At 48.6% G+C, this 279,902-nt stretch overlaps 10 protein-coding genes and 3 pseudogenes across 33 annotated transcripts; 6 read left to right on the top strand and 7 right to left on the bottom strand.

Annotated features, from left to right (window-relative positions):
• Window positions 1-785: 785 nt before the first annotated feature.
• UBE2L6 (ubiquitin conjugating enzyme E2 L6) lies at window positions 786-14,374 on the bottom strand. 2 transcript variants are annotated; one of them, XM_070383309.1, is made up of 4 exons: window positions 7,857-7,935; window positions 5,735-5,825; window positions 4,585-4,771; window positions 786-1,487 (listed from the first exon to the last, which is right to left on the bottom strand). In XM_070383309.1, the coding sequence occupies exons 2-4, from the start codon at window positions 5,750-5,752 to the stop codon at window positions 1,336-1,338; spliced, it is 357 nt and encodes a 118-aa protein (XP_070239410.1). In that variant the 5' UTR covers window positions 5,753-5,825; window positions 7,857-7,935; the 3' UTR covers window positions 786-1,335. The 2 variants fall into 2 exon arrangements, with proteins under 2 accessions (XP_070239410.1, XP_070239409.1); XM_070383308.1 differs by lacking the exon at window positions 5,735-5,825 and adding an exon at window positions 14,012-14,374 and having other exon boundaries at window positions 787-1,487; window positions 7,857-7,952.
• A 7,359-nt stretch (window positions 14,375-21,733) lies between these two features.
• SERPING1 (serpin family G member 1) lies at window positions 21,734-47,999 on the top strand. 2 transcript variants are annotated; one of them, XM_070383304.1, is made up of 10 exons: window positions 21,734-21,911; window positions 32,472-32,645; window positions 33,513-33,670; window positions 35,329-35,406; window positions 36,413-36,830; window positions 39,007-39,141; window positions 41,164-41,367; window positions 41,550-41,689; window positions 46,396-46,597; window positions 47,542-47,999. In XM_070383304.1, exons 4-10 carry the CDS (start codon window positions 35,353-35,355, stop codon window positions 47,793-47,795), a joined length of 1,407 nt encoding a protein of 468 aa, XP_070239405.1. In that variant the 5' UTR covers window positions 21,734-21,911; window positions 32,472-32,645; window positions 33,513-33,670; window positions 35,329-35,352; the 3' UTR covers window positions 47,796-47,999. The 2 variants fall into 2 exon arrangements, with proteins under 2 accessions (XP_070239405.1, XP_005891202.1); XM_005891140.3 differs by lacking the exons at window positions 21,734-21,911; window positions 32,472-32,645; window positions 33,513-33,670 and adding an exon at window positions 34,769-34,898.
• Window positions 48,000-76,638: 28,639 nt separating this feature from the next.
• On the bottom strand, window positions 76,639-80,412 carry YPEL4 (yippee like 4). Of its 2 annotated transcripts, none has more exons than XM_070383302.1 (5): window positions 80,196-80,412; window positions 77,628-77,952; window positions 77,398-77,441; window positions 76,953-77,061; window positions 76,639-76,795 (listed from the first exon to the last, which is right to left on the bottom strand). In XM_070383302.1, the coding sequence occupies exons 2-5, from the start codon at window positions 77,766-77,768 to the stop codon at window positions 76,712-76,714; spliced, it is 378 nt and encodes a 125-aa protein (XP_070239403.1). In that variant the 5' UTR covers window positions 77,769-77,952; window positions 80,196-80,412; the 3' UTR covers window positions 76,639-76,711. The 2 variants fall into 2 exon arrangements, with proteins under 2 accessions (XP_070239403.1, XP_005891201.1); XM_005891139.2 differs by having other exon boundaries at window positions 76,639-76,801; window positions 80,196-80,400.
• Window positions 80,413-85,113: 4,701 nt separating this feature from the next.
• CLP1 (cleavage factor polyribonucleotide kinase subunit 1) lies at window positions 85,114-88,395 on the top strand. 6 transcript variants are annotated; one of them, XM_070383300.1, is made up of 3 exons: window positions 85,114-85,262; window positions 86,085-86,732; window positions 87,338-88,395. In XM_070383300.1, exons 2-3 carry the CDS (start codon window positions 86,127-86,129, stop codon window positions 88,007-88,009), a joined length of 1,278 nt encoding a protein of 425 aa, XP_070239401.1. In that variant the 5' UTR covers window positions 85,114-85,262; window positions 86,085-86,126; the 3' UTR covers window positions 88,010-88,395. The 6 variants fall into 6 exon arrangements, with proteins under 6 accessions (XP_070239401.1, XP_014332286.1, XP_070239399.1 ...); XM_014476800.2 differs by having other exon boundaries at window positions 85,114-85,333; window positions 86,105-86,732; XM_070383298.1 differs by having other exon boundaries at window positions 85,116-85,333; window positions 85,686-86,732.
• Window positions 88,396-93,382: 4,987 nt separating this feature from the next.
• ZDHHC5 (zinc finger DHHC-type palmitoyltransferase 5) lies at window positions 93,383-115,807 on the top strand. Of its 2 annotated transcripts, none has more exons than XM_070383295.1 (12): window positions 93,383-93,536; window positions 96,408-97,605; window positions 104,929-105,050; window positions 109,002-109,159; window positions 110,304-110,476; window positions 110,616-110,718; window positions 111,271-111,362; window positions 111,775-111,907; window positions 112,333-112,456; window positions 112,746-112,858; window positions 113,307-114,163; window positions 114,567-115,807. In XM_070383295.1, the coding sequence occupies exons 2-12, from the start codon at window positions 97,502-97,504 to the stop codon at window positions 114,730-114,732; spliced, it is 2,145 nt and encodes a 714-aa protein (XP_070239396.1). In that variant the 5' UTR covers window positions 93,383-93,536; window positions 96,408-97,501; the 3' UTR covers window positions 114,733-115,807. The 2 variants fall into 2 exon arrangements, with proteins under 2 accessions (XP_070239396.1, XP_070239397.1); XM_070383296.1 differs by lacking the exon at window positions 93,383-93,536 and adding an exon at window positions 93,708-94,139.
• Window positions 115,808-116,851: 1,044 nt separating this feature from the next.
• Window positions 116,852-124,861, bottom strand: MED19 (mediator complex subunit 19). Its single transcript, XM_005891127.3, has 5 exons — window positions 124,567-124,861; window positions 118,714-118,970; window positions 118,072-118,168; window positions 117,667-117,761; window positions 116,852-117,575 (listed from the first exon to the last, which is right to left on the bottom strand). The coding sequence occupies exons 1-5, from the start codon at window positions 124,832-124,834 to the stop codon at window positions 117,507-117,509; spliced, it is 786 nt and encodes a 261-aa protein (XP_005891189.2). The 5' UTR covers window positions 124,835-124,861; the 3' UTR covers window positions 116,852-117,506.
• Window positions 124,862-125,192: 331 nt separating this feature from the next.
• TMX2 (thioredoxin related transmembrane protein 2) lies at window positions 125,193-133,926 on the top strand. The gene is made up of 8 exons (XM_005891125.3): window positions 125,193-125,431; window positions 130,351-130,411; window positions 130,644-130,757; window positions 131,517-131,593; window positions 131,818-131,924; window positions 132,096-132,161; window positions 132,241-132,370; window positions 133,078-133,926. Exons 1-8 carry the CDS (start codon window positions 125,243-125,245, stop codon window positions 133,222-133,224), a joined length of 891 nt encoding a protein of 296 aa, XP_005891187.1. The 5' UTR covers window positions 125,193-125,242; the 3' UTR covers window positions 133,225-133,926.
• A 1,039-nt stretch (window positions 133,927-134,965) lies between these two features.
• Window positions 134,966-136,598, top strand: SELENOH (selenoprotein H). Of its 2 annotated transcripts, none has more exons than XM_070383138.1 (4): window positions 134,966-135,246; window positions 135,314-135,459; window positions 135,569-135,673; window positions 136,414-136,598. In XM_070383138.1, the coding sequence occupies exons 1-3, from the start codon at window positions 135,122-135,124 to the stop codon at window positions 135,667-135,669; spliced, it is 372 nt and encodes a 123-aa protein (XP_070239239.1). In that variant the 5' UTR covers window positions 134,966-135,121; the 3' UTR covers window positions 135,670-135,673; window positions 136,414-136,598. The 2 variants fall into 2 exon arrangements, with proteins under 2 accessions (XP_070239239.1, XP_014332283.2); XM_014476797.2 differs by having other exon boundaries at window positions 134,968-135,246; window positions 135,569-135,698.
• Window positions 136,599-137,212: 614 nt separating this feature from the next.
• Window positions 137,213-143,529, bottom strand: BTBD18 (BTB domain containing 18). The gene is made up of 2 exons (XM_005891136.2): window positions 143,406-143,529; window positions 137,213-139,272 (listed from the first exon to the last, which is right to left on the bottom strand). Exons 1-2 carry the CDS (start codon window positions 143,527-143,529, stop codon window positions 137,213-137,215), a joined length of 2,184 nt encoding a protein of 727 aa, XP_005891198.2.
• Window positions 143,530-151,340: 7,811 nt separating this feature from the next.
• Window positions 151,341-196,387, top strand: CTNND1 (catenin delta 1). 14 transcript variants are annotated; one of them, XM_070383283.1, is made up of 22 exons: window positions 151,341-151,574; window positions 174,433-174,549; window positions 175,315-175,463; window positions 175,738-176,004; window positions 177,913-177,984; window positions 178,716-178,868; window positions 179,273-179,808; window positions 182,953-183,416; window positions 184,569-184,752; window positions 185,543-185,660; window positions 186,064-186,217; window positions 186,580-186,597; window positions 187,022-187,090; window positions 187,984-188,111; window positions 188,214-188,364; window positions 189,092-189,284; window positions 189,634-189,748; window positions 190,248-190,335; window positions 192,667-192,729; window positions 193,402-193,505; window positions 193,928-194,014; window positions 194,276-196,387. In XM_070383283.1, the coding sequence occupies exons 4-22, from the start codon at window positions 175,810-175,812 to the stop codon at window positions 194,285-194,287; spliced, it is 2,904 nt and encodes a 967-aa protein (XP_070239384.1). In that variant the 5' UTR covers window positions 151,341-151,574; window positions 174,433-174,549; window positions 175,315-175,463; window positions 175,738-175,809; the 3' UTR covers window positions 194,288-196,387. The 14 variants fall into 14 exon arrangements, with proteins under 14 accessions (XP_070239384.1, XP_070239383.1, XP_070239382.1 ...); XM_070383282.1 differs by lacking the exon at window positions 175,315-175,463 and adding an exon at window positions 173,765-173,901; XM_070383281.1 differs by lacking the exon at window positions 175,315-175,463.
• Window positions 196,388-235,885: 39,498 nt separating this feature from the next.
• On the bottom strand, window positions 235,886-238,831 carry LOC102276714 (olfactory receptor 8G17-like; annotated as a pseudogene).
• Window positions 238,832-252,548: 13,717 nt separating this feature from the next.
• On the bottom strand, window positions 252,549-253,524 carry LOC102276439 (olfactory receptor 5AP2-like; annotated as a pseudogene).
• Window positions 253,525-272,938: 19,414 nt separating this feature from the next.
• LOC102276150 (olfactory receptor 5AP2-like) lies at window positions 272,939-273,890 on the bottom strand (annotated as a pseudogene).
• Between the last annotated feature and the right edge of the window lie 6,012 nt (window positions 273,891-279,902).

Below are 279,902 nucleotides of genomic sequence, written 5' to 3'. Positions count from 1 at the left end.
GGCACTGTGGCCAGAGGTGTGGACTCTGCCCGGGTCAGCGGAGTGGACGTGGCAACCCACTGGAGTGCTCAGTTAGCCTTGGCTGCCTCCTGTATAAAACGGGGGCGTTATTCCTGTGGGTGGGTCGACGACCCCTCTGGCTGAGGGTGGCCGGGTCCCTCACAGCCAGCTTTCCCCACAGCGCTTGGGGTCACACAAGGCTCTGTGCCCTGCGAGCCCTCTGTTGATGGGGAAGCAGGCATCTTTCATTCGACTGCAGCTAAACAAGCCTCCTCCTGATGAACCACTTGCCCCCTCAGTGAACGCTCAGGTGGACCCTTGTGCTTAACAGCTGAGCAAACGCACGGTCTCCTTGGCTCCCCCTGGACTCAAGCTGGAAGGGAAACCCCTCCCGGCATAAAGCTGACGCTAGGAACCGGCCTCCGAACGGGACAGCAGTGGGTTAAAAACCATGTAGTCAGGGCCCCCCTGGTGGCCCAGTGGTTAAGATTCCACCTTGCAGTGCAAGGGACGCCAGTTCCATCCCTCATCGGGGAAGATTCCACAGGCCGCAGAGCAACTAAGCCCACGTGCGACAACTACCCAGCCCACGAGCTGCAGCTACTGCGTCCTGGAGTCCGATCTCGGCAAGAGCGGACGCGCGATGGGACGCCCGGGGCTGCAACGAGCGAGGAGCTCCCCCTTGCCGAGACTCCAGGAACTGCAACTAGCGTGTTGCTCCCCCTTGCCGAGACTACAGGAAAGCCAGCAGTGACGATCCCAGCTCGGCCAAAAAAAACAAAGCGAAAGACCGTACAGTCAGATTTCTGGGGTGGAGAGGAGACTCTTCACTTTATGATTCATCAGTGGAAACGGAAAGGTTTTGCACCTCAATCTATACAAGTCTACGATTCAACCACTCCATCCCCAGAGTACTTAGTGGTAAGAGTCCCTCCTCCCCCGGCCCCCTCCTATCTGCTGCCCCCCAAGCAGGGCTCTGTGGGGGGTGGGGATTCAGGTTGGCTGCTCATCTGGCCGGGAAGGTGGCCTGAGTCTCTAAGATGGACGAACCGGTGGGACCAGGAACCCCCATCACAGAGCACTGGAGAGCTGGATTTTGAGTCTGCAAACGTAAATGCCTCTGGCTCCGGGGCAGAGAAAGGGGCTGGGGAAAGCACATCTGTGGCCAGTGAGTCCACACTCATAACAGCAGTCCCCTCCCATACACACACAACGCAACCTAAGAAGGAAATCTTGGAAGACATGAGCAAGTGCAAAATCGCAAAGAGGCTCTGGTCCCCCATCCACGAGGGGCGTCCATCCGTCACACAGAAAGCAGGCGGCTCAGAAGTCGGGTTAGGAGGGCCGGTCCACTCCAAACTGGAGGGTGAACTCTTGGGCCATCTGGTCAAACAGCTCTGGGTCCTGTGTCAGCTGCTCCGCGAGCTCCAGCCGAACGGGCTGTCCCGGCTCCGGTTGATTCACCAGCATGTTGAGGGCCTCCAAGACTGGGGAGAGAAGTCGGATCAGGACATCAGGAGGGACAGAAAAAACTCCTGGGAAGGAAGCGATGCTGCCCACTCCCAGATCCCCGTGAAACCCACACCAACCCATGCCTGAGGACGGCTCTACGAGCAAATCAGATGGCAGTCAGTGGTTTTCACACCGTGTCACAACCCCCGTCGCGGGGGTTGGTGAGATCAACATGGTTTCTGGGTTCTGTTCCCTTTTCAGCCAGAACCGCTCTGCTTTTGTTGCGTCTGACTCTCTGAGACCCTGAGGACTGCAGCACGCAGGCTCCTCTGTCTTCCACTATCTCCTGGAGTTTGCTCAAATTCATGTCCATGGAGGCAGTAATAGGATTCCAAAATTTTTTTTATTTGGGGAAAAAGGGTTCTGAGGCTCAAGACTGGAAACCACTCCTGCCCCGTGGCTTGAAATCTTTCACGGGTGACTTCGGGAACTGGGCGGAGACAGTGTCCCCCTCCCCCCGTGCCCGTGGGCACACACACCAGCGTGCGGCCCTGGGCTCGGGGCGCTCTGCAGAGCTCTGGTGCTCACCAAGGACCACGCCTCCCTCTCTTCCCAGCACTCGTTTCCAGGGTTAAGAACTCCTGGGCTGATCCAGAGGTGGGATAGTTTTAAAAAGCATTTATTTATTTATTTGGCCTTTCTGGGTCTTCATTATGGATCTTTAGTTGCGGCTTGTGGGATCTAGTCCCCTGACCAGGAATCAAATCTAGGCCCCCTGCATTGGGAGTGTGGAGTCTTAGCCACTGGACCACCAGGCAAGTCCCCAGAAACAGGACTGATCACATATTGATTACGTCCATAGACTAGGGCCACGGTGCCCGACATGTAGCTGCCAGCCATGTGTGGTCATCTTGATTTAAATTAATTGAAATTCACGACAATTAGCAAAGCAGTTCACGGTCACAACAGCCACACTTCAAGTGCTTGAAACCTACATGGGGCCAGCGTCTGCGGCATTGGACAGGGCTGCTATGGACCGACTTCATCACTGAAGAAAGTTCTGCTGAGCCGCGAGGTTCAGAGCCGGCCAAGGGAGGCCTCGAATCCCAGCTCTACCGCCTGCCAGCTCAGGTAAGAGCTCAGCTCTCACACGCCTGTGTCCTGATGGGGCCGATGAGAGCACTATTTCAAGGGGCTTCTAGGAGGACTGAATGAGGTTGGTGTGTTAAAAATGGCTGGTTGCCTGGGTCAGAAAGTTCGGGTTCTCAGTGGTGCAGGGACGTATGTGAGACCAAGTCCTCAAGGGCCGCCCGGCTCTATTTTTGTATTCCTGAATTATGGTTAATCCATTATAATTTCAATTGGCCATCCATGGATGTATACCAAAAATACCATACAGAAGAAAAAGTGAATTTTTATGCTGGAGAGGGTGGGTGGAAGAGAAAACCCTCCCACATTGTTGGTGGGATAGGTAAATTGGTGAAGCCACTCTGGAAAACAGCATGAGGTTCCTTCAAAAACTAAAAGTAGAGTTGCCGAATGGTCCAGCAATCGCACCCTTGAGCATATACCCAGAGAAAACGCTAATTGAAAAAGCTCCGTGTACCCCAGCGTTCACAGCAGCACCATTTACAACAGACGAGACACGAGTGCAACCTAAATGCCCATCGAGAGACAAGGGGATAAAGAAGATGTGGCAGACACGTATAGGGAAATACTGCTCAGCCACAAACAACAGTGAACAGAGGCCATCTGCAGCAACGTCCGGATAGACCTGGAGATCTCCGTATCAACTAAAGGAAGTGAAGGAAGTCAGGCAGAGCAGGACAAAGACCATATGATATCACTTACATGTGGAATCGTAAAAACATACAAGTGAACTCATTTACAAAACAGAAGCAGACTTACAGACCCGGGGGAAAGCAGGAGAGGAGGGCTACGCCGGGAGTTTGCGGTGAGCAGATACAGACTGCCGTACGCAAAAGACGCAGACGGCAAGGCCCTGCTGTGCAGCCCGGGAACCTGTTCTCAGTGCCTTGTGATAAACAGCAGTGGAAAAGAGTATGAAAAGAATACATATACACGTGTATACCCGGATCACTTTGCTGTGGACCATAAACTAACACAACATTGTAAATGAACCATAAAAGTAAAGCCAAGTCACTCAGTCGTGTCCGACTCTTTGCGACCCCATGGACTATATAGCCTGCCAGGCTCCTCTGTCCATGGGGTTTTCCAGGCAAGAATACAGGAGTGGGTGGCCATTTCCTTCCCTCAAAATTAACCATACTTCAAAAAAAAAAAAAAAGTGAACTAAAAAGATACCGTGTGATGCTTTTAGTGCAGGGTCAGAGTGCCTAATGAAGCGATGCACTTATCGTTATTAGGCCCGCCCCTTCGGCTGTCCTCACAGCATCGGACCTTGCCTCCATCACCAGTCACATCCACAACTGGGTATTTTTGCTTTGGCTCCATCCCTTCATTCTTTCTGGAGTTATTTCTCCACTGATCTCCAGTAGCACATTGGGCACCTACTGACCTCGGGAGTTCCTCTTTCAGTATCCTATCATTCTGCCTTTTCACACTGTTCATGGGGTTCTCAAGGCAAGAATACTGAAGTGGTTTGCCATTCCCTTCTCCAGTGGACCACATTCTGTCAGCCCTCTCCACCATGACCCTTCCGTCTTGGGTGGCCCCACAAGGCATGGCTTAGTTTCATTGAGTTAGACAAGGGAATTCAACGAATTGTCACTCAGTCACGTCTGACTCTTTGCAACCCCGTGGACTGTAGCCCACCAGGCTCCTCCGTCCATGGAGTTTTCCAGGCAAGGACAGTGGAGTGGGCGGCCACGTCCTTCTCCAGGGGATCTTCCCGACCCAGGGATCAAACCCGGGTCTCCCGCGTCGCGGGCAGATTCTTTACCGTCTGAGCTACAGGGAAGCCCTAGTAGTCTCTTGCCTGGGAAACTCCACGGACAGAGGAGCCTGGGGCACAGTCCCTGGGGTCACAAAGGACTCCGACGTAACCTAGCGACTGAGCGACAGTAAACAGGAGCAACCGACACAAAAGCGGTCCCGGGACTCCCCCTCCGACCCATTCAGTCCAGGGCCCCGTCCAGGGGGGCCCCCCACCTTGGCAGGTCCTGGTGCTGGCTTTCCAGTTCTTCTTGCTGATGATGGGCAGGCACACCCTCCCGTCCCTGTCCACGTTGGGGTGGTAGATCCCGGTGGTGAATTTCACCGTCGGGGGCTGGAACGGGTACTCCCTGGGGAAGCTGATGCACAGCCTGAAGGCCTTGAGGTTGTAGGGTGGCCTCTCCTGTGCGAGAGAAGGGGTCACGCTCTGGGCAGAGGCACAGCTGCCCTCCTCCCCCCAGGACCTGGGCCTGGTTTCCGCCCTCCCCGCCCTGCCCCAGGGGCCCAGGCTTCCTCTGCTCCACTCCGAGCAAGGACCGTGAATGCGGACACAGACTGCACGTGCATTCACTTAGCAACTGGGCTGTGGGTCAGAGCGCCCTGGCCTGGTATTCACACGAGTCAGATCCTGGCTTCTGCTGTGCGCCTGAGGGCCAGCTGCCTCCCACCCCTAAGCCTCAGTTTCCTCTCTTGAAAAATGGGTGCAATTTGACTGGAGGCATCCTCAGGACCACCTTAGCTTCTTTTTATTATATCGGTAATTAACATCTTTCCAGTTTCATTGAAAAATAACTGATACACATCACTAAACTTAAGGCGTTGAGCTTGATGGTTGGATTCACATATGCTGTGAATTACCACAATAGGTTCAGCTGACACCCATCTTCTCATATAAAATAATGAAGAGAAAGAATAAGGAAAAAAATGTCCCCTTGTGATGAGAGCCTTTAGGATTTACTTTGTTGACCATTTTTCTAGGACGTGTCTGGTGGCCCAGTGGTTAGGAATCCGCCTGCCAGTGCAGGGGACGTGGGTTTGATCCCTGGTCCAGGAAGATCCCATATGTCCTAGAGCGACTAAGCTCATGAAAGTGAAGTTGCTCAGTCGTGTTCAACTCTGTGACCCCATGGACTGTAACCTGCCAGGCTCCTCTGTCCAGGGGATTTTCCAGGCAAGAGTACTGGAGTGGGTTGCCATTTCCTTCTCCAGAGGATCTTCCCGACCCAGGGATCGAACCTGGGTCTCCCGAATTGCAGGCAGATGTTTTACCGTCTGAGCCACCAGGGAAGTCAACTAAGCCTGTGCGCCACAAGTACTGAGTCTGTGCTCTAGAGCCCGGGAGCTGCAAATACCGAAGCCCTCTCACCCTAGAGCCGTGCTCCATGACACGAGGAGCCACTGCAGCGAGAAGCCTGCAACTGGAGAGTAGCCTCTGCTCACTGCACCTAGGGAAAAGCCTTTGCAGCGACAGAGACCCAGCAAAGCCAAAAAAAAAAAAATAGTTAAGAGGGTACATACTGTTATGGGTATTCTACCATCTTAAAACAACAGTTCGGAACTGGAGTGCCTAAGCGTTGCCAAGAGCCAGCAGAAGACCCTCTAGACTTGAGCAACTGGAAGGCTTTCCTGCATCCGCTCTGTGCTGCCTGCTGCTAAGGGCTTGATACGCATTAGCCCATGCAGCAGGGTGTAGGGGTTACGTGGTCTTCGGGCCACGTGGCTGGAGTGTGAGTCGTGGCTCTGTCAACCCCATGCCTGTGCGACCTTAGACGAGCAGCCGAACGTCTCTGTGCTCTCCTTACAGAAAGAGTCACAGCCTTCTCCACAGGGCTTGGGCGGCAATTAAATGAGTCAATTCACTTTTCTTTTAAGGTAATGAAGAGTGCACCAGCTTTTCTTTTCTTTCTTTTTTTTTTTTTTTTTTACTGTTTATTTATGTATTTGCTACACTGAGTCTTAGTTGCAACATGTGGAATCTAGTTCCCTGACCAGGGATGGAACCCAGGTGCCCTGCGCTGGGAGCACAGAGTCTTAGCCACCGGACCCCCAGGGAAGTCCTGCGCTGATTCACGTTAGGGATCTAGAACATGGCCAGGCACATGGCGAGCACTCCATATGTGTCAGCTATTAGGGTAAGTATTTTGAGAACTCATAGTATTAGCATCAGGATTTCCAGATGAAACAAGTTCAGTGCATACAAGTAACCTGCCCAGGGTCACAGCAACACTGCCCAGATGGGGATTCAGCACGGTCGATTGGACTGTTCCACATGGGAGCAGTAATCCACACCCCTAGTGGGGGGACCCCGGGGCTCGGATGACCCCAGCACAGCGCACAGGGGCCTCCAGGCTGTTGCGAAAGCTCCAAACCCTTTCAAAACCTTCGTGGCAGAGAAGGCAGGAGGATGACCGTCAGGATGACATACGTGGAACCTCCCTGGTGGCTAAGACTCCGTGCTCCCAAAGCAGGGGGCCCGCGTTCGATCCCTGGTCAGGGAGCCGGATCCCACAGGCCGCAACTCAGACCTGGTGCAGCCAAATAAATAAACCTTTTGAAAAAAGAGTCAAGGTTTTAAGAAATTTCCTCTTCTTGAGCAGAAGGCAGAAAGGAAGCTGTGGTAGTCATGGGTATGTCTGAGCAAATGCTGGACAGATAAAGAAAATGTGTTCTCGATAACGTGCAGAGGCTGGGGCTGGGACACAGATGCAAGACCAAGGGTGAGGCCTCAGCAAAGGGGGCTCTAGGGCACTCGGGTTTCAGCAGTCGTGGCAGGTGGGCTCCGGCATTGTGGACCCAGGCTCTGGACCACAGGCTCAATGGAGTGGTGCACGGGCTTGGTTGCTCCGGCTATGTGGGATCTTCCCGAGTCGGGGATTGAACCCATGTCTCCTGCACTGGCAGGCAGATTCTTTACCACTAAGTCAACAAGGAAGCCTTTTTTTTTTTTTTTTTAATGCTCTTTGTCTGATGAAGCTTCCAAGATGAGCTCAGTAGCTACTGGCTTGAAGAAGGGGTCTCCATCTAAGTCCAAAAGCCTTTTAGCCTCTTCATCAGTTGGCCTGCACCTCAGAAGCAATCAATGTAGAGAGAGACACCCCCGTCTGCCAATGATCATCTCCAGTGAAAAAAGAATTCCATGACTTCCCTGATGGGCCAGTGGCTAGGACTGCACCTGCCAGTGCAGGGGACCCAGGTTCATCGCTGGCCCAGGAAGATCCCATACGCTGTGGGGCAGCTAAGGCAGTGTGCCGGTCATGGAGCCCGTGCTCCAGAACGAGAGAAGCCACCCCACTGAGAAGCCTCGGCACCCAACTAGAGATTGGTTCCCAGCCGCAACTAGAGAGAGCCCGCGTGCAACGAAGACCCGGTGCAGCCAAAAATAAGAAGAAAGGATTCTCAGGCAGGGAACGTCCTCGCCCAGTCTAGCCCTCCCTGCCCCGGCCCCTGCCCTAAGTGGTCCAGCCCCAGCAGGGCCCCCGGACACTCACAGGCAGCAGGAGCGCGTGCCACACCAGCACGTTGTCCTCCTCGCTGCACAGGTTCCGCAGGTACTTGGGAAGCGCCTTCTGCAGGTCTTCCAGCTCCTGTAGGGGCACAGAGCGGGCAGCTGGCCGAGTCTCCCCTCCTCCGGCACCCTCCCCCCCGCCCCCCACAGCAGACCGTCCCCAGTTCCAAGCAGGACAGAAGCCGGCATTCACTGCGCACTCAGAGTGTGTCTGGCCCGGTGCTCAGGGCCTTTAGTGAATCGCCGGATTTTAGCTTCACTCCAGCTCGGTAGGTACCAGGTGGAGGATGATGCAGATCACCAGGTCTAGATATTATAACCTGGGAGTAAACCTCTTGGGGCTTCCCCGGTGGCTCAGTGAAGAATCAGCCTTGGAATGCAAGGGACCCAGTTCGATCCCTGGGTGGGAAAGGTCCTCTGGAGAAAGAAAGGGCAACCCTCTCCACTATTCTTGCCTGGAGAATCCCATGGACAGAGGAGCCTGGTGGGTTACAGTCCACGGGGTTGCAGAGTCAGGCATGACTGAGCGACTAAATAACAACATCACAGCTCTCTGAAGAGTCTTTTCTCCAGAACCCAAGGTGCTTCACGTCTGTCCTCTGGCTCTCTTCTAGGGAGCCACGAAGCCCTGCCTCCCTCTACCCAGTGGCGAGCAGCATGGCCACACGCCCTCACCGTGCTCGGGGCAGGGCGGGCGGGCAGCAGAGACGCCAGCCTGTCCCCGTCAGACTGCCCCAGAGCAGGCCTGGGGAGGGGGCACCGCTCAGGCAGACGGCAGCAGAGGAGAACGCCACACGGCAAGCAGGGAAACCAGAGGAAAAGCGATGACTTGCCTTCCAGGAAGGCAGCCCGTCTCCTGAGCACCACTGAGCTCTCCCAACAGCGTCCTCCACGGACAGGTCACTAGGGCACAGGCCCGCCCTCGAGAGCTTCACTGGACGCTGTGATTCCATGAATAAAGTGTGGATGCGTAATAGGAGGGGAAACGGAAAGGTGGTCGCCGAGTCGTGAAAGACGCCGGGATTCTTGGCCTCCGGAGGAGACCGAGTTCAATCCCAGGCCTGTGACGAGGCTTGATTGCTCAGAGCTTTTGTGTCATAAAGTTTTATTAAAGCATGAAAAGAGAAAGCTTCTGACATAGACATCGGAAGGGGGCAGAAAGAGTGCCGCCCTGCTAGCCTTCACAGCATGGTACACTCTATCGGCAGGCCGCTAACTAGAGACAGGAGATGTCTCAGACCTCGGAGTGGCACAGGCCCCTCACCCACAGGTGCGTTCTGAGATGACCTTGGCACCAGGCCCCTCACCCACAGGTGCATTCTGAGATGACCTTGGCACCAGGCCCCTCACCCACAGATGCGTTCTGAGATGACCTTGGCACCAGGTGAGTTATCCCGGGCCATAAAGCGATTGACATGAATGCTGAAGAAACACAGGTTTCCAAGGAAATATATAGTTTCATTAACATCAATGAGGAAAACAACGCACGAGTAAAACACACAGGTTTGTCGAGCCCTTATCAGTTCTGAGTCTTAAGCTGAACCGACTTGAAGACAGACAGAGTCCAGGGTAAATACACAGGTCGTTAACATAGCATAAGACAAACATTTCCATAAGAAAATGCATTGGTAAACTCAAGGTTTGCGAAAAGTTAACTTCAGGTGGAGCCAGGGATCGTCATGGCAACACAGAATTTTAAGAAAAACCTCCTTTTAAATTTAGAGAATGGAAAATATAGAGAAAAATATAGAGAAGAGAAAAAAATCCCACACTTGTTTCCTCCTGCCGCTTAAGAGAGCGATAAAAAAACGTCTGACGCTTGCAGCCTGCTTCCTCCGTTTGGAGACCCCTGGCCTTCCTGCCTGTTACCCTCTCAAAAGGAGAAGAGAGGAGAGGGGAGGGCGTGGGGAGCAGGAAAGCCTCACAGCGGTGACACTGAGCTGGGCCCTGCAGCATGAACAGGAGTCCGCCTGCAGAGAGCTGGCGAAGCCCCAGGGCACAGGGCCCAGTTAGAGCAGATGTGCACAGCGTGTCCCGTGCAAAGTTCACAGTTGTTACGGGAAAAGGATTCCACAGTCAAGCACGTTGGGAAACACTAGGCTAAACCGAGTTCTTCCCTGAGGGACTTTCCAAAGCCGTTAACACTCTGCTGTACGTTGCCGTGCTCGGCGATGTGCGCCCCAGTGTGCAGCACATCTCAGAGTCAGTATTAGACCAAGGACTCCCGCTCTCCATTTGGGGTTCTTTTCGTGGGACAACTGACCTTTTCAAAAATGTGTTTTCTTTTCTTTAAAGAAGTTTTTTTTTAATTGAAGTATAGTTGCTGGGCAATATTATATGTTATGATATAGTGATTCACAATTTCTAAAGGTTATACTCTGTCTATAGTGATTATAAAATATTGGCTATATTCCCCATATTGTACAGTATATATATCCTTGTGGCTTATCTTATACTTAATAGTTTGTACCTCTTACCCCCTACTCAACGCTGCCCCTCCCTTCTTCCCCTCCCCTTGGCAATAGACCTTAAAAAAAAATAGATAAAAAGACATTTAGGGAATTCTCTGGCTGTCCAGTGGTTAGGACTCCACGCCTTCACAGAGTTTGATCCCTGGCGAGGGAACTAAGATCCTGTAAGCCACATGACACAGCCAAAAAATAAATAAATGTATTTAAAAAGAGACATTCAAGGGCAGGTCATATTTTTCTGGAACACTGAATGGGTGTAAACCAGAGGTTCTCAACCGGGGCGTTCCTTTATCTACCCGCCCCTAGCACTTCTGGCAATGTGTAGACCCAGAAAAGCATCTATTTCTGCTTTATTGACTATGCCAAAGCTTTTGACTGTGTGGGTCACAGCAGACTGTGGAAAATTCTGAAAGAGATGGGAATACCAGACCACCTGACCTGCCTCTTGAGAAACCTACATGCAGGTCAGGAAGCAACAGTTAGAACTGGACATGGAACAACAGACTGGTTCCAAATAGGAAAAGGAGTACGTCAAGGCTGTATATTGTCACCCTGCTTATTTAACTTCTATGCAGAGTGCATCATGAGAAACGCTGGGCTGGAGGAAGCACAAGCTGGAATCAAGATTGCCGGGAGAAATATCAATAACCTCAGATATGCAGATGACACCACCCTTATGGCAGAAAGTGAAGAGGAACTAAAGAGCCTCTTGATGAAAGTGAAAGAAGAGAGTGAAAAAGTTGGCTTAAAGCTCAACATTTAGAAAACGAAGATCATGGCATCTGGTCCCATCACTTCATGGGAAATTGATGGGGAAACTGTGGAAACAGTGTCAGACTTTATTTTGGGGGGCTCCAAAATCACTGCAGATGGTGATTGCAGCCATGAAGTTAAAAGACGCTTACTCCTTGGAAGGAAAGTTATGACCAACCTAGATACCATATTCAAAAGCAGAGACATTACTTTGCCAACAAAGGTCCGTCTAGTCAAGGCTATGGTTTTTCCTCTGGTCATGTATGGGTGTGAGAGTTGGATTGTGAAGAAAGCTGAGCGCCGAAGAATTGATGTTTTTGAACTGTGGTGTTGGAGAAGACTCTTGAGAGTCCCTTGGACTGCAAGGAGATCCAACCAGTCCATTCTAAAGGAGATCGGTCCTGGGTGTTCTTTGGAAGGAATGATAGATACTAAAGCTGAAACTCCAGTACTTTGGCCACCTCATGAGAAGAGTTGACTCATTGGAAAAGACTCTGATGCTGGGAGGGATTGGGGGCAGGAGGAGAAGGGGACGACAGAGGATGAGATGGCTGGATGGCATCACCGACTCGATGGATGTGAGTCTGAGTGAATTCTGGGAGTTGGTGATGGACAGGGAGGCCTGGCGTGCTGCGATTCATGGGGTCGGACACGGCTGAGGGACGGAACTGAACTGAACTGAACTGAGACCCCTTTCTGGCTGCCACATGTGGAGGAGTGCTGCTCCGTCCAGTGGGTAGAGACCGGGGGTGTGATAACATCCTTCAGAAAATGACTCAACGTCAAATATCAGTGGCGACAAAGTTGTGAAACTCTGGTATAAACAAAGGCAGAGAGAAAGGTCCCCAAAGATGGTCCACAGCTGGGGGAACCCTTCACACTGTGCCCCTGCTATACTTTCTCTGAGCCCCAAAATATAAGCACACCCTTATCCCCTGTTTCTTATCCTTCTACACTCCATCTCTGTTCATGCCAACAAAGGGCCCAGAGTCTATGATCCCTCGTTGATCTGCTACCCCAAACTAGAAGCATCTGCTGCTACCAGTTCCAGGATCGTCTATGACTCCTGAGCAACAAGGAAGCCCCACAGTGCACAGAAAAGCCCTGGAAGAGACATTTTCCCAACTTTACCAAAACTGAAGGAACTTGGACTTTACCTGTCATACATGAGTTCTGTCAAGACTTTTGCAAAGCCTGGAGGTGTTGAAACCCACAGCTGTCTCAACAGCTGTGTTGAGACACAGCTGTTCCCCAAGGCCTGCTAGAAATCACCTGACTCAGAGGAACAGAAAATGAAAATAGAGAAGCCGCTGAAAGAACCTCTGGCTTGGAGCCTCACCAACCTGGACTCAAATCCCAGCCCCATCACTGCCTGCCGGGTGACCCAGGACAATCAATTTAGTCTTTGTGAGCTTCAACTTCCCCATCTGTAAAATGGGGTAGAGGACTCATCTCACAGGGTTGCTGAAATGACCGCTGTAAACTACCTGCCATTTAATGGTGCCGGGGAGACACAGGCTGGCTCCCAGCTTTCCTGCTTGGTGGGAAAAACTCTCTGCCTCATCGCTGCCAAACCTCCAGAGTTCAGTCCTTTGGGGCTGAGCCTTCTCTGTGCCCCAACCTGTGATCATTTTCTTCCCAGAGGCTGAGGGTAGCACCACCTGTTCACCCTCCTCATGCCTGCACACAGGAGGGGCACTTTTGAGAGACTCAAAGCCTCAGGGGTGTCAGACCCACCTCCCCAGAATTGTTCCACAGTCAGGGAGATTCTTTACCAGCTGAGCCACCAGGGAATACTCCCCCACCTTCCCCATCTATCTCCAATCCCAGCCACACCCCAGTCCCCCAAACACCTTGGGTTTTCCCACCTCCTGGGGAAAATCCCTCCCTCACCATCCTTCCCGACCTCACTTCAAAATTGTGTCCCTGATCAGAAAAAAGATAGACTTTTTTCATTTTCTCTGCCTCCGTACTTCCTAGAGCAGGAACCAGCGTATGGGAGGCGTTCAACAACATCTGTAGACCAAATGAACTCACACCATCTACTCCAGGTAACCTCCTGGGTTCGCCCTGGCAGCTTTTCTTCCGGAGAAAACCCTGAGAACTTTGCTCTCAACTCCTACTCAGCGTCCCATACTTCTTGGGACTTTTTTTTTCTGAGCGCGGCGGGGAGGGGGAGGGGGCGGGCGGGTCGCGGAGGTGTCGCTGCACGACCTGAGGGATCTTAGTTCCCCGACTGGGGATCCAGCCGTGCCCCCTCCAGTGGAAGTCCTAACCACTGGACCGCCAGGGACGTCCCCCTTCTCGGGGCTCTAAAGTGGGCACCAAAGCACGGGGGCCCTGGTTATCTCTGCTTAAAAGGCACCTGCCACCACAGCGCCTGGCTGCAGGAAGACGCCAAGGAACCAACCAACCCTTCCAGCACCTAAAACTGAAAGCCGCTCAGTCGTGTCCGACTCTTTGCGACCCCGTGGACTATACAGTCCATGGGATTCTCCAGGCCAGAAGACTGGAGTGGGTAGCCTTTCCCTCCTCCAGGGGATCTTCCCAACCCAGGAGTCGAACCCAGGTCTCCCGCTTTGCTGGCGGACTCTTTCCCAGCTGAGCCCCCGGGGAAGCCCCGCACCCGGGACGCAGGTAACTGTCAGTTTCTGGCAGGAGAAATGAAACTGAAACCGATTCGGGGGAGGCGGCTCATCCCCCAGCACAACTCAGAGAGCCGGCGACACCCCCGTCCATGTCCTCCCACCCCCCGAAACTGCAGCCCCTCTCGCAGCCCCACTGGTCCTCGGGGAGGGGGTAGGGACGCAGGGATCAGCGGCCCCGGATCCCCTAAACGGGCTCGGGGAGCAGAGGGCGGGATGCGAGGAGCGGGGGCCCGGGAAGGCGCGCGGAGCCGCGCGGGAGGGGTTACCTTCGCCACCCGCTTGCTCGCCGTCATCTTAGAACCGAGAGCGGGGCTCCTGGGGACTAGCCAGACTCTGGAGCGGCCTGCGGGCTCGCGCGCCCTGCCCCTGGGCCGCGCCCCCAAGGGCCCCGCCCGCGCTCCGCTCCGCCCACCGCGGCCGCGGGGCCACCGAGGAGCGGGGCGCGCCCGGGCCCCGATGGGCTCCGGAGCCGGGAGCTCGAGCGCTTTCTTGTCTAAAGCCCGGCGGGCCTGGGAGCGCGCGGCATCGCGGGGCGCCGGGCACCGGGCAGCGAGCACTCGCGGGGCGCGGGGCCTCGGCCTCCGCCCGAGGCCGCGCCGGGCTCCACCCCCGTCTTCAGCCCGCTCTGCTCCAGACGCGCGCGCGCCCCGAGTAAACACGAGATCCTCGCCGTGCACGCGCAGCTCCCCGACCGGCCGCCTGGGGTCCCCACCGTCAGACCGGCGCCCTGAGCCCCTCCAGCGGATTCCCGGAGCCCCCCCTGGGCAAACCATTAACCCTCTCTGGCCCCGTGTCCCAACTCTACAAATGGCTGCGAGACACCGGAGACGATGTCCGCCCCCAGGGCCCTCCCCTGGGAGCTTGGGGTCCTTTGTGCTGTCCGGCACTGGGTAAGGGAGGCAGCCTCCCCCACGTGACCGCTGGGTGCAGAGCACCCCGAGGGGCGCCCTCAGACCCATCCTCTAGCTTCGGGGGTCTGGTGGGCCTTTCAGTCCTTTTCTAGGTTTCGTATTTGGTGGTCATGTATGGATGTGAGAGCTGGACCATAAAGCAAGCTGAGCGCCGAAGAATTGATGCTTTTGAACTGTGGTGTTGGAGGAGACTCTTGAGAGTCCCTTGGACTGCAAGGATCCAGTCAGTCCACCCTAAAGGAGATCAGTCCTGGGTGTTCACTGGAAGGACTGATGCTGAAGCTGAAACTCCAATACTTTGGCCACCTGATGGGAAGAGCTGACTTATTTGAAAAGACCCTGATGCTGAGAAAGATTGAGGGCAGGAGGAGAAGGGGATGACAGAGGATGAAATGGTTGGATGGCATCACCAGCTCAATGGACATGAGTTTGAGCAAACTCCGGGAGTTGGTGGTGGACAGGGAGGCCTGGCGTGCTGCAGTCCATGGGGCCACAAAGAGTGGGACACGACTGAGCGACTGAACTGACTGACTGAAGTACCTACTACCCTGCAGGAGGGCACAGGCAAACCACTCCAGTACTCTTGCCTGGAGAATCCCACGGACAGAGGAGCCTGGTGGGCTACAGTCCATGGGGTCACACAGAGCGGACACGACTGAGCGACTAAGGACGCTCACAAGCACCTATTACACGCAGATCTGGGAGACAGTTGGGTGGTGGCACCCCAGCACAGACTTCAGGGCCCTCCCTGATCTTAGCATGGGTCCAGTACACACCGCAGGCCTACTGTGTGCCCCAGAACGCAGGCAGGGCTCTCCGCCCTTGTGCGAGGGCAGGGGCTCTTTCCCCAGCATGAAGGTAAGGCTCTCATGGGCTTGGAGCCCCAGAGCACAGGGCAGCATCTGGGGAGTAATCTCCCAGTAACGGTGAGACTGGGTGAACCCGTCTCCCTTACCCTCATCTCTTTCAGCTCCGAGGAGGTGGAAAACATTTTGGGCACATACTTTGAGTTCTGAATTCACGGCCTCACTTCCTGTTTATCTAGGTGTCTTGATACCAAACAACTTCTCTGCTGGTGTGCAGGATGTGTTTGCAGAATGATTTATTCTCTGTTTCATTGAATTCAATGAGTTTTAACTGGGAATCTTCTTGTTTTCTGTCTTTCTCTCTCTCTCTCTTTTTTTTTTTAAATGTAGTTCCCTGAGCAGGGATCAAACTCGAGCCCACAGCAGTGAAAGCACAGCCTTACCCTCTGGACTGCCAGGGAATTCCCAAACAGGGCGTCTTCTCTCTGCCAGAAACGAATGGGACACTGTCCACAAGCCCTTAGCATAGGTAGAAATGAAGGAACTGAGGCCTTTGAGCCCGTCTCTGGTTGTTCATCTCAGTTAATAAGCATTTACTAGGGAGCACCAGGCAGTGACCACAGTGAGAACGTGGGTTCCTTGTACTTGAGAAGTTCTTGGCTACTGAGATGGAGAAAGAATACAGTCCCTGCATTTTTAATGCAAAGTGATAAGCGTTAGGCTACAGACAATCATCTGATGCTGTGGAAGCCTGCAGCAGGGTTACTGGATCCAGCCTCAGAGAAGGGCAGTCCTGGAAGAGACAAAGTGAATTACAAGTGAATTGCAGACACTGGCCTATGAAATTACTCAGCCCATAAAAACTAACCACACCAGGTTTCAGGGCCACTCTCTTCTGAGACAGCTTTCACTCTATCTGTGGAGTGTGCTGCGTCTAAATAAATCCACTTCCTACCTATCACCTTGTCTCACAAAATTCTCTCTGCGATGAGACATCAAGAGCCTCATTAAGTCTTGAAATCAAGGTGTGTGATCTCAGCTAAAAGACGGCGGGTTCAAGTCCAAGTCTGAGTCACAAGGTTTCAGAAGAACTGTTTTTACTTTTCTCTAATGTAGTTGGCTTGTATTCATTTCTTCCACAAAATTTAATCAGTGCCTGCTTCTGTGAGGCCTGTGCTGAGCTCTCTGCAGGACATGGAGAGGGCTGAGGTCAACCTTTGTCTTTACCATTGAATCAGAGACGTGTGTCTGTAAAGAGAGCAAAAGGCTGCGGGAGAAAGGCCTCTAAGTCACCTCTCTGTGGAATCTAAACAAACTGAAAACCAAGCGCATAGATGTAGAGAACAGGTAGGTTGGTAGAGGTGAGGGGTGGGAGGTGGGGGAAGTAGGTTCCAACTTCCAGTTATAAGTAAGTCTTGGAGAAGTAATGTACAGCCTAGTGACTAGTAGTTAATGATACCATATTTTATATTTGAAAGTTGCTTAGAGAGTAGATGCTGTTGTTCAGTCACTCAATCGTGTCTGACTCTTTGCAACCCCATGGATTGCAGCACACCATCACCAACTCCTGGAGTTTACTCAAACTCATGTCCATTGAGTCGGTGGTGCCATCCAACCATCTGGTCCTTTGTTGCTCCCTTCTCCTCCTGCCTTCAATCTTTCCCAGCATCAGGGTCTTTTGCAATGAGTCAACTCTTTGCATCAGATGGCCAAAGTATTGGAGCTTCAGCTTCAGCTTCAGCATCAGTCCTTCCTATGAATATTTGGGTTGATTTCCTTCAGGGTGGTCTGGTTTGATCTCCATGCAGTCCAAGGGACTCTCAAGAGTCTTCTCCAGCACCACAGTTCATTTCTTCGGTGCTCAGCCTTCTTTGTGGTCCAACTTTCACATCCATACATGACTACTGGAAAAAACACAGGTTTGACTAGACAGACTTTTGTCGGCAAAGTAATGTCTCTGCTTTTTAATATGCTGTCTAGGTTGGTCATAGCTTTTCTTCCAAGGAGCAAGCGTCTTTTAATATCATGGCTGCAGTCACCATCTGCAGTGATTTTGGAGCCCAAGAAATAAAGTCTGTCACTGTTTCCACTGTTTCCCCTATTTATTTACCATGAAGAGATGGAACCAGATGGCATGAATGTTGAGTTTTAAGCCAACTTTTTCACTCTCCTCTTTCACCTTCGTCAAGTGGCTCTTTAGTTCCTCTTTGCTTTCTGCCGTTAGGATGTTGTCATCTACGTATCTGAGGTTACTGATATTTCTCCTGGCAATCTTAATTCCAGCTTGTGATGCATGCAACCTGGCTTTTCACACGATGTACTTTGCATGTAACTGAAATAAGCAGGGTGACAATATACAGCCTTGACCTACTCCTTTTACAATTTTGAACCAGTCAGTTGTTCCATGTCTGGTTCTAACTGCTGCTTCTCAACCTGCAGAGGTTTCTCAGGAGACGGGCAAGGTGGTCTTGTATTCCCACTATTTAAGAATTTTCCATGGTTTGTTGTGATCCACTCAAAGGCTTTAGTGTAGTCAGTGAAGCAGAAATAGATGTTTTCCTGGAATTTCCTTGCTTCATCTATGATCCGACAGATGGTGGCATTTTGATCTCTGGTTCTTCTGCCTTTTCCAAATCCAGCTTGTACATCTGGAATTTCTCAGTTCATGTACTGTTGAAGCTGAATTTGGAGGATTTTGAGCATTACCTTGCTAGCATGCAGAATGAGCCCGATTATACAGTAGCCTGAACATTCTTTGGCATTGCTCTTCTTTGGGATTAGAATGAAAACTGACCTTTTCCAGTTCTGTGAGCACTGCTGAGTTTTCCAAATTCGCTGGCATATTGACTGCAGCACTTTAACAGCATCATCCTTTAGGATTTTAAATAGCTCAGCTGGAACTCCATCACCTCCACTAGCTTTGTTCACAGTCATGCTTTCTAAGGCCCGCTTGACTTCACACGTCCAGATGTCTGACTCTAGGTGAGTGACCACACCATCATGGTTATCTGGGTTTTTAAGACCTTTTTTGTACAGTTCTTCTGTGTATTCTTGCCACCTCTTCTTAATCTCTTCTGCTTCTGTTAGGTCCTTACTGTTTCTGTCCTTTATTATGCATGAAATGCTCCCTTGGTATCTCTAATTTTCTTGAAGAGATCTCTTTCTTTCTTGAAGAGAGGGATTTCCCATTGCATTGTTTTCCTCTATTTTTTTGTTCTTCTTTGATATAAATAAGAATATATTCAAGGGACTTCCCCGGTGGGCCAGTGGTTAAGAATCCCGCTTGCAATGTTGGGGACTTGGGTTTGATCTCTGATCAGGGAACTAAGATCCCACAAGCTGCACCAACTCAGAGCACACACCCCAGCTGCTGAGCTGGAGCGCTCCGGGGCCCGTTTGCCACAGCTAGAGAGTCCGTGTTGGGCAACAAAGCGTCCCACGTGATGCAATGAAGATCCTGCAAGCTAAAAAAAAAAAAGAGTATAATCAAGACTGGATTTGTTATTGTATTTATTTCTTCTTCTGATTTAAAAAAAAATTATCAGAGTGTAGCTGATTCACAAAGTTGCATTAGTTTCGGCTGTACAGCAAAGTGTACCAATCATCCATATACATATATCCACTCTTTTTTATATTCTGTTCCAATATAGGTTATTACAGAATATTGAGAAGAACCCCGTGCTGTTCAGCAGGCCCTTACTAATTATATGTTTTATGTCCAGCAGTGTGTGTGGGTCCATCTCGAGCTCCCAGTTTATCCACCCCCAACCCAGCTCCCCACCCCGGGAACCATAACTTTGTTTCCTACATCCGTGACTCTACTTCTGTTTTTTCCTTCTGATTTTAAAAGAAATTAAAATTAAAGCCTTTTCACAGGCCCCTGCAAGTGTTCTGGGCTCAAGGCCCCGTGTCTGGTTGGCCCTGATTCATTCTGTCTTTGGTGAGGGCTCCTGAGTTTCCAGGTACAGAGGCAGTGTCAAATGTCCTTTTTGTATATGTGTATTCAAGTGAGCAAAATGAGCCCCTCAGTCAGCTCAGGCTGCCCTAACAAAATTCCCTCTTCTAGGTGGCTTAAACAATATAAATTAATTTTCCCACAGTTCTGGAGGCTGGAAGTTCGAGATCAGGACGCCAGCATAGGAGATGCTCAGGGAGGTCCCTCTCCTCTGTGTCCTCGGGGGGAGGAAGTGTGTGTGTGTCTCTCTGCCTCTTCTTAGAAGGTCTTTGTCCTATTGAACTAAGACCTCACCCTTAGGGCCTCACGGAACCTTTTTTTGGCCTCAAGACATGTGGGATCTTAGTTCCCTGAGCAGGAATCAAACTCGAGCCCCCTGCATTAGAAGCAAAGTGTCTTAACCACTGGAGAGCCAGGGAAGTCCCTCACTGGACTTACTGTTGCTGTTTGGTCACTAAGCTGGGTCCAGCTCTTTTGCAAGCCCACGGACTGTAGCCCACCAGGCTCCTCTGTCCGTGGGATTTTCCAGGCAAGAATGCTGGAGTGGGTCATGGAACTTTACTTACCACCTAAAGATTATCTCCAGATTCAGTCACTCTGGGGGTTAGGGCTTCAACATATGAATTTGGAGGGCACACGGGGGAGAAACAACTCGGTCCACAGCAAATATGGAAGTACATACTAGTACAGCGGTGAGAGAATATGGCAAAAAAAAAAGGCCCACTGTTTTACAGATGAGAGGTCTGGGGATTAAAACCGCGTGGGGCCAGGACTGGAGTTCCTCAGCTTTCTCAATCCTTCAGGACAGTCTGTGACAAGGCACTCTGTGCCTCAGCTGGGCAAGAGTCTGCCTGCAACGAGGGAGACCTGGGTTCGATCCCTGGGTTGGGAAGATCCCTTGGAGAAGGGAAAGGCTACCCACTCCAGTATTCTGGCCTGCAGACTTCCATGGACTGTAGCCTACTAGGCTCCTCCGTCCATGGGATTTCCTGGAATAGGATGATCCCTGAGCCTTGGACATTCAGCACAGGAGTTGGGGGCTTACCCCACAGCCTGTTCTGGCCAAGCCCTTGGGACTGGGGAGTCTGCTGTGCAGAGGACCCTACAAGGAAATTACGTCTGAAATGGATTTTGTTTCCATCAGAACACTGCTTTAAAAACTATTCTGAAAGGCCAGCAAAAGACAAAGCCTCTTGAAATCCAGCTGGCAGCCCCTTGTTAAGAATAATAATAATAATAAAGCAATGAGGGAGCTTTGAAGAAGGGTGAATTAGCGTTCTGGCTCGGGCTGTGTCAAAGGCCTGAGACCTGACTCATCACCCAGGGAACCACATCCTGATCCGGAGACACTTCCACAGCTGGGAAGAAGGGCCCTGGCCCTCCCATCCCCCAGAGTTTTGTCCCCGCTTCTTTCTCCATTTCAGCCCACAGGAGAAGAGGCCAGGGCAGAGTCCAGAGACCTAACGGGAAACGCAGAACCCAGCCTTGGAGCCAGCTTTCTGGGTCAGCTCTCTGGATGGCAATTAGAACTGACTGCGGGAGATGAAACGGTCATCTTTGAAATGCGGACAGGACCGGAGGCCTTTGAGCTGGGAGTGTTTGCCACTAGTCCGAGCTGCTCTGTGGTCTGAAGCCTGGCCGGAAAGGCCGTGGGGAGCTTCTGATGGAATGAAAAAACTCAGCCAGATTTGGATACTCAACAAACACAAGTAAAACCTGGATGAGGTGAAGCGATGACAGAATGCGTTTGGGCTGGATAGGAAGCATCGATCTAGCCCCATCTGTGACATTAAATACTTTTTTTACCAAAAGGTCTTTTTATTGTAGCCCACATGTAAATGGATGCGATTCATGGTAATGCTTAAATGTCTACGTATTTGGTAAGGGAGGAAAATGCGAGTCAGTCAGGGCTTGCGGTCACAAGCAAAGCATGAGTGATGTGTATGGAGGCTGTGCGTGCATGCTCAGTCGTGTCTGAGTCTTTGCGACCCCCCTGGACTTGTAGCCCGCCAGGCTCCTCTGTCCATGGAGTTTCCCAGGCACGGATACTGGAGCGGGTTGCCATTTCCTTCTCCAGCGTGTAGTACCGAGGCTGGGGTAGGATAGAGATTACGCCTTGGCCTTGAATTGTTACAGCTCCTGGCGCAGCCGTTTCTCTGGAATTTGGGGGAGGGCATGCTCTCCCCGCTCCACCCCTACCTCCGTGTAACGTCTTTGCGTCTCCCTCTCTTAGCCGTATCAGTTCTTCCAAGGAGGCAGCGGGTGTCACCAGCCTCCCAGTAGCAGCTGCCAAAAGCGCCTCCTGGGGTGTGAGCAGGAGGAAGTAACCGCTAGACGCCATCGTGGGCCGCTTTCCTCTCGTCCTTGATGGCCAGTGTCCAGCCACCTTGCTCATCCATGCCTCCTGGGGTGTGAGCAGGAGGAAGTAACCGCTAGACGCCCTCGTGGCCAGTGTCCAGCCACCTCGCTCATCCAGTCATTCAGGGAATATCTGGTGAGTTTCTTTTGTGTACCAGCGTGTGAAAGGAAATCACGTGGACCAGGAATGGAATCAGAGCTTCTCCAAGGTGGGAGAGAGGTCTGATTCTGAACCGTGAGAATGTACCCCATTAGCCCCCAGCCGCAACAGAAGTTAGCAGCTGGCACCAGTGCGCCACTGGCGTGCTTCTTTAACGCCCACTCTTCCTGTTTATGAGTGGTTGTCTTCCTTCAACTCACATGAGGATGGGGAGGGATCAGAAAGATGGAATCCCCTGGTCAATGGGAAAAAAAGTGCACAATGTGAGAGTTGTGAGTTAAGCTTTTTAACTTGCTTTTATTTATTTATTTATTTGGTTGTATCAGATGGCATGGGGATGCTCTAGTCATGGCTTAATTGCCCCAGGGCATGTGGGGTCTTAGTCCCCAACCAGGGATTGAACCTGGGTCCCCTGCATCGCAAGGAGAATTCAAGGAGAATTCTTAAGTCACGGGAGACCACCAGGGAAATCCCAAGAGTTCAGTTTTATTCTGGAAAAAATGAGGACTGTAGCCTGAAAGATGGAATTTCATAGAGAAACTGCTCTGAAGAGGTAGGTGTTGACTGAAAAAAAAAAAAAAAAAGAAAACCACAGCCTAAAAGTTGAGAGTTGTGTTTTATTCAGCAGACATTCTGAGGACTTCAAGCCCAGAGACAAGACTCTCAGATCACTCTGAGGGACTGCTTCAAAGAGGCAAGGGGGAGATAGGAAGGGTATACAGGAGTTTTTGTGACAAAGACCAGATAGTTGGGACATCAAAAGGTTATTGTTAATGAAAGAAAACGAGATATCTCAAATTAATTTAGTGCTTTTCTATGTATGAAAGAAAGTGAAAGTGAAGTCGCTCAGTCGTGTCTGACTCTTTGCGACCCCATGGACTGTAGTCCACCAGGCTCCTCCATCCATGGGATTTCCTAGGCAAGAGTACAGGATTGGGTTGCTACTTCCTTCTCCAGGGGATCTTCCCAACCCAGGGACTGAACCCAGGTCTCCCGCGTTGTAGGCAGACGCTTTACCATCTGAGCCTCCAGGGAAGCCCTTTCTGTGTTTGGGAAGATGCAAAACCTGGGCCCGTAGAAATCACTCCTTTGACACGCACCCCGGCTACCTGGGGCCAGTGCCCTGCGTTTTCCCCCTGAGCCTCCTCAGGGTGCACCATCGGGGTGTGTGGGGGGTGCTTGCAAAGGCAGGCCTGCCGTTTCCACCCTGAGCGCCTCAGGGCTCACCGTTCGGTGGCTCTGATGATGGTTTCACGGCTGCCACATCCTTTGTTTCCTGATATTTTTAACTCACAGCGGGAAAGCCAGTAATCTCCGTGATTTTGGCGAAGGGGATATTGCCGTCAAGCACACACTTTGGCAAAGGCTTGCTGCTGGCCACGAAGAGCAGAAGTCCCCTCCTTTTTTTTTTCTTTTGTTAGTTGGAGTAGAATGGCTTTACCGCGTGGTGTTAGTGAGTCAGCCCTGTGTGTACACTGCCCCTCGCTCTTGAGCCCCCTACCCCGCCCCACCCTTCTGGGTGATCACGGGCGAGCTGAGCGCCTGGGCTCCGGGTGATCACGGGCCGAGCTGAGCGCCCGTGCTGCGCGGCAGCTCCCCGCTAGGCCTCTGTTTAGCACACAGTGGTGTCTGTATCAATGCTGCTCTGGCAGTTCGTCCCCTCCTCTCCTTCCCCGCTGTGTCCACACGTCCACCCTCTACATCTGCCTCTCTGTTCCTGCCCTGCAAACGGGTTCATCAGCACCATTTTCCTAGATTTCCTATATATGTGTTAATATACAATATGTGTTTTTCTCTTTCTGACTTACTTCACTGGGTATGTCAGACTCTAGGTTCATCCTCATCACTACAGATGACCCAGTTTCACTTCTTTTTATGGCTGAGTAATATTCCATTACATATATGTGCCACCAGACGCCACCTTTGATGATTTCAGTGCTTTTCTGAATAGGAGGAGATGCAGGAATAACTGGGCTCATAAAATCTTCTCCTGAGAACATGAAACTATCTGAAGCCCTGTTCTGCCAGTTCTTCCCAGAGCACAGAGTGCCTTGTTCCTGACCTCCTCCCTGAACCCCTTTCGGGGGCGCTGAAGGCCAGTGGCTCCAGGGGCTGTGCCTCCATCCTTGTGGAGGCCGGTGCTCGGCGAGTTTGTAGTTGGCATGCTCTCACTGGGTGGGGAACGTTTCCATGAGACTCAGTGACCCAGCTCCTCTCCCAGACACACACACCAGGCTGTCCCTGATGGTTACACATGATCACTTGAGATTCTCAGCAGCTCATCAAGTTCCCACGAGCAGTCCCCACGCTCAGGACCTCTGCCTTTTCACTCAGGAAAGGTACGTCCAGTACAGTAGAAACCAGCACAACATTGTAAACCAGTTTTCCTCCAATTAACAAATAAATTAAAAAAATAACTCTCCTTCGTGATACACATAGTGAAAAACCAAAGGCCACTGTGGTAGAGAATAACAGTGAAGGTGCTCAGAAAGGCCCCTCGAGGAGAAGCATTCAAAGGCTCAAACGGAGGACTTCCCTGGTGGCCCAGGGGCTAAGTCTCTGTGCTCCCAATGCAGGATGCCTGTGTTCGAGCCCCTCCCAGGAAACTAGATCCCACCTGCTGCAACTAGGATCCGGCATGCCGCAACTAAGACCCAGTGCAGCCAAATCAATAGATAAAATATTTAAAAGAATAATTATAAAGGCTCAGATCCAAAGGATGAAGCAGCCGCGCGGAAAGTGAAGGCAAAGTCCTGTCCCAGGAACAGAAAGGACAGAGGCAGCAAGAGTGTCCATATTCTAGAAGGCGGGGACTTGATGGGATAGGGGAGCTGAGAAATACCAGGGGAGACTGGACAGGAAGGCAGAAGTCAGCTGGGCCCAGCCTCGCAGGCTAGACAGGCTGAGATCTTATTATGAGTGCGGAAAGAAAGTCGTTGGTGTGACTTTCCGTCAGAATGGTCTTCCGTGGAAGATCATCTGCTCTTGTTTACAATTCTGGCTGCCAAATGCAGAATGCACGGAAGAGGCAGCGCTGAGGCACGGAAGCCAGTTAGGGAGCTGTTCAGTGCTCCGGTGACGAAGGACTGTGGGGGGACTGGGGTCATCCCCAGACGAGACAGGTGAGTGGATTCGGGATACGTTCTGGAGATGTTACTGAAAGGCCTGCTGATGGACTGGATGGGGGCAAAGCTCCAGACCCCCTGGGTGAGAGCTTAGTCAGTCTCCTACCACCTTCCAGCCCCATACAGAGAGCCGGAGGTGGAGGTCAAGGGTTCAAGTTAGGACAGAAAAATTTAAAAAATATTTATTTTCTTATTTGGCTGCACCGGACCTTGGCTGAGGCATGCAGGCTCTTTAGTTATGGCATGCAGGGTCAAACTTGGAACATTTGCACTGGGTGTGCAGAGTCTCATATATATATATGGTGTGGGTGTATGTGTGTGTTCTGGATGTTTGACAGACAAGGGGAGAGAGAGAGAGAAAGAGAGAAGTTTATTTTGAGGAACTGATTCACATGATTCTGAGGCTTGGTGAGTCCTAAACCTGATCAGGTAGGCTGGCAGGCTGGACTCAGGGAAGACTCGTTGGTAGAGTCCACAGGCTGTCTGCTGGCAGAGTTTCTTCTTGTTTAGGGGTGGGCAGTCTTTGTTCAATTAAGACCATCAGCTGATTGGATGAGGCCCATCCACATTATAAGGGGTGATCTATTTTACTCAAAGTCCACTGATTTAAATATTAATATCTTATGAAAAAAAATGCTCCAGAGAAATATCCAAACTTCCAGCATAATGTTCGACCAAATACTGGGCACGATGGCCCAGTCCATTTGATTCATAAAGTTCACCATCCCAAGGTCTAACACAACAGTTTGATAAATTGCTATGAGAGTTTAAATCGCAAACTGACTTTGGAAGTGGTAGAGAAAAAATGAAGGTGCTTACACCTTTTGACTCAGAAATGACCATCCTGGGTACAGACCCTAGAGAAACTGGCCGCATGCACAGGTATATTCGTAGCTGCCTCGTACAGAGCTGGAAACAAGTGCCCATCTGTACCAGAGCACACGACACTGTGGGTGTGTTCACACAACAGAACTCTACAGGACAACGGAGATGAACGAACCATAGCTCCACGCCACGGTACGGACAAATCATAAAAGCACACTGCTCGCGAGAAAACGCAGATGCTTACGAATACACACGCAATTTCATTTATATAAGTTTCTGAAATGGGCAAAACTAACGCTGTTGTCTAAGAGTGGTGACATAGGAGGCAAGTATATAAAGAAAAGTAAGCAAGTGATGACTGCAACATTCCAACCGTGGCCTCCTGTAGGGAAACGGACTTGGGATTAAGAGGCGAGCAGAGGGTGCTTATAGCTTGACAATAATAACCTAGTTTTTGAGCAGGGTGGTGGTTACGTGGATGTGAACTTTATAATATTTGTTAAACTGTACATTTATCTTGTGTAATTTTCTCTATGAATCACTGTAGTTTCTTAATGTTACAAACACAAAGACACCGGGCGGCCATTGCAGATTTCTTTTGGGTTATGTGTCTCATCATAAAATGAAATTAGGGGCTTCCTTGATGATCCAGTGGTAAAGACTCCATGCCTCCAGTGCAAGGGATGTGGGTTCGATCCCTGGCTGGGGAACGAAGGTCCCACAGGCCGGGAGATGAGACCAAAATATAAAAGTAAATAAAATTAAAAGTCTAGATGGGCTTGCAAGGATGCTTGACTCAAGAACAAACCCCTTTTGATGCAAAACCCCATTCATGAGCGCCCAATTTATGACCACACTAATGGGAAACAAAAATGATGGCTTTTTCTGGAACTTACGGGAAGGTAGTCATCAGCACTCAAAAGCTATCTTTTCAAATACGTTTTAAGTATTTGTCACCTGTCTTACCCAATCCTCAAAATGACCCTGTAGGGGAGATAGTACAACCTCCATATCAATCAGATTCTGAAACTGTGACTCCTCAGAGAGGTTAACACCCCCCACTTCCCCAAGACAGTCAATAAGTAGAAAAGTAAGGACTTCCCCTGTGGTCCAGTGGCTAAGACTCCGAGCTCCCAATGCAGGGGGCAGGGGTTCAACCCCTGATCAGGGAACCAGGTCCCACATTCGAATTCAGAGTTCACACGCCGCAACTAAAAATCCTGTGTGCCACTGCTAAGACCCAGCACAGTCAAATAAATATATAATGTTTTTTAAATAATAATTTTTTAAAGTAGAAAAACAGGATTTGAATCCGAGTCAGGGTGACTCAAAGATACATGTGCTTTCCCTTCTGCCCTGTGACTGACTACAGGGCCCCGGGCCGGGGGGGAATGTGTAGCCCCTCTTCTGTCTGAAAAACTCCCATTTGTAGCAGGTAAATATTTGTATGATGAGATGCTTGCAAGGTTTGTAGGGCAAAGGTAATTACATGTTAGAGGGTGGAGCGGAGAAGAGTCCTCAGCAGGGCTAGCAATTACGGGGGCTTTGCGTCCACTTCCAGCTGCACCAGGATATTGGCTCCCTGCCCACCTTGTCAGGCGGGGATGGATAAGGGCTGGGCAGGCGGGCTGGCCCCCCGGGGCTGGGGCAGGCACTGTCATCCCCGGGGGCGGCAGTCAGGAGCAGTGGGTCAAAAGAAGAAATCCCAGTCCGGGAGGAACCAGATTCAGAACTGAGTGAACTGTCCAGACCTGGGTTTTCTACCCAAAAAGGTGACAGCAGAGAGTTGGAACCAAAGGTTAGAGGCATAAATGTAGCAGAGAAGCCAGGCAAGCTGCTGAGTAAGGAGAGTAAAAGCAGGCAGGCCAGAGGGAGCCTCCTGGAAGCACAGTACAGGGAGGCGCCTGGCTGGTGTTCAGTCGCCAGGTCATGACTCACCCCTTTTGACCCCATGGACCGCAGCACGCCAGGCTCCTCTGTCCTTCACCATCTCCCCGAGTCTGCTCACACTCACGTCCACTGAGTCGGTGACGCCATCCAACCGTCTCGTCCTGTGCTGCTCCCAGCACCTGTTGCCTTTCATCTCTCCCAGCATCAGGGTCTCTTCTAATGACTCGGCTCTTCGCATCAGGAGGCCACAATACTGGAGCTTCAGCTTCAGCATCAGTCCTTCCAATGAATATTCAGGACTGATCTCTTAGGATGGACTGGTTGGATCTCCTTGCAGTCCAAGGGACTCTCAAGAGGCTTCTCCAACACCACAGTTCAAAAGCATCAATTCTTCAGCGCTCAGCTTTCTTCACAGTCCAACTCTCACATCCATACATGACCACAGGAAAAACCATAGCCTTGACTAGACGAACCTTTGTTGGCAAAGTAATGTCTCTGCTTTTGAATATGCAATCTAGGTTGGTCATAACTTTCCTTCCAAGGAGTAAGTGTCTTTTAATTTCATGGCTGCAGTCACCGTCTGCAGTGATTTTGGAGCCCAGAAAAATAAAGTCTGACACTGTTTCCACTGTTTCCCCATCTATTTCCCATGAAGTGATGGGACCAGATGCCATGATCTTCGTTTTCTGTATGTTGAGCTTTAAGTCAACTTTTTCATTCTCCTCTTTCACTTTCAACAGGAGGCTTTTTAGTTCCTCTTCACTTTCTGCCATAAGGGTGGTGTCATCTGCATATCTGAGGTCATTGATATTTGCCCCGGCAATCTTGATTCCAGCTTGTGCTTCTTCCAGCCCAGTGTTTCTCATGATGTACTCTACACATAAGTTAAATAAGCAGGGTGACAATATACAGCTTTGACGTACCCCTTTTCCTATTTGGAACCAGTCTGTTGATCCATGTCCAGTTCTAACTGTTGTTTCCTGACCTGCATACAGATTTCTCAAGAGGCAGGTCAGGTGGTCTGGTATTCCCATCTCTTTCAGAATTTTCCACAGTTTATTGTGATCCACACAGTCAAAGGCTTTGGCATAGTCAATAAAGCAGAAATAGATGTTTTTCTGGAACCCTCTTGCTTTTTCCATGATCCAGCAGATGTTGGCAATTTGATCTCTGGTTCCTCTGCCTTTTCTAAAACCAGCTTGAACATCAGGAAGTTCACGGTTCATGTATTGCTGAAGCCTGGCTTAGAGAATTTTGAGCATTACTTTACTAGCATGTGAGATGAGTGCAATTGTGCAGTAGTTTGAGCATTCTTTGGCATTGCCTTTCTTTAGGATTGGAATGAAAACTGACCTTTTCCAGTCCTGTGGCCATTGCTGAGTTTTCTAAATTTGTTGGCATATTGGGTGCAGCACTTTCATAGCATCATCTTTCAGGATTTGAGATAGCCCAACTGGAATTCCATCACCTCCACTAGCTTTGTTCGTAGTGATGCTTTCTAAGGCCCACTTGACTTCACATTCCAGGATATCTGGCTCTAGGTCAGTGATCACACCATCGTGATTATCTGGGTCGTGAAGCTCTTTTTTGCACAGTTCTTCTGTGTATTCTTGCCACCTCTTCTTAATATCTTCTGCTTCTGTTAGGTCCATACCATTTCTGTCCTTTATTGAGCCCATCTTTGCATGAAATGTTCCCTTGGTATCTCTGATTTTCTTGAAGAGATCTCTAGTCTTTCCCATTCTGTTGTTTTCCTCTATTTCTTTGCATTGATTGCTGAGGAAGGCTTTCTTATCTCTCCTTGCTATCCTTTGGAACTCTGCATTCAGATGGGAATATCTTTCCTTTTCTCCTTTGCTTTTCGCTTCTCTTCTTTTCACAGCAATCTGTAAGGCCTCCCCAGACAGCCATTTGGCCTTTTTGCATTTCTTTTCCATGGGGATGGTCTTGATCCCTGCCTCCTGGACAATGTCACGAACCTCCGTCCATGGCTGGTGATACATGCATGAAAAGGAACACAGGCAGCCGTGAGGAGAATGAGGCACAGCGGCATGGAACGACATGGAACAATGTCTGTGACACTCAGATGAGACAAGAAATTATGGAAGAGTAATAATTATGTGTGTAAGAGGCAGATGTAACTTCACAATTAGAGAGTCTCTAAGAATACACTTGAAACTGTTACCCGAAGCTGTATCTGGAATAACTTTTCATTTTATAAATGTCTGGATTGTTTGAAAATTTTTACAAAGTACACATGTGATGTTGTAGTGGTAATTTTGAAAGAATAGTATAAAATTTCCTTGAAAGTGAAAGTGTTACTTGCTCAGTCGTCTCAGACTCTCTGCAACCCATGAACTGTAGCCTGCCAGGACAGAGAATTCTTCTGTCGTGGAATTCTCCAGGCAAGAATACTGGAGTGGGTAGCCATTGCCTTCTCCAGGGGATCTTTCCAACCCAGGAATTGAATCTGGGTCTCCTGCACTGTAGGTGGATTCTTTACCGTCTGAGCCACCAGGGAAGCCCATAAAATTTCCTTAGAAAGAAGTAAATGAGCCCATTTAGAATACTCATCGGGAGTCATAATACATTTTTGTTCCAATCAGAAAAGCTTTATTTTCCTTGACCTTCTAGGGTCTTCAAATAGGTTGTGAGTCAGGGTTTGGTGTGTGCTTCTCAGTAACTATTCGGACCTAACCCACGTCTTTGTCTTTCATTGCCAACCATGTCCTACCAGTTGACCGATGGAAGATGAAAATAGAGGGTTTTGTTTTATTTTATTGTGATAACAACATGAGATCTAGTCTCCTAATTTTTTAATGTACATTGGTGTGGGCTGTAAGGACAGTGTTGTACAGCAGGTCTCTAGCTTGTTTACCTCTTTTTTTGGCTGGGGCTTCTGGGATTTTAGTTCCCTGACAAAGGATTGTCCCTGCAACCTCAGCAGTGAAAGCATGGAGTTCCACTGACTGGACCGCCAGGGAATTCCCAAGGGCTATTCTTCTTACTTAACTGAAGTTTTATGCCTAGGGATCAATAATTCTCCATTCCCATCTCCCACCCAACTCTGGTAACTACCATTCCAGTCTCTGATGTTATGGATTTGACTACTCGAGGCATCGCGCGTGAGTGGAATCAGGCAATACCTGTCTATGTCTGGCTTCTGTCACTCAGCATCGTGTCCTCCAGGCCCACTCCTGTTGTCTCGTGTTATAGAATGTCCTTCCTTTTCACGGCTGAATATTCCTGCACTATATGTACACGTCACACGACGTGGGGCAGGAAACAGCCCACAGGGGGCAGCTTGGTGAGAAGATGTAAAGGGGTATCGGCTGCTGACCCTCACCCGGCCATCAGCCACGGCGGCCAACCCTGGCCTGCGCCGAGAAGACTGCAGGAAACCAGAGACAGGCTCAGCCAGCGCTCCACCCGTCCTCACTAAGCACCACCCCCCACACAAGGGGGAGCCAGGGTAGGGGCCGGGCTGCCCCGGTGCCACTGTGGATGTTTCTCCTGGCCCTTCCCCTCCAGGAAAAAAAAAAAAAACGAGTTAAAAAAGGAAAGCTAAGACACAGCCCTCAGAATGGCAGAAACATGATTCCCACACAAATATGCAGCAAGACCATTAATGAGACAACCATCAGATTGACAGAGCAGGTTCAAAGAACAATGCAAGAAGCTGGTGTGTGTGTGTGTGTGTGTGCACGCGTGCGCATGTGGTCGATTAGGCGGTGTGTTGCTGCACATACATAAGAGAGATGATTAGCTAAAAATCATACACGTCCTAGGTAAAGCTGTGCATCTGGTCTACCTGGCAGGGCTACTACAGAAGAGATGGTTCCACCTCACTCGCCTCTCTGGCAGACAGAAAAGATTTGCATCTTATCCTTTTTTGGCAGGTCAACATCTGACATTACAGACCCTGGGCCCTGATCCATAGTGAATAAGAAATGAGGGACTTCCTTGGTGGTCCAGGGATTAAGATTCTGGGTTCCCGATGCAGGGGACCCGGGTTCAATCCCTGATCAGGGAACTAGATCCCACAGGCTCAATTAAGACCTGGTGCAACCAGATAAATAAATTAAAAAAAAAAGAAACAAAATTTTATTCTCCTTGAATGGTGTTCCTCAGCTAGGATTCCGAAGAGAGGACTGAGACCTAATGCCCAAGACACTCTTTGTGCATAATCACAACCTCTCTGCGTCTGTAGTGATACTCGTGTGGCTTCTGTGAGTGAAACGAGGAAATAATCTTCCGAATGATTCTCTGTGTTCTGGGAGTCTGGTGACCCTGAGTCTTCTGCCCAAATCCTGGCTTTTGGGTAATTCTTCTTCTGAGGAGAAACCGCGGGCATGCAGGTTGTCAGAAAGCTTCACCCATAGCAGTTGGTACCTGAGGGTGGACCAGAGATGGGAAAAAAAAGATAAAACGCTTTACAGAAAGAGCTTCAGTGCGAACTTGAATTTATCCAACACCAGGAACCCCACAGGGAGGAGAAGCCGTGCACACACATGGAGGGGAAAGGGCCTCCTGTGAGCTTATCCATCCTCACCCATTGGAAGGGAAGGTTCTCATGACAGAGAAACCCTGGACTTGCTGAGCCACAGAAGCCCGAGAATACTAGAGTGAGTAGCTGTTCCCTTCTCCAGCGGATCTTCCCAACCCAGGGATTGAACCCAGGTCTCCCGCATTGCAGGTGGATGCTTTACCAGCTGAGCCACGAGGGAAGCACAAGAATACTGGAGTGGATAGCCTATGCCTTCTCCAGCGGATCTTTCAGACCCGGGAATCAAACCAGGATCTCCTGCATTGCAGGTGGATTCTTTACCAACTGAGCTACCAGGGAAGCCATCCGATTGCCCACACTAAGGTAAACACCCTGCTTAAGTCAACCTCAGGCCATTCACAGTGGTAAAGGGCTTCAGCTTGGTTCCCAGTTTCATCGGGCAAGATAGTAGCCACAAAGCAGAGACACCGTTTAAACGTCCAGAAGAGATGCTTTGGCAAAGAGCTGGGACGTCCGGAGGAGCTTGGGAAGACCTCTGCGCCGGTCCTTGTCCGCCCTGAGACCCTGGTGCTCGGAGCTCCACGGTCCTGCCGCCGGACACAGGGTGTTCACTCTGCTGCCAGCCTCAGACGCGCTCATGTCCTGTGCCGGGAATCCACAGGGGTTAGCGCCGCGTCTGGAGCTCAGACAGACGTGGTCCACACCCTGGCTCTGTCACTAGCCGTGTGATGTCAGGTGAATCAAATAATTTTCTGTTGAGTCTCGTTTTTTTTAATTAATTAATTGATTTTTGGTAGCTCTGGGTCTTCGTTGCTGTGCTCAGGCTTTCTCGAGTTGCGGCGAGCGGGGACTACCCTTCATTGTGGTGCACGGGTTTCTCACTGCGGTGGCTTTTCTGGCTCTGGGGCACAGGCTCTGGGCACATGGACTTCCGTACCTGCAGCATGGGGGCGGGGCCGCGGGGGGCAGGCCTCAGCAACTGTGGCACACAGGCCTAGCTGGAGGCACGTGGACTCTTCCCAGACTAGGGATCGAACCTGGGTCCCCTGCATTGGCAGGCAGATTCTTATCTACTACGCCACCCGGGAAGTCAGAGTCTCATTTTTTAAAATTCGTTTCAGATGGAATTAATGTTAGCACCCATGTCGTAGATGTCATGAGCATTAATGAAAGGATGAAGGACGTGGCTTTCCACCAGCATCTTTTTGTTCAGCTGTCTCCTATGTTCAGGTTGGCGCAGCTCAAGCCCGGGGGACAGAGGAGTATCACTGCCTGTACAGCTGTTGGCGGCCACGGCTTGATGTAAAGGGACTTCCCTCCCACCCCCGACTTGGGAGGTTCCCCTGTGGCCCCAAGGAATGAGGACCTGAGAAGCCGGTACCGTCTTTGTGAGTCTTTCCCACGGATGCCCCCAGCAGCCCATAAGTGTTCTCTTGCCCCTGTTCCTGGTCGACCCATTGGAACAGCAGCTCTGGTACTAGCAGCCAACTTTCCAGAATGTGCCAAACAGGACAGGCCTGGCAGTGACCCGACCACAGGCCATCAGAGCTGTATCAGGCCACCAGAGACCACCGTGTTTTGCAGAGGTAGGGTTGCCAGATTTAGCAAATAAGATGCAGAATGTCTAGTTAAATCTGAATTTCAGATAAACGTCCACAAAAAAAAATTTTTTTTTAATGTAAGTAGGTCCTAATATTGCATGGGACATATTTTCAAAGAAACTTTTCTTTGTTTATCTGAAATTCAAATCTAATTGAGCTTCTTCCTGTATTTTACCTGGGAACCCTGGGAGGGAAGCTAGGTATGGAGAGGGAAAGCAACTTGCTCGGTTCACACACAAGCCAGGTCTCACAGTGGGGTCCATCGGCCCCCAGTCTCCAGCCTCCCACCCCTCGACACAGATACCCAGCTTTCTGGGTTGTTTTTTTTTTCTTTCTGGTTTTGGTTTTGGTTTTTCCAGTTTTCTGTTTTTCACTTAAGGTGAATGCTTGCTGGACTGGGTGTCCCAGATTCCTTGCGTATTACAGATAGGTAGAACCACGGACTCCAGGTAGCCAAGAAAAGAAGGGGAAACAGCCACGGAGGAGAGCAGGGGTGAAATCAGGACCTCAGGAGGTCCAGTCCAGGCTTTATCTTCAGGAGAAGGCTCACCAAGTGAGCCAGAGGCTCTTAGCTATTACATCAAATGGGCACCGCTGGGCCTCTTTCCAGGGCGTTCCTTTAGGGATCCAGTCCAAAGAGCAGTTCCAGGAAGGCAGCTTGCTGGTAAGCTGCAGGTCTGGGACATTTGGGGTCTGGGATGGCTCCATCACCGCCAGGTGCAGAGGGAGCAGGACGCCGGCTGTGCCCAGCTGAGATCTGCACCCCAGCTTCCCCAGCCCGGATCTCCAGGGGCTTTGAGCTGAAATTCCAGGAGGGGGCTGGACCAAGTGGTCCGGCCCAGCCTGATTTACGGGAAACCACACCAGCCCTCTATCCGCCTTAATTTGTAACTGGGCAGTGTCCTGGGCCAACCAATAGCTACGACCGAACCCCCACCCATCGCAGCCTCCCTAACCCTGGGGGACTAGCCGCTGAGTCGGCCGAGGCAGCGCAGCCATCGGAACTTAGGAGCAGGTTTGTGCTGGCGGATGGGGGTTTGGGGAGGAAGGCGGTCTCCCGTCCTCACTTCCCTCCCTCCCGCAGGCCCCCCTGTCTCTGCGGTCTCTGGGCGTCGCCGGTGCCCCTTCCCTCCCCTCCCCTCCCCCGGCCCCCTCCGACCGCCCCCCTCCCCGCCCGGCCTCATTGTTGAGCTGCAGCGGGACCCTCTAGATGGAGCAGGTGGACCAGCCCCGGGCCTGGGAGGGGGCTGGGACGAGGGGCCAGCCGAGCCGGGAAAGGGACGCGGTCTGGGAACAACAAAACAGGGGGAGGCGCCGGGAGGAGGCGCCCGGGCGGGAGGCGGGAGCGGGCGTTGAATGGGGGCGGGCTCCGTGGGGGTGGGCGTGCGGGGGGGCCCCCAGACCCCAGGCTCCGAGCTGGCACCCGAAGCGGGCTGACCCTGCAGGTCCGGGCTGAAGTCGCCTCCCAGATGGCCTCCAGGCTGACCCCGCTGACCCTCCTGCTGCTGCTGCTGCTGGCTGGGGTGAGTGACCCCTGCGCGGGCCAGGCGGGAGCAGGGCTGAGGTTAACCCTTCTGGCTCCGGGGAATTCGAGAGCTCCTCCTGAGATCGACACCAGGGGTCCTCCCACCAGAGTTGAGTACACAGCTTGGAAAGAGCAAGGACTCAGACCCACCTAGGGTCTAATCCTGCCTGGCCCGCCACCCCGTACCCGCTGTGGTGGCCCGGAGCCTGGTACTTAGGCGAGCTGACCAGCCCTGCTGCACAAGGTGGAGAATAAAGCAGAAAGGCGAAGGAGATGGACAGCATTTTGAAACTAAAAAGCAAGAGCTCCTCGTGGAAACCTGAGCTGCGTGGTGAGGGTGGGAAGGCTGCCCCCAGTGGTGCCGGAGGTCAGGGGTAAGGGATGAGCCAGGGAGAAAGGGGGGTGTTTGCCTTGGCTTGTGCATTCAGTGGGTGTGTGCGGAAGTTGACTTTAGCATTGCCCTTTGAGATGGATCAGATAATATGGTGGTGATCAAGGCATCTGGAAGCAGAGACCCAAGTCTGACCCCTAGTTTTTCCTCCAGCTTCTCTTAAGACCCTGTGCTAGTTGCTGAATTTGTCTCAGTTATTGGCTTCTTTTATCAGTTAAATGGGATAATGCGGGCTTTCTCTGAAGCAATCCATGGTGAGGCTCCAGGGCAGGCCCCTGTCCTACCAAGCTTTGCCAGGAACAATTCTCTGGTATCCCACCTTTGATGCTCTGGCAGCTCAGTGGTAAAGAATCCACCTGCCAATGCAGGAGACGTGGGTTCAATCCCTGGGTTGGGAAGATCCCCTGGAGCAGGAAATGGCAACCCACTCCAGTGTTCTTGCCTGGGAAATCCCACGGACAGAGGAGCCTGGTGGGCTACAGTCCATGGGGTCGCAAAGAGTCGGACAGACTTAGCAACCAAGCAACCCATCCCACCTTCTCTTTGAGTGTTTGTGTTTAAAGGGGACTGTGCCTCATAATGAAAGAAAGAAAGAAAGTCTCTTGAACCACAGGACAGAGTCACCTCAGATATGATCGTCGGCCCAGGGAACTTACAAGAAGGGGAAAGTGAAGGAGACAGCCAGAAAGGAGGTATTCTCGATGGTGAGTCCATTCAAGGCAACGAGGACTCTCCCACCTTGCCGATAACTAACCTGACCGTCGTGCCAGCCACTGTCACCAAGCCCTTCAGCCAGCCTGCCACTGAACCGGTCCAATCAACCATCCAGCCCACTGCTGAGCCCTTCTGCCCGGCGCCCGTCACCTCCTGCTCTGACTCGGAGATCCGCTCAGCAGAGGCGGTGCTGGGGGAGGCTTTGACAGACTTCTCCCTGAGGCTCTACCAGGACTTCTCAGTGTTGAAGAAGAGGGAGACCAACTTCATCTTTTCCCCCTTCAGCATTGCCAGCCTCCTCACCCAAATCCTGCTTGGTAAGAACCCGAGTTCTCTCCAGCTCCTGTGTTTGACGTTCCCTTGAGGCAGGGTCCCTGATAGCTCAGTTGATAAAGAATCCGTCTGCAATGCAGAAGACCCAGGTTTGATTCCTGGGTCGGGATGATCCGCTGAACAAGCGATAGGCTACCCACTCCAGTGTTCTTGGGCTCCCCTGGTGGCTCAGCTGGTAAAGAATCCACCTGTAATGTGGGAGACCTGGGTTCAATCCCTGGGTTGGGACGATACCCTGGAGAAAGGAAAGTCTACCCACTCCAGTATTCTGGCCTGGAGAATTCCACGGACTGTATAGTCCATGGGGTCACAAAGAGTCAGACATGACTGAGTGACTTTCACTTTCACTCACTGAGGCAGGGTAGGTATCTGGATATAGATACAGCTATGCCAAAGGAAGGAAGCTGTGAAAATGGGCTACGTTGGGGGTGGGAATCTTTTTATTCTGGAACTTACATTTATTCTTTCATTTAACAATCATTTAATAGGCACTACTTATAATAAAGGGCTTCCCAGGTGGCTCAGTGGTAAAGAATCTGCCCGCCATTGCAGGAGACATGGGTTCAATCCCCGGGTCAGGAAGATCCCCTGGAGGAGGAAATGGCAACCCACTCCAGTATTCTTGCCTGGAGAGTTCCATGGACAGAGGAGCCTGGCAGGCTACAGTCCACGGGGTCTCAAAGAGTCAGACACGTCTTAGTGACTGAGCAGCAGCAGCAGCAGCATGGCTTATAAAATCCTATGACCTGTGCAAGAACATGTAAATAAGGTTGCAGCCCATCCATCATGGTTCAGGGTAAGACCATAAGGAAACGACAAGAGAGGGACATAGAGTAGAACCATAACAATGCTGCTTTTCAGCTATGTGAGCTTGGGTGGATCACTTAACTTCTCTGAGCCTGAGTCCTCTGTGTAAAATGGAAATGGTTGTGAAAGTGAAAAGTGAAAGTGAAGTTGCTCAGTCGTGTCTGACTCTTTGCGACCCCATGGATTGTAGTCTACCAGGCTCCTCAGTCCCTGGAATTTTCCAGGCAAGAGTACTGGAATGGGGTGCCGTTTCCTTCTCCAGGGGATCTTTCCAACTCAGGGATCGTCTCCCGCATGGCAGGCAGACGCTTTACCATCTGAGCCACCCTTAAAAAAAGAAAAATTAGCCAGATAGCCCAGTGCCTAATGTGGCAGGAGGTCAAAAAAGTGTTAATCCCTCCACTTCCCTGAAAGACCACTGTCAAGTCCCCTGGGGTAATTTACCTTAGAAATGGCACAAAAAAGTGCTCCAGGCAATGGAAACAGCTGTTGCTCCAAAGGGGAATTCCAGGAAGGCTACTGCAGCCAATACAGTGAGGAACAGGGGAACCTTTCTACTAGAGTCCCAGAATCCTAACGTCCCTGGCCTGTATCCGATAGATGCCAGCAGCACCCCACACCTCCAGGTGTGACACCCAGAATGTCTCCACATGTGGCCAAGTGTCCCCTGGGATGCACATTTCGTTTGATTGGTTTCAGTTAATTTTGTTATTGCCCCTCCCCCAAAACTGGCTTGAATTTTTTCTCCACCCTCTAGTTATGAACTCCATGATCTTAAAATGAGTAGATTACTTCCTCTCTTAAACCTCAGTTTTCTCATCTGCATAATGGGGATAGTAACTGTCCATACATAAAAGGGTTACAGTGAAGATTCAAAGAGATACTATGGGAGAAGCACCTACGATGCCTGGAACAAAGTGAGTGCTTGCTGAATTCTATTACTACACAGAAGGTGTGGACAATCAGTATTTAATGATGAACAAGGGAAAGGGAATTGGGCATCTTTTATGAGTCTCTGCTCTCTCTTCTTAATGACGAGCTAGTGTCCCTGGTTACAGGCTGAACCTTTGTAAACCCGAACCGACTAAATAAGAGGTCGTGTGGGACAGGTGGTGACTGGACCAGGCTTTGGGTGACAAGTGGTATTAAAATTAGGTAGGAAAATGCAGGAAGGGAATATTTAGTCCTAGAAAATTCTGGATTGTTCATAATTCCCCCACCCTTCTCTTTCTGACATGTGTTGTCTTTGAAACCATTTCTGGCTCTGATGATACGGGGTTAACCCCCCCGCCCCACCATTGCAGCCTGGTCTCCTAACCCTGGCCCCCCTCCGCTCTCTGCTCTTGGCTGCAGGGGCTGGAGGAGAAACCAGGGTCAGCCTGGAGCGCCTCCTCTCTTACCCCCAGAACTTCAGCTGTGTCCACCACGCCCTGAGGGCCTTCATGTCCGAAGGTTTCACCTCGTTCTCTCAGATCTTCCACAGCTCAGGTGAGTGTTAGGGGGAAGGACAGCAGGGGCTGAGCTGGGCCCTCAGGATTTGAGTGGGTGCCTAGCACTGGGGACGGAGGAGGAAATGACAGCCCACTCCAGGATCCTTGCCTGGAGAATCCCATGGGCAGAGGAGCCTGGCGGGCTACAGTCCGTGGGGTTGCAAGAGCAGGACATGACTGAGCGACTAAACCATCCATCTGTAGCACTGGGGAAAGAGAGGACAGAGGGAATGTTAGAACCAGAAGCCGGCGGGGGGTGGGGTGAGGGTGGGGGTGGGTGGGGAGGCATGCAGAGCAGGGCGGGGCCTGAGAAACACCAGGTGGCTCCTGGGTGCCAGATAGGTGCCCAGGTGAGATCGTGGGCAAGTCATTTGCAGTCATCAATTTCATCAAAGTAAGAACAGTCCTCTGCATTCAGGAGCAGGGAGGGCTGGAGGGCTGGAGGGCTCTAGGCGTGAAATAGACCAAACCATGTCAGTCTGGGGATGCCCGGGTGGCCCAGTGCTGAAGACTCTGGCCTTTCACTGGCCGAGTTCAGGTTTGAGCCTTGTTGGGGAACTAAGATCCCGCCAGCTGTGAGGCCAAAAAACAGAGAAAGTGTGTGAACCAGGGTCAGGGGGTCTTGGGCCTCCTGTTCTTTGTGTGTTTGTTACATGAATTTGTTGCCATTTACGCATGTTGCATTATTAGGTAAGGTGATCAGAGCAGTCAGTGGTAAAGAATCCGCCTGCCAATGCAGGAGACATGGGTTCGATCCATGGGTCAGAAAGATCCCCCTGGAGGAGGAAAGGGCAACCCACCCTGGGATTCTTGCCCGGAAAATTCCACGGACAGAGGAGCCTGGCGGGCTACAGTCCATGGGGTTGCAAACGATAACAACAACATCAGAGCAATAAGCTTCCAAAATGATCTAATGCAGTTCGTTCAGATTTTGTTCCCCAGAGCCGAGGTTCCTGCAGAACTGCTGCAGGTGGGAGTGGGAGTGAGGGAGGCTGAGGGGAGGGGGCTGGGTGGGGGAGGGGATGGGGGTGGGGGGTGGGGCAGCACTTTCTGTGAGACGGGATGGAGCCAGGTGGGCTCTGAACTCCCACCCAGCCTCAACCAGAGCCCTTTAGTGTTGTGGGCTTCAGACATGACTACATTTGAAACCTCAGTTCTCCTGAGCTTAAAAATTACAGGTTTAGTGTGATCCACTTTTAAACTGGGAAAAAAATTGTCTTTTTTTTTAACTATAAAAGCAATACTCATTCATTGTTAAAAAAAAAAAAAAAAAACACTGAGAAAATATCGGAATTCCCTGGCCATCCACTTGTTAGAACTCCACACTTCCACTGCAGGCAGCACAGGTTCAATCCCTGGTCCGGGAACTAAGAGCCTGTGTGCTGCTCTGCGAGGCCAAAAAGAATAAACGAGAAAATATAGGAAAGAAAAAAGAAGGAAATAAAGAAAACTCATCTAAAAAAAAAATTAAAAAACTTCTTTTCAAGATGGGAAAATTATGACTCAGAGGGGTTCAAGAAACTTCGCCTTTTTTACTCATTTGCTATAAATCGAATTTATCCTCTGTCTTGCTAGGTTGGCAGAAAACACAGCTGCAGTCAATATTTAGTATTTAGTTCAGGAAAATTTTTTGTTTCAAACACTTTTTTTCTCTAGTAGGCCTGGGTTTTGGAGAGCAAAACCCAGGAAGTCCTGTTACAACCTTCCACTGAGACTAGAAAGCAGTCTGAATGAAGGGAAGAAAAGAAGAAAAATACGGGCAAATGCAAGCTAAGATCTCAAAGAGCTGCCTTGCTGAGCCACGGCCGCCCAGCAGTAGAGGCCTGGGACAGGGCCTCCTGCTCTCAGCTCAGGGTCTGGGCTACGGAGCGTCTGTCAGAGGAGGGGCTGCAGCCCTGCTCCACGTCGCGTTCATGGGGTAGAAGCCAGCTCCCTCTGCAGGGCTACTCCTGGAAGGGGAGAGGATGTCCCGAATCTCGAGCCTGCGTCTCTCACCCGACCCTCCTCCCCATCCCTGCAGACCTGACCATCAAGGACACCTTCGCCGAGGCCTCTCAGAGGCTCTATGGCAGCAGCCCGAGACCCCTGGGAAATGACAGCACAGCCAGCTTGGAGCTTATCAATGACTGGGTGGCCAAGAAGACCAACCTCAGGATCAGGCGGCTGCTGGACAGCCTGCCTGAGGACACCCGCCTCATCCTCCTCAACGCTGTCGCCCTGAGCGGTAAGGGGGAGTCTCCCTATCCTGAGATCTTCCTTCCCTTCCTGGTTTGAAACCCACTCAACCCCAGGCTCCACCCCTGGATCCCCGGTACCTGCCCCACCCCGTGCCCACAGAGCATTTAACTCCCTTTCCTCCGGTCCCCACCCGCCTTAGAGTCACCCTCCGCCTGCTCTTCCCTCTAGCCAAGTGGAAGATAGCCTTTGATAAAGGCAGAACAAGCACAAAGCCCTTTCACCTCAAATCCTCTGCCATCAAAGTGCCCATGATGAACAGCAAGAAGTACCCTGTGGCCTCTTTCACAGACCGGACTCTGAGCGCCCGGGTGAGTTCTTGGCCCCCCCCCCCGTCTCAGAGCCTCTCGCGCGTCCTGACTTCCTTTCTGGGGGCGCACCCTTCCACTGAGAACCCGTCTTCTGTCCTGCTTCCATCTCTGCTTCCACCCTATCTTTTCTCCTTCTCCCCCTCTCCAGCCTGGGCCAAGGGAGGCATTATATATTTGAGGTTGGAAAGCAAGATTCTAGTTTCCTCCTGCGTCTCTACTGCGTCAAATGGCAAAACGTGAGTCGTGTTCCTGTTCTGTGTCTTGGTTTCTCTTCCCAGTCAACCCACCAGTAGACCCTGCTTGCTTAGGAACTCCTGTGTGTGTCCCGGTGTACGCATGCATCTGTGTACGTATGTGTGCACATGTCTGGGTATATCCATGTGTTCATGTATGTAGTAAATGCATGCGTGTGCATGTGTTAAATGGCTTAAGTTCCTTGGCAGAAATTGAACAGTATGATTTCAGTGAATGAAGAGGGAAGGAAGAGAGACCAGATGTTTTCTTGGTTTTCTTCCTTATGTTGTTATTTCTTTCTTTCTTAAACTTTTTATTTTGTCTTGGTGTACAGCCAGTTAGGGCTTCCCAGATGGTAGAAGAATCTACCCAGGTAGATTCCCAGGTAAAGAATCTGCCTACCAATCCTGGAGATGCAGGAGATGTGGGTTTGATCCCTGGGTCGGGAAGATCCCCTGGAAAAGAAAATGGCAACCCACTCCAGTGTTCTTGCCTGGAAAATTCCATAGACATAGGAGCCTGGTGGGCCACAGTCCATGAGGTCACAAAGAGCCGGACAGGACTGAGCACACACGCACACACGCACACATGCACACACTCATAGCCGGTTAACAAACAATGCTGTGATAGTTTCAGGCGAACAGTGAAGGGACTCAGCCCTACGTGTGCGTGGACCCTCTCCCCCAAACCCCTCCCTTCCAGGCTGCCACGTAACACTGAACAGAGTTCCTTGTGCTGCACAGCAGGTCGCTGTTGGTTTCCCACTTTAAATATAGCGCCGTGTACATGAGTGACCAGATATTTCTGCCTTGTTAGGGTAGCAGGGCACAGACCTATGAGACAGGGAACAGCAGGAGATGCCCAGTGATGCGGGGTCAGGCTGAGAAAGACAGGACCTGTTCTGGAACATGCCAGGGCTGTTTCCACCCTGGAAGCTTTCCTACCCTTTCCCTCTGCTGGACCCTCTGCAGGCAGATTGTCACATACCTTGTTCCTCTGGCTCATCTGGTGTCAGCTAAAAGGTCAGCTAGGTGGAGGAGACCTCCCCCTGCTTAAAGTCGCCTCCTCCTCACCCTGTCTTATTCCTAATAATGTTTTGTTACTAATATATCCATGGACTGTATTGTCTTTGTGTTGTTCAGTTGCTAAGTCGTGCCCAGCTCTTTGTGACCCTATTGACTTCAGCACGCCAAGCTTCCCTGTCCTTCACTGTCTCCCAGAGTTTGCTCGAACTCGTGTCCATTGAGTTGGTGATGCCATCGAACCATCTCATCTTCTGTCACCCCCTTCTCCTTCTGCCCTCAATCTTCCCCAGCAGTCTGCCCTTTGCATCAGGTGGCCAAAGTATTGGAGCTTCAGCTTTAGCATCAGTCCTCCCAATCAATATTCAGGGTTGATTTCCTTTAGGATGGACTGGTTGGATCTCCTTGCTGTCAGAAGGACTCTCAGGAGTCTTCCCCAGCACCACAGTTCAAAAGCAGGGTTCTTACCACTATCTGAATTACGTTGTCTATTTGCCTATTTAATTGCAGTCTTGTCTATCTCTCTGAGATTTTGTGATCAGAGACTTTCTCTCTCTTTTCCCTACAATATCTGAGGGCCGAGAGCAATGCCACATATAATAAGTGCTCATTATGTTTGCTGAATAAATGAATGTTCAATGGAAGATGCTAAAGGGAGCAACTCACTCAGAATGAGTGGCTAGGAAGATGTCACAGAAGTGGCTACTTTTGACCACTCTTAACCACCCATGCCCTTCTCCACCTCTCCATCCATCCATCCCTACCCAATGGCTTTCAGTATTGCCAACTGTTTAACAGAACCAGAATACGTGTGCAAGGCAGAAAGCGTGAGGATGCTGGGCAGGCTTGGGCCATCACTCTAACTCACAGTATTTGCGGGGAGAGTATCAGGGTGAGGGATTTTTAATGACAAAGGAGGAGGGTTTTTATGCAACCCCCCTCCCACTCTTTGGGTTTGGCCAGGTGACTTAGCCGGTAAAGAATCCACCTGCAAGGCAGGAGGCCTGGGTTTGATCCCTTGATTGGGAAGATGCCCTGGAGAAGGAAATGGCAGCCCACTCCAGTGTTCTTGCCTGGAGAATCCCATGGACAGAGGAGCCTGGCGGGCTACAGTCCACGCGGTCGCAAACAGTCGGAGACGACTGAGCGACTAACGCTTTCACTTTCACTCTCCCCACTCTTTACAGTTCCATGGGTTTTAAACAAATACTTTATTTGATATGGGCGTCCCTGTGGCTCAGCTGGTAAAGAATCCACCTGCAATACGGGAGACGTGGGTTCGATCCCTGGGTTGGGAAGATCTCCTGGAGAAGGGAATAGCTACCCACTCCAGTATTCTGGCCTGGAGAATCCCATGAACTGTATAGAGTCCATGGAGAAGAGTATAGAGTCTTGGAGAAGACTCTTGAGAGTCCCTTGGACTGCAAAGAGATCAAACCAGTTAATCCTAAAGGAAGTCAGTCCTGAATATTCATTGGAAGGACTGATGCTGAAACTGAACCGCCAATTCTTTGGCCACCTGATGTGAAGAACTGACTCACTGGAAAAGACCTTGATGCTGGGAAAGAGTGAAGGCGGGAGGAGAAGGGGACGACAGAGGATGAGATGGTTGGATGGTATCACAGACTCAATGGACATGAGTTTGAGCAAGCTCCAGGAGTTGGTGATGGATATGGAGGCCTAGTGTGCTGCAGTCCGTGGGGTCACAAAGAGTTGGATATGACTGAGTTGACTTTCACTTCACTTCACTTATTTGATGTGGTCACATTATAAATTCAAAATCAAAGTTTTACTTAAGCTTTTAAATTTTTAGCTGAAGTTGCTACATTATTAATCATAATTTTTATAAAACACTTTCATTTGTTCTTTAATTAAACCACATTGACCAGATTAAACTCCTTTAAGCCATTGTTTCATTTACAAATATGGTTAATTAATCTTCCCCTAAGCATTATGAGCTTATGTATATACTTTATAAATATACTTCGTACGTTTGGCATACTTGATTTTCTTTTTTAACATGTTAAATACTTGACTGGACAGAATCACACCCCTGTTTGTCCATATCTTGTGGCACCTGAAGCCCACTTGTGAAAATTAAATCTGAAGAGTAAATCAACTTTCAATCAACATCTCAACTTTATTCTCAAACCGAATGCACCTATCCTACCCCTCTTTGTCCAAAAGCATGAAGCTAGCATGTCTGACTCTTAAAAATTATACACGCTATTTTAAATAACAAACACAGATTACTCTGAACTTATCACCCAGCGTTCATACTATAGAATTGCTTTATTCTGTCATTCCCATACTTCGTTCTAAATTTTCCTGGGATTTAAGGAGTATTTCCCCAACGAAGGGGGTTAGATTTACCAACTCAAGTACGCTAGGGTTACTAGCTGGAAATTTCAAGGCCAGAGCGTGGTGATTTTGGTCAGAGAGGCGAGGCCCATACCAGGATGTGGAGGGCGCAGCGTCCGGCCAGCACCCCGTGCAGCCCCTCTGCCGACAGCCCCCCCGTGATACAGCAGTGTGCAACCTGCTTCTTCTGGGCCAGTTTTTCAAATTCCAACAACTGACTGGTTTCAGTTAACGTCTTCATCGCCCAGTTGAGTTCTGCATTCTAGATTATTCTTGTCCGTCTCTCAGCCTCGACCTTAATGCCATTTCAGTGATAGTCTCTTCTGTCCTCTCCGTCTGGGGTTCCCTTCTTGGCACTACTGACACTTTGGGTCAGTGATTCTTCGTATAAGGCGCTGTCCCCGGCCCTGCAGGACTTAGAAGCGACCCTGACTTCTACCCCCTAGACGCCAGTAGCACTCTGAGCGCCCGTTTCTGCCAGCTCCGAGCGTTACCAAATGTCACTGGGGGCAAATCATCCCGAGTTGAGAACGCTCGTGTATTGCACTTGTGGCTCCTGTACTTCTCTCCGACTTTTGTCTGGCCGCCAGTTGTAAGTCTTTCTACTGGCAAACTGCAAAGGTAGGCTGGGATCAGCTTGTATACCATGTTGAATGCCAGACCAGGAGGTTTATACCTACCCTCACAGGCAGGGAAAAGCCATCCAAAGTCTTTGAAAGGACAGACCTGATGACTCTGATGGTACATCATGTGCTTTCTGCACTTTATGCACAACATATGTGAAAGGAACTGGGCTCAGAGGTCCCACTGCTTGCCTGGATCGCACAGCTCATCAGTGGCAGAGTATGGGTGTGACCTTCAGCCCGTGAAATCAGAAACTCTAGCTCATTTCTCTGCGTCTCACCAGCACAGGGCCAGACCAGCGCTGTTTGCCTACCTGGCCACCCCATCTTGTGGCAAAGCCTGCGAGCCTAGTTCTGGCTCCTTCCTGAAACAGTACAGACTGGAGACCAGCCTCGGGTCCCGGAAGGTAGGGGCCAGGAGACAGCAGGGCAGGAAGACTGATAAGGTGCGTCTCTTCCTCTCCAGGTGGGCCGCCTGCAGCTGTCTCACAACCTCAGCTTTGTGATCCTGGTGCCCCAGACCGTGAAACACCATCTCCAAGACCTGGAGCAGGCTCTCAGCACCGCCGTCTTCAAAGCTGTCATAAAGAAGCTGGAGATGACCAAGTTCCATCCCACTCACCTGACGATGCCTCGCATCAAAGTGCAGAGCAGTCAGGACATGCTGGGTGAGTCCTGGCAGCCCCGGATTGATCCTAGGCCCCCAGAGGGGAAGAGGTTGTGTGTGGGGATGGGCCTTAAAATGTGGTCAACACTGTCTTGAGTATTTTTCACATCCATCGTCTCAGGTTGGGCTTCCCAAGTGGCTCAGTGGTAAGGAATCTGCCTGCCAATGCAGGAGATGCAGGAGACCCGGGTTCGATCCCTGGGTCAGGAAGATCCCCTGGAGGAAGAAATGGCAACCTACTCCAGGATTCTTGCCTGGAGAATCCCATGGGCAGAGGAGCCTGGCGGGCTACAGTCCATGGGGTCACACAGAGTCGGATGACTGAGCAACTGAAGACAAATGCGTGCCATACATATCCCTTCGTTTTCTTTTATCAAACTTTGGTCTCCTAATAGATGATCTCATTTCCTGATCTCGTTTCACGCCCTGGTACGTGATGTCATTTGAGAACGAACGTCCTCCTTCTGATTCGTCACCTCGTTTCCAAGATCCTTGTTGATGAGGAAGCCGAGGCATCACTTGTCAGGGTTTTGGGGGGCTTGTGGCCAGGCCTCTGACCACTTGAGAGGAAGTGGTGACTGGAGTGAAGATGGGCCCACGGATTAAGGAGCCCACGAACGGGACTGGAAGGCACACTGTAGTGTGATTACAATTCGATAACCAAGGAAGAGGAGGAGAAAGAGAGGGTTGGAACTTGGGATCAGCCCAGGAAATCAGGACCCATGTCTCCAACTGCTGAGGTTTCCGTGCTGGTCTTTTTTGGTTTTGTTTCTTAACGTAATATTTTAATTTTAAAAGTACTTTAAATGACTATTTTTTACATTTCACTTTTTATAGTTTTTAGAGGTTGCTTTCCGTTCACAGCGTCTGCCGAACGCGGGCTGCGTCCCCGTGTTGACAGTCGTGCAGGCCTCTGACGCGTTGTTTCCCCCGTCTGCGCCCTAGATTACTTTGACTTCATCTACGACGTCAACCTGTGCGGGCTGACGGAGGACCCGGACGTGCAGGTGTCGGGGATCCGTCACCAGGCCACCCTGGAGCTGACGGAGAGCGGGGTGGAGGCGACTGCGGCCTCAGTCGTCTCCGTGGCCCGAAACTTGCTGCTCTTCGAAGTGCAGCAGCCCTTCCTCTTCCTGCTCTGGGACCAGCAGCACAAGTTCCCGGTCTTCATGGGTCGGGTGTACGACCCCAAGGGCTGAGCCCGCCCTGGGGCCTCAGCTCACCTAGCTGCAGCCCACTCTGCACTTGCCCCTCCCCACCTCCCACCTCAGGCCTGCCTCCACCCGAAGGGCTCCCCTGGGGTCCTTCCCTCCTCCCTTACCGTGACCCCTCCAAAGCACTTTTTGCCACCTTCTCTGGTACAGATACAGCGGACTTCACAAATAAAACCTGGCAAACCGTGACTTTCTTTGTCATTGTCTTTCAATTTTACAGGACGAGGGCCTCCATGGCCCCTGTATCAGCTAGCTGCTGCCGTGTAACAAGTCACTCCAAACTTAATGGCTTAGAATAGCAACCGTTTATTATTTCACAGAAGTCCGGGGGTTAGGGCTGAACTCACTGATCTGGGCTGGGCCAGGCAGACCTTCCCTGTGCTCGCGCATACGTCTGTAAGAGTTGGTGGGGTGACCAGGGGTGACTGACCTACAGTGGCCTCAGCTGGACCACCTTGGCTCTCCTCTGCACATCCATCTCCTGGATCCTTCCAGCAACGCTCACCTGTGGTGGCACAGTTTCCAAGTGAAGAGTCAGAGACAGGCAGTCCTTTCCACACCCTGCGGCTCGGCTTGCATCAAGTCTACCATAGTCCTGTTGGCCAAAGCAAGGCACATGGCCAGACCTAGAAGCAGAGTGGGAAAGCGCTACAGAGTGGAAGGGCGGTGCCACTCACTGAGCGCTTCCAATGCGATCTATTTATCACAGCCTGTATCTTGTTCATTTGTTTGCAACAACAACAGTAATAACAGTAGCTCACGTTGTTGAGAACTGACACAGGCCATCCCCTGAGAGCTCTGCACGCTTAGTGGTGACCCCGTGGACGTAGCCCTCCAGGCTCCTCTGCCCACGGCATTTCCCAGGCAAGAGCCCTGGAGTGGGCTGCCGTTTCGTCCTCCAGGGGATCTTTCCAACCCAGGGATCAAACCCTCGTCTCCTGTGTCTCCTGCACTGGCAGGCAGGTTGCAGACATCAATCCTCACAACTGTATATGGTAAACTCTAAACTTGAAGAGGCTAAGTCTTGCCCAGAATCCTGCAGTTTAGGTGCCAGTCCTGGGATTGCAAAGTACATCCTTATGACCGAAGTCTGAGCTCTTAGCCACTCTCTACTATGTCCCTCGCCTTCTATCTCCGAATCCTGCCTTTTCTTCATAGTTCCTTTGCTCAACCAATTTACTGAGCACCCAGCATGTGTCTGGCACTGTGCTAAGTGCAGAGGAGACAAAGATGACGTGAACCTAAGGCCCGCCTTTATGATCTACACCTTGATGGGGGAGACAGATAAGGAAGATAGACTTCTAACACAGAGCATTTTTTTTAGTCTCCGAAGACGTCTCTCAACACGTTGTCCCCATTTCCAGCTTGTACCGCTAGACTCACGGATGCTCCAACTCTGAGCCCTTCTCTTTCCCTCTTTCCCATTCTGCTTGGCTCTCATCCCATCATTTTGTCTCCGTCTCCTGTCTCTATTTATGTTTCTCCATCCCTCCCATTCCCACCCCCAGCCCACCACGTCTCTCCTGTGGCCTCTTCTCCTCTCCTTGTTACAGTGTTGTCAGTTTAAACATGCCCATTAATTTCTGACTTTAGCCCTTCAGCTGCAGGCCTGGTCGTCCTTGACCCCTCCCACTTACCCTGCCTCCCCCACGGAGTTAGGCTGGTCTCCTTCTCCGTGTCCTGGGCTGGGGTGCCACGCTCAGGGCTGAAAGGCAGGATCGGAGGTACCAGTTTCCTGTGTTTTAACTGCACCATGTGGCGTGTGGGATATTAATTCCCCGACGAGGGATCGAACCCACACCCCCCGCCCCATGCCCTGCAGGGGAAGCACGGACTCAGCCCCTGGCCCTTCGGGGAGGTCAAGCTTCCCGTGTGCTGCTTCTAGGTCACACATGTTCTGGTTTCTGAGAGGCGTTCTGGTTTCTGTCGGGTGGGTTCTGAGAGGGGGAAATAGAAGACGTGGCGGGTGCTCATGGCTTAACCCTTCCCTGTCATTCATCCGCTTTTGCTTGCTTCCCCGTCTCAGCCTGTGCTTCCGGACCCAGCTCCCCGTGTGGATTGTTTTGGGGGCAAAACCTCAGAGGCCAGGTCCCCAGACAGAGCCTTCCTTGCAGCTCAGTCTTCCAACCAAGGCTAACAGTCAAGAGTCATCCAGACGTGACCGGCAGCGCGGTGGGTGCGGGGAGACACTCATCCCGCTCCGTGTACAGAGTGATCTCTGCGGGCCCTTCTCTTCCCGTTTCCTTGGCCTCCTGGGAAGACGCCAAATTTCCATCAAGGGGGCTGGCTTTGCACTGAGTCTTCCGTGAGGAACTGTTGAAAGCAGTCACCTCCCAAATGTCAGAAGATTCACCCCTCTTTGGGGAGACCCTGATGCGATGAATACGGTGTTGAGTGCCAACCCCAAATCTGAAGGAAAAGGTGGTCCTGACCCACGGGCACAGAGCTTTACAGAGCTTTTGATCCTCCCCACCATGCTGACGGTCAGGTATTTCTTCCGTTTGTGAGACAAGGAAGCAGAAACTCAGAAAGATTAAGCAACTATCCAAAGACTGTGTGTGCTCAGTGGCTAAGTCGTGTCCAGCTCTTTGCAACCCCATGAACTGCAGCCCGCCAGGCTCCTCTGTCCATGGCATTCTCCAGGCAAGAGGACTGGAGTGGGCTGCTGTGCCCTCCTCCAGGGGATCTTCCCGACCCAGGGATGGAACCCACGTCTCCCGTATTGGAAGGTGCTTTCTTTGCCACTGAGCCATTTGGGAAGCCCTGAGACCACACGTCTGTAAATTGATTCAGGGTTGTCTGAACAGGTGGCTTCCTTGGCCAGGCTTATCTCCTTTTTGCCCAAACGAGACCATAAACCAGATCTCTCTGTTTATGTCCTACACCATGTCCCCACCATGCCTATCAAAGTGCTTTACCCTTAAAAAAAAGACAAAAAAGAAAAAAACTATTGAGTGAACGAATGATTGAATGAATGAATCACCACATCCAGGTAGGGGGAAAGAAGAGACTGTTATACATCTAGACAGAGTAGAACGTCTGAGAGTGAAGGGAATTTAAATAGTCTCAGTTCTGAGGATTTTCTTATAAGAGGGCATGTGTCAGTTTGGGGGTTTGGTTTAATATGATTAACATTTACTTAGCTGGTGAGTAAGTGAGTCCATGAGGGCCCCGCAGGTCAGGGTGGCCTTGGTTAGCTGCCTGCTGCAGTCAGCTGGGGGGTTAGCTGGCGGGTTTGAAGGTTTGGCTTTGGGCTTGTACAGTCTCTTCCGTACGGCTGGGACCTTGGCTGAAACGAATTGGCTCACGGACTCTGCTCCAACGGGTCTCTCCTCTTCTAGGAGGAGACTAGGAGGCTAGTCTGGTCCTGTTCAAACGGAGGTTGCAGGGGTCTAAGAAATTGATGGAGACAAGCAAAGTCTCTCGAGTCTGAAGCCAGGAAGTAACATCACATCACTGATGCCTCGTTCTGTTGGCCAAACCAAGTTACCGGTCCAGCTTAGGTTCAAAGAGTCAGGAAAAGCTGTCCACATTTTTTTTTCAGCCATGCCTCACAACTTGCGTGATCTTAGTTCCCTAACCAGGGATTGAACCCAGGCCCTGAGCAGGGAAAACTCAGAGTCCCAACCACTGGACCGCCAGGGAATTCAACAAACGTGTCCACTTCTAAAGAAAAGACCGGCAGAGTCTTTTTGCTAAAGGCATGCCTTTAAGGAAGCAAGAATGATGGTAACCACCTTCTAATCCACCACAGCGGACTTAGCGTGTATGTACAGAAAGTATTAGCGAATTGCCGCAGAAACTTGCTACGCTGACATTTTTCCTGAAGGCATCAAGAACTTTTTGTCTGTATCATTACGATATTAGAAACAACGTATTAGGTTTGCATGAGGTGTCATGTTGCTTGTGTATACTCACTCTTCTTTTCCGCTATCTCTGTGACTGGCGTCCTTAACCCCAGCTCTTCCATTTGGGCTAGTGTCACTTTTGAGAAAGACAGAAGGCCACACACCCATAGACACACGTATCTGAGACCCTCGCCCTCTTGACCTGCCCTGCTGTCCCACCCTGGCAGAGGCAGATTTCCGGGGGTCTGCTACCCATCCCCAGGGACCCAGTCCTCCCCTGGCGGGTGTGGTGAATGGTACGGATGTGATGGACGTGAGTTTGAGCAAGCTCCGGGAGGTGGTGATGGACAGGGAGGCCTGGCATGCTGCAGTCCACCGGGTCTCAAAGAGTCAGACGTGACTGAGCGCCGAAACTGAACTGAACCGATTCTGAGAAAAAATCCTGAAGTGGTTCGAGTTGCGCTGCAGTGAGTCCTTACTGCCGTGTGGTGTCACTGTTGAAACTTGGTCCTGTGTAGCCTCTTGGACACATGATCTCTTCCAGATTTTTTTTAAAAACACTTTTATATATTTATTTATTTGGCTGCACCAGGTCTTAGTTGTAGCATGTGGGACCTACTTCCCTGACCAGAGACTGAACTCAAACTTCCTGCACTGGGAGGAAGGAGGCTTAGCCACTCGACCAGGGAAGTACCTGTTCCAAGATTCTGAAGCAGCCGAAAGCGAAAGTGAAGGTCGCTCAGTCGTGTCCAACTCTTTTCCGCCCGGTGGACTATACAGCCCATGGGATTCTCCAGGCCAGAATACTGGGGTGTGTAGCTGTTTCCTTCTCCAGGGGATCTTCCCAACCCAGGGTCTGAACCCAGGCCTCCCGTGTTACAGGTGGATTATTTACCAGCGGAGCCACCAGGGAAGCCCTAAATCCCTGATGTGGGGATTTACACTTTGATTCCAAAATTAACAGTTTATACTCATTCAGCCACTGCTTTCAAAACAGTGGTTCTTTAGGTTCTGCCTGGATTCCAGAAGACTTCCTGATCTGAGCCACATGCTGTGTGAGAATTTGCTTGGTCCCCATAAACACTTAGGGCTAGGATCGAGAACCACAGTAGCAATGAAAACCACCTAAACAGGCACTGAGCATTTACCAAACTGAGAAATTTTCGTAGGTTGCATAATTTCTTTTAAGAGGAGATCACACCTTATGAAAAAAATATGTTACCAAAGACACTGGATAATTTGACTTACATAATTTGACACTGTATTTTCCAGAAGAATAATCATGAAAGACAGCACATTAAAAAGCAGAGAAATCACCTTGCTGACAAAGGTCCGTCTTTCAAGCCGTGGTTTTTCCAGTACTTGTGTACAGTTGTGAGAGCTGGGCCATAAAGAAGGCTGAGTGCAAAGAACTGACGCTTTCCGACTGTGGTCCTGCAGGAGACTCTTGAGAGACCCTTGCACAGCAAGACCAAACCAGTCAATCCCAAAGGAAATGGAGGGTGAGATGTATACAGAGAGTATCATGGAAATTTGCAATGCCATATGTAAAATAGATGGCCAATGGGAATTTGCTGTAAGACTCAGGGAACTCAAACATGGGCTCTGTGACAATCTAGAAGGTTGGGATGGTGAGTGAGATGGGAAGGAGGTTCGGGAGGGAGGGGACGTGGGTGTAAATACAGCTGATTCTTGTTGATGATTCACAGAAAGCCACAAAATTCTGTAAAGCATTTATCCTTCAATTAAAAAATAAATAAAGTGGAAAAAAAAAAAAACTAAAGAAAATCAACCCTGAATATTCATTGGAAGGACTGATGCTGAAACTGAAGCTCCAATACTTTGGCCACCTGATGCTAAGAGCTGACTCATTAGAAAAGACCCTGATGCTGGAAAAGATTGAGGGCAGGAGAAGGGGACGACAGAGGACGAGATGGCTGGATGGCATCATCGACTCAGTGGGCATGAATTTGAGCAAACTCCAGGAGAGAGTGGAGGACAGAGGAGCCTGGTGTGCTGCAGTCCGTGGGGCCGCGAACAGTCGGACGTGACTTAGTGACCAAGCGACAGAAACGGCAACAGGGAGAGGGATCTTCAACCACTTCTGTATTTGCGCTATTTTGCATTTACTAAACACTAAAAATCTCGTGTTTCACTGAGCAGGCACTCCTAAATTAACTTCTTGGCATGTTATGACAGTTACTTGGGCTTTTTCATAGTGTTGTTTTTTTTTTTTATCATATCTAACTTCCATTACAAAGCTATTGATTTTGGAGAGTGTTTTTTGGCACGAACACAGCCACTTAATGACTCTAAGATAACGTCATTCTAGGATACAGAAAATGTTTTTAATGATAAAGTTGAATATTGGAATAACAGCACACTTGTCAGTAATGTCACTGTCGGAGGTTATGATACACATAAGCAGCAGTGTGGTTAACGATGGAAACGTAAAGGAGGTTAGTTACTTTGCCAACTCGAAGGACGCTGCTAGGTGGCCAAAGCTGTAAACAGTCGGGAAACCACTCAGCATACCAATCCTGAAATCATGCAACCCTGATTTTTTTCATTTAAGGAGATTTGCTGCTTTTCAAATTTGAATAAAATATGATGGCCCCACACCACCGTGTTGTTCAGTCACTTCAGTCGTGTCTGACTCTTTGCCACCCCATGGACTGCAGCCCGCCAGGCTTCCCTGTCCTTCACCAGGTCCTGGAATTTGCCCAAATTCATGTCCGTGGAGTCGGTGATACTATCTAGCCATCTCAGCCTCTGCCATCCCCTCTCCATCTGCCCTCAATCTTTCCCAGCATCAGGGTCTTTTCAAATGATCAGCTGTTCTCATCAGGTGGCCATAGTGTTGGAGCTTCAGCTTCAGCATCAGTATTTCCAACGAATATTCAGGGATGACTTCCTTTAGGATTGATTGGTTTGATCTCCTTGCAGTCCGAGCGACTCTCAAGAATTCATATCATTATTATCCTCTTTTTGCCAATGGAAAATGGAGCCTTAGAGAGTAATTAATCCAGCCCCTCAAGGCCTCTAAACTGGTGCATAGCAGAGTTGGAAGTAGACTCCAGTGCTTAGCAACCTAGATTCCATTTTTCTCAAGGTAATTTTTTTTGTAACGACCTTACGTATTCTTTGTCCTAAGACTTGTTTGAAATTGTACTCACCCATTACCAAAATCTCTCCACGATCTCGACTTTTGAAAAAATATATGTATTTGGCTGCAGAGGGTCTTAGCTGTGGCACGTGGGATCTAGTTCCCTGACTGGGGATCGAACTCGGGCCCCTGCATTGGGAGCACGGAGTCTTCGCCATGGACTACCAGGGAGATCTCCACCATCTTGAATTTTGAGAAGAAATGTTGGGGAAATATGAATTCCCCTTCTCCCAGAAAAAAGCTTTTAAGCAAATTGGGACACCTCTTCCATCCCGACCTGCCCTGGATGGGGCGAGGACAAGCCATTATTTCCTCCCTGGGGACCCGGGCTACCTACCTGCCAAGAGAATTGTTCAAACTGCAAGTCCTCTTTAAGTGACCCAGACAAAAATCTACATTTTACATATTCCTCTCATTGTATATTTAACCATGTCTTGATTAGCAACCTAGCACATGTGTACACTCATATAGATACGTGTGCCTGCTGTGCATGCTAAGTTGCTCAGTCGTGTCCAACTTCAGGCTGCAAGACTCCCTTGTCCATGGGATTCTCCAGGCAAGAGTCCTGGAATGGGTTGCCATGCCCTCCTCCAGGGGATCTTCCCCACCCAGGGATCGAACCTGCGTCTCTTACGTCTTCTGCATTGGCAGGCGGGTTCTTTACTACCAGCACCACCTGGAAAGCCCATAGATATGAAAGTCGCTCAGTCATGTCCGACTCTTTGCGACCCCATGGGCCATACAGTCCATGGAATTCTCCAGTCCAGAATACTGGAGTGGGTAGCCTATCCCTTTTCCAGCGGATCTTCCGGATCCAGGAATTGAACCGGGGTCTCCTGCAGTACAGGTGGAGTTTTTACCAGCTGAGCTGCCAGGGAAGCCCAGGTATGTGCAAGTACATGCAAACGTGCGCATGCGCGCACACGTACACGCATTCGCTGTCACGAGGGAAGCCCCTGGTGTCCAGTGGCTGACTCCACGATCCCAAAGCAGGGGCCCCAGGTCCGGTCCCTGGTCAGGGAACCAGATCCCACATGCCGCAACTAGGGCCCAAAGCAGCCAAGTAAATAACTAAATATTTTTTTAAAAACGCTAATATTTGGGTCACAAATATACACATTCACTCGCATTCACACACACGTACAAACCTCTGGAAGGCTGTGTCAGAATTTCCTTGCAACTCTACACCCTGCCTCAGCTCCAAGCCCTTGAAGAGGACCTCCCAGGCACTCCCTGGAGTGTTCACCCGGGGAGCTCTCCTCCAGGGGAAGGATCTCAGAGCTGCTCCATGTTAATTACAAGCCCGAAACAGGCTCATCCATCATCCTGCGGTGACAGCCTGGCCGCCCGGCACCGCCCCCCCGTCGCCCCGTTTCTCCTTGGGTGACCAAGCAGACCTGCTCCACAGAGTCAGGGGCAGGGTCCGGCTCAGCTGACGCCCTCCTCGCCTCTCCTCTCCAGGGGGCTCCCGTGAATCCCCCACTCCCCTCCCTTGCTTAAGCCCCCTTCACGCGGGGATTTTCCCACCTGCCCCACACCGGGCTTCCATTTCAGCATTTCCCTGAAGCTTTGCAATCATCCCTGGTACTGTTTTGCCCGCTTCGCGGATGAAGAAAAGGAGCCTCGACGAAATGATTTGCTCAAGGTCACCCCAGCTGGGAAGGCTCCATTGCGTTCAAACCAGACTCTGCAGTTTGCCTGGGATCCCGGTGCGTCTCCCAGCCTGCCCCACCTCTGGGCTGGGGACTCCCCAGCTCAGGTCTCAGGTGTGAAGGGCTTGCTCACAGCTGAGGGGTTCCTCCTGGAAACCCCACGGCGACTTCGTCCTCCTCTTCTCTCCTAAACTAGCCTCAGGGCCAGAGTCTCAAGGAGATCCACAGTGGACATGAACAGGAGCCCCGGGGCCAAGGGTCAGGGGCCAAGCAGAAGATGCCTGGTTACAGGGTGAGATGAGAGGGGGGATCTGGGGCCACCAGACACACGGGTGCCTGACGGCCGGCTCCAGGATCACCGGCAAGGCCAGCTCCTGCCCTGCGGCCACAGTGGGCTGGTCAGCCCCGGTCCCCACCCCTGCTCATCCAGCCCTGCCTCGTGGGGACTGGGTCCTCTGGAGATGACTCTGTGCCCCTTCACAGCGTGAGGACCAGGGCAGTGTGGTCCTCATTAGAAAAAGCTGCTCCAGGTCCGATGCATGAGACAGGGCGCTCAGGGCTGGTGCACCAGGATGACCCTGAGGGATGGGATGGGGAGGGAGGTGGGAGAGGGGTTCAGGATGTGGGATACATGTACACCCATAGCTGATTCAAGTCAATGTATGGCAAAAACTACTACAATATTGTAAAGTAATTAGCCTCCAATTAAAATAAATACATTAATTTTTTTAAAAAAAAGAAAAATAAAATGAAGATTAAAAAAAAAAAAAGAAAAAGCTGCTCTCCTTGGCTAGATAATTTTGAAAAACCCCTGGAGGGCAGGGACCGTGTCTTTTTGTCATTAGCCTCAGCTTCAAGCAGGGAGCCTGGCACCTACCAAGCGGGCACTCAGTACCTATTGGCGGAAACGAAACAAAAGGGAAACGCCTTTCTGAATCCTGTCCGTTTCTACTTTTTACACTTTTGGCTGCGCTGGGCCTTCGTTGCTGCGTGCGGGCCGTCTCTAGCTGTGGCGAGCAGGAGCTGCTCTGTAGTTGCAGTGTTCTCACGGGCTCCTCACAGCGGTGGCTTCTCTCGCTGCAGAGCACAGGCCTGGGCACAGGCTCCGTAGTTGTGATGGACGGGCTTGTTTGTTCCCCAGCACGTGGGATCCTCTTGGACCGGGGATTGAACCTGTGTCCCCGGCATCGGCAGGTGGACTCATGTCGACTACGCCACCAGGGAACTCCTCGTCCATTTATTCAGATGCTGTCATTCTCCTGAGCCCAGTGCGAGCCATGTCCTCCCCTCCCCCAGGAGTGCCCTCTGCGCTTCCCAGTCAACAGCAGCATGTTCATGAGTAGTTGCCTTTTCACTCCAGCTACCAGGAAGCTCCTTGGGAATACCGCAGACACCATCTAGGTCTATAAACGCTTTTGATTCAAAGTGGGCAACGTCCGTATTTGGGTAAAGATCCTTTTTTCCCTAAAACAATGACATCGACATTATTCTTACCTTTATGTTTCCTGAGGAAACCGCTGGAGGTAGGAAACCCGAGGCATCGCTTCTCGTCGTTATTATCAGCTAGGGTTTTGCCTAACGGGTTATTTCTCAAGGAAGGAATCACACATTCGCATTGCATGGTCCTTCCTCCTCCCTGCTGCTCTAGGCCTGTGTCCCTGGGGTCGGGATTTAGGACTCGTGGAGGGCTGGTTTCAGTGGGAGCTGGGTGATGGTTCTGCACCCTGCCTGTAATGAAACATCTGGAGCCTGGAATGTTCATGACTCTGGGATTCAACAGTGTGACAGCACTGCAGATGTCCCATCTATTCAAAAGGGCCACCTAAAGAGAATCTGCGCTCTGTAACTGTCCCCTTTCCGTGTCCCCTGTCCCTCTAGATATGTAACATCTACAGAACTCCCAGATCCATCCACCTTGTTTGTTTCCACCTAAGATGTTTCATCTAACAATTATTTACATCCCGGAAAACAAAAAACCAGCAAACCATGAAGCTCCCCGCCAAACGTATTGAAAGAAAGGGGAGAACTAGTCCCTCATGCTAACTAGTCTCTGATAAGAAGCAGCATTCTCTTTTGTAGCTATTTGTATGTCTAGCTTTTGGCTGCACCGTGCGGCATGTGGGATCTTATTCCCAGACCAGGGATGGAACCCATGCCCCCTGCATGGGAAGCATGGAAACTCAAACCACTGGACCTCCAGGGAAATTCCAAGAAGCACCCATCTTGCAGCATCAATCACAACAGCTGAGAGGCAGAAGCAATCTAAACATCCATTTGGACCAAGAATATGTGGCTACAGAAAATGAAGTTTACCCATGCAATGCACTGTGACTCAGCTGAAAAAAGAAAAGAAAATTCTGCCATATGCCACAACATGGATGACATTTGAGGACGTCATGCTCACATCAGTAGACTTGGCCACTATTTGCCTCTGGTCACTGCTGAAGTAATCCAGGGACAAAAGACAAATAACGTCCAAGTCTACTGATGCGAGGGGTTTAACGGAGCCGAATTCTTAGAGAATAGAATGGGCTGGAGGGAGAGGGAGCAGGGGTCTTGATCTTTAATAGCTGGGGCGGTTCAGTTTTGCAAGACGAGAAGGTTCTAGAAATCTGTTACATGACAACGTGCAGTAGTAGTATAGTAGTGCTATACACTAAAAATGGCCCAAAAGGTGAATTGTATATTTTTTTTAACCACAATTCTTTTTTTTTTTTTTTTAAAAAAAAGCACCATTCATGGGCCACAAGCCTGTCCCAGGGATTTCCAAGGAGTGAAGCACTCGCCGTAATTGAACACGATAGGTACTGTTTTCCTCACTTCATAAAGGGAGGAACAGAGAGGCCCGCAGGCCTATTTGAGCCTGTGGCCATCTGCCTCCCAGCGGCCATGCTTTCTGACCGCTGTGGACTCCTGCACCCTCATGCGGGACTGGGCTGGAGTCCAGCACTCCAGACAAGAGCAGAGAACGGGCGCAGAGAGAAAGCCCTCTGGTTTGCAAGGCCAGACCTCCCAGGCCAAACCACCTCCTCAAGCACGCCAACAGTGCCCGCAGTACGCTCCCCGCTTCTTCCTTTGTGATAGAACCCTTGATATTTAGCTGGTCGGCTACCCGGCCACCTGCAAGATAAAGAACTCCTCCCTCGAAATCTGCTGGGACCACGTGACTACGTTCCGGCCAGTGGGATGTAAGGAGAAGTATCATAGACAACTTCTGGAAAGTCTCTTTAAAAGAGGAGCACATCCTTCTTCAGTCCTCGTTTCTCCCCTCTATAGGCTGGAATAAAACATGATGGCTGGAGCTTGAGTGGCCATTATGGATCATGAGGTAGAAACTAATATTAACTGATAACCCCAACCGTAGCACACCGATACCATCATGTAAGGCCCCTGCACACGAGGAGGGCTCTGACTTATCAACGATGGGTTTGCTGCATATGAGAGAGATCTGAAGTCATCTCATTGGTCCTGACAGGCCTAGCGGGACCCAGATCCTCTAGGGCTGATTGTTGGGTGAAATCACAAGACACCAAGGGCCCACAGAGAAAGCACAGAGGTTCTGGAGACAAACACAGATTAGAAGCCAAGACCACTGACTTCTCCTGTTTTCCCATCCATTCATTCAACAAGTATAATTTGAGGCCTCACTACGTGCCAGGCACTGCTGTAGCCCTGGAAATACAGTGTCAAACCAGACAGAGCCCTGGTCCCCAGAGGTCTTGGACTGCTATGGACTCCCGTTGTCTTCTTTCTACTTCCTACCGTGTGATACGAAATGTCCCTCGCCCATGGGAGGTGGGGGTTGGGGAGGGAATTTTTAAATGGGGCCAAAGAGGGCAAGAGGAAATTGCACCTCTCCTGAGACTCTCAGGAGATCTCCTGAGAAAGCCCATTTTGGAGCAACAGAGGAGACATTCCTATGTCTTGTTCTGGCTTGCTCTGTGGGTGGGGGTGGAGCCGAGAGCTGCAATATGAAATCAATAAACTCACCTGAGAATCCACCAGCAGAGCCGGTTCTTTAAGTTTCTCCAGCGTCCCAAAGGGCTCCAGCTGCCGAAAACGATTCCTGATATTAGTATTGGCCAAGGCAGTAAAAAGTTCCCCAGTGGAGACCTGTATTTTCTAAACCAAAATCATGGCACAGTGTCTGAGCAGTCCCTGTCCCTGTGGTGTCCACGACAACTGGAAAGTTTTGAAATCAGAGCTCTCTGCAGATACAGATTTGGGGCATATGACATTGAATCATACTGGCTTGGCATGTCACCCTAAAATCCTTTTGCTGCTAGAAATTAATAAATCTAGTTGCTCATTGCAAGACTATTCATAATAGTCAAGATGTGGGAACAACTTAAATGTCCATTGACAACGAATGGGTACAGAAAATGTGGTAAAGGCACACACTGGAGTAGAATTCAGCCTTAAAACCAGAAGGGACTTCTGCAATGAGTGAAAACGTGGGTGAACCTTGAGGATATTACGCTAAATAAAATAAACCTATCGCAGAAAGACAAATGCTGTGTGATTCCACTTACACGACGTTTCCAAGGTAGTCAGACTTTCAGAATCAAAGAATGGAACAGTGATTGCCAAGGGCTGGAGGGAAAGAGAAATGGAAAATTACTAATCAACCAGCATAAAGCTTAAATTAGGAAAGATGAATAAATTCTAGAGATCTGCTGTACAACACTGTGTCTGTTGTCAATAATACTGCATTGAACACTTTAAAATCTGTTAACAGGGTAAATCTCATGTTAAATATTAAGCATACTTACCATAATAAGATAATTTTTAAAAAATCTAGCAGTGAACTAAGAGTTGATCTTGTACTAAGTGTTCTGATTGTTGCCCCTGGGAAACTGTCATTCTGTCTGGGGAGATGTAACAAGGAAAAATTAAAAGGCACACTCTCTCCTCTCAGGGAGACTCGGGGCTTGATGGGGAATCAGACATAAACCAACCAGGACTGCACGAGGCAGAAGCTTCGATTAGAAAGGCAGGTAGGGTTCAGCCTGGAAGGCACTGAATGCCACGCTAAGAAGTTCAGAACGTATTCTCTGTATGAAGGTCTAACCGGAATTGATGAAAGGCGGGCGCAATATGTAGTAAACGGACTCCGGAGGGTTCATAATCTTGAAATGTACATCAAAACACAAAATATAGATTTTTCTAGAAAGATCTACCTTACCCACAGATTTCATCAGCTTTAAAAAAAAAAAAAGGGTCCTTAACCCAATAAAAGCTTCCCTGGTGGCTCAGAGATAAAGAATCTGCCTACCAATGCAGGAGACACTGTTTGATCCCTGGTTTGGGAACATCCCCTGGAGAAGGAAATGGGAACCCACCCCAGTATTCTTGCCTGGAGAATCCCATAGACAGAGGAGTCTGGTGGGCTACAGTCCATGGGGTCGCAAAGAGTCAGACACGACTTAGTGACTAAAAAATAGCAACCCAATAAAAGTTAGAAAATGTGGTCTGGGCACTAGAGAGCCATCACAGTTCGGGGCAGATGAATGGTCTGAGGTCCATGTTGTGGACTCACACTTTGATGGAGGGGAGGTTGGAAGGAAGGCTTTTCAGAGGATGATCCAAAACCCCAGGGTGGATATTAAGCTGACAGGCGAATAGCATCTAAACGCACAGGATTCAGAGCAGTTCTGGATGAAAGAGGCACAGGGAAAGAACGGGAAAGATCGGAATTACGATTGGGACTCCAAGGAGAAAGAGGCACAGGGAAAGAATGGGAAAGATCGGAATTACGATTGGGATTCCAAGGAGAAAGAGGCACAGGGAAAGTATGAGTGACTTTCCAACGACACAACTTCTTATGATTTGCCTCAGAGTCAGAGGGAGTATTTTCACAACACCAGCCGAGCGCCAAGGTCACCAGGCAGCGTGTCAGAATTTCATTTTGTCTCTGGTATGTTTTGATATGAGAGTCAGGTACACTATTTTCCTCCTCTAAATCATGGGATTCACCTCCAGAAATTCTGTAGAATTCAAACGACTAGGAGGAAAACCTGCTCACTTGTTCAGCTTACCTTTCTCTGGGTCACCTTAGAGCCTCCTCCATCTTTGCGAAGGAAAACAGTCTCTCCTACAGTTCTATAGAATCCATGTTGCACGGGCTATTTCACCTCCAGAGCAGATGAGGAAGGGCAGAAATGACATCAAGGTTTTTGCCCTAAGCAACTGTGTCATGCTTTCATCCGCAAAATAGAACCTAGGAAAAGCAGCAGCTCTCTTGGGGAGACGAAGGTAAGATAATTGGGCAAACTGAATCCAGGTATTTCTGAGACATTTTATCCACTAGGAACCCTCGGGCTGTGGGTGGCAGAATTCGTCTGAAATCGATGGAAGCAGAAGGAACATCCGGGCTGATATCACCAAAGACTCTCGAGGTTCTGCTGCAGGTGTGGCTGTATCGGGCGTATCTCTCTCCCCATCTCTCGCCTTCTTGTTCCTTAATCCATTTCCAGTTTAGGCAGATTCTCCTCCACAAGACAGTGGTTATGACCTCCAGCAGTTTCAAGCTTACCCTCTCCTCCAGAACAATGCCAGCAGCTCCACTCTCTCCAAAGTCCTGGCAAACATCTCAGGTCTAATTCTGATTGGCTTTGATTAGATACCCAGCCTTGACTCAATTATTGTGGTTTCATTGGCTAAAACTTCTGTGGCTGACAGCCTCGAAGTTGCCCCCCTCCAGTGAGCCTGCTTCCTAGATGGCAACTTTGTGTCGTCTTCTCCTCGTGACTAACTTAGTTCTGACCAATCAAATGCAGCAACATGGCCGTGTTGTCACTTCTGGGATGCGGTGACCGAAGATTTTGACTTCCGTCTCTCTAGCAGACTTGCTGGCTCTGCTGATGCAAGCCTCCACCGGGCGGACACCCACGTGGCCGGCAACCGAGGGGGGGCCAATCGCCACCAAAGAGCCGAGACCCTCAGCCCGACAGCCCTTGAGGAACTGAATCCTGCCCACAACTCTGAAAGCATCGTTGAGCCTTCAGATGAGACCCGAGTGCTGGGTGACACTTTGATTAAAGTCTCATGAGAGACCACAATCCGAGGACACAACCGAAGCCTGCCCAGATTCCCAACCTAAGAAACCGCGAGAAAATAAATGTGTGCTGTCTTAAGCCCCTGTGTTTGGGGCTATTTTGTTACACAGCCAGAGACGACTGATACGCCTGGTTTCTGGGACTGCCCCGCGAAGGGGCAGATGAGGTCAGCCTTGGGTGACCCACGCGGAGGGAAAGCAGGGGACGGTTGTCTCCCCAAAGGAAAGCTAAGGGGCAGTTACCACGTTCAGGATGGAGTCTGGGCAGGCAGAAACACCTGACACCTACCTCATACGCTGGGAATGCAGGAGGCAGCTGAAAACACACCCAGAGATGGACTGGGCAGTGATTCACGCACAGGTGGCTGTTGAAACTGCAGGAATGGATGAGACTGCCCCCGAGGAGGGATGCATCGAGGGCAGGATCTCTTAGGATGAGCAGCCATGAAGGCGGAGATGGGAGGATAGGCAGACGCGTGCAGGGCAGGGCAGGGGTCAGCATGTTACCTCTGATAACTGATATTGAACGAATTTGCCTTGTCTGGTCAGGGAGACAAGCATCTGAGGAGTTGTAGCATTCTGTTAGAAACCTGGGCCTCCCCCCTCCACCACCTTTTTTTTTTTTTTTAATGTGGACCATTTTTATAAGCCTTTCTGGAATTCGTTACAGTTTTGCTTCTGTTTTCTCTTTGGGGTTTTTTGGCCACAAGGCTGTGGGATCTTGGCTCTCTGACCGGGGATCGAACCCACATCCCCTGCATTGGGTGGTGATGACTTGACCACTGGACTGCCGGGAATTTTTTTTCAGGAAGATGGAAATCTGGGCTGTCAGGTCAGAAGTTAGACGTTGGAAAGACACCCACACCAACGTGAGTATTAATATTAAAAGCAGGCAAAGGGATGATTTTGTGCAGCGAGAAACCTCGAGGGAAGACAGAGGCCCTGGGCAGATCCTCGCAGAGCGTGTGCTTAGGCAGGAGGGGAAGGAAGAAGACCCAAGGGAAGGGACGGGAGAAGGAATCGCAGGAGAAGAGGTAACTCAAGGCTGGTCTCGTCTCCTGGAAGCCACCAGAATCTCAAGATGGATGTAGTCAAGAGAGGCGGGTGCTAAAGAGAGCTTGAGCGTGGCGGGACTGAGCAAAGGATGACGGACCAGGCTTCAGGGGGTTGGGGTGGTCCTAGTGGGAACCGTTTCAGCGGAAAGCAGGGGCGGGGGCTGGACTGCACGGGTTTACGAGTGAGTGGGACGTGAAGGAGAGATGTGGAAAGCCAACCGGCTCTGAGAAGTGGTCGACCTGGCCCGATTTGAGCCTCGGTGTAGGCTGATGGTGAACGCCTCTGCAACGTCTTTCCATCCCCATCTCGGGGTAATTTCAGTGGCCCTCCTTGAGCGCTGGTACAGCCGACACATCAGGGCCCTAAGCATCCACAGGCCTTTGCTGTAACGAGCCGGCTAAGAAACAGACTCAGCTGTGCTGGCTGTGGGATCTCTGCGGTGACGACCACTCAACCCGGCCACTGTAGCGCAACGGCGGTCACAGGCGGTGTGTAACCCAGGGAGCAAGGGCTGTGTCCCGGTGAACCTTAATCGCAAAAACAAAGAACAAATCCCAAAGCAAACAAAACCCCAAATGTCCCAAACAAACAAACAAAAGAATCTGCAGCAGGCAGCGGACAGGACCCGGTCTGTGGGCTCTAACTCGCTGACCCTTGCTCTGGGCTCCTGGAAGGGGGTCGGAGATGCAAGTAAACGGGGCGACTGATGAAGCAAGACCAGCATCAAGACCTCGGGGAGGTGGGTTTGCCTCAGAGAGAAGGTTCTCGCATCTCTTTGGACACTTGTGGCTCTCAGACTCCCTCTTCATATGTCTGCCTTTCAACCCTCAACTAGGAGCACCTCGGGGCTAGGAATGTCTCCCAGCAGTGATTCCAGAGATTTCCACACAGGAAGCCCTCAGACACAGAAGCAGTCGAGAGGAGACACAAAACAGCTCATTGTGGAAGGAGGGGAAGGAAAGAGCTCCTCATGGAAAGGCCTGTTTCGGCTCGGTGAGTGTGGAGCCATGAAGCCCGGTCCCCTCCACTGACGTTCAAACAGAGAGGCAGCATGTCTCCAGTGTTTCGGATTCGGTCCTTCCAGGGGGCAGAGGACTGGGGCAGAAGGTCTTGCTGACTCACAGTTACCCAGTTCCACGAGGTTCCCTGTTGGCTCAGCGGCAAAGAATCCGCCTGCAATGCAGGAGACATGTAGGAGACACAGGTTTGATCCCTGGAGGAGGAAGTGACAGCCTGCTCTAGTATTCTTGCCTGGAGAATCCCATGGACAGAGGAGCCTGTGGGGCTACAGTCCAGGGGGTGGTGGAGTCGGACACGACTGATCTCCTGGGCACGACTGAGCTCTCACACACACACATACCCGAGTAGGGATCTCGAGGGACCCTGGAGATCAGTGAGAAAGGCAGAGGGCCACCTCCTGAGTGATCCTGGACACAGACGATGCGGAAGAGAGGCCTCTGCAGAGCCCAGGAGCATTCTGGAACTCCCAGACAAGGGGGAAAGAATGTAGGGGCGGAGGTGGAGCCAAATAGCTCCTGGTGCCTTTTTTAACACTCCTATAACAAGTTCGGATGTGAGAGCTGGACTGCGAAGAAAGCCGAGCGCCGAGGAATTGATGCTTTTGAACTGAGGTGTTGTAGAAGACACTTGAGAGTCCCTTGGACTGCAAGGAGATCTGACCAGTCCATCTTAAAGGAGATAAGTCCTGAATATTCATTGGAAGGACTGATGCTGAAGCTGAAACTCTAATACTCTGGCCACCTGATACCAAGAACTGACTCATTGGAAAAGACCCTGATTCTGGGAAAGATTGAGGGCAGGAGGAGAAGGGGACGACACAGGATGAGATGGTCAGATGGCATCACCGACTCGACGGACATGAGTTTGGGTAAACTCTGGGAGTTGGTGATGGTCAGGGAAGCCTGGCATGCTGCAGTCCATGGGGTCGCAAAGAGTCGGACACGACTGAGTGACTGAAATGATGACAAGTTAGACCATGTCTATCTGCTCCTGGCCCTCATTTCCCCCACAACCCCTACCCCGAGCTGACCAGCATGGGGGATCTTAGTTCCTTGACCAGGGATCGAACCTGCACCCCCTGCTGTGGAGGGGTGGAGTCTTAACCACTGGACCACCGGGGAAGTCCCCTGGCCTCCATTTTAAACTCCCAAGATGCGATGGAGTTTAAAATGTGATAAGTGAAAAAGGACATGGCAGCCCACTCCAGGATTCTTGCCTGGAATTTCCACAGACAGAGGAGTCTGGAGGGCTGAGCACAGACATGAGAGAGAAAGGAGCTTTGTGAGGCTCATTCCTGGGCACAGGGAATCCAGAGGCTGGACACAGAGCTGAGGCAGACCGAGGAGAGTCCGTTCTGCCGTGGGAAGGATGTTTGTGGAATGTACATGGGGGCCTGCAGACGAAGGTAGAAGCTGCAGAAGGCTGAGGGTGGAGGCCCTGGGAGCCTGACGAACAGTTGAGAAGCATCACTGTTCAGGAGGGAAAAGGGTTAGGGCGTCTTCAAGAAAAATGATGTCAAAAAAAAAAAGAAAGAAACATGACATCACTGGAGCTGAGCCAGGCCCAGGGGGAAGTGTCCAAGTCTGCCACCACCTGTCTCAGCCTGACTTTCCATCCTGGCCACTCTCCTTCCTACCTCCTGGGTCCCACGGAATTTACAACCCATTCTAAGCACAGACCGCTGCTTCCCCATCTTCCAGCCTTTGTGTTACTGCCTCTTCTTGCCATTTCCTGGTCTTCCTTCCTCCCATCTTCTTGTCTTCTATTTAATAACTAATTAGGCCGTGCCAGCCTTAGATGCGGCAGGCGGGACCTTTGATCTTCGTTGAAGCATGCGAGATCTTTAGTCGTGGCCTGGAAAGTCTTAGGCACGTGGGCTCTAGTTTCCTGATCAGGGATCGAGCCTGAGCCCCCTGCACTGGGAGCGTGGGGTCTTAGCCCCTGGACCACGAGAGAAGTCCTCGTCTTTTTTCCTTTAAATCCTTTCTCATCTTCAAGTGTCAGATGCTCCTTCCTCCAGGAAGACTTCTTAGATTCCCTTCCCCACTGGGAGCCATCCTTGCCTCTGAACTCCTTACCTGTCTGTCACCAGAGAAGTCTTTTAGCAGTTTTCAGCTGTAATAACGCAGTGTTGAGCACAGAAGCCGTTCCCCAGGCAGCTCTGGGTCTTCCCCTTACCCACAGCGCATTGCCCAAGCAGACGTCCTCCAAGAGTGGGGACTAGACCAATACCATACAAGCTCAGGCAGGTGCCCAGTCCCTTTTACCAACCCCTGTGGCTCCTCTCTCTGCTGGGTTAGGGCCCTGTATGCACCAGTCTTTGCCTGTAACCACCAGAACCTTGGACCCTCATACCCTTCCACTCCACCTGCAGAAATCACAGCTGCTTGCTAATTCGGCCTCCTGGTCAACCCAAGGATAAACCCAGAGTTGGTTTTCTGCCTCACAGCTTCTGTTCCTCATGCTGGGGGTGGTGCACACTGGGGTCTCTGAACCACCCTGACTTAGGACACGTGCTCTGAGCTGCCCATGTTCTCATCACCCTGGCAGAGCCAGGAGCTCAGCCTCTCCCATGGAGCTGGCTGTCCCTCAGCATCAGTCTTGTTGGTGGATTTCCACCCCAGGTCCTCTATGTCCTGGGTCAGAGAAGTGCATTTGTTGAATGAACTTAATGGTGTGTGTGGCAGCAGCGGGGTGGGGGTGGCGGGCTCACAAAAACTCTGAAGAGGACGTCCCTCCGGGTCCAGCGATTAAGACACCATGCTTCCACTGCAGGGGACAGGGGTTCAATCCCTGGTCCAGGAAGTAAGACCCCACACGCCTTGTAAAGCTCAGGAAAGATGCACTAAGTGCTGTGCGCCCCTGGTGGTTTACTCGCTCAGTCGTGTCCCAGTCTTTCAACCCTGTGGACGGTAGCCCTCCAGGCTCCTCCGTCCATGGGATTTTCCCAGGCAAGAATACTGGAGTGGGTTGCCATTTCCTTCTCCAGGGGCGCTTCCCAACCCAAGGATCCAACCCTGGTCTCCTGCATTGGAAGCGGATTCTCTACCCACTGAGCTACGAGGGAAGTTTTGGGCCAAGGACATCCCCCACCCTAACTCATGGTGTTTATCCTTGGAAAAACATGAAGGTTGGGCAAACTTGCAAATCCTCTACTACCCCTAACCTTCTGTGTGCTGTGGGTATGTGTAACTTCAGCCCCACAGAGCAGACTGACAATCCGACAGCGGTAAGGAAAGCATTCCTGACGAAGGGGGCAGGGATTTAAGCCTCACTTTCTGGACACTGACACACGTTGGATCTGGAGGACTTTGCACCTAGGGACAAGGAGAAAAGACTTTCTGCCAAGCAAGATTCCTCGACTGCTCTTCACCAGCAGGAACACCAGCATCCTGGACCTGCAGTGTCCAGACTGCTGTCACTGGTTACATGTGGCTATTAGAAGTGATTAAAATCAGATAATATCAGAACCCCATTTCCTCAGTCATAGTCTTGGAAAAGACCCTGATGCTGGGGAAGATTGAGGGAAGTAGGAGGAGGGGGTGACAGAGGATGAGATGGTTGGATGGCCATTATATCCACTCAATGGACATGAGTTTGAGTACGCTCTGGGAGTTGGTGATGGACAGGGAAGGCTGGTGTGCTGCAGTCTATGGAGTTACGAAGAGTGGGACAGGACTGAGCGACTGAACAACTGTCACAGTAGCAAATTTCAAAGGGTCAGTAGCTGCACGTGGCTAGTGGCTACCACAGTGGATGGTACAGTACAGATCATTTCCATCCTTACATAGAAACTTCTATAGGAAGTTCTAGATCGAACTTTTGTAAATCAGGAAACAGGCCCAGAGAGGAGACCGTGACCTCGAGAAGCGTGTTACAGCAAATCAGGGCCCAGAATAAAGGGACCCCCACGTCCAGGCCTGACTCACTGCTCGGCTCCCTAGTTCCTCCGTGCCGGTCTGGGCTTCCAGCTCCGAGTGGGCCCAGTACTGGGCCGGGCGGGGCTGGGCGGGCTGGTCCCAGGGGACGTGTGTGACGGAGCAAAGCTCCAGATGCTGCACATTCCTGGTAGGGTCAGACCTGCCCCGCGGCAACCAGGGGCTGAAGCCGCTCAGAAGGGCCCAGATCTTTCCGGAGCTGCCCTCTTCCTGCCCAGCCCAGGGGGCTGGCTGGTTCAGGAGCGCTGCTCTGATCGCCTGGGCTGAGGCTGAAAGGCCAGGAGGGTCCCGGTTGGAGAGGGACTTCGGCTCAAGGGGCGTCGGGAGGCGGGCAGGAAATCGCACCTCTCGTCTCCTAGGGTCTCCGAGTCCGGCACCAGGGGCGTCCGCGAGCCGGGCTTCGGGAGCCGCATTTGGCGGGAACCGGGTCCGCCCTCACCTGCAGCCGGATGGGGGACGTGATAGAACGAGCCGGGAGGCCGACCTCCAGGGGTGGGGGGGGTGCCCGTGGGATGTGGGGGGAGGCCCGCGGAGGGGGCGCCTGGGAGCGCCCCGACCTCGCTGGCCGTGGGGGGGCGCGGGGATGGGGTTGGGGGCGAAGAGGGGAGCCCGGCAGCCAATGGGCGGGAGGATCTCGTTTCAAAAGGGTGAACCCGCAGCCAATGGGAGCCTGGGGCAGCGGATCCTGCTCACTCCATTCAAGAATCCCAAGTATTCAAGATGGACGGCAGGGAGTGTGGAAGGAGAAGGGGGCGCGGGGGGCCCGGCGCGGGCGCGGCGCCCGACGCCCCCCGCCCCCGTCTCGGCCGCGGACGCCGCGGGGCCCGAGCCCGGCCCGGGAGGGCGGCGGGCGGGGGGCGTGGGGCGGCGGGGGGGGCGGGGGGCGCCGGGGCGGGGAGGGCAGAGAAAGGGCCCGGGAAGAGGGAGGCGGCGGGCCGAGGAGCGGAAGGAGGCGCGGCGTGTAGGTATCGGGGCGCCCCGAGGGCCAGCGCCGCGGACTGGGGGGGCGCATCCTCTCGGCGAGGGCCGGGGGCGGGCCGGGCCCCTCCTCCGTCTTCTCTGCCCCCGCCGTCCCCTCCGCGCGGGCATCTCTTCTGGTTTCTTCTTTCGCCGCAACTGAGACGGGGGAGCAGCAGGCGTGTCGTGCTGGCGTGGCTCCCTGCGCCTTTCCAGTGGGGGTGTGGTGGGGCCGGGGCGGGGGGGCTCCGCTGGGCCATCTGTGTGTGCCCGGGCGTGCGTGTATGTGTGTCTGTGTGCAGGGTGTGTGTGTGCGTGCGCGCGCGCAGGGTGTGTGTGTGTCTGTGTGTGCGCGCGCAGGGGTGTGTGTGCGCGCGCGCGCAGGGGGTGTGTGTGTGTCTGTGTGTGTGCGTGCAGGGGCTGTGGGGCACAGGGGACTTGGCGGGGGCGTTGAGGGGGGAATGCAGGGGCCGCAGGGCTGAACCCAGCGCGGAGTTGTGCGTCGGGAGAAGTTGTGGGACGAGCCGGGGGCTGCGCGCGGGGGTGAGGCCCGCCCCTGCCTTAAGAGTTGCCGGGCCTGGAGGGGTGCGCTCGGAGCGCGAGCTGCGGGCTCCCCCCCACGCACGCCGTCTGGGTAAGTGTGTAGTAAGCTGAGCCGTGCAGCAAGTGTGGCTGGAGTGTGTGCGCGCGCGCCCGTGTGTGGTCCAGCCTCAGGTGTGTGTGTCCCGGGGGCGGTGGGGGTGGGGGGCGGCGCCGAGCTGGGTGTGGAAGGAGCGCACGCCCCCCTCACTCCGCCCCCCGCGCCCCGTTCCTGGGACCCTCCGGGCAGCCCCTCTGGTCGCCATGGCCGCGGGCCCGGCCTGCCCCGCCGCTCCCGCCGCCCCTCCACCTGCCCTTTCTCTCCCTGCCGCGGGCTGGGCCCCATCCCCCGCTGCTCCGGGGGGCCAGGGCCGGAAGATGGTGGCCGGTGAGGAGTGGGGCGCGGGGAACTTGAGCCGCCCCTCCCCCGTTTCCTCCTCGGCCTCCACGCCCGCCTCTGCCAGGAGCCGGGGGGCGGCACCCGGGCCCGTGGCGGGGGAGGGCCCCGCCGGCGGCCGGACCCGGGGGCCCGGCTCTGGGCGGAGGGGGCCGTGAGAGCCGCGGGGTCCGGCCCGCGCCCCCCACCCCGGGTGCGATCTGGGCCCCCTGGGGGGCATCTCCCCCTGGCCTCCAGGAAGCTGGCTGGCCCATGCTCTTGGCCCTTCGGCCCCTTGTTGACATGGTCCGGTTCCCCACGGGGACGGCTTTGCTCAACCCAACAGCAGAAGCTGGTGACCGACCCTCGCGGAGCCTGGATCTCCGTCCATTAGAACTGTGGGCCCCGGGCCCCGATTACAGGAACAGACTGCATGGAAAGGCAGGGGACAGGCTCTCTTGCTTTTCGAGCTAGTGGGAGGGAACCCCCTCCCCCCCAGGAAGAGCTCCCAGCGGGGAGGGCACAGGGCATCCCCCAGGGGCCTTTCTGATGGGTGCACCCCGGAATTACCCCACAGCCCGGCCCCCGAGGGCCGCAGCTCTAGCCAGGAGCCTGCTGCCCCAGATCTCTGCCCGACTCTGAACCTTTGGTCGGTCTCAGGATTGTTTGTCGGGGGTGTAAGCCCCTTAGACCTGGTAGGATGGGGACGTCTGAAGATGCCTGAAGATGCCGGTGAGCTTGAAAAACCCCCTAACCGGAGTCCCTGGATAAACAGGAAACAGATTCTGACCCTACTGCCAAGGAAAGCCTGTCTCTAATGGCGAGGGAATGAACCGCACCATTTTGTTCAACGCTGAATCCACTCAGTGGATTTTGCAGGCCTCGGAGAGGAGCTGTAGAGGTGGGACTTCACCCACAGCTTCCGCCTGCAGACCTGGGGGTCTCTCTGTGCGGCCTGTTCGCCCCCATCCGAGACTGTCCCGTGAAGGCCTAGACCTTCCCTTTATCTAAACTAAAAAGGAGAGAGAGCTTTAGAGCGGGGAGGAAGCTCTGTGGTCTGGGCCAGCCAGCTCCTCTCTGGAGGCAAGCTGAAAAGACCTACAAACCCAGGTAAACCCGGCTTCTCCTCACCTCCGGATCTGGGGGCGGGGGTGTCTCCCAGTCATCTTCCCGTGAAGACGGAATGCCAGGCTGCTTCCTGGCACTCTGTTCCCTCTGCCCTGAAACCTCCGGGGAAAGATGGTCTCCATGTTAGGAAGGAGGTGAGGAAGAAGACAGGAGGAGGAGTGGAGGGAAACAGAAGGGACACTGGAGAAAGGAGGGGAGCTGTGCTGAAGGTGAGGAAGGGGTGGGGAAGCCAGGGGCCTGGGAGCAGGGCCGGCGCCCCTCTGCTGCGGGCCGGAGCTCTTTTCACATTGTGCTACTGTCTGCGCCTGTCACTAGCAGTGCAATGTTAAAAGGGCATTGGCTGTGCAGCGCTACCCAGCGCCGGCTGCCTCCCGGGCATCGACCTTCCTCTCCGGCCTGGGCACCCCTCAGCCACCCTGGTGGGAACTCAGGAGGTCTCCCTCTGAGTAAGTCAGATGAATAGCTCACACTTACGGAAGCACGTCCGTGTGCAGTCTGTGTGCCAGACACCAAGTGCATCATGGTGGGTCCTCAGGACCGAAAAGTAACATCCCCATTTTACAGATGGAAAAACTGAGTCAGAAGAGGCTTAAGCAGCATGGCCAGAGTTTGATGGTGCTTAACGTTTCAGAGCCTATATCTAATCCTGTCCTAAATCACAGTTTACCAGTCTTGGAGAGGGTTGAGGAAGGTTGTTGAGCTGAGGGGTAGAGGGTTTTTGGTGCCACCTGCTGGTTGTAGATGAGTATCTTCCAAAGGTTCAATGCTTTAAGGAGGAAAGGAGGGAGTGACTGGTTGGCTAAGAAGTTCCCAGACTCAGCTTGGGATTGGAGGGTGGGTGGACAAGATTGAATCACTGGTCCAGAGTAGACCTCCATTAGAAAAAGGGGGTGCACAGGCAAGGAAAAAAGGCTAACCCGAAAGGACTGCACCCCAGGGAGGGGCTGGTACGCCCCTTGCATTCCATGCCTGCAGCTCCTTCCCTGGCTCTCAGGCAGAAAAAGGAGACCTCCTCTCCACCTACCCCTCTTGGTCACAGGGTACTTGATACCTGTCTGAGCATCCAAAGTTTGGACAGTCCCGCCCCATGGCCTGATCGCAAAGATTACATAGGATCCCTTGAACCCAACTCGCAGAATTATTCTTCCAGGAGAGATTACAAAGAACCGAGACTCATGGGTGCCGTTTACTTTCCTGTTTCCCACAGTTCCTAGTTGGCTTAATAAGTAAATTGAGAGAGAGGCAGATTTGGGGAGCTTTAAGAAGGCAGCTAGTTTGTGCCTGATGTTCAAGGTCAGAAATATTCAAGGACAAGCCTTCCTGAACTTTAGTGCAAGAAGTGGGATTGAGAAGGACAGGGTTTCTGGGTCCCTTGCTGGAACCTGAGAGAAGGCTCTGGGCATCGCCAAGCAGGCTGGGACGGACCCCAAGGCCTCCCAGGTGGGGGTTCTGGGCACCCAAGGCCCCCTAGATGGGGGTGCTGGGACAGACCCCGAGCCCTCCCAGATGGGGGTGCTGGAGCGGACCCCGAGGCCCCCCAGATGGGGGTGCTGGGCACCCAAGGCCCTCTAGATGGGGGTGCTGGGACAGACCCCGAGCCCTCCCAGATGGGGGTGCTGGGGCAGACCCCGAGCCCTCCCAGATGGGGATGCTGGGGTGGACCCCGAGGCCCCCCAGAAGGGGGTGCTGGGCACCCGAGGCCTCTCAGAAGGGGGTGCTGGGCATCATTCCTTCAGGGCTTGATTTGCCTTCTAGCCCCTGTGTCTTCCAGAGGTCTTCTGCCCCAACAGTCTCTGCATTCTGATGTTGACAACAGTGTCTGAGACTACAGTTAGCTTCAAGTCTCTTTTTTTTTCATTCTTAGCATTTCTACTTGAGCCTCTTTTTGGGCCATTTGGTGATGTGAGTCCACTTGATAAAGGACAAGAAATGTTCAGTGTTTACTCAGTGCCCTTGGGATGAAGTCCTTGAGTGTTTCATGGCCCCAGCCTGTCTTTCCTGGGCTGGCTCACCTCTCACCCACTCGTATCTGAGCTCCAGTTTAGGAAAGAAACTTTTATTTCTCTTCAAATTAACTCAACTTGAGCCGCCTGACACAGTGCTCTCAGCCTGAACTACCCCCTCCCCTTACTCTTCCTTTCTGCCCACGCAGCCTCTCAGCTTTCAAGGGCTTTCAAAGTCATCACTTCTGCAAAGGTTGCTCTCCTCAGTTCTCGGTGATGCCTCTACTACAAGCCCTGCGCTCACTCCCCTGTCCCCTTCTACTGGAAGCGCCTGCATCTTGTTTGTCTTCCCACTAGACAGGAAGCTCCATGAAGTCAGGCCATGAATGCCTTCTTCTCCACTGCTTTGCCAGTGCTAAACAAGGCCTGGCAAGGAAGTGCTCTTACAAATATTTACAGTACCAATGAATGAATGTGGAAATAACAAGCTAGCTTACAAAAAAAAAAGATTTTTATGATGCATCCAACCCTCCCTGCAGTTGTTGGTGACCGCACAACAATAAGAATTTCACAGCACTGCCAACAATCGCACGAGGGTCGTGTGGCTGCATTGACGCTGCAGTGTTGAGCTGTTTTGTTCCAGTTTGTAACCGCTGCCAGGGCAGCACCTTGGCTGATCGATTTTCCTTTTAGCTTTAAGAGGAGCCATGAGCTGACCAAAAGATTCCAGAACCAGGCTGAAAGGCAATGGGACCCAAGAAAGCTCTTGTTCTGGAATGAATCTCTTCAAACTTGGCAAAAGTGGATTCCTTGTCAAGGGCTCCAAAAGACAGAAGCTGTTAAGGATGCTCCCGCTGGAATCTCAACAACAACAACAAACCATCTCAGAAGCAAAACCTCACCTGAATCTCCATCCCCTGGTGTCTTGCCATAGACAGAGCAATTGCTGCCCCCTAGGGGTAGAAGGGTGGCCTTCCCAGGTGGCTCAGATGGTAAAGAATCTGCCTGCAATGCAGGAGATCTGTGTTTGATCCCTGGTTCCCGAAGATCCCCTGGAGAAGGAAATGGCAACCCACTCCAGTATTGCCTGGAGAACCCCATGGACGGAGGAGCCTGGCAGGCTGCAGTCCATGGCATTGCAAAAGAGTTGACTTAGCTGCTAAACAACAGAGGAGGAGGGGCAGGCCTGGGGCAGGGGTGTGCATGGGACGATCTATGGTACCTGCCAAGAAAAGTCAGAGGACCGAGTGCCTCACGTGTTGCTTTCCCCTTTTTATTAAAAATAGACCCGAACACTTTATATATCATACAAAAGTTTCGTTCGCTGGTGGCAGCCGCGAGGACGCCTAGCCTCATGGCACTGATCCCCCACCTTCCCTCTGAGGGCCTCGGTCCCAGGAAGCAGTAGCCGGCCCAGAGGACGCCCACCAACCCTGCTCGCTCTGGAGACTGCCAGCCGCGGGTGGGGCTGTTCAGGGGGGACCTCCCCCGACCCCACCCCATGGCAAAGGTCAGATACTGAAAGTGCCTCTTCAGTGCCAAGGTAAACTGCCAAGTGGAGTAAAATGCAAACCCCTGGGATGCTTTGATGATCTCCCAGGGCCTGGGACTCCGGACTTTTTTTTTCTTCCGCCCGCCCCCCACCCCACGAATCCTGGCTGCTGCAAATGGGGGGGTGGGAAACGTCACCCTTAAGAGACTCCGGTACCTCCCGGCGTCTGAGGTCAGCATTTCACTCCACTTCGAGCCTTTTCTCACCTGCTATTCTGTGGCCTAGGATCTCCCAGTGCCAAGACTCGAGGTTGGTCCTCTGTTCGCTCGCAGAGGTGGAGCAAACACGGCTTCCTCCCGAGGGTCCTCTAAGCCTGCGTCTCTGCCCCGCCAGCCCCTCGGTTTTCAGAACCTTGGGGGCGACAAGTCCCCACGCCACCCCTTTCCCCTCCGTTTCTGCCTCTCCCTGACTGCTGCCCACGCCTGAACCTTCAACACCCCTGGGGTACCGCAGACCCCCATTCCAGGGGGGCCTGGGCGTGATGGGGTGGCGGCGGGGGGAGGGACGGCGGGAGCAGGGTCCCCCCCAGGGGTGGGGCAGTGCTCATGCTGGTATGGACGCGAGGCCGGGCGGGGGCAGGTGTGGGAGGGTGGGGCATGCGTCGGGAGGGCAGAGGCCGCCGGAAGCCCTCAGTCCCAGCCGTTGTCCTTCACCATGTGCGACATTTCAATGATGTACTTCCCCTCCTTGTACTTCTGGCTCGTCTCAAAAGCCTGCTCCTGGCGGGGGGAGGCCGGCAATGTGGGCCGACGGGCCCGCCTACCGCCGCCGGCGTAAGCCCGCCCCCTACCCAGTCCCCCCACTCCTAGCTCCCGCCTCCCTCTGGGTCAGGCAGACACCTGACGGGTGGCCCTCCCCCCCAGTACTTACATATTTCCAGCCCAGGGTGGTTTTGCAGCTCTCGCAGAAAATATCAGCTACCGAGTGCAGCCCCGTGAGCAGGAGGCGCTGTTCAGCTGGCCCGCACCCCACGTTGACCCTGGGAGACCGGAGGACCCAGCACGCGGGGGGGAGGGGGCGGTGTGTCACTCCGTCAGCGCACCCCCAAAACAGCCCAGAAGGCCAAGCCTCTGGAGAGAGCGCAACCCACCCAGCTGAGAGCCCTGCCTCCAGCACCCCACCCCTTGCTGTCTAGCGCCTGGCACCCCAGTTCTCCCGGGCTCCCCACAAAAGCAACAGACCGGGCTTCCGCCAAAGGAGAGGCAAACCCAGAGGGCGCAGGGCACCCCCCTCGGGCGGCTCAGCCCCTCTCTTCAGAGAGGAAAGCTATTCACCCACACCGGCACACACGCACAAGGGAGAGGGGTAGACTCACACGGAGTTAAACAGGTAGGCTCGGCCATGGCTCCCCTGGAAGGACTGCGGAGACACAGGGCGGGCGGTGACTGCGGGGAACCCTTGACCCCGGGGTTCACGCGCTCCCTGAACCCCCCGCGGGGGCATGGTGGAGGGAGGCCAGGCTTCGTGGTGTCATCCCCGGGTGATGTTTGGAGGAATCTGATGCGGGGGGCGAGGGTGGGGGTGGGAGTGATGGAGGGGCGTTACCTTGGAGATGAGCTCGTCGTGTTTGGCCAGGTGTGCGCGGCAGTGGACGCAGCTGTAGGTGCGGTGGCAGCGAGGCAGGTAGCTGCGGAAGGTCTTGGCGGGGAGGCAGGCGGGGGCCGGGCCAGGGTCGCAGCTGGGCATGACGGGCTGGAGGACGATGCCCTGGCGGGCGGGGGGCGCAGGCGCCGTGCAGCCCCCGCACAGACGGTCGCAGGTGAAGCAGCGGAGCAGGTTGGCTAGAGCCGTGTTTCAGGACGGGAGCGGTGCGGGGGGGCTGCCGGGCCAGGGCCCCCCCAGACGTGAGCCAGGCAGAAATGGAGGTCACCTGGGAAGGAGGGCAGGGTCACCAGGAAAGCCGGGGGGCCCTGCCGGGGGCACGGAAGAGCCGGGGCGCCTGCGATCACTTCCTCTCCTGCTTTACCCATCCGCAGCAGCCCCGCTCCGCGCGCGCGCTCACACTGCATCTGCCACCCGGACTGACCGTCTGCTCCGGCCGGCCCCGCAGCGGATGGGGGTCTCAGCCCGGGAGGCGGTGTCTCGCCCTCCTGGGGCCAGAGCCAGCCTCCACCATTTTCCACTGGGAGCGGCCCGCTGCCATGGGAGCCGCGTCACTGGCAAATGCTCCTTCCTCCCTCGCTTTTCCATCCTTTTGTGAGGATGCGTCCCACGTGCGCTGGTAGGCTCTGTGTCTCTGGGGCTCAAAGCCTTGAAAAAGTTGGGGGTGCGTGCCGGTCCTTCCTTCCCGTGACCTCGGTTTGCAAGGTAATTGGCCCCAGCACACGATTTGTGTGGGTGCGAGGAGCGTGATGAGAAAGGGAAGGAGCGCGGGCAGGTAGGCAGACAGGCACACTCCAGTCCTATCGGGGGGCGGGGGCCCAGAGCCTGATGGACGTCTCTGCTGGGACCGAAGGCCTCGGACGGGGCTGCTGCCCGGCCCTGCGCTTGGGTTCGCTCATTCTGGCCCGGGAGCATCACTGGGCTTGTCTTCTCAGCTTCTGAGCTCGTCTGTCTCTCTCTACTGCCCTCTAGGACTGTTGCCTTGGCTCTCAGTGAAGCACCCAGCATAGGAGAGAAATGATCTTCCCTTTGGGCGCGTCTGACCGCTGGGGGCCAATGGCAAGTAGGGCCGGTGTCAGAGAGGCCGGCGGTCCCGGGCCGTGTTGGCAGCGCGGGTGCGGTGTCTCATGATGGGCAGCGTCACAGCCCCGTGGTTTGGGGGCACAAGGTACAGGATGTTTCTTTCCCCCTTCTCCCAGGGGCAGGGACTCTGGGTGACGCGAGATAAAAAGAATTGCCTGGTTCTGATTAAGAATCTTGAGGAGGATTCGCAGGCTTCAGCCCCACAGTGGCCGCGGGTGCTGGAGGCAGGGATAAGGCGGGAGGTGTCCTCTGCCGGCCCTGATAAGCCAGGGAGCCTCGGCCCGCTCCTCGGTGGAGCCTGCTGGCCGGCTCTGTGTGGCTTAGCGCCGGTCTGTTTCGGGGATGCCAGCCGGGTGCCCTGGCAACAGTAGGCAGAGGAGCCGGGGTGCGCAGGCTCCGTCCTGCCCTCCGCGGGGACCACCAGCACCCCAGCTGTTCCAGCATTGCCTGGGGCCGCCAGGTCGGCTCTCTGCAAAGCCTCCCGGCAGAGGGCATCGGCCGTTTCAGGCCCTCGGCCCCTGGTGGGACTCAGGAAGAGCACCCTGGGCTGAGTTCAGGGTGACATTGGGGTCCTCACCAGCAGAACACCGGCCAGCCTCCGCTGGACACGTCTGCCTTCAACTTTGCCCGCCAGTGAGTTCCCGGCGGCAAGCTCCACCTGGCGCCCCCCGCCTCCACTTTCCCGGGGCCCGGGGAGGGGGCAAGGACCCCCAGCCTCACCCCGCCTGTCTTCCCTGCTTCCCCATCCCGCCCAGGGGAGGCTGCACAGAGAGCCCCTCTCGGGGGAGCGGGGGCAGGGTGCGTCGGGGTCACTTCTCTCCCCATCTCAGATGACCGGGAGAAACAAGGGGAGCCAATGACGGGGGCAGAAGCGCGCCGGGGTGCTGACGGCCCCCCGAGTGAGCCGCGGCTGGACCGTGGGAGGCGCGGGGAGGGGGTGGGAGGGAGGGGTTGCTGAGCAAGCGGCGCTGACGGCAGAGGCGGAGGCTGGCGGAGCCAGGTGCGAATCCCGTGCCTCTTAGGGGGGAAAAAAAGGAAAAGGGAAAAAGGGAGGGGGACACCTGCTCACAATGGATGCTCGCATCTGCTCGGAGGCCGCGAGCCCCCCCGAAGGCCTGGCATCCTCGGTACGGTACGGTCCCAGTGATGAGCCGCGCAGCAGGCTCCCGGGGCGGGCTTGGTGGCGGGGGGGGGGGTCTGCACCCCAGCGGCCAAACAATATAAACAGGGCTGCTTGATCAAACAGGGGTGCCTGAGGCTGCGGCCAAAGTTGCCGGGAAGAGCTCGCAGAGGGATGAGGCGGGGAGGGGGAAGGGAGGACAAAGGGTGGATGGAAAATGCTTTGGCGAGGGAGGAAAGCCACGCGCAGCCCGAGGGGGAGACGCACAGACGGGGAAAGGTGTGCTTGGAGAAGGGCTGCCCCCTCACCTTGAGGCCGGCTCCAGAGATCTCCGTCTATCTCCCCCTCTCTCTCTCAATCTCTTTGCGCTCTCTTCGCGGCTCCTTCCGCTCCTTCAGTGGGGAAGGGGCGGGGGGCGGGGAGGGTGGTGGTGAGGGGCTCCAGACCCGGGCTGCCAAACTGGCCCAGCTGCGGGGGGCGGGGGGGCGGCCAAAGGCGGCCTCCCGCCGGTACCCCGGTCTGTGGGTGAATGTAGCTGTGTGTTGTGGGACTGCATCATAACACTGTGAGTCATCCGGGCCCCCACCCCCCTCACCTCCCACGTCAGAGCGGGGCTGGGAGACACAGGAGGCGGGCTGGGAGGCAGGCAGCGGGCAGGCGTCGAGGGCTGGGGCTGGGGCAGCGATGCCCGGGGGGCGGGGGGGCGAGCCAGGGGCGGGCAGGGAGGGGAGCCGGGGTGCTGCGGAGGAGGGCCCCGTGGCCAAGGAGACCGCCAGAAGCTGGGGGGAGGACAGGGCTGGGCAAGGATGGAGCCCGCGGTACGGGTGGCGGGGCTGGACCAAAGACGAGAGGCTGAGAGCCGGATGCACAGTCAGGACCCACCGTGCGCTCAGTCAAGATGCTACATTTCCCATTTCAGCTCTGATGCTGACGCGGGGGAAAGCAAGCCATTTTAATGGTCACGGATGGCATGGGACGCCCCCAAGCTTGTACCAGGCGCTTCCAAGCCTCAAAGCCTCCGGTTCAGTACACCGCCCCCCCCTCCACCCGCCGCCGAAGGAGTCACAAACCAAAAATGACCTCTGACAGGCAAACCTCTTATCGACTACTTCCAAATGAACTGTGCTTCACGCACGGAGACACCCATGTTACATAAGATTCTCTGCTGGGCTCTAAACTTTGAGGGAAAAAGGAAACTCCTCTCTGCATCCCAGGACTGCAATGCCAAGTGCAGAGCTTAGCCTACAGAAGATGCTCAGAAAACAGTAGTTGAGTTGCAGATATCTTCAGACGTTGTCCAAGTGTCTGGCTTTGGTCTCGGAAGAGACGTGAGTTGGAATCGCAGCTCTGCCAATACACTTACCAGGAACCACTGGGCCAGTTACTGATAACTTGTGTGCCCCTGTTTTCTCCTTCTGCTAAATGAAGCTGATGTTTACCACAGGGACATGTGAAGTAAAGTGAGATAATATGTAAACATCTAAAAAAAAAAAAAAAGCTTGGCACCTGATAGGCAGCTAGTAAACAGTAGTTACTGGCATTTCAAAACAGTGTTCTCAACTTGAATACCCCTCAACCCCGCGTGGAGTTACTCTTAAATTCTGATAGCTCAAGAGGCACATGCCAAATTTGTGTCTTATGAAGAACTTAACATCTTTCGTGCTGTTTTTCTGTCAGTTTCCAGTTATACTTCATGTGAGCCAAAATATTTCTCATAAACTTTTGCCCTCTGCAAGTTGCTGAAGTATGTAGACACAGAACATACCCTCTAAGGTAAAAACCTAGATTTCTAACCGAGGTGAACGTTCAGAAAAAGTACTTTTTCACAAGTAAAGGGGGGAGTGAAAAGTTAAGGTAGGGAAATGAGGTTAATGGGAGGCAATGCTAACTGGGTATGAAAAGTGAAAGGAATTCTGAATATTTCTTCAGGATACCTGGTAGTTCACTGGAGAACTAATACACAACACAGTGAATGAATTAATTAAAGCAAACCATCCGAGAATATCCTTCAGTTTAAGGTAGATTCTGAAAACACAAAGTCGGTATCTTGAGTGATGTTACCAGAGGTTTGGAATTGACAGGTGGCACTGAGTAAAGAAAGAAGAGGGAAATGTTCTCATCTGGACAGCAGATGAGGAAGGAAATGTAAGTGGAGGAAGAATTTGTTGAGGAAAATAGAAGGAAGTGTGAAAAAGGAAAGTGAATAGTTTTTTAGGGCAAGGTTTGAAAGTGTAGAAGCAAAAAATTAAATGAACTCAGGAAGATGATCACGAATTTAGCTGGAGAGGAGAATGAAAAAGGCATGTGAGGGCAGTGTTATCTGAGGGTGGGGTGGAGAGGAGAGGAGTGCTTGGTGAAAGACTGAACGTGAGGAAAGAGTGTGGGCAAGCACAGATGCTTTCAATGTTGCACCCTGAGCCTTTCTGTGTTTAAGAAGCAAAATGGAGAGCAGGCCCTAAAGGAGGGGGAGGGGTTTTTTCTCCCTAAACTCAGCTTGAGATGGCTATTTAATATCCAAATTAAGATGACCTTGGGACTTACCTGGCGGTCCAGTGGTTAAAACGCCACACTCCCAAGGCAGGGGACATGGGTTCTATCCCTGGTTGGGGAACTGCGTGGCATGGCCAAGGAAAATGAAAGAAACAGAAAAAAGAATGATGACTTTAAATAACTGGGAGAAACTGCCTCAAGGGAGAGAATGTGGAGGCAAAGAAACAGATCTGGGAAGTGGACTGCGTGTGAACAGGAGAGGATGAGCTCATAGAGGATTTTGCAAATGAAAGACTAGAACTGGACTCTTTTTCTGTGTGTGTGAAAGTTGCTCAGTCATGTCCAACTCATTGCAATCCATGGACTATACAGTCCATGGAATTTTCTAGGCCAGAATACTGGAGTAGGTAGCCGTTCCCTTCTCCAGGGGATCTTCTCAACTCAGGGATTGAACCCAGGTCTCCTGCATTGCAGACGGATTCTTTACCAGCCACAAGGGAAGCCCTAGAACTGGATTTTTGCAGAATGGTGAGCAATTAGAGGATACCTGGTAGTTCATAGGAGAACTAATACCTGCACGGTGAGTGCATTAAATAATTAAAGCAAACCATCGGAGACAGACGGGCTTCCCAGGTGGTACTCGTGGTAAAGAACCATGATGTGGGTTTGATCCCTGGGTTGGGAAGATCCCCTGAAGGAGGGCATGGCAACCTATTGCAGTATTCTTGCCTGGAGAATTCCATGGACAGAGGGGCCTGGCGGGCTACCGTCCATAGAGTTGCAAAGAGTCAGACAGGACTGAAGCGGCTCAGCACACCACACACACGCATCCAAGAGAGAAACGTGAGAAGTAAGGATGGCAGTCTTAGAAAGTGAGGGCTAAGGTGGGGCCAGCTGGAAAAAGGCAACCCAGAAAATCTTCCTAGGCTTTTCCACCCGGATTAACTCTGTGAGCTGGACTGAAGAAAGTATTGATCTCTAACGAACGGATGACAGTTACAGCGTGTCCTTCACAGGATTCTTGTGAGGATTAAATGGATTTATACCCTTAAAGCCCATAGAGCACGATGTGGCATCTAGTACTATGCATTCACTATGTAATAACTGAACTCATACTCCAAAATCTTGGGTTTGAATACTGCTGCTACTGCTGCTAAGTTGCTTCAGTCATGTCCGACTCTGTGCGACCCCATAGACCGTAGCCCACCAGGCTCCCCCGTCCCTGGGATTCTCCAGGCAAGAACACTGGAGTGGGTTGCCATTTCCTTCTCCAATGCGTGAAAGTGAAGTCGCTCAGTCATGTCCGACTCTTAGCGACCCCATGGACTGCAGCCCACCAGGCTCCTCCATCCATGGGATTTTCCAGGCAAGAGTACTGGAGTGGGGTACCATTGCCTTCTCCAGGGTTTGAATACTAGCTTGGGCAAATCCCTCCACCTGTCTTAGTCTCCTCTCTCACCTGAAATTTAATAAAGCTGACTTTACAGGTGGCTGTGAAAGAGGACACCTGAAAGGGCTTTGAAAAATGTAAACTACAAACAGATGGCTTCATTATAGCTCTCATCCTCAATCTATAATAAAGCCTTAAGAGCTCACATCCGATGTTTTCTGTTACAGGCATTGGGTTTAGTGCTTTATATGCATTATCCTTGGAGAACGAAATGGCAACCCACTCCAGTATTCTTGCCTGGAGAATCCCAGGGACGGGGGAGCCTGGTGGGCTGTCGCCTATGGGGTCGCACAGAGTCGGACACGACTGAAGCAACTTAGAAGCAGCAGCATGCATTATCCTATTCATGCTTCAAAACAACTTGAAGATAAATTGTTATCTCTATTATACAGTCAAAAAAACCCAAACAACACCTGGGTCTAAGCCTGTGATTTACCCAAAGTCACACAGCAAGCAAGTGGCAAAGAATATTCCCAAGTCCAAACGCATCAGAAGTGTATAAAGTGAAAGTGAAGTCGCTCAGTCGTGTCCAACTCTTGTGACCCCATGGACTGAAGCCCTCCAGGCTCCTCTGTCCATGGAATTCTCCAGGCCAGAATACTGGAGTGGGTAGCCTTTCCCGTCTCCAGGGGATCTTCCCGACCTAGGGATCGAACCCGGGTCTCCCACCTTGCAGAGATGCTTTACCTTTACCGTCTGAACGTATAGATGTGGCCCAACCTGTTGCTTGTGGGGTGAATGATTGCCCTTGTATAACCGTCAGAGATTTGGGGAGGGAAAGAGTCCCCAGCAAAGCTCTCCGCTTAACAGGAGAGGGGTTGTTGGGTAATGACTGCCTTGCAGAGTAACTGGAAGAAATTTATTTTTTATTCTCTTATTTAAGTAAAATGCTCTGTAATGCTCTCCAGGGGTCAAACGCTGTGTCAGGACGGGGATGGCAGTCCAGTTAGTCTCTGATGAGCTGCTTGGCTGACCTCTCTCTATCCCTAGGTCTCCTCGTATCCACACAGGGCTCCGCGCCCCGCTTCCAGGCGGCTGTGGGGCCTACATGGTGAGCCCCCTCCCCTGCCCGCCTCCCTTCCCCTTCTCGGGCCGCAGGTGAGCAGGAGCGACGGGGAGAGGGCCCACAGCCACCGCGCCTCAGCGGCCGCCGTCCCCTCAGCTGCCAGTCCCCGCCGCGCACGGGGGCGTAACCACCCCGCCTCCTGCTTCCTTCCCCAGCTGCTTGACGAACAAAGACGGCAGCCGCCCCGCCCACCTTTGACGTCACGGTAAAAAAAAAAAAATTGACTACAAGTCCCAGAGGGCCGAGCGGCGGCGAGAGCGCGACCGCTCGCGACAGCTCTGGTACAACTACATCTCCCAGGGGGCCCCGCGCGGCCGCTCCTTCCCCACTGCGCAAGTGTGGAAATGCTTGTTTTCGGCGTGGGTCTCGGTGAGCCCGTCTCTCTTCTGGGCTTGTGTCCTGTCTTCTTGGTTTCGAGGTTTGAGCTCGTGGCTGTACAGGTGAGGTAGTAAGTTCAGGATCGCAGCCGCCGCCTGCTTAGAGCCTGCGCAGATTTCGGTGCCTGGGGAGGCTGGGACGAATGCTAGACCTGGAGCTGCGATCTAGATCGGAGATAATTCTTTGCTGTTCCTCGGCGCTTTCTAGTTTACTAAATTTTTTCTTTCCCTCCGACCATCCCGGTTAATCCCCAGAACAGAACTTTGTGTGGGGAACTGTAAGCGCCTCCAGTTGACAGCGGAGGAAAAGGTTGAGAGGAGCTAAGTGAAAAAGACACTGCTGGTGGTTGCTGAACGGTTTCCTTGATGCTGTTTGCTTCTGAGTCCCAACTCGGTATTCTCTCTCTGCCTCCAGATTGCTGACTCCCTTTTTTGTTGACCCAAGGATTAGGGACTGGGCATCTGTAGCTTTTTCAAGTCTGGAGTACCCGAAAGAGTGATAGTGATGAAGGGAGCAACAAACGTGCTGTAATCAAGTCTGTCAGTATGTAGGTATCTTTTTTTTCCGCCGACGTCTGAGTTAGTTATCCACTCGGTGTTTTTACAGAGGTGCCTTTTGGTTGTCAAGCTCTATTTTAGGTACTGGAGTTACAGCACCAAACCAAAATGCCCAACCCTTACCTTCTAGTAAGGGTAGATAGACAGTAATCAGATATATAGTGGGACAGGTGGTGATGAGAGATAAGGGGGAAGAATAAAGCAAAGGAGAAACATCCTCTGGAGGATTTTGAACCGAGTCCTAACTTCTGTTTAGATCTGATTTTGGCGTTCCAGACAAAGCAGCCACACAGGAAAGATGGGAGAGGAGGCCAATGATGACAAGAAGCCAACAACTAAATTTGAACTGGAGCGGGAGACAGAGCTTCGCTTTGAGGTGGAGGCGTCGCAGTCAGTTCAGTTGGAGCTGCTGGCTGGCATGGCAGAAATCTTCGGCACAGAGCTGACCCGAAACAAGAAGTTCACCTTTGATGCCGGCGCCAAGGTGGCTGTCTTCACTTGGCACGGCTGTTCGCTGCAGCTCAGTGGCCGCACCGAGGTGGCTTACGTCTCCAAGGATACCCCGATGTTGCTTTATCTCAACACGCATACGGCCTTGGAGCAGATGCGGAGGCAGGCAGAGAAGGAGGAGGAGCGAGGCCCCCGGGTGATGGTCGTGGGCCCCACGGACGTGGGCAAGTCCACCGTGTGCCGTCTGCTGCTCAACTACGCGGTGCGTTTGGGCCGCCGGCCCACGTACGTGGAGCTGGATGTGGGCCAGGGCTCTGTGTCCATCCCCGGCACCATGGGGGCCCTGTACATTGAGCGGCCAGCGGACGTTGAGGAGGGGTTCTCCATCCAGGCCCCGCTGGTGTACCACTTCGGCTCCACCACGCCTGGCACCAACATCAAGCTTTATAATAAGGTCAGAGCCCAGGGCAAGGCGGTTGGAGGGAGGGGGCCGGCGTTTGCCAGGTAAAACTCTCTGCCCCCTCTCAGTGGCCATCACTTCCAGGGTGATGGGTTTTGGAAAAGACAGTTTCAAAAATAGTTCAACCTCAGATGGTTAAACATTTCTAGGGACCTATTCTTAAGTAGGTCCTATTCTTCCCTGGTGGCTCAGACGGTAAGGCGTCTGCCTACAATGAGGGAGGTCCGGGTTCAGTCCCTGGGTTGAGAAGATCCCCTGGTGGAGGGCATGGCAACCCACTCCAGTACTCTTGCCTGGAGAATCCCATGGACGGAGGAAGCTGGCAGGCTACAGTCCATGGGGTCGCAAAGAGTGAGACACGACTGAGCGACTTCACTTCATTCTTAAGTAATTTATTACATTTCAACTTGGGACATGAAATACCAGAGACAGAAAAAACAACATAAAATGAAAACTAACTCCATGTTATGTGGTTAAAACCACCGCCATCAGGAATGTCCTTTTTCTTGAACCTGATACCACTTAGGCTAAGGAAGGATCGTGTGGCCGAGGGTTCGTTTTGTGCCTTTTCTCCCTCACGTGGACCCTTTCTTCTGCAGATTACATCTCGTTTAGCCGATGTGTTCAACCAGAGGTGTGAAGTGAACCGCAGGGCCTCGGTGAGCGGCTGTGTCATTAACACCTGTGGCTGGGTCAAGGGCTCTGGTTACCAGGCCCTGGTCCATGCAGCCTCAGCCTTTGAGGTGGATGTCGTTGTGGTTCTGGATCAAGAACGGCTGTACAACGAACTGAAACGGGACCTGCCTCACTTCGTCCGCACGGTGCTGCTCCCCAAGTCAGGGGGTGTGGTGGAGCGCTCCAAGGACTTCCGGCGGGAATGCCGGGATGAGCGCATCCGTGAGTATTTCTATGGGTTCCGGGGCTGTTTCTATCCCCATGCCTTCAACGTCAAATTTTCAGATGTGAAAATCTACAAAGTCGGGGCACCCACCATCCCAGACTCTTGCCTGCCTCTGGGCATGTCTCAGGAAGACAATCAGCTCAAGCTGGTGCCTGTCACCCCCGGCCGAGATATGGTGCACCACCTGCTGAGCGTCAGCACGGCGGAGGGCACGGAGGAGAACCTCTCCGAGACCAGCGTGGCGGGCTTCATCGTGGTGACCAGTGTGGACCTGGAGCACCAGGTGTTCACCGTTCTCTCTCCGGCCCCCCGCCCGCTGCCCAAGAACTTCCTTCTCATCATGGATATCCGGTTCATGGATCTTAAGTAGCGATCCGCAGGCAGCCTTGCTGCCTGGGGCCTGGAGGCCTTCCGGCCATCACCAAGGGCATACGGGCTGAGGGATGAGCACCTCTTGCGGCCAGGCTGCTGGGTGAATGGTGGACTACCAGAAAGCATGCGTTCTACCTCGTAAAAACAGGTGGTGGTCACCTAACTCTTCAGTTGTGAGCCAAAGGTTTCTTAGGTCACCGAAGGTGCCATCAGAGAAGCCCCCTTTCTTTCACTGTGCTACCACGTGGACTCATTTATTACCATTTTATCTTCTGCATATACTACTTGTTATCTCATTTGTCCGCAAAGAGTGAATTCAAAGGACTCCTCCCAATAAAGTTCATACTTGGAAAAAAAGAAAAAACTATTTTAATAAATATTTTTGCCATAGCACAGGAGTTGGTATCATTTTTTAAAGCTTGGGTTTTTTCCCCCTAAGCATTGTAGAAATATTATTGGAATGATGTATTACTGAATGCCTAGAGAAGAAGAAAGCCAAGAGCCCACCTGTGAGCTAAGCAGGTGAATATTTATGATGGGTTTCCTTTTCCTCTGCACTTGGGTGAATAGATCCTAAATCTGTTGTCAGTGATGGGTTTAATATAAGGAACTAAACAGATGGTGGTAAACTTGGGGTGAGATTTCAGATTGGATATTATCCAGAGATAGCTCGTTTTCTCTCAGCTACAGCTCTCTGCTCTCTGTCCTGTTGTCTGTTTAATTGGAATCAGATCCCAAGTCAAAAAATACATTTGAGCTTCCAGGTGATAAGCCGGGACAGCCCATCTCTTTGATCTCTTGCAAACAATTGGTTTCCCTAGTTTGGACTTGTATTATTGAATAAGTATCATGATGACCTTATCCACTGATTCTTTTCACAAATTTTTATCATGCACCTACTGTGTGACAGGGACCTTTCTAGATGGGGGAATGAGATGGACAGAGTCTTGCAGAGCTTACAGTAAACATAAAAAGTGAGGTGCTGTGCAGAGAGGCTTAAGATTGGGCCATAGGAGGCGGGGCGGCCCGGAGGCTTTTTAAATCAGGTGGTCAGGAAAGGCCTCTTCTGAGCACACGTTTTGAGTTAAGACCTGAATGGCTGTGTGCAATTGGGACAGAATCTTCCTGGTGGAGGAAGCAGTGTAAAACCCTAAAAGGAGCAAGCTGAGTGTGTTGGATGAAGGGAAAGGCCAGCATGGTGGGAGTGACATAGCAAATCAAGGGGAGAGGGAAAAACTCAGGCCGGGGTGGGAGGCAGCAAAGACCAGATAGTGTAGGGCTTTTGTAATCCAAGAAGAGTGGGAAACGATGGGAGAGAGGTAAGAAGCTCCAATACTTTGGCCATCTGATGCGAAGAGTTGACTCATTGGAAGGACCCTGATGCTGGAAAACATTGAAGGAAAAGGAAGAAGAGGGTGGCAGAGGATGAGATGGTCAGATACCATCACCTCCCCACTCACTCAATGGACATGAAATTGAGCATACTCTTGGGAGATAGTCAAGGACAGAGGAGCCTGGTGTGCTGCAGTCCATGGGATTGTGAGAATCAGACATGATTTAGGGACTGAACAACAACAAAAACACGGACTGGGTAGCTTACAAACATCTGAAAATGGTCAGATTTCTGAAGGCTGGAAAGGCCAAAATCAAGGAACCAAGCATAGTCACATTCTGCCAAGGGCTCTCTTCCAAGTTGCAGATTACCTGCTTCAACTGTGTCCTCACAGAGTGAGAGGGGCAGGGAACTCTCTGGAGCCTTGTTTATAAAAGCACTAATCCCATTCATGAAGGTCTACATTCATGATCTAAGCATCTTTCAAAGGTTTCATCTAATATTGGGGATTTCAACATAATTGCGGGGAGGCGGGGCACAAAAATTCATACCATTGCAGGTGGTTGAACACAGGAATGGCATGTTTTAATTTACATTGAAAAGATTTCTGCTGGGCAGAAAATGGATTATAGAGGCAAGAAAAGAAGCAAGAACACAAGTTGGACTTTTGAGGTAGGGTCAGCGTGAGAATTAATGATTCAGAAGAGGGCAGCAGAGAGAGTTGAGTAGATTGCCTCGGGAGATTTCAGAGGTAAACCTGACAGGACTTGCTGATGGGGGTGGTACGGAAAAGCACGTGGAATCAAAGGTGATATGATTGTGGATATCAAAAATGATACCCACATTTTTTACTTGGGCATCTAGATTGGATCTGAGGTTGAGGAAACTTTGGGAGAGAGGATAAAAAAGTACAGATACTTTGAAAATACCGATAAACTACACCAGGAGAAACTATGAGGTATTACTTGACATACATAGCAAAGTAATTTATGTGAAGTTTGGTGGTCTGGATATCTCATTGTTTTAGTCTAGATTTTGCAATACTTTTCAGAAGTGGCTATCAATTTAAATCTTGTGTTCTATTAAACATCCTTTCCAGGAAATATCTTGCACAATTCTAAGGAAAATTGGAAAAGAAAATGGAATCTCTCTCTAAACCCTGGGATAGTTTATGCCACTGTCAGTACTCATCCAGCTAAGAGCTTGGTGTTCAGTAATCCAGTGTCCTAGGGGAGTTCAGTGTATGTGGCTGGTCAGTGGACTGTCCAATGCTCATTCCCATTTAGCACTGTCTAGCCAAGAGACAAAACAATTTATAGGTTCTTAGACTGTTGAAAGTGGGAAAAGGAAAATGCCTAATTTGTGAACTTGGAGAAATGAAGTCTTAAAAGTCCAAGAAAAGGGACTTCCCTGACCGTTCAGTGGTCAAGACCCTGTACTTCCAGTGCAGGGGGCACAGGCCCAGTCCCTGACTGGGGAACCAGAATTCTGCAAGGTGTGCCACACAGCCAAAAAATAATGACAACAAACCCAAGAAAAATACAGATAAATGAAATTTTATCTTTCCCTAAGGAAACAAATTAAGCTGTTTTACAAATAGGAAAATATTTTATCTCTAATAACACCTTAACTTTACCTACCCTAAGGTAGAAAGTTTAAAAACTTTGCATTTTTAAAAAGTACACAGTCATTAAGAGAACTCTCCAGTGTGCTGCAAGAAATGGTAGATGAAGCCTTTAGCCAGAATGAACTACAGCCTGTTGACACATGCCATGCCAGAAAAGGAACTAGGCTAGACCTCAGAAAACAGAAGGCAGGCCTTCTCCTTCCCTTGCCGCTCAGCTTCTAAACATCAGAGCAGTTAAAGCAGCAACATGTGACACCAAAGCCGAGGACAGACAGCAGGATTTAGAATCACACTTCACAGGTGAGAAACCTTGGCTTCAGAGAACTGGCTGGTGGAACACTTTTTTGAAAGACTATTATGTAATAGCCAGAGCAGAAAATGGCCTTGAGCTAAATCAGGAGAGAACACTGGGCCTTGCTCTTGGGTTCACAGCTGTGTAGGACTAAATAGGGCAAACCATGGTGCTGAGATCTAGGCAGAACTGGCCAGCAGCTTGCCATGGGCAGCACCTTCTGGAGAACCTTTTCCTTCCTTTGGCCTGTATTTCCGGACTGCCCAAGGTTAGGCGTGGGGTCGTCCAGCCCCTGTGCTACAGCGAAACACTAAGGCAATTAAGCGAGGCCCAACCAGTCCATCCTAAAGGAGATCAGTCCTGGGTGTTCATTGGAAGGACTGATGCTGAAGCTGAAACTCCAATACTCTGGCCACCTGATGTGAAGAACTGATTCATTGGAAAAGACCCTGATGCTGGGAAAGATTGAGGGCAGGAGGAGAAGGGGACGACAGAGGATGAAATGGTTGGATGGCATCACCGACTCAATGGACATGGGTTTGGGTGGACTCCGGGAGTTGGTGATGGACAGGGAGGCCTGGTGTGCTGCCATCCATTGGGGCAGTGTCTAACATGACTGAGAGACTGAACTGAACTGAACTGAGTTTCAGGTGTACAGCAAAGTGATTGAGTTACACATATACACATATCTCTGGTGGCTCAGATGGTAAAGAATGTGCCTGCAATGTGGGAGACCTCGGTTTGATTCCTGGGTCAGGAAGATCCCCTGGAGAAGGGAAGGGCTTACTCACTCCAGTATTCTTGCCTGGAGAATTCCATGGACAGAGGAGCCTAGTGGGCTACAGTCCATGGGGTCGCAAAGAGTTGGACACGACTGAGTGAATGAACTGAACTGAAACTCTTACTCCAGGGACCGCTGCTGCCTCCGCGCGCACTCCCGGCGTCCCCTCCCACGGGTGGCCCTGGGGCCCCAAGGCTGTTGCCCGCTCTCCTCTCTCTTCTCTCCGGATCTTTGGCTGGAGCTTCGCCCTTCTTGGTAGCTCAGCTGGTGAAGAATCCGCCTGCAATGCACGAGACCCCGGTTCGATTGCTGGGTCAGAAGAGCCGTTGGAGAAGGGATAGGTTACCCACTCCAGTATTCATGGGTTTCCCTGGTGGCTTAGCTGGTAAAGAATCCTTGGGAGTCCTGGGTTCGATCCCTGGGAAGGGAAAATCCCCTGGGGAAGGGAACGGCTGCCCACTCCAGTATTCTGGCCTGGAGAATCCCATGGACAGGGGAGCCTGGAGGGGTCCATGGGGGTCACAAAGAGTCGGACAGGACTGAGTGACTAACACTAACTAACTCGTCCTCTAAACTGAGTCTTCCAGTCGCGGCAGACCCTCCAGGCACAAGCGACAGCCCAGGTCTTGCCATCATCCTGCACCTCTGCTGGTACCGGGGAACTCGCGGACTGGGGACGGTGACATCGATTTTTTAAATAAAGTTTTCGCCATCAAAAAGGGGCGGGGTGGCCGGGGGTTGGCCAATGCACGGAGGGGCTGAAACAGGAAGACGCCAGGGCCCGAGGGTGATTGGTTACCTCAGAAGCCTGTCTGGCTGGTACCACAGTTATTGAGGTGGGGGGGTTTGGGGAATACGGGAGGGTGGCGGCTTGTTCTTGAGAACTTTCAGAAGACACATATAACTATATTTTGCTTCTGAGGCTTTCTGCGTCTATACGGGAGGGGCGGAAACCGGGACGCAGGAAAAGGGGACCTACTTGCCCGACCATTCCCCCATTTCTGACTCCCGCGCAGTACGCCCACCCTCCCCGGGCAGTCGCCGGCGAAGCCCGACGGCCCTGCGCGCGCGCGCTCTCGTGTGTTCTCGCGTGGCGCGGCGCTCTGCTCCCGCAGCCAATCAGGCCGCGAGGTCGCCGCGGTCGCCGGGGTGAGCGCGCACGCCCTAGGGAGGCGTGGGGGTGGGGGCCGCACGGTGAATGGGAGCGCGCGCGGGGGCGGGCGCGGCGGCGTGAGCCGCATGAATGAGAGAAACGCGCCCCGCGCGAGACGCAACGCGCGCGCCCGGCGCCTGGAGCCAATGGGAGCGCGGAGAGGGCGGGCGACCCGGCCCTGAGGGCAACGGCCGCGCGCCGGCTGGAAGGCGAGCGTCGCCGGGCGGGCGCGCGCGTCGCGGGGCGGGCGCGGAGCGTGCGGGGGCCGCGCGCTGCCTCTCAGAGGCCGGACGGCACTGCCGGGAGGCGGCGGCGGCGGCGACGCGGACCTGGCCGCGGGTGAGTGCCGGGGCCGCTGGCCTCTGCGGAAGCGGAAGTGCGGGGTCCGGGGGTGGGAGGGGAGCATGACCTCTAGGGAAGGGGGACCGAGGAGGGGAGGTGGTGGGAGTCCCCGCTCCGTGTCCGGGCCGGGTCCTCCGGCCGCGGCCGGACCCTCGGGCCCCGGAGAAGAGCGACCGGCAGAGGCCGGGGCTTCCCTCAGGGCCGGGTCGTGAGGGGACCCGGGCCCCTGCGGCCGCCGACCCGGTCCTCCTTGTGGGCCGATCCTGCCCCGGACGGCGACCCTCGGCGTCCCGGCCCCGGGGTGGGGACTGGGCTCCGCTCTCTCCCTGCGGCTCGAGTCCCTCTCCCCGCTCTACCGACCCTTGTTGTGGTCCAAGCCTCATCCTGTTACCTGTCCCCTCGCATCCGCCCGCTTCCATCCCTACCCCCACCAGCCTGGAGCTCCCTGCTCCCAGTACTTTGTACTTTTCACAAGTGGGAGCTCCACTGCGCTGGCCATTATTTTGCCTATAGGAATCCTGTGGGGCAGGAAGGTTGAAAGTGTTTACCGACCTGGCCAAATGGAGACGTCGAAATGAGAAGTAAAAGTTCTGGAAGGAGGTTTGGGATCAGATATATGTTATCCTCTAGACAGCGTCTCTGCCTTGGCGTTTTCGCTTCTTGGGTATTGCCATCTTGTCTAGGTTGACCTTATATTCGCCTCCCCTATTATTTTTTAATCCCGGGATCCCTTTGTACAATATTAAATCTCTTCAGAGTAGTCAGTATCACCTAGTCGTTAAAACCCACCTAATACAAGATTAGTATGGCCAGGTACCTTGCTACCTCGGTTTATAAAGATCACACCCATATTAAACCCCTCTTTGGCTGTTCAGCGGGTATCTTGACGTGTGGATTATTCCAGACGTACTGATAACTTTGTATTCGGATTTGCAGTATTATACTGTTACACCACTTTATCTTAACAAACAGGACTTGTGCCCTCAGTCTTGCTGTCCTGTCCATTCACCCCTTTAAGGAGGTACTTGTGTTAAAACTTCGCTAAAGCCTTGAAACAGCACAGTATACGTGGTCGCCTTCCGTAGAGTACTCTGCCTGGCGGTGTCACACACGTGCCTGTCCACCTTGGTCATACTAGTGTGGGTCCAGACTGCTGGTTCTGCTGAACCACACTCACGCTGCAGTCTCATCTCGGTTACTCACAGAACATCCTTCTGCTCTGACCTGGTGTGTCTTTAGTAGACCCAGTGTCTCCTTAGGTTTTGTCTTGTCACTTCTAATATATATCCTCTAAATATCTTAGGCTGATCACTTTTGTTTCCCAGTACTGTCCTCCCCAAATGGCCTGGCCTTTTATGACTCTGAATTACTTTGGCAATACTAGCCCACGTGACTTTTTTCCTGTCAGAAAAATATAATCTGAAATAACATATGGTATCTAAATGATATCCTACCCTAGATAAAATATAAGCAGTGCAATTTTCTATCTTCTCCAATCTTTGAGGCTTTGAGGGAAAAGTTTAATAGTACTGTGTGCAAACTAAGAATTTGCTCCTTGCTGTTAACAAAGTTACTGAGGCCTAAATTCAGAAAGTTTGGCTTTGATTCCTGTAGGAATCATTCTATTCTAATAATGCTGTGTGGCCCTCTAAAACAACATTTTATGTGTGTGAGTGAGAAAGCGCATGAGAGCATCTTGAAGGAAGATTTGTCTCCTATGCCATAGAAAGGAGGAAGTGATGGATTCCAGGGTACATTCATATTTCACTATTCAAAACTTCTGATATTTTCATCTCTGTCTTTGGTATTAGGGAGATACCACACCTCTTGGATGGGGGAAAAAAAAAAACAAACCTTAAGTAAAATGTTTGGTCTGCAGATTCCAAGTTGTCTCCAGCAGACAGGTGGTGTAGTAGATGAGAAAGGTAGGAAAGGTTTGCTTTGGCAGAGGGGGGCCTGTGAACTGTGAGTTCTGAACCTGACTGCTTAGTAGACGGCTTCAGGCATTCTCTAACCTTCAGTTTTATGGAGTGGGATAAGGAACTGTGTCATCAGATAATGTGAGTTAAGTGCTTTGACATCACTAGATGAAAAGCATCCCATACAATGCAAAGTGTTATTTTGCTACTACCATCAACAGAAATAATTGCTATTCTTAATCATATCAGGGAAGGTGGGGTCCCTTGACTTCCTATTAGGCCAGTATAGGAGCAGAAAACTGTTGACTTGGGAAGAGAAAGACCAGCTCCTCTGGTTGCCTCAGTTTCTCCTAGAGGGCATCTCACCTTTCAGTGCAGGGACATTTCTCATCCAGGTCCTTTCGTGAGTTATTTCAGAAGACCAGAAATTCAGCTTTTGCCTCTCTTAAGGTTGTGACTAAAATCATAGAAGGATAAGAGCGAGAGAGACATAGAAAGGAAATGAGCCTGACTGTCCTAATTTTGTCCTACTTTTTTCATTGTAGCAATAAATATTCTCTTTGTTCAAAGGGAAGTCTCTTTTCTAGGACCGCCCTTCTCTGCTGCGCTGTTGTTTGTTTTCCGATTTTGATATTCTTGGTATTTGTTACTGCCATTGGTGTCAGGTGGGACGGGCCCCCTCTGTGCCGAGAGCTAGTTCTCTGATGCTCTTAGGCCAGGTGAAGCCATGGTTTTCTTTCTTCAAAATGAAGAGCGCTTGGAAGAGGGAAGAATTCGAGCCCACTGTCCTCCCAGTTCGGAGTCCTTCCCACATACACATAGTGAAGTAGAAAATCATCTTCTTTCAGAGGGCACATTTTAATAGGATACCTTATGGGGTTTTAGCCTCAGTGTTCCTAAGAAATGCCGTGAAAACATTTCTCTGATCAAGGTATTTGTTTTTCTCCAGGTGAGGCACCATAACCTAGTTGAACTCTGTATCCAGAAAGCCCAAGATTAAAGAAGATCAGAGACACTGACTAACCTGGAAACAGGGACCTCTTGGGAATTTTGCTTTCATCCACAGTGACCTTCCAAACATATCATCAAGTGGAATTGATTTTCTTCATTTTATTTTGCTTATTGGGAAGAACATGGCTTCGGGAATTTTGTGTTTCCCTTCAGTTTTGCATGAACTCTGCAGGAAACGGAGCCCTTGAAGGGTTTGGGAGTAACGAGAAGAGACTGAAGACGGACAGGCTTGCGCCCGTGCACACCCTCGGCTCTGTTTTCCCTCCCCCCTTCAAAGAAAAGGATTTACAACTCAACCTTGTAACAGCTGCTGCCCAGCTTTAGCCATCAAGAGAAAGTAAATAAAATTAAACCACGACTGCCACTGCCAGACGACAAGCCCTGAAGTCAAGGTGTGGGAGTGGTGGCGTGGAGAAAACCGCCTGAGAGGGACAAGGACTGCAGTGACGACAGTTCTCTTTAAAGCTGGAAGGGGCCCCAGGTCCCTTCTTGGATTGAAGTAGAAACACAGGGCACCTCTCTCGGGGGCCGCTCACCCTCCGGTGGGAGTGAGGTGGTCCTGGTGTCTCCTCGGAAGACTTTTCCTCGCGAGAGGTGTTCCGTGCTCCCCCGCCTCCTCCCCTCCTTCCCTGCGGAGGACCTGCCTCCCTCCATGCGCTGTTGCCCGGCCTGCCCAGCCGCCCGTGCTCTCTACCTGCGGCCCTCTGCATGTGTGCGGCCTCCTGTGTGTCTCCGGGTCTCAAGCTGTACCGCTTGTGTTTCTTAATCGCTCCTCCCGCCTTGCTCTGGGGAGCTGGTTCTTCGTCATCTGGAGTCACCTTTCCCCCTCCCATGTGCTTTCCCTCCTTGGAGATCTCTTGACCTTTGCTTTGATTTGGGAGGGGGAAGGGTGGTGGTTCCAAGCTTTCTGTGTCCCTGGTTTCCTCGGTCCTCCGCTCTCTGTGGCCTCCCCTTGTCCCGTGTTCTGGTCTGTTCTGCCGCTGTGTGGGCCTGTGCTATGCGGCAGGGCAGATCTCCCAGCAGAGCTCCAACATGCCCGCAGAGTCTGCAAAGAGGTTCAAACCCAGCAAGTATGTTCCCGTCTCGGCAGCTGCCATCTTCTTAGTGGGAGCCACAACGCTCTTCTTTGCCTTTACGTGAGTTTCCTCCCAGCAGTGGTGTGGGATGGGGAGGGGAGGGGGTATGTTTCCTCTTGAGTTGGGCTCCTTAGTCGCAACGCTGAGTGACTGGGAGTGTTTGAGGTCTAACACAGGTAAAGGGAAACCCAGAGGTGTGGTGAGAAGCGTTAAGGCTCTCTGCTTGGTCCTCTGCCTTCCCCGCCTCCCTTCCTCTGGAGTCACAGATGTCTTCCTCTTTTCCTACCCATTTTCATCATTAGACGATTCTGAACTAGAAAGGAGGTGGGAGGGAGTCACCAGAGAGGATGAAGCAGCCTCAGCAGTCAGTTCTGTGAGAGAACTGGACTCGACGGAAGGTTCGTCAAGTAGTCGTGGCTTTTCCCCAGGTTCACTGAAGCTCAGATCTGCGATTGTGGGGACTCAGAGTCCTGGATAATCTCAGACTTGATTTAGAAGGTCTGCAGTTGAGACGGTTTTGGCCTTTAGTGTTGCTCAGATGGTTTCCGTTGTGGTGTGGGTGTGGTTTTAACTGTGCTGTGTGACATGCAAGATGTTTCCCTGGCCAGGGATCGAACCCAGGCCCCACGGTACAGGCACTGAATCCTCGGCCCTCGACCCCCGGGGAAGCCCTGGTTTTCTTAGGGTCGAAGCTGGAGAAGTGAAGGCCACTGGGAAAGAGCAGGTCAAGAAGAGAGTCCTAGAAGGCTTCCTTTACTTCGGCTCCTGCTGAAGGGGATGGCAGGCATTTCTCCCATTCCATGGTCCTTTTAGGAAAAGCAGTTGGCGTTGAAAGACTTCCCACTTAGGATATTCAGCCTTTGTTCATCTGCTTGTTACTGGAGGGGATCTGAGTGATTTGTCTTCATTCTTTTCCCTGTTACTTCAGCTGCCGACTACCTGGCAAGCGTATTTGCTGTTACCTGTTTATAATTTAACATACACCAGGCTTCTGAGCCTTAAACTGTTGAGTCATTGAGTTAGTGTTCTAGTTGTAGCTCTTGAAACAATCAGAGCATGCTAGATTTTCTGGGGTGTTGACTCTGCCGTGATTCAGGCTCAAACCTAATTGTGGGGTGCTGGTTAGAGCCAGTGTGAGGTGGCTGGCAAGAAGAAGATGAATTGGAGTGATCGGGAATAAAAGCAGTTTGGACTCATTGAAGGATGACTGAAGCGGGCAGTTACTGTTATGGGGAGAAAGTAGAACAGAAATTAAGTCTGTGATAGGAGGGAAGGAACCACCTCCCTCCAAATAGAGCTTCTGATGCCAAAAGGAATTCTCAAAACTGGGTTGTTTGGCCAAAAGAGTAATAATGCAGAAGTAAACTAAATGCAGTGTTTTTCTATTTGGTTTTTAAACAAGGGAAGGATGAACCTGTTATCTAAGGTATGAGCATCATCCAGCTTCCCACCTCACCCTTGGCAGAGCAGACAGGTCACAGATTCTTTGGGCCTGGCCCTTCGGCCTGAGCACACCTGTGGAGTCCCTCGGGTTCAACCCCGCCTTCCAAAAAGGAGGGCTGAGTCTTCGGTGTCAGGCTTGTTTGGTTTCTGCTGTCACGGCCACTGCGTGGAGTCGGTGTTTTTACCGAGGGTGTTTACACGAGATCTCAGTGTCTTTGCTGCAGCTGTGGTGCTGCTAGGAGGGGCAGGTTCAAGACTAATCTGACACCCTTCCACCCACCTGATGGGAGAGGGAGTCGTTTCCTTTAAGAGGCAAAGCCTTTGGGAAGCGAAGAGATTGGGGACTGGCTCTGTGGTTTCTCTTTCAACCCATCCATTCCTGAGTTGGGGCAAGCAGAATCTTCGGTCTTAATTTGCTCCTCTGGAGCCATTGAAGTGTTTGGCTGGTTCTACCAGTTTTGCCACAAAGAGTTGTCCTGACATAGGCATTTTCTCAACTGATAGTTGAAGCTGTTTAACCTACTTTCCTGTTGCCTGGTGCCAGAAAAGTCAGGGGCCCTCCTTACTCCCTGCGCTCTCAGCTCCAGGAGAAAGGGTTTTGGAGGACAGGCTTGACTTACTTGCATTGTTGCCTCTAACCCTAAGTGAGAAGCACGTTAAGACTTCACTCGAGTTCCGCCAGCAGTCTCCTCGGGACGCGGGTCTGGCTGGCCTTTGCGCTCCGGGTTCGCCCCTGCCTGCCTCATGGGGACGTGATGGACACCCTGTCTGTCTCAGGGCCCTGGTGCTCATGGCTTCTGCAGTGCTCTTCTCCTCCTCTGCATCTGACCGTCGCAGCGCCTGCGCACGCGGGTGCCTGGCTCGAGGTAGCACTCTTCTCCCAAACTGCCCCAGCCCTTCTGAGGTTCAGTGCTCCATTTAAAACATACACACCTGAAAAAGACTGCTTTCAGATAGGCTGGAGGAAGGCCCTTCTGGAACCAGCTCCTGCTGGGCCTCGAGTTGGCCCCTGCCACCACCCTACTCCCCCACCCGGCTGCCGCTGGCTGTTCTCACATCAGGGCAGGCCCCAGGTGAGAGCTCCTCTGGGGCCTACAGGCCTGGGAGGAGGAGGAGGAGCCCTCTTGATTGGCAGGTGTAGTTTGTGGAGAACTAGGCACAGTTCACCCTCCGTGTTTCTTTGTCAAGCAGGGAAAGCGTTGAGCAGAAATTAGCAGTTGGGTGTGGTCAGCAAGACGTGATGTTCTGCTCCAGAGGAGCTCGCCTGGAACTGCTGAGGTCTCCCCCGTGACCTCTCATTTACAGCCTTTGTCCAGCACTGAAACCAAGCAGGAGCTATCGGGGACCCTGTGGTTCTTTACTCTTGCCACTGTTTGGGAAGTCGGGGGCCTGCTAAAGGAACCTCCCGGTCCCGGTTAGGTAATAGACCCTGCATTTAAGGTCAACGGCCTGGACCCCACCTGGCTTTGCTGAGTCTCCTTTTGTGATGGGCAGCGGGCAATTCCAGGGGAGAGGAATAAGCCCTGTTTGGGGAAGCTGGTTCTGGTAAAGTTGGTTAGCTGCTGCGGGCCTCTGTCTTCTCTGTATAATGAGGAAGTTGACCTAGAGAGTTTATTTAAGCAATATGCCCTTTTTTTTTTTTTCCCCACTGAGCTCTTCTGTGGAACCCAGTATATAAAGTGTAAGGGTAGGACTGCTCTGGTTCAAGAGAGGCTGGCACATAGAGCCCCAGACCCTGGGTATCTCCTCTTTGCCTTCCTGGGGACCCCGAGACCTCCTTAGGGCTCCTAGCAATACCATTAGAAATAAGTCCCTGAATCGCATCCTCTAAAGCCTCCTTGAGCTGTGGTGGGATGTCAGCCAGTGTCCGAGGTGTCTGTTTCTAAAACCGGTGGGGCGGGCATGGGGGTGAAGTCTGGGCCGCGAGTCATCCCCTGCAGGAAGGGAAGTCAGGGTTGTCCAGAAACCCGTGCTGGTCCTACCAAGGCCCTAGCCGTGGACGAGCTTCCGCCTTTCCCGGCTCTGCGTCTCGCCCCTCCAGCGTCTCACCGGCTGAGCTGGGCAAGCTTGGTGACTCCCTCTGGGTTTCTTTCTCATGACTGCAGAGGTGCTGGCACCTGATTTGAGTGGGAGCAGCCTCGTGATGTAGGGCATTAATTGAGCAGTGGTGGTTCTTTTCCTTCCCACGTTGTTTTCTCATCCAGGAATACATGCCCAAGTCCTGCATCTTGTACTCGGCTGCTTGACAGTCTGGAGAAGACAGGACAAATCCAGTGTTTCCTGAGAAATTTACCCACCTAGAAGGGAAGGGATTGTTTTCCGTGGAATCTTGAGGATCCCCCAGGCAAGAAGTGGGATGTTATTTCTAGGCTTGCCTCATCACCAAGGAACACTCCGCATACGCTCGGAGTAGGTGCTAGGCATGGCAGGAATGCATAGACCTGTGCTTTAGGAGCAAATACCTCTGTTGTGTTCTTGAATCTGATATCCAGACCGAGGAAGTGCAGTTAGGGAGGGAGGTGGGGCTGGAATGATAATTGATGATGATGGAGATGGTTAATAATGTGTTTTGTTTGCTGCTTCTATCTTGTGAATCCTCATACTAAGCCAGCTAGTTTAAAAGGAATTGGAAGCTCTTCTCAGACATTGTCTCTTTCATTCTCATATCTGTATGATGTAGCTGACGTAACAAGCTTGCAGAGTTTCCTGTAAATTACCTAAGGCTACAATAGCAAAGCATTGATGAAGACAGGATTGAAATCCAAAGCTTCTTGACCCCACTTTAGTTTTCTCACCAGGAATTTAATTATATATATATATGGAAGAGGTAGGGCTGGGGACAGATTTTCAGTACTGTGAGTATTGAAACCCATCCTCCCAATTTTGGAGAAGGCAATGGCAACCCACTCCAGTGTTCTTGCCTGGAGAATTCCCAGGGACAGGGGAGCCTGGTGGGCTGCTGTCTGTGGGGTCGCACAGAGTCGGACATGACTGAAGTGACTTAGCAGCAGCAGCAGCAGCTCCAATTTTATTTGGCCTTGGAAACAGGAGTGCTGGAGCGGCGGGCAGAAGAACCTGTTCTCCCTGGGGTGGTGTAGGTCTGGGAGTCTCACCCGTGAGTCAGCCAGCCTTCTGAGTGACGCCACTCCCTGCGCTCGGAGCTCTGTGATTACCGCCTTCGGCGGAGGACGAGCCCCAACAGCTCCTCAGCTCAGGTCTCACCTCCTCCCATCAAAGGCAGCAGATTGAGACAGGCCACTTGAGGGGGTCACCTAGGAATCTGGCAAAGTACTGTAGCAATGGCAAGCCCCTCCTGGAGCCAGGCAGGATGTGGGATATGGCAGGAGCAGGCCCTGCTCGCAAGGCCTCTCCTTGGTGGGAGGTACCTGACTTGGAGTGCTCAGGTTGGAAGCAGTAGTCTTTGATTTGAATCTAGGAGCAAGGCTCGCCCATGCCGTGGAGCTATTTGCATCCTTTCTAGATACTTGCCACAGTGGGGATCGGCTTTATTTTGGAACTTTTGTTTTTTATTTTGGAACAGAGATGGGAACTTGATTCTAGGGTCATACACTTCAGCTGGGAGGGGTTGATATCCAGAAGGTTGTAAGGGGCGAAGTTCATTATCCAGGGGCTGGTGGTTGGCAGGATGTCCTAGGAATGGAGCGATTTGCTTTGTTTGGAAATGCAGAAACTGAGGAAAGAATGGGCTCAGAAAGACTGACCTCTGTCAGGGGCCGGCGTGTCCCTGTCCACTGTAGTTTCACTCAGAGACGGAAGGACCCTTACTGTTTCCGAAGCTCCAGAGGCCACAGTAGCCAGTTCTAGGAATGAGACTTTTAAATCACAGAGACCTCAGTGTTCTAAGGATTTAATTCCTTTTCCCCTTCTAATTATCTTCCCAGGCTGTAGGAGTCAAGTGAGTCACCCTTTCTCCTCTTCCCTGGGTGGAAATTGAAGTGACAGCTAAGAAGCAGGGAGGGGCTCTGACCTGGATGACTGGTTTTCAGTTTCTCTGCCTCCCTCAGAGGAGCCTAGGAGGTCGTGCTTTGGGTGGGGCTATGTGAAGACTCTGCCTTCTTGCTTGTGTTCCACCCCAAACCCTGCCAAGGTGTGGGGTCAACTTTTTTGAATCAGCCTCCAGAGGAAGAGGCTTCCTAGGAGACTTTGGCAGAATAAAACTAGAGCCGTTACTGGAGGTCTGTTTTTCCTTGAAATCACTGCCCTGGCTCTAGCTTCATGGTTTTGTCTCCCAAGTAGGTACTGGCCCATCAAGAGAGGCAGAGTTAACTCGTAGTTACTACCTAAGACACCCTGGCACATCGTGAATGTTTGCTTCAGTCTTTTTTAATGATTGGCTAAGTGGAGTTTGAGTCAATGGTGGTGGTGGAGGCTTGGGAGGGGCTCTGTGACAGTAAATGGAGTTTGAGTAAATGGTGGTGGTGGAGGCTTGCGAGGGGCTCTGTGACCGCCAGTGTGGCCTCTTATTGTTAGCTTGCTGTCATGTTGTGTTGTTGCTCAGTCGCATCTGAGTCTTTTGCAGCCTCGTGGGCTGTAGCTCGCCAGGCCCCTCTGTCCACGGGATTCCCCAGGCAGGCATCCTGGAATGGTTTGCCATGTCGTCCTTCAGGGGATGTTGCCAGCCAGGGATGGAACCCACGTCTCTCGCGTCTGCGGCGGACTCTGTACTGCCGAGCCACCAGGGAAGCCCTGTCGTTGGTTTATTCCTCACCGAGGAGCTCCGTTCGTTTGAACGTCCTGAATCACCACTCAGGGCTGTGCTTGTTGTTCGGATGGAGACAGATCCGCTCTCCGCAGAATCCAGGCCTGCCGTGGATTAAGTCTCCGGAGTCATTTGCTGTCTTGTCCTGCTGGCGCCTCTTCCTTTCCTTCAGCGAACTCTTCCTCTCCTTCCGGCTGCTCTGGGTGAAGGGGGACAGGGACAGATGCTGGCCTAATTCTGGAGATTAAGTTCCCAGCCACAGAGCAGATTAGGGTGTTCAGCCACTGTCTTGTAGTGGGAAGTTCTTCTGAGCTGAGCCGGGAGAGAGGGCGTTTGATACCAGGGACCCCGCAGGCAGCTCATCAGCTGTCCTGACACTTGCAGGAACCACCCTTGGGGAAGGGTGAGCGGGCTGCATTCCGGAGGCTTCTGTCCTGACGGAAGCTGAGCGCCCAGCTCACTCTTGGTGTCAAGGAGAAGTTCCCTAAAGCCTTCTCGTGGTTTGAACTTGGAGTACTCGATGCATGTGGCCTGCTTCTTTTCCTTGCAGGATTTAGGGCCACTTTGGTCTGATACCTTCTCTCTCTCTCTCTTTTCTCCTCCACTCTTCTGCTTCATTTGTTGATCTCAGGGTCTTGGTATCCTTCCTTATCTATGGGTGGTTTCCTTTTGTTTACCCTGAGAACTAGCCTCTAGTTGAATAAAATTCTCTGAAGTATCTGATACATATTTGTATCTATAATGGATCTGAAGAAACTTTAAGCAGTGGCGAGTGATTTGGAGCCAGCGAGGCAGGTGGTGGTCCCTGCTCTGGGCCAGCGTGCGGGTCAGTGGGGCATGGCTGGGGGCCAGGGGCCTCGGGGTGTCCCAGAGCAGGACTGCAGCTGGTGTCGGTTACATTCTTAGTCCCTGCTCCTGGGCCTGGTTAAGAGGAGGTCAGGACAGAGGCCATGACACGTGGGCGATCCACAGGTTAGGAATGAATTTGAAGAACACAGACTTCAGTGCAAGGGCTTATGAGTCTTGTACCTTGATCTAAAATGAGCATTTCCCTGGGAAACTAGACCCACTTGTTGGGGAGGATGAAGATAATTTGAGACAGCGAAGGTGAGCCACACGAGATGTGTATATAGGTGTGGGGCGCACACACCTATGTTTTTTTATACAGCCGCTGTCCTGAGTGTCGAGGCAGCCCCTCATTCTGTTTATTATCTGTGCAGCTGTCCAGGGCTGAGCCTGTCCGTGTCGCCTGCAGTGCCCGTCTACAATGCGGTGGTGTTTCTCTTTGTGCTGGCCAATTTCAGCATGGCCACCTTCATGGACCCAGGGGTCTTCCCTCGAGGTAAGATCTCCCTCTTCTCTCTCGGAACTGCCTTTGAGAAAAATGAGTTTTGGCGTACACGATTGGTCTGGGGCCTTCGGGGTCTTGCGTTTTGGGATACTCCTGTAGTTTAATGGTGAAAAGCATGTCAAGGTTTTATAACTTCTAGGTCTGTGATCCACTTTGGGTCAACTCTGGTTTTCAGTTACTCATTCAGCAGAAGTTTATTTCAGGCGTATGGGTTGGGCATTATTGCTAGCTTTGATAATGTCTAAGATAAATCAGAGAGTAACACTGTGATACAACCTGTAACGGAAGCATGAACAAGGTTCTGTGGGACCTTGGAAAGGGTGCACTTATCCTGCCCAGGTAAACTGGGGAAATGCTGTTGGAGGTGGGGAGAGAAGATCCTACCACGTGGAGGATGGGAGGGAAGGGCACTTAGGCAGAGGAAGCAGCGTGTGACTGAACTGTGACCGGGAAACACAGAATGTGGTGGGTGGAAGACAGTGCAGGGTCAGGCCAGGGGGCAGAGGCAAAGCAGAGCCCAGGGCGGGAGACTGTCGCACGGGTGGCAGCTCTTCCTTTGGACAGCAAGAGGTCTTGAACAAGAGGAGTCGTGGGATCGGATTTCCTTTCACAGAAGTAATTCTTAAGAACAAGTAGATACCTTTTGGGAGGCTACTGCAATAATGCAAACCAGATGAACTTGAATTCAAAGCTGGATTTACAGATTTAGACCCAGGAGAATTTTTCACGACTAATCACTTATTAGGTGAGAGTGAGAGGGTAAAGGAATTGTCTAGGGTGGTTCCACCGTTCCTAACTTGAAAGATAGGTTGGATGCTGGTTTTCATGAACTCAGATCCAAGTTACAGGAACGTTGAGCAGTTTTGGAGGGAAGACAGAGCATCTTAGACACGTTGGGATACTTAATGGATCGTTCTGGCTTCCCTCATAGCTCAGTTGGTAAAGAATCCACCTGCAATGCAGGAGACCCCAGTTTAATTGCTAGGTCGGGAAGATCCCCTGGAGAAGGGACAGGCTACCCGCTCCAGTATTCTGGCCTGGAGAATTCCATGGACTATATAGTCCGTGGCATTGCAAAGAGTCAGACACGATTGAGCGACTTTCACTCCATTCCACTTCACTTCAGTGGATCGTCAGGTGCAGTTTACCCGGTCGCATTTGAGGAGTGAGGCTCGTGGCAGAGTCCTCAGTCGCGTAGATCTGTCAGCAGCAGGAGTGAGGCTGTCTAGAGAAAGTAGAATGAGGTTAGGGAGGAGCGCGTGTCAGCCTGACCAGCCTCGATTAATAATGAGCAGAGGAGAAGGAGCCATTGAGGAGAGCTGGGCAAGAAGAGAAGGCAGGGGGGAAATGCACCAAGTGGGGGCCCAGGGGGCCGACGGCACAGCTGACGGTCGGCGTTACCAGAAGTGAAGTTGAGCGGTGTGGGGACTCCAAGTTGCCCGTTGTTTTGGTAATTAAGAAATTGGTGATCTTAGTAAGAATTGCTTGAGACCCCCCTGTTGTTCAGTAGTTAAGACTCTGCGTGTCCGCTGCAGGGGGCACAGGGTCGGTCCCTGGTTGGGAAACCAGGATTGCAGAGCTTCATGGCATGGCCGAAAGGACACAGCACACACAGGAGTCTTTACTTTTTGGTCCTGCTGTGCAGCTTAGGGGAGCTTAGTTCCCTGACCAGGGATTGAACCCAAGCCCCAGCAGCGAAAGCACTGAGTCCTGACCACTGAACCACCAGGGAATTCCCAACAAGAATAGTTTTAATTGTGTGTTTATGCATGTGGGAGAGAGACAGTGAAGTTACCGAAACTGCAGTGGTTCGTAAGCCAGGGAATGGAACATGAGGGAGCATCGTCCTCGAGGATTAAGGTTATTCTTTCAGGAAGTTGAGCAGAGAAGGCAGAAGGTGGAGTGTCTTCGGTGAGAGGGAAGGGTCTCGTTTGTTTTGTGATACAGAAGGCATTAGCATGCTGGTAGCATGAGGAGGTGGAGAAGGAAATGGCAGCCCACTCCAGTGTCCTTGCCTGGAGAATCCCAGGGATGGGGGAGCCTGGTGGGCTGCCGTCTGTGGGGTCACACAGAGTCGGACACGACTGAAGTGACTTAGCAGCAGCAGCAGCAGTATGAGGAGGTGGAGCCAGAGAAGAGAGAGAGACTGAAGTTGAGGGAAGTGGGTAATTGAAGAGTGACCGGGAGGAAGAGCGTTTCCCCTCTCCTGGCGGAAGGGTGCTGCTCACAGAGCTGGGCTGTTTCTGGAACAGGAGGCGAGAGTGAGGCCCAGCATGGGTGGGATGAGGTAGGAGGAGTGGCTGCTGGCGGTTTTTGCTGATGGCGTCTAACTTTCTCTCACACTTGCGGTTGCCTCATGAGAGACACTGGGGTTGGGCAGCAGCTGCAGCGTGGGGAGGCGTGTCTAAGACTCACCGCTCACAAAGCCCGTGTCGCCGTGCTCTGCGGCTTCTGTGTCAAAGGCGAGCGTAACAGGAGGTGCTTGGAGATCCTAACGCCAAGGAAGGCTGCTGTACCAAGTGTTTAATGGTCATTTATCAAATATTTACTGATGATTATGGTCATTTGCGATTTTTTTTTTTAAGGTCCTTGCTTTCAAATAGCTCTGTCTAGAAGGGAAGATAGGGAAGACATTTACATAGATACATACACTGGTGACTTTTAAGAGTAATCAAAAAACTGTAGAACTGTAAGAAGAGAAAGAGCTCACTTCTGATAGACGACGGTGTGGAAGAATCAGTTATTTCAAAATAAGTAGCGTTTGAATTTTTTCCTTTAAACAAGTAGAACCTTCGTAATGTAGAAAGTATAAAATAGATGGTGAAAGTCGCTCCGTCGTGTCTGACTCCACGGAACTCTCCAGGCCAGAACACTGGAGTGGGGAGCCTTTCCCTTCTCCAGGGGATCCTCCTGACCCAGGGATCGAACCCAGGTCTCCCTCATTGCAGGTGGATTCTTTACCGGCTGAGTCATAAGGGAAGCCCATCAAATAGATAAATGTCACCTGTAATTTCACAGCCCAGGGATAACTACTGTTACATTGTCATATGTTTTCCTTCAGTCAGCATTTTGAAGAGTTACACATATAATGTTTATACATACCATACACCTGTAGCACATACATGCGTGTCTATTTTTGTTTTCAAAATGGGATCTTTTAGTTTGTACAGTAATTTACCTTGTCCTTTTTCACTTAGTTACATTGTTAGCATTTCCCTTAGTCAGTAAATTTGAAAACTTTAATAATCACTACACCATCACTTATTTAATTTTTCCTTCCCACAGGTATTTTTTTTTTTAGATTAATAATTTAATGAAAATTGCCTACTGTAGATGAAGGCAAATAATGTTTCAGTTTTGAAGTGGGGTGGTGAGTTTTTTATTGTCACAGTTGATTCACAGTGTTGTATTGCTTTCTGCTGTATGAGTTTCTGATAGCTGAGAATTGAAAGGGCGTTCAGGGAAAGACAGTGTCTGGAACCAAGAACAGTACAGACATGTATGGGGAATCAGGGGAAGGCCTTTGACAAGGGGCTGTGCATGGAGAGAAGGCTCACGCTAGTTCGTTCCTCCCCCATTTGGATTGCTGTAGTTCAGTCGTGTACTTGTAAATATTGAGCTTTTATGCAGACTCATTATATATGTACTTTGATATGTAAGTCATATATTTCTTTTGAAATATATTCATAATATGTAAACTAAGAATCCCAGCCTATCCATATCGGAGCCGCCTCTGAGTCATCCTCTTAACCGCTTTCCCCAGTGTAAATTACTTCCTCATTTCCGCGGTGGTGTATGTAGAGCTGATCTCGAAGCGTCAAGCTGCCGGTCCCTGGCCTCCCTCTCATTAGACTGCATTCCTTGAAGGCAGTGTCACTGCGTCCCCAGTGCCTAGTACAGTTGCGGCACAGCCGTGTTTTCAGGAACGTTTCCTCTCTACAGCTGAAGAGGATGAAGACAAAGAAGACGACTTCCGGGCGCCCCTTTACAAAACCGTGGAGATCAAGGGCATCCAGGTGCGCATGAAATGGTGCGCCACCTGCCGCTTCTACCGGCCTCCCCGCTGTTCCCACTGCAGCGTCTGCGACAACTGCGTGGAGGTGAGCGCCGGCGGGACGCCCAGGCCATCTGCGGCCTGCCCGAAGAATCGGGGTGGGTCCTGTGGGCTCTGGCCCAGGGCGGCTCCTGGGGCTGTTCTCGCTCTGCCAGAGTGCTGGCAGCCACATATGTGTGAGAGGCGCCCTGTGCGCGGCCTGTTGCGGGCGGTACCCCAGTGGGCAGGCACAGGCTCTCCCACCCCGTCAGAGCTCTGGCCTTCCGTCCCTGGCCCAGCTTCTCGCTTCTTTGTCCTGGCTCCGTGTTCGCTCTGTCTCCCACGCCATCATGCTGCTGCGTTCACCTTTTACAGTAGGTAACTGATGAGAACCCACCATCCAGCACAAGGAGCTCAGTGCCCTGTGGTGACCTCAGCGGGCAGGGGTCCACACAAAGGGGTCCATGGCTACACATGGCTGATGCGCTTGCTGTACAGCAGGAGCTGACAGCACGGTAAAGCGGCTATACTCAGATAAAAATTTAAAAAGAAATGTGCAATTTTCAAGTTAAAAACACACAAAACAAATTATACAATTATATTTCTCTTTCTGTCCTTCTGCATTCCTTGTCTTTTATTTTTAACCCTTTTCCCAGTCCATTTTTACTTGGCTATAAGCAGTTGCCTACTAGATTTTTTTTCTGAGCCTTTTTTTTTTTAAAAAAAAGAAAAGAAAAATCTTAATGGATTTGCAAGCCTCTGACATTTGTGCCTGTCAGAGTTCCTTGGTCCCATAGGATAAACTGTGAGAGATGGCCTTGGCCTTTGATCAACCTCTGGAGGGTCTTTGTTACAGATTGATGTGTTAAGTCACTTCAGTCGTCCCAATTCTGTACAGCCCTTTGGACTGTAGCCTCCCAGGCTCCTCTGTCCATGGGATGATCCAGGCAAGAACGCTAGAGTGGATTGCCATTTCCTTCTCCAGGGGGCCTTCCCGACCCCGGGATGGAACGTGTGTCTCTCAGGCCTGCTGCCTTGGCCGGCGGGTCCTTTACTATTCTCTCCCACCTGGGAAGCCCTACGGAGCGATAGACAAGCTGCAGGGGCCTGTTTTTACATTTTGCAACTAAATGGTGAACGTGACCACACATCGCTCAGAGCAGCATTTAGTTCTGTCTGCCGTGGCCCCAGCCTGCCTTGTCCACCCGCAGGAGTTCGACCACCACTGCCCCTGGGTGAACAACTGCATCGGCCGCCGGAACTACCGTTACTTCTTCCTCTTCCTCCTCTCCCTGACGGCCCACATCACGGGCGTGTTTGGCTTCGGCCTCCTCTACGTCCTCTACCACATGGAGGAGCTCTCCGGGGTCCGCACGGCCGTCACGTATCCTTTGAGGCCTGTGGGTCGCTGGACTGCTCGGGGCGGGGGTCTGCGGTGGCGGGGGTCCTAGGGACGGCGGCCACAGCAGGGCCCGGGGCGGGCCAGATCATGGGGCTCTGCTCTCCTTGACCGCTGGCTTCAGGATGGCCGTGATGTGTGTAGCTGGCTTGTTCTTCATCCCGGTCGCTGGCCTCACGGGGTTCCATGTGGTGCTGGTGGCCAGGGGACGCACCACCAATGAACAGGTAGGAGGAGACGTGATGGGAGGCCGTGATGGGAAAGCAGGCTTGTGTCTCAGCCCAGGGATTAGCGTATACTTTTTGTGATGAGGTGTCCACGTTCCTCATGTAAGCATGGGAACAAGCCATGTCTTAGTTAATAAGCATTTATAGACTGTGTCCTCGGTACTGGACGCTTTGGGCTCTGAGCCAGTAGAAACGGTGAAGACCTGGGCCGGCCCTCAGAAGCTTGTAGTTCCTTCCCTGCACGTGGTAGTAGCTAATGGGACTTGCTTACTCGTACGTAGAGATCCCCACTTTCCATAAAGAAACTGATGTTTAGGGTCAGGTAGCTACTGTGAGGGGGACCTAGAAATTGAACTGACGACCCCGACTAGAGTTCCCATTCGCAGTCACCACAAAGATGCGCTTCTTTGTAACATACACGCGGGACTGGATGTTACTCATTCTCATGTCTCCCAGTAGTGGGTGCACAGTAAGTTGTCGCCGATGGTGTGTTGGCTTCTGGAGGTCACGGTGCCCTTGTCTGACTGACCTGGTCCTTTCTCCTCCGTCCAGGTCACGGGTAAGTTCCGGGGAGGCGTGAACCCCTTCACCAATGGCTGCTGTAACAACGTCAGCCGTGTTCTCTGCAGCTCGCCAGCGCCCAGGTACACTTGCCCCGTGCTCCAGTGCTCACCCTCGGTCACACACGTCCGTTGTCTTTGGGTTGGCTCTGGTGTGGGGGTCTGCCTTTTAGGGCAGGTTCTCCTAGAACGGGAAGTGCTGAAGTGCCGACCTTCAGACCCTGTGAGTCTGGTGCGTTCTTTAGATGGTACTCCCTTTGGAGAGGCGAGAATGAGATTTACTCCAGCGTGCCTCGAGCTGGTTGTGTCAGCCCAGAGGCCTGGTCTTGCTGTCGGTCTTGTACTCCATAGAATCAGAGAAATCAGTTCAATTCTGGTCTTTCCCCTGGCCGGCTAGGACTCTTTCTTGTATCTGTAAAAGTGCTTTCCATAGGGTCGGCAGCCAGTAGATATTTTTAAACGACTGAATAAAAGCCCTCTCACTCCTAACACTCAGGTATTTGGGGAGACCAAAGAAAGAGAAGACAATTGTCATCAGACCGCCCTTCCTTCGGCCCGAAGTGTCAGACGGTCAGATAACCGTGAAGATCATGGACAATGGCATCCAGGGGGAGCTGAGGAGGACTAAGGTAGGGGAACAGGGGGTAACGCCAGGCACCTCGGGGAGCCGCCTCCACGGCAGAGGTGGAAGCTTGCTTTGTTTAAATCTCTTACCATATTTATCACTTTCTGGTTTGTTTTGGAGTTACTTAAATACGTAACTATTTTTCCCATTGCATTTTAAGTTCATTAACAGAAACTGAGTCCATTCCTCCGCAAGCTTTTCTAGGAGTTAACATAGAGCTTACGGGTGGCAGGAGCTCAACAAGTAGTTGGTGGAAATAATGACAGAATGAAACCCTTGTTGAGGAAAACCTCTCTCTCCAGCACCGTCCCCAGAGTGACTGGTTTCTCCTTTCCTAGTTGAGAAGCACATGATGATGCCCCCCGCCCTCCTTCCCCCCGTTTTGTACTTCGAGTCGCCCTGACCCTCCCTTCTGCCTCATTTCTCCAGTCTAAAGGCAGCCTGGAGGTAACAGAAAGCCAGTCAGCAGATGCAGAACCGCCCCCACCTCCTAAGCCGGACCTGAGCCGTTACACGGGGCTACGGACACACCTCAGTTTGGCCACTAATGAGGGTGAGTGTGGCCGCAGGAGTGAGATCACTCCAGAGATGGCACAGGCAAGGGCTGGGGGAGGCCGCTGCGCTGTGACTGAGAAAACCCAGAAAGCGGTGCTTGAACCACTTCTGCAGACAGCGGGAGAGGGGTCCCACGGAGCTTGGGCCGTGGTGGGGCTGCTGCGTGCGTGTGCCACCAGAGTGCACGCCCAGCTGTGTGTGTGCACTCACTCTGGTTCTGGGCTGGCTGAGTCTGTAGTCTTGGTTTCAGCACGCTCATGTATGTCCCTGGGCCTCTTTTCCTGCAGAGAGCAGCCTCTTGGGCAAGGACAGCCCCCCTACACCCACCATGTACAAGTACCGGCCGGGCTACAGCAGCAGCAGCGCATCAGCCGCCATGCCTCATTCATCCAGCGCCAAGGTACTGAGTGCTCGCGAGGAAGTAGGGCTGGAATGTAGGCCACCCATTCTGGGAAAACAGGGACGGGCGAAGGGGAGGAAGCACCGAAAGGGAGAGAAGAGAAGCAAAGGCGTATTGCTCCTTGTCGGCACTGGTGGTGCTGAGTCTCCTTGCTGCCTGTCCTTCACCCCAGAGGGGCCCCTGTGGCCCCATCCATGAGGCCCTGAGGACAGCCTCAGCTGAGCTCAAAGCCCAGCTCCGCCGCTGCAGACGCTCCTTAACCTGTCTGCGCCTCACTCCCTGCTGTTCCTAATCAGAGATGAGCCTCGGGGGTTAAACATGGGAATGCAGGTGAACTCTAAGCATGTTGCTGGTGCGTGACACACACTGATGTTGACGACTCCTTGGGCTCCGGGGCCTTGCGTCTGGAGGGAAGGGTGGCTAGAGCCAGCTCTGCTTTCTCCCTCAGCTGAGTCGCGGGGACAGCCTGAAGGAGCCGCCCTCCATCGCAGAGAGCAGCCGCCAGCCCAGCTACCGCTCGGAGCCAAGCCTGGAGCCTGAGAGCTTCCGCTCGCCCACCTTGGGCAAAGGCTTCCCCTTTGACCCGCTGTCCAGTGGCTCGCGCTCCTCCAGCCTCAAGTCCGCCCAGGGCACGGGCTTCGAGCTGGGCCCACTGCAGTCCATCCGCTCCGAGGGCACGACCTCCACCTCCTACAAGAGCCTGGCCAACCAGACGCGAAATGGGAGCCTGTCTTACGACAGCCTGCTCACGCCCTCCGACAGCCCCGATTTTGAGTCTGTGCAGGCGGGCCCGGAGCCAGAGCCGCCTCTGGGCTACACGTCTCCCTTCCTGTCGGCCCGGCTGGCCCAGCAGCGGGAGGCCGAGCGGCACCCCCGCCTGGCGCCCGGTGGCCCGGCGCCCCGCGAGCCCTCGCCCGTCCGCTACGACAACCTGTCGCGCCACATCGTGGCCTCCCTGCAGGAACGTGAGAAGCTGCTGCGCCAGTCACCGCCGCCCGGCCGCGAGGAGGAGCCGGGCCTGGGGGACTCGGGCGTCCAGTGCACGCCCGGCTCGGGCCACGCGCCGCGCACCAGCTCCTCCTCTGACGACTCCAAGCGCTCACCCCTGGGCAAGACGCCACTGGCACGCCCAGTGGCCCCCCGGTTCGGCAAGCCGGATGGGCTGAGGGGCCGGGGACTCGCCTCCCCTGAACCAGGCCTGCCTGCCCCCTACCTGGGCCGCTCCGTGTCTTACAGCAGCCAGAAGGCCCCCCCTGGCGTCCCGGAGACAGAGGAAGTGGCCCTGCAGCCGTTACTGACGCCCAAGTAAGTGTCCTCGGCCTGGCTCCAGTACGCTGCCTGCAGGCGGCCTCGGGGTTCCTGAAGCGCGCGGACTCGGCTCGGCCTGCCTGGGGAGAGCCCTGCCTTCCCGTTCCTCTTGCTTCCTCCCTGGGCCTCGCCTCTCGAAAGGCTGAGGAGAGGACATTTCCCTTAGTTTCATCTCCCTAAAAAGCAGTTTGTTTGCTGGAGAGGAAGTGAGCAGTGTGGCTGCTCCTGGGGAGGAGGAATAATTAGGGGAGAGCTTGTCAACGGGGCAATAAAATGAAAGGGGGTGTTTGGGTCAGCGAGGTGTATATAGAGAGCACCGCGTTTTCTCTCAACCTGTTTCAAAGTGCATCCCTTTGCTGTGTCGTGTTGTACGCTGACCCCGCTCTCCTTTACTTCCCAGAGATGAAGTACAGCTCAAGACCGCCTACAGCAAATCCAACGGACAGCCCAAGAGCATAGGCTCAGCCACCCCCGGCCCGGGCCAGCCGCCTCTCAGCAGCCCCACGAGGGGAGGCGTCAAGAAGGTGTCGGGGGTGGGGGGCACCACCTACGAGATCTCGGTGTGAGCCCGGCCCCCTCCTCTGCACCTGCACCAAAGGGCCCCCAGGGCCACCTCCCTCCGCAAGGGCCCCCTCCCCGGCACGGACACGTGTAAACCGCCGATTCCGAGAGGAAGAGGCGTTTCATAAGATGCGGGGGCTGGGGGGTCAGAGCGTGGGGGCCCCGAGACTGGGGTGGCGACCCCCCTTCACCTTTCTAGACCCCCCCCTCCCCCACCCCCTGGACCAGACTCAGTGGACATTTGTGCAATTGCTCGCCCTGGAGGGAACCAGATCATTTTTAAACCAGAAATAATTTTTTTTATTATTGTTACGGATTCTATTTTTTTCCTCTTCTGCGTTACCAGGTGTGTGTGTACATATATATATATATATATATATTATAAATATCAAAGAAATTATATATCTATCCTGGGATGGGCAGATGAGGGAGGGAGGTGTGTGTGGGGCCCCTTACTCTTCCTGTTCCTCAGACCAGCCGGAAGAGGGGAGACGTCCTGAGGTCTTCCTCTTCCCCACGGCTCCCGCTCTTGGTCCCAGCTCCAGTCCAAGGACATAGCACCCTGTGCTGGTGCTCAGGAGAGACACCCAGGGAGAGGAGAGGCAGGGCAGGGTCTGTCAGAGGAGGAGAGCGCCTCAGCCCCTTGACTGGTGGTGGTGGTGGGGTGGTCAGAAGGGCTTGGCGGAGCTCCAGCAACAATACTGGGGTAGCCCCCCTTCTTGGGGGAGAGGGAGCAGAGCAGGCTTCTTTAGCGGGCCCCTCAAAGCCCTCCTCCCCCGTTCACATGATTAACGTCATTTTTAAACCCAAGGCCGGGAAAGAAGAATCCAAAAAGCAATATTTCTCATCACATGCCAAAAACGGGATGGAGAGAAGGAGCGGCAGGCCTAGGCCCCTCCAGCTGTCCCTTGGGGGTCCCCCCTGCCCACCTCAGTATGGTGCTGGGTAGAGGGGATACCTGGGTTCTCACCTTCAAAAACAGGGGCGACCCCAGCCTCCAGACAGAGGCCCTTTTATTTTTTATTCTGATTAGCCATTTTAAACCAACAAGGAATAAAAAGAAATCCTGATCTAACCAGCCCCGCCGACTTGCGTTGTTTTGTGCGCTTAAGGCAGGGTGACTGACCTCTGATGGGAAGTTACAAGGACGACCTTGGAAGCGTTTCTGGTCCGGGCCCATCCTTAAGTAGGGCTGTGGTGAAGAGAGCCACTTAAGACAGATCCTGTTTTTATTTCAGTGATTTAATTGGATGTTTCAGAAAAAAAGTCTTGTAACGACCAAAACTTGTAATTTCAGAGTTTAGAGAGCTCTGACTTTTGCCTTCAGTCCCTTAACAGAATCTTCTCTGGATGGTAAAGCTCCTTTGGATGCAGCCAGAGGCGAGCCAGTGGCTGATCGATTGTGAAAGGCAGACCACAGGGACACACGGGCCGTCTCTTCTGTGGAAAGCAGAAGGCTGTGTCCTCATTTAAATAAGGCACCCTTAGACACTCATCTCAAAAAGCCAGCCAGAACCCTTTATTTTCATGTCTATAACTGAAGTCTGTAAACCCTCGCTCTGAAATCCTAGGGTAACATGAGCAGAATGAGTGGTTTTCCATCTGCTACTCTAGGATCAACCCTGGGGCTCATCCCAGCGGACTTCAGCCATGCCACGCTGGGCTTAGGTCAAGACGACATCGGCTGGGGCTCTCGTGGTAGCTTCTGCTTGCCTGGCCTGCTGCAAACACTGAAGGGATTTACTTTACCTTGTTCAGTCACTTGGTCGCATCGGACTCTCTTCGACCCCTTGAACTGCAGCATGCCATACTTCCCTGTCCTCCACTGTCTCTCCAAGTTCACTCAAAGTCACGTCCATGAGTCAGTGATGCCACCCAACCAACCCTCTCGTCCTCTGCTGGTCCCTTCTCTTGCCCTCAATCTTTCCTAGCATCAGCATCTTTTCCACTGAGTTGGCTCTTTGCATCAGGTAGCCAAAGATTTGGGAGCTCGCTAGTTTAGGCTGCCTTTTTTGTTGTTGTCTTAGAAGCTTAGATAGGCATTCACATGAGCCAAATAATTTCACTGTCTTAAGGAGTGACAAAGATCAAAAGTAGTTCTTATTATAAAGAGAATCATTTACCTTTGCTTGCAACAAATTTATTTTTTTTTAAAAAAACCACAGGGTTGACCAAGAAGCAACCTTGCTGAAATTCACTTCTTGGGTGCTCGCTCCATCAACTACCAAGTTGCCACATGAACTGACCTAGGACACAGCCAGCCTTAAGCAGGAAGGTCACCCAGGCACTAGCTGGCAACCTTAGAGACAGGGAGGTAACGAGCCTGGGGCAGGAAGGCGTCGGCACACTCCGCTTCTGGACCCTGCTCCCCGATCTCGGGCGGCTGCCCCACCTGCTGAGGAGACCATCCCATGCAAGGTCCGAGCCCCCTCAGACCTCAGCACACCTTGGCTTACACCCTGACTCCCACAGAAAGGCACTTACCTCCTGACAGGCAGCCACGCTTCAGCCAGTTTGATAAATGCAATTTTAAGAGAATAAAAATCCTAACAAATCAGACCAAGTCCTACATCAGACAAACTGCACACAAGAGGTGAACAGAAAGCTTCCTGGGAGGGGAAGAGGTGTCCGCGAGAAAGCGAGGCGGGTGGAGGCCGCCGGGAGCCCAGCCTGTCCCTGTAGGCTCCTCCGGCTGACCGGCTTCCATCCCTGCACCCGGCGCTGACCCGGGCCGCCTCCAGCCCAGCAGGGAAGTCCTCCTGGCAGGGTCCGCCGGCCCTTAGCGGAGGCTGCTGCTACTGCTAGCCTGAGAGCTGCCCATCCCAGGGTGCTCCGGGCTGTGTCGGTTCTGGAAGGAAAGGAGGGCAGAGGAAGAGGAGGGACCTCTACCGAGGGCCCGACAGGGACTCCCAGGCCGCCGCCACAGGCTCCTACCGCACCTTCTTCTTCTTCTTTTCTTTCTTCTTCCTCTTCCGCTCAGGGTCCTCTTCTTTTTTCTTTTTCTTCTTCTTGTGATCTGAATCAGACGGCGTCTCTGGGGGGGATACGAGGTGCCCGTCACGGGTCGGGCCCCAAATTCTGCACCGCTAGAGCTCTGGGATGTGAGGAAAACCCCTAGTCCAGGGCGCTGCTTCTCTCCGCGCAACCAGGACGCGTTCAGAGGCTCCGCTGAAGCCCCGGCCCGAGTTCCCGCCTGCCTGGGGGCTGCATTATGTCAGCTTTTTCTCTAAGGAGAAGCTGGGAGTCCAGGGCTCTTGAGGAACTTAACTGAGCTTTTAACTGAGGAAGGTCAAACCAGACTCAGAGCATGTGGCTTTCCAGCCTGGAAGACAGCAGCTTCTTACCTGGGGGGACGGGGTCCTGGGTGCGGCTCTGCTTGTGCTTCTGCTTATTCTTCTTCTTAGGCGGCTGAATATGCATCAGGCGGCACTGCTCCGGCAACTGAAGGAGCCGAAGGAAGGGCTGAGTGACCAGAGGGCGGAAACCCCCTTCCCGTCATCCGCTCTGCTCCCATCACCTGCTCTGCGCAGTATGTTAGGTACAGACGCGGGGAGGACCACCATCGTGAAGCCTTCGGGCCTCCGTCCCTAGCCCCACCTCCCCAGGAGGGCACGCACCGGGCCTCCCCCCTGCCCTCTTCCTCCCCAGGAGGGCACGCAGCAGGCCTCCCCCCTGCCCCCCACCTCCCCCCCACCTCCCCAGGAGGGCCTCCCCTGGGCCACCTCCCCCTGCCCTCTTCCCCCCCTCTTCCTCCCCAGGAGGGCACGCAGCAGGCCTCCCCCCTGCCCCCCCACCTCCCCAGGAGGGCACGCACCGGGCCTCCCCGCTGCCCCTCTCCTCCCCAGGAGGGCACGCACTGGGCCTCCCCCCTGCACCCCTCCTCCCCAGGAGGGCATGCACCAGGCCTCCCCTCTGCCCCTCTCCTCCCCAGGAGGGCACGCACCGGGCCTCCCCCCTGCACCCCTCCTCCCCAGGAGGGCACGCACCGGGCCGGTGTGCAGGCGGAAGCCAGCCAGCATGGTCCCTGTGATGGGATTGAAAGAGCCCCCAAGGATAGGGGGCTTCTCAATGAGGGAGCGCAGGCTGCTGTTGTCATGGGAACCAGGCAGATCAATCATCCCGGGTAGGTCGGGCAGGAAGTTACTCAGTTTCTCCTTCACTTTCTTCCCACAGAATTTATTATAGGCATGCTCCAGGTTGTAGTGTGTGATCAGGTTAGTGCTGCCTGTCAGCTCCGTGCTGCCTGGAGGATACAGGGAGAAGAGAAAGGAGAAGAATCAGTTCCAAGAGCTGTTGTGTAGCTGTTCAGTCGCGTCTGACTCTGCGACCCCTGTCCTTCACTATCTCCTGGAGTTTGCTCAAATTGATGTCCACTCAGTTGGTGATGCCATCCAACCATCTCATCCTCTGCAGCCCTCTTCTCCTGCCCTCAATCTTTCCCAGCATCAGGGTCTTTTCCAAAAATAAAGTTTTTTTTTTAATTCACTGACCTAGAAGGGAAAGTGAAAGACTATATTTTAACCTAAATAAGGAATCTTTAAATTAGAATTACCAATAAAGAAAAGTTATTATTGAGTAAGAAATAGCAAGAATAAATAACACATAACAAACACTAAAAATACTATACTATAGAATGGTAGGTTGGAATGAGGAGAAAAAATAGGCAAAAATCCAAATAGGGCAGTGGTGGAAACCGCTTTAACCCAATCAAGGAGACAGTCTAACCAGAGTAATAACATACAGTGCTTATAATCTGTGCTAAACATTGCTCTGTGTTTCATCAATATGCTAATGAGAAGTTAATACTTCTGGCTGTGACTAGAATAATTTAACCTCACAGCTCAGCTACAACCATGCTTAAGGCCGACTATTACAGTACTCTTGCTTGGAAAATCCCATGGACGGAGGAGCCTGGTAGGCTGCAATCCATGGGGTCGCTAAGAGTCGGACAGGACTGAGCGATTTCACTTTCACTTTTCACTTCCATGCATTGGAGAAGGAAATGGCAACCCACTCCAGTGTTCTTGCCTGGAGAATCCCAGGGACGGGGGAGCCTGGTGGGCTGCCGTCTATGGGGTCGCACAGAGTCGGACACGACTGAAGTGACTTAGCATAGCATAGCATAGCATAGCATTACCCAGTGGTGAGTGTCTTGCTTCCTTTTTTTTTTAAACTAGCAAGAAACTCCAGTCACCTTTACAGAGAAAAACAGATTTTTCTAGCTACTGCTGGTAACTTTTGTTACCACCATCTTTATTCTTCCTATAATACCAGATATGATAGCTCTGCCTAGAAGAAAGAAATGTCTGATTAGAAGTTGGGCAACTAAAATTATAATCCTGTATATGCCTGTTTCTGTTTATCTATGGAATCTATCATAATGTTAAACTTAATGTTTTAAAAAAAAAACAATGTTTTTTCAAGGTTCAAATGAAAACATATTGAAAAGTATAAAGTCTGTAAGTGGAAGGCATCATCAGTATAAACATTTCATGGCTGACTTTTTTCAAAGAATTGCTGTTGTTGCTGTTCAGTCACTAAGTCGTGTCCAACTCTTTGAGACCCTGTGGACCACAGCACGCCAGGCTCCCCTGTGCTTCACTGTCTCCTGGAGTTTGCTCAGACTCATGTCCATCGAGTCAGCGATGCGTCCAACTATCTCACCCTCTGCCGCCCTCTTCTCTTGTCCCTTCAGTCTTTCCCAGCATCAGGGTCTTTTCCAATGAGTTGGCTCTTTCCATCAGGTGGCCAAAGTATTGGAGCTTCAGCTTTAGCGTCACTCCTTCCAATGAATATTCAGGGTTGATTTCCTTTAGGATGGACTGGTTGGATCTCCTTGCAGTCCAAGGCACTCTCAAGAATCTTCTCCAACACCACAGTTCAAAAGCATCAACTCTTTGGTGCTCAGCCTTCTTTATGTCCAACTCACATCCATACATGACCACTGGAAAAACCACAGCTTTGACTAGACTAGACAGACCTCTGTCAGCAAAGTGATGTCTCTGCTTTTGGGTACACTGCCTAGGTTTGCCACAGCTGTCCTTCCAAGGAGCAAGTGCCTTTTAATTTCATGGCTGCAGTCACCATCTGCAGTGATTTTGGAGCTCAGGAAAATAAAATTTGTCACTGCTTCCACTTTTTCCCCTTCTATTTGCCATGAAGTGATGGACTGGATGCCACAATCTTCGTTTTTTTGAATGTTGCATTTCAAGCCAGCTTTTTCACTCTCCTCTTAGTAATTTAACTAGGGTCCAGCGGTGAGAGTAGAAATATCTAACCTACAACTTCATAGTCTAGTTATGATGAACACGCGGGGTCCAAATGACAGAAGTGACTTGTTTATAATCATTCACTTGAGAAAACTCAGCTTCTGAGCTATCAGCCCACCGAGGGCTGAGAAAAATGCCTTGTTCACTCATGTGTCACCGGTGCTCCATAAACATTAAATGAACACGGTATTTTTCCTCCCTGTTGACAGGCCTTACCCTATTCTGTTGCGCTGTCTTCTGTGCCAGCTGTCGCTGAAGAATGGGCCGCGTAATGGCAGGGGGCTCAGGGGCCCAGTGCTTCTCATATCAGCACTGCCTCCTTCCGTTTCCCCACTCTGCGCTTTTTCTAAATTCTTTAACCTAAAAGAGTCCATCCGATGTTCTGTTTTGCCCATCAGTTCTATGAAGATGATTTATAAATCTCTCTCCTCAGTCCTGATTCCACTCCTGAAAACTAATCTTCCATTTCCAACATTCTCTTAATTCATTGCAGATTCAGTTTTTTTTTTTTGGCTGCACCAGGAGGCTTATGGGATTGTAGCTCCCTGACCGTGGATCAAACCCCTTGCAGAAGCACGGCACCCTGACCACGGGACTGTCAGGGGATTCCCTGGATTCTTTACCTCCGAATCTTCCCCACCTCACTCATGGTTCCTTTATTTTAGTACATGGCACCCATATTCTCCAGATACCTTTAGAAGCTGTACTCAGTTCAAAAATCTTAATGGTTTCCCATTCCCTCAGGAAAAAGCTCAAATTCCTTCGACTTACATTCGTGGTTGAACGTATAAACATCTTACTGAAACATCACTAGCTGGAATCAAGACTGCTAGGATAAAGAGCAACAACCTCAGATAGATGACACCACTCTAATGGCAGAAAGTGAAGAGGAACTACAGAGCCTCTTGATGAGGGTGAAAGAGAGTGAAAAAGTTGGCTTAAAACTCAACACTGAAAAAACTAAGATCATGGCATCAGGTCCCATCACTTCATGGCAAATAGATGGAGAAACAACGCAGACAGTGACAGACTTATTTTCTTGGGCTCCAAAATCACTGCAGATGGTGACTGCAGCCATGAAATTAAAAGACGCTTACTTCTTGAACGGAAAGCTATGATAAACCTAGACAGCATTTTAAAAAAGCAGAGACATTTTGCTGATAAAGGTCCGTACAGTCAAAGCTATGGACGTGGGATGAACTGAAAGACGTCCCCGAGACTAACGTCTAAAATGACCTGATCTCCACCTCCTCAAACTTGTTCTTTCCTGACCTCAGCACTACCATCAACCCTGTTATTCAAGCCAAAAATTCGAAATCATCCTCAATTCCTCTCTCCTCCACTTCTATATTCAATCCTTCATTCCTGTCAGTTCTACCTCTAACATTTATCCTGCATCCATTTACTTCTTTCCTCCACTGCTATCGCCTAGTCCAAACCATCTCTTTCCTGGACCACTAAGCAGTAAGTGAAAGGGGGATTTTTGCACAAACTAACGCGATAATTAATTCAGCTATTTCACCACCACTTTGCGACCCCATGGACTATAGCTTACCAGGCTCCTCTGACCATGGGATTTTCCAAGCAATAGTACTGGAGTGGATTGCCATTTCCTTCTCCAGGGGATCTTCCCAACCCAGAGATTGAACCCGGGTCTCCTGCATTGTAGACAGACGCTTTACCGTCTGAGCCACCAGGGAAGTCCTTTGCATTATTACATTCAATAATTACAGCTGACACACCTGTAAAGTCTTCTCCAGCACCATGAGTTTCATTTGCACTTTCCGTATCAGAAAACAATCACTAAGGTTTTTTGTCTCTTTGTTGGTCTAATAGTTACATCGTCTGAATCAGAACTATATTCGGAACAACTATCATCTTCTGAAACACTAGTAAATATGTTGCTTGGACAATAAGACAAAGTATCTGCATAAAATTCACTGAAAAAATTTTCTTCACTCAAAATTCCATGATGTGTCACTTTTTAAAATTTTATGAAAATAAACTTGTGTTTATAAGGTGCACAAGGCTGGAATAAAAACCTAACAGAGCAAAATGCAAATGATAATGTCAATGATAAGTTGTATAATGAATCCTTGATCAATTTTAAGCGTTAACAACTTCCCACAGTGAAGTTAATGGTTTCACTCTCTAAAAAATGTATTGACACGTTTCTGGTCAATACTACGTTAAAATCTAAATGTGTAATACAGGCCTCTGCCTACCACTCTCACTTTATCTCCTATCACTCCTCTGTTCACTTTACTGGAGTCCAGCTGATCTTCTGTCCCTCAAACATTACAAGATTTTTCTCACATTGGGGCTGTTGATTTCAATTTTTTTTTTGTATCCAGTTATCCCTTCTCCCACTCATGAATGGCTAGCTCTTTCTCTGCGCTTACATTTTAACTCTAAAGTAACCTACTCAGAGAGAGCTTCTCTGATCACTCTAGCTAAAGCAGCTGCTGCTGCTGCTAAGTCACTTCAGTCGTGTCTGACTCTGTGCGACCCCATAGACGGCAGCCCACCAGGCTCCCCCGTCCCTGGGATTCTCCAGGCAAGAACACTGGAGTGGGTTGTCATTTCCTTCTCCAATGCATGAAAGTGAAAAGTGAAAGTGAAGTCGCTCAGTCCTGTCCTACCCTCAGGGACCCCATGGACTGCAGCCTTCCAGGCTCCTCCGTCCATGGGATTTTCCAGGCAAGAGTATTGGTGTGGGGTGCCATTGCCTTCTCAGTTCCGCTCCCTTAAATCTTTATTACATTTTTTTTTCCTACAGCCATAACTGCTATGCGATTTCACCCTGTACCTTTTGCCTCCTCCATGGGCACGTAAACTCCCAAACAGGCAAGGATACTGTCAGCCTTGTTCACAGCTGTATCTTCAGTGTACAATACCCCTTGGTACACAGAATAGGTGCTCAACGAAATATTTTTTGAATGAAAGAATCTGGTCCAATTCTATTCACTTGTTTCCAGGCCCAGAGAAAAAAGGCAACAAACCAACAGGAAGTTGGAAGCAGATGTGGAACTAGGTCCGCAAGGATGTTAAATCAGGACTCTCAAATTCCAAACTCGAACCCTGGGTGCTTTTTCAGAGTTAGCCGCTCAGTCGTGTCCAACTCTCTGAGACCCCATCGACTGTAGCCCGCCAGGCTGTTCCGTCCATGGAATTTTCCAAGCAGGGATACTGGAGTGGGTAGCCTTTTCCTTCTCCAGGGGATCTTCCCGCCTGAGGGCTCAAACCCCAGTCTCCCGCATTGCAGGCGAATTCTTTACCATCTGAACCACCAGAGTAATTTTTAGGGAGTCATAAAACCACCGTCAGGGTCAGAGGCAGGGCGGAGCGTGAAAGGCGGCCACAGAGCCCCATTCTTCTCATTCCCAGTCCATCCCGAGAATTCCTGTCGTGACTTTGGCCGTGAATTCGCAGTCCTTTCCGACACGGAGTTCCGAAATCTCCGAACCCGCCGCCCGGGCTACCCCTCACCTCCCTTGGCGTCTAGGAGCCACGCCCAGCCCCACCTCGCGGCGATCAGATTGGCCGGCTTCGGCCGCGCCTCGGACTCACCTGGCAGCTCCCTCATTAGGTAGAAGGGGCCGCAGCCTGCCGCCGACTTGTCGCTCCCGGGAGGGGCCGAGGCGGCGGTCGGGGGCGGGGCCGGACCAGGCCCCCCGCCCGGAGGCGGCGGCGGCGGAGGGGGCGGCTTCCCGGGTCCGAAGCCGAGTGCCGCTGGGGGAGGTGGAGGGTCAGCCTGGGCCCCGAACAGCGCCGTGAAATTCTCCATCGTCCCCTCCGCCCCGGCGCCGTCCCGGTGTCTGGCGTTAATGATTCTCATTGGTTAATCTTTTCACCGGGTACTGCCCTTTTCCTCCAGGAGCCGTTTACCATTGGACTGCCTCTGGCCCTGCCTACCTTCTTCCGGCAACGACTTCCGTCGCCTTCTGAGAACGTTCCGGAAATACTCCTTAACTTTATTAAATTTTCCGAGGCCTCCGCTCGCAGCAATCGCTTGAAACCAATGAAATGACTTAGGTAGAAAAAGCGACAGTTAGGTTAGCCAATAACATATCAAATCCCTTTCTCACCTTCCTTGCCTGCCGTAGGGGCCAATCAGAGATCTAGTTCCGGGTCCAGAGGCGGGGCATCTGACACTTGGCCCAATGGAAACCTTCAATGGTGAGAGAGGCGGGACCAGACCTACGGAAGCCGAAGAGAGCGGCCGGCGCCTCAGGGGGCCGGAAAGATGGCGGTCCTAGCGCCTTTAATTGCTCTCGTGTATTCGGTCCCGCGACTTTCACGATGGCTGGCCCGACCTTACTATTTTTTGTCAGCCCTGCTCTCTGCTGCCTTCCTACTCGTGAGGAAGCTGCCCCCTGTCTGCGAAAGTCTCCCCACGCAACGCGAAGACGGCAACCCGTGTGACTTTGACTGGGTGAGCGACCCCCTCCTCGGGACCCCACGACCTTGACTGTCCCCGCCCTGGTGGTCGCAGCCGGGAGCCCCGAGGCTGGCTGTTTTGAGAACGCCTCAGGTTCCGGGCCTCTTAGCGGACTTGACAGACTACTAAGAGTGTAGGGCGTGGATTGTTATCCAGCCTAAACCTCCTCTGGTTTAGGGTGGGAAAGCAGCCGGTTAGCTCGCCCAACAGTCTAAGCCTTCTGCCTTTTGAGTCCAAGCTCCTTCCCACCGCCCAGTCCATGCTCGACCAGAGTCCTCCCCAAACTGGGCACTCGCACTCTCCTCCAGTGTTGCTCGTTAGTAAAGCCTGTTGAGGAACCAGTGAGTTGTACAAGGCAAGTAGTATCTCTGGTATTCTCGTTTCATTGATGAAGAAACGGATCTTGGCGTGGTTAGGAGATTCGTCCAAGGTCACACAGCTAGTGAGCGACGAGGATTTGCAACCAGTCTTCAGCCATGGTAACAGCACACAGCCGTTTCTTAAAATTAAGTTAACAGTCTCACAGGGCGGACTGTGTGCTGGGCTCTGTGCCGCATACTGCGGATGTAAAAATAAATAAAATTGTTAGGCCTATGGAAATGGAATTGTAAAAAAAAAAAAAAAAAAACGTAAAGAAATCCGTCTCAAGCCTCTTGCAGTCCTCCCTGAACTGGAATGGAGGGACCACTCAGAAAAATAACTTGAGGGGCTTCCCTGGTGGCCCAGGGGTTAAGACTCTGTACTTAACTTGCAGGGGGCCTGGGTTCCATCGCTGGTCAGGGAACTAAGATTCTGCATGTTTTAAGGGGAAAAAAAAAGTGTAAAATAAGTTGAAGCTTTCTGCCCTCTGCTGAATAGCCACATACATGTACTGAGGAAAGACAGTCACCTGAGTTTTTGTCTTTTTTTCCCAAAGGCCCAAATGAGTCTTGAACTTTAACAGAACCTGCTTCCTTACTTTTTATTCTTCACACTTTTTCATACTCTATCCTTTCCCAGTGTTATTAATTAGCTCAGATGTAGCCATCTTCTTCAAAAGATCCTATTTTTATCTATCCCACTTTAACCAAAATAAGACTCAAACATGTAAGTGGATGGAAATAAAGATTTTTATAAAAGGGACTTTTTATGCAATTAATTTCTCTGAATACTCTTCCCTAATTATATGCAAAATACTGGAAGGTGTTATGTTTTCTTTTTACTCTGTTTTTTTTTTTTTTTTTAACTATATAGTACTCATAACTGTTTGTCTTCCTGGAAAATCTGTGTTTTACTCATTTAGCCTGGTGATTTGGAAGTTACAGTATTAAGGTAGATAGTGTTAGCAAGGATGTGACTTCCCTGGTGGCTCAGCAGTGAAGAATCTACTTGCCAGTGCAGAGACTAGGGTTTGATCCCTGGGTTGGGAAGATCCTCTGCAGAAGGAAATGGCAACCCACTCCAGTATTCTTGCCTGGGAAATCTCATGGACAGAGGAGCCTGGCAGGCTTCAGTACATGGGGCTGCAAAGAGTCAGACAGGACTGAGTGTGTAAGCACATACACCCACAACCTTTGAGTTTGAATAAGGGCCAAGTATTAGATAACAACAAGGAAGTAGTATTAATTTTGTTAGATATGATAATGGTATTTTAGTTTAAGAAAGAAGTTCTTATCTGTAAGCAGTATGTACTGAAATCTTTATAGTCAAAATGATACAGTTGCAATTTGCTTTTAAGTTTCTTCAGCAAAAGAAATGGGTAGCGTAGATGAAATATTTTGCCATATTGGCAAAATATTACTATTGAAACTGAGTATTAGGGGTTTACTAGGGTATTGTAGGAGGCGGAAGATAATTTTCCCTTTGCCCTTCTGAGGTCTTGCCTGAGACTACTGTAATAAAAGACAGATTGAAGTCAATTAAAATACAAACACGTTTATTAACATGTGTAACTTGTGTACAAGGGAGATACCCAGGGAAAAATCAGTGACAAAGAGGCTTAGAATTCCAGCTTATATGGCATCTTCAACAAAGAACAATAGATTTGTGGAGAAATGACAGGATGAAGAAGGAAGGAGTTTTAGGTTTGCAGGAGCTGAAAATTGGAAAGGTAAACTGATGGTAGATAAAGGCAAGTTTGTTACGGTGGATCCCTCTGGCGCTATCTCCAGGCTGATAGCATCTAAAGTTATCTCCCCTGATTAGTTTTGTCCTTGGTAAAGAAGGTAAATTTTTGTCCTACTCTTAGACACGTAAGGGAAGGGCATGGAGCTTTTCTTTATTTTACTTCTCATCAGTTGCCTTTAGACTCAAAATAATCCTTATGCCAAAATGGCGTACTTGGGAGTGGCGTATTCTGCCACCCTTCAGTATCCTCTCTGATTTGGTGTGTGTTTGAGAATTTCCTTAATAAAAAGTTTGAAACAGGGCTACGCTGGTTACTCGGTGGTAAAGAATCCACCTGTCAATGCAAGAGACACAGGTTTGATCCCCAGTCAGGAAGGATTCCACGTGGTGTGGCGCAGCTCAGCTGGTGCGCATAGCTACTGAGCCTGTGCTCTGGAGCCCGGGAGCCGCACTGCTTTCCTGAAGCCCACGTGCCCTAGAACTCGTGCTCTGCCATGAGGGGGCCACCCCAGTGAGAAGCCTGCTCACCCCCATGAGGGAAAAGCCTGCCTAGCAACAAAGGCCGGGCACAGCCAAAAACAAGTAAAGATAAAATTAGCTTTAAAAAAAAGTTTAAAACGGTGAATAAACAAGCAAACAACCAAGGGAGCTCTTGTTTATGCAGTTATTCTGGAACCCAGTCTCGTCCTGTCTCCTGCTGATGGCCTTAAGATCATCCCAGCACCATGCCAGCAGGTGGACAAAGAAAGCTGTCCTGCAAGGATGTGCATCCCCTTTCTTAACTGCTTAGGCACAGAAGTGGTGCGTCACTTCTGCTCACAGTGCGTTTAGGAGTGCTGGTCACACAGTTCTCCCTAGATGCAGTATGTCCAGGAGAAGAAGGAAGTAAAGTTTGGAGTATACATGGCTGGTCTTTACCACAGACACATTCTGTCTTTAGAGTATATTCCTTTTAGTCCTGTCTTTGGTCTCCTGATTGGGCATAATTCTCTTTTAAATCTTTGCATAATTATAAAAGCCACTTTTTTTTTTAAATTTTATTTTATTTTTAAACTTTACGTAATTGTATTAGTTTTGCCAAACATCAAAATGAATGCATCACAGGTATACATGTGCTCCCCCTCCTGAACCCTCCTCCCTCCTCCCTCCCCATACCATCCCTCCAGGTCGTCCCAGTGCACCAGCCCCAAGCATCCAGTATCGTGCATTGAACCTGGACTGGCATCTTGTTTCATACGTGATATTTTACATGTTTCAATGCCATTCTCCCAAATCTTCCCACCCTCTCCCTCTCCCACAGAGTCCATAAGACTGTTCCGTACATCAGCGTCACTTTTGCTGTCTCGTACACAGGGTTATTGTTATCATCTTTCTAAATTCCATATATATGCGTTAGTATACTGTATTGGTGTTTTTCCTTCTGGCTTACTTCACTCTGTATAATAGGCTCCAGTTTCATCCACCTCATTAGAACTGATTCAAATGTATTCTTTTTAATGGCTGAGTAATACTCCATTGTGTATATGTACCACTGCTTTCTTATCCATTCATCTGCTGATGGACATCTAGGTTGCTTCCATGTCCTGGCTATTATAAATTTAAAGCCAGTTTCATTCTTGAAAACTCTTCCTAATTTCTACTCGGGTGGAATATTTATTAAGGTCTGTCATATTTCCTACCTACACCCCCCGCCCCACACATTCAATGTCCATTTCTAAATCCAGTCAGTTGCTTTTTGTTGGAGACTGAGGCTAAAAACCTAGGTCCCTGATTGCCAGCCGTAAATCACAGTTAATTGGTTCTGTCTGAAATAATGATTTGGATCCTGTATGACTAACAGAAAGGTATGGAACGCCTCAAACCCTCCAGTCTACAGAAGGCCCTCCCCGTGTGCAATCTCTCACAAAGTCCTTGTTACTCTTCACTGCAGTCTTTACTCTTTGAAGTTTGCGTCTTTGTCATTTTCATTGTCTGTCTCACTTAACTCACATGCAACTTACCTTCTGGAAGGTGAGGACGAACAGCACACTAGTGGTACTGAAAGTCCCTCTGAGAGGTTTGAAGGGCCTCCTTCAGCTCTCAGGTTATATTCAAGGTGCATGGATTATCACTGAATATTAGGTGGAGAGGAATGTTTTACCTTAAAACCAAACAAATGGAATAACCATCTGTTGTACTGATGGGAATGATTGAGAAAGTTTACCTGGGAAAGTTATATTGTACCAGAGTCATGCTGAGTTGATTGTAGTATCTTACAGTTTTACACCATATACTTTATATAACTGTTTCATACTTCTTATCTTCTTTAATCCTCAGTTAGGGAAGCCCGTGCTCCCAGGTGAAGTACTTTGCTGAAAGGCAACAGGCAGTTTGTGGTAGTGGTAGAATTGGAGCCTGGATCTTCTGACTGGTGTTTTCCCCACTACCCCTTGTGCGTGCTAAGTCACTTCAGTTGTGTCTGACTCTTTTCGACCCCGTGGACTGTAGCCCTCTAGGCTCCTCTGTTCATGGGATTCTCCAGGCAAGAATACTGGAGTTGCCATGCCCTTCTCCAGGGGATTGTCCCAACCCAGGATTAAACCCGCCCCTCTGTGTCTCCTGCGTTGGCAGGTGAGTTCTGTACCACTAGCGCACCTGGGAAGCCAGCACTGCTGCTTAGCTGAGTCCTGTCATTTCTCTACTGTTAGCATTCCCAGTTTGGATCTTCGTTCATTTTTTCTCTGTTGGTTTGTATCACATATTTGGCTCCCTTGGTCACCCAAATCGTTTCCATTCATGCCATTCCTGACGCTCTGATTCTGTTCCAGAGAGAAGTGGAGATCCTGATGTTTCTCAGCGCCATCGTGATGATGAAGAACCGCAGGTCCAGTAAGTGTGGTTTCCCGCGGTTCAGACCAAGGACCTCCGGAGTCTTCCCCTCATGTTATGAGAGGGGCATAACTTGGTGAACTTGTCCCTCATTCTCTGCCAAGGCTGAATTTGACCTTAGACTTTTATCCTCTCCCCCCTCTCCCGTTTCAAAGTATTCCAAGGAGAGGGACAAATAATAGAACATGGGAGCACGCAGCCCAGCCTGACCTCTGACATCTTTGTGTTTCAGTCACCGTGGAACAGCATATAGGCAACATCTTCATGTTTAGTAAGGTGGCCAATGCGATTCTTTTCTTCCGCCTGGATATCCGTATGGGCCTGCTTTATATCACACTCTGCATAGGTAAGGAGAGTGTAAGACTTGGTTGTGGGAACCAAATTCCAGCACCAAACCAGTTTCTCCATACCTGTCTTCCATAGCTTATAACCAATTAACTGTGAGACTCAGATGGTGAGAACCTACAGAGATTGTATTTTAAGAGGAAGGGAATGTGTCTGTGTATGTCTACAAAACGCACTCTTTGGTACTTGGAATCTTTGGGTTGGTTTGAAAGTAAATCCCCTACTCAAGGCCTTATATGTTTTCTGTGCTGACTTAACATGCACAACATGAGAGCTGCAAGGTAAGTTTTAATTGGGGGAAAACGAGGCCTGCAGGCTGGGAGACAGCACCTCAGTTAGCTCTGAGGAACTGGTCCAGAGAGGTGGGACGAAAGGACAGTGTGTATTTGATTTTGGCGAAGGGGGGAGTACATGCAGTCAGCATATGTTTTTATAGAAAGTGTGTGCTAGTCTCATGAAGCTTTCTGCCAGTCACGAGAAACCGTTGTCACCATAAAGAATCTTGGTGCTTTTCTAGATGTGAGGAGATACACGAATTGAGCTCATAAAATCGGCTCCTGAGAATATTTAACTATCGGAAGACCCGTACTGCCAGTTTTTCCCTGAGCGCAGGGCGCCTCGTTTCTGCTCTGCACCCTGAGCTCCTTCAGAGGGTGTTGAAGGTCGGCAGCTGCGGGCGCGTGTGACTTAATCCTTACAGAGGTAGATGGCGAGTGCCACTTTGCAGTTAACACCTGTGACACCCTTTTTCTGTGTTTAGTGTTCCTGATGACCTGCAAACCCCCCCTGTATATGGGCCCTGAGTACATCAAGTACTTCAGTGACAAAACCATTGATGTGAGTACTCTTCTTCCCCGTTCCTGGGTGCCTTGGGGGTGATTTTGTCATTGCGCTCCCTACTCAGAGGAACAGCCGTGCTTCAGGATGGAATTCAAGGGCACTGGTTCATTGTGGGGTCTACAGAGGTATGGGGAAGCCGAGATGAGGAGTTAGGTGCTAAAGTCTGAATCTTCCAGGAGCCTGTGTAATTCAGTTCACCGTTTCCTCTCTGTGTGTGGCAGGAGGAGCTGGAGCGGGACAAGAGGGTCACTTGGATCGTGGAGTTCTTCGCCAACTGGTCTAGTGACTGCCAGTCATTTGCCCCTATCTACGCTGACCTCTCGCTCAAGTGAGTGGGACAGAGGGAGGGGCGGTAGAAATTGTCCCTTCCCTCTCGTTGGTTTGGCCTTGGTTTTTGCACACTGCAACCAAAGGCACTCCTGCCCCACCCTCAGGTATCTGTGCCTCTGTTTCATTGATTCCTTCTCTCTCATCTTGTGAAACAATACATTCCTCCCAGATACAACTGTACGGGGCTGAATTTTGGGAAGGTGGACGTTGGACGCTACACTGACGTTAGTACACGGTATGTGAGGGCCTGGGCAGGGGGTCCCCTGGGGCGATACACGCAGATGCACTTACAGAGAACCTTCTGGATCCTGCAGGTACAAGGTGAGCACGTCACCCCTCACCAAGCAGCTGCCTACCCTGATCCTGTTCCAAGGTGGGAAGGAGGTTATGCGGCGGCCGCAGATCGACAAGAAGGGCCGGGCTGTCTCTTGGACGTTCTCGGAGGTACATGAGCGGGCAGGTGGTTCGCAGGAGGGTGTAGAACAGGAGGTCAGTTTGGAGCGCACCCTGGGTTTGATTCCTAGTTCTGCTACTTGCCCACAAGCTTTGAGAGTGTGGACTGTTTATTAGGTCTCATTCATGGATTCACTCAGCAAATTATCCTACCACGTGCCAGACATTATAGCAGTAAGGAACGGTTATTAGTTAAGACTCAGTTTCGGTGGCTCTTACAGTCTGTTTCCTTGGCAGTAAATTGGAGAGGGTAACATTTGCTTACAGGTTTTGTTTTGCAGATTACATTAAATAATGTAGCTATAATTCTTGGCACAGTGACTGGCACATAATAGGTGAATATTAATTGACTTTTTCAGGTACCCCCAAAAAAGAGATCTGGGTTAGATTCCTGTCCTTTGCTTCCTCCCTTCCTAGACTGTGTAAATACAGTTGGCCTTTGCACAAACGAGTCAGAACTGTGTCGGTCTGCTCGTGTGGATGTTGTTCAATAGTAAAAACTACAGTGCTGCGCAGCCTGCGTGGTCGGCTGGAGCCGGACTGTGGTTGCGGAAGGCTGACTATAGTTATACATGGATTTTTGACTGCAAAAGGGTCGGTGCCCCAACCACACCCCTGTTCGACGGTCAACTGTACTTCTTCCCAGACACGACTCTCCCTTCCAGCTTGAACCTGATGCGTGTGTCCCTTTTGCACAGGAGAATGTGATCCGAGAATTCAACTTGAATGAGCTCTATCAGCGGGCCAAGAAGCTGTCAAAGGCTGGAGATAAGATCCCCGAGGAGCAGCCTGTGGCCGCTGTGCCTGCTGCCGTGCCAGATGAGGAGAGCAAGAAGGACAAATAGGACCCCTGCTCCAGTGCTTCCTCTCCTGTCAGTCCCTGGCACCTCAGGGGCCCTGCCCTTGTGTAACCACAAGCCTTGCCTGAGACCTGGGCCTTTTATTTATGTTTCCCCTGTTTGGCTATGCCTAGATGGGGAGGGTATCGCTTCTGACTTTTAAGAGGCATCCAGGGCAATGACAGGCACCCTCTCGGAAGGCCCCCACTGTTGCGGCCCGCTGTTTCACTGGAGGGAGGGAAAGATCTTGTCTGGTGGAGGGAGAAGGCTTGCCCTCCAAGCGGGGCCAGTGCGTCAACCACCATGTGCTGCCCGACGTCTCCATCAGGCTCTGGTCTCATTCCTCACGGTGGCGCCATGCAGCCTCCTTAGCCTAGATTAAACCCTAACAAACAGGCCAAGGTGCAGAGTTAGTGCTGAGATTTTCCCCTCAAGGAATCTTACTCCTTTAGGCCCTTCTGGCTTAGTCTGGCCTGTACTTAAAAAAGTGTAAGCCTGTGACCGGTCCCAAGGAAAAACCTTCAACCACAGACTTTTCTCTTTGAAGATTACTGAATAATCTACGTATTTTATGAAGATTGGGAAGAAGGGGAATAGAAGTTGGAGACTTCCTTTGTGTGGTGGGCCCTGGACGATGGCTCATTTAACCCTCCTGCATCCTCCCCACACCCAGTTGATGGTTTTGCACAATAAAGAGACTGAGAATTACTTTATTTTGCCTTTGTGTGTGATTCATGCATTACAAGTGAAGTGTTGGTCGCTCCTGCATTAGAAAAGCCAGGCAATTGCAGAGGACTCTGCCATGTTCATTTCAAAGGCCATCCTGATTAGCTCATCAGATGCTGCACACAGGTCCCCACACTGTGGACAGCTGCAGGTTTGGGTCTTCCCTCTGTTGGTGTTTAGTCGCTCAGTCATCCTATGGACTAGTCTGCCAGGCTCCTCCGTCCATGGCATTTCCTTGGCAAGAATACTGGAGTGGGTTGCCATTTCCTTTCTCCAGGGGATCTTCCCAACCCAGGAGCACACCCATGTTTCCTGCATTGGCAAGTGGACTCTACCACTTACCACCTGGGAAGCCCTTTTGAAGAGTAGCTATCCAACAGAACTGAAGAATCTACTAGATTATTATGATGACAATACAGACCTTAATGAGAGAGAAGGGGGAGGAAATGAGGGATGAGTAGGACTTAAGAAATCCCTGGGCATCTTTTCAAAATAGACATAGATAGGCTTGTCAAAATCTCAGGACCTTTGCATGCATTTAAAAATGTTCCTCAAATGGTGGTGATATTACTAACACCCTACTAACATCCCACTTGAAAATCAATGATGTAAACAAAATAGTAAATTTACTTTATTCATATTAATGAAGGATCCTGAATGATTACCGACGTTAGATCTAAGCAATTAACTTGGAAGAAGCTCAAAATGAATTGGAGATATAATATTGGCTTGGCTTTAAAGACTAGGAAACAATCCAAGCTTCAAATCAAAACCTTGCACCCGTAACAAAGTTTACTTAACCCCAGAGTTAAGCTGTACACTCGGTCTGGGACTGATCCGTGGGTCCCAGGAGCGAAGTTTTGGGTAGCAGTCATGATGGACACCGTTCAAGCTGGCGCCGCGGTTACAGAAACGCCTGCGTGAAGACTTGTTTTCACAGCGACCCGGCCCCCGGCCAGGTGGTTGGGCGCGGCGCTCCGCACCTCCCCGCGTCTGCGCGCAGCGCGGCTTCGCCCGCGGCCCCGCCTCCAGACCACGTGTGCGCCCTGCGCCACGCTTGCCGCAGCTTAAGAGGTTTCACGTCGGGAGCTGAGTTCCTGGGCTGCGGTTCGGCGCTCGGAGCCGGGCTGGCCTGTGCCCGCGGCTGTGCCCTGTCCCCAACCGGGCCCCAGGCGCCATGGCGTCCCGCGGGAGGAAGCGGAAGGCCGAGGCGGCGCTGGCCGCTGCGGCCGAGAAGCGGGAGAAGCCGGCCGGCGGCCAGGAAGGGGGAGTGGAGGGGCCGAGCGTCGTCATCGAGCACTGGTGAGCGGCCCGGGGCGCGGGCGCCGCAGGCCTGGGCCGGGCTCTGACCTCGCCCCTCTCCCCACAGCACGAGCTGACGAGTCTACGGGCGCAACGCCGCGGCCCTGAGCCAGGCGCTGCGCCTGCAGGCCCCCGAGCTGACGGTGAAGGTGAACCCCGCCAGGCCGCGGAGGGGCAGCTTCGAGGTGACGTTGCTGCGCGCCGACGGCAGCAGTGAGTGCGGGCCGGGCGCGGGGGCCTCCAGACCGCCGCCTCCCGGTGGCTTCGGGGAACGGCTGCAGGGTTCCATAGCCGTTGGGCTTCACGTGGCCTTTCTTCCCAGGCGCGGAGCTCTGGACGGGTCTTAAGAAGGGGCCCCCACGCAAACTCAAGTTTCCGGAGCCTCACGTGGTGCTGGAGGAGCTGAAGAAGTACCTTTCGTAGAGAGGTGGGGCAGAAGGCGTCTCGCTGAGGTTCGAGATGGCGAATGGCGGGGAGTGGGGCTGATCTTCGTGCGGCTGCTGGCGAAGCAGCCCTTCCTGTTAAACCCCCGATCCCACACAGGACGTAGGTTTTCCATGACTCGCTTCTGCTCTCGGGCTTTCCTCTAGTGGGAATACCTCTTCCCCTTTTTCCTGGTGGAAAACTGAAAGTCGCCCCACCCCCCCCTAAAAAAAATTTCCTATTCAGTGTGCCCTTTGCTACCTTTATGTTTCATTCCAGTGTCTCTGAGCTAAGTCGTGGAATGCCGTTGGTAATGTAAATGACTATGAGAATGCAAATTGTGACCTTAAAGGATGCAGAGAACTGTGTCCCTTGGAGTATGGGCCGATTTTCTGTTTTCTAAAAAAACAGCTCACTTTCCTGTAAACCCACCGATGCCCTCATTTGTGTGTGTGTTGATTCTCCCTGGCCAAATCTCTGTGTAGTTTCAGGTATGCCTACTGCCTCTTGTGTTAGCATATGCTGCCAGCCCTGCGTGGTGATGCCAGCACTCCTGGGCACAGAACCCGACCCTGTCTTTGTCCGAGTGCTGCAGACCGGGCTTTGGCATGTTGTCAGGCACTTGATGTTGAGTGAGATGGGGGCAGTGTGTGTGTACACCCCTTGAGCTGTGTCCAGTGGTGGAGGGCTGGCTAGGATTACCTGGATCCCTTCTCTAACTCTTTTCCTTTCTCCTTTTCACAGCCTCTGTCCCTGGTGATGTTGGAGCATTTATGACGGGACATGGCCAAACTTTAGTCATGTCCCTGAAGCTGTGGTTTCCTCCCCTCCAGAAACGAGGGTTCAGTTGTGAGGCAGTCCTCTAGTAAGACATTGAAAAGTTCTTGGATTTGGTTTAATAGAAATTAAAGGATTTGAGTTTACATAAAGCCTGAGTCCTGAAGTAAATTTATTAATATGGGAAGGGGTGCCCTAAGCCAGTCTTATGGGATTGGTCCTCGTGTTCCTCATAGCCTGAGGTCACCAATTAACTTGGGTCTCCTATGGTCCTTAATAGAGCATGAGAAACACTTGTAAAAACTATGGGGGAAAAGGAAATAAAAGGAACTATTTTTCTCACCTCACTTCTCAGAAGTGATGGTGCAGGACATCTTCCCAGCCCCGTGGAGCTTTTGGCTACACTTCCCATGCCGGCAGTGACTAAGCCATACATACCAGGTACTAGGGATCAGATGCCTGCTGATCGGGGAGACTGGCTTTGGCTGTCACCTATGACTCACTAGAGTTGGTGACCACAGAGTTTATTGTTTCACTTGTCACTAACTGGAAGACAAGATTATAAAAGAAGGGGATTCGAGTTCATAATCTTCTACCTATGGAATGACTTTTGCCTGGCTCCAAAAGCCTGGGGAGGGAAGGAGCGCTTCAGGTGTGCCTGCCTCTGGTGCTGAGAGCACAGGGACACATGCTGGCCTGTTGGCGGCCTCTTAGCCAGCATGTCCCTCCCTCCCAGTCCCTGTGGCCTGCCCTCCCCGCTTTGCCACTACGTTAGTATATCTACCTCTGTTTCTGACTCTGAGGAAGGGTCAGGCCACACGGAGAGAATACCCATGGGTAGAATCCCCTCTGACAGTGAGTCTACATCAATCTCCTCTTCAGGGCTGGCAGGAAGTGGACCCACCCACTCAGAGTTGCCAGATCCCTCTTTGCCTGCCTCTGGAGCTGGGTATAATACCTCATCCATTGATAGGGACACTTCCAGGCCAGCGTCCACCCAGTTTGAACAGGGAGGCGAGAGGTCTCCATAGGACTTTTGGGGAGGGTCAAGGGAGTCCATTTGGAGAAGTTTGTCTCTCTGACCTTCCAGTGGCTGGGAGCTGCTAATTTCCAGGTCTGGAGTCCAAGAGCCTCCCACTGAAAACACCTCCCCCTCACTTACCTCGGAGGGCATGACAAGGGGGCTGAAGGGCTCAGCTGGCTCTTTGTTCTCAGAGGGCAGGACTAGGGGGCTGAAGGGCTCAGCTGGCTCTTTGTTCTCACCAAGAGGTTCCTTTTCCAGTCCTGTGAGCTCCCTGGGCCAGAGCTCCACGTCTGGCAAACACCATTCTTCCCCTTCAATCCAGGTCTTGCCTGTTTCTGTCAGGTGGTAACTCGGGGTCCTGCAGCCCTCAGCCCGGGGACTCTCCAGAGACTCCATGGGCGGCTCAATGTCGGAGCCGCAGAGCATGAAATCCAGGATCTCCTCCAGCTCGCTGGTGGCGGCAGCACTGGTGATGCGGTACTCCTCAGCTTCGCAGGGCTGCCCAAGCAGGGCTGGGTTGAATGTGTAGGACTCTCTGCAGTCCATGTCCAGTCTAGGTTCCTTTCCTACCAGCTCTGGGCTGGACCCAAACTCGGACTTCTCCACTGGGTGGTCTGGGGAGCTGCCGGCAGAGAGCAAAACGTCTTGTAGCCTGGAGCACACGGGTGAGTCCTCACACAAGTTTGTTCTCGCGGAAGACAGGTCCTGCTCCTTACCTGAGGATGGCTGTGTCCCCAGAGGCTCTCCTGAGTCTTTGAGTTCTGGGATTTGAGGGCTATCTTGAGAGATTCTGAGGGGAGGCTCCTGAACGACTTCCCAGCAGGTCCCGTTGACTATCTTTCGAAGCTTCACTCTCCCAACCTGCCCCTCCTCTGCTGAGTCTGGGTGAGGAGTCCTGACTTCGGGGCTCCACTTCTTGTTCCCAGCCGTCTTCCCAAGACCCGATGCACTTGGGCTGCTCCTGAGGGGACTAGCTCGCCCCGTTTTCTGCTTGTCCTCTGGTGCTTCTTTATTTGTACTCTTCTGCCGCCACAGACGCCGGCCAGGGGCTGTGGGCACTGAGCTGGCTCCACTGAGGAGGCTGGCAGGCTTGGATGTGCAGACATCGGGAGACGGCTTTGAGCGGCTCAGCTTGATCTTTCTGGGCAGGAGTCGCTCGTCTACGCAGGGGTACAAGCTGGGTGGGGAGAGTGAGATAGGACCGAGGGCAGGGTCACTCCTGTTCTCTTTGGGTCCCTGACTGTGGCTCGATGGTGAAGCACTTGGTTCTTGTGGAGCTGGGCAGGCCCTGGCCTTCCTCTTGAGTAGGAGAGCGCCAGACGAGTTCTCCGGGTTCTGTTGGTGGTTCTTCTCTGGGGGTCCCTCCTCCTTCCCCAAGGACTTCAGTCTCGCTGCCCTGAGAGGACAGGGCGCCTGGGTGACAGGCAGGGGGGCTCGAGGCCGCCGGCTGGAAGCCACCACCCTGGCAGAGATTGGCGCGGGGCTGGGAGGCTGCAGGCACTCCCTGTTCAGCCTTCGACCCTGAGGGACCTTCACCAGCTTCCCACCCTCTAGCTGAAGGGATTCGAGCTCAGACACTCGGAGCTGGCGGGCTGCGGAAAGCACGTCCTGGACTTCTTCCCCAGATAATTCCATCTCGGAGGTGTACAGGAAGTCCACCAGCTTCCTCAGGGTCCTGATCTTCAGGCCCCCGAGCTCAAGCACCACCTTCCGACCCTGGGCTGGCTTCTCCCGCTCCAGGCGCTCCGTGAAGAAGGGGCTGCAGGCTGACAGGATGCAGCAGTGAGCTGGGACTGCCTCACCTGCAGGGAAACCCAAGTATTTACCTCAGGCTGGTGGCACGCTCGCGGGTTAAACACAGACACTATGCCTGAATGTGCTGTCCCTTCTGTTGCCCTCATGGAAGTTCAAGTAGGAGAAATCTGTTTCTTCTGCCTACCTGGAACATTCTGCCATTACCCAGCTAACTCAGTTTTTATCTTTACAGGTTTATTTTAGGCTTTCAGAAAGCCTTCCCCACCCCTCCTCCGCCATCCCGTCTGGGTTAGCTAGCTATCACAGCATTCAGCTATTTGCATTGGAACTGTCCATCTCCTTCACAAAACTTCTAAGCTCCAAGGACAGGAACGGTGCCTGTCTGACTCACTGAAGAATACCCAGTACTTGACACAAAGTAGGGGCTCAAACACTTGCTGAATAAATGTTTTTGACTCACCCAAGAGCTTAAAAATTTGTACAGAAGCTGCTTGTGACCTAATCAAAAGATCATGAGCTTTGGATATGGATAATCAGGATAATCAGGGAAGCTTGCTTCCCTGGTGGCTCAGACAGTAAGAAATCTGCCTGCAACACAGGAGACCCAGGTTCCATCCCTGGGTCACGAACATCCCCTGGAGGAGGGCATGGCTACCCGCTCCAGGATTCTTGCCTGGAGAATTCCATGAACAGAGGAGCCTGGTGGGCTACAGTCCATGGGGGGCTCGAGGCCGCCGGTTGGAAGCCACCACCCTGGCAGAGATTGGCGCAGGGCTGAGAGTCGGACACGACTGAGTGACTTTCACTTTTCAGTTAGGGCTCAGTTCTCTCCTGAAATCTCTCCACTGCGTGGTATCCACTGTCCTGAGCCACCTTCTCATTTTATGGGCACTTCTGGAGAAATTTTTCCCTCTCCCATGGCTTCCGTTAGCAAAGGCTTGCTGATGATTCCCAGATCCAACCCTGCCCAGATACCTCTTCTGAAATACTAAGCATGCCACAGCCTGCAAGACAACAGGGACGTCCCACAAGTACCTCCAATGCAAGCTTTCTAGAAAGTAAACTCACCATTCCCCACACTCCAAAACTTCCTGATTTTTACTTCAAAATAAGAACACATTCACCCAATGGCCCAGGCCCGAAAACTAGAAGTCGTGTTTGATTCTTCCTTTTTTCTTACTCACTGCATCTAATCAAATATTAAGTTTTCTTTAAAAAAACCCTAGTAACTCTTGAGTCCTTATTAGGTGCCAGGCACCTAAGGCTCTTACCAGAATTAATTTTAATCTTCACTGCAACCTTGTGAGGTAGTTCTTATTACAGATGAGTAAACTGGCATAGTCTACTACTACTAAGTCACTTCAGTCGTGTCTGACTCTGTGACCCCATAGACGGCATAGTCTAGTAATGTGCAAAATTACAGTTAGTTAACCATGCAGTCCCATCACTTCATGGCAAATAGATGGGGAAACGGTGCCTGACTTTACTTTTTTGGGCTCCAAAATCACTGCAGATGGTGACTGCAGCCATGAAATTAAAAGACGTTTACTCCTTGGAAGCAAAGTTATGACCAACCTAGACAGCATATTAAAAAGCAGAGACATTACTTTATCAACAAAGGTCCATCTAGTCAAGGCTATGGTTTTTCCAGTAGTCATGTATGGATGTGAGAGTTGGACTGCAAAGAAAGCTTGAGTCTTTTGAACTGTGGTGTTGGAGAAGACTCTTGAGAGTCCCTTGGACTGCAAGGAGATCCAACCAGTCCACCCTAAAGGAGATCAGTCCTGAGTGTTCATTAGAAGGACTGATGTTGAAGCTGAGACTCCAATACTTTGGCCACCTGATGTGAAGAGCTGACTCATTTGAAGAGACCCTGAGGCTGGGAAAAATTGAGGGCAGGAGGAGAAAGGGACAACAGAGGATGAGATGGTTGGATGGCATCACCGACTCAATGGACATGAGTTTGGATGAACTCCGAGTTGGTGATGGACAGGGAGGCCTGGCGTGCTACGGTTCATGGGGTCGCAGAGTCGGATATGACTGAGCGACTGAACTGAAGGAGCAGGGACAAGATTTGAACCCAAGGCTACCTCAGTCTATGTTCTTAACTGCAGCAAATTTTGTAAATTCTTTTTGTTGCTGTTGTTCAATCGCTAATTTGTGTCTGACTCTCTTCATCCCATGGACTGTAGCACATCAGGCTTCCCTGTCCTTCACTATCTCCTGGAGCTTGCTCAAACTCATGTCCATTGAGTCAGTGATGCTATCCAACCATCTCATCCTCTGTCGTTCCCTTCTCCTCTTGCCCTCAATCTTTCCCAGCATTAGGGTCTTTTCCGATGAGTCAGCTCTTTGCATCAGGTGGCCAAAGTATTGGAGTTTCAGCTTCAGCATCAGTCCTTCCAATGAATTCAGGGTTTATCTCCTTTAGCACTCACTGGTTTGATCTCCCTGATGTCCAAGGGACTCTCAAGAGTCTTCTCCAGCACCACAATTTGAAAGCATCAATTCTTCAGTACTCTGCCTTCTTTATGGTCCAACTTTCACATTCGTATACCTCTTTAATACTTATCTTTAATAGCTCATAAACCATATATTTCTTTCTATTCTCAATGCCTTAGTTCAGGCCACAATTCCCTTTTTCCTGGATCCCGAAATGGCCTCCTATCTGGACTCAATAACAATCTAATAATTCCCCTCATTGCCTGAGTGCTATTTCTAAACAAGTTATGACCTTCTTCTTTAAAATCTACAAGTATAATTCCAGTGTTCTGAGGACAAGAGCATCTTCTTTGGTATAACACTTCAGACCTGCTAATTTCTTTAGCCACAGCTCTGATCAATACACTTCTTACAATCTGTGCTGTAGCCATAATGAACCACTTGCAAACCTCTGGCCCATACCTCTCAATCTCGGTACATGCTGTTTTCTCTGCCTGGGAAAATCCTTCCGCACTTCTTCCTACGTCTATTTGTCCTTCACAACTCATCTAAGAGGTTATTTCCTCCAAGAAAATCTCCCTAACCCCATCTCCCAACCTCCTCAGGTCTGTTAAGTAGGTGCCTCTTCTGCTCTCCTGTATCAGCCTATATCTACCCCAATATTATTTATTACACCGCCTCGTTATCTGAATGCATTGGTTACCGGAATATCTCCCCCTTATATGGTCTCCTTACAAGGATGGGCTTTATCTTCATATATACTATGTGCCCATGCTAGTACAGTATACTTTTTTGGTTTACTTTGAATAAAGGAATGAAACGCCACTCTTCTAAGAGAACCAACAGACAAGTCACTTAAATCACTGTCTCAACTTGCACATCTGTATAGAACTGGAACCATACAACAACGTTCTTTATATCACAAGGCTGTCGTGAAAATCAAGATGAGAAACTAAACCATACTGTATGTACTTGGTAAACTGGAGAGTGTTATACAATGTTGGTAATGAAGAAAGTGAACTGCCAAGAGACGAAGTGACTTGCTTGGCAAGACAATAGGAACACAGGGCTTCCCTGGTGGCTCAGTGGTAAAAAAATTTGCCAGCCAATGCAGGAGACACAGGTTCAGTCCCTGGTCTGGGAAGATCCCACATGCTGAGAAGCAAGTAAGCCATACTATTAAGCCTGTGCTCTAGAGCCCAGGGCCCCGTCTACTGAAGCCCGTGCACTCTAGAGCCCATGCGCCGCAACAAGAGAAGCCACTGCAAGGAGCAGCCTGCGCACTGCGATGAAGAGTCCCCACTCACCGCCACTAGAGAAAAGCCGGCGCAGCGATAAAGACCTAGCGCAGCCCAAAACGATAAATAAAAAAGAAAGCAGAAAAGTACATAATAGGACCATTAATACTTACATTCTGCTTAGTACAACATTAAAAGTACCTAAGTGTTTTACATATGTTAAACTCAATCTTCACAATCATCCCATTACCGTATTATCCACATTTTATAGAATTTCTACACTTACGAAGCTTTATAATTAATTCATTTTTTTTTAAAAGGAGTATAATCTCACTTTCACTTTTGAGAAATGTACCCGTCCTAGAAAAAGCTCTTTACCAAACAGGACTCAAAGGCAATCATTACATACTTTCCTGGTTTTGTTCTTCACTGCCTGGCCCTAAAATCATTTTCTCTTAGTCTATGGTGAGTTTTCAATTGAGTCCCTACTAGTCTCTTACCTTCTGCCTGCAGAAGGACATCACAGAACACACCACTCTTTTGCTGGTGATAAAGCTGCAGAAAAGCTAATCGGAGGAACCGGGGATTCCTGTACAGGATTTTGGGACTGGCAGGAGAGCACATGTTGATCTCTTAACAACCTTTCTGGGTTTTCATGGATCAGATTCCTGTGGGTGAGAGAACACCTTTCAGAGGCATGGTTATACCTAATTTTTTTCTCTTTATGTTTAAAATGACAGAGGAATTTTGAAAGTAAGAGACAAAAGCATGAATTGAGGAACCATAAATCCAGGGATTGTGCCCCCAAGTGTATCTTAAGAATATCCTAGTGGTTACAGATGGGAGCTCATTGATAGCCTTAGATTTGAATCTCAGCTCTGTTACTTATTAGCTGAGCTATATAATTTCAGGCAAATGATCTAACTTCTCTGAGTCTTACTTTTCTGATCTAGCTAGGAAATGAGAAGTATAATAGTCCTGTACTAACCTCATAAGGCTGTTTGAGAGATTTAATGAGTCAATTTCTACCAAACTGCTTAGCAGTGTGAGTGCCCGGCACAGAACTGGCACTACACGAATGAAATTTTTGTTATCCTTAAACCTTCCTCGTTCATATCACCAGGGACTCAACTCCCGTGGTGCTGACTGCTCATATTCTTCCTGAGCACCACATTTCTGAGTTTCATGGGTATACTTCCCACATGTAACACATTTTAACAAAACACGTATTGAGTATTAAATGATCTCTAAGAAGTCACACACGCCTTATTTTCTCCAAGCTCACTCTATCACACTAACCAGCAGAGGGTGCACAGCAGAGAAGAGAAGCTGCTGGGCTTGGTGAGGTCTCCAACCGAAATAACAAGACTGCCACCCTTGGTTCAGATGTTCTTGTCCAGAGGAAGCCTGTTTCCGCCTGGAAATTGGTACAGAATTTAGCCTTTAGGTTTGTCAATCTGGTTAACTATCTGGCTAACAGTGAAGCAAGGATGATTATGCTAGATTCTATCCCTTCCCAAGCACAAGCTGGGTATTTGGACTCCGGGCTTACTACGTTTCCAGTTTTCTGCACCGAGATCCCCACACGCTGTACAGGTGGCGTTCCTTTCCCGGCATGCAGGTTTCCGTCAGGTGGCACTGGGGCTCCAAACGGTTCACGTCAAACTATCGGGAAAGAAACGAGTGGAAAAGGTAAATTAAGAAACCGTAGGTTCAATTCCATCCCAGCCAGAGACACGGAAGTGGAGGATGGCAGCGGTTGCAAGGGCCCAAACATAGGCCCTGGGGGAGACTTCCCGACCCACCAGCACTGGGCCTCGCCCCCAGACCCAACCTGGAATAGCTCTGCGGGAGGAGATGCTCCTGCGGTCGTCTCGGTGCTTGGGTCCTCGATCCAGACTGCCTTGCTTCCTCCCACACTCCAGCCTGGCGCGGGGAGGCTTAGCAAAGCTGCACAACGTCCCGAGGTCTCCTTCCCTGTCCAGAACCAAAGGAATCGGGGTTGGCGGAGCGGGGAACGCAGGGCTTCAGGGAAGGCCCTGCAAAACGGGGCGCTCCGCAAGCTCCGGGCGCCCCGGGCCCAACTCCTTTGAAGAGAGACCTCTCGGCGCGAAGGTTTCTGGGAATGGAGCGCGGGGGTCCCGGAGGCCCGAATCCAAAGCTCGCCCTCACTGTCGCCTCCGGCCGCACGGGCTTTGCAGCCGCCCCCACAATGCCCTTGTCCTGGCGCGGGCCCCGGCACACGCGTGCACCAGGGCGGTGGTGGTGGGGGGCGCTGACAGCGAAAGCCTGAGGCCACGCAGCCAGCACCACACACCTCGCACCACACACCTCGCGCCACCGTCCTCGCGCACCACACGCACGCACGTCGCGGACCCGACGTGCTTCCTCCTCCCCCAGCCTCGCGGGTTGACGCCGGGCGAATACGTCATCCCGCATTGGCCAAGGCCCCTCAGACAGCCAATCACAGGGCGAGGGGCGCTTTGGGCGGGAAGCTAAGTCTCGAGGGACTTGGGGGCTGGGGGCAAGAGGGCTCCCACGGCGAGAGACAGGGGGAAGGGCCTGCCGGGGAGGGATTCTGTAGGAGCAGGCCTCATCCTTGGCACCCGATGAAAACAAATGGAAAAGAGGCTCCAAGGAGGTGGGAGGACACCTCCGGCTTCCCGTGGAGGAGGCTGGTAATGGCCTTGGTCCGGCTAAGAGCGCCCCAGACGTAATGGAGGCGAAGGCTTACAGATGGCGCCAGTCGCACCTGGTCCCACATGTCTCTCACACTAGGTGGCTCCTGAGGCCAGGAATGTTCTGGAACAAGGTTCCTGGGCTAACTCCTGATTTCAGGTTTGTCATAGACTCCACCCCAGACCCACATCTGGGAGACCTGATGACCCGAGGTGGGGGCAGAACTCTCCATCCGGAGGGATCTCGAGTGTTGAGGTCTTTAGCGCACTTCCTGGTCAGAAACAAGCTGTTTTCAGGGGTGAGACAAAAAATAAATGATCTAGAGACCACACATTCTGAGAGCACGCCAAGCCGCGTCGGAACCGCACAGCAGTTCTCTGCCCCGTGCGTGTTAGGACCTGGGTCCCGGCTTCAGGTAGCTGCCCGGTGTCGTCCTGCGCTGGACGGAGCCGGCCAAATCCAACGCCACCGGGGACAAAGTGTGGTGCAGTCACCCGGCCGGAGGCAGGAAGGACGGTACCTGAGAGACGGGGAACCTGTCCAGGGACAAAGCGGAGAGCGGTGAATAGTACTGGGCGCTCAAGTGTGTCTTGATTGCTATCTTATATCTTTTCAAAAGGATCTGAGGTGGTTGAAATATGGGGCGGGGCATGGATTGCCAAGTCAGGTAATATTTTCCCTAGTTTGAGCTCCCTGCCCTTGAGATGAAGAAAGAAGCAAGGAACAGAATGACATTTGGGGTTGCTGTCAGACTTTGAAGAGGTAGCAGTTCGTCAAAGGACATAAAACTTAGCAGAAGGAGGACAGAATTTTAGATGCTGCCAGCGCGTCACACACACACACACACACACACGCGCACACACACACATGCTGCTGCTGCTGCTGCTGCTAAGTTGCTTCAGTCGTGTCCGACTCTGTGCGACCCCATAGACGGCAGCCCACCAGGCTCTGCCGTCCCCGGGATTCTCCAGGCAAGAACACTGGAGTGGGTTGCCATTTCCTTCTCCAGCACACACACATACACACACGCATACACATACACACGAAAGCAAGCAAGGGAAAAAGACGGAATACTTGTTTGCAGCATCTGTTACTGTGGAAATGGAGCCTTGACTCGTCAGGTGCAGTGCCGCCGTAGGTGAATCTGTAGCGTTTGTCAAGAAAATATAAATATTGCGTCCTCTCAGAAATATATTGTTATCAGGACTAGACTAATTTTCAAGAGGTAGAGAGGACTCACTTCTTTGTTTGTTTGTTTTAAATGCAACAACAGTTTAGTTAAATCTTGTGTTAGTCGATTTTATAAAGGGAATGAAAAATGGCCATCCTACCCAAGGCTTCAAAAATGGCAAACTTAGGATGGTAATGTGTTGCCATCAGAGCAGAGAAAGAAGTAAAAATGTTTTGTTTTCCTTTGTATGAGTAGACTTTTTTTTTTTTTGGAGTTGGATTTTAAAAAATTTCTTCTCTTTGGCATTTATAGTTTTAGGCTGTTTTAGAAGTAAAGTCATCACAGCACAATGCTCTGCCCTATATAATAATTTTAACATTTCTTTTTTAAGTACAGTTTTATTTCATAGTTCAGTTTATGATATCTTTTCTTTGTGTGTATGTGATGATGGTTGTGGGTGGAGAAGTTAAACTTTGAGAGTTGTAAAAATGAGTACTGAATGTAGTCTTCCATGCATTAAAAACAAAATGAAGAACAGAAAGAAAAAAGGAAAGGGGGAGAAAAGGCTCCAATAAAAACAGCCCTTTTTCTCTGAACACAGCCACTGATTTCTCTCCATTTTTACTGCTACTTCTGCAGTCAGCTCCATATCCCTGCAGCTTGACTTTCAAACGGATTTCCTTGCTTTCACTCTTCCCTCTACTTTAATCCATTTGTCACATAAGCAGCCAGACCTTTTCAAAATGTTGGTTGGATTATGTCATTCTGCTGTTTAAAATTTCCACAGGCTTTCTTTCACCTAGAATAAAATCAAAACTCCTTTCTCTAACCTATAGATGCCTTTATACTCTGATTCCCACCTATACCTCCCTCATTTCCAGCATGTTCTGCTGGATCCAGTATATTTCAGCCCCACACTTTAGGGCTTTGGCATTAGTAATTACCATTGTTCATATTTTCTCAAGGTTGGCTGCTTCTTACCATTCAGATTTTCCCTTAAATGTCACTTGTCCAGAGAGTTTGTCCCTGACATCCAATCTAGAACAAGCCACAAGTCCTTCTCATCAGTCTGTTTGATCTCTGCATAGTGTTCCATCTGACATCTTATTTGTTAACCTGCAATTTCCCCTGACCCAGCTAGAATGTAAACTTATTGAGAGCAGGGTACTTGTCTGTCTCATTATCCTTGACCTCTAGAAGGGCGCATGGCTTACAGTAGGTGTTCAAAATAACCCAAAAGGAACACGTCTTTTAATTTTATTTTCTATTCACTGAGTATAAACAGGTTTTCCCTCAGTGAGTGTTAATCCTTATGATTCTTTATTCGAAGATGGCTGTTTCAGATAAATTTAACAACTTTTCATCACTGAGTTAACTGTTTAAATTTGTATATAATTTTTTTTAATTTATTTTTTATTGAAGGATAATTGCTTTACAGGATTTTGCTGTTTTCTGTCAAACCTCAAAAATTTGTGTATAATTTTATTTTGAATGTTATCTACAAATTCATTAATGCTAAATGACTTGTCCAGGATTATTTAACTAGTAAGACAACAGACTTCATTTCATTATTCATGTGTTGTTAAATTTGATATACAAGGCTGAGCTCTGGGGATACACTAGAAAGAGAATTTTTAATGCCTTCATGGAGCTTATCTTCTGGTGGGGGAGACAGGAAAACGCACAGACACACATGCATGAAGGAAGGAAGTCAAAATATTTGCAATCTGTTAGTGATGGTGTGAAGAAAATGAGACTAATCCATCTCTAGAAAATCATAGCTTATTCTAGATAATGGCTGTCATCTAGGAACCAGTGAATCAACAAACTGGTTGATTTCTGGTGTTGTTTTCCTTTGACAGTCATCTTTGGCTTTTAAACTTGCTGTACAGGACTAGGAATAGATGGACAGTAGAGGTAAAAGAGGGAGAAGGCGATGGCACCCGACTCCAGTACTCTTGCCTGGAAAATCTCATGGACGGAGGAGCCTGGTGGGCTGCAGTCCATGGGGTCGCTAAGAGTCGGCCCGACTGAGCAGCTTCACTTTCACTTTTCACTTTCATGCATTGGAGAAGGAAATGGTAACCCACTCCAGTGTCCTTGCTTGGAGAATCCCAGGGACGGGGAAGCCTGGTGGGCTGCCGTTTATGGGGTTGCACAGAGTCCAACACGACTGAAGCAACTTAGCAGCAGCAGCAGCAGAGGTGAACGATGTGATAAGGTAATTGGAAAAGATTCTTAGGCAATGAGAGTTAAAGCCTGTTTGTTTCTTTGTCAAATGTGTTCATTTCCCATTCTAGTTTGTTTAAAGCCCATCAGACAGGTGCTGTGATGTCTGTTTGGTCTTCCAGCACTTCTGAGAGAACTTCTTTTTGGCCACATTAGACCAAATGAGAGGGTCTAAACCTGATTGGAAGGGCACTTTCATGCTGAGGAGTGGAATTCCAGTTTAGATAGATAAGGAGGGTCAGATTATGGTTAATAAATGTTACTATAATGTATTGGATGAATAAATATGGATCTTGAAAACAGACGAGGAGCTTGGCCTTTATCCTGACCACAGTGTAAGGGATGGAAATAGCATGGGTTTGGAGTTAGACTGATAAGGGTTTACTCCTTAGCTGGTTGAGCTCAGGCAAGTTTCTTAACCTTGCTGAGCCTTGATTTTCTCATCTGTAAAATGGTAGTAATACTGTCTCCATGGTGGTATTTTAGAAGTTAGGGATATTGAGTGCAAAGTGCCCTTACATGATGGATGCCTCATCATTGGTTGCTATTTTGGGGCAATGGTGAGCTATTGAAAATTTTTTGGCAGGGTAGATATTGATAATCATAACTGATTGAGTTTACACTGTATGCCATGTATTATTTTAAGAACTTTATATGTATTTTAATTCTCTCAACAGTCCTATGAGAGAGATATAGTTATTATCTCCATTCATAGTTAAGAAACTGAGTCACAGAGAAATTATATAACTTTTCCAGGGTTGCACAGTGTGTAGCATGTGTGTGCTGCTCGCTCAGTCGTGTCCAACTCTTTGTGACCCCGTGGACTGTAGCCCGCCCCAGGCTCCTCTGTCCATGGGATTCTCCAGGCAAGCACACTGGAGTGGGGTGCCATTTCCTTCTCCAGGGGATCTTCCTCAACCCATTCTCCTGAGTTTCTTGCATCGGCAGGCAGATTCTCTACACTGTGCCACCTGGAGAGCCACAGAGTATGCAGCACACTTACTTGATTAGGTATACTTAGGAGAGGCGGTTGGAGCCAGTCAGCCTCACTGCGGAGCCTGTGCTCTTAACCACTGTTTTAAATTGTGAAAACTTTATGAAGATTCATTTGGTAGCAGCCTTCAGATTTTTAGATTTTTCAGTAAGAACGAAAAAGGAAATTTTCAGTTCATCATTATCATTTTCATATAGTTAATGACCATAATATAATAGTCTTTGTAAGCATAAAAAATTTTCAATCTCTGCCCTTCATGGCCTAATAGTCTGAGAACATATTAAAGATAACTCTTAATGAGAAAAAGAATACCTGTTATAATCCTTTGTTTAGGTCAAGCGTAAAGAGAATGTATGAACTAGACCTTCTTAAGCCCGAACTTCACAAATGAATTGAATTTTCTTGCTGTGAGAGTTTGTTTTCCTTGCATGTGCTGTTGTCTCCAAATATATCACTTGTTTATGGGATATCATTTACTATGCCCCTCAAGCCCACGTTATTTTGATTTGGGGCAAATGAGAAGACTGATTTTCTTCAACAGCCTAGTGGATTCAGCTTCCTTCTAGTTGAAAGTATGTGTGTATGTGAAAGTACCTCAGCTGTGTCCAGCTCTTTGCGACCCTATGGATACACAGTCCATGGAATTCTCCAGGCCAGAATACTGGAGTGGGTAGCCTTTCCCTTCTTCAGGGGATCTTCCCAACCCAGGGATCAAACCCAGGTCTCCGGCATTGCAGCCGGATTCCTTACCAGCTGAGCCACCAGGGAAGCCCAGTTGAAAGTACAGACACTAAAAATGTTAAGTCGAAGTATTTGTTTTTCTAATTAACTCTAATGCATTTAAACCAAAATAAAATTGAGAATTCACCTCAGATATCCCCTACTACCCCAGCCAACACGCTGTAGCCCTGTTTCTAGTGTTTCTTGCTCCTTCCCATCCTATCTTCCTGTGGGAAATGCTCTGGGGTAGAAAGCAACAAACCAAATAACAGCAGGCAAATAAAATCAGCTTTTTTTCTTCCCTACCCGGAAAGGAAGGAGGGAGCAAGAACTCCACCATCAAAGAGAACCGTGGTTCTTAGGCATGCCATTCTAGAAAGCCCTTGTTCCTTCAGCCCCCTTCCCCGACTCCTCCCAGCTCTGCAGTAATTCCTTAGAGATTATATAGTCTCCACTTTAAATATAAATATATATATAAAACTTCCCCCTGTCTCTTTTTCTCCTCCTCTTGCTTTTTTTCCCCTGTTTCCTATAATAAAGTTTCCTATTGGATAAAATCAGCTCCCTGATTTATGCCTAGCTCCTATTGGAAGTTCTCAGGGGCTGACATCACTTAGGAAAGCGAGGGGGTAGGGCTGCCAGATCAGTTTGTCACCACCCAGGCTCCCTAGCCTTTGGCTGGGTGCAACTTCCATTTTAGGTGTTGGATCTGAGAGAAAAAAAAGGGGAGAGAGAGAAAGAAGAGCAGGAAAGATCCTGAAAGGAGGAAGAGGTGGCGAAAAAGCAACTACCTTGCTGGATTTGTCTTTCTCAGCACATTGACGGAGCCTTGGTTTTCTCTCTTAAAGAAGTGGTTTTCAGAAGTCCACATTTGAGGTGTGTGCCTTTTTAAAAAATATGTGTATAGACGGGTAAAGCAGGATAAGCCAAGTTGAATTTTTGTCTTATGGTAACCGAGGGAATTTGAAAACGAGAGGGTCTGTTATGCTGACGAGTGACTTTTAAACAATTATTAATTTTTCTTTCTACTTATTTGGGGGAATTTTGGTATTTTATCGTATTTAAAGCAAAGGAAGATATTCAAGACCCAGAAACAAACTTCTAGGTCTAATATAGGGAGATGAATAGATTCAGAGGGGTGAGAGCTGTTCCATAAATTTACATTTTGGTGTGGTCTTTGATTGTATGTGTTTTTTTCTAGGTTAGGCTAACAAACTTCTGTTTTCAGAGCCCAAACCAAAAGTTGGGTTTTTTTGGCATGTTGTGTGTGGGTTGGGAAAGGAATTTGTCCGGGTCGGAAGCTAGTTATACAGATGGTTCTAAATATGTTTCAAAAGCTTTTTTTCTCCCTTTTGTCATTAAATTTGTGAAAGCAGAAAGTTGCAGGGAGCTTTGCAGCTTAAATAGTGATATTTCCCCCTGGAGAGTTTGAACGGCCCAGACCGGTTTCAGCCCTGCTGTTCCTGGGTGGATCCCTCTCTTACTTTTTCAGGTGTGGTGGGTGGGAGCCTCTTTCGCCTTCTAGACTTAGCCTCCCTGCTTTGCCTTGTAAAAGAAAACAGATAGATCCTTGGTAACTGGATTGCCATCCCCTTCCTTCTAAAACTACCTTTGATGGCAAAGATTTGTGGCGGTATTGTATGTTCAGTCTGCACGTACCATAATGTCTGGTGTCCGTGCTTAAAGGGATAAGGAACCTCTAGCCATGCCTTTTAGCTCACCTGAGTTAAAGTAGCACACAAGAGACGTTTTCAGCTTTGTGCTCTCTGAAAGAGGCTGGGATTAAAAAAAGGTCAGGCTGAAACACTTAATATAGACTCTAGTGTGTAGGGTGCGTTTGCGAAAGAACAGGGGTAATTCTTATTTTTAAACCAATCTGAAAGTTGTTTTTTTGGAGGTGCATTTTTGATTTGGTTAACTTGCTGTGAAATCAGAAATCTTTTAAGAACTGAAGGCCCATGGCTGTGCTTTCCTATCTTACGTTTAATCTTAAGATTTGTTTTTGTTTTGCACATACATTCTTGCAAAAATACTAGATAAGCATATAGCCGGCTCCTCGGTAGCTGAAAACTGGATGTTCCCTACCTTCTCCCTTTGAAAATGCGAATCATCTGCAAAATTATAACTGCAATAGACATTGCTCTAATTGTAGCAGGATGGTCCTTAATATGTAAGCTGCTATTAGATTTAAACTGGTATGTATCTATACTAATCCTCTGATTTTGAACCCCCCACCCCACGCCACCCCGCCCCTTAATTCTTTTTAGACTAGAACACTTCCTTGAATTTCTTTTCCAGGACAAGACTGTTTCTTGAAAGATAATCTCATTCTTGTGAGGTTGTAGCTTCAGAGGAAACTGAACTTTGTCCCTTTTAATCTAATTTATGCAAGGGCTACAGTAAGATTTTAATGTCTGGATCATCTGATTATAGCAAGTGCAGTTAAAAAGAAAGAGAAAGGACGACGTGTGTGTTTTGCTGGGCTGTAGTTACATCATTTCCAAATTTTCGAAAGCTCCCTTCAGCCTTGACTGCAGCCTGGGGGGTTTCTTGGTGGATCTCTGGAGGATCGGTCGTGCTGCTGCCAGAGTGTCCGTTTCCCACTCAGCCTTTAGGGGGAGGGCTGAGGGAGTCGGAGCGAGTACAAAGGCAGTTTGAAAACAGGTTCTGGGTGGCTGAGTGGTGGTGGTTTGGGTCCAGCTTTAAACACTGGGCTTTGTATCACTGCAGTGAGCATCCTGGTTGTAAAGCGTCCAGGACTATTTCCACGAACGGAGGCATTGTTTTGACTGGTGTGTGCTATTAGAGCCTCTTGAATGATAAGATGGAAGCTTCGTCTTTTACCTCACCTCTGCTAGTTCTTCCAGGAAATAGAGGAAGAGTGTGAATAAGTAAATCTTTTATTTTTTGTTTTGCTCCTCATTTTGGTTTGGGGGTAGAAAATGACAAGTAAGTATGAGTTCTGCAGATTTTCCTTTCCTTGTTTGACTCCTCTATGCTGTTGGTTTCTTTGTTATATGACTAAGGTATGGTCTGTGTTCTAGGTAGGGGCCTCCTTTGGGTGTCTAGAGTCTTAATTCCTTTCTTAGGGTTCACTTATGGAGAGTCAAAGGGGTTAGAACACGTTCTTTCAGCTAGGATAAAAATGGGGACTGTTGGAAATCTTAAAAAGAAGCTCTGAGTAATTGCAATTTCAGCCTTGGGTTTATGAGGTAGATGATCTCTAGAGATGAGTGAGAGAGGATGGATGCAAATAAATTAAGCGTAGATCATTATTCAGTTGGAATACCAAAGTGATTAGCTCGGTGTAATTCACTGCTTTCTGCTCTGGTACCTGGTGCCCCTGTTCCTAAGTGCCAGCCCTCCCTCTCCCGCCCCCACCTTGTTTACTCAGTGAGTGCTAACCATTTTGCCTGAACTATTTATTTAATTTCCTACAGTAACTTTCTGTTTGTTGTTTTTTGGTTTTTTTTTGTTTTTTAAGGAATTTGAGCCTCAGAGAACTTGAGGTTTGCTGAAAATTTCAGTGCTTGTAAGTGACCAAGGCCAGGATTAAACCCTGTTCTGACTATATAAAGTTAGTGGATTTAACCGCTAAAACACTGCCGTTCTCCAGAGAGAATAGAAACAAGAGCCAGAACTAAACTGAGCCCTTTTGAGAGGCAGGAGTGCTTCATCCTGAGGAAGGTCAGTGCTTGCTTAGAGTTCCTGCATGCTCCGAGATAGAGTAGTGTATGTAAAAAATCCATTTTCCATAAAGCTGTAAGGAGCTAGATATGTTAGAATGGATATTATCTCAACTTTATTACAGGGATCTTTCCATATGCACACCATTATTGTCCTGTAATTCTTTTTTTTTTTTTTTTTTTCATTATTGTCCTGTAATTCTTAAACCTACTGGAAATGCCTCAAACTTTATTTATCAGTGAAATTTCTTCCAGAGAATTTTCTGACTTGGGTTTGGAATGAATTGCCGATTTGCAGGGAGAGGTTTGTAGCAGGTAGTTCAAATAATGTTTATCACACTGTATTACAATTGTCTGTTTTTTTTTTTTTTTGTCTTTTCCCCTATTCTGACCTGCTTGAGTGTAGATACTGTCTTATCTCTGTATCCCCTTAGCGCCTGTCTTAGTGTCTGGGATATATCGAGTGAAGTGAAGTCGCTCAGTCATGTCCTACTCTGCGACCCCACGGACTGTAGCCTATCAGGGTTCTCCCTCCATGGGATTCTCCAGGCAAGATTACTGGAGTGGGTTGCCATTTCCTTCTCCAGAGGATCTTCCCGACCCAGGGATCGAACCCAGGTCTCCCGCATTCCAGGCAGACGCTTTAACATCTGAGCCACCAGGGAAGCCCTGGTGATATATTGAGGTGCTCAGTAAATCTTGGTTAAATAAGGCACGATGGGAATCAGTGAGGGACTTTTGTGGGGAAGGCTGAAAGGAAGTTGAGATGGGAAGAAATTCAACAAAGATGAATAAAATTGCTATGTGATTTTGAAATTTAGTCTGTAGTTTTAACTTTTTATACATTGCCTACCTTCCATTTTTAAAGACAGTTTTTAGAAAGAATTGAAGGTTTAAAATTTGAATTTTTCTTTAATCCTGTTTCTTTTCTGGGCAAGCAGTACAAATAATAGTGTAAATAGTTAAGAATCCTAGTCAGTTCATCTCATATTATAGGCAGCTGTTAACTTCAGCCACTGAAACCTTATATGTAACCATTTTCTAGAGGGGAGGAACTGGTTACCCAGAACATATTAGGGCAGCAGCAGGGAAGTATTGCTTTCAGCTGTGTTGGAAGTAAATGGTTTTTATACTTGTTAATAAAAACATAAAAAGCTTGAAATGATAGTTTGAACATTAGTGCTTCAAATAAAGTATGTTTGGACATCATTATATATATACATTTTTTGTCACTGCTTTCGCTATGAAACTAGGAGATTTTGTTCACAAAGTGTATTGGAAAGTTTATGAGTTTAAGAACCCAAATTAATTTTCTGGGAAATTAGGAATAATAGTAACAAGAAATTTGCCTAAAGGAATGAGCCATAGCTTATTACTATGTGATTTCATGTTCTCTTTCCTTGCAAAAGGGGTTAAATGCTATGAGACGCTGAAATAGGGATTGCTCTGCCTAAACGCAGCTGCCTCCAAGGTTTGTAATAGAGGGCATTGATATCTCCTGGCAGGGAGATTGTAAAGGCGGGGAAGAACGACTGTTCAGTTAGAACTATCCAGTGGGATATGAAGGTATGGATTGATTTGTATTTAGTTTTATTGTATAATGTATTTTTGGAAGTAACCGCCCCCCACCCCCCATTCTACTTGGAATTGCATGTTATTGATTATTAAATGTGGACCCTGTTCTCAATACTTAATATTTATTATTCTGGTGCAGGGACAGTATTTTCCATTTTAAGGCCATTTTCCTCTCCAGTGAGTCCTTAAACCTGATTGGAATGATGTGGGCATTTAGATTAGGCATGTAGTGGGGACATTATAAAGATAGAGAGTTTTCTTTTCTCAAAGTCTTCTCTGATGGCCTACAGGTAATTTGGTCACAAAACATGCCCCATTTTGGATGATAAAACTTATTTTGAAAACATTTCAGACTTTCAGAAAAATTGGAATAGGAGTACAATAACTCCTGTATATCCTTCATTCACCTTAACACCAGTTGTTAAAATTTTGCCATAAATGCTTTATTATTCTGTATTTTTTGATCAATATGCTGACCAAACAGGGAATTTCCAATCTAAATGTGCCACAAATATAGAAGCAGGGCAGCTCTGCATGCTAAGAGCGTGGATGCTGGAGCTGGACTGCTGCTGCTGCTGCTGCTAAGTCGCTTCAGTCGTGTCTGACCATAGACGGGTACCTGTGTTCAAATCTTCTACCACTTAACTAGCGAAGTAGCCCTGGGAAGATTGTTTAATTGCTCTATGCCTCGATCTCCTTGTATGTGAAATGAGGACAATGATATTAACTGTCGCATAGGATTGTTGTGATGATGAAGTGACTTAATACATGCGAAATTCATAGGCTGTTGTCTGGCTCATGGGAACACCTCGTTTTTGCTATTAGAATGAATACTTTGAATGAATTCAAACATCATTTGTCTGACTAAGTTTCCTTTAAGGTGTCTTAAGACCTGAGACTCTGTGGTGGATATAGATGCTTTTATTACAGAATAAATGGGTATCCTGGATGAATAGGCTTTTCTTTCTTTTTTTTAAATAGACAAAAAGTGCCTTTAGCGATAGGCAAGTTTAAGTTGTGGAGGCAGGGTAGTCCAAAGTACGGGTGCTGTGGGAATGGATAGCTCTTAATAAATTGAGGCGTGAGTGAGAGAAGAGAAGCTGGTGGCAGCCAAAGCTGCAAATTTCTTAGGAGATTTGGATACTTTAGGGGGAAAAAACAGCAATACAATTTCTCCCATCTTTTTGTATCTACAGGAGACAGAAATCTAGCATCCAAGGGTAAACTTCCTTTAATTTTGGTAGAGAGTGGATTGAAAAAGCTTTGTTTGGGTTTATTATTCTTAATTTCGGACCAGTTTCTTTCCCTTGATGTCTCACTTGTCCAACCGGGATTTTGTAGGATAACGTTAGTTTTGAATGTACAGGAAGCAATTGCACAGCGATGAAGGTGGTTTTTTTACTGTCTTCTCTTGAAATAAACCTCACTTTTTAATGTTAAGGAAACATCATTTTCTATTCCCAACCCTTATTTATGGGACATTTGCAAAACTGAGACACATAGAGATTTTGAGTTCATCAGTGCTTCCTGTGAGAAGTGTGCTTCTGTGAAAGTGGTCTGTCTGCTCTTATATGTGGAAAACTAAACTGTGGCCTGTGGGAAATACATATGTGTTAACTGCAGCCTTGTCTGGAAGCTTTTGGTTTCTTCCAGCCTAAGTTTTTCCTTCCCTCATACCAAATAACCCATGAAACTAGTGTTCTGGAAAGCCTTTACACTTCGTTTCTGTTGGCTCTCTATAGCTTCCTATCATGACTTCTCCTAACCCCATAGGTGTTCATTTGTGACTGTGCTGGGTCTTTGCTGCAGCGTATGGGCTTCTCTGCTTGCGACAGAGCGAACTGGGGGCTGCTCTAGTTGCGGTGTGTGGACTTCTCAGTATGTGGCTTCTCTTTTGGGACCATGGAGCCCATGGGCTCCGTAGTTGTGGCTTAGTTGCCCCTCGGCCTGTGGGACCTTCCTGGACTAGGGATCAGACAGACCTGTGTCCCCTGCGTTGGCAGATAGATTCTTACTCACTGCGCACCAGAGAAGTCCTCTGTGGTTTTTTAAACCCACATTTCCCTCTACTGATTCTCCTGTTTCTCCTTTTCGTTCGCTTTCCTCTTTTTATTTGGTGTCTCCTTTACCTTTTTGCCTCCCCTATCTTTTTCCCCTTAGGTTGGTGGTCTTCATGGGCATCACTTTGCCTCACTAACACTTAATATGAAAGAAATTTCTAATTCTTAAAATAGAATAAATTGTACTCATGTGGTGAAGGTTCGAGTATTAGGATACTGAATTTGGTTATTTCAGTTAGGTCTATATTAGGATTAATTGTTATGATTCAAGAAGACTGAGTTCTAATTCAGATTAAGGTTTTTTCCCCCCCATTTTCAAATATCACCCACATTTACTAATTAATTGCTCATTTTTATTCAGTAGAGCAGAAGATACTTACTTTCCTGGAGTAAAAGGAAGTCACTTACGGGGTATTTATCGGTTCTGTGTGTGTTTCCCATGTTGTTCAGTACTGAATGCGGCCGTGTATTGAGAGGTGTCTTTGTGGAGTAAAGATATTTGTTTTAGGGAGCTTATATTTGAAAAACCCAAAATGTATTCTGGTGGTTGAGGATATAAGGCATTGTTATAGAAACTAGGTCAACTTTTCAGTACTTTTATCAAAGCACCTACAGGTTCCATTTTATTGCAAATGAAGTAAATCTCATTGAAATAAAGTAGCTGGTGTATATTCAGTACACTTTTAAAATAGAGTGATCTATTTTAAAGGAGAAATTGGTGCCAATCTGATTTCTTTTCACTGTTTCTTTGTTGGGACGGGGGAGTTCTGTAACCTCTCTTCTGTTTAGTTCTCTGTTGGCTGCTTTGTAAACCAGGGAAGAATTGACCATTGAATGTCTGCCCTGCTGAAGGTCAGCCAAATCTGCAGGTAAGACTACTTGAGACCCCCATTGATGGGCCTAACGTCACAATTAGAAAGAAATTTGTAGAAAGAAAAATGAAATAATGTTGATTTACTTTTCCAAAGTTTAATTTTTTGCGTTCACTGAAAAAGTGAAACATCTTTGTTTGAAAGAGATCCGAGAGCCTGCTGTGCACCCACTGGGACTCACGGAGCTCACATTCCAGCTGGAGGAAGATAGGCATTAAGTGAGCAAGTAAATACACAGTAAGTCAGAGTATGATAGCACTATTGAGGAACAAAATAAAGCCAAATATGTGGAGTGGTGAATAGCAAGTGCAAGGGCAGGAGTGAGCTTGTTTTAATATGGAGCAGTTAGGGAGGGCCTCGCTTACAAATAATGTTTGAAAGAGACTTAAAAGAAATCGGAATGAAGTCACACAGATAAGGGTACAAAGTGCAAAGGCCCTAACAGACTGGTTGTTACTAGCAGGCAAGAGAGATGGGGTGGCAGACGCGTTCAGAGGCCCATGAGTGTGCGCATGTCAGGGGAGGCCGTGTGGACTCCCGCACTGTGCAGCGCTGGCAGTCTCCTTGCCGCAGACCCCAAAGACGACAGCTGAGAGAGAGTTTTTGTGTGTGCTTTACAAGGAGCTGAGGCAACACCTGGCCCAGCCTCCATCTTTGTCCCATTGCAGAATAGTCAGAAGGAAATCGCAAAGTAGCAGAATCTGCATAGGTGGATGACCCTTGTCTTGGAGAATGATAAAAGTAATGCAGCTATTTTGAACAAGCTTGTGTGTGTGTGGAAACTGAGATCAAATTTTTCTTCCCTAGAGAAATCTGTTTCTCCACCAACTGATCTACAGAGTCAAATTTCTATGAACAGTAGAAGTGACAGCCTTCTTTTTGAGTACATTTGAGTACATTGAGTTTTTTTTTTTTTTTAGTACATTTGTTGATTTGGCTTATGACCAAATATTATGCCTACCCCACTTATTTGCTGCTTTTTGTTTTGCTCATTGGACCAAAAGTTCCTGCTTCCTCACAGCCCTCATCATTGAGATTAAATAGCTTCAGGGTCCATTTTATAGGTCACCGTATCCATATTACTGTCTTGCACATCAGGGGGTGTGATCAATCCTGATAACTAACTGTATGTCTGTTTTCCCTTTTTATGTATTAATATGTTTAAGCAGTAATGGTGTTAAAACATAGGCTGAACCCCTTGGCCTGGTTGGCTTTGGTGGGATTGAAGAAGCACTAGCGTGCAGTCATCAGTGTTCTGTGGCACCCCCATAATGGAAAGTAAAAGCATAGTGATTCCCAGAGGAATCTGTCTCGAATCACCCATTCTTTCTTTCTCTTGCAAGATTTCTTGTTTTGCTAGTCTGTCCTTCAGTGAAAGACTGTCTCTGTCTCTTTCTGGGTCTCTCTCTCAGTTTGGGGTTTAACCCTGTAGCTTGACCTGGTTACCATCTACTTTTCCCTTTAATTATACCTATCTAGTTGTCATTCTGTTACCTAATATCATCCTTGGGAGATGCCCTCGATCAGAAAACTTTTTTTCCCTCCTGTCCCCTTCTCCTTTGGTCAGATAACTGTATCATTTTGCAGGAAATACTCTCGGCAATCAGATTCCCCAAATTTTGGAGTTGCTTTAAATCACTGCTTTACAGATGTTTATAGTTGTCTTGAAAGTCAGTCTTTTGATGCCATTCTTCTTTCCTAAGTCTCTGGTGACATGCTTCCTTGTGGAAATACTCCTCTTTATGCTCCTTCTAAAAACATCTTACTATTCACTTGCTATTCAAAGCAGAAGTTAAAGTGACTTACTTGGATAAGTGTCAGAGGTAACACGTGAATCTAGAGTTTCTGGTGTTTCTATTATATTGTCAACTGGGCTAAAATTATCTAGGGTCTTGAATGTTAGATTTAAGACTTCAGACTTCTTTTGGGATGGAATGTGGAACCAATCTTAGGAAATGTGGTATAGCTCTTTGTTCCTTGGAGGAAAGTTAAACTGAGTCATTTGAAACAATAATTGGGTTTTCCAATCTGCAGTGTAAATAGGGATATCCTCCACTGTAGCAACTCAGGATTCCAAAGAAGTGAGATAGTTCTTCCTTTTAGGTTCTGAGCCTGGAATATAGCATTTAGTATTGTATCATTCTGGCCATCTATATATTTAATTCCATACTTTCAAAGAAACTTTAATCCAAACTGAATAACGAGCTGTCTAATGAACAGTAAAGCAGGTCCGAATAATGTATTTTACAACCAGTGTCCTTTTTGGGAGAGGAATGTGGTGGGCAGAGGGTTGTCAGGATAGGCCAGGATGGTGGTTCCCAGCAGCTGTCAGAACCGCTTTGAGAGCTTTTTACGAAGATGAATTCTGAGGCACCTAGATAGTAAGGTGTGAGGACTGGGGATGTAGATTTGGGAGATATTTCTAAAAACAGCTTCCCAGGTGATTCTGATCACTCAGGTTTGAGGACCACAAAATTGGAACTTTTGAGTTAAGCTACAGATCTGTATGATTTCTCAGATGGGTGGTGACTTAGTATGAGAAATAGAGGAGACTAGTTCATGGTGTCAGTGGGTAGTTGGAAGCTTTCTACCTCTGTATCCTGTGTTGTTTTGAAATAAATGACTGATGTCACTGTCGGATTTGGGGATTCTGCCAGTGCTTAGTATGGGATGGAGGACTTGCCTCTTAGGGGGAAGGGAAACTTAGACCACATCTCCATTTCCCTTCTCCATTTTGAAATTGTGGAACGACTTCAGGAGAGGATGTTAACATTGAAACTCAGCTGGACAATTTGTTTAAAACTCAGCAGGAAGGGCCAATGTTACTTCCTGTCTGAAAAGGAAGTGCCGGCTTCCTTCCCTTCCTCCTTGGCTAATGCTGGCCCACTTAGAATATGGCTGGGGGAGGGGCTGGTCACAGTAGTGCTTTAACTGGCTATTATGCCTGGGGAGGTCAGGTCATATCAGTGTGGAAGAGCAGAAGCATTTGTTCCCTTCTTAAAACCCGGAGATGGATGCTGCGTGGACTGCTTTCTACTTGACATTATCTAATAGCTTTGTGCTGCGCTTGCTGTTGCAGTCCAGGAAGCCTTCCAGTCTCCAAGACATTATTTTACATTAAACCTTATACCTCCCCTGTATTCCCTGACATTTGAAAATAGATCAAGGAGGGAAGAAACTGAAATCCATTTGATACTGAGGGGTAGGTTGTGGAAAGGAGAGCATAAATGGGCAGAGGGGAGTGGATGACAGAAGTTTCTTATTTTTAAATTGAGCCAAGAAAGCATTCCTTCTAAGTGGGGCCAGTTGGCACTCTTCCTGCTATTTTAGTTCTGGCTTCTCCTTCCTACTGGCCAGTCAATTGTATTAAGTGTTTGATGTGAGTTTGAACTGTGGTCTCTGGGGCTGGGGGGAGGGAGGGTGGGGGAAACAGCTGGTGCCTTCATCAAGCTATCTCCATTATGCTTCTTTTCAGGGTGTTAGGGGGAGGGTGGTAGAGGAATTGGGTGTGTGTTAGCTGAGTCCTAGCAACTCTCAGTAGTGGGATTGGATCCTTGGGCACTTTTAATGCTATGTGGGATGTTGGCTAGTTGGAATGTAGCAAAACCTTTTCCCAATCACATTCTTTCCTCTGCCTCACCTCCTTCCAATTCTTTCAGCTTTGGGCTGACGGGGAGAAAAGGGGTATGTGTGAAGTTATATAGCAAAACAGATTCATACTTTCCCAACCATTTAGTATTCAGCTTAAGTCTTGGTCCCTTCCATTGACTTTCTCCTTACTTCTTTGTTATTTCTTTGGTTGGGTTTTCTGACTGTCTGCAAACAGCCAGAGATAGGACAGGAGTAGAAGCGTGAAGTTGTGCTAAACTGCGATCAGTTGGCTGTACTGGTCTGCTTCCTTCCCTCACGTTGTGGGGTGACTGTATTTCTGAGTCAGCATGCATTTTCTGTCTCACCTGCTCAATTTGAGGCAGAGAACTTGCTGAGGATCCCTTTGGAGTAACAGCAGCAGAGATACTGGTGTGTCCGGTTCTCTGTCTGGGGTGTGTGTTTTTTTAAGTATCTTAAAAAAAAGATATCTTAAACTCTCCTACTGTGCTGTTTTATCTGCTTTTGATATAACCATCTCCCACTAATGTATTTGGCCTGGAGTATGAATGAAGGAGAATTGGGTAAGAATACTAACTTTTAAATTAATACGAACGTTTAAAGTTATTCCTGAGTTGGTTTGATTCAGCGCTGTGTAAGAGATTTCAAACTGCGTGTGCCTCAGTGATAGAGCTTGCAGTGGCAAGGCTCTGTCTGGTCTGAAATACAGGGTGAATACGGCTAAATATTCTTTTTTCTGTCCAGTCCTAGAATGACTTGATTATTGTGTCTATACCTGCTCCACCTCCTTGTATCTGGTTATATCATAGCCAGATATGGAATAATTCATTCTAATTGTGCTGTTTTAGACTTATCTCTTTTTGCATCAACATGTACCATCCAAATCAGGTTTCTGCATAGGGAGCTTCTAGCAGAGCCAAGAAGGAGAAAGGAAGGGGAGAAGATGAGAAATAACTGTGTATTACTCACTCTTTAATTGCCTGGAATATCCCCCTGGTTTGAGAGCTCTGCGCCCTAAACCTTGTGCTGTGCTTTACGCCAGGGGAATTGAGCCCTGGGGGCAAAGGGTGTTACTTTGGATTTCAAGAATCTGGTTAATAGGGCTTGACTTCTTTCTACGTCTTTGCTTCTGGAGTTTAGGGCTAACACCCAATGGGCTTGTATAAGACAATAAAAAAATGTATCATATATCCCATTCTTGGTATGAGCTGAGGGCTCTTATAGGGAGGGAGGTTTTCCTTCCTGATGAGGTGCCAAACCTGCATACAGCCCCTGACCCACTCCAGGGGCAGCAGTGAGCAGGGAAGCTGCTGTAGTGTCGACCTTTCTTGCTGCAAGAACTACTGTGCAACCCCTAGGAGACCTCCCTTCACTCCCTGGGGAAAGGGAGAACTTTGCTTCTGGCATCTGCTGGTGCCTGTTCCGCCTCTACACAGGGTGGAGTCTGCTGCCTTTTGTTTGTTCTCTGTGGGGCCTTTTAGAAAGCAGTTTTAGCTTGTGGCGAAGAGTTTGAAAGACTTTAAACAGTAGAAATGGGTGATAGAGAGCAGGATAGAGGATGTGTCCGAAGTTGTTTTCCCAGGCGTGAGTATTCTCTTGACTGAATGCGGATTGGTGATCAGGTTGCCATGATGAAGCTTTCTGTGGGATATATCACACACAGCTGAGCTGAGTATAACACCAGCAGCAGCTTTAAAATCCCCAGTCCCCCAGGTGAAGAAACTAGCCAAGAAGGAGCCTTGAAAATCGCCCCAGGCCCTCTGAGCCCTTAGGTCCTCACACAGGATATCTCCGCCGATGCTGAAAGGCCCGAGCTTTGTCCCCTGTAGCTTGGGGCAGGGAGGAGGGTTGTTTTCCCTGAACATGATAAGGAGCTGCTCGGGGCAGAGTGGGAGCTCGGGCTGGCGATTGGTAGACAGGATGCCCTGGAATGCGGTTGGCTTGCAGCCCAGAATCCAGCACTTTGTATTTGTTTGTTTCTGGGAGACTGTGGTCTGGTGCTACTGTGACAGGAAGTGAGAAAGCTGGGAGTGGGGGAGCCGAGAGGGGCGATGTCTTTGTGGTTCTCCTGTGAAATCTCTTTGTCCCTGGAGAGCCGCTCCGCTGCCGGGCTCTACTGAGAAGAGAGAGCCTTTGTGTGTCTAGTGGGTCTTGGGGCAGCGAGCTTCTCCGAGGGCCGGGGAGTGCGAGTTGTGACTGTGGCCTTTTGCGTTTAGCACTCGAGTTAAGTAAATGGCTACCGTCTCTTATATTGGGATCTCACTGACTTTTTAATGTGCGCTGCTACTATTTATAGATCTCTCGGATTTAATTAAGGAAGGAATATTAGAAGGAGGTAGATGTTTATTTTATGTTACGGTATATATTGCAGATCTGTTGAGTCTGTGAAAAGGATAGAAACAGGCAATTCCTTTTTTAAAATATAAATTTATTTATCTTAATTGGAGGCTAATTACTTAGTGGTTTTGCCATACATTGACATGAGTCAGCCATGGGTGTACATGTGTCCCCATCCTGAACCCCCCTCCTACCCCCCTCCCCATCCCATCCCTCTGGGTCATCCCAGTGCACCAGTCCCGAGCACCGTGTCTCATGCATCGTAGAAAGGGGCAATTCCAATTGATGCCTTAGTCCATACGGAGCTGGAGAAACCCACTTCTTAAAAAAAAAAAAATCTTTGGCGCAGTGAAATGAATAAACACAGTGAATGGGGGATCCGTTTCCCCTGACCAGGGCTGGAACCTGGGCCGCCTGCTTCAGTAGCGTGAGGCCTTTAGCACTGGACCACCAAGGGAGGCACCCGCCCGCGCCCGCGTTTCTCAGTACGGAGAGGTACCCGCCCGCGCCCCCGTTTCTCAGTACGGAGAGGTACTGGCAGTTCCCTGCGCTCCAGTGGGCTGCGGTTGGTCGATGTCAGGGATTCCCCCTCTGTCTAGACTGAACCAGCACCTGGAGCGCCCCCACCCCTCCCCACCCCCAGCTCCCCTTGTTTTGTGTTTTCCCTGCCCTCCATTCCAGCTGTGAATCAGGCATCTCTTCTCAACTTGTGGATTGGGTGGCTGAGTCTTCAACTTCTTGCGGAGCTGGCTCGTCCCTGAGGACACACACAAGCGGCCTTTGATTACCCTGGAGGACAGCTGCCCTAGAGGCAGATTGCTGACATACCACTAGAACAATCCCTCCCCTCTGTTCTGATGCTGGCTAGCACAGTCTTCCCTGCTTCTAGTTCCTTCTGTTTTCTATCCCACCTCCGATCTCTGCTATTGGTTTAGTGAGGTGTCACATTAAAAATGGTAGTAGGGATATTTGTGATTAGATTTTCTTTCTTGCGCTCTGCTTAGAGAATGTGGCAAGTAGCCAGATTTCAATAGCAGGCCTTTCAGGGGAAAAGTAGGTGATTTTGTGCAAAGTAATACTTCTTTTGTTTCTTTTAGCTTTTCTCTTGAGTTCTTGTTCCTTTTAAAATGAGAAATCTAAGGTATTTCAATTCTGGCTATTCTTCTCCAGAACTGAGTAAAGTCTTGCTCTTTAAAATGAAGGTAGTGCCCAAAGGTCTAGATGCTTCCGCCTCATCCTCTGTCACCACCCCTCCATCCCGCCACCCAAAAGTTACTTTTGGTCACCTTCTGTATTTGAATTAGGATGACTTTTAACCACAAGAAACATAGGAAGTTCATATTCACTCAGTCTTTCAAGTTTCTGCCACTCACTAGTTGTGTTGATCTTGGGCAGGAGACGGAATCCTTCTGATGTGCAAGTTTATTCGTCTACAGAAGGGGCCAACGCTACCTCAGGTTGTTGGGAAGAGTGTGTGTGTTTATTTATAGGCAGAGGTCAGTAATTAATAACTCACAAATACTCTCCCCCTATAAGGTCAGATTTTCTTCTTTTAGAGCGAAACATTTCCTTCAGCCATCTGCCCTGTGGCTGAAATAGGACCTTCACACCTCATGATGTCTTCATAGACTCACACTTGTCTCTGTGTTGCTTGTGTCAAAAAAGGCGTACCCTAAACCTAATGGAACCGGTGTCTTGTTGCTCATTTTAGGGCTCAGGGCTTTCTGAGGAAGCTGGACTGTAGATGTGATTCAGTTACATGCTTTCAGCTTTTCCAGGTCATCTTCAAATAATGGGCAAAAGAGTCGGTGGGAATACCAGAGATAGAAAGTTAGGCGGGTCGGTGAGAAGCTGCCACTTTAAAAAAGGAATGTGAGCTCAAACAGTTGGGTGACCTCTAGTAAACCTTAAGGTTAAGCTTTTTTCCCGTGGATTTTTTTTTTCCTAGCCTGTGGTAGTGAAGAGTGTAAGGTGTCCTAGTTAATTTTAGGATTTGTCTTTTATGAGACAGAAGTGAAGTTCCGTTTTGAGTAGACTTTTCCTAATTTCCCTTCGTATGCTGACCTCCCTCTTGTTCTCCCACTTTTTGTAGAATGGAGAAAGGCATTTGGCCTCTCCCCTTCCTCCAGTCTGACACCTCCCTCTGTATTTTTTTTTTGGCCCCTCCTTCTTATCTTTGTTTTCTTATCGGCCTCTCCCTGAAGCTCTGCTTTCTCCTTATAAGGCTGGCTAAGGTGCCTCTGGCAGGGTTGCAACAGGGATACAGGTAAGTAGCTCAATGTGTCTCAGACTCTCTGGATTGAGAGAAAATTCAGTGCTATCTGTCCCGGTGGAAGGCCTTGGAGAGGCACGTGGTTAGTGGGGGAGGAGGAGGAGGCAGCCTGGCCTGAGAGATCGGGAGGACTTGTTAGACCAGTCCTGCCTGTGTGTCACACGCCCTCCAGAGAAGCAGGTTTTGTTTCCTTCCATACCATTTCAGTCCTGGGCCCCCTCTGTAGACGAGAGCCGCACCCTTACTTTGCTTCAAAGCCAGCCTAGCATTTAGCCATTTTAGTATATTACGGTTTGGGGGGTTCCCAGGATACTTGGGAGGGGAAAAGAGCAATAAGAATGTTCCATCTGGTTTCTGAATTTAGGGTCAAGATGGTGGAGGTGTTTTTTTTTTTTTTCTTTTAAAGTCACAGCAAAAAACATTTAAATCCTGGAACAGGTAACTAGAATATTTAAGGTGTCCTAAGTGACCTATAGGGATTGCTAGCTCAGCTGCCTTTTAACAAGGAGTATTTCTTTAAAAACAAAAAAAACAAAAAGCCCAAAAGTTTCATGTATTTTCCTTTTTTTTTTTTTCTCAGAAACTCCAATGAGATAGCATGATCACTCTTTTCTAAGAGGAGGGTGATTTACCAGAGACTCCCTTAATTCATTAGATTTAGGTGGTGCTAGTGGTAACAAACCCCCGCTTGCCACGGCAGGAGACTAGGCTCCATCCCTGGGTCAGGAAGACGCCCCGGAGGAGGAAATGGCAGCCCACTCCAGTGTTCTTGCCTGGAGAATCCCATGGCCAGAGGAGCCTGGCGGGCTACAGTCCACGGGGTCGCAAAGAGTTAGATATGACTGAAGGGACTTCGCGTGCACGCAGTGGTGGACACGGTGAGACCTAGTCCTTCATTGCAGAGACTCCTTCCGTCAGCCTTCTGGGTGCTCTTAAGTGGAGAAGCTGGGCCGGTCATAAAGCAGGCCACGTAATTCTGAGAAGTGCCCAGTTGGCAGGAGGTTGGGAAGTGAACATAGTCCTCTTTCCGTCTTATTGCAGATCTTGTCCAGGGTTTGAGTTAGTGTAGGAGCAAGTCTATCCAGCAGGGAGAAATACTAGAATTGTTCTGACTGAGCTTTCAATCGTTCTCAGTTCAGATGGTGGAACTTCAAGTGGTGGGTGGGGTGCTTAGACTTTGGACTTTGGTATAAGCACTCTGTGATAAGAAGCCCTGGAAAACTATCGACAAAATATATTCCTTTTGATTTAAAAATTAAGTGTGGATTTTCTCTTTGTGTGGTTGAACTGGACTGTTTTGGTTTGAACTTGGCAAATGCCAGTCAAGGCAAATAAATACCTTTACATGTTTAGAATGCCTATGCTTTTTGGTTTGATTATGTTCTGTAGTGTTACCGGTGCTATGTTTTATACAGGTGTATTCTTCAGTAGATGGCTCAGTCTGTACCTTTTAAAAAAGCAGTTTGGAATCCCTAGGATGATGAAGTTTTTGCTAATCATTGCGTTTAGAGGGAGGACATAACTTTATCTTTGATTCTGTACTGAAGAAATAGAAGGGAACAGCGCTGCCTTTGAACCTGGCTACAGAAGATAACATTTCTTTTTTCTTGGTTTCTTCCAGAGCCCAAAGACTGTTTTGTGGGGTTTAGAGTTTTCCATCTGAAGACAAATAATCTTCCTCTTTCCACAGAGATTTATGTGCCTAATTTTGGTCATCTTTTTGGATATACTTCGCTGAATTGTGTGGAGGTGGGAGAGAGGTTCAGAGTCACCCTGTCTATAGTTTTACATATCTTATAAAGCTAAACTCTGAAAAGTAACAAAAAGTAAAGCTTACGTGGGGTTATTTATAACTTCTCCAAGGTCTCACAGTCTGTTTCTGGCAAAGCCAGGTCTTGAACTCCAGGTCTTTTGACCTCTGGAGCATGAAATGGCAACCCACTCCAGTACTCTTGCCTAGAAAATTCCATGGATGGAGGAGCCTGGTGGGCTACAGTCCATGGGGTCACAAAGAGTCGGACACGACTGAGTGACTTCACGACCCTTAAGAGTGTGAAGAATTCCTGTAGCCTGTAGTTTATAGAACTATAGCTAGTGGCAAAGGGGAGCCTGCGGAGACGAGTGGTTTCTTCAAATGCCTTACCAACACCTCCAAACCAGAACCTCCCCAACCAGCACCTCCCCAACCAACACCTCCCCAACCAACACCTCCCCAAACCAACACCTCCAAACCAACACCTCCAAATCAACACCTCCCCAAACCAACACCTCCCCAAACCAACACCTCCCCAAACCAACACCTCCCCAAACCAACACCTCCCCAAACCCAACACCTCCCCAAACCCAACACCTCCCCAAACCCAACACCTCCCCAAACCAACATCTCCCCAAACCCAACACCTCCCCAAACCAATACCTCCCCAAACCCAAAACCTCCAAAACCTTAGTCCTTTATGTTAGCTGTTTGTAGTAGTGTTAGTCGTGTCCATCACCAACTCCCGGAGTTTCCTCAAACTCATGTCCGTCGAGTTCGTGATGCCATCTAGCCATCTCATCTTCTGTCGTCCCCTTCTCCTCCTGCCCCCAATCCCTCCCAGCATCAGGGTCTTTTCCAGTGAGTCACCTCTTCACATGAGGTCGCCAAAGTACCGGAGTTTCAGCTTCAGCATCAGTCCTCCTAGTGAGTCTTCAGGACTGGCCTCCTTGCAGCAGTGTTGGTAGCAGTAGCTTTCTGTGCGTTGGGCGTTTGCTGAGTGCTTGCCATGGAGCCTCTCATTTCATCCTTGCAGCTGTCCCGTGTGTCTTGTTTCTCCCTGCTTCTCCATTTTACAGAAAAGAAACCTGAGGATTAGAGAGATTTGCCCAAAGTCACATAGCTAAGAAGCAACAGAGCTGAGATTTGAACACAGTCAGTGTGATTCCAAAGTTGATATTCTTAACCTTTAAGAATTCTAATTCCAAACTGTTTCTGCAGCCTGTTTACAGTAGAACATCATCGTGGGGATTGTGCTGTAGGCAAGTGACTTTTTGCCCTGTTACCTGGTTGACATTGTTGAACTGTTTGGTCTTTCTGGGTATCTGATTTAATTCAACTTTTTTTTTTTGGTTTAGAATTCTTATAGAAGAGATTGGATATTTACTGTTGTCCGTACTTGAATATGGGAACCTTGTAGATTCAGGGTCTATAGGTCTTGGCTTGTTAAGAATAAAGAGGGTATTCTCAGCAAGTCTAGTGATCGGTGAGTTGCACGTTTCACCTGTTCACTTTGCTTCCCTCCCCCACCCTGGGAATTCCTTAGTGATCTTTTTTTGGGGGGTGTTTACTGCATGTCTTGCAGGGTCTTGGTTCCCTGACCAAGGACTGAACGTGGGGCTATGACGAAGCCCCAGGGCCTTGGCACTGGGCCACCAGGGAATTCCCAGTGATCTTTTTTTAGTGAGGACAAGTGTAATCTATTGAAAATAAAAGTAGCAAACCGGTAAAGGTGTTGGCCTGTAGTCTTGAGGCTTTCCTGACTCTTAACTGCCAAAATTAGTTAATGGTTTGCAGATTCTGGTCTCTAGGATAATTTGTTTTTTATGCTGTGTATGTTTGGCATGAGACTCAGGTCTCAAAGTTGTGAGGTGATGTCCTATATCATATCAGATCAGATCAGTCGCTCAGTCGTGTCCGACTCTTTGCGACCCCATGAATCGCAGCACGCCAGGCCTCCCTGTCCATCACCAACTCCCGGAGTTCACTCAGACTCACGTCCATCAAGTCAGTGATGCCATCCAGCCATCTCATCCTCTGTCGTCCCCTTCTCCTCTTGCCCCCAATCCCTCCCAGCATCAGAGTCTTTTCCAATGAGTCAACTCTTCGCATGAGGTGGCCAAAGTACTGGAGTTTCAGCTTTAGCATCATTCCTTCCAAAGAACACCCAGGACTGATCTCCTTCAGAATGGACTGGTTGGGTCCTTGCAGTCCAAGGGACTCTCAAGAGTCTTCTCCAACACCACAGTTCAAAAGCATCAGTTCTTCAGTGCTCAGATTTCTTTATAGTCCAACTCTCACATCCGTACATGACCACTGGAAAAACCATAGCCTTGAATAGACGGACCTTTGTTGGCAAAGTAATGTCTCTGCTTTTGAATATGCTATCTAGGTTGGTCATAACTTTGCTTCCAAGGAGTAAGCGTCTTTTAATTTCATGGCTGCAGTCACCATCTGCAGTGATTTTGGAGCCCCCAAAAATAAAGTCTGACACTGTTTCCACTGTTTCCCCATCTATTTCCCATGAAGTGATGGGACCGGATGCCATGATCTTCGTTTTCTGAATGTTGAGCTTTAAGCCAACTTTTTCACTCTCCACTGTCACTTTCATCAAGAGGCTTTTTAGTTCCTCTTCACTTTCTGCCATAAGGGTGGTGTCATCTGCATATCTGAGGTTATTGATATTTCTCCCAGCAATCTTGATTCCAGCTTGTGCTTCTTCCAGCCCAGTGTTTCTCATGATGTACTCTGCATAGCAGTTAAATAAACAGGGTGACAATATACAGCCTTGACGTACTCCTTTTCCTATTTGGAACCAGTCTGTTGTTCCATGTCCAGTTCTAACTGTTGCTTCCTGACCTGCGTACAAATTTCTAAAGAGGCAGATCAGGTGGTCTGGTATTCCCATGTCTTTCAGAATTTTCCACAGTTGATTGTGATCCACACAGTCAAAGGCTTTGGCATAGTCAATAAAGCAGAAATAGATGTTTTTCTGGAACTCTCTTGCTTTTTCGATGATCCAGCGGATGTTGGCAATTTGATCTCTGGTTCCTCTGCCTTTTCTAAAACCAGCTTGAACATCAGGAAGTTCACCATTCACATATTGCTGAAGCCTGGCTTGGAGAATTTTGAACATTACTTTACTAGTGTGTGAGATGAGTGCAGTTGTGCGGTAGTTTGAGCATTCTTTGGCATTGCCTTTCTTTGGGATTGGAATGAAAACTGTCCTCTATAGCTTACCTAACTGCTTCATTCTCTTCCCCCACATAAGCTTTCCTTTTCCTTCCATTTATTTATTTTTTTCCCACTTATTTCTTATATGGAGACATTATGGGTAACCCGTTAACCTAAAGATAAGTAGAAACTTTTTCTTTTCCCCCTTTCTTTTGATATTTGGGAATAAACCTCTAAAGAGTTACAGGAGAGAGGTGTTGGACTATCATTTTATATTGGAGTTAAGTTCAAATTTGCTATTAACTGAGACCTTGGGTAATTTCTTCACCTGTAGCCCTTTTTCTCATTTGCAGTAAAACTTTACCTTAGAGTCCTTGGAAGGATTGCCAGGATAATAAATCTAAAACACTCAGTGATTGTTAGTTCTTTTCACCTTCCCTTTCTCCTTGTTAATAAACTGCTAAAGCCTCAAGTAGGGAATTGAGAGTTGATTATAGCAGATGTGTAATTCTGTGATGGCTGCCAGGCGCTGAAGAGAAGCTCCCTACGTCCCAGAAACACTGGTGTAGGTAGGACCTCCTAGTAAATAGTTCTGGAGAAGGAAAACCAGCTCATCCATTCCTTAGAACCCAGGTATGCCTTTGACTCAGTTAATTTCATCTTCTAGTTCACAAAATAGTTTTAGGCTGAGGCATTATCATTAAGTAATGTAATTGGAAGATAAAAACTAACTCTTGAAACAACTTAATACGTCACATTTATATAATGGACCTCGTCGCAGCTGCTCCTCGCTGCGGCTCTGGGCTAGGCTGGGCTGGTGGTGTTGGCGCCTTAGAGACGAGAACGTGGCAGGCCTTGCTGCCGTCGGTGGCTAGTGGCGGAGCCGGGACGGGGTGTGTCTTCTGAGTCCAGTTCTGTCCTGCAGAGCTCTGCTTCTGCCCTGTTCTGGGCAGATAAGCCTCCCCCATGCTTTTAGTCCTAGGAATCTGATCTTCTCTTTCTTCATGTTTTCACCTTCTCCAAGTTAGGGCCGGGTCTCCAGATCCTGCTTCCCAAGTTGGAGCCCTGGGTAGAGCCCCCTTACCCTTCCTAAAGTCATGGGGGCAAAAGGCAGCGATTTTATGGCAGACTGACAGTTTCTCTTTGCAACAGGGAATGTTGTCATTGTATGCTCGATAGTAGTGGTAGTTTGGTCTTTTATTAGCAAAGAAAATTACAGGGTGGAGACTGCCCGAGTAGTAACTACAGTTCAGACCGACCTGGGAGAAGCTCTCGAGCTGAGTCCTTTCAGTATGGAAGGTTCGTAGGTCATTGATGTAGTGGGTAAGCACAAGTATTTAAAATTAAGTAATAAAAATGAAAGGGAGGAATATTTAAAAAAAAAAAAAGACTTTTGAATGGCCTGTTGCTCTGTAGGGGATTGAGAAAGCGACAGCGGCCTTTGAATTTAGAGGAAGAACGGGGTTGGTAAGTGGCTGTGGGAGCCCAGAGGCCGGAGGACTGCGTTCCTGGACTGAGGGCCTGGTCCACTGGGAGGAGTCTGGGTGATGGAGAATTAATTAAGGCGTCTGAAAAGTGAAAGTTGTTCAGCCTGTCCGACCCTTCATGACCCCATGGACTATACAGTCCATGGACTTCTCCAGTCCAGAGTACTGGAGTGGGTAGGCGTTCCCTTCTCCAGGGCATCTTCCCAACCCAGGGATCGAACCTAGGTCTCCTGCATTGCAGGCGGATTCTTTACCAGCTGAGCCACCGGGGAAGCCCAAGGAGTTTGTTGGGCGCCTGCTTGTCAGTTACTCTGGATACTCGTGCTTGCTGAACGCTGCGTGCACACTGAAGCAGACAGGCCTGCGCGTCTGTGCTTGGTAGGGCCCTGGGGAGCGTGGGAAAGGGAACTGAAGCCGAAGGCTGAGCCTGGCTAGTCCCCACACGCCTTCCCCAGCACGACTATTGCACTGGTTTCCCAACGTCTTTGTGGGCATGCTGGGACTGGGCTCTGGACGTTTCTGCCTCAGGGGTGGGGAGGAGGCGGAAGGGCGTTCCAAAAGCAGTTTTCTCTTTCTTCCCAATTTGGTTGCTGGGAACAGGGGGTAAATGAATTTCTATCCGTATTATAACCTGCTCCTAGTGCTCTGCAGAAGTACAGGTGGGGAAACTCTGACATGACCGCAGAATCCAGTTTTATTGAAAACTACATTCAGGGTCCGTGTATTTGAAAACAGCAAAGTCCAAAGGGCATCTGTCACATTAAGCAATTCTAGGTCATGTTTTAAATTACCCCCATTCCTAGATTGTTTTTTCCCCCATATCTGCCCTTGCTCGTTTTTTTTTTTTTAATACATTAGATATATTTTATTTTCCTCTCACTCCTGTTTTTCCTCCACGTATTCCTACAGCTCTCTCCTTCCTGCTTCCTCCTTGCTGTGGTGGCTGGGATGCTTCTCCCATGACACTTTGGATCTAGCCTGGGCTGTTTTCTGTTAAACCAATCAGTTGCGACCTTCTCTTAACAGGTGTGTATATAAATATGTTTATTAACAATAAAAAATTGTTAAGTGCTTTTTTTCTGGAGGTGTTGATGAGAGGGTGGGAAATAGAGGGTTTATTCTGAAACCCACCTTTCAACATAGTGCATCTGGGACTCCCCCAGAAAGTCTCCCACTGCCAACTTGTAAGAGAGAATCCCTAATCAATCCAACAGTGTAACTGCGGTGCCCCTCCACCTATTAGCCAACTCGGTAGTTCACGTCACAGGGTAGGGGGCACTCTTCAGTTCTGAGTAACTATGATTTGTGGTGGTAGTTACACACAAACCCTCTCTAGGTGCTTGGATGTTTGCCTTTAGTTGGAATAAGTAAAGATGTAAAAATGGAGCCTATTTAGAGCTTTCTTCAGGATGACAGGGATGTAGGAAGTCCCAGCCATCGACTAAAGGTTAGTCTACGAACTGCTAGAAGGGATAACTTTATTATAGTTTCATATGATGGCTCCTTTTCCTACTCCACAAAGAGATGTGGAGGTCACTGAAAATGGCTCCTGTTTGCACATAGTCTTTTTTATTCTGCTGCTTTCTTGTCCGTTAGCCAAGGCACACATTCGGCCTTCAATATTGTAGTACAGTTTTGAAGAGTAGAAAAGCCCCTTTATGTATGTACTCAACTTGAGGGCCTTAGTTGTATTTCCTGCCTTTGACGGTGGGAATATTTTTTCACTTCTCCCCCTTCTTGGTATTATGACTTGGCAAGTTCCTTTAGTATGTTTTGTCACCACTGCCGCAGTTTCGGTGTTCGGATCTGGGAGACGTGAACTAAGATCTGTCCTGCCCCTCTGTCTCGAGAGGCGGCTTGTCCCGCCGGACCCTGAATGCTTGTCTGTGGTGCGGAGTTGCAGCTTCGCTGAGAAAAGGAGCCTGACTTGAATCTCCTGTGTGAGCAGTCCTGAGCCCCGTCCTCTCTTACTGACCGTGCAGGGCACGGGGCTGGTCGCACCTTCGCTTTCAGCGGCGGTCCCAGGCGCTGTTACAGAGGGTCGTGGGCAGAGGACCCTGCTTGTGCAGGCGCTGGTGGCGGGCCCAGGCTTGGTGGCGGCTCTCTCTCTGCGCTGCAGGCAGACCGCGAGGGGCATCTCTGGCTCTGGGGTGAATCGTGCACCTGTCCTCTCTGACCTGTGCCCTTCTCTTCCCTCTCTCGCCTCCCCGGTAGTGTGCAGTGAGGGGCCTCCTCCCTCCCCCCCTCCCTCAGTGGGCCATCTTCTCTTGCCCTGCCCTCACCTCCATGGACGACTCGGAGGTGGAGTCGCCCGCCAGCATCCTGGCCTCCGTGAAGGAGCAGGAGGCGCAATTTGAGAAGCTGACCCGGGCGCTGGAGGAGGAGCGGCGCCACGTCTCGGCGCAGCTGGAGCGCGTCCGCGTCTCCCCGCAGGACGCCAGCCCGCTCCTGGCCAACGGCACGCTCACCCGCCGGCACCAGGTAACCCTCCGTCCGCCAGGCCTGCCCGCAGACACGGACCCCTCGGGGAGGCTGCTCTCCGCACGGCGGGCATCCCGTGCCCCTGCCTAGTGATCGCGTTCGCAGGGTGCTCGGTACTGATTAAGACAGGACATTGCTGCTCTGCCGAGTTACGTGGACATCTCTCTCGAAGCATCCATCTGACTTCCTGTCGGCTGCAGTGGGGTTTCTGGGTCGGGATGCCGTTCTGGTAGTGGCAGATCATATAATTTGAAGCTGTGCTCAAGTTAACTTCCTTTTTTTCCCCCTGGTTTCCCTCTTCCTCCATATAAAAAATTCAGGATATTAAATGCCTGCTTCGTGGTTGGGGAAGTTGGACATCTTGCATTCTCATTCTCCCTCACAGAACAGTTTGCTCAGAGGCGTGGCAGTGTTGGTAAATTGTGTATTCCCGCTCCACACTTTTTTTTGTTGGCTGTTCAAGTCATTTTTTGGAGAAGGGGGTCATTGTTAATTCTTTTGGTTAGAGTTGGAGAGGGAGCATCATGCTGCTATTTAAGCCAGATGACCGCAGGAGCCAGTGGTCTCTGGGTTGGCTGACTCGGATGTGACTCTGAAGTGAGTTGGTGTTCGAGAAGTATCTTGTGTTTCCTATGGTTTCTGTAGTCTGACTTTGCTGTGATGTAATCTGTCTGAGGTTTTGTCTGTGTGTGTGCGCGTGTGTGCGTGTGTATGTGTGTGTGTAATAGGCATTGCCTGATAGAGTTCATCTTAGGAGATCCTGATGGGAATCAAGAGCAACGCTCATGCTCACGATTGCTTATTAATGTTTGAAATGGAGAAGGTCCCTCAGGCTACGGAGCTTGTTGAGTGAGAGGATGTAATTTCAATTGGGGACGATCAGGAATTTGGAAGCCATGTGTTTGCAGGGCTTCTAGGATTTTTACCGGAACAAGAATAGAGGCTGAGGGTTGGAGGGGTATATATTGCAAAGGAGAGCAGGAGCGCTCAGCCTTGGAGGTGGTGGGGAATTCCAGGATTTAGTACATGGAGTCTCTCTCTTTTATTTTTAACTTCTGCTCAGCAGTGAAACCACACCCTTCCTTCTTCCTGAAAATAATGTTTAACTTCCTTTCCCTACAGCATTACATGACCTACGTAAGGCGAGTAGGGTAGGGGAAGAGTCTCTCAAGGTGGCTGATCTCACTGTAGGCTTTGTGAAGGGGAGTAGTCAAATGTGTTTTTACATAGTATACGGTCGTTAGATTATTTCCTGCTGCTTCAGATGGAGCAACTTAAGAATGGCATTTTTGAATGTATTCTGTGGATCTTATAATTGGTGATGAAGATACTGAGACATTTGTTTGCTTGAAGGGGGCTGAGATGCTTATTTTCTTCCTGCTTGAAAAGAGAAACTCTTATCTCTTGCTTCTTTCTGTAGAAAGCCGCCTGGTGTGGGCGTTTCCCATGGTTGTAAAGCATGAAGATGCATGAAACAGTAAAGGCTTTTGGAAACCCCCCACCCTAGCTTTTCCAACTTTCCTATGTTCTTATGGCTTTCCAAAAAGATTTCACAGGGCACTTACCTTATTCAGAAAAGAGTTTTGAGTGCCTAGTATGTGCAGGCACTGTTGAGGGTGCTAGGGAGGCGCTGAACAAAACTGACCAACGTGCACAAACACCTCTGCCTCAGAGCCCTCACCATCGTAAGTTCCAGAGGCCCAGGCCACCTGAGCTCCAGGCCCAGTTGCGCGTCTGAGGTGCTGAGTCTAAGGCACGATGTGGTTCTTTTATCTGTACTGACAGACGGACTCTGGGCCACAAATGCCTTCTTGAAAGCCCTTTTCCTGTTTGGAAAAAGGTCGTTTGTGTTTGATGGAGCAGAAGAAGGCCACAAAGTGAATTGTCTTCTTGTGGGCTCTGTTTCAGAACGGCCGCTTTGTGGGCGATGCTGACCTTGAGCGACAGAAATTTTCAGATCTAAGCCTCAACGGACCCCAGGTACCTCTTTTGGTTCAAGGTCTGGGTTGCTTGTTCATATCTTTTTTACTTTCCCAGCTTGAGAGCATATTGGTGTCTTCTAAATTACCTGGCACGTTGTAAACTCTCGTTAATTAGTTTCATTTAGTGGAAAAAAATGAAAAAAAGTGGAGCTTCAAAGTATATATATGGTTTTATTTTGGACTTATATTGGCCATTGATTTAGTGTTTGATCCCTCCATTACTGCATCCCTTTTCTAGAGTGGGTGTGGTTCTACTTTGCAGAAATCCCTACCTGAAATCTAGCTGGTCTTGAGCCTTAGGCATATCTGAAAAATCACATTGAGCCATTCAGAAGATGGCTCTTACTGAGGTTTTCTGGTTCATCTTAAAGGTTCTTATTGGGTAAACTTTGTTTTATTTGAAGGATCACTCAGATACAGATACAGCTGCTTTTTACACAGTTCATGCTCACTTGGATGACTAGACCTGGGGTGCTGTCTGCTGCCTCTGCCACTGGGGGTGCTGATGTAGCTGTAGTTAACTCAGTTCCTGTTTGTTAGGTGAATGGGACTGGGAACTTATATCTTCTGCCCTTTTGTACAAGTTGGGAAAGTGGGAACAGTCACTCCTAAAAATTCTGGGCCCACAGAAGATGTGTTGTCTTCAGGGAGACTGTGCTGCCCCTTGGGATGGATCATTAGTGTATATGGCTTAGGAGTGGCTCTTTGCTTCTTCTCTCTGCCGTGTAGGATCACAGCCACCTTCTGTACAGCACTGTCCCCAGGATGCAGGAGCCGGGGCAGATTGTGGAGACCTACACGGAAGAGGACCCCGAGGGCGCCATGTCTGTGGTCTCCGTGGAGACCTCGGACGACGGAACCACTCGGCGCACAGAGACCACAGTAAGCTGAGCCTTGTGTGAGGTCTGGGGTGAGGGCGGAGGTCTTCCTGTGGCCTTTATCAGGGGGAAGGGCTGGGCAGTTCACTAGGGTGGCAGAAGTGCCAGTGATCTGTAGTGAAGCGTAGAGAAAGTGCTCCCGGGCTGCACAGGGAAGCTGGAAGAGATATGAGAAAACCTGATGGAATGAGGAAGGGAGTCTCAGCAGCTTTCCTTGAGGCACTGTGACTGCCAGTGCGGTGTTGTTCCCGGCAGACTTCCCGGAAGATCGACGGGGAGGCGGTGAGATTGCTCGGCATTTCTAGGGAAAGCAAGCTGGGGACACAGGGTTATTTCTTAGAGGGGTCTAGAGTTTACGCTTAATTTGTTCACGTCATTAACGTTCGTTTTCTGTTTCCTTACTCGAAGGTCAAGAAAGTGGTGAAGACGGTGACGACGCGGACGGTGCAGCCAGTCCCTATGGGGCCCGACGGGCTGCCTGTAGACGCCTCGGCGGTGTCGAACAGCTACATCCAGACTCTGGGGCGTGACTTCCGCAAGAACGGCAACGGGGGCCCTGGTCCCTACGTGGGGCAAGCAGGCACGGCCACCCTCCCCAGGAACTTCCACTACCCGCCCGACGGATACAGCCGCCACTACGAGGACGGGTATCCCGGGAGCGGCGACAACTACGGCAGCCTGTCGCGGGTGACCCGCATCGAGGAGCGGTACCGGCCCAGCATGGAAGGCTACCGGGCGCCCAGCCGGCAGGACGTCTACGGGCCGCAGCCCCAGGTCCGGGTGGGCGGGAGCAGCGTGGACCTGCACCGCTTCCATCCGGAGCCCTACGGGCTGGAGGACGACCAGCGAAGCATGGGCTACGATGACGTGGATTACGGCATGATGTCCGATTACGGCACGGGCCGGCGGACGGGGACGCCCTCTGACCCGCGGCGGCGCCTCAGGTGGGCAGGGAGGAGGGCGGCGGGGCGCCTCTGGCAGACGGAAGGGGCGCGCTTCCTCGCGGGGAGCGCAGGCAGTTGGGCCCCTCCCCGGCCTGTGTCTGTAGGAGACCATCCTCATCGTCCCTCTTCTGATTTTACTAAATACTGACTTGACTTTTTTGGTCTCCTTTTCATTATAAATATCATATATTCTAATTATAGAAAACAACCCGTGACAGTTAATTGGTCTGTGTCCTGAGGAGAGGCCTTTGGTTCTGTGTCAAGAGTTGGTTTATTTTCTGCCTAAGATTTGACGCCCCCGTTTGGAACCTGATATCTGAAGCTATTGAATACTTGTTCTTGTGAATTTCTTCCACTTCTTGTTTGGTGTTAAGAACAAGGTTAAGGATTTTAGGCTTTTAGGAGCCGGATGGACAGTTGAAAGTGAAAGTGTTAGTCTCTCAGTCGTGTGGGAGGACTCCATGGACTGTAGCCCGCCAGGCTCCTCTGTCCATGGAATTCTCCAGGCAAGAATGCTGGAGTGGGTTGCCATTCCCTTCTCCAGGGGATCTTCCTGACCTAGGGATTGAACCCATGTCTTCTGCATTGAAGGCAGAATCTTTGCCATTTGAGCTATCAGGGAAGCCCTAAACCTTTTCTATAAAGGACCATGGAACTGATTTAGGCTTTGCAAATGATATATTGTTTTTGTTGTATGTCATTGTTCATTTTACAACCTTTTAAAAATATGAAATGATATGGTTAGATAGCATGACCAACTCAGTGGGCATGAATTTGAGCAAACTCTGGGAAATAGTGGAGGACAGGGGAGCCTGGCATGCTGCAGTCCATGGGGTCAACAAGAGTCGATCATGACTTAGTGACTGAGCAAAAACCACAAAAAAAATGTGAAAACCGTTCTTAGTTTCAGGGCTCATGTGGCCCATGGGCTGCCAACCTTGTTTTAGAATAAATCAGAGAGCAGTGTTTTCTGAGCAAAGAGAAATAAGAATTCTAGGAGAAGATTTACGGATGTCTTAATGGTAAGAATATCCTACCAGCTGTTGCTGAATTTCTGTGTGAGGTCATGACTTTCTAAAGCAGATGCCTTGGTGCTCATTTTACTCATATTAGGTAGCTTTGGTTAACAGCAGACGGGGCTGGGCCCAGGCTAGAGGCCCCATTATCTAAGCCTGAGTCACTCACCTTTCAGGAATCTTTTGGACAGCAATCCAGCTCCCATGTGACTCATGTTTTATTCCCGGGGTGGGGCTGGGGGGCACACCAGGTACAGCCATCACCAAAGGAGGCGGCCTCGGGTGGCGGCACCTTCTCCTGGCGACAGGCGTGCTTTTCCTGACTTCCTCATTAGTGGACTGAGTGGGTTGAGTGAGTGCTGGTGGCTAGGTCATTCACTTGTCCCTGGTTGGAGCAGTTGACATAAAGAGGCTTTGGCTTGGTTCTTGGGTTTATCCCAGGGTGGTACTGGACTTAGAAACCTGCTCGACTAGCCAAGAACATTTGCTCCTTCCTGTTCTCGGCCTCAGAGAGCACTGCAAGGTCAAGTGAAAACCGCGGGGCCGAGAGATGAGTGGAGGAAGCTCTGGACCTGAGGCCTGGGTTCTAGCCGTGCCTTTGCCATTAGCCATGTAGCCGAAGGCAGTCATCTAATCCTTCTGGGCACAGCTTTGTTATTTGTAAGACAAAGGAAAGAATGTCATGACCCACTTGTAAAAGTGACCAAAATCGTTATGGTGATTGTTCTGCAATTGCTTTATATTAAAATAATAATAAGAGTAAAACCATCAAACCATCCATTGATAAAGCACTTCCCTTAACATTGTTATGCTTTTCTTTTGTGTTCTTTTCCTTACACAAGTAAACACACTCTGACCTTATTTTTCCCTTCTGAAATGGAATCTTACTTGATGTGCTGTTTAGCAGCCTACTCTTAACACTTAGCTATATAACCTGTGTATTTTGTTTCAGTGATATTAAAAAATAGTGATTTTTTTTTTTTTTTTTTTTGACTGACTGCTTTGCCCATTTGAACTGTATTTGAGCGTAACGTTGGCAGCTCTGAGGCCGGCCCTCTGCTCAGGCTAACCTCGAGGGTTTGCTGACAGGGGCAGTGGTTTTGTGGAGTAAACGAGAGGCTTCTTTGGAGTGCTCCACACAATGGATTCTCCCCTCTCCTGCGGGAGCCACTGAGTGAGATGAGCTCGCAGATGATGGGTCTCTTCCTTCCTGGCTGTTAGGAGTAAATAACAGTGTGACAGACTCACCCTCTAGTGGTGGTCGGTAGCACCGAGGAGGAAGCCTGTCCCGGGTTAGATTCTTCTTCACCTTCGGTGGCTCTGGCTCTGGCTCTTTTCTCAGTGGCTGGGTATCCCAAATGTGATGGTGGCCATTAGAGTGTATTTTGGCAGAACTGGAAGTGTTGTCTTTAGAAATTGGAGACTAGAAATCCTGTCTCAAACCCATTTGTTGAGTAGCAGAGATGACCTTGGGATGAACTGTGCAAACTCACGTTCAAGCTTACAGCTCGTCAGTACCAAAGCTAAGTCCTCTGTGTCCTCTACTGCCGTTACTTGCAAAAAAAGAGAGACTCTGTAAGAATCTCGCTTTCTCGCTTTAAAAAATAATTCCCAAAATAGGGTAAGGACAGGCTTACAGGTGAAATGTGTTTAAGAGCCTTATCCCATCAGCTGTTTCCTGTGTGTAAATGCCTCACGAGAGCTGGTGTCAAACGTTGTTCCCTGATTTCTCTGCTGCCAAGTTCGTTGGTTTCATTAACTCTGCTGTCTGAAGGTTTATTTCAGTCTCTATCTGGAGAACTTACTAGGTATCAGGTACCATTCAAGCACTAAGCAGTCAGGATTTGGTTCTTTTTTGTGATCAACTGTCCAAATGTTTGTTGCTAGTAAACGTCACAGAAAAAAATGATAGCTTTAATCTAATCGCAGATGCCTGTAAAATTATTGTCTTATCTCTTTAAGAAAAATCGATCAGTATATTCTTTATGCAAAGGAGACATGAGATCTAGTATACTAGAGCTGGGGTTCTTCCTTCCTTGAAGATGAGGGGTAATGGGAGCTCTCCAAAGAACCATGCATGACACCTCGGTGTATTCTTTTTTCTCTCTTGGTCCTTCTGACACCGCAGGAGCTATGAAGACATGATTGGTGAGGAGGTGCCATCAGACCAGTACTACTGGGCGCCTCTGGCCCAGCACGAACGAGGGAGTCTGGCAAGCTTGGACAGCCTGCGCAAGGGCGGGCCCCCGCCCCCCAACTGGAGACAGCCGGAGCTGCCCGAGGTGATCGCCATGCTGGGGTTCCGCCTGGACGCCGTCAAGTCCAACGCGGCTGCGTACCTGCAGCACTTGTGCTACCGCAACGACAAAGTGAAGACGGACGTCCGGAAGCTCAAGGGCATCCCAGTGCTGGTGGGATTGTTAGACCACCCCAAAAAGGAAGTGCACCTTGGAGCCTGTGGCGCTCTCAAGAATATCTCTTTTGGGCGTGACCAGGATAACAAGATCGCTATAAAAAACTGTGATGGTGTTCCTGCTCTCGTGCGATTGCTCCGAAAGGCTCGTGACATGGACCTCACTGAAGTGATTACTGGTGAGTTCCAGGCCCGAGGGGGAGCCTCTAGGTTTAGGGTCAGAGATTGTGCAAGGTTTTCCAGATTTTGAACGCCAGAGTGGGTTGCCATTCGTTTCTCCAGGTGATCTTCCTGACCCAGGGATTGAACTTGGGTCTCCTATACTGCAGGCAGATTCTTTACTGTCTGAGCCACCAGGGAAGTCTGATTTTAAAGCATTGTTTGCTAATGTGTTAAACGCAGAAGACTTCCCTTAAAATTCCAGATCCTTGGCTCCTGTTTTAAACTCACAGGAGCTGGTGACGGCGGACCTGTGTCACTGCCCAGTAGTCGTTCTGAGGTGACTGGGGCGTGTTCCGCTAGCCTGTGTGGATCACAGTCTGCAGCCCAAGAGAAAGAAAGGAAGAGAAACAGCACAGATGATCATTCTCAGTCGGGGCGAGCTTGCCCCCAGAGGACATTGCAGTGTGTGCAGGTGTTCGGTTGTCAGAACCTGGGGCTTTGGGGGTTGGGACAGAGTGCCATCGGTGTCTAATGAGTGAAGGCCTGCTGCTGCTGTGCTGCTGCTAAGTCGCATCAGTCGTGTCCAACTCTGTGCGACCCCATAGACGGCGGCACACCAGGCTCCCCCGTCCCTGGGATTCTCCAGGCAAGAACACTGGAGTGGGTTGCCATTTCCGTCTCCAATGCGTGAAAGTGAAAAGTGAAGGTGAAGTCGCTCAGTCGTGTCCAACTCCTAGCGACCCCATGGACTGCAGCCTACCAGGCTCCTCCGTCCATGGGATTTTCCAGGCGAGAGTACTGGAGTGGGGTGCCATTGCCTTCTCCTGACATTTACTCATTTAATGATGGGCGGGATAGCTCTCCACAACAAAAATTATCTGGCCCAAAATGTCAGTGCTGGTGAGATTAACAAATGGGTATAGCGGGCCCAGAAAGTATTGCTTATAGTAATTATTGTTTTAGAAACCTTACTTCATGATGTGTATGTTTGTATTGAGCCATAATGTAAAACACGTTGTCATGAGTAACAAACTAAAGCTTGAATATCGTTACAAGGTATTTGGTCATTGGGGAAGACTGAGAAATGCTGGGAAAGGGGTTTCTCTTTGGCATTCTTCAGACGTACTGTCTTGGTGCTGGAGAACTGTCTGATGAGTGGTCTCTGCCAGGAACCCTGTGGAATCTCTCATCCCATGACTCCATAAAAATGGAGATCGTGGACCACGCGCTGCACGCCTTAACGGATGAAGTGATCATTCCCCATTCGGGGTGGGAGCGGGAACCTAGCGAAGACTGTAAGCCACGCCACGTCGAGTGGGAGTCCGTGCTCACCAATACCGCCGGCTGCCTCAGGTAACAGAGGGGCTGGGAGCGTGGGACGACTGGGCTTCTAAAGACTGAAACTGCTTTGGAAGCACGTTAAATCCCGTAGTCTGTCGTTTAGGCTCCGTTCCGGTCTGTGTTGCGTCCATGACCCTGTCCTGTGCGTCTGCCCATTGCTACCCCCTGGCATACTGTATGCTTTACTTGCGGTTCCCACACATCTTCCTCACTTCTGTGCCTCTTTGACTTTGTTAATATAATTTGTTCAAAACCAACGGTGTAAGGCCATTGTCTAGTCCTGGGCTTGTGTGTGTCTGTGCCTTTAATTGTGTTTCAAGTCAGACTGCGATACATGCAGCACATGGGTGCAGCATACTGGAAGGACAGAGTGGGCAGAGTCCTTCCCTGTCTGCAGGGCGCAGCTGCTTGTTTCTGTTTTGAGGCCAGACTCAGGTGTTTGTCTTCCAGAACGTTCTCCCGAGTTCTCTGTCTTGTGTCCTATAAGCTGCAGTGTGTTCTCTCTTCGGGACATGTGCCTGTGTGCCCTGCCGCCACTCGACATTTGCGCTTGCCCACGAGCAGCGTCTGTTCTGTCTGACGTTGTTGCTGTTGGTCTACTCCATCTATGTGCCCACCCCTGGCCTGGTCATAAGTGTCCTGAAAGCAGGAACGTCTGCTCTCCGTCAGCTTTAGTGCCTCCCCTAACAGATACTCTTTGTTTGTGACCGTGGAAAGGCAGTAAGGAGGCTTGCAGGGCCTAGGGGTACTAAGAGAGGCTTTCTGGAGTTCAGGCATCTCGAAGCTTCCCCTTTCCCCTCAGGAATGTCAGCTCGGAGAGGAGTGAAGCACGCCGGAAACTTCGGGAGTGCGATGGGTTGGTGGATGCTCTCATTTTCATTGTCCAGGCTGAGATTGGACAGAAAGATTCGGATAGCAAGGTAGGTCAGGTACCCGTAAGACAGACCTATCATCTCAGGCTTTCAAATAACGTTAGATACCTGTACCGGCCCCCTCCTTAAAGTGGGTATTCACCTTAGAGGAAAACTGTTTGCTTTGGAATTTCCTCTACCTACATATTTTAGAGCTGTTTAGCCATACTTCCATTTTTTTCTAATTAGGAAAAAGTCAATGTGACGTTGAGTTTTATGTTGCACACCAAATGGTAGCATAAACCTTTATTAGCCTGAGGCTGAAAGAATCTGAGAAGCTTGGGGGCACTTAAGAGGCATTATGGGAGATAATGAGTTGGGCTGTGCTTTTGAGGATCATCGTGGAAACCTGTGCGTGCTGGAAGATCCCCTGTCGTTCTCTCTCACCGGACCTTTTCTTTGTGACCCCAAGCTTGTCGAGAACTGCGTCTGCCTCCTTCGGAACCTGTCCTATCAAGTTCACCGGGAGATCCCGCAAGCAGAGCGCTACCAGGAGGCGCCTCCCAGCGTCGCCAACAGTACCGGGCCGCATGCTGCCAGCTGCTTTGGGGCCAAGAAAGGCAAAGGTGAGGCTTGCTTCCCGCTCCCCCGCTCGTTCGTGCAGGACGGGGAGAGGAAGGTGTCTGGCTGTGCGTGTGGAACGCGTGCTGAGCAGTGCTGGAGTCTGCCCAGTCGGGGATGTCCCCTGTGCCGTGTGCTTCACGCTGGTGCTGGTGGTGGTGGTGGTGTCAGGATCAATAGTTGGGCAGTGAAGGCTGAGAGCCCAGCTGACCTGGGGCCTTCTCCCCCTCCTCCTCTGTTTCCTGTGTTTGTCTTTTCCTCTGTGCTTCCCTGCTTGTTTTCCCGTGATCCTGTTGACAACTCTCTCCTGCGTTTTTCTTCCTTCATTTCTCTCCTCTCCTTTCCACCTTGGGTGACGCGCTGGAAGATGAGTGGTTCTCCAGAGGTGAGTGGAATCTTTTAAGCGGCTTACCTACCTCTAATTTGCATGTTTGGGTTTTAGCGTTCTTGGCATTTCCTTGCCTAACCCTTCCCTGTGGATGCATGTAGGAAAATTCATTGGAGGAAGGCCGCTGAGCCTGGTCGCGCTCTTCTGAGCGAGCGGCTCCCGGCACCTGTTTCTGGGCAGCAGCCCCTGTTCCCGGCACGGAGGACAGCAGCAGCACTAGCTGCCATCCTTAGCTCACCCGGCTGCTGCGCGTGTTCTGCTCTTGGGGATCCTGTCTTGGTTTCTTTGTTGTTTTGTCTTATGCCCCTCTTGATGCATCTCTGATGGGAACATTCTGACTGAAGAATAAAGAATATACTGAGTGGACTCTTCCTTTCTTAAACTTCCTTCTCCCCCCACTTTCTTTTTTAAATTTCCAAAGGGAAAAAACCCACAGAGGATCCAACAAACGATACAGTGGACTTCCCTAAAAGAACTAGTCCTGCTCGAGGTACGTTATCTTACTCTTCTCAGGCTCCATGGTTCTCGTAAACATCGTCCACGCATGAACTGTTTGGCAGCCTACCACTAGGTTATACAGTGTGTTCACTGTCCTGTCCCCCCGACTTAAGGAATTTGAAGTGGTGATTAAAGTATTTGGAAATTTGAAATATTATAACAGTGACTTTCAAAGGACTTCTTGTCATGGCAGTTATTCAGATTACTTGAGGGTAAGGACTTGATGGTAGTCTAGACCAGGAACTTTTTATGTTCATCAATATGGTGAGTCCAAAATTCACAGCTCTCCATGGATATTAAAATTTAGATGTTGTTAAATCTATGAGAGACCCTTTGGCTTAATCATAGTTAGGGTGAGCAGGATGACTCACTTAAGTTAGAAATAATTCATTTGAGATGCTGCTGCTCCTAAGTCGCTTCAGTTGTGTCTGACTCTGTGCCACCCCATTGATGGCAGCCCACCAGGCTCCGCCATCCCTGAGATTCTCCAGGCAAGAACACTGGAGTGGGTTGCCATTTCCTTCTCCATCATTTGAGATGAGAAATCTTTAACTCTTCAGTGCCGTTGATGAGTAAATGAAGCCCTTGAGAGCTGGGCTTGGCCAGAGTAAACTGTGGCTAGAAAAGAGACTAGGAAGGAGAGAGAGGAATTGCATATGAGTTGATACATGTCCTGCTTTTGACATGGACGAATTATTCTTGAGGAGGCATGTAGTCAAATCTGACTTTGCTCTTGGGTTGGGGGAAGGTGTTTAGAGAGCCTGCTTGTATAGGGACATAAACCCATCAACCCAGAGTCAACCCTAACACTGGTCTGTAGTCAGCCAGAGCCTGCTCTGTAGGCACTGCTAAGCACCCTCTGCTTTCTTGCCCTTTCTTGTGCAGGTTATGAGCTTTTATTTCAGCCGGAGGTGGTTCGGATATACATCTCACTCCTCAAAGAGAGCAAGAATCCCGCCATCCTAGAAGCGTCAGCTGGGGCCATCCAGAACTTGTGTGCTGGGCGCTGGACGGTGAGACCCTTGTACAAGATGCATTTGGGGATGGAAGGACTTAGCTTACTCTTTTGCTATCGTTTGTAATCTGTTCTGCTTCTTTCTATGTGCTCCTTGTAGTATGGTCGATACATCCGCTCAGCTCTGCGTCAAGAGAAAGCTCTTTCCGCCATTGCTGACCTCCTGACCAATGAACACGAGCGGGTTGTGAAAGCTGCATCTGGAGCCCTGAGAAACCTGGCTGTGGATGCGCGCAACAAAGAGTTGATTGGTAAGGAGCTGGCTGTTAGCCGCCACCTCAGCATCTGCTACCGCACCTTCTATTCAGCAGGTGCTGAGTTTATTTGTTGAAACAGCTGAGGAAGAATCCTAGTCCTCCATAGTTTGTGAATCTGGGGCATTAGAGAGGATTATATTCTAATGGTTCTTGGAAAGAGAAGAGGTGATGACTCTTTAAAAGTTGAAAAATCATACCTTATTTGTTGAGCATGTACTTTGTTTCTAGGGATTGTTAAGCATATCTGTATGTTCTCATTTAAATGTCACTGTTTTACAAAGGTACTTTTTCTTTTTTTTTTAAATGGAAAAAGAAAACTGAGGGTCAGGACGTTAAGTAATTTCTCCAGAGTTAATAAAGCAGAGCCCAGTTTTTGTTTTTTTTCAAATTCACAGTGATTGTTGTATTAAACTACTGTAGTATTCAATGCGCCCTTCTCACCAAGAGACCTGCCGGGACCGTGTAGCGTATTTGACATAAAGTATCCAGATTGTTTTAATGTGACTGAAGGGGAGAATAAGTAGACAGACAGGAAGGACAGTGCATTCATGGCTGTTCCTGGTCCTTTGCCCTTCTGAAGTGACAGTCCTACAGGAGCATGAAGCTGATTCTCATGGGTGGTCCCCGCTCTTGATATGGTCAGTGCAGTGAGTGTTGGGCTCCTCAGAGCCTGGCTCCGCTGGCTCTCCCTGTGTACATGCCTCCCGTCTTACCGCTGTAGGTAAACATGCCATTCCTAACTTGGTCAAGAATCTGCCAGGAGGGCAGCAGAGCTCTTCGCAGAATTTCTCTGAGGACACTGTGGTCTCTATTCTGAACACCATCAACGAAGTTATCGCTGAGAACTTGGAGGCTGCCAAAAAGCTCCGGGAGACCCAGGGTATTGAGAAGCTGGTTTTGATCAACAAATCAGGGTGAGAGTAACACTTACCGGTCACAGCTGGGGCACGTGAGTGCGGGAGAGGGCGCTGGGGAGGGGCTCTGCCCTGTCGATTCTGCAGGCTGTTTTCCCTTTTTTACCTGTAAAGAATGAAGGAGATATTGCTCTCTTTTCTGTCTTAATGTTGACCCATAAATTGATAAGACTCTTCCGTCAGACATTTTTTTGTTACTGTTTGAGTTAAAATACTGGACTTGGTGAAAACCTGGTCTTGCCTATTTGGGGACTTATATTCTTATGTTACATTGTATTAGAGAGGACATGCTCTCAGCTTCTTTGCTGGTCTTACATCCACATTCCATCTGGTTTTATTTCCCTAAAAGGAACCGCTCAGAAAAAGAAGTTCGAGCAGCCGCGCTTGTGTTACAGACGATCTGGGGGTATAAGGAGCTGCGGAAGCCACTGGAGAAGGAAGGCTGGAAGAAGTCAGACTTTCAGGTAGAGTGACTCTTGGGACTGAGGCTTTCCCCTCTCTTCCCCTTGGTTTCAGGTAATGCTTCTTTCTTTGCTGCTTCTGTTTCTCTGTCACACTGAGTCTACTTTTGACCCACGTTTCTGTGTAAAGAAATCATTTATTTACTTTTCCCCCCAAATGGTGCCGGAAGTAGTCCTGGTCTTGCGCTGTGTTGTAGCGCAGTGTGAGTGCTGCTGGCAGTGTTGACCGGTGGCCCTTTGAAGGAGTTTGCCATTTTCTGAGACTGTATTTCCTTTGGATAGTGTGAGCGTTTGGTACCTTTGTAATTGGTTCAGAAACACAGATCAAAGCCATCGCATCCTACTTTGTCTCAGTATATAGGTGTTTGTTTAACCCGTGCAAGTCACCTTTTGGTAAGAACTGTACTTGGGAATAAGGCCCTAAAGTCTGGGCCCATTGAGGAGCAGGGCGTGGGTGAATTCGGTACTCTGCGACGTGACTGCGTTTCGCGTGTGCCCCCAGGTGAGCCTGAACAATGCTTCTCGGAGCCAGAGCAGCCACTCCTATGATGACAGCACGCTCCCTCTCATTGACCGGAGCCAGAGATCAGGTACAGGGCGAGGGACGCACCTCTCTGTTTTCACTCCACCTCTGCTGTTCTCTAGTGGGCCTCCATCTAACTGAATAAGATGTGCATTTATTTCTGAACAAGCTTGTCTTTTGGTGGAGGAGAGTTATACTTCACCTCGGGATTATAGCACGGGCCTTTACAAAATAGGAGAGCATCAGAAGATAAGACAGGCAGTTGGCCTGGGTGTGACCCCCGACTCTGCCTGTGGACTACAGATGGCCGATAGTGAGCCCTGCTCTGGTTTCTCTGCTTAGGTTATCAGGACATAACCCTATCATCAGTCTAAGGGAGATCTGAATATTGCAAAAGGATTGTTCTTCCCTTTTAAATTTTCATATAATACCAAGTAGTGTACGTTTACTGTTGAAAAATTAGAAAGTACAGGCAAACCAGGAAAGGGACAACAAAAACTACTTGTTACCAGAGATAGCTCTGTTCTTCTGGGTTCTGTCTTTTAAATACTGCCGTGTGAGCAAACACTTTCTTCAAAAGACAAATGACATATCTTGTTTTGTGACGTGATTGTCACTTGTGTCTTTTATAGTCCTTATTGTCTTAACGACACTGGGGTTTTGCCTGAAATGTGGTCTGAGGATCATCAAATCTGTTGGCGTGGTACTGACGGTACAGAAGCATGGGGGGGTGCTTGCTCTATTGCTGGGGGCAGAGCGCAAACCAGGCAGTGATCCCAAACCAGGCCAGCTATTGGAGTCTTTGTTGCCACTTACTTGCTGTTACAAGAGGAGCCAGTTTGGGCAGGGTGGGGGGAAACCAGCCAGTCTCACTTCAGAACGTACTTGATGAACTGTAACAGTTACTGATTTTATGGGTTCTACTCTTGAGGATTCCTTGATGTTCTGCGTAGATGCTGTAGGGAGTGCTCACACGGCGCCCGCAGCGCACCAGAGCCTGACGGTTATCTTGAGGGGGAGAATTGTGCTGTTTGAGTTACTAGGTGAACTAAGCCACCTTTTTTTTTTTTTTTTTTTGGAAACACCATTTTTACTTAAAAATGAATGCAGAGAGCTTGTCAGTTTGGGAAAAAGTAACTGACAAGTACTTGCTGCCTGAATTTTCAAGTGAAAATTTTAATTTTGGAAGACTTGTATCTGCCACTGTGAGCCTGGTAAAATCCTAATATTTAATGTACTTTTTGATAAACTCATTGGTGATTTTAGTGAGTGTGATTTTTTTTTTAATATATTATATCATGAAATGTGTTAACTTTAGAAGATCTGCATAACTGTGAACCAGTATATTTTCCAGGTGACCAATGCATGATTTTCAAAATCATACAGGGTTAATTGATCCATTCAAAGTGCAAAACAGACAAATGGGTTTTAATTTAACAGAAGATGAAGAGAGCGTTGGTTTGGATTCAGATTCCACATTGTGCTGACCTTAAAGAAAACTCTACTTGTTGAGTATTAGTATACTATAAAGAATGGTCACCATCATCTGAAGGACTGTTAAAATTCTCCTCCCTTTTCCAACTTCTTATCTGTGTGAGGCTGGATTTTCTTCATACAGTTCATCCAAAATAACATCCCTGCTGCTACTGCTGCTAAGTTGCTTCAGTCGTGTCCAACTCTGTGCGACCCCATAGACGGCAGCCCACCAGGCTCCCCCGTCCCTGGGATTCTCCAGGCAAGAACACTGGAGTGGGTTGCCATTTCCTTCTCCAATGCATGAAAGTGAAGTCGCTCAGTCATGTCCGACTCTTAGCGACCCCATGGACTGCAGCCTACCAGGGTCCTACGTCCATGGGATTTTCCAGGCAAGAGTACTGGAGTGGGGTGCCATTGCCTTCTCCTAAATAACATCCCAACAGATTGAATTACAAAGGCAAATATGGGAGTCTAGCTACCTTCTCTTAAGCCAACTCCAAAGATGTGCAAAAATGTAAAATAATGCTTTTTTTAAAAATTAAAAGTATGATTTATGTTAACATGGAATAGGTTTACTGTTATTTTTAAATGAAATGAGTATTTAAAATTTCTTAGTGCCATAACTGTTAATACAAGTAACCTGCACCCGTGAGCGCTCTTTGGAGCCTCGTAATTTCTAAGAATATAAAGGAGCTTTGAGACCTAATGGTTTGAAGCCCCCTGGCGTAGAGTGAATGGTTTCTTATATTAGAGTCTGTAGGAGAGGGATCTCTTTTATCTAGAGCTTGGCAGTTGTGGGTGGTGCTCAGTAAAACTTTGATGAGAGGGAGGGTAAGGAGAGACAGACCGAGAGTGATTTTATGATGAGTGTAAAGTTTGAAGAGTCGGTTTTTGACCTGGATAACTTTCTGACTCCCTATAGATAAGAAACCTGATCGGGAAGAAATTCAGATGAGCAGTATGGGATCAAATACGAAATCGTTAGGTAGGTGATTAATCCGTGCCTAAGCATGTGGAGGAGCAGGTCACTGGGACGAGGACTGTCCAGCACCGCACTTCTCTCCAGCAGCCTGGCTGTTTGCCGTCCTCAAGAGCGCTGGCTGCATGTTCACTGGAGGGGTTTGAAGAGATTTAGTAAAACCTGATCTGTCTACCTTTCGCCACATTTCCAAATGTTCAGAGGCTAAAAAGAAACCACTCTGTGCCTCTGTGTCACCGCAGAAGTTCGTTTGTGTCCCTTCACAGCCTGCTGCAGCGGCTGGCCGGCCGGCTCTCCGTGCCGCAGCCCGCCTGGTCTACTTGCTGGCCTGTCTCTTCACTCCGTATTCTCTTTATTTTGCTCTTGTGATGTCTCCTGTTAGAATGCCCTTCCCAACTGCTCTCTAAGCTGTCTTCTCCCCAAAGGCTTGGTTGAAGTCCTGGCTACTTCGTTAGGTCTTGCCTTACGATTGCAGCTTGCCTCACCTCATGTCTTCTCCTAACCCCAGTTCTCTGCATAGATAGGTCTCTTCAGTTTAGCTTCATTATCACATGCGGCATGTATTGCCCTCCCAGGGAGATGTACGTTTTTTATGTCCAGGCCTGCCAGACCGTAATGCCCTTCTGGAGGGGACACCGTCTCTCTGTGTACAGTTTTCCTTTTCTTTTTTTAAACTAGATAACAACTATTCCACACTCAATGAAAGAGGGGACCACAACAGAACACTGGACCGACCCGGAGACCTAGGCGAAATGGAGCCACTGAAGGGAGCACCCCTGATGGTAAATCCTCTTTATGTACTGTTGCCCCTCTCAGGCCACTTCTGTTTTGAAGCCTGCATATTCTGTGAATTAGGAGAAGAGGGTATAGTGGAAGATGGCATCCTTTTCTTGAGGCATTTTTTTTTTTGGGAAAAAGTAGGACTTTTGATTCATGTTGAGATTTCTTGGGCCGTTAATTCTGTGATGGTCGAGATGGGAGAAGCAAGGTTGTGAATGTGTTGCGTGTGTGACTAATGCCAGCTGATTTTCCCTCACAGCACTCGCTTTCTCTTCCTGACTTTTCTGGACTATCTTGCCGTTCCCTCACTACTGCTGCCTCCTTCTGTTTGACCTCACAGATGTGGGGGTTTTCCCTGGGTCTGCACTCATTCGTGAGGTTCCTGTTTCCTTGCTCTCCTACTAACACATCGCATGTTTCACAGCAGGACGAGGGGCAGGAATCTCTGGAGGAGGAGTTGGATGTGTTGTTTTTGGATGATGAGGGGGAGCCCATGTCTTGCCCTGCCATGGTATGTCCTAGCCACCCCCAAGATGGTCCTCGAGGAACGAGGCTCTGTGTGCCAGCGGTTTGCCAATCATGCGGATCTGATTGCTCTCGGCCACGTGGGGTGTAGGGGCGCTGCTTCTGTGATTGTCACCTCTTAAGAGGCCGCTGGTGATCTGATTTTCCATTTATGCCACTTCCTTCCCTCCAGATTTGTTCCTCTGTCTTTTGGTTCTCCTTATTGCCAACCTTACTAACATGTCTTTCTCTTTTTTTTTCCCTACAGCAGAAGATTTAGCACCACTCTCTCCGCTACATCCGGGCTTATAATATATGTACTTTTATTTTTTGGTGGTGAAATGGACTGATGATTTTCCCTTTCTTCGCTGGACTGTTGTGCCAACTGCCAGGCTGCCTCCTGCCTTGATGGCCCTGAAGTGGCTGCCTTCTTTCCATCAACTCCCTAACTGCTTCCAGTGAAGCTTAATTGTCCCTCTTCCCCCCTCCAGACCCCTCCAGTCACTCCCGAGAAGCCTGACTCAGTTATAGACATATCTTGAGAAACTGCTGCAGATTAGCTCTTTTTGCCAGCTCTCCCTGGAACTCTTGGCCTTGGTGGAGGGAGGGAGAGAGTGGGAACCTTCACTGGAAACCTTGGAAAGAACCGGAAGTTACATGCTATACATGCCGTGTCCAGCAATCTGATAAACTGATGATTCTTAATCAAGATTTTTCTTTTCCTGGTGGGGAAGGGACTTTTTTTTTTTTTTTGAGAATGGAAAGTGTGAGCTCTTCTTTTATTCCTAATGACTATTTTTGAAGCAAAGAAGGCCGGCAACATTGGCACATCCCACTTGGCAAGGGCCCTTGAGTAAGTGAAGGTTTCCTAGAGCGGAGAGTAAGAGACCTTGCCCTGATCCTCTGTGGGGCGGGACCACCCAAGGACCTGCACCCCACATCTCTTTCCCAAGCCTCCTGCCAACCCCGGCTGCCGCATCTGCCCCCCTGAGGCTGTCCCGAACCCTCCTCCCCCAGTCCGTGGCAATGTCTGCTGACTCGGCCTGGCTGTTTGCAAGAGGCTATAGAAAGAGGAGAACGTGTCAAGGAAGACTTTTTTGGGTGCAAAGGAGCAGAAAGATGTCTTCGGGGAGGAGAAGAGCCTCTGGGAGGAGCTAGTAGGAATGTACATGATTCACTTAGTCCGAAACTGGCAGGAAGCTTCCCAGCTGGCTCCCCCTGCCCTGCTGTCTCCTGTCCTCACCCCTGCAGCCCCGTGCTGCCCCCGCCCCACCCTGGACTGGCTGGCTGACTAAAGGACTTGATGTACATACTCCTGCCCCCTCTACCCTGAAAAGGTGGGGTTTGCCCCTGGCTCTGCCTCGTCTTTGTGCCTTTGGCCTGGGGTGCATCTCCTCCTTCCCTTCCATGTGCCTTTCTTTGCCTCTGCAGTCTCATTTCTCATGATTTTGCAAATTATACTTTGTTGCTTTTTGACCTACTGTTGGCCCCAAATAGCAGAAAGAAGAGAAGGGACCTAGAGACCCTCCGTCTCTCCACTGGGAGTTGGAACAGCCTCTGACTTCAGCCATAGAAGGTTTTTGCTCAACTGTATATGTTGGGGTTTTGCAAAAGTCCTGTTCTGATGAGTCTCCAGATGAGGTTGGTTGCCCAGGATCACCATCACCTCTGAAGGGGTGACAGGGAAGGCGTGTCCATCCCCGCCTCCCGCCCCGCCCTGCCTGCCCCGCCCCTTCCCTCCTCCTGTTAGTGTATATTTGCAGGTTGGGCTAGAGGAATCGGCTGCTATGCGGTTGATTTTTTTTTTTTTTAAACCCTGTCCCTTATTTACTTTTTACTCCTCCCCTCAATCTAAAAGCGCTGTTCAAATGCAACTGGAAATCTTTATTCTCCTCCCTCCCCCTTCCCTAATATATTGAGGCTTTGGGGTAGGAGAAAAGTGCACAACCCACCCCCCAACCCCCCTTCTCCTATGCATTAAAGTTCCTTATTTACCCCTTTGCCTCCTCACATTGCTTCCCACTCCTTTTCTGGCAAAAAGGAGCCTCTTCCTCTCTGACTAAGCGTACTGCACAGGGGAGACGGCCCGTCCAGCCCTGGCTCCACTCTTGGTTTCTCGTCTTTTTCTGCTCTTTTCCTGGTGCTCTTTTTGTCGGTGGGGTGTGGGTAATAGAACAGCCATAGGCTTTTGGGGACCTTTAACTGTTATTTTCATTTATTAAAACACTAAACATTCAATTTCAGAGAACCAAAAATCCCAGCTTCCCACCGAACACTGAGGGGCGTGTCTTCTGCGCCAGGCCTTTCCTGTTTTTCTTTCTCTCTTGTTAATGCTTTAAAAACAAATGAGTTTTTATACAAATAAAGTTTTTAAAGTGTGTATGTGGGGGGTCTGTGTCATTTCTTCACTTTAAGCTTGTATCTCTTCTCTCCTTTTCATCTCGATTACTTCATTATATATCAGTGTCCTTTTTCTCTCCAGAGCACCCAGAAGGGGATTGTACCAGCATGGATTAATTTTGAGCCCAATGCCAGCTCTTAACAAGGAACATTCTTTTAATTATATATGAAACACTTTTCCTCCGAAGATTCTTAAAAATCAAATGTAGAGCATGGGAAGCTTATTGCTTAACTTAGATAGGAAACTGAAGTATAAAGAATTAATAAATTTCTTAGTCACTGGGATTCTTTTGTGACATCTGTCAAAACTAACGTTGAGTAGAGCTCTGCAATACATGACCCTCTTGAACATATTTATGAGTAGATTAGAAGCTACCAACTCCAGCTGTCATCCTAATAAGTACGGAAATGAAGAATAAAAAGACTCACTGGGCCATGAGGTTGCTTCTCAGGCTGTCTGCCATCCTTTAGTAAGACGGTAAGGGGCAGGCCCATCGCTTCCTCCGTGTCCTACCAAGTAGCATGGGTGGGTAGCAAGTACTCAGATTACCAGGGGTTGTCTACAGTGTAGAGGCCAAGGATTAAGACCTCTGAAAAGGGGCCTTGTTAGCTTGTTAAGACGAGAACGGATGTAAAACGCTTCTTGTATGCCTAGTCTTTAGATTAAAGATGTATAGCTATTGCTGGTGATGCTCACATCTCAATTTTGTTGAACTAGGTCTCCGGTATGAAAACTTTCTTGGACTAGTAAGACCAGGACATCTTAGCATTGTAGCTGATACCTTTCAAAGCTTGATTTGTGTCCGGCAGTTGTAGTTTTAGAAAGGTGAAGCGCAGAGCCGGAAAGCTCTTAGAGTTTGCTTTATAGAGAGATTCGGTAGCCCTGCTTGAGTGTCTTTTTTAAATGTAGAAAATGCTGGCTATTGGTGAATAGCCTTCATTTCTGTTAAATTTATTATCCGCTGGCATTGAGCTACACACAAACGTTACTCTCCTCTCCCTGGATTGGTCCATTTGTTTTATCTCATTCAATAAATATTTCCTCAGCATCTTCCAGGTATCAGGCATTGTTGTGTACATGAGGTTTAGATGAGAGAATGAAACGGATGGACCCTTTCTCATATCGATAGCAATGTGCTCTTTTTAAAACATTCCTCCGCCCTTAACTAAAACAAGGTGTTAAAAAGAAGGATCTACAGAGTCCATATATCTTGTTTCTTGGTACTGATTTAGTAACACTTTTGAAGCCTCTTGGTGTCTCTCAACACCAGCTTTAGGAATCCTGTGTATTTTGTCAAGATTTGCCAACTTATTCCCTGATCTTTACAGCCTGAGTTTTTATTCCCCACTCCCAGCAGAGGTGGTAATAGGTTATGCCCAGCCACTCTTCTGCCTCAGTGATGCTTTTTTTGTGAGCATGTTTGTGAAGTAGCTGCAGTGAGTCTCACTGTGACATACTGTGTGACTGAGCTCAGAGCTGTGACCTCACTTAGCCACTGGTTTCTTCCTGAACTAATGCGCTTTGTTACAAATTAGAAATAGCTCACCCAGGAAGAGCTGCTGCTGCTAAGTCGCTTCAGTCGTGTCCGACTCTGTGCGACCCCATAGACGGCAGCCCACCAGGCTCCCCTGTCCCTGGGATTTTCCAGGCAAGAGTACTGGAGTGGGGTGCCATTGCCTTCTCTGCCAGGAAGAGCTAAGAACCAGTTATTCTAGACCATCTAGACCATTATTTTTCACTGTTTATTTCTGAAGTACTGGATAGTAAAGATTCATCTTGGTATTTTCATAGATAGTTGTAGACCACCTACAGGTAGTCTTACAGATTGGAGCAAGTACACAGGAATTACCTGGGAAGCTTGTTAAAAATGCAGATTTCCATGCTGCTTTTCCAAAAATTGCTTCAATAGGTGGGACTCAGGAATCCTGAAATCTTAAGTAACCTAGGTTATTCAAATACCTGTGGTGAGTTAATTGCAACTTGAGACACTGATCTGAAGACTTGCTTAAGATTTCAGCCTCAGGCTATAATAGAATCCAGGATGACTGGCTTCAGCACCACTGGCAGTAATACTAGTTTCATGGTGGGTGTGGTGACAGCCACAGAAAAAAAGAGTTCATTGAGGAAACAACGTTTGTCTCAAAGGTATGAATTGACTGTAGAATTTAAGATACTGGTGACAGGCATGTAGGTAGGAGAAACGTCTTTTGCAAAATCATGCCATCTCTGTGGATGGGAGATGAACTTCTCCCTTGATATGGAGCCCTCCAGAGCAGTAGAGAATTCCCTAACAAATTTTAACAAAAATGTCATTTTTGGCTACAAATAGAGTATCCCAACTGGGGAGCAAGTGGCCCCATTGACCAAAACCAGGGAGATGTGTCTGGAAATTTAGATCACTTCTAAGGACAACCTATCCAAAGAAAATCACTCCCAAGGACAACCTATCTAAAGAAAACAGAAAAAACATTGTAGGAGCAAAGTGCTTTTGGGTGCACCACGTGACTCTCAGAATCTTAGTTCCGCAGAGAATTTAACCCAGTCAGTGACGGTGAAAGACTGGACTCCTGACCTCTAGAAACGATCAGGGCCCACTACCCACGAGTGGGTTGAGTCAAGAGCCTTGTGCGTGTCAGTGCAGTTGCGGGAGCCACCAATAGTGTGAGCATGTGGCAACTAGCTACTTAGCTGAGGCAAAATGCCATGCTTCTCACCGTGTATGTTTCTGTCTTTATTGTTTGAAAAGACAGCTTCTTCCAGTTTTATTTAGGATACAGAAGGGTTACTATCTTGCTGTCTCTCCCCAGGTATTTCTAGTGTTAATGGACAGTAGCTTGAATGCCATAGGCATTTGTGCCCGAGAAAGAGAAATACGAGGTGTTCACGGTAACGTGCTGGGCACCTCACTGCTCTAGTCTCCTTCCTTTGCTCCATCGTTAAGGCGAAGTTAGCACTGGCCTTTTTACAGCCCACTCTTGTCAGACTCAAGGGTCAGGAGAATGTAGTGTGTATGCTGCTAAGTCACTTCAGTCTGTCTAACTCTGTGCGACCCCATAGACGGCAGCCCACCAGGCCCGCCCCTGGGATTCTCCAGGCAAGAACACTGGAATGGGTTTCCATTTCCTTCTCCAATGCATGAAACTGAAAAGTGAAAGTGAAGTCGCTCAGTTGTGTCCGACTCTTAGCGACCCCATGGACTGCAGCCCACCAGGCTCCTCTGTCCATGGGATTTTCCAGGCAAGAGCACTGGAGTGGGGTGCCACTGCCTTCTCCGTGTATAGCTGGAACTAATTCAGGCTTCTGTTTTTTGGCATTGTGGATTGAATACCCTGGGAAGACTTTCAGCAAAAACAAGATACTGGGTAAAATGTATTTGTTAAAAAAAAATAATTATAAACATTGCTGAATAAGCACAAAAGTAAGAAATTCATAGATCTCCAAAATGCAGGGAAAACTGTAGGAAGTACGTGACAACTGGAGCTAGCTTTTGCCAAGCTCAGCAGGTTTTACTACCCATTTTAGTTACTATGGACAAAATATTGTATTGTGCTCAGTCAGTCATGTCTGACTCTTTGTGACCCTGTGGACTGTAGACCACCAGACTCTGTCCATGAAATTTTCCAGTCGAGACTACTGGACTGGGTTGCCATTTCCTACTCCAGGGAATCTTCCCGACCCAGGGGTCAGACCCGTGTCTCTTGGCATCTCCTGCATTGGCAGACAGATTCTTTACCACTAGCACCACCTGTGAACAATAACAGTGGAGAGTATGGGAAACAGGAAATGAATCTAGAAGGTGACTCCAGGTAAAACAGATACCCTCAGTGTAAAGGTGAACAAGATATAGAAGGCAGCAAGGAACTGAATTTGTCTCAACCTTGATGGTATTACCCTAAAACTGGACTCGCCTCTTGGTGGGAGCCCGGCCAAAAGACACAGCCAAGTTAAAGATCAGAAAAGGGAGGAGAACACCAGAGATCTTTCCCAAAGTAATGTCTCTCTGAATAGCAAAACTGGGGAAGTTTTAAGCTAAGGGTACATCTTCACGAAGGGGTTTGAGCATGAGGATTCCTAGGATTGGGGCTAGGATCAACAGAGTCCAAGCTTTAGTTGATTGAAGCCAGTTAAAGTCAACTTCATCATCCTTTGGTTTCCAGTTGCTCTGGTAGTTGAGTACCCTGAAAGGGGAGGAGGGCTAAATTCTGAAAAACAGCTCAAGAAAGAGCTTCAGACTATTAGAACTGGGAAGTCTCTACAACGGATGTATTACTTTTGTTATTGTTACTTCTCTTGCAGGATAACAATTTGTTCGTCTGTTCCCTTTAGACCTTTATTACTGTGGCCTGTTTAAGGGTAAGCACAGTGGCCAGGCGTGGGTCACCAAATGGCTTAGGCCTGAAATGGCTTCTTTAATGTCCAAAAGCTATATCTGGTTCTTTTCTGGACCCTGCCGCCGCCGCCCCGACTCTATCTTACAGTTGCTTGTGCCTTCAGGTGATTTTCAGAAGCAGATGCAATCCCTTGAAGGCCTCAAATCCTGTATATAAACTCCCAAAACACACGAACGGCCCTGCTTAAAAATTATAAGGTGCATAAGAAGTAAGACACCATGAGTGGACAAGGGGCCAAAGAAAACTTTTTGACTCATGAACTAAAGTCTGACGGTAAGAAATGGCGAAAGACAACCCAGCAGATGTTTTTGGGAAAAGTTGTTCTGCAGGAGAAGTGACAAATTTGAAATAAAGATGAAGATTAAGTTGATTGGAGCAATTGGGGTTCTACTGAATTGGAAGATCTCAAGAAATTATACAGAACGCTGTCCAAAGAGACGGAAAGGAAGCACGGGAAACGGCGACAACGTTGAGAAGCAGACAAGAATAAGATCTAGTGTGGTATCTGGAGCTCCAGGAGGAGACGAGGTGATATCCAAGGAGGTAACCGTTGGTACATTTTCAGGTTTGATGAAAAGCACGGAATCCCAGTGAATTCCAAGCAAGATATAAAGCAACTCATATCTAGAGACTGAGGTGAAATTCTCTCTTGAGCAGCTAGAGGTAAAATGCAGATAGACATTAGAAAGCAGCCCAGCTGGGTGACTTGCTAGCATCAACAGTAAACGCCGGAAAACACTGGAGTTCTTACACTGCATCCTATTAACAAAAGAATGGTTATCACGGAAGCTGACACTTATTAAAACTTTTTATTTTTTAAGAGGGCTAATTAGAAACGTTTTCAGACAAAAGCAGAGTTTGCACAGGTGGTAATAATACAGGATTCAGGAGGCAGAGGAAAATGATCTTATGTGGAAAATTAGAGGCAAAAAGGAACACAGAAAGTGGTGAATAACGTTGGTAAGTTACCATTAACTAAAAAAAAATATATAGTTTGTGGAAGGGATATATGGACAAGATTAAAGTACTGGACAATAGCACGTAACTTGGGGATACCAGAAACTAATTTCCATGTTTTCATATTCAGGAGGAAAATGAGGGTACTGAGTAACTACGACTTTTGTGAAACATGTATTAGCTAGAATAACCACTAAAAAAATAGAGATTATCACCTTAAAACAAGTAGAGAAGGAAGAAGGCAAGAAGCAGATGGGGTTTCAGATCTGGCCCTTCCTCTGATAGAACAATCTCAGCTTCCAGGGAAGGGGATACAGGGAGGGGAGAAGAGCATTCCTCTACAGTACAGCTCAGGGGCGGTGAGGAGCCTTCTCTGTAACAGAGTTCAGGGGCGGTGAGGACCCTTCCTCTATAATAGAGTTCAGGGGCGGTGAGGAGCCTTCTCTATAATACAGGTTAGGGGTGGTGAGGAGCCTTCTCTATAATACAGGTTAGGGGTGGTGAGGAGTCTTCTCTATAATACAGGTTAGGGGAGGTGAGGAGTCTTCTCTATAATACAGTTCAGGGGTGGTGAGGAGTCTTCTCTATAATACAGGTTAGGGGCGGTGAGGAGCCTTCCTCTATAATACAGGTTAGGGGTGGTGAGGAGCCTTCTCTATAATACAGGTTAGGGGTGGTGAGAGTCTTCTCTATAATACAGTTCAGGTTAGTCTTCTCTATAATACAGTTCAGGGGTGAGGTCTTCTTCTCTATAGTCTTCTCTATAATACAGGTCAGGGGTGGTGAGGTCTTCTCTATAATACAGGTCTTCTCTATAATACAGGTTAGGGGTGGTGAGGAGTCTTCTCTATAATACAGTTCAGGGGTGGTGAGGAGTCTTCTCTATAATACAGTTCAGGGGAGGTGAGGAGTCTTCTCTATAATACAGTTCAGGTCTTCTCTATAATACAGTTCAGGGGCGGTGAGGAGTCTTCTCTATAATACAGTTCAGGGGTGGTGAGGAGTCTTCTCTATAATACAGTTCAGGGGTGGTGAGGAGTCTTCTCTATAATACAGGTCAGGGGTCTTCTCTATAATACAGGTGAGGAGCCTTCTCTATAATAATACAGGTCAGTCAGGGCGGTGAGGAGTCTTCTCTATAATACAGTTCAGTCTTCTCTATAATACAGGTTGGGGTGGTGAGGAGTCTTCTCTATAATACAGTTCAGGGGCGGTGAGGAGTCTTCTCTATAATACAGGCGGTGAGGAGCCTTCTCTATAATACAGGTTCAGGGGCGGTGAGGAGCCTTCTCTATAATACAGGTCAGGGGCGGTGAGGAGTCTTCTCTATAATACAGTTCAGGGTGGTGAGGAGTCTTCTCTATAATACAGTTCAGGGGCGGTGAGGAGTCTTCTCTATAATACAGGTTGGGGTGGTGAGGAGTCTTCTCTATAATACAGGTCAGGGCGGTGAGGAGTCTTCTCTATAATACAGTTCAGGGGCGGTGAGGAGTCTTCTCTATAATACAGTTCAGGGGCGGTGAGAGCCTTCTCTATAATACAGGTCAGGGGCGGTGAGGAGTCTTCTCTATAATACAGGTCAGGGGTGGTGAGGAGTCTTCTCTATAATACAGTTCAGGGGTGGTGAGGAGCCTTCTCTATAATACAGTTCAGGGCGGTGAGGAGCCTTCTCTATAATACAGTTCAGGGGTGGTGAGGAGCCTTCTCTATAATACAGGTCAGGGGTGGTGAGAGTCTTCTCTATAATACACAGAGTCTTCTCTATAATACAGTTCAGGGGTGGTGAGGAGTCTTCTCTATAATACAGGTCAGGGGTGAGGAGTCTTCTCTATACAGGTCAGGGGTTGAGAGCCTTCTCTATAATACAGGTGGTGAGTCTTCTCTATAATACAGGTCAGGGTGGTGAGAGTCTTCTCTATTCAGGTCAGGGTGGTGGAGCCTTCTCTATAATACAGGTCAGGCCTTCTCTATGGTGAGGAGCCTTCTCTATAATACAGTTGCCTTCTCTATAATACAGGGGGGTGTGAGTCTTCTCTATAATACAGTTCAGGGGTGGTGAGGAGTCTTCTCTATAATACAGGTTCAGGGGCGGTGAGGAGTCTTCTCTATAATACAGGTTGGGTGGTGCCTTCTCTATAATACAGTTCAGAGCCTTCTCTATAATAATACAGTTCAGGGGTGGTGAGGAGCCTTCTCTATAATACAGGTTGGGGTGGTGAGAGAGCAGGGGTGGTTCCTTCTATAATACAGGTCAGGGGTGGTGAGGAGCCTTCTCTATAATACAGGTCAGGGGTGGTGAGGAGCCTTCTCTATAATACAGGTCAGGGGCGGTGAGGAGCCTTCTCTATAATACAGGTCAGGGGCGGTGAGGAGCCTTCCTCTAGAACAGTTCTGGGACAGAGCGTGTTCAGAACAAGAACAGCCAATGGCGTGGAAGAAGAGGCAGAGATCAGGGCCGAGAAATCTCCAACAAAGCAAAGTTAAAATTTAAATAAAAATTATTTGCCGTCTTGTGTGTAGATTGGTCACCCTGATTTAAAGACAAGAAGCTGAGGACAGAGTATTTTTATACTTGCTGACTGAACTGCCGGCCCCTGGAGCTCTTCAGGATTTGGAACCTTAGTTTCACATCAAAGGAAGAACAGTTAAAATGAATTGGAATTAAAAAAAAAAGGAAATTGAATCTGTACCCTCCGTGTTTCCAAACCCCAGAGCAAGACTCAAATAAACAGCATAGAGGATCAGAAGGAAAAAATAAATCCAAAAATGAAACATCAAGGCAAAGCCTACTCTCTGAGGCTCGTTATTTCTCTTTGCCTTAGGAAACCATGCAGCTTCTTAAAAAGAAACCAAACTGCTTACCAGCCAGAGAGTTCTCTAGTTTCATCACCAGCATGCTAGGAAATGAATTCTCTAGTTCTTCTTGTCCTCTTTCAGGACTACTTTCCCTTTTTAAATACTGATGTACCACCAGGGTTCAGATTTAGCTTGCTTCTGACTTGTTGCTGATGGAATTCCCAGGAAGAAACCCAGTTCAACCTGATTCTCGCCATATCTTCTTTGTATTTTTTAAAAGGTAGGCCCCAAGGTCTCCCCGCGGTCAGGTTAAAGTTTGATGGTGGCCACTTGGTATCTCAGCTCTACTCCACCTTTACTTGTAATGTGTCTTGAATTCTGCTCTTATTCTGCTGCTGCTGCTAAGTCGCTTCAGTCGCGTCCGACTCTGTGCGACCCACGGACGGCAGCCCACCAGGCCCCCCATTCTAGTGATGGTCATCTCATTGTGAGCTGCTCTGTGGCTTGCATTTCATATAATGTCACCTATGTAATGACTTTCTAAAGTGAAACCCTGCACATATTTGTTCAGTAAATACTCAGATGCTAGAGCCAAAGGCTGTTTCTGTTTTGAGTCCCAGGGATAGAGGCATTAAATCTGTGAGTCAGTGAGATAAGTGTTATAATGATATGTTTCCAGCATTAGAAGAAGGGTGAACTCTGCTGGCAGGGAGGCAAGCCTTCACTGAGGCGATGTTTAGGTCGGTCTGAAAGGACAGCTAGCATTCCGTCAGTTGGAGGAGATGTGTCATGCCGGGCCGACAGAATAATGTGCACAAGTATTGAGGTGTGGGCATCTTCGTAGGTGAGGGGAAGTTTATTTTATAAAAACATTTCATCTAACAAACAGAGTGATTGAGATATTGCCCTTTTGCAATCCTGAATAAACAGATCTTGAGCACTGAGAATCAGCCGTGGCTAACGCCACAAAAGGAGAATCAGATAGTATTACAAAGTGGTTTTTCAAAACCAAAGTCAAATCAAACCTCTTTACATGCTGCTGCTGCTGCTGCTAAGTCACTTAAGTTGTGTCCGACTCTGCGACCCCATAGACGACAGCCCACCAGCTTCCCTGTCCCTGGGATTCTCCAGGCAAGAACACTGGAGTGGGTTGCCATTGCCTTCTCCGTCTTTATCTGATTACTATTTTATAGGAAATACAGAGGATGTGGGAAATGTTAAAACTACACCATGGGGATGCAATTAGCAAAATGGGGTAAGAATCACAAAACAACCTAATTTTTAAAATAAGTTAATTGCAAGAAGGAAAAAGATAGAAGCATGCATACCTGCAGACTGAAAGACAACAATCTCTAGATTAAAACACATTGATCACAATGCATGAAACTTATTTGGATCATGATATGAAAACTTTTTATGAGGAAACTGGAACACTAGTTCAAATCTAGTGTTATTTGAACTCTAGATACTTGATTTTTACTAAGGGATTATTTTTTAGATGTGACACTGGTATTGTTGGTTATAATTAATTCCTTGTCAAACCGAGCGATGTCATGAAGTTCTAGTGAAGGGAACGTGAGGAGGAAATTTACTTCCAAGTCGTGTGGGGTAAGAGTGGACATTGTTTAATTGCTGTGATAGGGAGGTAGAAACGAAACAAGATTGGCTGTGAGCTGATAACCATTAAAACTGGGTTATGCGTAGATGGAAGTTTATTACAATATTAGATTGGGGTTTTATGTATGTTTGAAACTCCTTGTAATCAGAAGTTTTGACAAGTAGTGAAAATCCATTTGGGAGCTAATTGTTCTAGGTATTTGTAGGTATTTGCCTAGGGGTGCAGAGAGGGTATCAGGAAATGGTACTAGGAAGAACCTAGGTATTTGCACAGGGGTGCAGAGAGGGTATCAGGAAATGGTACTAGGAAGAGGGGTGGAGGCACAGCTGTAATGCTTGGGTTATAAGGACTTTTGCTGCTGGAAGCGGGCCAGTGGGTTTCAAACCACCCGGGACACCTAGGGTTCTGTGGTGTCGCCTCCAGAGTAGCTATAGGGATGGCAGAGTGGTGCCCAACAGAGGGGACATCGGCTCACCAATGCATTTTAATAAGAACATTTGCTTCTAACTTTTACTAAATGGGGCTTCCAATTTAATAAATTTCATTTAAAAACAGGGTTCTAAAGCTTAAAAAATCTCTATTAGGGGAACAATTAAAGACTATCCCTTGAGCTCTAGGGCAAAAGACTGGAAGTAGGGAAATAAGCTATGAAACTGCTGTGACATCACAAACGGAATGAGAAGTTTGTTTTCAGGGGAATTTAGTTAATGAGGATTTGATCCAGGAGGTAAACTTTTTTTGAACTTTTTATTCTATACTGGAGTATAACCGATTAACCACGCTGCGATAGTTTCAGTGGACAGCAAAAGGACTCAGCCACACATCGTGTTTCCCTTCTCCCCCAGATTCCCAGGAGCCAAACCGTTTATGATAATAATTTGTGATAGTCATTTCCCAGGCCGCCAAGGGCCATGAAGAGGGTGTGGAAACGATGCTCCCTCTTGTAACCGAGCCGGTGTCTCTGAGCATCTTCTAGAGTGCGGGCTGGAACCCCGGCCCCCTCTGCGACCCCGCTCTCAGCAGGGCTCCAGGAGGCCTCCTTGCTGAAGTCTCCCCTCACAGCCTCTGGCCTGGCCCTCTGTGCGCCATGACGGATGGTGTCGGGGGGTCGGAGACGGCGGCCTCTTCCGTCATTCCTGCCCCTTCGCGGCTGAGCTGCCTCAGGTGTGCCCCCCACACCTGCTGCTGCAGGGACTCTAGCTTCTCGCAGCAGCCGAACTGCAGGCTGTAAAACCCAGCAGGTAACCACCTTTTCTTCCCCCCTCTCCACAACCTTGGGGTCTCCGCTGAGGCAAACGCACTGACCTTCCCTCCCGTTACTGTCCCCTGTAGCTGATGTCCCCCTGACCCCCCGAAGCCACACATCCACCCACCACGGTCCTGGGGCTAATAAATGCAAGCTGCTAACCATCCAGATTCACAGGTGAAAGTGATTTCGGTTCATCCTCAGTCTCCTCCACCTCACTGACTTTGACTTCCCTCGTCCTTGGTTTTGCTGTGTTTCTAAGAGTTCGACGGTTTTTGTTCTTTTTTTTTTTTTTTAATGTTGCCCTTGTCCCTCCGACTTAACACCTGAATGAAGCTTCCCTAATTCTTTTTGTGCTCCTCAAGACAGGTCTTAGCCATCTTGAATTGCATGACTCCATGAGAATCTGATGATAGCGATGAACTTTCTTCAGAAAAGTATGTGTGCTCGCGCGCGCACACACACACACACACACACACACACACACACACACACAGTGTTTTGCCTATAATTTCAGAGTTTCTAGATTTTTAAAGCTGTGCTCATCACCTTGGGAAGCCTTTTGGGGGTGGTGGTGATGGGATTGCTTGATAAAAATGCAGTATTCTTTGGCTCTACCCCAAATCAGGCTCTACCCTATTAAATCAGTTTTTGGTGGTAGAGGTTGGGAATCAAGAATTTAAGCAGTCTCCCTGGTTAATTCTTAAGTGCGGTAAAATTAGAGGAAGTGTGCTCTACAGACTCAGTTTATCTTCACCGTCTGTCTCATCTTCCCCTCCCAGTCACTTACCTGTGGCTCAGTTCAGTTCAATTGCTCAATCGTGTCTGACTCTTTGCGACCCCATGAATTGCAGCATGCCGGGCCTCCCTGTCCATCAGCAACTCCCGGAGTTCACTCAAACTCATGTCCATAGAGTCGGTGATGCCATCCAGCCATCTCATCCTCTGTCGTCCCCTTCTCCTCCTGCCCCCCAATCCCTCCCAGCATCAGAGTCTTTTCCAATGAGTCAACTCTTCACATGAGGTGGCCAAAGTACTGGAGTTTCAGCTTTAGCATCAGTCCTTCCAAAGAACACCAGGACTGACCTCCTTTAGAATGGACTGGTTGGATCTCCTTGCAGTCCAAGGGACTCTCAAGAGTCTTCTCCAACACCACAGTTCAAAATCAAGTCTTCAGTGCTCAGCTTTCTTCACAGTCCAACTCTCACATCCATACATGACCACTGGAAAAACCATAGCCCTGACTAGACGGACCTTTGTTGGCAAAGTACTGTCTCTGCTTTTGAATATGCTGTCTAGGTTGGTCATAACTTTCCTTTCAAGGAGTAAGCATCTTTTAATTTCATGGCTGCAATCACCATGTGCAGTGATTTTGGAGCCCCCCCAAAATAAAGTCTGACACTGTTTCCACTGTTTCCCCATCTATTTCCCATGAAGTGATGGGACCAGATGCCATGATCTTCATTTTCTGAATGTTGAGCTTTAAGCCAACTTTTCCACTCTCCTCTTTCACTTTCATCAAGAGGCTTTTGAGTTCCTCTTCACTTTCTGCCATAAGGGTGGTATCATCTGCATATCTGAAGTTACTGATATTTCTCCCGGCAATCTTGATTCCAGCTTGCGCTTCTTCCAGTCCAGCGTTTCTCATGATGTACTCTGCATAGCAGTTAAATAAGCAGGGTGACAATATACAGCCTTGAAGTACTCCTTTCCCTATTTGGAACCAGTCTGTTGTTCCATGTCCAGTTCTAACTGTTGCTTCCTGACCTGCATACAGGTTTCTCAAGAGGCAGGTCAGGTGGTCTGGTATTCCCATCTCTTTCAGAATTTTCCACAGTTTCTTGTGACCCACACAGTCAAAGGCTTTGGTATAGTCAATAAAGCAGAAATAGATGTTTTTCTGGAACTCTCTTGCTTTTTCCATGATCCAGTGGATGTTGGCAATTGATCTCTGGTTCCTCTACCTTTCCTAAAACCAGCTTGAACATCTGGAAGTTCACAGTTCACGTATTGCTGAAGCCTGGCTTGGAGAATTTTGAGTATTACTTTACTAGCGTGTGAGATGAGTGCAATTGTGCCATAGTTTGAGCACTCTTTGGCATTGCCTTTCTTTGAGATTAGAATGAAAACGGACCTTTTCCAGTCCTGTGGCCACTGCTGAGTTTCCCAAATTTGCTGGCATACTGAGTGCAGCACTTTCACAGCATCGTCTTTCAGGATTTGAAATAGCTCAACTGGAATTCCTGTGGCTACAATGGTTCAAACTCGGGATCCTGGTCCTCTAGGGCTGTAGTGAAGCCGTACCCCGCCCCCACCATTGTTGGAGAAGCTCTGGAGTCTGATAGTGGAGTTAGGTCTCATTTCCAGGAAAGTCCTAAACTTAGACGGCCAAGTGACGTCCAAGGAAGCCACTTTGCTCCCTTTTCTTTGGTCTTAAACCCATTCTCGGTGTATTTGCTTTCCCCAGTCTCGAGTGGAAACGCCCCTGCTTCTGGAGACGCAGATCCCCGCCCAAAGCAAGATGTCCTGTGCGTGTGCCGCTTGCGTCGTCTCAGACGCGCCGTTGCAGTGGCAGCCCGCGGTTCTGGGTTAGGCGGCCTGGTAAACGGGGTAGAAGGTGCAGTAAGCAGGCTTGCGGGATTACTCCTAAAATGCTGGCAAGTCCAGGTACATTCTTGAGGTTTAAAACTGGTGACAGAGTAGAGAAGGTCACTGAGTAACTTGGTTTTAATTGATTGTTTTTACTGGCTTTAAGCATTTTAAAAAATATCATAGTTGAAAACAATTTAGAAAGTACAGAAAGTTTTTTTTTTTTTTTAAGCAGAAGCTATAAAGTTAATCATAATCTTGGGTCTTATCATCCAAAGGCATGCTTCCATCTAGTATTTTCCTATTAAAAAAAAATAATAGAGCTTATACAATACCAACAACACAGTTGCTGGCTTCTCTTGTCTAACATTGTTTTATAATATTTCCCAGTTAATTCTTCAAGACCATATTTTGTTTTTGTTTTTCATGGCTGCATGGTATTTAATCAAATGGATATACCATTATTTATTTAACTTTTGCCCGGTTGTTGGATACTTAGGTATGCTCCTTATGTATAGTATTATAAATATGCTGTAATAAACACCTTTGTGTGTCAATCTTTGTCATCTGGACTATTTCCTCAGAAGAGGAATTTCTGGGTCAAAAGCTAAGGGCATTTTCAAGGCTCTTGGTACACCGGAACCGAACTATTTTCGAGAAAGGCTATTCCGTCGGGAATGTCTTACCGCATATAGAAGTTGTACTACCTAATGAAAATCCTTCAGAGGGTCTGCATACAAGCCGGGTACTACAGTGAAGTGTGCGCAAACAGGACCAATGGGAGCAACCCTTGTTCTGTCCTGAGGACGAGGAGGAGGTCTGTTTTGTTAATATTAGAACAAAATCCCGCACCACATCCTCTCAGAGACTCCAGGCTTGAGTAAATATCACGTCAGCGTTTGGGACTGTGAACCCCAACCCCGGTGGCCGTTGGTGTGCTGAACTCTCCGGAGACCCGCCTGCTTTCTGCTTGTTCTTCCTGCCGTGGCTCCAGCGATATGCTGAGCTCTCCGGAGACTCGCCTGCTTTCTGCTTGTTCTTTCTGCCGTGGCTCCAGCGATCTCCCCTCTGGCACCTCTGCTCAGACCACTGCTCTCTTTTTCCTGTGCTGTTCCTGCTTTGAAATGGCAATAAAATTCCTTCCTTTGGTGAGTAGACGTCCTCGTTGGCCAACTCTGGGTCTTCGGCTCTAGTGACGACCCTTCACTCACCTAGCCCTGCTTAAGAGTGGCTTTACCCATCTGCTTTTGCCGTTTCTTATAGTTCCCTCCATTCTAGAACTCAGAGATTTGGCTAAGGGATAGGCGCAAATAGAGCTCCAGTGTTCTGTCTTCTCCGAGATTTCCTGAGGCTCACTTGAAGTGGGTCCCCCTTTTTTGGCCTGCTAAAGCCCAATTAATCAGTGAACACATCTCTGAAATTTTCTAATGTTAAACCATTTGAAAAACTGGAAAATCTAGATTATCTTTTGACACAGGGGATAAACACTTAGGTACTACTGCTTTCTCTAACCTGTTGCATGGCCGCAGTTTAGTCTATGTACTCGAGGCCCTCAGTTTCCTCATCTAGAAAATGAGCCATTCGGATATTGTCATTCAGGTTCCTATCAGCTCTGACAGTCTATGATCTGAAAGGAAATAGAGTTGTTTTGCAGCAACTACGGACACAGAAAGCTAAGAATAAACAAACTTACCGGGGGATGAGTAGATCATTTTGAATTTGTAATTTAAAGCGTTAAATGAGTTAGCACAGAAATAGGTCCTTCTGTACATAAGACTATTGTAAAGCATCACAAAGCGGAGGGGAGAAAAGTCAGTAGATGGTGTTGAGATGATGGAGTTAACAATTAGGAAAAAAAATCTAAAGCTTTTTTTCCTCTCACACCACATACTGCATTTACTTAGATTTTAAAATTTATTGTTTTGACTGTGCTGAGTCTTTGTTGCTGTGTTAGCTTAGTTGCCCCGTGGCACGTGGGATCTTGGTTCCCCAACCAGGGATCGAACCTTCGTCCCCTGCATTGGAATGTGGGTTCTTAACCACTGGACCACCAGGGAAGGCCCCATTTTCTTAGCTTTTAAAGTTATATCGAAATATATTTATATTTTTAGGTTATATTTAAAAACGGGTGAATATTGGATTTTGGGGAGAAGAGCTTGAAACTCTTTGGAAAAAAGTAATGATATGTTTTTCAGAGCAGTTACAAAAAATTTGGAAAGTACAGAGAGCTTCCAGATACCCCGTCACTTACTGTCTCCCTACTTACCCCCAGCCTCCACCCCCAAATCAGCTTCCTCTATTATTAATATCATGTATTCATGAGCCAACATTGGTTGATACACTGTTATTAACTGAAGTCCATCGTTTACGTAAGGGATCCCTCTCTGGGTGAGTTTCTCTTTCTGTGGGTTTGACAAATGGATGGTGTTTCCACCGTTACAGTATCCCATGGAAAGGCTTCACTACTTTAAAAATCCTGAGTTCCTCTAATCCTTCCTCCCTAATCCTTGGCAGTGACTTTTCTGTCATGATTTTGTGATTTTTCTTGTTGTTTGTGTTTTACTGCCTCCATAGTTTTGCCTCTTTCAAAATGTCTATAGTTAGACTCGTGCACGTTTTTCAGATTGTCTTATTTTGTTTAGCAATACGTGTTTGTTTCCTTTATGTCTTTTAATGACTTGATAGCTCTTTTTCTCTTTTTTTTTAATTGCTGAGTAAGCACCCCCCCCCCACCCCCTGCCCCCGATCCATTTACCCTCTGTGATGGCCCACACTCTATGGAGTGTGCTTCTCTCTGAATCTGAATAAATCCACATCTTACCTAAAAAAAACAAACAAAAAAGTTACTGAAAAAGATTCCATTGTATGAATATACCGTGGTGTGTTTATCCATTAACCTATTAAAGGACATTTTTGTTTTTCTAATCAATCCTAACCTCTTGGGAAGCTTCTTTGAAATGTCAAATCTAGTCAGTGTCTGCTTAGACCTCAACTCCTATAATATTTATTTCAACCAAGCAATTTAGGCTTCAACTATATAGAGCTAATCCTTAAACAAATGGGGTTAGGTGCTCCGATGCTACACACAGTAAAAAAATAACCATATAACTTTACAGTTGTCTTTCTGTATCTGAGTTTCCACATCTGCAGATTCAACCAACCATGGATTGTGTTATACTGTGGTACATATTTATTGGAGAAAATCCTCATAGAAGTGGACCCATGCACCATTAAAACCCATGTTGTTTGCGGGTCAACTGTATTTTCACATTAGTCTCTAATTATTTTGCATGATTAAAAAGTGTCAATAGATTATGAACTTTTTAATAAAATTGAATATGGTTGGCATACAATGTTTTAGGTGTGCTACATAGTGATCTGGCATTGGCATGCGTTATGAAATGGTCAGTGTGGTAAGTCTAGTAGTCATCTAGCCCCATAACAAGTTAATAAAATATTATTGAACATATGCCTATGCTGGAAGTCTTTCTTGTGGCTTATTTATTTTATAACTGGAGGTTCATATCTCTTCATTCCCTTCACCTATTTATCCCTCCCTATCCCGTTCCCCTCTGGCAACTAACTACCCATTTATTTCTACTATCTGTGAGTTTGTTTTTATTTTCTTTTGTTTGTTTTTAGTTACCCACATATAAGTGATATCATGCATTATTTTTCTTTCTCTGCCTTATTTCACTTAGCATAATGCCCTCTAGATCCATCCATGTTGTTGCAAATGGCAAGATTTTTTTTTTCAACTTACTGCTGCTGCTGCTTCGAAGTCGCTTCAGTTGTGTGTGCAACCCCATAGACGGCAGCCCACCAGGCTCCCCTGCCCCTGGGATTCTCCAGGCAAGACCACTGGAGTGGGTTGCCATTTCCTTCTCCAGTACATGAAAGTGGGAAGTGAAAGTGACGTCGCTCAGTCGTGTCTGACTCTTCGTGACTCCATGGACTGCAGCCCACCAGGCTCCTCCGTCCATGGGAGTTTCCGGGCAAGAGCACTGGAGTGGGTGCCATCACCTTCTCCTTCTCCACTTACGGTGCATGCAGCCCACCAGGCTCCTCCATCCATGGGAGTTTCCGGGCAAGAGCACTGGAGTGGGTGCCATCGCCTTCTCCTTCTCCACTTACGGTGCATGCAGCCCACCAGGCTCCTCCATCCATGGGAGTTTCCGGGCAAGAGCACTGGAGTGGGTGCCATCGCCCTCTCCTTCTCCGCTTACGGTGCATGCAGCCACCAGGCTCCTCCATCCATGGGAGTTTCCGGGCAAGAGCACTGGAGTGGGTGCCATCGCCCTCTCCTTCTCCACTTACGGTGCATGCAGCCCACCAGGCTCCTCCATCCATGGGAGTTTCCGGGCAAGAGCACTGGGTGGTGCCATCACCCTCTCCTTCTCCACTTACGGTGCATGCAGCCCACCAGGCTCCTCCATCCATGGGAGTTTCCGGGCAAGAGCACTGGAGTGGGTGCCATCGCCTTCTCCTTCTCCACTTACGGTGCATGCAGCCCACCAGGCTCCTCCATCCATGGGAGTTTCCGGGCAAGAGCACTGGAGTGGGTGCCATCGCCCTCTCCTTCTCCACTTACGGTGCATGCAGCCACCAGGCTCCTCCATCCATGGGAGTTTCGGGCAAGAGCACTGGAGTGGGTGCCATCGCCTCTCCTTCTCCACTTACGGTGCATGCAGCCCACCAGGCTCCTCCATCCATGGGAGTTTCCGGGCAAGAGCACTGGAGTGGGTGCCATCACCCTCTCCTTCTCCACTTACGGTGCATGCAGCCCACCAGGCTCCTCCATCCATGGGAGTTTCCGGGCAAGAGCACTGGAGTGGGTGCCATCGCCTTCTCCTTCTCCACTTACGGTGCATGCAGCCCACCAGGCTCCTCCATCCATGGGAGTTTCCGGGCAAGAGCACTGGAGTGGGTGCCATCGCCCTCTCCTTCTCCACTTACGGTGCATGCAGCCCACCAGGCTCCTCCATCCATGGGAGTTTCCGGGCAAGAGCACTGGAGTGGGTGCCATCGCCCTCTCCTTCTCCACTTACGGTGCATGCAGCCCACCAGGCTCCTCCATCCATGGGAGTTTCCGGGCAAGAGCACTGGAGTGGGTGCCATCGCCTTCTCCTTCTCCACTTACGGTGCATCCATATCTTGGCTATTGTAAATGATGCTACAATGAATATTGGTGCGCAAATAAATATCTTTTCAAATTAGTTTTTTGCTTTTCTTGGGAAAATATTCATAAGTGAAGTTGCTTGATCAGATGGCAGCTCTATTTTTAATTTTTTGAGGAAGCTCCAAACTGTTTTCCGTAGTGGCTGTACCGATTTACATTCCCACGAACAGTGCATGAGGGTTTCCTCTTCTCTACATCCTCACCAACACTAGCTGTCCTTTTGATGATAGCCCTTCTGATGGGTGTGAGGTGAGATCTCACTGTGGTTTTGATTTTAGTTTCCCTGATGGTTAGTGATGTTGAGTATCTTTTCGTGTGTCTTTAGCCATCTGTATGTCTTCTTTGAAAACATTCAGGTCCTCTGCCCGTTTTTAAATCCAGTTGCTTTTTTGCTGTCTAGTTTTTTTTTTTTTTTTCCTGTATATGCCTTTCAGCTTATGGGATCTTAGTTCCTTCACCAGGGATCAAACCAAAGCCCTTGGCAATGAAAGCACAGTCTTAACCACTGGACCAGCATAAAGTTTCCTGATGTTGAGTTTTATGACTTCTTTGTATAATTTGGATATTAACCTCTTATTGGATATATCGTTTGTAAATATCTTCTCCCATTCAGTAGTCTTGCCTTTTTGTTCTGATAGTTTGCTTTGCTGTGAAAAAGTTTTTTAGTTTGATGTAGTTCCATTTATTTTCACTTTTCTTTCCTTTCCTGAGAAGACAGATCCTACCCCACTCCCCACCCCTGCCAATTGCTAAGACTGTTGTCAAAGAGTCTACTGCCTACATTTTCTTCTAGAAGGTTTATGGTTTCAGGACTTACATTTAAGTCCTTAGTCCATTTTGAGTTTATTTTTGTATATGGTTTATTTCTGGTCTCTCTTCTGATCCATTGATTTATGTGTTTGCTTTTGTGTCAGTACCTAGCTTTGCTGTAGCTTTGTAGTATAGTTGAAACCAGTAAATGGGATACTTCCAGATTTGTTCTTCTTTATCAAGGTTGATCTGGCTATTTGGGATCTTTTGTGTTTCCATGCAAATTTTAGAATTATTTGTTCTGGTTACTTCCAAATTTTAAAAGTTTTGAGTAAAGCTGCTGTAAACATTCATTCATTCAAGTATTGTGTGGATATAAAATTTCAGAGTCGTTTGGGGCAATACCAAAGAGTGTGTTTATTGAATCGTATGGTGAGAGTATGGTTCGTTTTGTAAAAAGCTGCCAAACTGCCCTCCAAAGTGTCTGTGGCATTTGCATTCCCGTTAGTGACGAGTGAGAGACTCCTACTGCCCTGCGTCCTCATCAGCACGGGTGCTGCTGCTCTTTTGGATTTCACTCATTCCAGGAGCTGTGTAGGGGTGTTTCATTGTTGTGTTAAGTTGTGATTCCTTAAGTGCTTATCTCATATCTTTATATGTCACTTGTATATCTTCTTCTGTGAGGTGTCTGATCAGGTGTCTTGTCCATTTTTAAATTGCATTGTTTGTTTTCTTATTGTTGAGGTTTAAGATTTCTTCATATATTTTGGATAATAATCCTTCTTCAGGTAACTGTCTTGCAAATATTTTCTTTCAGTCTGTGGCCTGTCTTTAGTTTTTTTTTTTTTTTTTTTTTAACGTACGAACTTTTAAGTCATAAAAATAAATTAAAAAAAGAAAAGACACACTAGATTACACCAACATTTAAATTTTCTTTATGCAAGTAACCAAGATAAAATGAGACACACAAAGTGGCAAAATTACAGCAAAGATGACAAATGGTTATAGCGTTAATTATACAAAAAGTTCAGGTAATATATGCTCAGGAGACTTTATTACCATAAATTAATGATAAAAAGTTATACAAGTAATAAATTTATGGAAAACTGTTTACTCTTGCCAGTAATAAAAATATTGCAAATGCAAATGATAATAAAGTACTCTCACTTTAGGAGTTTATAAAAGTAGCCAAACATTTCCAATGCGGATATAACTAAGAGTGTGCTGAAGACGTTCATACGTTGCTGAGAGATGTCTACATTGGTGAGTTCTGTTCAGGCCCTCAGTTGTGTCCAGCTCTTTGCGACCCCATGAACTGCAGCACGCCAGGCCTCCCTGTCCATCACCAACTCCCGGAGCTTCCTCAGACTCATGTCCTTTGAGTTGGTGATGCCATCCAGCCATCTTATCCTCTGCCGTCCCCGTCTCCTCCCGCCTTCAATCTTTCCCAGCATCGGGGTCTTTTCTAGTGAGTCAATTCTTCACATCAAGTGGCCAAAGTATTGGAGTTTTAGCTTCAGCATCAGTCCTTCCAATGAACACTCAGGACTGATTTCATTTAGGATGGACTGGTTGGATCTCCTTGCAGTCCAAGGGACTCTCAAGAGTCTTCTCCAACATTACAGTTCAAAAGCATCAAGTCTTTCTTGCTCGGCTTTCTTTATAGTCCACTCTCACATCCATACATGACTACTGGAAAAACCATAGCTTTGAATAGATGGACCTTTGTTGGCAAAGTAATGTCTCTGCTTTTTAATATACCGTTTAGGTCGATCATAACTTTTCTGCAGTCACCATCTGCAGTGATTTTGGCGCCCCAAAATAAAGTCTCTCACTGTTTCCATTGTTTCCCCATCTATTTGCCATGAAGTGATGGGACCAAATGCCATGATCTTAGTTTTCTGAATGTTGAGCTTTAAGCCAACTTTTTTACTCTCCTCTTTCACTTTCATTAAGAGGATCTTTAGTTCTTCTTCACTTTCTGCCATAAGAGTGGTGTCATCTGCATATCTGAGGTTATTGATATTTCTCTCGGCGATCTTGATTCCAGCTTGTGCTTCTTCCAGCCCAGCGTTTCTCATGATGTGTTCTGCGTATAAGTTAAATAAGCAGGATGACAATATACAGCCTTGACATACTCCTTTCCCTATTTGGAACCAGTCTGTTGTTCCATGTCCAGTTCTAACTGTTGCTTCTTGACCTGCATACAGATTTCTCAAGAGGCAGGTCAGGTGGTCTGGTATTCCCTTCTCTTGAATTTTCCACAATTTGTTGTGACCCACACGTCAAAGACTTTGACATAGTCAATAAAGCAGAAGTAGATGTTTTTCTGAAAGTCTCTTGCTTTTTCGATGATCCAGTGGATGTTGGCAATTTGATTTCTGTTTCCTCTGCCTTTTCAAAATCCAGCTTGAATTGGTAAATCAATTTACTAATATATCAAAGTCTTTTAAAATGTCAATGAGCAAAGCATAGTTGTTAAGAATGATAACTTTGGAGTCTTAGAAACTTGGTCTTTGGGAATTCCCTGTGGGTCCAGTGGTTAGGACTCTAGGCTCTCACTTCTGGGCCTGGGTTTAACCCCTGGTTGGGTCACTAAGATCCCATGGCCAAAAAAAAAAAAACAACTTGGTGATAAGTTGTGTCTCTGCCCTTATCCTTAATATTGGGATAATAATGCTATCTATGTCATAGGGGTCTGAATGAGAGGATGCCTATGAAACACACGGGAGAGTGACACCTGGGGGAGCTCAGTAACTATTAAGTTTTGTTAGTAGTAGCAGCAGCATCTGTGCTTTAGTGTCCGTGATGTGAGAAGGTGCTCTTAAAAGTTCAGCACGCAGTGATCTAGCCAGAAGGGAACATTTTTTTTGAGTGTCAACTTTTCCCAGAGACTGTGATAGAAGCCTTTTCATACCTTATCTCATTTAATGATACAGCGTCCCAGAAGGCTGCTGTGTTGTCTTTACCGTAACCGTGATAGAACTGAACTGGAAAGGCCACTTACCCCAGGTCACACAGTAAATGGTGGAGTGAATTTCCAACTCAGTTCTGTGTGATACCAATGTTCTTTATTTCCTATTTCGTTACTTTTTTTGTTTGTTTGTTTTAAGTGTTTTATTTATTCGGCTGCACCGGGTCTTAGTTGGCATGTGGGATCTTCGGTAGTTGCATGTAGCATCTAGCTCCCCGACCAGGAATTGAACTCTGGCCCTCTGCATTGGGAGCCTTGAGTGCTAGCTCCTGGGCCACCACAGAAGTCTGACAATACTTGTCGTTGTTCAGTTGTTAAATTGCGTCTGACTCTTTATGACCGCATGGGCTACAGCATGCCAGGCTTCCCTGTTCTTTACTATCTCCTGGAGTTTGCTCAGAGTCATGTCCATTGAGTCGGTGATGCCATCCAACCATCTCATCCTCTGTTGCCCCCTTCTCCTGCCTTCAATCTTTCCCAGCATCAGGGTCTTTTCCAGTGAGTCAGCTCTTTGCATCAGGTGGCTAAAGTACTGTAGTTTCAGCCTCAGCATCAGTCCTTCCAGTGACTGACTAAAACCATCAACAAGAAAAAGAAATGCAAGAAGACGAAGTGGTTGTCTGAGGAGACCTTACAAATAGCTGAGAAAGGAAGAGAAGTGAAAGGTAAAGGAGAAAGGGAGCAATAGACTCAACTGAATGCAGAGTTCCAGAGAATGCAGGGAGAGATCCGAGAGCCTTCTTAAGTGAACACTGCAAAGAAATAGAGGAAAACAATAGAATGAGAAAGACTAGAGATCTCTTCAAGAAAACTGGAGACACCAAGGGAACATTTCACCCAAAGATGGGCTCAGTAAAGGGCAGATGGCACTTAGATTCACTTTGTGCCTGCAATGCATGCTAAGAATTGAGGCCCATCACAGAGGGTAAAAGCGGAACCAAAGATGGGCACTCAGTTACTTTTCAATGAGCAGAAAATTCAAAGAACACAGAAGCTAATAGAATATCAAAATCTTCCCTTTTTCCTCTCTACCCTCAAACCCATTTCAATTTTTCACAGGATAAAAAATCCACTGTTAAGTATTTCATCCAGAAACTTTCCTATGTGTTTATGCGGCCTAAAGAAAGGCACCTCTGTATACAGCTTTCTTCTGTATTCCGCCTTCCCTTCCTCTTTTCTGCTTTCTTTTCTTTTCTTCTTCCTTTCTCCCTTTGTCCTTCCTTCACCTCTTTCTTCTGTGTGTCTTTCTCTGAAACTTAACAATATAATTTACAATATATCTGCCCATATCAATCCCTATGCACAGTATTTTATCATATGGTACCCTGGTGGCTCAGACGGTAAAGCGTCTGCCTACAATGTGGGAGACCCAGGTTCGATCCCTGGGTCGGGAAGATCTCCTGGAGAAGGAAATGGTAACCCACTCCAGTATTCTTGCCTGGAAAATCCCATGGACAGAGGAGCCTAGTAGGCTACAGTCCGTGGGGGTCACAAAGAGTCAGTGAGCAACTTCACTTTCACTTCAAATTTATTTGATCTTTTTTGTATTGATGTACATTTTTCTCCTGCTGATGGACAAGTATTTCCCTTTCAAATAATGCTTCACTGAATATCTTTTTGCCTATCTTTGTATACATGTATTACATGCTCAGTAATATAGATTTCCCAAATTGGAATTGATTGATCAGGCAAATCTCTTTACATTATATTGTGTTGGATTTTGATTCTGCTTGGATCACTTGCAGTGATGTAAAGGGAACACGGTTAACATTTGTGATTCTTACCAGAAAAAATCTAATGACAGCCCTGGGCGTATTCTCTCCAACTTTCATCCTCATTCTGCTATATTCTGGCAAACCTGGGCCTACTCCAAAGGCAGAGAAAAAGGAGGGGTTCTTCCATCAATCAGAGAGCAACAAGGAGGCATTACTACTTGATCACCTCCATTAACCTCTTAGAATGAAAGCCATTCAGAGTTGTCCTTCTAAGCTTCCTACTTAAATCTTGTCAAAGACATGGCAAGGAGTTGTGATGAGTTTCATGGGGTCATGGTTCGGCTTTTATCCTCTGTGATTGACTTGGATTATTAGCATGCATTGGAGAATGCAAAGCTAGCTTAGGTGTATATCCTGGAGTCTCAAAGCAGGATTATTCCATATGCATTAGTAAGTCTTAGACACTTGCTTCATTTTTATTTACTTGACAGACTGAGCTGCTGACCCAGCCACTGACAGGAATTGAGCTGCACGCCTGTGGCTCTTGCAGCTGACAGACAGCATGCTGAGAACAAAGGTTAGAGACCTGGGGGGTGTGAGGGATGAACCGGGAGACTGGGAGTGACGTATCGCACTGCTGCGCGTAGACAGTAACTGATGAGAGCATACTGTGTAACCAGGGGACTAGTCAACACTCTGTGATGACCTGTGTGGGGAAAGAATCTAAAAAAGAGTGAATATATGTATGTGTATAACTGACTCACTTTGCTGTACAGCAGAAGCTAACAGAACACTGTAAATCAACACATGCCAATGAAAGTTAATAATAAAAACAGACAAACAGCAATAACAAGCCTTAGAGACAGAGGGAAGAGGGTAGTATCTGGAGTTGCTGCAATATATTATGTGGAGTGGCGTGTCTGATTTCAGCAATTAGGTAACTTTTAAAGAAACAAGAAAGTGTGACTCATACACAAGATAAAAAATAGGCAACAGAAACTGCCTGAGAGGAAGAGATGTCAGACTTAACAAAGACTTCAAAGTAGTCATTGTTTCGTATATTCAAAGAACCATAGGAAACCATGCGTAAAGAAGTGAAAGAGGCTATGATAATAATGTCTTACTATCTATAGATCTACAGAATTTCAACAGAAATTATAGAAAGAATCTAATGGAATTAGTGAAGTTTTAAGTAAAATAACTAGAAAACTCACTGGAGAGGATCAAGAGTGGATTTGAACTGGATAAAGAAAGAATTAGTGAACTTGAAAATAGGTCAAAAGGGATTGTGAAATCCAAAGAATAGGACAAAAAAAATGAAGAAAATGAACAGCACCTCAAGAGAAATCTGGAGGGACTATAATAATATCAGACAATAGATTTAAAACAAAACCAAAAAAACTAGAGATAAAGACGGACATTTTACAATGAAAGAAGGGCCCATGCATCAAGAAGACATAACAACTACTATATATATCTCTCTCTGACAACAGAGTCCCAGAACATAGGGAGCAAAAACTGACAAAAGCAACGTGAGAGCTGGACAATTTGACAATAATCGCTGGAGACTTTAACACCTCACTTTCAATAACAGAACAAGTGGGCAGGACACTAACGGGAAGTAGAGCTGAACAATATAAACCCGTGCATCCCAACAGACGTCCGTAGAGCACTGTGCTCCGCAGGAGCAGAATATAAATTATTCCCATGTGCACATGGAGCGTCCTCCAGAACAGACGGCAGGCCAGACAAGCATCGGCAGACGTGAAAAGATGGAAACTGGTTAGTGTGCTCTAACCACATGAAACAAAATTATAGATCATGAACTGAAAGGAATTTTGGAAATTAACAGATAGGGGGAATTAATATACTCCTTAATCAATGAATCAGAGAGAAATCACAAGGAAAATTAGAAAATATGAGATGAAAAAAATTGAAGGCACAATATAATAAAATTTATGGGATACAGCTAAAACAGTACTTTGAGGGAAATTTACAGGTGTCAACATCGATTTTATAAAAGAAGAATAATCTGAAATCAATAACTTAAACTTCCACCTAAAGACATTTAAGGGGAAAAGATGAGCAAAAGCTAAAGCAAGCAAGAGAAACAAATATAGAATGAAAATTAAATAGAGAACAGAAAACTGATAGAGAAAAATGCACAAACTAAAAGTTGGTTCCTTGGAAAGATCAACAAAATTGATAAACTTAGCAAAACAGACGAAAAAAGGAGAGAAGACTGAAGTGACTAAAATTAAGAATAAGAATAAGGGGACATTATTACTGACATAATATAAATCAATAGAAGCAGAAAGAAATATTTGAGAAAAATGCAACACACTTTCTTTATAAAAACATTCAACAAATTAGGAATAGAAGGAAATTTCCCCAATCCAATAAAGGACCTCAATGAAAAACTCGTGGCTAACATAATACTTACTGATGAAAAATTAAATGATTTTCCCCTAGAAAAGAGGAAGGAAAGAGAAGATGAAAGGAAAGGAAAGGAAAAAAAGGAAAGAGAAAAGGATGTCTGCTCTCACAACTTTTATGGTACTGGAGTTTCTTTCCAGTGATATTAGCAGTGAGGCTGAGGAGTGCTGATGGAGGTGAGGGTTGGGGTGGGGAGAATGAATCCAGATTTTTAAAAAAGGAAATAAAACCATCTCTTTTCACAGGTAATATGATCCTGTGTTCTGAAGAAATCCACCCAAAACTGTTAGAATGAAAGAATTCAGTAAGTTAATAAGATATAGGATATACAAAAATCAATTTACTTCTACCATTGAATCACACACTTTAAATGAGTGAGATGTATGGTTTATGAATATCTCAATAAAGTTGTTAGAAATCAATTGTATTTACACACATTTGCAATGACCAATCCAAAAATGCAGTTAAGAAAACAAATTAAGGTCATGTGAAAAAAGAATAAAATACATAGGAATAAATTTAACAAAGAAGTCCAGAATTTAATCTCTGAAAATGGCAACATACTGTTGAACAAAATAAAAGATCTACATTAACTGAAAGATCTACCCTGTTCATGGGTAAGAAGTTTTACTATTTTTAAAATGACAATACTCTTCAATTAGAATCTACAGATTTAACTCAATCCTTATCATAATTCAAACTGGCTTATTAGCAGAAATGGAGAAGCTAAAATTCATATGGAAATTCAAGGGACCAAGAATAGCCAAAACAATCTAGAAAAAAAAAGTTGAAAGACTCGCACTTACTAATTTCAAAACCTAGTACAAAGCTACAGCCATCAAAACAGTGTGGAAACTGGCATAAGAATAGGCATATAGATCAATGAAATAGAATGGAGAGTTCAAAAATAAACCTATATATTTATGGCCAGTTGATTTTTGATCAGTGCCAAGAGTATTTAATAGAGAACAATCTCTTCCTTACATGGTGCTGAGTCAATTGGGTATCCACATACAGAAGAGTGAAGCAGAATCTCTAGCTCACACTATATACAAACTAAACCAAAAGTGAATCAGAGATCCAAGTCTAAGAGCTAAAACCTAAAATCTGTTAGAAGAAAACATGCAGGTAAATCTTCACGACCGACAAGCCTCAGAATGGGAGAAAATATTTGCCAATGAAGCAATGACAAGGGATTAATTTCCAAAATATACAAACATCTCATGCAGCTCAGTATTTAAAAAAAAAAACAAACCCTAACCACCCAGTCAGAAAATGGGCAGAAGACCTAAATAGACATTTTTCCAAAGAAGACATACAGATGGCCAAAAAGCAGAGAAAAGATGCTCAACATCACTAATTATTAGAGAGACGCAAGTTAAAAGTGCAATGAGATATCATCTCATACTAGTCAGAATGGCCATCATCAAAAAATCTACAATCAATAAATTCTGGAGAGGACCTCCTTGGTAATACAGTGGATGAGAATCTGCCTGCCAGTGCAGGACATATAGGTTTGATCCCTGGTCTGGGAAGGTTCCACACGCACTGGGACAGCTAAGCCCGAGTGCCACAGCTACTGAGCCGGTGGGCTGCAGCCGTGGAAGCCGGGGTGCCTAGAATCCATGCTCCGCAGCAAGAGAAGCCACCGCAAGGAGAAGCCCGGCCGCCGCACTGAAGAGGAGCCCCTGCTTGCCACAGCTAGGGAGAGCCTGCATACTGCCAAAAATAAACTAAATAAATCATTTAAAAAGTGCTGGAGAGGGTGTGGAGAAAAGGGAACCCTCCTACACTGTTGGTGGGAGTGAATATTGGTCCAGCCACTACAGAGAACAGTATGGAGCTTCCTTCAAAAACTGAAAATAGAACTACCATATGACCTAGCAATCCCACTCCTGGGCAGATATCCAGAGAAAACCATAATTTGAAAAGATACATGTACCCCCAATTTTTCATTGCAGCCCTATTTACAATAACCAGGACATGGAAGCAACCCAAATGCCCATCAGCAGAGGAATGGATAAAGGAGATGTGGCATAGATACACAATGAAATACTACACTGCCATAAAAAAGAGTAAAATCATGCCATTTGCAGGGACATGGATGGGCCTAGAGATTGTCTTACAGAGTAGAGTAAGTCAGACACAGAAAGACAAATACCATGATATCACTTATATGTGGAATCTTAAAAAAAAAGGGTAAGAATGAACTTATTTACAAAACAAAGGTAGAGTCATAGATGTAGAAAGCAACCTTATAGTTACCAGGGGATAAATGAGGTAGGGCTATAATTGGGAGACTGGGATTGAGGCATACACACTGCTACATATGAAATAGGTGATTAATAAGAAAGTGCTGTATGGCACAGAGAATGCCACTCGGTACTCTGCAACGGCATATATGGGAAAGGAATCTTAAGACTGAGTGAATATATATAAATATGTATATACACAACCATTCACTTTGTTGCACAGCAGAAACTAACACAACATTGTAAATCAACTCTATTCCAAAAATATTGAAAAAAAAATTCTTCGTGACCTGGGATCTGGCAATGGATTCTTAGATATGACCAGTAGCATGAGAAACAAGCAAACAAAAAATAAATAAATTCTTCACTCAGGTTGCCACAACAAAATGCCACAGACTGGGTGGCTTCAACAAGAGAAATTTATTCCTCACCGCTCCAAAGGCTGGACGTCTGGGATCAGAGTGCTAGCGGAGTCAAGTTCTGGTGAAAGCTCTCTTACTGGCTTGCAGATACCTGCCTTCTCACTATGTCCTCCAAAGAAAGAAAAAGCAAGAAAGGAAGGAGGAAACGGGGAAAGAACAAGCGCTCTGGCGTTTCTTCTTACGAGCACATCGATCTCACCATGAGGGCCCTTCCTTCACAACCTCGTCTAGATATAATTATCTCCTAAAGGCCCCATCACCCAATACGATCATATTAGGGATCAGGGTTTCAACATCTGAATTTTCTGGGGGGAGCTGGGGGTGACAAAAAAAATCATCCCATATCAATAGGTAAAGTAGACTTCATCAAAGTTAAAAAGTTTTGTGCATCAAAGGACACTTTCAAAAGAATGAAAAGACATTGAATGAAAGAAATATTTGCCAATTGTATTATCTGTAAAGGACTTTGTATCTACAATATATAAAGAACACATAAACTCAATAATGAAAATAACCCAATTAATAATGGGCATTCAATCTGAATACACATTGACTCCAAAAAAGATATACAAATGGTCAATAAGCACATAAAAAGATTTTTGACATTTTTGGTCATCAAGAAAATGAAAATCAAAACCACAGCAAGACATATCACTTCACATTCATGGGGATGTTTTTAATGGTAAAAGATGGATATGAACAAGTATTAGTAAGAATGGGAGGAAACCGGAGTCCTCAGACACTGCTGGTGGGAATGTAAAATGACATAGACACTTTGGAAAACAGTCTGGTAGCTCCTGAACAGATTAAGCTTAGGGCTTCTGCATGACCCAGCGATTCTGTTCCTAGAGAATTAAAAATATGTGTTCGTACTTGTGCATGAACTTGTACATGACTGTTCCTAGCCGCAGTATTCATCATAGTTAAAAGGGGAAAACAATCCAAATGTCTATTAACTGATGAATGGATACATTAAATGGTGTAGATCCAATGGAACATTATTCAGCCATGCAAAGGATTGTCCATTTCCCACTGCCCATACTCCAGAGAGGGGAGAGGAAATGGAATGAATAACTCATCATGCCTACATGATGAAGTCTCCATAAAAATTTCAATAGTAGGGTTAGGGTTTGGAACCTTCTGGGTCGGTGAACACATCTGCATGTTGGGAGGATGGTGCATCCCAACTCTCCACGGACAGAAGATCCTGAACTTAGGTCCCTGCTGGGCCTTGCCTCACGTGTCTCTTCCTTTGTCTCTTCATCTGTGTCCTTTATCACACCTTTTACAAATACTTGTTTATTTGGCTGTGCCAGGTCGTGGCCCGCAGCATCCTTGTCTCTCTGTGTGGGGTCTTTCGTGGCACGTGGACTCTAGTTGCCGTGCGCAGGCTCCGTGGTTGCAGCTCGTGGGCTAAGTTACTCCTCGGCATGTGGGATCTTAGTTCCCTGACCAGGGATCAACCCCGTGTCTCCTGAACTGCAAGGTGGATTCCCAACCACTGGACCACCAGGGAAGCCCCCTTCATGCCTTTTATTTTACGATAAACTGATAAAGGCAGGTCAGTGTTTCCCTGAGTTCTATGAGCTGTTACAGCAAATAATTGAGTCCAAGGGTGAGGTGAGGGCAGTCATGGAAACCTCCAGTTTGCAAGCGAGTCAGACTGAAGTTGTGGATAACCTAGGGACTACTGCTTGGCTTGGTGTCTGAAGTGGAGAACAGTCCTGTGGGACTGAGCCCTCACCTGTGGGGTCTGGGCTGACTTTGGTTGGTGAATTGTAGAACATCTAGCTGGTATCACAGAGAATTGCTTGTTGTGCAGCGGAAACCCCAAACATCTGGTATCAGAAATTTTGTGAGTGTAACAGTAAAGGAGATACAAAGGAAGAAGCGAGGTGTGGATTTTTTGTGCTTAGGTGAACTGTAGGATACAGGAATTATGTTTTGATAAAGCCATTACAGGGCTTCCCCGGTGGCTCAGATGGTGAAGAATGTCATGCAAGGCAGGAGACCCGGGTTCGATCCCTGGCTTGGGAAGATTCCCTGGAGAAGTGAATGGCAACCCACTCCAGTACTCTGGCCTGGAGAATCCCATGGACTGGGACACCTGGAGGGCTACAGTCCATGAGGTCAAGAAGAGGCAGACACAACAGAATGACTAACAGTTTCACACTTTCAAAACTGTTATAAGTAGAATTGTTTTCATTGCTTCCACCTAGACATGTGAAGATAGGTAAGGGTGAACAAAAAATGAGTGGATCAAAATCCAGGGAATCATTAACTTTTATACAACCGGTCCTTTCATATATAGCCGCACCTCTAAACTCCCTTCTTAGACCAAATTTGACTTTTCTGTTTCTGTAGACAAATAACCACTTTATGCTCCCTCAGAGTCCTGCTGTCTGTCAGCCAATAGTTTCATCTGAGTAGTGCTCCCATCTAAATATGGCAATGTTTGTGTAACTACTTGAACATTTTATTGCATATTCACCCTTATTTATAGAAGTATAGTGGAAAATGAAAAAGTAAAATGCTGATGTTAATGATTTTACAACTGAGACAAAGAAAGATACCATTGGATATGCCAAAAAAAGTAAATTTGATGCTTATTGAATTTAAGTAAGTTTGACAACTGTGTTCAATTATAAAGGAGAACAACAAAATTTAAAACACATGTACAAAATGCTGTACATATATTTCCAAAGTTTGTGGTTAAAAGATAAGGTGTAGTGGTGGAGAAAATGTGTGAATGTTTACAATTAGATATAGTAGAATCTTATTTTGATACACTGATTTTTAAAAAAATAATTAAACAAACAAACAAACAAACTCAATGATCTTTCCCTCTTCAAAAGAGACCTCTTGGCAGCCACACCTTGGGCTAAGGTTAGTGCCGCATAGCGCGAATACCAAAAAAGTCAATCCCTGGCCTTTGAGGTTTAAAATATGTTTTGGAAACTCAGGGCAGAGATAACACTTTTGTGATAAAAAGCTTTTGAACTTCAAAAGCTAGAGTCTTCAGTGACCCAGGGCATACACTTGTGCCTTAACCACAGGCATACAAGAATAGGTGCTCAGTCAGAACCAGGTTTTTCCAGAGCTTTTCTTTCTCTCCAGATAAAAATCCCCTAGGCTTGCAAGTTAGGAAAGAGCTGTAGTGAGTTTAGGGGGTTGGGCCGCTGAATCCAGAAGGAATCCTGTGGTCCAGTCTCTAGAGCCGCCATCTGGAAGTAAGGGAACCATTACTTCAAGGAGCGGTGGAAAGAAGTATGTGTATGGCCGGGCTGGACAGAGACCCCACGTGGCATGGGAGAGGGTGAGTGTGGCCAACCCCTCTGAGAGTGTATCAAGTGTGGCCAACCCCTCTGAGAGTGCACCAGGAGAGGCCGAGCGACTAGCGTGGCCTTCGGATATGGAGTCAGGACCATGATGTCACGGTCTGGCAACTGGAAACCAGGGGGAAAGAGGAAGTCAGGGGAAAGGCCAGCACGGAGACACCACGACAGAGGACCAGGCAACGATGCTATCTATTCCACCCTGACTCCTTGGTACTCTCAGCTCTGGGAAAGGAAGGAGTGTGTGTATGGGTGGGTGTTAGGGAAGGGTCGGAGGGTACTTTTAAACTGACTGTGATTGCCCAGAATTGCCCAAGAGAATGCTTTTGCTATCTGGCAGAGTGTGTGTGTGTGTCTGTCGCTCAGTTGTGTCCGATTCCTTGAGACCCCGTGGACTGTAGCCCTCCAGGCTCCTCTGTCCATGGGGACTTTCCAAAGAAGAATACCCCAGTGGGTTGCCATCTCCTATTTCAGAAAGGGCTTCCCTGGTGGCTCAGATGATAAAGAGTCCACCTGCCATGCAGACCCAGGTTCGATCCCTGGGTTGGAAAGATCCCCTGCAGAGGAATATGGCTACCCACGCTAGTATTGTTGCTTGGAAAATCCATGGACAGAGGAGCCTGGCGGGATACAGTCGATCATGGGATCACAAAGTGTCGGACAGGTCTGAGAGACCAACACTTTCACTCCAGAAAGAGGAACTCAAAAGACCTTGTCGAGAAAAAAAAAGTCAAACTCTTCACACAGGTGAATTTGGAGCAGTTTGGATAAGCACCTCTTCCTAAGAAGCTGAGTATCAGCATCAGCTAACCCTCAACAGAGGGAAGTTCACAGTCCACCAAACTGCAGACTGTGATTTAGCTGGTTGCAGTCTCCTTTATGAAGGGAGAAAGACAATCAGTGTTACATTTTCTCTTCACAAATTTTAAAAGAGCATTGGAAAGTCATTTTCATAGTTCCACAGTTTCCTACTCTATCATTTGCCTAATTACTGTCAGCAGATCTTTATATCCAACATTAAAATTAGATTTTGTCCTTTCAAATACCATTTCAAGTAAACAAAATACATCAGGACTTGTGAATTGCAAAGTTCCAGGAGAAAATTAAATCTGAGAGAATTCCCTGGTGGTCCAGCAATTAAAACCTGGTGATTTCACTGTGTAAGCCTGGGTTCCATCCCTGGTCAAGGAACTAAGATCCTGCAAGCCATGAGAAAAAAAAAAAAAAGAAAATTTGTTTATCAGTATTCTTACCTGGAAAATTCCATGGACAGAGGAGCCTGGCAGGCTACAATCCATGGGGCTGCAAAGAGCCTGACATGTCTGAGAGTATGCACATGTGTTATCAGTATTTAAAGTATAATCTCTTGTTAATAAGTTAAATACTTAGATACATGGTGTATGCCGCCGCCGCCGCCGCCGCCGCTGCTGCTTCGGTCGTGTCCGACTCTGTGCAACCCCGTAGACGGCAGCCCACCAGGCTCCCCAGTCCCTGTGATTCTCCAGGCAAGAACACCGGAGTGGGTTGCCATTTCCTTCTCCAATGCGTGAAAGTGAAAAGTGAAAGTGAAGTCACTCAGTCGTGTCTGACTCTTCACGACTCCATGGACTGTAGCCCACCAGGCTCCTCCGTCCATGGAATTTTCCAGGCAAGAGTACTGGAGTGGGTGCCATTGCCTTCTCCGTATACAGTGTATAACCTTCAGATATAAATTAAGTGTTTATATCACATTTGAGACTTCATAATATTTTTTCGGTCTCTGAATTGTATCACTTCTCTCCCTCCTTTCCTTCCAAATGGACAAAACATATACATACAACATTCAAATTTCAGGCATTTCAATTTCAGGAACATTTTTTTAGGAAAAAAGAAAAAAGTTTCCAAAGGCAGGGATTATCTGAGTAGGAAAATAGTTTCCTAGCCCACCCCTGAATATCTAGGTACCAATGATCAGTCGCCAAAGCTTCCAATAGTCTTCTATTTTCATTGTGGCCTTTGCCCCATGCAGTTGCAGGAAGTGGAAATTGATCAGTTCCTGGGGGTCCATTCATTGACTGCCTTGGGACAAAGGCAGGGAAGAATGGAAACAGCACTGGATTTTGAGTCTAAATATCTGAGTTTGATTTCAGTTCTGTTATCTTCCTCCTTTTTATATGTGATCTTTGTTTTTATATTTATTCTGAGGAATATTTAAAAACTATTCAAACTGTATATTGAAAAAATGTTCTTAATTGCAAAATACACAAGTGAAAGTGTATGAAACCTGCAGTTTGAAGAATATTGCTAAAGTAAACACCTGTATACGCACTGTCTGGGCTTCCCAGGGGCACAGTGGTAAGGAATCCGCCTGCCAATGCAGGAGACACGAGAGACGCGGGTTTGTACCCTGGGTTGAGAAGATTCCTGGAAGGAGGGCACGGCAACCCACTCCAGTATTCTTGCCTAGACAATTCCAAGGACAGAGGAGCCTGGTTGGCTGCAGTCCACGGGGTCACAAAGAGTCGAACATGACTGAGCTCGCAAGCACATGCAGTATCTACCTTAAAAATAGAACTCTGCGGGTATGTGGTATGTGGTTGAGAGTCGCCTGAGGACCACGTTAAAATGCAGATGCGGAATCCGTGGGTTTGGGGACGAGCCGGAGGCTCTGCGTTTCTCAGCAGCTCCCGGGTGATGGAGACGGTGGTGGTCCAGTTTACATCTCCCGTAGCAGGACCTAAGGACGCGCCTGCGAGCCTCTTCCTCATCCTGTGGCCAGGACGAGCTGATTCTGACTCCACGTCAGAACTGTTTCTTCGACTTGCTCTTCTGCTTTTGCTGTTATCATCACACATCCTGGCCTGCCTCGGGGAACCCTGCCCCTTTGCCAGACTGTGAAACTAAAGTGCCTTTGTCCAGGCCCCATGCACCTGTGGAGGGCAGAAAGGAGGGCAGCAAGACATCCCGTGCTGAAGGCGTGCCTTCTGGAAGACAGTTACAAGACTAAGATTAACGGCCTTTTTATTTATTTCCTCGCGCACCCTCCCCATCTCCCTTCTATAAAAGAATCTGGCATCCAGGCCCCCCGTAAGATGGTTATTTTGAGACAGTAATTTGTCATCCTCTCAGTCAGCCAAATATGACTGAATAAAGTTGTATTCCTTGGCTCAGCACCTGTTTCTTGGATTTATTGGCCTGTCCATAGGGTGAGCAGTGTGAGCTTGGACTTGGTAACAATTTCACCTTCTTTTTCTCCCCGATAAGAGGTAAGTATTATCCCAAATTTTGTGTAATCACTCCTTGCTTTAAACAGCTTTACCATCTATGAATACATTTCTAAATATTATAATTGTTTAATTTTGCTCATTTAAATTTTTAAAAAATTTTAAGAACTTGCTTTGCACTTAGAGTTATTACAGAATATTGGCTAGGCTCCTCACGGACAAAGCACACTTGGTCTGTTTTACAGCCAGCAGTTTGCGCCCCCCACTCGGCTGCCCCCACAGTGACCCTCGCTCCGCTCCCTGCCACGTTTTTGTTATATTCACTAGTCTGTAGTAGTTTTTAGATTCCACATATAAATGATGTCATGCATTATTTGTATTTCTCTGTTTGACTTTTATCACTTAGCATAATGTCCTCGAAGGCCATCTGTCTTGCTGCAAGTGGCAAAACTTGCTTTTCTGTTATGGCTGAGTGTGATTCCAGTGTGTGTGTGTGTGTCCGTTGTGACTCCAGTGTGTGTGTGCGTGCGTGTGTCCGTTGTGATTCCATTGTGTGTGTGTGTGTGTGTGTGTGTCCGTTGTGATTCCAGTGTGTGCGTGTGTGTGTGCGTGTCCGTTGTGATTCCAGTGTGTGTGTGTGTCCGTTGTGATTCCAGTGTGTGTGTGTGTGTGTGTGTGTCTGTTGTGATTCCATTGTGTGTGTGTGTGTGTGTGTCCGTACCACCTCATTTTTATCCACTGATAAATGGATAAACTTTTATATAAATAAGATGCATTTTTATATAATAAATTCTTATCTATTTTTATCCGTTGATGGGCATTTAGTTTGTTCCATACCTTGGCAATTGTAGATAATGCTGCTGTGAGCGTTGGGGTGTGTGCCTGTTTTCAAATTAGTGTTTTTGTTTCTTTTGGAGAGATATATTTACATATATGTGTATGTACACACCCAGGAATGATTGCTGGGTCATTATCCATTTTTGAACTCTATAGATGGAGAAACACTGAGTGCATCCTTCCGTTACTTCCTCATTTCATTCAGTCTTATGTTTTAGAGACATTTATTTTGATAATAACCTGTACTTCTTTTCTTTTTGCTGCTGTTTAGTTTTTGGTGTATGAACATGCGCTGTTTCATTCATCTGTTCCTACAGCTGCGTTCACATTTTTTTTGCTGTGAGAAATAGTGTTGCTTTAAGCATTCCTGGTATATATTTCAAAATGCGAATCTGCAAGAATTTCTCTTGATTGTATGCCTGCTCACTGAATTGCTGAATCATAGTGTGTGTACATATTATATTTTGAAATATATTGCATTTTGCAATAGATTTAGAATTCCAGGGAACTGCGACCTGCAACTTGAGGCGACTGTGAACTAGCAGGTCTCAGAGTTCATTTTGCTCTTGTGGTGGCACCACGATCTGAGCGTGTAGCTCAAAAAACGAAAGAGGTAGCTCAGCACAGGCAAAGGCTGTTCAAACATTTCCACCCTAGGAAACGGTTCACCTCAGTTATGTAGAAGCATGAGTTAACCTGGAGAAGGGTGCGGCAACCCCCTCCAGTATTCTTGCCTGGAGAATCCCTGGGACAGAGAAGCCTGGCGGGCTACAGTCCAAAGAGTCAGACACTGAAGCGACTTCGCACGCACGCACATGAGTTGACCAGAGGCTTATTTCAGATTTAATCTGGTGGTGTTTTAGAACTCCGTACAGAAGATGGTGTAATCAACTGCCCAATGGCCAGTAACAGAGACAAAGCTATGTGTTTATGAAATCTCATTTACTTTTTCTGTGTCTGGACTAAGAAGGCTGTATTTCCCAGTCTCTTCTGCAGTTATGTTAAAGCTGTAAGAGGGTGAGGTGATGTGAGCCAACCTCAGGCCAGACAGTTAAGAGCTCTCTCCATGACGTTCTTGATTATTTCCCCTGACAGTCTTGGAGGGCTCTTCGAGTTTGAGATGATGGCATTGTCGGAGGAAAGGGGTCCAGATATTGACAGATGGATAAAGTCTGCCCTGGCGAGTCACCTGGTGTGTCTCCAGTTTAGCATGGGTAAAAGCCTTTGTGGTGTTAACTGGTGGACATTGTGGGGTTGTCACTGTAGCATAAAGCTACCTAATGCATGTTCTGGATATTAACCTAGGCAGGTCCCACCACCCGGTGGTGACCTGATGACCTCATACGTATTTTTACAGGTGAGTGAATTAGGTTAATTTTTATCAAGTCTCTTTACCATAATGTTCTAGTCCTGACCTTAATTGTAGGTGTGTACTAAAAACTTGGTTTATTAGTTAAAGGAATGTGATGCATAGGAATAATTTAGTAAATATTTACTTTCTAGAAAGAGACACAAAAAGTAAAATATTTTCATGCTTAGTTTACTGGAAAGGATTTTTAAATTATCCATTTTTAGAATAAAATATCAAAATTGAACATGCTTATTAAAAAGTTTTGTAAAATTTTTGAGAAAAATAGAAAAACGTCTTCTCACAGGCCACTATTCTAGTAAGACCATCATTTACCATCATTTGAATCACTGTGTGTACCTCGGGGTTTTTCCTACTCCTTTTTATCACATTGTTGCAATCACGCTGTTCTGACCTCCTGTTTTCCATGTTATTATGTCTCTCCATCAACATGACATTTAGGGGTTTAGTTTTTTCCTTCTTTGAATATTTAGATTTCTCTCAAGTTTTTGTTTTCAAACATGATGCTGTGATAACCCTCTTTGTATAGTAAGATTGTCTGTATCTAGAATCACATCCTTAAGAGAGATCTGAAAAAAGTCTTTTGATGATCCCAAAAGCTCAGAGTGAGGCCAGCACGGTCCGGGTTCAGACTCTGTCTTGACGTCCCTGGTGGTACAGTGGGCCGGAGTGGGCCTGCTAATGGGGAGGACACAGGTTCGATTCCTGGTGTGGGAGGACTTCACAAGCCACGAAACAGCTGGGCTGGTGTGCCAAACTCCTGAGCCTGCTCTAGAGTCTTCGAGCTGCGGCTCCTGAGTGTCTGCTCCGCAGCAAGGGACGCGGCCACAGTGAGCAGCCTCTGCACTGCAGCAGAGTAGCCCCGCGCTCTGCAACCAGAGAGAGCCCTGCGCACAGCAACGAAGACCCAGGAGAACAAACAAAAAATTGCCAAGAGGGAAGCATTAAAAAAATGTTGCCTTAGTTTGAGAGCGTGCCTTCCAGTCCCGCGTCCAACCTCGAAGGATGTCAAGTTCACGTTCCTCATTTGTGTGAGTCTCTAAAACACATATACTCACCATATAGCATGTGCATTTATTGGTTTATTTTAAATATTTATTTTTATTTATTTGACCGTGCTAGGTCTTAGAGGATGAGGTGGTTGGATGGCATCACTGATTCCATGGACATGAGTTTGCGCAAACTCGGACAGATGGTGAAGGACAGGGAAGCCTGGCGTGCTGTAGTCCATGAGGTCGCAGAGTCGGGCACGACTGAGCGACTGAACAACAAGGTCTTAGTTGGCATGTGGGATCTAGTTCCCTGACCAGGGATCAAACCCAGGCCCCCTGCATTGAGAGCACGGACTCTTAGCCACAGGACTACCAGAGAAGCCCCTATATGCATATTCAAAGATGTCCAGGCTAAATATAATTCTTTATAATTCTAAATACAATACTTACTCTGTCACGAATTGCTTCAGGTTATTAACTTGTGTTTACTGAGTGGAATCTCCTTCAATTGTAAAGTGAGATCATCCTTAGGATGGCTGCTCCACTGTGCAATGGCAAAGACTGAATATGATAATGGATGCAAAGCTGCTTTAGCAACACTCTGTATAAAGTATGGTATTTGCTGTTTCTTTCTTACTTCCTCCCCCTCCTTCCAAACCAGGCTGCTCCTGGCTGGGACGGTTCACAGTCTGATTGGGAAGACGCTATGCCTTCGTCTTGCCAACAAACAACCTCGCAGGGTTTAGCAGGAGCTTCCTCTGCAGGGCCTCCTTCACCTCCTTGTTGCGGAGGCTCTAGATGACGGGGGTGAGCATGGGGGTTATGAAGGTGCAGCAGACAAACACGACCTGGCCACTGGTATCGTCGGTGGATCCATGAGGCTGGACGTAGGTGAAATCACGGTGCTGTGGAAGGTGGCAATGGCCAGGAAGTGGGAGGCACACATGGAGAGGGCCTTCTCCTTCCCAGCTGCCAAGCGCATCCTCCCAATGGCCACCAAGGCCAGGCCGTAGGAGGTGAGGACGAGGGCAGCAGGTAGATAGGTAGCCAGGGCAGAGAAGATATAGAGGACCACTCCTGCCATGGCTGTGTTGGCACAGGCCCGGCAGAGAAGGGGTTGGATGTCACAGAAGTAGTGCAGTACCTGGTTGGGCCCACAGAAAGGCAGGGCAAAGACATTCCCAGCCTCGATAGCAGAATTAGCGCCACTGAAAGTGAGGAAGCAGCCACCAGCTGGAGACAGGTGCCCCTGGTTATGACGGAGCCGTAGTGGAGAGGTCGGCAGGTGGCCGTGCAGCGGTCGCAGGCCATGGAAGCCAGCAGGAAGCTGTCAGCTGCGGCGTGTATCACAAAGAAGGTCATCTGGACCACGCAGCCCTTGAAGGGGATGGACCTGTCAGAGGCCAGAAAGTCGACCAGCAGCCTGGGTGTGACCACAGAGGAGTAGCAGATATCAAGGAAAGAGAGGACGCTGAGAAAGAAGTCCACGGGACTGCGGAGGCAGGACTCCATGAGGCTGAGCGCCACCATCCCCAGGTTTCCCACCACGGTCATGACATAGATGAGCAGCAAGCCTCCAGAGAGAAGCTTCTGGAGGTCTGGGTCATTGGAGAATCCCCGCAAGATGAGCCGGGTGACGGGGGTGTAGTTTCCAGTGGCAGGGCTAGTTCTCCAGGCGTCACCTGCAGAGGTGGCAACTGATCATCACTCAGACACTTACTACTTCCATAAGTTTGAGCAGCTCACTTAACCATTCTGAGACTCAGTTTCCCTAACTGTAGAACAGGTGATTTATTCTAACCTGTTTCACGAGGTTTCTTGTAAGGATTCAGTTGGATCCTGCTTGTAAATTATATAGCAGAACTAAATTTGTGTTGATAAGAATAATATTGCTGTTCCTTCTTCCTCCCCTCAATGTAATTACTGGCTCTACAAATAATTAATCTTCATTTTCTGTTTGCTTTCATGAGGAGAATTATAACTACCTTTGTGGGGAAAAGACTAGTTTTCTATCCCTAGACTACTTAAGGATAGTAGTAGTCTTCTTTTTTTTTTTAACAGATATTTTTGCTGAGTGTGTCCGCTTGTGCAAGGTACAGCGAGGAGGAACGCCAGGCGCGTGTAAGTCCTCTTCTGCAAGATTCGTGGGAGAGTCACGCTCTAGTGGACAGGACATGAGCTGTGAAGGCAGACAGACCCGCATCTTCATTTCAGCTCGCCTCTCACTGGCTGTGTCTCCTTGGATAAGCTGTCTTTGAGTCTTGTTTTTCTTACCTGTGAAATAGAGATCATGTATCTACTCAGGACTGCTCTGTGGCTTGGGTGAACTGAATGAATGGAAAAGCTCTGACTGTCCGGAGCACAGTGAGTCATCAGGGAAGGTGAGGTGCCGTCCCCACTCTCTCGTGCCTGCTTCTACACAGGCAGGTCACAGGATGCAGCACTGAAAGGCAGGGTCCTGGCGGCGTGGCAGGATCCGGGCACACGGCTCAGCCTGGACGCTTCCGGCCCCGCATCCCTGCTTCTTCACCAGGGCCCTCGGCATTTTTCATATTCATTCTTCCCTTTCTACTTCTTGGTTGAAGGACTTAATTTTGCACAAATGAAGGGTCTCTGGTCCAGAATGAATATTAATGGTTTTCTTTTTCTCTCATAAGATGACAGCCAGATTCCTTTGATGCACACACAGTCACACACACATACACCCACACACTCACACACACACTCACACACACGCACCCCCACACACACTCTCTCACACTCATACACAGACTCACATACACTCACATTCACACATACACTCACACACACACTCACACACAGACTCACACATACACTCACAGTCATTCACATACACTCACATTCACACATACACTCACACAGACACACACACCCACACACTCACACACACTCTTACACACACTGACACACACACACACTCATACACAGACTCACATACACTCACACTCACACACACATATACTCACACAAACACACACACACACATACTCACACACACACTCTTACATTGACACACACACACACACACACACTCTTACACACACTGACACACACACACACGGAGTCGTTCAGCTCTGGGTTTAGGCTGAGCGCCTCCATCCTGCTTCCCAGTAAGTGAGGGCTCTGGTCCTCCTCTCCTGCTCCCCCTTTCTTACCATCTTCCCTGGTCCAGACAGACTAGGTTCCCTCCTCACCTACTCCTCCCACCCGACTCCCAGAGGAACACGTGAGTCCTTCAGAGGCCCATCTACGATAATCCTCACTGACGACGGCCTTGACTGACAGCCTTGCAGACGGACCCGAGGCTCCCAGCTAGCGAAGAGCCTCCAGATGTCTTCCATAACGCCTGTGAAGTCCTGCCTCAACCCTGCCAGGGGCCTCCCCTCACCCAGCAGAATTCCCTCATGTGTGCTGCTGCAAGCTGGAGGCTGAGTGTGACTCACACAGATGCATTTAGACTCGCTTATCCAGGCTTGGTCAACGTTTCCGAGACTTTCTTTCCCCACTCCTGGGTTGTTTTGTTTCTCTATCACACTGTAACTTCTGAAAGCAGAGACTGTTCTAGGTTTTGTATCAAGAGAATAGCAAATATTTGAACAGTTACAGTTATGCAAGAATATTTGAACAATTGAGGTCGTTCAGCAGTATTTAAACAATTACTTTTCAGAATAGCATAAAGCATGACTTTGACCATTTAGGATCTTGAAATAATGTTGAAAGCAAACTGACTCCTGTGACTCAGGAATGAAGGAGCCTGCGAGGACCCTTTCTAGTGACCAGCGAGGGCTTCAGAAAGAGAAGGGACGGGGCTGGACCTTGACAAATCAGGAAGGGGGAGCCTTGTGGAAGAGATGAGGGTGTGCAACAGCCTGGAAGTGGGAATTAATCTCCTCTGTAAACGTTTACTGGGCAAAAAATGCATGGCAAGGACAGTTTGAGCCTCAGTTTCCTCAGTTTCCACGAGGTAGAGAGATAGCATGTGTCACTATACTTAGCACGGTTCTGGAAACAGGGTAACACATTAACTTTCATGCCACTCCAAGTTAGATTAGCAACAAGTAGTGGGTTGGACCCCTGAAGGCAGTGGGGTCTCAGGAAATGCTTACAGGCTGGCAGAGTAGGGGGTGGGGTGCATCCAGATTTGGGGGAGAGGAAGGAGGAGAGAACAGACGACCTCAGCTCTCTGAACCAGCTCTGGTGGGGGAACTCAGTAGGACGTCCGATGGACAATCACCCACCTCAGCGGGCAGTGCCCCCACCTGGCACAGCTCCAGTGGGAACTCAGGATCCTCCCCACCAGGCACGCGGGGGATTCCAGGACTCACGTCCACTCCAGCCCGTGTCTTTGGGGTTCTCTCTAGAGCTGTTTCTGGACTCAGAGCTGATGGCAGGCACCCGGCTCAGGGGAACAGGGAGCGGCCCTCAGGACTGAAGCCGAGGCCGCCTCCGCTCCTGCCAGTTCATCAGCTGGCTCTGCCCCTCAGGACCCCAGGTGCTGTGGCGGCTCAGAGCTCCGGGAGGCCCTGAAACACACCGGGCCCACCTCCTGTCCTGGGACTGCGGGAGGGTCAGTCTCAGGGCAGAAGGGATGATGCCCTGCAGAATCTGGTCACTTGGTTTGGCCTTGAGGCAGAGGAAGTTAGGGTCTCCTTGAGGAGCTGGTGCTGGTGGTTCCACCTTGGCCGCAGGGAGACTCAGAAGGAGAGGTGGGAGCCGTCCAGCTTCCTCCCTGGACTCTGAATTCTGGGTGAAGAGACATTATCTTGCCCCCTGTGGGGGCTTTCTGGAATCTGGAGGCCAGTTTTCCCAGCTAGTCTACTAAAGAGCCCAGGGGACCTTGGCTGGACACTGAGGACCTGCCCTGGGCTCCAACCCTGGAGGACGAGTCGGTGATGCTGAGCCCCACGGAGAGTGAGTCTAGGGCAGGTCAGGCAGTGCTGAGCCCCTTTCCTTGCTGTTCTGTGTCCCAGCCCTGCTGGAGCCCTGAGGGGGTGGGCACCCTGGGGCAGGCATCCTGGGGCCTGACCCTCTCTGGGAAGCTCTCCTGGCATCAGCCACCAGGGACTCATCTAAGGAGGCGCTGGGAGCCTTGTCAACAGAATGGGTGGTTTATTTATATTAGCAATTTAGAAAATTGTATTTTCAGAAACAAAGCTAGCATTTAAGCACAGGAAATGCCAATGGGTGTAAGGAGGAGCCAAGGGAATGGTTAACCAGGAGCAAAAATGCATTCGGATCATCTCCCAGCTGTGGCTTTCCCCCTCTTTTCCTCTCTCTGACTCTGCTTTGTGGGTGGTGGGGAGAGGGCCTCCTCTCTATTTGTCAGCTGACACTGCTCCCCTGAGCCTGTCCCTTGATGGCTCAGCTGAGGCTCCTGGAGTAGGGGTGGTGGAGGTTCTGGAATCATGAGTGTTTGAACTGAAGAGAAGTACAGAGCATCTGGCCCTGTGAACTCCTGGCTGAGATGCGATGGTTCCACTCTGCTCTGAGTCAGGCCTGGATTTCCCAGTGGGAAGACCAGGAGCAAAGTCTAGGCATCAACATGAAATAAAAAATATATATGGTCATTAAAATAAAGTAGCAGGACATGGAGATTTTCTTTAAAATAATCTGGATGGGTCCATGGTGAAAAATGTAAACAACATTTTGAAGATAATTGACAAGATCTTAATATGAACTGTGAATTGGATAACAGTACTGTATCACTCTAAAATGTCCCAATTTTGATAACTCTACTGTCTGTTCTTGGGAACTGCTCATTAAAGTGTTTAGTGACAAATGGTTTTGAATAAATTATATGTGAATATTTAAAGTGTTTTATATTAAATAAGTGGAGCAAATTAGAAACAGTAACTCCAAAGGACACAATGTTCTTATATTATTCTTGCAAGTTTAAAAATTGTGTTAAAATACATTATAAATGTAAAATATTAAACTATATTGAAAGAGTGAAAAAAAATCTGGGTGGGAGAAGTTGTAATAGTAGTGAAGCTATAAATTGTTCATAGTTGAAGCTGGAGGATAAGGACGTAGGCACTTTGGGGTTATTTTTTTCTGCAACACAGGTATTACTTGCATTTCTGTGGGGCAAAAATCTGTAAGTTAATATCTATAGTAACTTCACTGAATCTGGAACTTTTAATAAATAGTAAACAGTGAATGAAAGTAGATTTATTTTCCTAAATTAATCTTCAGGAGGTCTTGTTAGGTAATGTCTTAGAATGACCCTGAAAAGACATGCTATTCACTTTTTCCCATTATTTACAAGTTTTGGACAGTTTTTATTAGCAAGTTTATATTTCTACATTTTAATACAGTTATGAATTAATAAATAATATTGATGATCAGTTCAGTTCAGTTCAGTTCAGTCACTCAGTCGTGTCCAACTCTTTGTGACCCCATGAATCGCAGCACGCCAGGCCTCCCTGTCCATCACCAACTCCTGGAGTTTACTCAAACTCATATCCATCAAGTTGGTGATGCCATCCAGCCATCTCATCCTCTGTCATCCCCTTCTCCTTCCGCCTTCAATCTTTCCTAGCATCAGGGTCTTTTCAGATGAGTCAGCTCTTCACATGAGGTGGCCAAAGTACTGGAGTTTCAGCTTCAACATTAGCCCTTCCAGTGAACACCCAGGACTGATCTCCTTTAGGATGGACTGGTTGGATCTCCTTGTAGCCCAAGGGACTCGAAAGAGTCTTCTCCAACACCACAGTTCAAAAGACTCAATTCTTCTATGATAGTAGCTACTATTTGTTGACCATTTATCTATGCCAAGCAGTCTCTTAAGGGTTTTACATGTATTAAGTGCGTTTTAGTTCCTCAATACTAATATTAGGTACTATTTTTATTCTCATTTAATAGTTGAAAAAAACTGAGGCACAAATCCCTAAGATCATACAGATAGAAAGTGGCAGAACTATGATCAATCCCAGACTGTCTGGTATCAGATTGTACATATTATTTGCTGTTTCATTCAGGTGCAAAATAAAATTAAGTGTTTGTATCATATTTGAGACTTCATAATTTTTTTTTTTTGGATTCTGAATTGTATTGCTTCTCTCTTTCCTTTCCTTCTAAACATAAAATATTTAAGTACAAAGTTCAGATTTCTAGGATTCCACTTTCTGAAACATTTTTCAGGAAAATATTTCCAAGAGAGGCAGGGATTACCTGAATAGGCAAATAACTTTCCTAGGTCACCCCAGAATATCTAAGTAAGAATGATCAAATCACCAAAGCATCCATTAGTTTTCTATTTTTCTTGTGGCCTTTGGCCCATGCAGTTGCAGGAAGAATTGGAAAAGGATCAATTCCTGGGAGTCTGTTCATTTAATGCCTTGGGGCAAAGGCACAGAAGGGTGGAGAGAGCACTGGATTTTGAGTATAACTATCTGGGTTTGGTTTCAGTTCTTTGTCATCTTTGTGGTCTTCCCTTATATATATACATGGTCTTTGTTTTTATGCTTATTCTGAAAAATATTTTAAAACTACTTGAACTATGCATTTAAAAATGTTCTCAATTGTAAAATATACTTGCAAAAGTGTATAAAATCAACCCCATTTGAAGAACATTGTTAAACACCCATGTATGCCCTATTTGGGGCTTCCCAGGTGGCTCCGCAGTAAAGAATCTGCCTGCTAATGCAGGAGATGCAGGAGACCTGGGTTTGATCCCTGGGTCAGGCAGATCCCCTGGAGGAGGGCATGGCAACCCACTCCAGTATTCTTGCCTGGAGAATCCCATGGACAGAGGAGCCTGGCGGGCTGCAGTCCATAGTGGGCAAAGAGTCAGACACGACTGAAGTGCTTTAGCAGGCACGCACTTGCACTGTCTACCTTCAAAATACGTTGCCAGCATCTTTTATGTGGTTATGAGTCACCTGGGGAACATGGTAAAATGCAGAGGCTGACTCAGTAGGTTTGGGAGGATCCCGGGGTTCTGTGTTTCTAACCAGCTCCCTCGTGGCAGAGATGGTGGTGGTCCGCAGATCACACGCTGGGCATCCTGCTCTGAGAACGCTCCTGTGAGCCTCTCCCTAATTTCACCCCCCTTTTCTCCGCAACCAGAGAAATCCCAAATTTTGTGTAACCACTTCTTGCTTTATTTTAAATAGCTTTACCATCTGTGAATACATTTCTAAATATGACAGTTGTTTAGTTTTACTTTTCTTTTTAAATTTTAAGCCTGATGATTTTTAAATGCAAGTTTAAAGGGTTATGTTCCATTTCGAGTTGTTACAAAGGGTGGCTGTAGCTCTCGGCTTGTACAGCGCATCCTCGAGCCTGCCTTCCGCCCAGTGCTTGTCCCTCGCACTCCCCCACCCCTGCAGCGCTCCTGGCCCTCCCCAGCCCGGCTAAGTCACTTGAGTCGTGTTGGACTCTTTGTGACCTACGTGGACTGTAGCCTGCCAGGCTTCTCTGTCCATGGGGATTTCCAGGCAAGAGTACTGGAGTGGGTTGCCATTTCCTCCGCCAGGGGATCTTCCCAACCCAGGGATCAAACCAGCGTCTGTTAGTTCTCCTGCATTGGCAGGCAGGTTCTTTACCGCCAGCGCCAGCTCTATGAGCCTGCTACTTTTCTGGAACAGTCACTATTTGCTGTATTTTTATTAATAATGCGTTTTAAATTTTATTTATTTATTTTATATTCTGGCTTCCCTGGGTCTTCCTTGCCGCACGGGGGCTTTCTCTAGCTGCGGCGCGTGGGGGCTCCTCCCTGGCTGTGGTGGGCGGGCTTCTCATTCCGGCGGCTTCTCCTGTTGCCAGGCGTGGCTGTGGGCACGCGGGCATCGGGAATCTGCGCATGGGGTTCGGTAGTTGCGGCTTCCGGGCTCCGGAGCATAGGGTCAGTACTCGCGGTGCAGTTTTAGTTGCTCCGCGGCGGGTGGGATCTTCCTGGCCCAGGGACGGAACCCGTGTCTCCGACACTGGCCGGCAGTCTTCACCACTGAGCCACCAGGGAAGCCCTGCCGTATTTTTTTAAATCACGCAGTATTTGTGTTTGTCTGACTTATTTCACTTAGCATAATCCCCTCCGAGTCCGTCTATGTTGCTGCAAATGGCAAAAATTCATTCCTTTTTTGGAACCAAGTAGTATTCCACTGTACACACACGCACCCACACACACACACACACCCGCATCTTCTTTATCCATTCATCTGTTGATGGGTACCTAGATTGCTTCCATGTCTTGGGAACTGTAAATAATGCTGCTGTGAACACTGGGGTGTGCATATCTTTTCAAATTAGTGTTTTTATTTCTTTTGGATACATATAGCCAGGAGTAATTGCTGGGTCATTTCCTGTTTTCTAACTCTATAAATGAAATAATACTGTATGCATTCCTCTGTTACTTTCTTATTTCACTTAACCTTATATGTTTTAGAGACACTCATTTTGATACGGAATGGTATGTAATGAATGGCATGTTATTTTGATATAAATGGACCTGCAGTTCATTTATTTTTGCTGCTGTTTAGCTTCTGTTATGAATAAGCTCCATTTTATTCATCCGTTCCTACTGTTGACAGACATTTGTGCTGCTTTGACTCTTTTGCCGAGAGAAGTGCTGCCATGACTGTTTCAGGTACCTGGTTCTGTAATGCAAATGTGCAAGGATTTCTGTTTTATGGAAATTCTGCTCAGGCTGGATCCTAGAGTATGTATGTGTTCAACTTCTTAATTTGTTGCCACTTATTCTCAGAAGTAGAATAGCTCAGCTGGGAGGGTGTTAGACCGAAGACCTAAAGATCCCGGTTCGATCCCAGTTCCGGCAGTGGCTTCAGGTGTCCCACCAACGGTAGCTCCGTGGTGACCGCCTTCTCAGCTGCCCGTGCGCCTGTCTCCACCTCTGTAACGAGGGAACGCCCGGCTGCCAGAGTTCTCACTCACACATGGGCGGTGACCTGCTTCCGTGGACGCGGAAACACTGGCTGATTTTCCTTGGACAGCAAGGAGCTCGGACCAGTCCATCCTAAAGGAAATCAACCCTGAATATTCATTGGAAGGACTGATGCTGAAGCTCCAATACTTGGGCCTCCTGATGCGAAAAGCTAGCTCACTGGAAAAGACCCTGATGCTGGGAAAGACTGAGGGGAAGGGGGGAAGGGAGCGGCAGAGGATGAGATGGTTGGATGGCATCACCGAGTCCGTGGATTCGAGTCTGAGCAGGCTGAGGAGACCTGGCGTGCCTCGGTCCCTGGGGTCACAAAGAATCCACACAAGTTCGTGACCAAACAGCCACAACAATTCTCAGCAGTGGTCAGTCCAGTTTGCACAGAGCCACCCTGACACTGGGATTGTCTGCTCTTTAATGTCACTACTTCGGAGGGTACAGAGCTGTATCTTGGGACTTTGATTTTTCTCTCCCTCATTGCTAGGGAGGTTTTCGGATGTTCATCGGCCAGCCAGATCCTGCACGTCTTCTCACAGACTGTGAGACGTTGGGAGAGTTGCCTCACTTAGATCCTCTTTCCTTCAGCAGTAAGAGGAAGACAACAACATTCACCTCACAGCATATCTAGGGAAAGAGTCGCCGCTGTCAAAATGACATTGACCTAGCTTACTTTAGGTTTCACTTTGACCGGTGCTCTTCCTGGGTGTAGGAAGCTGGAATAATACAGAGATGATGGAAGCACCCAGAAAGGCTCCTGGGTGTAAGGAGAGGACTCTACCAGCTTGTGAAAAGTCCCAAATACCCAGAAGTTGCTTGTTTCAGTTATGGAAACTCTAACAGCTTTAGTTAACAACCCCTAAATTTCAGTGACTTAACAAAATAAGAGTTTATTTTTTGTTGCTGGTTACAAGGCAGCATTTCTCCACCGACTTAGGAAACCAGGTTCCTTCCCTGTGTCTCTGCGATGCCCTTTAGAAGTTCCCTGTTCCACCTGTCAGCAGAGGAAAGAGAGCCAAGAAGTCGTAACACCCACTGACTTCTTAAAAATCCATCCTTGGAAAAAAAAAAAAAAAAATCCATCCTTGGGATGGCATGTCTCCTCCAGTAGCATTCCTTTAGTGAGACCTGCTCACACGGCGGTGTCTGTATGCAAGGGGGCCTCAGAAAGGTAGCCCCGAGTTGCGACTGTCCACTTACCAGGAGGACACTATGGAAAGGAAGCCACAGTCATACACAGTGTTAACCCGTGATGGCAACTCTTCCCACCAAGGTTAACACAATGGTAGTGACATTTCTGTCCTATCAGCCCACCCTTAGGCAACACGATGCCCTTATTCACACTGAATCTCCTCTTAATGCTCGTTTTAAGGTACATCAGGGGTTCCCCACCTCAGGATCTAATGCCTGATGGTCTGAGGCAAAGCTAATATAATGATAATAGAAATGAGTGAAAGTCACTCAGTCGTGTCTGACTCTGCGACCCTACAGACTATACAGTCCATGGAATTCTCCAGGCCAGAACACTGGAGTGGGTAGCCTTTCCCTTCTTCAGGGGATCTTCCCAACCCAAGGATTGCAGCCAGGTCTCCCACATGCAGGCAGATTCTTTACCAGCTGAGCCACCAGGGAAGCCTGAGAATACTGGAGTGGGTAGCCTATCCCTTCTCCAGCGGATCTTCCTGACAGAGGAATCAAACCGGGGTCTCCTGCATTGCAGGCGGATTCTTTACCACTGAGCTATCAGGGAAACCCCAGTAGAAATAAAGCGCACAACAAATATAATGCACTTGAACCATCCTGCAACAATCCTTCCACCGCAGTTGGTGGAAAAATTATCTTCCACGAGGTCGATTCCTGGGGACAAAAAGATTAGGGACCGCTGATGTAGGTTTCACTTACATCTTGATGAAAGTGAAAGAGGAGAGTGAAAAAGTTGGCTTAAAGCTCAACATTCAGAAAACGAAGATCATGGCATCTGGTCCCATCACTTCATGGCAAATAGATGGGGAAACAGTGGCTGACTTTATTTTTTTGGGCTCCAAAATCACTGCAGATGGTGACTGCAGCCATGAAATTAAAAGATGCTTACTCCTTGGAAGGAAAGTTATGACCAACCTAGACAGCATATTAAAAAGTAGAGATATTACTTTGCCAACAAAGGTCTGTCTAGTCAAGGCTATGGTTTTTCCAGTAGTCATGTATGGATGTGAGAGTTGGACTATAAAGAAAGCTGAGCACTGAAGAATTGATGCTTTTGAACTGTGTTGGTGGAGAAGACTCTGGAGAGGCCCTTGGACTGCAAGGAGATCCAACCAGTCCATCCTAAAGGAGATCAGTCCTGAGTGTTTATTGGAAGGACTGATGTTGAAGCTGAAACGCCAATACTTTGGCCACCTGATGCGGAGAGCTGACTCATTTGAAAAGACCCTGATGCTGAGAAAGATTGAGGGCAGGAGGAGAAGGGGATGACAGAGGATGAGATGGCTGGATGGCATCACCGGCTCAATGGACATGAGTCTGAGTGAACTCCGGGAGTTGGTGATGGACAGGGAGGCCTGGCGTGCTGCAGTCCATGGGGTTGCAGAGTCGGACATGAGTGAACTGAACTGATGTGGGTTACAGATGGTGGTGAAGGGGTCAAGGAAGAGGACAGAGTTCTGTCATATCTTGGTTTTGTCCTGCTTTGGCTCCGCTGGGAATGTGCTCCCAGGTACACTGTGAGCCCTGGGAGGAGCATTGCATACCATGTTTATTCTTGAGTTTAGAGCTCAATTGTGGCACTTGTATCGGTGCTTCTCAGAATTTAATGTGTACCCCAGTCACCTGGGGGTCTTGTTAAAATGCAGATTCTGATTTGGTAGGTCTGGGTGGGGTCCCAGATTCTCCATTTCTCAAACGCTCTCAGGGAGTGACCATGCCTCAGGTCCAAGGGGAAAAGCTGGTAGAGGCCCATCCACTCATTGATGGAGCATATTTTAACAAGTGGCTATAATCAATCAGGCATTGTCCTGGATGTTGAGGAGAGAACAGGGAACGGGACAGGATACTAATTTGCCGCTCTTCAGATTGAAAGTATAAATATGTGTCCAGCAGCGGTGTAGTGGAGTAGAGACATATCACATACACATTTATCTTGCACTTTTTGTTTCCTGACTTTCGTGTTTTCAAAACGCTTTCCTTTTTGTGATTTCTTATTCTCCCTTGAGGAATATAGGTGTTTGCATGTACCCACTCTTGGGTGGGGCCTCCCTGGTGGCTCAGATGGTAAAGCGTCTGCCTGCAATGAGGGGGACACGTCCCCTGGAGAAGGAAATGGCAACCCACTCCAGTACTCTTGCCTGGAAAATCCCATGGATGGAGCCTGGTAGGCTACAGTCCATGGGGTCGAAAAGAGTCGGACACGACTGAGCCATTTCACTTCACTCTTGGGTGATATATTACAGGGTTTAAACTTAGATAAGATTCCTCTTAGTAAATACTACCAGATTGTGCCTTATTTTTTTGAGAAAATGAGTTTTTTTTTTAAAAATATTTATTTGTTTTATTATTATTATTGGCTGTGGTGGGTCTTTGTCGCTACATGTGGGCTTTCTCTAGTTGCTCTGAGCGGGGGCTTTTCTTCCTTCAGTGCTCGGTCTACTCATTGAGCTGGCTTGTCTTATTACTGAAGCACAGGCTCTAGGCGAGTGGGCTTCAGTAGTTGAGGCTCACTGGCCCTAGAATGCGGGCTCAGCAGTTGTGGCCCACGGGCTGGGTTGCCCACAGCATGTAGGGCTTCCCAGGTGGTGCTAGTGGTAAAGAACCCACCCGCCAATGCAAGAGACTTAAGAGACGCAGGTTTGATTTCTGGATCGGGAAGAACCCCTGGAGGAGGGCATGGTAATCCACTCCAGTATTCTTGCCTGGAGAATCCCATGGACAGGGTGGCCTGGTGGGCCATAGGGTCACAGAGAGTTGGACACGACTGAGGAGATTTAGCACGCATGCACATGTGGGATCTTCCCAGACCAGGGATCGAACCGTCTTTGCATTTCAAGGCGGAGGCTTAACCACTGGACTACCAGGGAAGCCCCATCATTTAGTTTTAGAATTCAAGGGAAGTGCGACCTCCAACCTCAGGCAGCTGTCAACTAGCAATTTTACTGCTTGTAGGAAACCATGAACTTAGTCTGTGATTCAAAAAATACTCAACAGAAGTAGCTCAGCACAGGCAAAGGACGCTTAAACATTCCCACCCAAAGAAACGGTCCACCTCAATTACGTAGAAGTGTGAGTTAACCAGCAGTTTATTTCAACGTTAATCTGGTGGTGTTTTAGAACTTCATACAGATGATGGTGTAATCAGCTGCCCAGTTGGCCAGTGACAGAGGCAAAGCTATGTATCTATTAAATATCACTTAGTTTTTCTATGTCTGGATTAAAAAGAAGGCTATATTCCCCAGTCTCCATTACAGTTATGTTGAAGTCATGTGATTGGGTTTCAGGTGAATGGCATGTGGGTTGAAGTGCTATGATCCAACCTCAGGCCAGGTAATTTAAAGCACTCTATACAACTTTAAAAAAATTTTTTATTTGAAGTCTAGTTGATGGACATATAGTTGATTTACAATACTGTATTAATTTCCGGTCCACAGTAAAGTGATTCTGTTATATATACACTTTCCTGCCGGGGTCCAGCCCCGGCTGATCCAGGGTATTCGAAGCGGGGACGGTGTCGGCGACCTATTTATTTAAATATTTTACCAAAGATATAAAGAGTAATAGGATGAGGATAGCTCAGTAGGAAAATTCAGTGGAGAAAAGAGGCTGAGTAGCTTGGTTTACGCGGGAGACCAATAAAACTTCAAGACAAGAAGCTTGCACCACTTACGTAGGCCGCAGGCGTCCTTCCGTTCTCCCGAAGGAGAGGAGACACTGAGGCCTCCCTGGTCGGATCTTAGAAGCCCAGGCATAATTAGTAAGCATGGTGGGTTCCGCGCTCCAGATGGAGACTCAGCCAGAGTGAGAGAGAGAGCGACATGGGGAGACCAGTATTTCGAGAAACTGATCCCAATTCTTTATTTTCCATGGTCTACTTTTATACACTGAGATGTTATGCAAAAGTCACGTGGGGTCAGCAGTCCTGACTTTTATCAAAGTCAGGTGCTTCATACAAATGTATACAGAGGTCTTAGGGGTGTTACATCATCTTTTGGCCAGGGGGGCCTGCTGACAATTTATGACCCTCTCCTTGTGACAGCGGTCAGTCAACCAGGACACTTATTTCTCCAGGGGTGATTATTCTTAAAACAGACACCACCCAAATAAAGTTACATTCCTGTAGGGTGAGGGTATAGTGGGTTTTAGTTAAGGAAAGAATTTACTTAGCCTAAGGTCTAACGTGATTAATATCAAAGGTTAATACTTATTTCTTCTGTATATTCATTAATGTGTGTAAGGGCAGGGGATGTGGAGTCTTAGCAACAAACATTGGCTCAACAAATGAAAAACCCTTCACCAATACAATTTCTAATCAGCCCATTATACTTATACTAATAGTTTTCTAACTTTTCTAAGGAACCTGTTTTTAGAAGGTTTAAAGCATCTCGTTCCTCTCACGGTTGGGATGCTGTGAGCAATCACATGTGGCCAGACAAGCCTGTCAGGCAGGCTAGAGAACCTTCAGAGGAGTTTGTAGGTTAAAACACTCTTGTCACACCCAGGAGTTTTTATTAACTGGAGCTCTAAGTTAACTCCTTCTCTGAAAGAGGTGGTGGGGGACAGCCCCCCGTAGTCAGAGGTGTAGGTGAGAGCACAAAGTAGTAAAGTAGGCAGGCTCTGGTTATGGGGGTAGATGCTCGAGGATTTCCAGGGGGACTCCTGAGGCTCGATCCCGCCTTTGCGTATGTCGAGCCTCCTTCCTCATAACCTTTGCCACGGGCGGAGTGCCTCACTCTGGCCCCCAACACTTTCCCAGGCTTTTTGTTACTCATTTTTATCACACTCTAGATGTTCTGACCTGCTGTTTTCCCTGGATTATGTAGTCTTCATAACATTTAGGGGTTCTATCATAATCCATGCAGGGAGTGATTCTTTAAATAGTATTCCTTCTTTAAGCATTTACATTTCTGCTCATTTTTTTGTTTTAAAAAAATGATACTGTGATAAACCTATTTGTATAGTAAGACTTTCAAATTTAGAATAACATCCCTAGGAAAGATCTGAAAAAAGGCTTTTTAGTGATTCCGATTATCAGGGTGAATCCGACTCAGTGCAGATGAAGACTTTGTGTTAACTTAGGAGCAGGCCTTCTAGTCCAGCATTCAACCCTGAATTACGTCAGGTTCCGCTTTTTCATTTGTATGATTCTCTAAAACATATATATTCATATTACACATATAGTTAAAACTATTCAGGCCAGATAGACAGTTTTTTTGGGGGGAGTTGCCTTGAGCAGCTTGCAGGATCTTAATTCACTAGGGTTGGAAGGCATGCCCCCTGTGGTGGGAGTACCCAGGGCTAACTGCTGGACAGCCAGGGAATTCCTAAGATAGAATTTTTTCGGATCAGCCTCCTAAAGCACCGTATCTTAGACCATGCTGTAGCTGCCTAAATGTCTTTCTCTCTCTCTCACACACACACATACACACACATACACTCTGGAGAATTAAAAGATGTACAAATGTCTGTCTAGAAAAACATGTATTGGGAAAGTTCTGTTTTGATCCTGAGGTTTTATTTAACAGGACAGCCCATGAAAACATAGCAGCAGTGAGAAATAAGGACCCTTCTACCCAGGTCATCTTCTGTTTGGAACAGGAAGGAGGAACTGAGCCCCTGGAGCCTACCCCCATGCCACTAAGTCAGTGGGAAAACCAGAATAATTGTGTTGCCCCTGGTGTGATGTTTCCTGGGAGTTATGATGAGCTGCTAATAAACGGCGTGTGGCTGTGGGATAATTGAAATAGCTCTGATTTTTGTGTGGAAGCTCTGATTGTGAATACTCACTCTCTCACCAACTGTATGATTTTAAATAGTTTGTTTTTACAGAATGAATATCCTTCATTGGAAAATAAGACCATCACAGACTATGATACTGCTGTTTCTTTCTTACTTCCTCCCTCTCCTTCCAAACCAGGCTGCTCCTGGCTGGGACGGTTCACAGTCTGATTGGGAAGACGCTATGCCTTCCTCTTGCCAACAAACAGCCTCGCAGGGTTTAGCAGGAGCTTCCTCTGCAGGGCCTCCTTCACCTCCTTGTTGCGGAGGCTCTAGATGATGGGGGTGAGCATGGGGGTTATGAAGGTGCAGCAGACAGACACGACCTGGTCACTGGTATCGTCGGTGGATCCATGAGGCTGGACGTAGGTGAAATCACGGTGCTGTGGAAGGTGGCAATGGCCAGGAAGTGGGAGGCACACGTGGAGAGGGCCTTCTCCTTCCCAGCTGCCGAGCGCATCCTCCCAATGGCCACCAAGGCCAGGCCGTAGGAGGTGAGGACGAGGGCAGCAGGTAGATAGGTAGCCAGGGCAGAGAAGATATAGAGGACCACTCCTGCCATGGCTGTGTTGGCACAGGCCCAGCGGAGAAGGGGTTGGATGTCACAGAAGTAGTGCAGTACCTGGTTGGGCCCACAGAAAGGCAGGGCAAAGACATTCCCAGTCTCGACAGCAAGATTAGCGCCACCGAAAGCGAGGAAGCAGCCACCAGCTGGAGACAGGTGCCCCTGGTCATGACGGAGCCGTAGTGGAGAGGTCGGCAGGTGGCCGTGCAGCGGTCGCAGGCCATGGAAGCCAGCAGGAAGCTCTCAGCTGTGGCGTGTATCACAAAGAAGGTCATCTGGACCAAGCAGCCGTTGAAGGGGATGGACCTGTCAGAGGCCAGAAAGTCAACCAGCAGCCTGGGTGTGACCACAGAGGAGTAGCAGATATCAAGGAAAGAGAGGACGCTGAGAAAGAATCCACGGGACTGCGGAGGCAGGACTCCATGAGGCTGAGCGCCACCATCCCCAGGTTTCCCACCACGGTCATGACATAGATGAGCAGCAAGCCTCCAGAGAGAAGCTTCTGGAGGTCTGGGTCATTGGAGAATCCAGCAAGATGAGCTGGGTGTCGGGGGTGTAGTTGCCAGCGGCAGGGCTAGTTCTCCAGGCGTCATCTGCAGAGATGGCAACTGATCATCACTCAGACAGTACTACTGAGCGTGCCCACCTGTGCAAGGTACAATACAGGAGAACACCAAGCAGGTATAAGTCTTCTTCGAAAGGAAGTAATGGGGCCTTCGTTGGTGATCCAGCGGCTAAGACACTGCGCTTCCAGTGCAGGGGGCCTGGGTTCGAATCCTGGTCAGGGAACTAGATCCCACATGTGGCAACGAAGACCTGGCACAGTCAGACAAGTACATATTTAAAAAGTAAACAAGGAGCGTCCTGCCACAGTGGACGGGGCGTGGGCTGTAACGATAAGCGTCCTGCCATAGTGGACGGGACGTGGGCTTCGAGGCCAGGCGGACCTGAGACTCCATAGTGGACAGGACGTGGGCTGCGAGGCCAGGCGGACCTGAGTCTCCATAGTGGACAGGACGTGGGCTGTGAGGCCAGGCGGACCTGAGTCTCCATAGTGGACGGGACTCGGGCTGCGAGGCCAGGCGGACCTGAGTCTCCATAGTGGACAGGACGTGGGCTTCGAGGCCAGGCGGACCTGAGTCTCCATAGTGGACGGGACGTGGGCTGCGAGGCCAGGCGGACCTGAGTCTCCATAGTGGACGGGACGTGGGCTGTGAGGCCAGGCGGACCTGAGTCTTAGTTCTGACAGTGGCAGTGTTTGTGTCAGCGGCTGAGACACGGGTTGTGTCTCCTTGGATAGGCTTAATCCATGGCCTTATTTGTGTCACTATGGAAGAGGGAAAATATATCTATTTAGGGTTGCTCTGTGCCCTAGGTGAAAAAAAACAAATTGTGAACACCTCTGCATATCTGGAACATAGTGCTGCTAAGTCACTTCAGTCGTGTCCGACTCTGTGCGACCCCATAGACGGCAGCCCACCAGGCTCCCCCGTCCCTGGGATTCTCCAGGCAAGAACACTGGAGTGGGTTGCCATTTCCTTCTTCAATGCATGAAAGGGAAAAGGGAAAGTGAAGTCGATCAGTCGTGCTGACTCTTAGCAACCCCATGGACTGTAGCCCACCAGGCTCCTCCGTCCATGGGATTTTCCAGGCAAGAGGACTGGAGTGGGTGCCATTGCCTTCTCCAGGAACATAGTGAATCATCAGTAAATGTAAGGTCATCCCCATTCTCTTGTGCCTGTACCCCTAAATACAGGTCACAGTATGCAGCGCTGAAAGTCAGGGTCCCGCTGGTGTGGTGGAATCCTCTCATATGATTCAGCCTTGAAATGTAACCGGCAAAATCAGCTTCCTGCCCTGGACTTCTGTTTCCCCACCTAGGTGACTAGTGTAATTTTCATATTCGCTCCTCCTTTTGTAACTTTCTTGGTTTAGGGCTTAATTTTGCCCAAATGAAAATGTCCATGAGTCTCCGGTCCACAATGAATGTTGATGTTTATCTTTTTCTCTCATAGGATGACCCAGATTACACACACACACACACACACACACTCACATACACACACTCACACACTTAGACACACACACTTTTACACTCACACACTCTTACACTCATACACACTCATACACACACTCGCACACACTCACTCACACACACAACTCACACTCACACAAACACACTCACACACCCACACATCACACACACTCACTCACACACTCTCACACACACTCTCACGATACTCATACTCACACACACACCCTCACACACACACTCACACACACGCTCAGACACACATCCACTCACACACACACACCCACATACTCACACACACTTTCACACACACTCACACACACTTACACACATACACACAGAGTCGTTCAGCTCTGGGTTTAGGCTGAGTGCCTCCATCCTGCTTCCCAGTAAGTGAGGGCTCTGGTCCTCCTCTCCTGCTCCCCCTTTCTCACCATCTTCCCTGGTCCAGACAGACTAGGTTCCCTCCTCACCTACTCCTCCCGCCCGACTCCCAGAGGAACACGTGAGTCCTTCAGAGGCCCATCTATGATAATCCTCACTGACGACGGCCTTGACTGACAGCCTTGCAGACGGACCCGAGGCTCCCAGATAGCGAAGAGCCTGCGGATGTCCTCCATGACGCCCGAGAAGTCCTGCCTCAGCCCTGCCAGGGGCCTCCCCTCACCCAGCGGAATTCCCTCGTGTGTGCTGCTGCAAGCTGGAGGCTGAATGTGACTCACACAGATGCATTTACACTCACTTATCCGGGCTTGGTCAACCTTTCTGAGTCTTCCTTCCCCACCCACCTCCAACTGCATTGTTTTGTTTCTTTATTACATTAGAACTTCTCAAGCAGAGGCTATTCTCGGTTTTGTATCCAGCAAAGAGCAAATTCTTGAATAGTCTCTGTTATGCAAAAAATATTCGAACAATTGCAGTTGTTCAAAAGTATTTAAACAACAATTGTCAAAATAGCATAAAGCAGGGCTTTGGTCATTTAGGACCTTGAAATATTGTTGAGACACAGACCCGCTCCTGGGACATGGGGTGAATTGCGTGGTGCCCACTCTGTGGTAGGAGCCGTTGCAGTGAACAGTGAGGGCTTCAGAGAGGGAGAGGAGCTGGGGCCTGAACAGCGACGACGGGGCAGCTTGACGGTGCAGAGGAGGGTGTGTGACAGCCTGGAGTGGGAATTAGCCTCCTCGGTAAACAGAACATTTCCACCGGGCAAAAAGTGCAGAGGAAGAGTCAGGAGACTCGGCAGAGCAACTCAACCTCCTTGAGCCTCAGCTTGCTCAGTTCTCCTCAGATTCTGTGCGATAGGGACGGAACGAGTGTTAATGCACTTAGCACGCTTCTGGAGACAGGGTCGACCTGCAAGTTATGTTAGCTTTCACGCCCAGGTTAGATTAGGAACACGTAGTGGGCAGGACCCCTGAAGGCAGTGGGGTCTCAGGAAATGCTTACAGGCTGGCAGAGTAGGGGGTGGGGTGCGTCCAGATTTGGGGGAGAGGAAGGAGGAGAGAACAGGCGGCCTCAGCTCTCTGAACCAGCTCTGGTGGGGGAACTCAGCAGGACTTCCGATGGACAATCACCCACCTCAGCGGGCAGTGCTCCCACCTGGCACAGCTCCAGTGGGAACTCAGGATCCTCCCCACCAGGCACGCGGGGGATTCCAGGACTCATGTCCACTCCAGCCCGTGTCTTTGGGGTTCTCTCTAGAGCTGTTCCTGGACTCAGAGCTGATGGCAGGCACCCGGCTCAGGGGAACAGGGAGCGGCCCTCAGGACTGAAGCCGAGGCCACCTCTGCTCCTGCCAGTTCATCAGCTGGCTCTGCCCCTCAGGACCCCAGGTGCTGTGGCGGCTCAGAGCTCCGGGAGGCCCTGAAACACACCGGGCCCACCTCCTGTCCTGGGACTGCGGGAGGGTCAGTCTCAGGGCAGAAGGGATGATGCCCTGCAGAATCTGGTTACTTAGTTTGGTCTTGAGGAAAAGGAAGTTAGGGTCTCCTTGAGGAGCTGGCGCTGGTGGTTCCACCTTGGCTGTAGGGAGACTCAGAAGGAGAGGTGGGAGCCGTCCAGCCTCCTCCCTGGACTCTGAATTATGGGTGAAGGGATGTTGTCTTGCCCCCTGTGGGGGCTTTCTGGAATCTGGAGGCCAGTTTTCCCAGCTATTGTACTGAAGGGCCCAGGGGGCCTTGGCTGGACACTGAGGACCTGCCCTGGGCTCCAACCCTGGAGGACGAGTCGGTGATGCTGAGCCCCACGGAGAGTGAGTCTAGGGCGGGTCAGGCCGGGCTAAGCCCCTTTCCTTGCTGTTCTGTGTCCCAGCCCTGCTGGAGCCCTGAGGGGGTGGGCACCCTGGGGCAGGCATCCTGGGAAGCTCTCCTGGCATCAGCCACCAGGGACTCATCCAAGGAGGTGCTGGGAATCTTGTCAACAGAATGGGTGGTTTATTTATATTAGCAATTAAAAAAATTTTATTTTCAGAAGTGAAGCTAGCATTTAAGCACAGGAAATGCCAATGGGTGTAAGGAGGAGCCAAGGGAATGGTTAACCAGGAGCAAAAATGCATTTGGATCATCTCCCAGCTGTGGCTTTCCCCCTCTTTTCCTCTCTCTGACTCTGCTTTGTGGGTGGTGGGGAGAGGGCCTCCTCTCTATTTGTCAGCTGACACTGCTCCCCTGAGCCTGTCCCTTGATGGCTCAGCTGAGGCTCCTGGAGTAGGGGTGGTGGAGGTTCTGGAATCATGAGTGTTTGAGCTGAAGAGAAGTACAGGGTACATGACCCAGCGGCTCTCAGCTGAGGTGCGATGGTTCCACTCTGCTCTGAGTCAGGCCTGGATTACCCAATGGGAAGACCAGGCGCTAGGGCAACGACATCGAGAAATGGTCACATATGGTCATTAAAGAGGAGGAGATGGCTGGATGGCATCACTGACTCAGTGGACATGAGTTTGGGTAAACTCTGGGAGGTGGTGAAGGACAGGAGGCCTGGCGTGCTGTAGTCCACGGCGTTTCAAAGAGTCAGACACAACTGAGTGACTGAAAAACAACAAGTGTTCATTAAAATAAAGTCCAGGAAAAGATACACTTAGAGATTCTGGAAATTTCTTTAAGATTATCAGGTGGACGCATAGGGAAAAATAAAGAATATATTTTGGAGAGAATTGACAAGTCTAACGGAGAAGGCAATGGCACCCCACTCCAGTGCTCTTGCCTGGAGAATCCCATGGACGGAGGAGCCTGGTGGGCTGCAGTCCATGGGGTTGCTAAGAGTCAGACACGACTGAGCGACTTCACTTTGACTTTTCACTTCCATGCATTGGAGAAGGAAATGGCAACCCACTCCAGTGTTCTTGCCTGGAGAATCCCAGGGACGGGGGAGCCCGGTGGGCTGTCGTCTTTGGGGTCGTACAGAGTCGGACACGACTGAAGTGACTTAGCAGCAGCAGACAAGTCTAAATATGAACCGTGGATTAGATGACAAAACTATATGATGGCAAGGTGTCCCAGTTTTGGTAACTCTATGGGGTTTTCCTAGGAACTGCTCACTAAAGTGTCTAGTGATAATGGTTCTGAATGTTACATACATGAATAGTTTATGTGGAGTAGGAAATGGCAACCAACTCCAGTACTCTTACCTGGAAAATCCCACGACAGAGGAGCCTGGCAAGCTACAGTCCAGAGGATTGCAAAGAGTTGGACAAGACTGAGCAAACACATGCATGCATTAATATTTTATGTGTTTATTATGTACATATGTTTATATGCTGCTGCTGCTGCTGCTAAGTCGCTTCAGTTGTGTCCGACTCTGTGCGACCCCATAGACGGCAGCCCACCAGGCTCCCCCGTCCCTGGGACTCTCCAGGCAAGAACACTGGAGTGGGTTGCCATTTCCTTCTCCAATGCACGAAAGTGAAAAGTGAAAGTGAGGTCGCTCAGTCGTGTCCGACTCTTAGTGACCCCATGGACTGCAGCCCACCAGGCTCCTCCGTCCATGGGATTTTCCAGTCAAGAGTACTGGAGTGAGGTGCCATCGCCTTGTGTATATAAATGGGGCAAAAATAAAGAATTGGTGAGGCTAAAGGGTGTATGTGGTGTGGTTTAGTCTCTAAGTCATGTCCGACTCTTGTGCACCACCAGTCTTCTCTGTCCATGGGATTTCCCAGGCAAAAATACTAGAGTGGGTTGCCATTTCTTTCTCCAGGGGATCTTCCCTGACCAGAAATCAAACCTGGCTCTCCTGCATTGCAGGCAGATTCATTACCGACTGCGCTAGGAGGGAAGCCTGTATTATTTTTGCAACTTAAAAAGTTATGTTAAAATACATTACAATTATCAAATAAGTTATATTAAAAGTTAAAATCTGAGTGGGAGAAGAGGTGATGGTAAAAATGCTAAAATTGTTAACTGTTCAAGTTGGATAAGAAGTAAATCTGAATTAATTTATCATACTATCTGCCTTGTATATGTTTGAACCTTTGAATCCTAATTTTATTTTTCAAATTGAAATCCACCTGACATATCATATTTCTTGTGCCAATTTAAGGTGTTTAACATGCTAATTTGATAGTTTTATGTATAGTTGCCCTTGTAATGATAAGTAGCACCTCTAATTGTCATATAAGTATTGTTTCTTTTTGGTGGTTGGATTAATGAAGATCTAGTCTCTTAGGCTTCCCTGGTGGCTCAGACGGTAAAGAATTTGCCTGGCAATGCAGGAGACCGGGGTTCCATCCCTGGGTCAGCCCACTCCAGTGTTCTTGCCTGGAGAATCCTGTGGACAGGGGAGCCTGGGGAGCTACAGCCCACAGTGTTGCAAGCAGCTGGACATGACTGAGCGACTAAGACAAACACACACAGAGTCTCTTAGAAGGTTCGACGACCATAAGAAGTATTGTCTGTGTTCACTGTTTCTGCACTAGGTCTCTGGGATTTACCGTTTGGTGCAAGTTTGTGCCTCTAACAGCATCAGACCTGGCTCACTTCCCAGTGCCTGGCAACCACCATTTTCCTCTCTTTGTAGAGTTCAGATGTTTTTTAGATTCTTCATGTAAGTGGTGTCATGTGGTATTTGTGTGCCTCTGTCTGACTTCTCTCCCTTAGCTTCCTGCTCTCAGAGTCCATTCTCTGTTGCTGCAAATGGCATGATAGCCTTTCTCACGGCTGGAGAACATCCCGTTGAATATTCACACCACACGTTCTGTATCCATTCATCCGGTGATGGACATTCGGGTTGTCTCCACATATGGCTATCCTGAGAGATGTTTCCATAAACATGGGAGTGCATATTAATACTAATTTTAAAGAGCTCTGAAGCACCACAGAAAAAAACTTTCTTGCAATTCTTTTCACGCCATTTACTGTTCAAAATTCATAAGTAGGGTGAAGTAAAGAAAATAATTTTTCAGTATTTATCTTACAGACAACAAAACTGATATTCAAAGAAAGGAAGTTTCCTACCCAAGGTCACGCAGCTAATTAGTTTTGGACTCAGAGCTTTAACTCATGTCTCCTGGGCCCCCAGTGTACAATCTTTAGACAAAGCCTCCATCCTCTTAAATGCTGTGGGATCAATAATTTGGGATTAATGAGTGCATAGTACTTTCTATCTTGCCCTAAAAGTTGCTTAGGTACTTTACCGCTTCATTTTTGGGGAAACTTAAAAACACCCAGAGATGAATATGATATCGTATGTCCACTATTTTGGCTTAGTAACTGTAGATGTTTGTACTATCTATGCTTCAGATCTTTTCATAAAAATTTTATGTATTTTGTAATTTTCTTTCTTTCTTTACTGTTGGCGGTGTCGGGTCTTCCTTGCTGCTGGGGCCTTCCCCTCGCTACAGCGAGCAGGCACGAGTCCCCCCTGCAGCACGCGGGCTTCTTACTGCAGCGGCTTCTCTTCTGGGGAGCACTGGCCATAGGCATACGGACTTCAGCAGGTGCAGCTCCCGGCTCCAGCGAGCGAGCTCAGGCGTTGTGGGGACAGGCTCAATTGCTCCACGGCCCACGGGAACCTCCTGGACCAGGGATCAGACCTGTGTCTCCTGCGTTGGCAGGTGGATTCTTTACCACTGAGCCACCAAGGAAGCCCCTTCAGATTTTTTTTTTAATTTTTAACTGGATGATAATTGCTTTATAATGTGTTGGCTTCTGCCACATATCATAGGTCTCTCTTTTATTTTTAAATCAGAGAAATAATACATTAAAGGTCACTGAAATCCCCATGTGATCTATCCTAGTTCCAAGCCTCTCTTTCTTTAGAGACAACCGTTATCATAGACTTGGCTTGTATCCTTTAGTCTATGAAAACCCAGTTTTCAAAACTGAAAACTGTGACTTCTACAAATGTAAGAGAAACACATCAAAGAGGTTACGCAATTTATCAAGGAAGAAAAGAGTAAGCTATTAAGGCTAATTCAAGGAGCATTTGAAAGATCACTATAGGCAGTAAACTTGATAAAATTAACAAAAGAAACTCCATCAACTTAATGAAAGAAAGTTTAGAATGCAGGGAAGATTGTTGGGTTAGATATCCAACGGTTCCTGTGCTATACGGCAGTAAAATGTAAACTCTGGGGTGATAGTTTCTATAAGACAGATACCGTTTGCATTTCTACCGGACAAAACTCTGAGTAATACACAACTTCACTAAGTCTGGAACTTTAATCAATAGTGAACAATCAAACCAGGTTCATTTTCCTAAATAAATCCTTGGCTGCCCAAGGAGTTAGAGAAAGCCTTAGAATGACCCTGAAAAGACATGCTGCTCACCTTTTTCCAGTATTTCCAAGTTTTGGATAATTTTTCTGAGCAAATCTGTATTGCTCTATTATAGTGCAGCTATGAATCCATAGATAATAATAGTAGGTAGTAATTATTGAACATTTATGTGTGCCAAGCAGTGTCTTAAGTGTTTCATTAATACATGTATTAAGTCTGTTTAGCGCCTCAATGCCAATATTAGGTTCTATTACTATTCTTATTTTACAGATGAAAAATCTGAGGCACAAATCCCTAAGATCATTCAGCTAGAAAGAGGCAGAACTGTGATCAATCCCAAGCTGCCTGGTGTCATACCCTACATATTATTGTGCAAGTCGCTTTTGAGTTCCTTGTCTGCTAGATGGCAAAAGACTCTCTGTCAATTCTGAGCAGTCATAGTTTAACAGTACCCGCCCCCACCCTGCCTCAACATCCACGCATGCAAATCTACACCATTTAAAGAATATTGCTAAAGCAAACATGTATTTATGCACTATCTATCTTAAAATAGAAACTTACAAGTATCTTTAATGTGCTTGTGAATCATCTGATCATCATGTTAAAATACAAATTCTGATTCGGTAGATTTGGGGAACAGCCTGAGACTCTGTGCTTCTAACTAGCTCCCAGGGGACACAGACACTGGTGTTCCACAGATTACGCACGGAGAGTTGCGACCTAAGAATATTCCTGTGTTCCTCTCTCTAATTTCACCCATGTTTTCACCCCAACAAGAGGTAAGCACTATCCCAAATTTTGTGTAATCACTCCTTGCTTTATTTTAAATAGCTTTACCATCAGTGCATACAGTTCTAAATATTATAATGGTTTAACAGTCATTACAGAATATTGGCTGTGTTCCTTATGTTGTTCAATGCATCCTTGAGTATTTTACACTCAAACGTTTGTACCATCCACTCTCCTACCCCCATGGTAACCCTCTCCGCCCTGTCCCAGTGGTAACCACCAGCTTGTTCTCTGTCTGTATCTGTGAGTCTGCTACTTTTTTGTTATATTCAGTAGTTTGTTGTATTTTTTAGAATCCACATAAAAGTGATATCATACAGTATTTGTCTTTCTCTGTCTGACTTATTTCACTTAGCATCAGTTCAGTTCAGTCGCTCAGTCGTGTCCGACTCTTTGCGACTCTTTGGTGATGCCATTCAACCATCTCATCCTCTATCGTCCCCTTCTCTTCCTGCCCTCAATCTTTCCCAACATCAGGGTCTTTTCAAATGAGTCAGCTCTTCATATCAGGTGGCCAGAGTATTGGAGTTTCAGCTTCAACATCAGTCCCTCCAATAAACACCCAGGACTGATCTCCTTTAGGATGGACTGGTTGGATCTCCTTGCAGTCCAAGGGACTCTCGAGAGTCTTCTCCAACACCACAGTTCAAAAGCATCAATTCTTCCGCACTCAGCTTTCTTCACAGTCCAACTCTCACATATATCCATGACCACTGGAAAAAACATAGCTTTGACTACATGGACCTTTGTTGACAAAGTAATCTCTCTGCTTTTTAATATGCTGTCTAGGTTGGTTATTGCTTTTCTTTGAAGGAGCAAGCATCTTTTAATTTCATGGCTTTAATCACTGTCTGCAGTGATTTTGGAGCCCAGAAAAATAAAGTCAGCCACTGTTTCCACTGTTTCTCCATCTATTTGCCGTGAAGTGATGGGACCAAATGCCGTGATCTTTGTTTTCTGAATGTTGAGCTTTAAGCCAACTTTTTCACTCTCCTCTTTCACTTTCATCAAGAGGCTCTTTAGTTCTTCTTCACTTTCTGCCATAAGGGTGGTGTCATCTGCATATCATATCTGAGGTTATTGATATTTCTCCTGGCAATCTTGATTCCAGCTTGTGCTTCATCCAGCCCAGCGTTTCTCATGATGTACTCTGCATATAAATTAAATAAGCAGGGTGACAATATACAGCCTTGACGTACTCCTTTTCCTATCTGGAACCAGTCTGTTCTATTTGGAACCATGTCCAGTTTTAACTGTTGCTTCCTGATCTCAATATAGGTGTCTCAAAAGGCAGGTCAGGTGGTCTGGTAATCCTATCACTTAGCATAATACTCTCCAAATCCATACATGTAGCTGCAAGTGGCAAAATTTCCTTCTTTTTCCCTATATAGACTATATATATTTATAAGCCCTATATATGTAATAAGCCATATCTATATATAAGCATTATATGCAAGGCTATAGCCCTGTAGCCACCAGGGAAGCCCTATACATAGGCTCAGTGATAAAGAATCCTCCTGCCAAGGCATGACATGAAGGTTCAATCCCTGGATTGGGAAGATCCCCTGGAGAGGGAAATGTCAACCCAATCCAATATTCTTGCCTGGGAAATCCAAAGGACAGAGGAGCCTGGAGGGCCACAGTCCATGGAGTCACAAAAGAGTTGAAACAGAACTTAGTGACTGAACAAAAGAGCAACATATATATACATACGCACACATACCACGCACACACGCCACCTTCTTCTTTATCCACTCATCTGTTGGTGGGCACTGCGGTTGCTCCCATGCCTCGGCAGCTGTAAATAACACTGCTGTGAACAATGAACACAGGTATCTTTTCAAAACAGTGTTTTTGTTTCTTTTAGCTTTGTACCTGGGAGTGGAATTGCTAGACCCTTACCTGTCCTTAAACTTTACAATGATGCAATAATAATATGAGCAGTCTTCCGCTACTTCCTCATTTCCTTCAACTTTATGTTTTAGAGACATGTTTATCTTGAAGTACAGACCTGCAGCTCCTTTGTTTTTGCTGCTGTTGGGTTTCTGTTCTGCTCATCCGTTCCCACAGATGACAGATGTTTGTCTTGCTTGCACATTTTGTGCTCTGAGAAGCGGTACTGCTTTCAGCATTTCTGGTATATGTTTTATAATGAAAATGTACAAGAATTTCTCCTGATTATATGCCTACTCATAGAACTGCTGAATCATAGTGGATGAACATGTTCAACTTTTTAGTTCAGTTCAGTCGCTCAGTTGTCTCTGACTCTGCAACCCCATGAACCGCAGCACGCCAGACCTCCCCGTCCGTCACCAATGCCCAGAGTTTACACAAACTCATGTCCATCAAGTCGGTGATGCCATCCAGCCATGTCATCCTCTGTCGCCCCCTTCTCCTCCTGCCCTCAATCTTTCCCAGCATCAGGGTCTTTTCCAAAGAGTCAGCTCTTCGCATCAGGTGGCCCAAGGATTGGAGTTTCAGCTTCAGCATTACTCCTTCCAATGAACACTCAGGACTGACTTCCTTTAAGATAGATTGGTTGGATCTCCTTGCAGTCCAAGGCACTCTCAGGAGTCTTCTCCAACATCATAGTTCAAAAGCATCAATAATTTGGCGCTCAGCTTTCTTTATAGCCCAACTCTCACATCCTACATGACTGCTATGGAAAAACCATAGCCTTGACGAGATGGGTCTTTATTGGCAAAGTAATGTCTCTGCTTTTTAATATGCTGTCTAGGTTTGTCATAACTTTTCTTTCAAGGAGTAAGCGTCTTTTAATTTCATGGCTGCAATCGCCGTCTGCAGTGATTTTGGAGCCCAGAAAATAGTCTCTCACTGTTTCCATTGTTTCCCCATCTATTTGCCAGGAAGTGACAGGACCAGATGCCATGATCTTAGTTTTCTGAATGTTGAGTTTTAAGCCAACTTCTTCACTCTCCTCTTTCACTTTCATCACAAGGCTCTTTAATTCTTTACTTTCTGCCATAAGGGTGGTGTCATCTGCATATCTGAGGTTATTGATATTTCTCCCAGAAATCTTGATTCCAGCTTGTGCTTCACCTAGCCCAGCATTTCTCATGATGTACTTTGCATATGAATTAAATAAGCAGGGTGACAATATACAGCCTTGACATACTCCTTTTCTGATTTGGAACCAGTCTGTTGTTCCATGTCCAGTTCTAACTGTTGCTTCCTGACCTGCATACAAGTTTCTCAGGAGGCAGGTCATGTGGTCTGGTATTCCCATCTCTTTTAAAATTTTCAACAGTTTGTTGTGATCCACACAATCAAAGGCTTTGTCATAGTCAATAAAGCAGAAGTAGATGTTTTTCTGGAACTTTCTTGCTTTTTTGATGATTCAACGAATGTTGACAATTTGATCTCTGGTTCCTCTGCCTCTTCTAAATCCAGCTTGAACATCTGGAAGTTCACAGTTCATGTACTGTTGAAGCCTGGCTTGGAGAATTTTGAGCATTACTTAACTAGCATGTGAGATGAGTGCAATTGTGTTCTAGTCTGAACATTCTTTGGCATTGCCTTTCTTTGGGAATGGAATGAAAATTGACCTTTTCCAGTCCTGTGGCCACTGCTGAGTTTTCCAGATTTGCTGACATATTGAGTGCAGCACTTTCACAGCATCATCTTTCAGGATTTGAAATAGCTCAACTGTAATTCCATCACTTCTACTAGCTCTGTTTGTAGTGATGCTTCCTAAGGCTCACTTGACTTCACATTCCAGGATGTCTGGCTCTAGGTGAGTGATCACACCATTGTGATTATCTGGGTCATGAAGATCTTTTCTGTATAATTCTTCTGTGTATTCTTTCTACCTCTTAACATCTTCTGCTTCTATTAGGTCCATATCATTTCTGTCCTTTATTGTGCCCATCTTTGCATGAAATGTTCCCTTGGTATCTCCAATTTTCTTGAAGAGATCTCTAGTCTTTCCCATTCTATTGTTTTTCTCTATTTCGTTGCACTGATCACTGAGGAAGGCTTTCTTATCTCTCTTTGCTATTCTTTGGAACTCTGCATTCAAATGGGTTTATCTTTCCTTTTCTTCTTTGCCTTTTGCTTCTCTTCTTTTCACAACTATTTTTAAGGCCTCCTCAGGCAGCCATTTTGCTTTTTTTGCATTTCTTTTTCTTGGGGATGGTCTTGATCCCTGCCTCCTGGACAATGTCATGAATCTGTGTCCATAGTTCATCAAGCACTCTGTCCATCAGATCTAATCCCTTGAATCTATTTCTCACTTCCTCTGTATAATCATAAGGGATTTGATTTAGGTCATACCTGGTCTAGTGGTTTCCCCTATTTTCTTTAATTTAAGTCTGAATTTGGCAATAAGGAGTTCATGATCTGAGCCACAGTCAGGTCCCGGTCTTGTTTCTGCTGACTCTTAGAGTTTCTCCATCTTTGACTGCAAAGAATATAATCAATCTGATCTCAGTATTGACCATCTGGTGATGTCCATGTGTAGAGTCGTCTCTTGTGTTGTTGGAAGAGGGTGTTTGCTATGACCAGTGCGTTCTCTTGGCAGACTCTATTAGCCTTTGCCCTGCTTCATTCTGTATTCCAAGGCCAAATTTGCATCTTACTCCAGGTGTTTCTTAACTTCTTACTTTTGCATTCTAGTCCCCTATAATGAAAAGGACATCTTTTTTCACTGTTAGTTCCAGAAGGTCTTGTAGGTCTCCACAGAACCATTCAACTTCAACTTCTTCAACATTACTGGTTGGGGCATAGACTTGGATTACTGTGATATTGAATGGTTTGCCTTGGAAACGAACAGAGATCATTCTGTCATTTTTGAGACTGCATCCAAGTACTGCATTTCAGACTCTTTGGTTGACCATGATGGTTACTCCATTTCTTCTAAGGGATTCTTGCCCACAGTAGTAGATATAATGGTCATCTGAGTTAAATTCACCCATTCCAGTCCATTTTAGTTTGGTGATTTCCAAAATGTCAATATTCACTCTTGCCATCTCTTGTTTGACCATTTCCAATTTGCCTTGATTCATGGACCTAACATTCCAGGTTCCTATGTATTATTGCTCTTCACAGCATTGGACTTTACTTCCATCACCAGTCAAATCCACAACTGGATGTTGTTTTTGCTTTGTCTTTGTCTCTTCATTCTTTCTGGAGTTATTTCTCCACTGATCTCCAGTAGCATATTGGGCACCTACTGACCTGAGGAGTTCATCTTTCAGTTTCCTATCTTTTTGCCTTTTCACACTGTTCATTGGGTTCTCAAGGCAAGAATGCTGAAGTGGTTTGCCATTCCCTTCTCCAGTAGACCACATTTTGTCAGAACTCTCCACCACGACCTGTCCGTCTTGGGTGGCCCTACACGGCATGGCTCATAGTTTCATTGCACTCAAGCTTTTGTTTATGCCCTCCAAGAGGCTATTTCCCAGTCCTGTGTAAGTTCTGGCGGCTCTGCGGTGGGGTTAATGGTGACCTGCCCCAAGAGGGCTCATGGCACACCCAGGTGTGCTGCCCCCAGAGCCCCCGCCTGTGCAGCAGGCCACTGCTGACCTGGACCTCCGCAGGAGACGCTCAAACACAGTTCTGGCTTGGTGTCTGGTGGGTATGGGGTTTGATTCCAAACGCGATTTCGCCTCTCCTACTGTCTTGCTGGGGCTTCTCCTTTGCCCTTGGATGTGGGGTGTCTTTTTCTGGTGGGATCCAACCTTCTCCTGTGGACGGCTGTTCAGCAGCGAGCTGTAATTTTGGAGTTCTCGCAGGAGACGGTGAGCACACGTCCTTCTACTCCGCCATCTTGGAGTCTCCCATGCAGGTCAGGAAGACTGGGACAATTTTTTAATTCGATGCCAAATTGTTCCCCAACGTAGTCAGTCCAATTTACAGAAAACCATCACAGATTCGGATCTGGTAGTTCTGGGGTGGGGTCACAGATTCTCCATTTCTCAAAAGCTTGCAGGTGATGATGAGGCCACTGGTCCAAGGAAAACGAGCATGTAGAGGCCCGTCCACTCATTGATGGGGAAAACCTGTCAAGTGTCTACAACGTGCCAGGCAGTGTACTAGACTTGAAGACACAATGGTGAATGGGACAGGACACCACTTTGCCACTCCTCAGGTTGAAAGTATAAATATTTGTTCAACATTTGTATTGTTGAAGTGGATAGCAACGGATCGTCTATTATTTTAAAATTGTACCCTAGAGTCATATTACATGCCCACTTAACTTGTACTTTCTGTTTTCTGACTTTCATGTTTTCAAAATGCTTTTCTTTTTTGTGATTTCTCATTCTCTCTTGAGGAATGCAGGTGTTTGTACGAACCCAATCCTGGGTGATACATTACACGGTTTAAACTTGGATAAAGTTCTTCTTAGTAAATATTGCTGAATTGTGCCTTAATTTTGTTTTTTTATTTATATATTTTCCTTTATCACCGAGTCGTCATTTATTTTTTCTAATGCATTTTCTCTTTTTTTGTTAAATTGGAGTATAATTGCTTTACAGCCTGGTATTATTTTCTGCTGAACAGCGAAGTATAGCTCTTGGTATACATATACTCCCTCTTTCCTGAGCCCCCCACCTCCACCATCCCTCCCCTCCAGGTCATCACAGAGCTTGAGCTGAGCTCTGTCTGATACACAGCACCTTCCCACCAGCTATCTGTTTTACATATGGTAATGTGTGCTTCAGAGTAGAATGCACAGGGCTATTAACTAAGGCTTGGACTTCTTTATGTTTAAAAGCCTCAGAACAAAAGAGTAGTCATTAAAGCCTTCATTGGTATTCATCTGTATTCTTGGCCTTTGGTGTGTATTTATTATGTAATTTTAAGGAAATTTGCCCCACAGATAATATTTTATTTTTAGTTAAATTTAAATTTTGCATATATATTGTCACATTTAAGCCTTGTCTAAGAAGCATGTGCTTCCCAGGTGGCTCAGTGGTAGAGAATCTGCCTGCCAATGCAGGAAACGCAAGTTCGATCCCTGGGTGGGGAAGATCCCCTGGAGGAGGAAATGGCAACCCACTCCAGTATTCTTGCCTGGAAAATCCCATGGACAGAGGAGCCTGGCGGGTTGCAGTCCATGGGGTCACAAAAGAGTCAGATGCGACTTAGTGACTAAGCAACAGCAGTGTATACATGTCCTGTGCTATAGTTTTAGAGTTCAAGAGGACTATGACCTCCAAATTCAGGCAACAGTCAGCTAGCTGGTCTCAGAGTTAGTTTTACTGCTTGTCAGTTGCACTATCATGAACTTAGTGTGATTCAAAAAAGATTCAGCAGAGGTAGTTCAGCACAGTCAAAGGATGTTCAAACATTTCCACCCTAAGAAACAGGCTTCCCTGGTGGCTCAGCTGGTAAAGAATCTGCCTGGAATGCAGGAGACTCTGGTTTGATTCCTGGGTCAGGAAGATCCCCTGGAGAAGGGAGAGGCTACCCACTCTAGTATCCTTGGGCTTCCCTGGTGGCTCAGAGGTAATGAATCCTCCTGCAACGTGGGAAACCTGGGCTCGATCCCTGGGTTGGGAAGGTCCCCCTGGAGGAGGGCATGGCAACCCACTCCAGTATTCTTCCCTGGAGAATCTCCATGGACAGAGGAGCCTGGTGGGCTACAGTCCATGGGGTCGCAAAGAGTTGGACACGACTGAGCAACTAAGCACACACCGTAAGTCCACCTCAACTGTGTAGACGCACGAGTTAGCCGGCAGTTTATTTCAGATTTAATCTGGTGATGTTTTAGAACTCTGTATGGATGATGGTGTAATCAACTGCATGGTTGGCCAGTGAGAGGCAAAGCTAGGTGCTCATAAAATCTCATTTAGTTTTCCTATGTCTGGACTAGGAAGGTTGTATTTCCCAGTCTCTTTTGCAGTTATCTTAAGGCCATAAGTGGTTGAATTGATGTGAGCCAACCTCGGGCCAGGTTACTGAAAGCACTCTTCATGACCTTCTTGATCGTTTCCCTCAGTATTAAAATCTTGGCAGACACTTTGAGATTGAGATGATGGCGCTGTCGAATGAAAGAGGCTCGAATACTGATGGGTGGACAAAGGTTGCCCTGGAGAGTCCCTGGTCTGTCTCCAGTCTAGTGCAGGAAGAAGCCTTTGTGGTGTTGAGTTGCCTTGTGGGGCTTCTTTGTTACTGTAGCGTAAACTATCTGACTACTACATGCTCTGACTTTTCATCTAGGTAGGGCCTACCACACTTGTTGTGCCTAATTGCCTCCTGTATATTTTTACAGCTGAGTGAATTAAAGTAAGTTTTAACAAGTCTTTTCACCCTAATGTTCTAGTCCTGACCTTAGTTGGTGTCCTGTACTGAAAATGTGCTTTATTAGTTAAAGGAATGTAGAACATAGGAGGAATTTAGTAAATACTTATTTTCTGGAGGGAGACAAAAGTAAGAAATCTTCATACTTAGCTTGCCTGAAAGGAATTTTTAATGAGTCATTTTTAGAATAAAATGTCAAAATTGAACACGTTCATTAAGTAAGTTTTGTAAAATTTTTTTTTTTTGTAAAATTTTTGAGAAAGATAGAAAAAGGTTTTCCCGTTGTGCTACGACTCTAATACACTCACCATTTACACTTCTGTGCGCTCCTCCCAGGGTTTTTCTACTCATTTTTATCTCATAGTCACCATTACACAGATGTTCTGACCTGCTGCTTTCCGTGTATTCTGTCATCTTCACAAGCGTAACACTGGCTACATCGTAATCCATCGGGGGTGGGGAAATCTCTTAATTGGTTTTCTCCTTTGGACATTTGTTGCTGTTGTTGCTAACAAGTCCGACTCTTTGTGTTTGTGACCCCGAGGACTGCAGCATGCCAGGCTCCCTGTCCTTCACTATCTCCTGGAGTTTGCTCAAACCCATGTCCATTGAGTCGGTGATACCATCCAACCATCTCATCCTCTGTCGTCCCCTTCTCCTCCTGCCCTCAATCTTTCCCAGCATCAGGGTCTTTTCCAATGAATCGGCTCTTTGCATCAGGTGGCCAAAGGACTGAAGTATTTGAACATTCAGGTTTCTTCTAGTTTCTCGCTTTGAAAAGTGATGCTGTGATAAATCTATTTGCATAGTAAGATTTGGGCTTCCCAGATGGCACCCCCTGCCAAGGCAGGAGACTTAAGAGACGCTGCTTCAGTTCCTGGGTTGGGAAGATCCCCTGGAGGAAGGCATGGCAACCCACTCCAGTATTATTGCCTGGAGAATCCCAAGGACAGAGGAGCCTGGTGGGCTGTGGTCTATAGGGTTGCAAAGAGTCAGACACAACTGAAGCATCTTAGCATGCACGCATAGTAAGATTTCCTGTATTTAGAATTACATCCTTAAGATAAACCTGAAAAAAGGTTACTGATGATCCCCAAATCTAGAGTGAGGCCCACACAGGCCAGATGACGTCTTGGCCTTAGTTTAAGAGATTAGCTTCAAGTCAACTGTTCAGCCTTGAATTGAGTCAGGTTCGGCTTCTTCATTTGTGTGTTCTCTGGAACACATGCACTCACCATATTACAGGTATACTTAAAGATATTTAGGTCAAATATATGTATGTGTATATATATTTGTATGTATATGGCAGGAGTCGTCCTCTATATCTTCTCTGCCCTGGCTGCCTATCTACCTGCTGCCCTCGTCCTCACCTCCTACGGCCTGATCTTGCTGGCCATTGGGAGGATGCGCTCAGCAGCTGGGAAGGAGTATATGTGTATATATATACATATATATATGTATACATATATATACTTGAGTCCCTCTCCTAAAGCACAGCATCTTATATAATACTATGATTGCATTGATCTCCCTCTCTCTCTCTCACTCACACACACAGACCCCTGAGAATTCTGAGACATAGACTTTCCGCTAGAAAACAGATGTATGAGGAAAGTGAGGAGAGTTCTCTCCTCATACTGAGGTTTTATTTAATGGGACAGCTTATAAATGCAGCAGCAGTAAGATGCAAAGACACTTCTGACCTGGTTCTCTTTCCTTTAGGAGCAGGAGGAAAGCATGAGTCACTGGAGCCTACCCCACGTCACTAAACCTGGGGAAAACCAGAAGATTGTGCTGCCCCTGGTCTGAGGTTCCCTGGGAGTCATGATGAGCCACCAATAAGAGACTTGACTTGTGACCGTGGTGTAATTGAAATATCTGGTTTTGATGCGGACATCCTGACGCCGAAGTCTCCCTCTCTCATCAGCTGTGTGGCTTCAGGAAGCTAATTCACTTTTACTGAGTCACATACCCTTCATTTGTAAAGTGAGGTCATCTCCACACGGCTCCCTCACAAATGGTGGCAAAGATTCAATATGGGAATGGGTACTGAGTTACTTTAAAGCTGAAGTGCTCTGCACCAAGTATGGTATCTGTGTTTCTCTCTTACTTCTACCACCTCCTTCAAAGTCAGGCTTCTCTTGGTCAGATCAATTCTTCGTGTGATTTGGAAGATGCTATGCCTTCCTCATTCCAGCAGCCTTGCAGGGCTCAGCAGGGAAAGATATTGACCTGGAGCTTCCTCTGCAGGGCCTTCTTCACCTCCTTGTTGCGGAGGCTCTAGATGACGGGGGTGAGCATGGGGGTTATGATGGTGCAGCAGACAGACACGACCTGGCCACTGGTGTCATCGGTGGATCCATGAGGCTGGACGTAGGTGAAATCACGGTGCTGTGGAAGGTGGCAATGGCCAGGAAGTGGGAGGCACACGTGGAGAGGGCCTTCTCCTTCCCAGCTGCTGAGCGCATCCTCCCAATGGCCAGCAAGATCAGGCCGTAGGAGGTGAGGACGAGGGCAGCAGGTAGTAGGTAGCCAGGGCAGAGAAGATATAGAGGACCACTCCTGCCGTGGCTGTGTTGGCACAGGCCCGGCAGAGAAGGGGTTGGATGTCACAGAAGTAGTGCAGTACCTGGTTGGGCCCACAGAAAGGCAGGGCAAAGACATCCCCAGTCTCGATAGCAGAATTAGTGCCACCGAAAGCGAGGAAGCAGCCACCAGCTGGAGACAGGTGCCCCGGTCATGACGGAGCCGTAGTGGAGAGGTGGGCAGGTGGCCGTGCAGCGGTCGCAGGCCATGGAAGCCAGCAGGAAGCTCTCAGCTGTGGCGTGCATCACAAAGAAGGTCATCTGGACCACACAGCCCTTGAAGGGGATGGACCTGTCAGAGGCCAGAAAGTCGACCAGCAGCCTGGGTGTGACCACAGAGGAGTAGCAGATATCAAGGAAAGAGGACGCTGAGAAAGAATCCACGGGACTGTGGAGGCGGGAGTCCATGAGGATGAGCGCCACCATCCCCAGGTTTCCCACCACGCTCATGACATAGATGAGCAGGAAGCCTCCAGAGAGAAGCTTCTGGAGGTCTGGGTCACTAGAGAATCCCCACAAGATGAGCCGGGTGACAGGGGTGTAGTTTCCAGCGGCAGGGCTAGTTCTCCAGGCGTCATCTGCAGAGGTGGCAACCAACCATCACTTAGACAGTATTACTGAGCGTGCCCATCCGTGCAAGGTACAGTGAGGACGAATACCAAGTGGGTATAATCTGCTTCAAGAAGAAATGGAGGGACTTCCCTGGTGGCCCAGTGGCTAAGACTTCACGTTTCCAAGGCCGGGGGTCTGGTTTTGCATCCTGGTCAGGGAACTAGATCCCACAGGCTGCAAGGAACATAGAGTACAGTCAGACAAGTAGATAAATATTATAAAAAGGAAGAGCAGGAAGTATCATGCATAGTGGACAGGAGCTGGGCTGTGAAGCCAGACAGACCCGAGTCTTGATTCTGACAATGGCACTGACCAGCTGTGTCTGCTTGGATAAGCTGCATCCATGAGCCTGATTTTTCTCCCCTATGAAATAGAGAAGGTACATCTATTCAGGATTTCTCTGTGGCCTTGATAAAAAAAAAATGAATTGTGAAGTCCTCTGAATATCTGGAGTGAAGTAAACAATGAATCTGAGGTCACGTCGCAGTTCTCCGGTGATGCGTCTACACGTACAGGTCGCAATACGGAGCACTGAGAGTCAGGGTCCCGGGGGCAGAATCCTGTCCCAGGGCTCAACCTTGATGCTTCCTTCCCTGTATCCCAGTTTCTTTACCAGTTGAAAAATACCAGGTATTTTTCATATTCTCTCTCCCTTTTCTAACTCTCTTGGTTGAAGGCCGTACTTTTGCCCAAATGAAAATGTCCATGAGTCTCTGGTCCAGTGAATATTATTGGTTTTCCTTTTCTCTCCTGGGATGACAGCTGGATTCCCTGGACCCTCAAACACAGGCACACGGTCGCATCTAGTATTAGGTTTCAGCTGAGTTCCTTGATCCTGCTTTCCAATAAATGAAACTTCTTGGTCCTCATCCCCAGCTCCTCACCTCTTATCATCATCCCCCGGCCCAGACAGGCTAGGTTCCCTCCTAACTTACTACGCCCATCCCCAGCTCCGAGATGAGCACTTGATTCCTTCAGAGGCTCTTCTATAATAACTCTCAGTCACGATGACCTTGACTAACAGCCTTGCAGACGAGTTCTGAGGTTCTCCAGATTTCCTCTGTGAGCGTGAGGCATCATCTCTCAGCCCTGTGAGCCAGCCTCCCTCGCCCTGGTCGTTCCTGTTCTGTGTGCTGTTGCAAGCTGGAGGTTGAACTTGACTCACACGGATGTACTTAGACTCTATTAACAGGGCTTGGTCAATGTTTCCAAGTCTTCCTCCTGCCCCTTACTGTTTTTTATTTTTTTTTGCCCTCTATCACATTGTGGCTTCTGAGAGCAGAGGCTGCTCTAAGTTTTGTATTTATCAAGTGAATAGCAAATATTTGAACAATTACTGTTACCCATATTTGAACAATTGATGTTGTTCAATAGTATTCAAACAACTACTCTTCGAAAGAGCATCAAACGTGGCTTGGGTCATTTAGGATCTTGAAATATTGTTGAGAGACAAACTGACTCTCATGACACAGAAGTGAGTTTGCCTGGTGACCACTTCGCAGTAGGAATCCTTGTAAGTGGCCCGCAAGGTATTCAGGAAGGGGAGGGACAGGGCTGGACACTGAACAGCGCTGAACCTGGGGTCGATGGAGGAGATGAGGCTGTGCGACAGCCTGGAAGTGGGAGTTACCCTCCTCGGTAAACATTTACTGGGCAAAGTGCATTGCCAAGAGGGACTCTGAGCTGCAGTTTTCTAAGTTTCTATTTGGACGGGAAGACAATATGTGTCAGTATATTTAGCACACTTCTGGAAACAGGGTAGACACATTAACTTTCTTTTTTTTTTTTGACACATTAACTTTCATCCCACCCTAAGTTAGATTATGAACATGTAGTGAGTTGGGGGCTGGAAGGGATGGTCTCAGACCCCTGAAGGCAGTGGGGTCTCAGGAAATGCTTACAGGCTGGCAGAGTAGGGGGTGGGGTGCGTCCAGATTTGGGGGAGAGGAAGGAGGAGAGAACAGGCGACCTCAGCTCTCTGAACCAGCTCTGGTGGGGGAACTCAGTAGGACTTCCGATGGACAATCACCCACCTCAGCGGGCGGTGCCCCCACCTGGCACAGCTCCAGTGGGAACTCAGGATCCTCCCCACCAGGCACTCGGGGGATTCCAGGACTCACGTCCACTCCAGCCCGTGTCTTTGGGGTTCTCTCTAGAGCTGTTCCTGGACTCAGAGCTGATGGCAGGCACCCGGCTCAGGGGAACAGGGAGCGGCCCTCAGGACTGAAGCCGAGGCCGCCTCCGCTCCTGCCAGTTCATCAGCTGGCTCTGCCCCTCAGGACCCCAGGTGCTGTGGCGGCTCAGAGCTCAGGGAGGCCCTGAAACACACCGGGCCCACCTCCTGTCCTGGGACTGCGGGCGGGTCAGTCTAGGGCAGAAGGGATGATGCCCTGCAGAATCTGGTCACTTGGTTTGGTCTTGAGGAAAAGGAAGTTAGGGTCTCCTTGAGGAGCTGGTGCTGGTAGTTCCACCTTGGCTGCAGGGAGACTCAGAAGGAGAGGTGGGAGCCATCCAGCCTCCTCCCTGGACTCTGAATTCTGGGTGAAGGGATTGTTGTCTTGCCCCTGTGGGGGCTTTCTGGAATCTGGAGGCCAGTTTTCCCAGCTATTGTACTGAAGGGCCCAGGGGGCCTTGGCTGGACACTGAGGACCTGCCCTGGGCTCCAACCCTGGAGGACGAGTTGGTGACGCTGAACCCCACGGAGAGTGAGTCTAGGGCGGGTCAGGCCGTGCTGAGCCCCTTTCCTTGCTGTTCTGTGTCCCAGCCGTGGTGGAGCCCTGAGGGGGTGGGCACCCTGGGGCAGGCATCCTGGGGCCTGACCCTCTCTGGGAAGTTCTCCTGGCATCAGCCACCAGGAACTCATCTAAGGAGGCGCTGGGAGCCTTGTCAACAGAATGGGTGGTTTATTTATATTAGCAATTTAGAAAATTGTATTTTCAGAAACAAAGCTAGCATTTAAGCACAGGAAATGCCAATGGGTGTAAGGAGGAGCCAAGGGAATGGTTAACCAGGAGCAAAAATGCATTCGGATCATCTCCCAGCTGTGGTTTTCCCCCTCTTTTCCTCTCTCTGACTCTGCTTTGTGGGTGGTGGGGAGAGGGCCTCCTCTCTATTTGTCAGCTGACACTGCTCCCCTGAGCCTGTCCCTTGATGGCTCAGCTGAGGCTCCTGGAGTAGGGGTGGTGGAGGTTCTGGAATCATGAGTGTTTGAACTGAAGAGAAGTACAGAGCATCTGGCCCTGTGAACTCCTGGCTGAGATGTGATGGTGCAGCGGAGCTCTGAGTCAGGCCTGGATTTCCCAGTGGGAAGACCAGGAGCAAAGTCTAGGCATCAACGTGAAAAAGAGGACACGTGCGGTCATAAGATGAAGTAGCAGGAAATGATAAAACATAGGGATTTTCTTTAAAATTATCTGAGTGTATGCATAGGGAAAAATATAGAGGACATTTTGGACAGAATTGACAAATCAAAATCTGAACTGTGGATTAGATAGCAGTACTGTATCACTGCACAGTGTCCCAGTTTTGATAACTGTATGGGCTATTCCCAGGAACTTCTCACTGAAGTATTGAGTGATAACGGTTTTGAGTGAATTATATTCGTTAATATTTTATGTGGAGTAGGAAATGGCAACTGACTCCAGGATTCTTGCCTGGAAAATTCCATGGACAGTGGAGCCTGGCAGGTTACAGTCCATGGGGTTGCAGAGTCGGACATGACTGAGCACACACATGCACACATTAATATTTTATATAGGTATTATGTACATGTATGTATATATGTACAAATATGTATATGTGATGGTGCAAAATATAAACAGTTGGTGAGTCTAAAGGGTACATAGATTTCCTGTATGATTCTTGCAACTTTAAAAATTATGTTAAAATACATTATAATTATAACAGATTATATTAAAAGTTCAGAGAAGGCAATGGCACCCCACTCCAGTACTCTTGCCCGGAAAATCCCATGGGCGGAGGAACCTGGTAGGCTGCAGTCCATGGGGTTGCTAAGAGTCAGACATGACTGAGAGACTTCACTTTCACTTTTCACTTTCATGCATTGGAGAAGGCAATGGCAACCCACTCCAGTGTTCTTGCCTGGAGAATCCCAGGGACGGGGGAGCCTGTTGGGCTGCCGTCTATGGGGTCGCACAGAGTCGGACATGACTGAAGCGACTTAGCAGCAGCAGCAGCATATTAAAAGTTAAAATGTGAGTGGGAAGAGTGCTGATGGTGGAGATACTATAAATTGTTAATTGTTGAAGCTGGATGAGAGGTAAATCTCAGTTAATTTATCATACTGTCTGATTTGCACATGTTTGAACCTTGGAATCCTAATTTTGTTTTTCAAATTGAAATATATTTGACCTATCGCATTGTGTCAATTTAAGGTGTTGTTACTGTTGAGTCTCTAAGTCGTGTCTGACTCCTTGCGACCCCATGGACTGCCGCACACTGGGCTTCTCTGTCCTTCATTATCTCCCCAAATTTTCTCAAATTCATGACCATTGAGTCAGTGCCATGTCATCCCCTTTTGCCTTCTTATCCTCCTGCCCTCAATCTTTCCCAGCATCACGTGGCCGAAGTATTGGAGCATTAGAACATTTAGATTTCTTCTAATTTTTTGTTTTCAAAGATGATGCTGTGATAAGCCTATTTATATAGTAAGATTTTCTAAAGTTAGAGTAACATCCTTGAGATAGATGTGAAAAAAATCCTTTGCATGATCCAAACATCTCAGAATGAAGCCAACTCTCTCCAGGTTAAGAATTTGCATTAGTTTAAGAGCATGCCATCCAGTCCAGCATTCAACCTTAAATTAGGTCAAGTTCAGCGTCTTCATTTCTGTGATTCTCTAAAACACATATACTCATCATAATACATGCACATTTAAAGATGCTTAGGCCAAATATAACTTTTTGGAGTCAGTATCCTAAGGCACAGTCTCTTATATAATGCTGTAACTGCTTAGATCTCCTCCCTCACATTCACACATACATACTTCTGGCTAGGAAGCAGGGGTGTGAGGAGAGTTCTCTCTTGACCCTGAGGTTTATTTAATGGGACAGCTTATCAAATGCAGCAGCAGGAAAATGCAAAGGACACTTCTGACCTGGTCTTCTTTCCTTTAGGAGCAGAAGGAAAGCATGAGTCACTGGAGCCTACCCCACGTCACTAAACCTGGGGAAAACCAGAAGATTGTGCTGCCCCTGGTCTGAGGTTCCCTGGGAGTCATGATGAGCCACCAATAAGAGACTTGACTTGTGATCGTGGTGTAATTGAAATATCTGGTTTTGATGCGGACATCCTGACGCTGAAGTCTCCCTCTCTCATCAGCTGTGTGGCTTCAGGAAGCTAATTCACTTTTACTGAGTCACATACCCTTCATTTGTAAAATGAGGTCATCTCCACACGGCTCCCTCACAAATGGTGGCAAAGATTCAATATGGGAATGGGTACTGAGTTACTCTAAAGCTGCAGTGCTCTGCACCAAGTACGGTATTTGTGTTTCTCTCTTACTTCTACCACCTCCTCCAAAACCAGGCTGTTCTTGGTCAGATCAATTCTTCATGTGATTTGGAAGATGCTATGCTTTCCTGGTCCCATCACTTCATGGCAAATAGATGGGGAAACAGTGGAAACAGAGACAGAGTTATTTTTGGGGGGCTCCAAAATCACTGCAGATGGTGACTGCAGCCATGAAATTAAAAGACGCTTGCTCCTTGGAAGAAAAGCTATGACCAACCTAGACAGCTTATTAAAAAGCAGAGACATTACTTTGTCAACAAAGGTCCATGTAGTCAAAGCTATGGTTTTTCTAGTAGTCATGTATGGATGTGAGAGTTGGACTATAAAGAAAGCTAAGCACCAAATTATTGATGCTTTTGAACTGTGGTGTTGGGGAAGACTCTTGAGAGTCCCTTGGGCTGCAAGGAGATCCAACCAGTCCATCCTGAAGGAAATCAGTCTTGAAT

Source organism: Bos mutus, chromosome 15 (assembly GCF_027580195.1).
Source record: "Bos mutus isolate GX-2022 chromosome 15, NWIPB_WYAK_1.1, whole genome shotgun sequence".
NCBI lineage: Eukaryota > Metazoa > Chordata > Mammalia > Artiodactyla > Bovidae > Bos > Bos mutus.
The sequence above is the reverse complement of the archived record's forward strand: the minus strand, read 5'-3'. Positions and strand labels throughout refer to the sequence as shown.

Bases quoted from the DNA above. Each gene is read 5' to 3' on its own strand.
- CTNND1 (XM_070383281.1), top strand. From the start codon at position 175,810: ATGGACGACTCGGAGGTGGAGTCGCCCGCCAGCATCCTGGCCTCCGTG. The intron at 185,661-186,063 runs GTAGGTCAGGTA...TGTGACCCCAAG, and splicing joins AGAAAGATTCGGATAGCAAG to CTTGTCGAGAACTGCGTCTG. The intron at 190,336-192,666 runs GTACAGGGCGAG...GACTCCCTATAG, and splicing joins TGACCGGAGCCAGAGATCAG to ATAAGAAACCTGATCGGGAA.
- CLP1 (XM_070383300.1), top strand. From the start codon at position 86,127: ATGGGAGAGGAGGCCAATGATGACAAGAAGCCAACAACTAAATTTGAA. The intron at 86,733-87,337 runs GTCAGAGCCCAG...TTTCTTCTGCAG, and splicing joins ACATCAAGCTTTATAATAAG to ATTACATCTCGTTTAGCCGA.
- UBE2L6 (XM_070383308.1), bottom strand. From the start codon at position 14,038: ATGACGGCGAGCAAGCGGGTGGCGAAG. The intron at 7,953-14,011 runs GTAACCCCTCCC...GTGCCCCTACAG, and splicing joins CGAGCAAGCGGGTGGCGAAG to GAGCTGGAAGACCTGCAGAA. The intron at 4,772-7,856 runs GTGAGTGTCCGG...TCTCTCGCACAG, and splicing joins GGCACGCGCTCCTGCTGCCT to GAGAGGCCACCCTACAACCT.
- BTBD18 (XM_005891136.2), bottom strand. From the start codon at position 143,529: ATGTGCTCTCCTGCCAGTCCCAAAATCCTGTACAGGAATCCCCGGTTC. The intron at 139,273-143,405 runs GTAAGAGACTAG...GTTTCCCTGCAG, and splicing joins TGTCCTTCTGCAGGCAGAAG to GTGAGGCAGTCCCAGCTCAC.
- ZDHHC5 (XM_070383295.1), top strand. From the start codon at position 97,502: ATGCCCGCAGAGTCTGCAAAGAGGTTCAAACCCAGCAAGTATGTTCCC. The intron at 111,363-111,774 runs GTACACTTGCCC...CCTAACACTCAG, and splicing joins TGCAGCTCGCCAGCGCCCAG to GTATTTGGGGAGACCAAAGA. The intron at 112,859-113,306 runs GTACTGAGTGCT...TTTCTCCCTCAG, and splicing joins CTCATTCATCCAGCGCCAAG to CTGAGTCGCGGGGACAGCCT.
- MED19 (XM_005891127.3), bottom strand. From the start codon at position 124,834: ATGAGAATCATTAACGCCAGACACCGGGACGGCGCCGGGGCGGAGGGG. The intron at 117,762-118,071 runs GTAAGAAGCTGC...TATCCCCCCCAG, and splicing joins CCAGGACCCCGTCCCCCCAG to AGACGCCGTCTGATTCAGAT. The intron at 117,576-117,666 runs GTGCGGTAGGAG...CTTTCCTTCCAG, and splicing joins AAGAAAAGAAGAAGAAGAAG to AACCGACACAGCCCGGAGCA.
- TMX2 (XM_005891125.3), top strand. From the start codon at position 125,243: ATGGCGGTCCTAGCGCCTTTAATTGCTCTCGTGTATTCGGTCCCGCGA. The intron at 130,412-130,643 runs GTAAGTGTGGTT...TTTGTGTTTCAG, and splicing joins GATGAAGAACCGCAGGTCCA to TCACCGTGGAACAGCATATA. The intron at 132,162-132,240 runs GTATGTGAGGGC...TGGATCCTGCAG, and splicing joins TACACTGACGTTAGTACACG to GTACAAGGTGAGCACGTCAC.
- YPEL4 (XM_005891139.2), bottom strand. From the start codon at position 77,768: ATGCCCAGCTGCGACCCTGGCCCGGCCCCCGCCTGCCTCCCCGCCAAG. The intron at 77,062-77,397 runs GTGAGTCTACCC...CCGGTCTCCCAG, and splicing joins GCCTACCTGTTTAACTCCGT to GGTCAACGTGGGGTGCGGGC. The intron at 76,802-76,952 runs GTAAGTACTGGG...TCCCCCCGCCAG, and splicing joins CCACCCTGGGCTGGAAATAT to GAGCAGGCTTTTGAGACGAG.
- SERPING1 (XM_070383304.1), top strand. From the start codon at position 35,353: ATGGCCTCCAGGCTGACCCCGCTGACCCTCCTGCTGCTGCTGCTGCTG. The intron at 39,142-41,163 runs GTGAGTGTTAGG...CCATCCCTGCAG, and splicing joins TCAGATCTTCCACAGCTCAG to ACCTGACCATCAAGGACACC. The intron at 41,368-41,549 runs GTAAGGGGGAGT...TCTTCCCTCTAG, and splicing joins CAACGCTGTCGCCCTGAGCG to CCAAGTGGAAGATAGCCTTT.